The 288,358-nt window shown below is 42.8% G+C and overlaps 4 protein-coding genes and 1 pseudogene across 4 annotated transcripts in view; 1 reads left to right on the top strand and 4 right to left on the bottom strand.

Annotated features, from left to right (window-relative positions):
- Nucleotides 1-57,776: 57,776 nt before the first annotated feature.
- On the bottom strand, nucleotides 57,777-58,770 carry LOC100580393 (annotated as a pseudogene).
- Nucleotides 58,771-65,885: 7,115 nt separating this feature from the next.
- Nucleotides 65,886-214,241, top strand: USP24 (ubiquitin specific peptidase 24). The gene is made up of 68 exons (XM_030812898.1): nucleotides 65,886-66,613; nucleotides 103,653-103,818; nucleotides 105,341-105,408; nucleotides 109,189-109,332; nucleotides 110,031-110,153; nucleotides 115,106-115,141; nucleotides 115,756-115,821; nucleotides 119,424-119,489; nucleotides 121,962-122,036; nucleotides 122,609-122,767; nucleotides 124,246-124,360; nucleotides 124,567-124,670; nucleotides 127,010-127,117; nucleotides 127,322-127,417; nucleotides 127,508-127,669; nucleotides 127,871-127,918; nucleotides 133,224-133,331; nucleotides 133,989-134,138; nucleotides 134,723-134,854; nucleotides 135,675-135,786; nucleotides 137,534-137,610; nucleotides 138,626-138,766; nucleotides 138,950-139,003; nucleotides 140,019-140,134; nucleotides 142,752-142,818; nucleotides 143,045-143,155; nucleotides 143,863-143,961; nucleotides 144,081-144,254; nucleotides 147,306-147,391; nucleotides 147,556-147,649; nucleotides 149,024-149,179; nucleotides 152,139-152,236; nucleotides 155,183-155,278; nucleotides 155,393-155,621; nucleotides 156,313-156,472; nucleotides 157,337-157,492; nucleotides 159,429-159,499; nucleotides 160,191-160,351; nucleotides 170,055-170,116; nucleotides 172,873-173,064; nucleotides 174,044-174,161; nucleotides 176,609-176,753; nucleotides 178,931-179,050; nucleotides 179,686-179,811; nucleotides 180,786-180,884; nucleotides 182,084-182,166; nucleotides 182,557-182,698; nucleotides 182,923-183,042; nucleotides 183,463-183,683; nucleotides 184,010-184,134; nucleotides 185,235-185,376; nucleotides 186,542-186,692; nucleotides 187,683-187,778; nucleotides 188,469-188,572; nucleotides 190,832-190,945; nucleotides 194,528-194,624; nucleotides 196,664-196,780; nucleotides 197,189-197,281; nucleotides 199,126-199,228; nucleotides 200,969-201,090; nucleotides 201,984-202,097; nucleotides 203,334-203,399; nucleotides 205,117-205,183; nucleotides 206,731-206,809; nucleotides 207,766-207,841; nucleotides 208,220-208,306; nucleotides 208,699-208,809; nucleotides 211,479-214,241. Exons 1-68 carry the CDS (start codon nucleotides 66,290-66,292, stop codon nucleotides 211,539-211,541), a joined length of 7,863 nt encoding a protein of 2,620 aa, XP_030668758.1. The 5' UTR covers nucleotides 65,886-66,289; the 3' UTR covers nucleotides 211,542-214,241.
- Nucleotides 214,242-215,732: 1,491 nt separating this feature from the next.
- Nucleotides 215,733-240,199, bottom strand: PCSK9 (proprotein convertase subtilisin/kexin type 9). Its single transcript, XM_003265130.4, has 12 exons — nucleotides 239,706-240,199; nucleotides 235,697-235,888; nucleotides 233,131-233,254; nucleotides 227,255-227,388; nucleotides 226,870-227,011; nucleotides 224,335-224,531; nucleotides 223,061-223,244; nucleotides 222,365-222,538; nucleotides 221,927-222,075; nucleotides 220,921-221,098; nucleotides 219,036-219,217; nucleotides 215,733-217,189 (listed from the first exon to the last, which is right to left on the bottom strand). The coding sequence occupies exons 1-12, from the start codon at nucleotides 239,913-239,915 to the stop codon at nucleotides 216,974-216,976; spliced, it is 2,082 nt and encodes a 693-aa protein (XP_003265178.2). The 5' UTR covers nucleotides 239,916-240,199; the 3' UTR covers nucleotides 215,733-216,973.
- A 24,576-nt stretch (nucleotides 240,200-264,775) lies between these two features.
- BSND (barttin CLCNK type accessory beta subunit) lies at nucleotides 264,776-274,917 on the bottom strand. The gene is made up of 4 exons (XM_030812493.1): nucleotides 274,482-274,917; nucleotides 268,366-268,460; nucleotides 266,291-266,566; nucleotides 264,776-265,354 (listed from the first exon to the last, which is right to left on the bottom strand). The coding sequence occupies exons 1-4, from the start codon at nucleotides 274,656-274,658 to the stop codon at nucleotides 264,940-264,942; spliced, it is 963 nt and encodes a 320-aa protein (XP_030668353.1). The 5' UTR covers nucleotides 274,659-274,917; the 3' UTR covers nucleotides 264,776-264,939.
- A 6,606-nt stretch (nucleotides 274,918-281,523) lies between these two features.
- The window catches only part of TMEM61 (transmembrane protein 61), an 11,724-nt gene continuing 4,889 nt past the window's right edge, over nucleotides 281,524-288,358 (bottom strand). The window contains exons 3-4 of the mRNA XM_003265129.2: nucleotides 287,332-287,681; nucleotides 281,524-281,979 (exon numbers count right to left, since the gene is read on the bottom strand). Of these exons, the coding sequence (XP_003265177.1) occupies nucleotides 281,712-281,979; nucleotides 287,332-287,681 (618 nt within the window). The 3' untranslated portion in view covers nucleotides 281,524-281,711. The remainder of the gene's footprint in view (nucleotides 281,980-287,331; nucleotides 287,682-288,358) is intronic.

Genomic DNA, 288,358 nt, shown 5'->3' with positions numbered 1-288,358 from the left:
CTTAGAAAAAAGATATATGTTCTTTAGATTTACTATACAATTTCTGCCTGTTCAAAGAAGTTTCATATATATTTCATATACATTATCTTGCCCCTAACCTCCCTCCATCAGGGCATTTATCTGGTCCTGGAGGTGGAGTCAGGGGCTTACAGTCGAGAACTCAGCAAAATTGAGTCAGCTCTCCATGACCTCACTGGGTGACCGTGGCCCAGTCACTTCCCCCATCATAACATGAGAGAGCTGGATGAGACGTGTAGGTTTCAAACATTTTTTAGCAGGAGGACTTAAAAAAAAAATCTTACATGGCATCCAACAAAATAACAGATTTAGTAACTCTGCACTTGTTGAAACAGACTCCCTCTTACCCTGTGGCTAAAAACTCCTGTGGAAATTCTAGAGAATTTTTCAAATTCCTTCCAAGACTGTGTTCTATGAAATATTAGTTCCATGGCATAGTAATATTAGCATTTGGAGGGGGGAAGTAGGGGGATGAGCAAAGTTCAACAGATTTTCTTTGTTGTGGGAATTTTGGGGGACTTTAATATAGTAAAATGTTTTGTCAATCTCCAGTCTGGTGATTTACTATATAGTTGGAGAAGCAATGATCCAGACAAATTTCTTTTGGTTTTTTTTTACCACAATCCACAGTCAGAAATACACTTTCTATCATGCGTGACTCAACACACACACAGAGATACACACATACACACATTTCACAAAACAATATTTGTCTTTCCTTCATTCTGATACTGTCTAGTCTGTTTCTTTCATTTTTTAAATGTTTAGGTTGTGTGTGAGCGTGTACACGAATGTGTGTGTGTGGGTGGGTGGGTGTCACTGGGTCATAGTGCAAAATTTATTTCTCACTGTAGGCTACAGTCACAAGTGCGTGAAAGCTGCTATCTCGCAACTCTCAGCTCTAAGACTCCACCCGTGCAGGCTGCAGGCTGCTTGTGGGTCTCCGAGACACAGATTAACTGATTCCTTCTAGGGCTTAAAACATGGAAGCCTCTGTGCCTGTCCTCACAGCTGAGTTGGGCCAAAGAATGTGGGCAGGATGGAGTGAAGAAAGCTGGCACTGCCCTGGTCTGGGAGGTACGGTCAGGAACAAAGACAGAGTTTGTTTCAAGGGCTGCCAATCCCGCTTCATTCACAGGCACTAAATTCATTCCGCCTTCGTTGCCCTGTAGGAGGTCCCCCTCACCCCACGGACCCGCCAGGCACTTCCACAAGGGGTTAGTGTCAGATCTGGGCAGCTCTCCCTGCCTGATGTGATGGGCATTCAGGTTGCCTGTGAGAATCGGAAACAGAGTCGCACTTGTCACTTGAAAAACAACATCCGTCCCCCACCGCCCCACGTGCTCCCTGTTCCCACCCTGACCCTGAGGAGGATCCAGAAAACAAACATATCTTGAGGTGTGTCAGTGGCAGGAAGGGTGCTGGCCAGCCTGGCTGCTGTGTGCAGGTCCCCGGAGGTCGTCCTGCTCCACTCTCTTTTCCTCACCCCCTCTCCTTACTTCTTGTGCGGGGCATCTGAAAGGACCACCTTTCCAGTTAGCCTCCCAGAGCAATGGGAAGCTACGCTGGGTCTGGCACCTTAAGCAATAATCTGGTGGCATTTTCTTTTGTACAGATGGGGGAAATGAGGCTGAGAGAGGTTGTCGCTGAAGTCCGTCTGGTGCCAAGTTCAGGAGCTTCTAAGCCATGGAGAAGAGGGAGGTAGCAGGGATAGCAGATCAAACTTGAGTAAGGCCAGGGCAGTCTCAGGCTTAGGCAAAGTGGCCAGGGTTTCGCAGAATTAAGACCCAAGGGGTTGAGGAGTGGGCAGTTGAATGCAGGCACACTGAGAGTCGTGAGCTGGAGGCAAGAGCACACATTTTACCATCATATAGACCCAATTGTTTTAATTAGCAGACTTTATTTTTTGAGAGCAGTTTTAGATTTATAGCAAAATTGAGCACAAAATACGGAGCTCTCCCATGCTCTTCCCCATCACACACATAGCCCACCCCCACCCCAAGGTCCCCCACCAGGATTACATTTGGTAGAATGATGAAACAACATAAATACATCATCACCCAAAGTCTGTAGTTTACATTAAGGTTCACTCTTTGTATTGTACATTTTATGGGTTTGTACAGGTGTATAATGGCAAGTATCCACCACTGTCATATCATACAGAATAGTTTCCCTGGCCTAAAATCCCTGTGCTCCACGTATTCATCCCACCTTCCCCCCAGCCTCTAGAAACCACTGATCTTTGTACTGTTTCCATAGTTTTGTGTTTTCTAGAATGCCATATAGTTGAAATCATAAAGTCTGTAGCCTTTTCAGATTACTCAGAGCCAGTGTTTTAACCTTTATAAAAGTATATAAGGACAACATTCACTTCAGGGAAGATGAAGAAAACATACATTTCCTTATTTCTCCTAAATACAAATAAAAACCCTAACATTGCATACATAAAACAAACTTTAAAAGACTCTGATAGGTGGACAGAAGAAGGCAGACCAGCTGGGGACCTCAGGAACTAAGAAACAACACAATTATGAGTTCTCCAGGTTTTCTTTTTGCCTCATATATTCCAGACTCGGAGCTAAAGAAGCCTTTGACCTGGAAACATCAATGGATGCAGACCAGAAAAGCCCCAACAGAAATCTGCTCTGTCCAGCCGAAGGACCAGGAGAGCAGCAGCCTAAAAAGACAGAAAACCTTTGAATAAAAATCACTTTTGTGTAAGATGTGAGTACTAAAACATAAAATAAGTAAAAAATTTAAAAAAATTAAAAACCACTGTACTCTAGCCAAACACCACAGGAAACACACACACACAACACACACACAAACCTGTGGCCCTACCCCCAGTGTGCCAGCAAAGGTGGAGCAGAAAGCCTAGATTTCTACCTTTGCCACCCTGAAATGGGACACCCCCAAACCCCTACTGGGATGATATCAAAGAGAGCCATGTAAGGAGCTGGGACTTTCACCCCTGCCAGGTGGTAGCAAGTACCCTTGACATGAGGGTATCAGTAAAGGCCACATGGAGCCTGAATTTGCAACCCCACCCAGCAGTGATGAGGTGTCCTTTCATCTCCCTCCTGGAATAGTCAATGGAAATAGAGTCGCCACCTCCCAACAGTTAAAGGCTCCCCTCCCCACACAATGTCAGTGAGGCCACATGTGGAGCACTAACAAGGCCTTCCAACCCTTCCCAGCCAGGGAGGTATCAGTGGAGGCCTAGTGGATGGCTAGAACTCCCACCTCTGCACAGTAGTAACAAGGAGGCCTTTGCCCCTTGAGTACCAGCAGAGGCTGGGTAGGGCACTGTGACCTCTATTACCCTCCTGGCAGTAATAAGACAGTACTCCCCGTTTCTCAGCAGACCAGTGTCAAAGGAAGCCAGCTAAAACAAAAAGTTTAAATAAGATCCAGAATCTCATAACATAATACCGAAAATGTCAGGTTTCCATTAAAAACCACTCACTTTACCAAGACCAAAAGATCTCAAATTGAATGAAAAAAGATAATCAGTAAATGCCAAATCACCAAGATGACAGAGATGTTAGAATATTCTGCTGAAGATTTAAAGTAGTCATTATAAAAAATGTTCTAATAAGCAATTGAAACAAGTGAAAAAATAGTCTCAGCAAACAAATAGAAAGGCTCGCCAAAGAAAGGTAAGATGTGAAGAACCACACGGAAATGTTATAGCTGAAAACTATGATAACTACACCAAGAGTAAACATTAATATATATTATGAACTTTGAATGATAACGATGTGTCAATGTAAGTTCATTGATTGTAACAGATATACCACTCTGGTGCAGGATGCCAGCAGGGGCTGTGGGGGGCAGTGCTGTGGATGCATGGGGATAGAGAGTATATGGTAACTCTGCATTTTCTACTCAGTTTTGCTGTGAGTCTAAACTTTTCTTTTCTTTTTTGAGACAGAGTTTTGCTCTTGTTGCCCAGGCTGGAGTGCAATGGCGCAATCTCAGCTCACGGCAACCTCCGCCTTCCAGGTTCAAGCGATTCTCCTGCCTCAGCCTCCCAAGTAGCTGGGATTACAGGCATTCACCACCACGCCCGGCTAATTTTGTATTTTTAGTAGAGATGGGGTTTCTCTATGTTGGTCAGGCTAGTCTTGAACTCCTGACCTCAGGTGATCTGCCTGCCTTGGCCTCCCAAAGTGCTGGGATTACAGGCGTGAGCCACCATGCCCAGCCACTGTTGAGTCTAAACTTTTCTTAAAAATAAAATTAATTTTGTAAAATATCTAATGACCAAAATTATAAAAATCAATCAATGGGTTCAAGAGCATAATGAAGCACACAGAGGAAAGGATCAATAAACTGTAAACTGAGAGATAGAACAATAGAAATTATACAATCTGAGCAACAAAAAAAGAATAGACAAAAAAAGAAAAGAAAAGAAAGAAAGAAGAGCCTCAGGGACTTAGTCTGTTCAGGCTACTATAACAAAATACCATAAGCTAGGTGATGTATAAACAACAGAAAGTTATTTCTCACAGTTCTAGAGCCTGGGAAGTTCAAGATCAAGGTATCCAGATTCAATGTCTGGTGAAGGCCCACCTCCTGGTTCATAGAACAGCACCTTCTCACTGTCTCCTCCTATGATGGAAGAGACAAGGCAGCTCTCTGGGGTCCCTTTTATAAGGCCACTAATAATCCCAGCACTTTGGGAGGCTGAGACAGGCGGATCACCTGAGGCCAGGAGTTCGAAACCAGCCTGGCCAACATGGCGAAACCCTGTCTCTATTAAAAACGCAAAAATTGGCTGTGTGTGGTGGCATATGCCTGTAATCCCAGATACTCGGGAAGCTGAGGCAGGAGAATCACTTGAACCTGGGAGGCAGAGGTTGCAGTGAGCCGAAATCATGCCACTGCACTCCAGTCTGGGCTACAGAACAAGACTCCGTCTCAAAAAAAATCTCTTCATTCAAATTGGTGAAATGATTACACCAGTAAACTGTGATAAGTTATGTACATATAATATAATACCTAGAGAGATCATTAAACAGCTACACAAAGAGATGTAATAAAAAACACTATAAATAAATCAAAATAGAAGTCTAAAAATAAATTTAAATAATCCACAGCAACAAAGGCAGTGAAAAGAAAACAAAGAAATGAAAAACAGAGTACATACAGAAAACAAAACGTAAAGTGGCTGACTTACCATCTCAATAATTACATTTAATGTAAATGGTCTACATACTCAATTAAAAGATAGAGATTGGGCCAGACGCAGTGGCTCACATCTGTAATTCCAGCACTTTGGGAGGCCAAGGTGGGCAGATCACTTAAGGCCAGAAGTTTGACACCAGACTGGCCAACATGGGCAGATCACTTAAGGCCAGAAGTTTGACACCAGCCTGGCCAACATGGTGAAATCTTGTCTCTACTAAAAATACAAAAATTAGCCAGACATGGTGGCGCACATCTGTAGTCCCAGCTACTCTGGAGGCTGAGGCATGAGAATTGCTTGAACCCAGGTGGCAGAGGTTGCCGCGAGTCTAGATTCTGCCACTGCACTCCAGCCTGGGTGACGGTGCAAGAGTTTGTATCAAAAGGAAAGAGATTGGTATAGGGGATTTTAAAACGCGAGCCAAGTCCATGCTATCTATAAGAAACTCACTTCAAATATGACAAAAGTAAATGATAGATTAAAAGATAGATTAAAAGTAAAGGGATAAGCCAGGCATAGTGGCTCATGCCTGTAATCCTAACATTTTGGGAGGCTGAGGTGGGAGGATTGCTTGAGACCAGAAGTTCAAGACCTGCCTGGACAACATAGCAAGACCTCATCTCTACTAAACATTTTAAAAAATAATAAATTAGCCGTGCATGGTGGCACATGCCTGTCATCCTAGCTACTCGAGAGGCTAAGGTGGGTGGATCACTGAAGCTGGAGGGTTGAGACTGCACTCCAGCCTGAGCAACAGAGCATGACCCTATCTCAAAAAAATTTTTTTAAATAAATAAATAAACAAAAAGTAAAAGGATGGGGAAAGAACATCATGCAAACATTAATCAAAAGAAAGTAGATGTGACTATATTCATATCAGATAACATGAACTTCAGAAAAAAAAAATAAAATTACTGGAGACAGAGAGGGGCGTTATATAATTAAACAGCCAATCCACCAAGAAAACATTACAATCCTAAATGTATATGTACCAAACAATAGAGTTGCAAAGTATGTGAAGTAAAAATTTATAGAACTGAAAAAAGAAATACACAAATTCACAATTTTAGTTGGAGATTTTAATACCATTCTCTCAACTATTGATAGAACAACTAGATAGAAAGTCAGCAAGGATATAGAACTCAACAACCCTATGAACCAACAGGACCCAAATGATGTAGAGAGAATACTTCACCCAACAGCTGCAACAGAATACACATTATCTTCAGGAACCCATGGAACATACATCAAGATAGACCATATCCTAAGCCAATAAAAAAAAAAACTCAACAAATTTAAAAGAATTGAAAATCATACAGAGTGTGTTATCCAACCAAAATAAACTCAAACTAGAAAAAAATAATAGAAATATCAGGAGAACATTTCTTAACATTTAGAAACTAAATAACACACTAAATAACGTCTAAATAATCTGGCTGGTTTTAGTGGCTCACACCTGTAATCGCAACACTTTGGGAGGCCGGCCAACATGGTGAAACCCCATCTCTACCAAAAATACAAAAGAGCTACCTGGGTTTGGTGGCACGTGCCTGTAGTCTCAGCTACTTGTGAGGCTGAGGCAGGAGAATTGCTTGAACCTGGGAGGCAAAGTTTGCCATTGCACTCCAGCCTGGGCAACAGAGTGAGACTCCATCTCAAAAAAAAAAAATAAAAATAAAAAAGTAAAAAAAAGAAAGAAAGCAAATGAAGGGAGAAAACAATAAAGATAAAAAGGGAAATAAATAAATAATCTATGGGTCAACAAAAGAAGTCTCTAAGGAAATTTTTAAAATATATTAAACTGAAAGAAAAAAATATAACACATGAAAAGTTATGGAACATATCTGTAGCAGTACTGAGAGGAAAATTTATAGCACTAAATTCATATTTTGAAAAAAGAAGTTTCAAATCAACAATCTAAGCTCCCACCTCAAGAACCTAGAAAGCAAATGAAGGGCCAGGAGTGGTGGCTCACGCCTGTAATCCCAGCACTTTGGGAGGCCAAGGCGGGTGGATCACGAGGTCAGGAGTTCAAGACCAGCCTGGCCAACAAGGTGAAACCCCATGTCTACTAAAAATACAAAAATTAGCTGCGTGTGGTGGCACACACCTGTAGTCCCAGCTACTTGGGAGGCTGAGGCAGGAGAATTGCTTGAACCTGAGAGGCGGAGGTTGCAGTGAGCCAAGACGGTGCCATTGCACTCCAGCCTGGGAAACAGTGAGACTCCATCTCAAGAAAAAAAAAGAAAGAAAGCAAATGAAGGGAGAAAACAATAAAGTTAAAAAAGGAAATAAATGAAATTGAAAACAAAAAACAGTAGAGAAAGTCAGTTAAACAAAGGACAAATTCTTTGAAAGAGCAATAAAATGACAAATCTCTAGCAAAACTGGCAAAGAAGAAATGAGAAGGCATAAATTACCAATATTGGGAATGAAGCAGGGAATATCACTACAGATCGTGTAGATATCAAATCCATAATAAGGAATACTATGAACTACACACATAAATTTGACAACTTAGATTAAATGGACCAATTCTTTGAAAAGTACAAACTACCTCACCTTACCCAATGTGAAGTATTTGCTTAGCCCTATAACTATTAGTGAAATGTAATTCATCATTTAAAAACTCTCCAAAAAGAAATCTCCAGACCCAGATCTTTTTATTAGATAATTCTAGCAAATGTTAAAGAAGAATTAACACTAGTTCTATACAATCTATTCCAGAAAACAGAAGACAAGGGAATATTTCCCACTTCATTTTATGAAGCTTAAATAATACCTTGATAGCAAAACCAAAGACAATACAAAGAAGAAAAGAAATTCATGGACCAATATCCTTCATGAATATAAATGCAAAAGTTGTTAACAAAATATTAGCAAATAGAATTCAGCAACGTTTAAAAAAGAATTATATACTATGACCAACTCAAATTTATTCCAGGGATACAAGACTGGTTTGATATTCAACAGTTCACCACATTAACAGGCTAAAGAAGAAAAATCACATGATGATATCAATCTATGAAAAAATCATTTGACAAAATTCTGTATGCATTTATGATTTCTAAAAACTCTCAGAAAAATAGAAATAGAGAGAAACTTATCAACTCGATAAGGAAAGTCTACAAAAGCCTATAGCTGACATTATGCTTAATGGTGAAAGATTGAATGCCTTCTCACTAAGATCAGAATCAAAGCAAGGATACTACTCTTAGTGCCTTTCTTCGACATAATGCTAGAAATTTTAGCAAATGCAGTAAGGCAAGAAAAATAATTAATAGGCATTCAGATAGAAAAAGAAGAAGTAAAATTTTATCTATTTTCAGATGACATATTGTCCACATAGGAAATCCCAAGGAATCTACAAAAAAAAAAACCCAAAAAGTAAAAATTCTTGGAACTAATAAGTGAACACAGAAAGGTTATATAAGATAAATATACAATGATCATTGTATTTGTACAAACTAACAAATTAAAAATAAAATATCATTTAGAACCACTCAAAACAATGAAATGTTTAAGTAAATCTAACAAAATATGTATGACTGGTATGCTAAAAACTACAAAATGAAAGAAATCAAAGATCTAAATAAATGAGGGACGTATGGTGTTCATGGATTGAAAGAGTCAAAAGAGTGAAGATGTCAATTCTCCCCAAATTGATCTATAAGTTTAATGTGATCCTTATCTAAATTCTGGCAATACTTTTTCAGATATAAAGAAGTGTATTCTAAATTTTAGATGAAAAAGCAAAGAAACTACAATAGCTAAAACAATTTTGAAAAAGAAGAAAAATGAGAAGAATCAGACCACCTGCTTTCAACACTTAGTCTATAGCTATAGTAATCAAGATTGATATTGGTGGAATTGGTGGTGATCTATGTAGATCAGTGGAACAGAATAGAGAACTAATAAATAGACCCATACAAATATGCCCAAATGCAAAAGCTATCCAATGGAGAAATAGCCTTTTCAACAAATGATGCTGGAATAACTGAATATCCTGAAGGAGGGAAAGTTAACTTCAACCTAAGTCTGACATCTTCTACAAAAATTAACTCAAAATGGATTATGGACTTCAATGTAAGACTATACACTTTGAGAAAAAAAAACTATAAAATAAAAAATGGAGGTCGGGCGCGGTGGCTCACGCCTGTAATCCCAGCACTTTGAGAGGCCAAGGTGGGCAGATCACGAGGTCAGGAGATCGAGACCATCCTGGTTAATGCGGTGAAACCCCGTCTCTATTAAAAATACAAAAAATTAGCCGGGCGCAGTGGCGGGCACCTGTAGTCCCAGCTACTCGGGGGGCTGAGGCAGGAGAATGGCGTGAACCCAGGAGGCGGAGCTTGCAGTGAGCCAAGATTGCACCACTGCACTCCAGGCTGGGCGAAAGAGCAAGACCCCGTCTCAAAAAATAAATAAATAAATAAATAAATAAAAAATAAAAAATGGATAAAACGGACTTCATCAACATAAAAAATTTTGCTCCATGAAAAACCCTGTTAAGAGGAGAAAAGACAAACTAGAGACTGAAAAAACATATTTGCAAACCACATATCAAACAAGTAGGTAGAATATATAAACATCACTCAAAATTAACTAAAAAAAAACAATCCGGCCGGGTGCGGTGGCTCACGCTTGTAATCCAGCATTTGGGAGGCGAGGCGGGGGATACGAGGTAGGAGATCGAGACCACGGTGAACCCGTCTCACTAAAATACAAAAATAGCGGGGGTGGCAGGCGCTGTAGTCCAGCTACTCGGAGAGGCTGAGGCGGAGAATGGCGTGAACCGGGAGGTGGAGCTTGCAGTGAGCGAGATTGCGCACTGCACCCAGCTGGAGACAGAGCGAGACTCCGTTCAAAAAAAAAAAAAAAAAACAAACAATCCAATTAGAAAATGGGAAAAAAGACATGTAGAGGCATTTCATGAAAGAGGATACACAGATGATAAATATGCACATGAAAAGATGTTTAATATTGTCAGCCAGTAAGGAGATGCAAATTAAAACCAGAATGAGATATTACTACACACTTACCAGAATGGCTAAATTAAAAAATAGTGACAACACCAAACACTATTGATGATTAAGAAAAACTGAGTCGGCTGGATGTGGTGGCCCATGCCTGTACTCCCAGCACTTTGGGAGGCCAAGGCGGGCGTATCATCTGAGGTCAGGTGTTCGAGACCAGCCTGGCCAACATGGAGAAACCCTGTCTCTATTAAAAATACAAAATTCAGCCGGGAACGGTGGCTTATGCCTGTAATCCCAGCACTTCGGGAGGCCCAGGCAGGCAGATAATGAGGTCAAGAGATGGAGACCAGCCTGACCAACATGGTGAAACCCCGTCTCTACTAAAAATGCAAAAATTAGCCGGGCGTGGTGACGTGTGCCTGTAATCCCAGCTACTCGGGAGGCTGAGGCAGGAGAATCGCTTGAGCCCGGGAGGCCGAGGTTGCAGTGAGCCAAGATTGTACCACTGCACTGCAGCCTGGCGACAGAACAAGACTCCGTCTAAATAAATAAATAAATAAATAAACAAACCACCAGGCGTGGTGGTTCATGTTTGTAATCCCAACTACTCGAGAGGCTGAGGCAGGAGAATCGCTTGAACCTGGGAGGCAGAGGTTGTGGTGAGCCGAGATCGCGCCATCCATTGCACTCCAGCCTGGGCAACAAGAGCGAAACTCCATCTCAAAAAAAAAAGGAAAAGAAGGAAAAGAAAAACCGAGTCACTCACGTATTGCTGATCAGAATGTAAGAGAGGAGTACATCCACTCTGAAAAACAGTTTCATGGTTTCTTTAAAAGCTAAACACTCACCTACTATACAAATCAACAATAGCATTCCTGAGCATTTATTCCTGAGAAATGAAAATTTACATTTATGTCACAGTTATACGCAAATGTTTATAGCAGCTATATTTGTAATAATCAAAAACTAGAAATAACCCAAATGTCCTTCCAAATTGTTTGCAAATACCAACAATGCCATTGTCAGGGCCATTCTTGTGAAATGTCTTCTTTTTCATAAGAGTTTGGAAGACACCGCTGAATGCCTCCCATAACCCATTCTCACCTTTTAAGGTTAATAAATTAGACAGACACTATCCCCGCTATTATATAGCTCTCAGTTTGGGGGAAAAGATAGACAAGTAAACAGGTACATGCAATTGATTGCTTCAGTAATGGGTTGTGATAAACCCGTCAGTTCACAGGTACCCCAACCCAAAAAAGTTGTCAAATTCAGTAGCCGGTGACACGAGCTTGCATAAAGGAGCCTGGGACTGTTTTATATTCTCATGTAAAACTCATCACAAAACTTTCCACAGGACAAGAAGAAAGCCCTAGGAACCCTAATTAAATCTGCCTGATTTAATTAGAAATCCAAACACTGCCAAGTCTCCCTGATCAATGGAGCAAGGAACAGTTTGCCTGATTTAATTATTTTGTTTAAAGATAAGCTTTTTTTTACTCTTATTGAACTCATATATTAATGAGCACATAACATAAGTAAAGTTATTAAAGGTCCACACACTAGAGTCAGATCATCCCAGCTTCCTCAGTTATTCACAATATAACCTTACTTCACTTCCTTAAGTCTCAGTTTCCTCTCCTGTTAAAAAAAAAAAAAGACTTCATGAAAATACCTCATAAAGAAATTTATGGATGAAATGAAATAATGCATATTAATGCAATTAATGCAATTAGCACAATGCCTAGCATATAGCAACTTCTCAGTCACATTATATGATGATAGTGAAACATTTGCATTATTTTTTAGGATGAATTCTTGGGAGTAAAAATGCCAATCAGAGAATTTAAACGTTTTTAAATTCCATGAACATACTATAAAATTATTTTCCAAGAATAGTAAGACCAATCCGTATTTCTGCCAACTATGTAGACAGCACCCATCTCTCCTTACCCTTGCCAGTTTTGTGTGCTCCCATTTTAAAGTATTTGTAATTTCATAGGTGAAAGTGTATAATATATTCCTTCCTTTGTGTTTCTTTGATTATCAACAAAGTTGAATGATTGTTTTAATGTCCGTTAGCTATTTGTATTTCCTTTTCAATGGATTGGTTAAAATCCATTGAATTGGTTAAAATCTGCCACCTACATAACTATCAGCATTTTTATTTTATCAATTTGTAGGAGCTCTTTACATATTAAGGTATGAATTCTTTGTTGGCAATGTGAAATTTAATAAATATGTGTGGAAAGGTGAGAGCAGTTCTAGTCTTTGTCACTGGAATGGTGAGTGATGTTTATGAGTTGATTATATATGCCCTTCAAATTGCTTTTAAATCTCCATGAATGGTAGGACCACCATTTATTTTTGTGTTGTTTCCATCTACTTATGTGTGATTTCCCATCCACTACAAACCTGAAGATACCTCTATTTGTTATTCATAGGATAGCTCGAGTGGATCCTGTTCGGGCTTCTTTTTTCCAGCCAACAGATATGAGTATTGCTGATAAAATTCTGCTGCCCTCTTCTGTATAGAATTGCCCTGGGCTAAACAAGACCACCTCACCAGCACTTTAGGAGGACAAGACAGGCAGATCACCTGAGGTCAGGGGTTTGAGACCAGCCTGGCCACCATGGCAAAACCCCGTCTCTACTAAACATACAAAAATTAGCTGGGGGTGGTGGCACATGCCTGTAGTCCTAGTTACTCGGGAGGCTGAGGCACGAGCATGGCTTGAACCTGGGAGGCAGAGGTTGCAGTGAGCCAAGATTGCACCACTGCACTCCAGTCTGGGCAACAAGTGAGACTCCATCTCAAAAACAACAACAAAAACAAAACCACCCTCAGGAGAGAGGCTACCCCACTTTCTCCCCCACTTCACCTGCCCACGGACCTCAGCCAATGACTGATTGACAGCGGGGTATAAAAGGCCCACTCCCACTCCCTTACCCTAGGTGAGACTAATGAATGTGCACAATGTGTGCTCCAGAGCACCCGTGGGAGCAGACTGAAGCTGGACCACACTCTGGCTTACTTTCCTCCCCTGCCTCATGCTGCCTGCCTCTCTCCTTTTCTCCGGAGAGCATTCTCCCAGTAAATCTCTTGAACAGGAATCTCTGTCTCTGGCTCTACTTCTAGGGAATGCAACCTAAGGCAGTGGCCTTTCTAGGAATAAATATTTCTGTTTGTACCTTTGTTCCCACAATCATTCTGTGTCACACACCTGGCCACACTGAGCATGAAACCACTTACTTTTCTTTTTTGTTTTTGTTTGTTTGTTTTGTTTTGTTTTGTTTCGTTTCGTTTTTAGATGGAGTTTCACTCTTGTCACCCAGACTGGAGTGCAATGGCGCGATCTCAGCTCACTGTAACCTCCGCCTCCTGGGTTTAAGCAATTCTCCTGCCTCAGCCTTCTGAGTAGTTGGGACTACAGACACACACCACCACGCCCGGCTAATTTTGTGTTTTTAGTAGAGATGGGGTTTCACCATGTTGGCCAGGCTGGTATTGAACTCCTGACCTCAAGTGATCTGCCTGTCTCAGCCTCCCAAAGTGCTGGGATTACAGGTGTGAGCCACCACGCCCGGCCAGAAACCACTTACTTTCTTGACGGATGAGTTAACCTATTGGTGAATTGTTTCAGTAGCTTGTCCAGGGTCATCCAGTGTGTTATTTAATATTTACCAAGACCCCTGAGGCAAAGCAACCTGCATGTGAACTTTTGGCCAATGGCAGCTGGAACTATTACTTGGCACCTAGCCCTGATGAACTGAAATCTCACATCTTGTTCCCCAAGGGCTGGCTCCTTCTGAGCAGAAAATGATTCATGCTGGCTCTGCAGTCCAGTATAGAAGATTCAGAAAGTGCCTCACCCAGAGGCCCAAGAGGCTGGGAAATACGGGTTTGCACAATCATACATGGTTAGAGCTGGAGAATACCATAGTGATTACATAATCTCACAGATGGGGAAACTGAGGCCTAGAAAGATTAAACTTAATTATTCGGGGCCAACCAAGCAGAGTAGTACTACCACTAGAGGCCATTCTGGTCTAGGGGAAAAACATGGGTCTACCCATAATTTCCTTTGCCTTTGATTCCCCCATTATCTCCAATATAGCAACACTATTTCAGCTGCTAGTGTTCCCAGTTTCTGGTTCCAATGATTGTCTCTCATACCACACTCCCCATTGCTCCTGGCTCTGCCAACACTACTGACTCTAGGGTAACAAACCACCCCAGTTTACCCAGGACTGACCGAGTTCAAGGGACACGGGACTTTCAGTGCTAAAACTGGGACAGTTCCAGGCAAACTAGCGTGATTGGTCACCTAATGGTATTCCTGCCTCTTGGAATTCTACCTCCACTCTCTCCTGGGTCTTCTCCTGGCTCACAAACCAAACTATTTCTTCTCAGTTTCTAAAATATATTCTCTCTCTTTCTCCCACTCTCTCTTTCTCTCTCTCTCTTTCTCTCTTTTATTTTTTATGTTTTTCCTAGGAGGTATTTCTTCAGGGGTTGATTCTCAACCCAATAGTCTTTCCTTGGTGTTATCCCTGGCCAATATCATCTATTCTCAGCCCTTGTAAACTGATAATCTTCCACTTCTCTACCTCCCTCCTAGAGTTCTTATAAACTCTACAACTTATCACAAGTCCATATGGAAAATCAAACTCAACAAGTTCCCTGCAGAATCCATCATACATCTCCCTTTCTTGGCTAATGGTGCCAGTGCTAGAACTGTGTGTAGGGCTGTGCCAATAGCTGTGACAGTGAGGACGAACATGACATCCAAGATACTGATTGCTTTTACCCAATACCTATTACCCTTTTCTCCTAATAATAGTACCTGGTTTTCTTCTGGGGACCCATCTCTCTCCAATATTCACTTTATTGTGGTTTGTGTGGGCAAATCCATTCAAGATCAGCTAGCCTGTTGGGTGAAGGGATCTGAGGACACAACACAAATGATGCCCTTTCATCCTAACACTGCCCATTACTTCCTAGAACCTGGATCCCAGGGCCTCCCCATTTCCATCCTTTCTGAGGCCTGGTTAATGAGCTTTTCCTTTGATTCTGAGAGCTAGGCTGTTTGCGTCCACTAAATTTATTTTTGCTGAACTTAGCCACAACTATTTTTCTGTTGCTAATAACCAAAGAATAGTAATAGATTCTAATGAGATGTCTCCCTGTCCCCTACCCACCCCATGTGTCACTGCCTCCCCATTGAAAAGTCTGCAAAATTTCTTTCATAATTTCTCTCAAATCTAATCCCTCTTCTGCATCTCCATTATATGACTTATTTCTGGCATCATCATCTCTTGTCTGAACTATAGCAGTAACTCCCATTTTCAAGTGTCTACTTTGTGCCAAGCACTTGACAATTGTTCTTTCAAAACCCTTCAGAGTAGGTTTGGTTATCTCCTTTTTAGAGACAAGGAAATGCAAGCTCAGAGGTGGTGAGTTACCTGTCCAAGGAAACAGGCCAGCCAGAATTTGACCCCACTCTCTCTCCACCACTTCACACAGCCTCCCCAACTCTCTCCACCACTTCACACAGCCTCCCCACTCTCTCTCCACCACTTCACACAGCCTCCCCACTCTCTCTCCACCACTTCACACAGCCTCCCCAACTCTCTCCACCACTTCACACAGCCTCCCCAACTCTCTCCACCACTTCACACAGCCTCCCCAACTCTCTCCACCACTTCACACAGCCTCCCCACTCTCTCTCCACCACTTCACACAGCCTCCCCACTCTCTCCACCACTTCACACAGCCTCCCCAACTCTCTCCACCACTTCACACAGCCTCCCCAACTCTCTCCACCACTTCACACAGCCTCCCCAACTCTCTCCACCACTTCACACAGCCTCCCCAACTGGTTTCCCAGGTCGGGGCTTTCTCCTCACACTGGCTTCCAGAGGTGGTTTATTTAAGATACAAATCTGGCAAGTTACACCCTTGCTTAAAAGAATTTCTGGGGCTCTGCTGGCTCAGAGCATGCCAGCCAAGGTCCTAGGTGTAGCCCTTCTTTTTTTTTTTTTTTTTAAGACAGACTCTCACTCTGTCGCCTAGGCTGGAGTACGGTGGCACAATCTTGGCTCACTGCAACCTCCACCTCCCAGGTTCAAGCCATTCTCGTGCCTCAGCCTCCCAAGTAGCTGCGATTATAGATGCGTGCCACCACACCCAGCTAATTTTTGTATTTTTATTAGAGATGGGGTTTCTCTCTGTTGGCCAGGCTGGTCTTGAACTCCTGACCTCAGGTGATCCACCTGCCTTGGACACCTAAGGTGCTGGTATTACAGGCGTGAGCCACCGCACCAGGCTGGTATGGCCCTTCTTTATCCAATCCCGGCTTCCTGTCCAGACCCAGGAGTGCCCACTCTGCAGCTCAGGCTCGCTCTTCTGGGCATATTAACTTGCAGGTAGGGCGCACTAGGCTATTTCTTGCTTTACTGCCTTTGCCCAGGCAGGTCCTTCTTTCTGGAATATCTTTCCTCCCCTGTCTTCTCTCTTCTCTCAAGACTTAGGTCAGTTGCTGTTTCCTCCAGGAAGCCTTGTTTGACCACCTACGCCCCTCCACCGCCACCTAAGTGAAGCTCCTCCTTGCCCGTGCATCCTGCTGTGTAGACCAGCACCTATTCATTTACTGCATTATAGTACAACTGTTTATGTCTATCTGTTTCCCCCACTAAGCCAGAAGCTCCCAGCAGGCCAAGGCTGTGGTTTCTGTCTGCTTGAGTGGGATTCCGGCACCTGGCACATGGTAAGTTCTCAGTTCCTGGTGACTCCCCTTGCCCTTCCTGTTCGGGTGGTTTCTAGGGCCTCCACTGCCCTGGAAACCTGCGAAAATGCTGTGGCAGTACAGGTAAAACCGTTCCCCCAGCCCTGTCTCTGAGTGCTGCCACCATCACAGAAACTGGGATCAGCAAAAAGAAAGCTAAAGAACTTAAGCCCTTTGTTTGTATCTTCTAATGCTGTGAAGGGGATTCATGCAATAAGAAGATGTCTTTTAAAATTTCCCTTTTTCTCTCTTCCACTTCCCCAAGATGCCACAGCTGCATCAGAACCAATGTCTTCAATGCTCCCCTCATCCCTGCTCTCACTTTCTTGCCCTTCTGACACTGCACAGGCAGAAAAGAACAAAACTGGCACAGCTGGAGCCTCTGCAGGAGATAGAAAGAGGAGAGCGGCTTTCTTTCCCTTGGAGTGAGAGCAGGGGACAAATGGCGCTCACTCATCCCTCTCTGGGTGCATCCTAATTTATATAACTATTTACCTCCTGCTTAGATGTGTCTAACATTTTGCTATTGTAAAATATGTTTTAAAGAACATCTTTGGCCAGAGATGTTTGCCCCAGCACCTCCACTGACTAACTCTTTGACTTTTGACCTTAAGCAAGTTTCTTATCATCTCTGTGTCCCAGTTTCCTCAACTGCAAAATGGAGATAAGAATTCCCACCTTGTAGAGTTGCTCTGAGTATCAAATGAGACCAAAAAATGCAGAGTACTTAGAACAGAACCAGGCTAATAATAAGCAGTCAGTAATCTTGGCTATTTTTGATAGATGGTGGTTGTGCTTGTCGGTTTAATATTATCCAGCCTGTATCACCTGCCTTGTCCTTCTATCTGACCATGATGCTATTGTCATGACTTGGATATCCCACAGACATCTCAAACACATTTTATTTAAGGCTATCATCACCAAACACCAACTCCCCTCCTATCCTATCATTCCACTAACTTTTTTCATCTATATTCTTCCTTTTGATGAATGACATTGCTAACCCCCTACTCTCTCAAGTCATAAGCCTAAGTAAAGATCAACCATTCTGGTTTGCTCAGGACACAGGGGTCTCACAGGATGTATGACTTTCAGTTTTACAACTGGTAAAGTTCCAAGTCAACCAGGATAAGGGCCACCCTAATTCTTAATCTTTCCCCAGCTTCCCACATCCTTTGGCCACTAACTTCCATAAGCTCAACCTTCTGAATCCATCCCTCCATTCCACTGCCACCAAGCCTTATCCTTGAGCCTCTTGTTTCCTGCCTGTGGTTTCCTTGCATCCACTTTTGCCTCCCTGTCATGTGCCCAGCATAGAGTGACCTTCCCAGAAGACACATTAAGATCCTTCAATGGCTCCCCATAGTCTTACTCTTAGTCCTAGATCCTTGACACCACCGGCGTTCTCTTTTGTCAAAACTCCACAGATAGGCCACTGTTTATTTATAACCATTTTTATATTTTTTAAGAATTATTATTTTTTTGTTTTTTGTTTTCTGTGTTTTTTTGAGGCAGGGTCTCACTCACTCTGCTGCCCTGGCTGGAGTGCAGTGATGCATTCTCGGCCCTCTGAAACCTCCCAAGTTCAAGCAATTCTCCTGCCTCAGCCTCCTGAGTAGCTGGGATTACAGGCATACGCCACCATACCCAAATAATTTTGTGTTTTTATTACAGATGGGGTTTCACCATGTTGGCCAGGCATGAACCACCATGCCCAGCCAATAATTATAAATCATTTATAAGCACTCTTTTGCATAAAACATAGTCACACCAGTGTTGGTCTAGCCTAATACACCTGTTATGTGAAAGGAAAAACACTTTAAACAGACTTCCCCTTAGGATGAGTAAACTCTGTTAGTTGGCAAAATACATTAAGTGGTTGGCTTGGAATGTCTCCCCTATGTGAGGCAGGGGAGGCACTTGTGTTGGGTCCAGAGGGAGGAAAGAGAAAGAGACCAGAAAAATGGAGGAAATGGAACTGGGAGAAGGCAGAAAGCTCTGTGGCTGGGACCCCCAACCTGCAACATCTGCCCCAGCCATCTTCAGCAGCAAACTGAGCTCACAAAAGAATTGGTGCATGTGGGTTGTTGTAGAACTTTGTGTAAGGACAGAACTTGCCTCTGAATTGACTTGGGTCAGGGAGCACAAAGCAGTGAGGTGGAGGAAGAGATCAGAGCAAGAGAGAAATTGCAAAGAGGACTTGTGACATCACAGGCTGTGGTATTTGGGTTCAGGTCGAGGTTAACCGACTTCCCAGGGAGAGGGAGCCCCAGCTGGCATCTAGGTTGCATAGATGCTTTCTGAAACACATTTTCACCCCTACAAGTCCTGGTGTGGGTTCAGGTGTTGCAATCTAACCAAAGCATCGAGAGTACATGAGGACAATGATCTGTCTTCAGGAAAAGCCAGACTTCAACAACTTGCCCCTCTCTTCCTGATTCTGGCAAAAGCATGTCATGGCTTCAGCTTTCACTTCTGTTCTCTGCCCAGGCCTCCTGTTCCTCTTGTCCTTATCAAAACGTATCTGTCTTGTGTATTCATCCTCAGATTTTATCACCAAGGATCCCTGTCATTTATCCTTCCCTCTCTTCTTCCTGTCTCCTATAATTTTCAAAGATTTTATTGATCAAAGTGCATTGGCTCATAGTTTATTTATTTCTCCACATTTTAGCAATCAGAAGCTTGTACAATTGTCAATACTTCTGATTTGCTTGAGATAAAATTCATGCTGAACTGATATAATTCCAGGTCAAAACAATGCAGCTTTATGGCTTAATAGTAGCTAATGTTTATGGAAACCTTATGATGTGCTAGGTAGCAATCCATTGAGGTAGGCATTATTATTATCCCCATTTTACAAACAAGGCCACAGAAGGGCTTAGCTTCCCTTCTGTGCAACTAGGTAACAAGCTAGAATTAAAACCCAGGTAGCTGGGCATGGTGGCTCACACCTGTAATCTCAGTACTTTGGGAGGCTGAGGCAGGCAGATCACTGAAGTCTGAAATTCGAGACCAGCCTGGCCAACATGGTGAAACACCATATCTACTAAAAATACAAAACTTAGTTGGGCATGGTGGTGGGGGCCCGTATCCCAGCTACTCAGGAGGCTGAGGTAGGAGAATTGCTTCAACTCTTGAGGCAGAGTTTGCAGTGAGCTGAGATCATGCCTTTGCACTCTAGCCTGGGCAACAGAGCAAAACTCTCTCTCAAAAAAAAAAAAAAAAAAAAAAACCCAGGTAACCTGATAACAGAGCCCAAGATCTTCTATCCTTTTGTTATATCAAACTATTGCCAAGGTGCTTAAATATGCAGTTAAAGTATATAATGTCCATCATGTTTTATGAAATATACTAAAAATTTACAGCCCCTCTATCGCTATCCTAGTACACCCCTAACAGCTCTCATCTTCTAAGTAAGGGAACACTGTAATAAATAAACCTAGCCGGTCAGGTGCAGTGGCTCATGCTTATAATCCCAGCACTTTGGGAGGCCAAGGCTCCCAAGTGAGCTCAAGAGTTCAAGACCAGCCTGGCCAACATGGTGAAACCCTGCCTCTACTAAAAATACAAAAAATTAGGCCAGCATGGTGGCTCATGCCTGTAGCCGCAGCTACCTGGGAGGCTGAGGCAAGAGAATCGCTTGAACCTGGGAGGCGGAGGTTGCAGTGAGCCAAGATCACACCACTGCACTCCAGCCTGGGTGACAGAGCGACACTTCATCTCAAATAAATAAATAAATAAATTCCTCTTTAAGATAGTAATTACTTTTTGTTTTAGTGTTTTAAAGAAGCTGGTTTTACCACTTCAGTCTAGAGTTTAAAAAATATATATCCTTTTTTTTAAACTTGATTCAGTATACTTTTTTCTTTTTCTTTTTTTATTGACTACAATATTTAAACTGCTCTGCCCAAAAATACAACAGCAAGGAAGGAAGCTTCATATACTAATCATTTGCATGCCTCTATAAATACTTCTGATTCTTACTAGCATACAGACATCAATTCCACCTAACTTTTGAGAAGTGTATACATATTGTTTTTGGTGCTATTTTGGATCCCATCCTTTTTATTAAGTGTAGCTTCAGATGTTCTCTACTGATGTAATTCATGCATTTGTCTTTTGATGCTTGCCATCTTATGTTAATGTGTGGGAGCATGCCATTCCACCTTCCAATTTGAGGTCATAGGGCTGAGTGATGAACATTACAGAGCTATAAATATTTTTGGTTTTTGTTTTGTTTTGACAAATGACCTTCTTTTTAAATTATTTGCTTAGGATATTTTCCCAAAAGTGGGACTGCCGGGCCTGACAACAGAAAGGCTTAATGAGGCAAACACAGACATTGGAGTGAGGCCTGGATTTAAATCCTGTCTTCACCACTTACTCTCAAGCGGCTTTAAACACGTTGCTTAATCTCTTCGTAAACCTCATAAAGCAAATGATAATAGTATCATTCCCACAAGGTAGTTACAAGGATTAACAATAAAATAAAAGACATGAAACCATAATAGGCCGTAACTAAATGGAGGCAGCTGTTGTTAGTATTACTAATTTAAGGACTTTTTTTTTTTCCTGTAAGTTGCCATCTTACTTTCCAGAAAGCTTGCACAATAAAAAGATGCTCCTCAACTTACATCCAGATAAACCCATGCTAAGTTGAAAATATCCTAAACCAAAATGGATTTAATACACCCCACATACGAAACATCATAGCTTAGCCTGGCCTACCTTAAACATACTCAGAACACTTACATTACCCTATAGTTAGGCAAACTCATCTAACACAAAGCCTATTTTATAATAAATGTTAAATATTGTTTGCAGGTGGGCATTTTATAGACATGAAAAGATGTGAAAACACAATATTCAAAAAACGTTGGCAACACCATATGCAGTAAAGTATTGTTTTACCCTTGTGATTCCATGGCTGACTGGGAGCTGTGGCTCACTTCTGCTGCCCGGCATTCCAAGAGAGTACCCTACCTCATATTGTGTCCGGAATTGGTGGGTTCTTGGTCTTACTGACTTCAAGAATGAAGCCGCGGACCCTCGCGGTGAGTGTTACAGCTCTTAAGGTGGCGCGTCTGGAGTTTGTTCCTTCTGATATACGGATGTGTTCGGAGTTTCTTCCTTCTGGTGGGTTCACGGTCTCGTTGGCTCAGGAGTGAAGCTGCGGACCTTCGCGGTGAGTGTTACAGCTCATAAAAGCAGTGTGGACCCAAAGAGTGAGCAGTAGCAAGATTTATTGCAAAGAGCGAAAGAACAAAGCTTCCACAGCGTGGAAAGGGATCCCGGTTGCCACTGCTGGCTCGGGCAGCCTGCTTTTATTCTCTTATCTGGCCCCACCCACGTCCTGCTGATTGGTAGAGCAGAGTGGTCTGTTTTGACAGGGCGCTGATTGGTGCATTTACCATCCCTGAGCTAGACATAAAGGTTCTCCACGTCCCCATCAGATCAGTTAGATACAGAGTATGGACACAAAGGTTCTCCAAGACCCCACCAGAGCAGCCAGACATAGGGTGTCAATTGGTGCACTCACAAACCTCGAGCTAGACACAGGGTGCTGATTGGTGTATTTACAATCTCTGAGCTAGACATAAAGGTTCTCCACATCTCCACCAGACTCAGGAGCCCAGCTGGCTTCACCCAGTGGATCCTGCACGGGGACTGCAGGTAGAGCTGCCTGCCAGTCCCACGCTGTGCGCTCACGCTCTTCAGCCCTTGGGTGGTCGATGGGACTGGGCGCCCTGGAGCAGGGGGTGGCGCTCGTTGGGGAGGCTCAGGCCGCACAGGATCCCATGGGGGAGGTGGGAGGCTCAGGCATGGCGGGCTGCAGGTCCCGAGCCCTGCCCGGCGGGAAGGCAGCTAAGGCCGGGTGAGAAATCGAGCACAGTGCCGGTGGGCTGGCACTGCTGGGGGACCCAGTACACCCTCCGCAGCCACTGGCCCGGGTGCTGAGTCCCTTATTGCCCCGGGCGGGCAGGGCCGGCCGGCTGCTCCGAGTGCAGGGCCTGCCAAGCCCACGTCCACCCGGAACTCCAGCTGGCCCGCAAGTGCCGCGCGCAGCCCTGGTTCCCGCTCGCGCCTCTCCCTCCACACCTCCCTGCAAGCTGAGGGAGCTGGCTCCCGCCTTGGCCAGCCCAGAAAGGGGCTCCCACAGTGCAGTGATGGGCTGAAGGGCTCCTCAAGTGCCGCCAAAGTGGGAGCCCAGGTGGAGGAGGCACCGAGAGCAAGCGAGGGCTGTGAGGACTGCCAGCATGCTGTCACCTCTCAATATCACTGGCCCAGGAAAAGATCAAAATCCAAAATCTGAAGTATGGTTTCTACCAGACGCATGTGGCTTTCACACCATCATGAAGTCAAAAAATCGTAACTTGAACCTTTGTAAGTTGAGGCCCATCTGTGTAGCTTAATTATTAATTAAGACTTAATGGCCAGGCACTGTGGCTCATGCCTGTAACCCCAGCACTTTGGGAGGCCGAGGCAGGCAGATCACCTGAGGTTGAGAGTTCGAGACCAGCCTGGCTAACATGGCGAAACTCCATCTTTACTAAAAATACAAAAATTAGCCGGGTGTGGTGGCAGGCACCTGTAATCCCAGCTACTTAGGAGGATAAGGTAGGAGAATTGCTAGAACCCCAGGAAGCAGAGGTTGCAGTGAACCGAGATCATGCCACTGCACTCCAGCCTGGGCAACAGAGCAAGACTCCGTCTCAAAAAAATAATAATAATACAGACTGATCATAGTTTAATGTGTTTCCCGTCCATGGCATTTTCTTTTAATAGGGCTTCCAAGAGATGGCATACCTTAGTGCAAATATTAATGGTAGAATCATCGCCCAACAATAACATGTTAAAGGGAGACTAATAATGGTATTGGAACATCCCTACCATTTATTGGTCACTGTCTACATGCCAGGCATACTGCAGGAAGCTTCACTGTGTTTTCCAGCTTAATCTTTGCATCCCTATGAGTTATGAATCACAGTACCATTTTAAAGATGAGAAAACTGAGTCACTGTGATATTACATAAATTGTACTGGGCTGCACAGATAGAAGAGTCTGAGTTCAGGCCGGGCCCGGTGGCTCACACCTATAATCCCAGCACTTTGGGAGGCCGAGGTGGGTGGGTCATTTGAGGTTAGGAGTTTAAGACCAGCCTGGCCAACATGGTGAAACCCCATCTCTACTAAAAATACAAAAATTAGCCGTGTGTGGTGGCACGCGCCTGTAATCCCAGCTACTCAGGAGGCTGAGGCAGGAGAATCGCTTGAGCCTGGGAGGCGGAGGTTGCAGTGAGCCGAGATCATGCCACTGTACTCCAGCCTGGGCAACAGAGCGAGACCCTGTCTCAAAAACAAATAAACAAACAAACAAACAAAAAGAAGAGTCTGAGTTCAGTTTCAAACCAAGGTCTATATGACTTCAAAGCTCATATTCTCTCCTTTGCACCAGGCTGCTTCCCAGTAAACTAGAATAACCACCCATTACTGATTACAATGATTACTTAATAAAAAGTAATCATTGACGTGTGGACACCTGGGGAATATCAGGATTCACACTTGAATCTTTCTGGAATCTGCTGTTTTGATGATCATTCTTTGCTGGACCCCTGCCCTCAAAACCATAATGTAATTTGACATTCTCATTCCCACATTATAAAATTCAGCAAGCATTCCCGTATCTTCAGCTATAAGCCCACCTGTGCTACTTAGTAAGCTTGGGCAAGTTTTTTAACCTACCTAAATCTCAACTTTTTAATCTATAAAGTGGGACTAATAATAAGACCTAACTCAAAGGGCTATAATTAGGAAAATTAAATGAACTAACATATGTACAAATTCCTAGTACAATACCCCGGACCTAGTAGATGTTTAGTAAATGTTACCACTTATTATAAAACTAACATATATTTTTAAATTTTTTATAGAGATAGAGTCTCACTATGTTGCCCAGGCAGGTCTCAAACTCCTGGCCTCAAGAAATCCATCCTGCCACAGCCTTCCAAATTGCTGGGATTACAGGTGTGCGCCACCAAGCCCAGCATATATTATTTTTAAATAAAGAAATAACCCATTTCCAACTTAGATGTCCTTGTCTTGATCCCTTTCCTCCCCTGCATAGTTCCCCCATCCTATCTCCGATAATATAAAAGCTGTTTGGAGATATTTCTGCCTGGGATTAGGTGGGAAGAAAACAAAATTAAACCAACCAGGCTATAAAAATTTTTCTTTGCCAAGATGGCTTTGAGCCAGGCCTGCTGGCAGCCAGAATATATGAGCCAAAGTGAGATGAAGGGTACAAGTCCCTTTAGAAAATGCCACCGTCAGAATCAATCTCTGGCATGGAGTCAGAGCTCGCCTCCTCCATGACAGGGTGAGCTGGACTGGACAAGCAGCCTTTGTTGCCCCAGAGGTCCCTACAGAGGTCAGGTCCAGATCCCTAAGTGTCAGCCAGCCTGGATTTCCCACTTGGAAAGTGAGGGCAGAGCCAGGGCCCCCAGGTTGGTCCCCTCTCACGGGACTGGTCACACCTGGCCAGAATGTTACACATCCATTCCTGAGAAGGGCAATGGTGCCTGGAGGCAAAGTAACAAGGGGAAGTCATCAGAACAGTCATGACAGGAGGGAGCCAAGGTCAATGTTAGGAAAGAGAACCCAGCCTTCCAGGGAGAGGGAGAGCCGGGGAGAAGGTCCTGAGGGGGGTTGGTGGCTTGAAGAGTGGACAAAAAGCCACTGGTAGCTGGACAGCAATGAGCTAGGGGCAGTGGTAAAGTGAGACTAGCAGAGTGGGAAACTCATTGCGCAGGACCTTCTTGGTACATTGAAAATTTCGGTTTTTATCTTAAAGGAAATGGAACATTTTAAACAGAGGAGAGACATAATCAGATTTGCATTTTAAAATAATTTGCTGAAAATATTCTTGAGCACAATAGATTATGCAAGGTATCAAGAAGAGTATTATGAAATAAATAACACTTATTAAACATCCAGTTTAGCAGGGAGATGAGACCAGTAACCAAATGATTCTAATATCATGTGGAAAGATATATGTTTCATTAGAAAAGCTTTGTAAGTGGAGGACATAGAATTCAAAGGTAGAAGAGGGTGTTCTAAGAGAGATCTGCTAAGCTTCACGAAGATGGTGGAATTTGTAGAGGCAGTTACACAAGTAGGTAGTATAGTCTAGTGTTGTAGTGTGGACATTGTAGAGTGTAGACACTGGTATCTGACAGCCTGGGCCCAAAGTCTGCCTCTACTACTGGCATAAGAGTCGTGAGACCTTGGGTAAATTGCTTAACTTTTCTGTTCATTAGTGTTATTATTTTTATTTGAGCCAGACTTTAAGGAGAAATAGGTTTGTGACATACAGAAGTGAGACAGAGGGCATTAAAGAGGGTACTGTCTTTAGGGAAGAGCATCACTAAACACACAGGAAGAGCAAAGCAGCTTCATTTGGCTGGACACAGTGTATTAGGAAGAACAGTTGAAGGCTGGGTAGGGTGGCTCACACCTGTAATCCCAGCACCTTGGGAGGCCAGGGCGGGTTGGATCACTTGACCTCAGGAGTTTGAGATCAACCTGGACAACATGGTGAGACCCTATCTCTACAAAAAAAAAAAAAAATTGGCCAGGTGTGGTGGAGCACACCTGTAGTCCCAGCTACCTGGGAGTCTGAGGCCGGAGATGGTTTGAGCCTGGAAGATCAAAGCTGCAGTGAGAAGTGATCACATCACTGCACTCCAGCTTGGGTGACAGAATGAGGCCTTGTCTCAAAAAAAAAAGAAGAAAAAAAATAAATAGTGGATTAGAGTACAGTATTAACACTCTACATTTTTACCAGGTGTCAGAACTCTGTACACATTAATTCATTTAACCTTCATGACAACCCTGCAAGGAAGATGTAACTTCCGTCATTTTACACAAAGAATCTGATGACTCAAGACGTTGAGCAGCATGGCCAAGCTTGTAAGTGGGAGAGAGAAGATTTGAACCCAAATCATCTGACTCCAAAGCTTACACCCTTTTCACTATGACCACACTTATGCCTCTCTCACACCATCTCCAAAGAGTGGGATAGCACCGTCTCCTGAGCTAACGCCCCATGCTCCTCAGCCACTGAGGACATTTGAGGGTCTGATCCGCACATGGGGAGATGATTCTGAAAAAATATTCCAAAAATGCTTTGAGCAAAAAGAGAATATTTTCAAACCAAGTACAATGTCATCCAAAGGGGACTCTTTGAGGAGTTCAGCATTCATTTGGATGTGTCAGATGTCTGGAGGTTTTTAAGCATCAGTCATATTACTTTATATTCATACCTCTATGTTACCTTGGAGTAGCAAAAAATTAAGCCGGAATCAGCTATTCACACTGAATGATTTTATAAAGTTTGCTTTGCTCCCGCAGCTTGGCTACTTTAAATGCCAAAAAAAGAAGCAGATATGGTGGAAACTGAATTAAAAGAAGGCGCATAAATTACTCCAACATCCTGGACCCTGCACTTCCAGAATCCCTTTTCATCAATTCTCTTAGCTCTCAATCAAATAAAAAAGAGGAGAGTAGAGGCAAGAATTAAAAAATGTTACTTCTGTCCAAAAAGAACAATGAATGACAAATGTGTTTTGTACATTGTAGAGTAAATTCTGCCAGGAAAACAAACAAACAAACCAGCGAGTCTTGGAGAATGGGAATTGCCACTTGAGAGAGAATTGACATTTGGCAAGTTTAAAAATAGATTATCTAATGGAAAGGGCATCTGCTCACTGAAAATATGAATCCACACACAGGCCTGGGGCAGGCAGAGATCTCTGACCAGGTTATTGGGTTATTCAGTAATGCCCTATTTTTAGGGCTGTAGGGACAGGAAAAACAGCCTGGTGGCAGTGGCTCAATTAAACACAAAGGCAAGGACATGCAGAGTGTGTCTCCCAAGTACCTAGAAATAAGGATTTGTAATACAGAGTATAGTTGTCTGTGGCAAAGAGATGATGATGTAGCTCTTAAAGCCTGCTGATTTAAAGGAAAGGATGTTGATGAAATGACTGTGCCAATTCTCATTGTGGTGCCCAGAAACATGGCAACATTAGTGCTGGAGGGACTTTGGAGACGGCCTAGTTCTGGACATGTAATGTTCATGACTACCCAGAATCTGAACCCTTCAGCTCCTGCACTGGGGAACTTTCCATCTCAGGAGTGAAGCTGGCTGGCAGATCCTGCCTCTTTCTCTGGAAAGCTCTGCTTTCCCACTTCCCCTGGCAGCCAGGGTTCAAGTGTGACCTAGCTCAGAATGTCAGGTGCACCTGCTCAGGTTTGTGAGTCAGGAGTTAGTGACCCAAAGAAGGAGGGAGAGTGGCAAATTCTTTCCGAGGGTAGCATCAAAGGCAGCAACATCCAGTTTCCAAGGACAGCACAGCCAATTTAGTACAGGGGTGCTCTGTGCCCACTCATGGCACAGGTGCAGGCTGTGACACTTGGCGTGTCGAGCGGCCACAGTGGCCCCGCCACTGTCTGGTCCCTCCCTGAGATTCTGGCCCTGGCTTGTCTGCACAGTCTTCATTGCTTTTGCCTGTCCTCTAGGTCTGGTCCTCCAGGCTTCTAGGTAATCTTGTAAGCTGGCCAGCATCCTTTCAATCAGTTCATTTTCTGCTTCGATTGTCCAGAAGCAATATTTGCTTCTTTGCAACTAAGAGCCCTGATTCTATAATAATCCAACCCTGTTATTTTACAGATGAAGTTGTGAACGAGTGGGAAAGGACACACAGCTAGTTAGCATCAAATCCAGGCCTTGAAAGCAGGTCTTCAGACTCACAGGTTGGTTTGTGTGCCCCCCGCCGTGCTGCAGCCTTACAGAGGCACAGACGGTGCCTGTGGACCTGGTCTTCTGTCCCTGACACACCCTCACAGTTCTCTTCTGCCTGAGGGTTACCACTGTCATGACATATCCACCAAATTGTCTATATCTGTCCTGAGTAATTCCCAAAGTCGTAATCCACCTACCCTCAGTCACTTTCCCTCTGGGCCCTTCTTTTTAGGCTTTCTTTCTTCCAAAAGTGATTGAGTGCCTACTATGTCCCTGGTACTACACTAAGAACTAGGGATCCTATACTGAGGAAAACAGAAGTGGACTCAGACGTCATGAATATTACAGTATAGAGGAGAAGATAAACATTAATCAAATAACCATAGAAACATACGATTACACATTTAAAAAAACTAAGAAAGAAAATGGGCCTCATCTACCCTAGAGTTCCATGGGAATGGAACATGTAATCTGAGATCTAAAAGTTGGTTTATGTAATTTAGTGAAAAGAGGGGAGGTGGGTTTCTAGGAAGAAGGACTAGCACTCCACAGGTCCCAAAGCAGGAGGAGCACAAAAATAGGAACAACTGAAAGAAAGCCAGTGTGGCTGAGCAAGAGGAAGAATGAAAAGAGCTGGGACTGAAGCAGGGACCCAGGGCTGGATCATTTATGGCCTAGATCACCTTAGGGCCTACGGGCCTTGTGAAAGATTTTGCTGTTGACCTTCCAGGCAGCAGGAAGCCACTGAGTGATTTTAAGCAGAGGGGGACATGGTTACACTGTATTTTTCAATGATCACTGTGTATGTTCTATGGAGAATTAATTGGAGAAGAGGTAAGTGTGAACATGTGCAAACCAATTAGCAGGCCATTGCCATAGTTCAAAGGAAAGGTGATGGTAGCTTAGACTTAAGAGATGGCAGTGGAGGAAGAGAGATATGTTTAGACTGGAGAGAGAGTTGGGTTAAAAAACAGGACTTGGTCTTTGGGAAGAATGGAGAGAAGGTGTTAAGAATGAAGACATACTTGTCCATAGATGGTGGAGTTATTCATTGTAGAAAGGCCAGTTTTGAGGTAGATGGGACATCATGAGTTTGGTTTTAAATGAGCTGAGTTTGAGATGCCTTTTAGAACAGAAAAGTCAATATATGTGAATCTGAATCTCAAAAGAGAAGATCAGCCTAATGAAATAAAATTTTAGTGTTATTGTTGTATAGGTGGTCATTGAAGCCATGGGTGGGCATAAGTTCAGTTAGGGAAAGAGGATAGAGGGACAAGAGAAAGAGAAGTGGGGAAAAGTTTTTGGGAATTACCTTTGAAGATCACGTAGAGGAGGGTAATCCAGCCAACAATATTAAGAAGGAATAGCCAAAGAAAGAAGAGGAAAGCTAGGAGAATATGTTTCACAAATGCCAAGGGCAGCAAGTGTTTTGAGAAGAAGCTGGTGTCCATAGTATCAAATGTTGCTGCAAGTTGAGCAAGTTGAGGATTGAAGAGTTGCCAGTTGTTCTAGCAACATGGCAGCCATTATTAACCTTAGTGAGAATCATTCTGATTGCATGACAGTATCATAAAAAAGGATGAAGTGAGCTGGAAGATGAGGAATGACAAACATAAGAAAATGACCTCCCAGGAAGAAGACAATTCTTTTGAGAAGTTTTGCTATGCAGAGAAAAAGGGGGATATGAATAGTGGGGGAAGTGGGGTCCAGGGAGAACACTTTAGGATGTACGAGGCTTAAGTGCTTAAATGCTGAAGAGGCACATAAACATAGGTAGAAAGAGCTTCAATATTTTCTATCAAATAGATCTGAAAATTGTTATCAGGTAAAGTTAACACCACTCACCTCCCAGGAAATACGGTTTTTGTTTAGATACTTGATAACTTATTCCAAGTAATAGATGGTGTGGGACTTTCAAGACGATAGCCCCAGGCTCTATCCTCTGAGCACCGACACTTGGTTAGTGTCTATTGCAGGACTTCCAATGTTGTACTGTGATCTATCATCTGTCTTCTTCACTCAGGGCCTATGGGCCTTGTGAAAGATTTTGCTGTTGACCTTCTGAGCAGCAGGAAGCCATTGAGTGGTTTTAAGCCAAGGGGCACATGGTTACACTGTATTTTTCAATCATCACTATGCGTGTTCTATAATTAATTGGAGAAGAGGCAAATGTGAACATATGCAAACCAGTTATGTTCTTAAGAGGGTAAGGACCATATTTTCCTTATGTCACTTGGGTCAAGTACAGAGCCTAACAGGGCTATGGCATTGCACAAGTTGGGGGGTGCTAGAGTTGAACTATGATGACTCTGCCTGACACATTGCACTCTAAATATATTTATCAGATGATGAATGAATAAACGGCACAAACAAGTTAAAAACAGGCCTCTGAAAAAGAACACTGGGGTTTGAAAGGTACTTTTCACCTTCCATCAAATCTCACCCCTCTGTACATTCATCCACAAAGCTAGCTCTTACGGCAAGATAATCCCTGTCTTGAGCAATATGATTTCTGATCAATATATTTTAGAAGTACGATGTGCACATCAGGCTTTGCCAGGAACATCCAGACCGAGGATGCCATGTCACAAAAGCTCATCCCTGTGGATGGAAGACCTGGTGAGCTAAGTCAGCTCTTCTTTGGCCAAGACAATTTCTCAAAGAAACCAGACTTCTTAAATCAACCTTTGCCTCCTGAATTCCTTGGAAAATGGAACAACATTCCGGCAGGAACAGGCCAGAAATTGTCCTAGACCTAGGGCAGTTACTTCAAATCTGGGCTGCCTACTGCCTCTGGAGACCAGTCTGAGAGTATGTGATCTTCTTTTCCTCTTTCATTCCCGGCATAGCCCAAGTCTAGGTGATGTCATGCTCATTATGAGAAAAAAGCAATCACAAAGTTCTCATCTGCTTTTACCTTCTCTCCTGAGTGGTCCTCTCCATAGGGAAACTGCTAAGTCCAGTTTTCCTTTCACCTGGAATATCAAGGGCACCAATAGCAACTGGCAAAATTCACCCCTTTTTCCACCCCACCAGGGAGTGACAACATGATAGCTGTTGTTACCTTCTGTTCAGGGCCCTTCTGTACCCTGCGCTATGTCCCAAGGAGTGAACTGCTACAGGCCATATCTCTTGGGCTCCCTTGTCCTCTGGGTTCCAGCTGGGTTTGGTTACTGAAGCCACTGGTGGAAGATTAAAAGCTAGAAGAATGTGAGGGCAATATCTTTTCGCTGATCCCTCTCTGCTGCTGCACAGGGGTTCTGGTAATGTATTCCCTCTAAGACCCCTCTGAGATGCCAATCCGGGCAGCTCCTCCTTCATGACTCCAGCTCCCGCAAGGCCCCTTTAGGCCAATGGGCAGCAGACTTCTCCCTGAGGCTACTCCTGGGTGCCTCCTCAGACCTAGCTGTTTCTCTAACCTGGCTTCACCTCTGTAAATAGGTAGCCTTTGTTCAATTCTTTTCCAAACTCCATCTGAATGTAGTGTCTGCTTCCTGCAGGGACCCTGACTGACACACCCTCCTTGTCCCCCTTTTCATTAGGGGACCAAGGGATAAACAGTTGAAAAGTTAAATGGCAGTATGAGTGAAACAATGATAAATGTGTGAGAATACATTTAAGCAACAAACAGGCACGCTTACATTTTCTTTCTAACTTAGAAAAGTGGATTCCCAAAGTCTGTCTCAAAAACTCAGAAAGCTCAAAAGCTTTCTGTGGGTTATGCAATGCAGCTCCCGTATTTTCACAAATATGGGTAAATTTCTGACTGAAAGACATTTTCAGGCCGGGGTGGCAGCTCACACCTATGATCTTATCTACTTGGGAGTCTGAGGTGGGAGAATTGCTTGAGGGCAGGAGTTAGAAACCAGCCTAGTCAACATAGCAGAGATCCCTGTCTCTAAAAAAATTTAAAACAAAAATTAGTCAGTCATGGTGATGTGCCTGTAGTTCCAGCTACTCGGGAGGCTGAGGCCCAAGAGGTCAAAGCTACAATGAGCTGTGATTACACCACTGCCCTCCAGCCTAAGCGACAGTGAGGCCTCATCTCAAAAAAAAAAAAAAAACCAAGACATTTTCAAATGTTGACTGGTGGAGAACGAGAACTTTTTTCCTGCAATCTTGAGCACCATTGATCGACATAGAGAGATATGTTCATTTCAATGAGTAGTTTTCTACAAATAGGCATGAAGTAAAATCCTGAAGTAAGTAAAACTGCTTTCACCGTCCCCTTTCCTGCATTTCATGCTGTTCCTGGTGCTCAGAGTCTCTTCTTCCACAGCAAAGCAAGGTGAAAAGCTAAGACACCAAGCCATTAGTGACCTGTAACAGCTCTTCAGATCGGAAAACAATTCCAGAACAGTAAGTAGATCTGGTTTTTACACAGAGACCTCTTACACCTCTATCCTCCCATGCCCCTATCTCTCTCTCTCTCTCTCTGTCTCTCTCACACACACACACACACACACACACATACACACACACAAACACTGAAGCATTTGACAGAGCATACAGGTGGGCTTAACCTTGCCCAGTGGGCACAAGTCAAACCAGAGAGATAGAATAGAAAAGAAATTATATATGTATACACACACACACACACACACACACACACAAACACACACATACCCCTCCAAGTATATATACACCTCCAGATACACATATACCTGGAGAAACAATAGAGAAACCATCAAGAAAAAGTGGATCTGGCCAGGCTTGGTGACTCACACCTGTAATCCCAGCACTTTGTGAGGCCGAGGCAAGTGGATCACCTGAGGTCAGGAGCTCAAGACCAACCTGGCCAACATGGTGAAACCCCATCTCTACTAAAAATACAAAAATTAGCTGGGCACAGTGGCAGGCACCTGTAATCCCAGCTACTCTGGAGGCTGAGGCAGGAGAATGGCTTGAATCCAGGAAGCGGAGGTTGCAGTGAGTCAAGATCGTGCCATTGCACTCTAGCCCAGCCTGGGTGACAGCGAGACTCCATCTCAAAAAAAAAAAAAAAAAAAAAAAAGCTGGATCTAAGTGTTGAGCAATATTGGGTCAATGACATAATTGAGTGTTGGTGGCTCAGAGTAGAAACATTTCCTCTTTCTTAAAGGTTTTCTTTTTCAAGGCTGCTGGAATTAGGGGTGTCGTTTATTCCTCATACTTGTGTATAACCTGTATTCTGCCTAACCCACATTCTTTCTCTTTCCCCTGATGGTGCTGACAATTACTTTTTTGTCTCTTATTCATAGCTGTAGCCAGACTGCTCCAGACAATCGATCTATTTGGCTCCCCAAACTTCCGTTTTTCATTAAAGGAAATGCTGTGGGGACGGTTTGTAACTCAAGGGTTATCTTTTTCAAAAAATTCCACTTCTGGCCGGGAGCGGTGGCTCACGCTTGTAATCCCAGCACTTTGGGAGGCCGAGGCGGGCGGATCACGAGGTCAGGAGATCGAGGCCACGGTGAAACCCCGTCTCTACTAAAAATACAAAAAAAATTAGCCGGGCGTGGTGGCGGGCGCCTGTAGTCCCAGCTACTCGGAGAGGCTGAGGCAGGAGAATGGCGTGAACCCGGGAGGCGGAGCTTGCAGTGAGCCGAGATTGCGCCACTGCACTCCAGCCTGGGCGACAGAGCAAGACTCCGTCTCAAAAAAAAAAAAAAAAAAAAAAAAATTCCACTTCTGATTAATATGGCACCTTACAGTCACTGACAAGTAGACCCGTGACCCGTTAGGTGTGCTTTTATTATTTTTGAGACGAGAGTTGTGATACAGACATAAACTCTATTAAGGCTGATGGGTTGCTTAATACTGTACCAGCAAGGAGTACTGAAGTGAGCCTACTCATAGAAACAGCAATCACTCACACCTCCCCCAAATAATGAAAACAGCACCTAGGTAAATGAGCAGACGGAGGTGGACAAAAAGATGTATGACCACCCCCAACTTCACTTTAAACAGCTTCTCAGTGTCTGGGCCTGGCATTGAGACTCTCTGCAGACTGCCTCCTACCTGTGCCTCCAACCATCCTTAGCATCTTTTCAATCTGAGCCCTGTATCTTTAAATTAGCAGTCCTACTTCTGTGCCTTATTCTGGGAGACAATATGAGTGAAGACTCAGGAATTCATCACAGCCTTTGTTCCTTCCCTCTTTCATTCACAGAATATTTAGCATGCACCTATGTTCCTGGCATTGGCAAAGGAGGGATTAATTCACTATAGAGCTGCCTGGGACCCAATGGGGTAAGGCTGCCTAATTCGCCAGTGAGCATTGTCTAAACTACACTTCTAAACTATCCCTTGTTAGTAAGAAAGGTGATGTTTTTACTTCTGTCTTTACCCTTTTATTATATTTATTGAAATTGTCCAGAACCTAGGGGAGGAAGAGGAGTGCTTTTTAGCATGTGTGTGTGTGCACATCTGTGGGTGTGTGGGTGTAGGCTGTCCCTTGGAATCCAGCACCAGGCACTTTCTACCACTGGAGATAATACTATGAATAAGATAGCATGGTCCCAGTTCTCCTAGAGTTTACCTTCTAATGGAGAAAGACAGTTAATAAACAAAGATAAATTCAGATATTGGCAGGTGCTGGGAAGAAAATGCACTAGAGAATAACAGAATGCTTTCAACAGGAGGTCAGGGAAGCTTCTCCAAGGAGGCGACCTGGAGGTGGGCCTGAATGATAACAAGACATGCAGTGAGATATGTGAAGAGCTATTTAGGAAGGAAACAGCAAGTAAAGCATCTCCCAGGTGGGAAGGAGCAGAGCGCGAAGAGCACTGTGTGTGTGAAGGGAGATTTGTGTGCTTCAGCTCAGTTAATAAGATGAGGAGCGAGATGAAGTCAGAGAGAGCTAGGCAGGGAGCAGGTAACCTAAGGTAAGGAACCTGGATTTTCTTCTCCTTGCAATGGGGAGCCTTGAAATGACTTAAAGTAAGAGAACACACACAACTGATTCACATTTTTAAACTTTTTATTTATAGATTCACAGGGAGTTGCAAAAAAAAAAGTACCGAATGGTTTCATATACCCTTCCCCCTTCTCCCCAACATTAGCATCTTATGTAACTGCAGTACAATACAAACACCATGAAATTGACGTTGCTACAATCCACAGAGCTTATTCAGATTTCACCAGTAATACAGGTACTCTCGTGTGTGTGTGTGTGTGTGTGTGTGTGTAGTTCTTGGCAATTTTTTAGAATTTGTAGCTTCCAGTAGCCACCACCACAATCAAAATGCACAACTGTTCCATTACCACAAGGCTCCATGGTATTACCCTTTGTAGCACTCCTACTCCCTCCCCACAAAATCCTAACTCCTGGGAAAACCCCAAATCCTAACTCCTGGAAAACACTAATCTGCTTTCCATCTCTGTAATTACAACATTTCAAGAATATTGTACAAATGGACCCATACAGTATGTAATCCTTTGAAATGGACTTTTTTCACTCAGCAGAATTCCCTTTAGATCTATCCAACTAGTCACCTATATCAATAGGCCCTTCCTTGCCAGATGCAGTGGCTCACACCTGTAATCCCAACACTTTGGAAGGCCGAGGTGGGCAGATCACCTGAACTCAGGAGTTCAAGGCCAGACTGGGCAACATAGGGAAACCATGTATCTACAAAAAGTTTAAAATCAGCAGGTCCCATTCACCTGGGAGGCTGGGGTGGGAGGATGGCCTGAGCCCAGGAGGTTGAGGCTGCAGTAAGCCATGTTCGCACCACTGCACTCCAGCCTGAATGACACAGTGAGACCCTGTCTCAAAAAAAAAAAAAAAAAAGATAGTCCTTTCCATTTTATTGCTGAGTAGTATTCCATGGTAAAGATGTACCACAATTTAACTATTCATCCACTGAAGGACATCTAGGTTGCCTCCATTTTTTAGCGATGATTATAAATAAATGAACATTCATGCGCAGGTTTGAACATTGAGTATACACTTTAATTTCTCTGGAATAAATATCCAAGGGTACAATTGCAACATTGTATGCTAAGTGAATTTTTAATTTTTTTTTTTTTTTTGAGATCGAGTCTCCCTCTTGTCCCCCAGACTGGAGTGCAGCGGCACCATCTTGGCTCACTGCAACCTCCACCTCCCTGGTTTGAGCGATTGTCCTACTCAGCCTCCTGAGTAGCTGGGATTACAGGCACCCGCCACCACACCTGGCTAATTTTTGTACTTTTAGTAAAGATGGGGTTTCGCCATGTTGGCCAGGCTGGTCTCGAACACCTGACCTCAGGTGATCTGCCTGCCTTGGCCTCCCAAAGTCCTGGGATTACAGGCATGAGCCACCGCGACCGGCCGAATTTTTAGTTTTAAAAGAAACTGCTAAACTATTTTCCAGAGTGGCTGAACCATTTTACATTCCCACTGGGATTGTATTCTCAGTGATCCAGTTTTTTCGCATCCTCAACAGCATTCAGTGTTATCACTATCCTTTATTTAGATCTTTGATTTCTTTCATCAGTGTTTTGTAATTTTTAGCATATGAATCTTGTACTCGTTTTGCTAAATTTATAGTTAGATATTTCATTTTCTTTGGAGCTATTGTAAATGATATTGTGTTTTTAATTTCAGTTTCCACATATTCCTTGTTAGTATATAGACTTTTTTGTGTGTTCATCTTGTAACCTGTGACCTTACTGAACTTATTAGGTGTAGGAATTTTTGTTTCGTTTTGTTTGGGTTTTGGAGTAGATGCCTTGGGGGTTGTCTACGTAGACAATCATGTTGTCTGCAAATCAGGGCAAATTATTTCTTCCTTTCCAATCTGTATGTTTTGGCTTTTCTTCTACCTTGCACTGGCTAGAGTTTTCACGACTGTGTTGAGTAAGAGCAGTAGGAGTGGGCATCCTTACTTTTTTCCTAATCTTAGAAGAAAAGCATTTAGTCTTTCATCGTTTAGCATATTACCTGTAGATTTTTTGTAGATGCTCTTTGTCAAGTTGATTCGTTTCCTTCTATTTCTATTTTTTCGAAAATTTTCATGAATGGGTATTGAATTTTGTCAAATGTTTTTTTCTACATCAATCAATATAATTATGGGAATTTTCTTCTTTAGTCTGTTAATGTTGTGGATAACATTATTTGATTTTCAAATACTGAACCAGCCCAGTATCCCTGGAATAAATCCCACTTGGTCATGGCACACAATTTTTTATACACTGCTTGATTCAAGTTGCTAATATTTTGTTAAATATTTTTGCATCTAAGTTCATGAGAGATTGGCTAATTTACATTTTTAAAAGATCACTCTGGTTTCTTGTGGAGAACAGACAGAAGAGTGAGAATGGCAGCTGAGAAACTAGGTAGAAAGCTAGTCAGAGTGGTCCAGATGTTATCCTGGATTACAGATATGTCAGTAGAGGAGATGTCATTGGATTCAAGATATGTTGTGGAGGTAGAATTAATTGAACTTGGGCCGGGTGCAGTGGCTCATACCTGTAATCCCAGCATTTTGGGAGGTTGAGGAGGGCAGATCACCTGAGGTCAGAAGTTCAAGACCAGCCTGGCCAAATGGTGAAACCCTGTCTCCACTAAAAATACAAAAATTATCTGGGTGTGGTGGCACAGCTACTTGGGAGGCTGAGGCAGGAGAATTGCTTGAACCTGGGAGGTGGAGGTTGCAGTGAGCCGAGATCCTGCCACTGCACTCCATCCTGGGCCACAGAGCGAGACTCCATCTCAAAAAAAAAAAGAGAGAGAGAGAGAGAAAGAATTAATTGAACTTGCTGTTGGATTAGCTGTGGCTTGGTGGGAAGGAGGACTGGTGAAGGAAAGGGAAATATTAAGGATGAAGAGTACCAGGGAGAATAGACAGATTCCATTCCATGAAATGGGAAAGGCAGGAGGGGGAAAAACTGGGCAGGGGGATGGGATATAAAAATCAAGAGTACTGTTTTAGACATATTAAGTTTGAGGTGCCTATTAGAATTTACACGGCAATGTCAAGCAGTTGGATATCAAGCCCAGTCCCAAAGGAAGAGGTATTTAAAGTCATAGAATTGGATGACATCACCTAGGGAAAGACAGTGGATGAAGAGAAGAGGAAAGAAGAGGGGCATAAACAAGTTGCACAAGTTTTAAGTCCCCAGGGTCTTTAACCTCAGCTGTGGCTCTAAAAAAATCCCAGCATGAGTCTGCTTTATAAAACATAGTAACATTAACTTAGGTATTTTTCATATGATGATTGTGAGAATAGAGTCAGGTAATATGTTAAATTGCTTAAAAATTAACCAATGCATAGGAGATCTGTTAACATTAAAATGGGATGTAATTTTTCAACAGAATTTGTTGTGATGTTGAAAATATCCTGGAAATGTTCATTGAGAATAATATGCTATCCAATGTGGCATTCACCAGCCATCTATGGCTACTGATCAATGAAAATGTGGCTTATGTGATTGAGGAAAGGAATTTTTTATTTTACTCAATTTTTATTAATTTAAATATAGGTAATCAGATGGGGCTGAGGCTGCCATATTGGGCAGTGCAAGTCCAGAACTCACATCTTAAATTTGATTTGATCATTTAGTATGTCAAATTTGTAATTCATGGACCTGACACAAAGTATTGCTACAATCAGACCATCAGTCAGACAATTAAAAGACTCTAGGTTTGCAACAGAGATTTAGAATAAACTGTGAGCAAGTCTCTTTTGGTGATGTTATTAATTAATACATTAATTTGGTTATCAACTTAGCTCTATAAGTAAGTCCTAATATTTGCGTTATTTTGAGCAAGTCATAAACACTAATTCTTAGTTTCCTCAATTGTAAATATGTGTAGAAATGTGGATGAAAATTTTAAAGAGTTAATTAATGTATTAGTCTTACAGTGACAGGTGAACACTATGTGCTCAGTACATATTGGCTCCCTTTAATCAAAGCAAACATTAAAGAAAAATAAACATAGCACCTCTTCTAAACATGGAAGTATTTAATAATGACAATTTGATTATTCTTTGGGTTTGGGTAAAATAAAGACCTGAGGCTTCCCTTGAGCCAGGATTAATTCAAGACATACACTGCTGTGTTCTTGCTGTGCTTTTATGTCTGTGCTCTAGGCAGAGCTTTTAGTAGTTTATGCATCCCTAAGCTCTGATTTTTCCGCCTTTCAAAGAATTTTGCCACTTCTGAGTTGAGCTCAGAATCAGAGGAGAAGCTGGATTGCAGCTACCTTTCTGGAAACAGCCTTTCATGCCCCTCCGACTTATACTTAAATGTTTCTGAACTCTAGGTGACTTGATAGTGCTCTCTTGGTCTATATGCCCTTTCAGTTTCTAAACTACATGGGAACCCAGCTCTCTCAAAGAAATTTCTAGGACTTTAAATCTTCTCCCTGGGACAAAATTATCTGACATCTTCATTTGTCTTCTTTATGACTTAGATTAACATTAATTTTACAGCTTTACTGATCGAAGTGTTGGCCTTGGACTAGGAGCAAGCATGGCTTTACCTTGGAGGTTGCTAGAAGTGCAGACTATCAGGCCCTGCCCCAGAACTGCTCAATGAGAACTGGCCTCTTATGACCCCCAGGGGGTTAAGAAATGTTTAAGAAATGCTGTTCTAGAGCACACTGCCTCTTGTTGGCTCTGAAATAAAAGAAAAGTATCTTATTAATTGAACTTGTCATTATACCGCTTCCTTAAATGAGCCAACTTCACGGTACTCAATCTATACTCCTTTTTTCTTTTCTAAATCATTCTTTCCATTTCATTTTCTTCTTAATATTTTAAAAAAGAGACAAGTACAAGAACTAGCCAGGCTTTCATTCTTCCCTTGTCTTAGCATAAAACGTAAATGTGCATAGTCATTGTCTCATCTGTCCTGCATAGGTGCAACTCGACAGAAGAAAAAAACCATTTGTTTCCATAAATAGGTATTTGGCATCACTTGGAATATTATCAACCTGCCCTAGGAATCTTTTGTCCCATTCTAGTTTTAGATTTTCTTTTATGAAAACTTAATTCTTCTCTTTTTCTAAAAATACTTCAAGTTTTCAGCCGGGCGCGGTAGCTCACTCCCATAATCCCAGCACATTGGGAGGCTGAGGCAGGTAGTCAGAAGTTCAAGACCAGCCTGGCCAAGACGGTGAAACCGCGTCTCTACTAAAAATACAAAACTTAGCCGGGTGTGGTGGCGGGTGCCTGGAATCCCAGCTACTCAGGAGGCTGACACAGAGAATTGCTTGAACCCAGGAGGCGGACGTCGTAGTGAGCCAAAATCGTACCACTGCACTCCAGCCTGGGTGACAGAGCGAGACTCCATCTCAAAAAAAAAAAAAAAAAAAAAAAAAAAACCTTTAAGTTTTCTATGAAACACTGAATCAATATAGTTCCCTTTTTGTTCACTCCTTTAATCCTTTGACATCTAGATGCAGGATAAATCTTTAAAATATGGGTTGTATTAGCAATTCTTTTTTTTTTTTTTTGAGATAGGGTCTCACTCTGTCACCCAGGCTGGAGTGCAGTGGCATGATCACAGATCACTGCTACCACCTCAGCGTCCCAAACAGCTGGGGCTATAGGCATGTGTCACCATGCCCAGCTGATTTTTTATTTTTATTTTTTCATTCTTATTTTTTTAGTAGAGACAAGTTCTTGCTATGTTGCCCAGGCTGATCTCCAACTCCTGAGTTCAAGCAATCCTCCCTCCTCGGCCTCCCAAAGTGCTGGGATTGCAGGCATGAGCCACCACACCTGGTAGCAATTCTTATTTGTTGTTTTTGCTTACTTTTTGTGACGTAAGAGGAAAGAAAATAAAGAATTATCATCTTACTCTGGTTTTCCCTAATATATTTGGGATATAACATCAGATAGAACAGTTGTTTTGTAAAATGATATTTGGAAGTAATCAATTTTGTTCAGATTTTCCATTGTTATTTCTGCAGGTAAAGTCTTTAATTATAATTGAATAAATAACAAGAGGAAAAAACCCTGTTAAATCTGTAAATACCCTGAAGCAAAAAGCATAGAAGAGATTTGATAGATTATCAACCCTCTTCATTTGCTCAATAAAATAAAAATATATGAAAAGACATTTATATTTATTATACCAAAATTCTGTTGGTTAGTAATCTTCACTGGAACAAATCTTGTATTATGCAACCTAAATATCTTATATTACAGTTTAAGCCTATTTTGTTGAATGCTGTCTTTGTGGATCAATGTGAATTACTGAACAACAAAAACCTTTTAGCAAATCTTGGTTGAAAAAAGAAAGGGCTTTTTTTTCTGGTATTTCTTGACTTACCTACTTCTAAAGCAATTTTCCCAATTTGATTTGTGTACAATGCTTCCATAATTTTTGTTTGTTTGTTTGTTTTTGAGATGGAGTTTCACTCTTTTTGCCCAGGCTGGAGTACAATGGCATGATCTCGGCTCACTGCAACCTACACCTCCCGGGTTCAAGTGATTCTCCTGCCTTAGCCTCCCGAGTAGCTGGGATTACAGGCAAGTGCCACCACTCCTGGCTAATTTTGTATTTTTAGTAGAGACAGGGTTTCACCATATTGGCCAGGCTGGTCTTGAACTCCTGACCTCAGGTGATCCGCCTGCCCCAGCCTCCCAAAGTGCTGGGATTACAGGCGTGAGCCACTGTTCCTGGCCCATAATATCATTTCTGTCTTGATTTATAATTACTCCTTTAGCATTAATTTTTCTTCTTTTTTGTATTTCCAAAGTTTCTCTAATACATCTGAAATAAATATCCTAAAATGCAGCCTGTGGCAAGATGCACATTATATTTAAATATATTAATAATATGAGGATTTTATTTCTTGTTTCTTTAATTGGCATTTGCGAGAAACATGTTCTGGTTTAGTCTTGTTCAAAAAATGGTTTCCTGAATAGTCTTTTAAGCTTAATCTGGTATTGAGGATTTATTTTATTCCATCTGGAACTATATATTGAGTGCCCAATAGGGAGTGAGAGAAATGAGGCTACAAAGAGTGGGGAAACAAAGTTATTGTATTTTTATTTCTTATTGTAATAACTATCAAGAAAATATTTTAGGCTGGGTGCAGTGGTTCACACCTATAATCTCAGCACTTTGGGAGGCCAAGATGGACAGATCACTTGAGGACAGCAGTTCAAGACCACCCTGGCCAACATGGCGAAACCCTGTGTCTACTAAAAGTACAAAAATTAGCTGGGTGTGGTGGTACATCCCTGTAAGCCCAGCTATTTCGGAGGCTGAGGTGAGAATCGCTTGAACCCAGACTGCACTCCAGTCTGGGAGACAGAGTGAGACTCTGTCTCAAAAAAATTAAAAAAAAAAAAAGAAAGAAAAGAAAATATTCTAGGTCGGGGCTGGTGGCAGATGCCTATAATCCCAACACTTTAGGAGGCCGAGGCGGGAGGATCACTTCAGTCCAGGAGTTTGAGACCAGTCTGGGAAACATAGCAAGATCCCGTCTCTAATTTAAAATAATAATAAAATGAAAACATTCTAAGCTCTGTTTATTTTATGTATAAGTAAGTTTCTAACAGGCTTAAAGTGTGTTATGTTCTAATAAACCAAACTTACTTGGCAAAAAAGAAGAAGAGCACAGGCTAAATAAAACTCTGCTTCTTCCAGCCTTGCTTGCCATCCTGCATTTTTTTGCTTCCCTAGTCTCTTAGGTGCAACCTCAAAATTGTCCTTTAGATCTCTGAATGGATATCGTTCTTTTAACTCAACCTTGAGTTCCCTTCTGGGCTTTGATCTGCATTTGCTTCTCAAATTGCATCTGGCTCCTTCGAGTCCAGGTAATACCACAGTTCAGTTGAATACAACCCTGGTGACCCTAACCCAGAAGCTCCACTGGGTTTGTTCCAACTCCAACAAAAGGAATAAACTTTCCATTCCAGGCTTACACATCTTCTGTAGAATGTGTCATGTACCTAATTTATGCCTTACCCTTCCTTCGAAGTCCTACTGAAGTCCTAACACCTCCTTAAAGCCTTTCCAATCATTCCAGTCATTGCTAAGTGTTCCTTCCTCTCACCTCTTACAGCTCCAATTGTCCATAATGCTCATTTCTTTTATTTATATACATTCCACAAACATTAATTGAGTACCTACTATCTGCCAGACACTGAGCAGATACAAGGACACCGCTGTGAACAATGAGATGCAGCTGCCACCCCCAATGGAACTTGTGGGCTAATAGAAGACACAATATGAAACAAACATTTATGCAAGTATACACTATGTATGTGCGTGCGTATATATATATAAAATATATACACATATATGTAAATATAAATATTTTGGGTGTGTATGTGTGTGTATATGTATATTTACAAATCAAGGTAAGTGCTATGAAGAGAAAGTATGAAGCATTCAGAACAGACTTCGCTCATTTATTTTTTTCTGTGAATATTCTAGTTTAATCGTCAGCTCCTTGAAAACAGAGGTCATCTTTTATGTCACTTAGTTAAGCTCAGAAACTCACTCATAGTAGATGTGCAGTGAGTTTTTATTACGGATGATAGTGACAATGAACACTGTTGTTTGGGAATGACTCTTAAGTACCAAGAGCTGAAGAAATGACACTTCTCTCTGTATCCCTGCAAAATGAAAGCAGCCTATAAAGCGCATTCTTATTGCATTAGTTTCAAACACAAGAAACCACTTGTTTGTGTTTTATCTCTGGCAAGGATCTGAAAATTGTTTTGAAATTCCTACCTAATTGTCCCAAATGTACACGCATTTCCATCCTGTCTCCAAATTATTGATTTTTAGGATTGAGCCCAGTGGTGTGCTGGTGAATGTTCAGCAACTAATTCTCTCAAATAAATAAATGACAGATTTGTGGCATTTGCTGATTTCTTTTGGTTTAAATATTCCCATGGCCTATTTAAAGCCATCAACATACTACTACTAAACATAGAGATGGGAAGAAATGCACAGTAACACATTTTAAAAATACCATACAGATACAGTAGGCATAAATATCCCCAAGAGCATAGTTAATAGTAAAATGTAGCATTTGAGTATTATTTGTGATGGTGTTTGAGTATTTATTATCTTTTGTACACACTTCATTTAATTGTAAGTTCATATAATTCAATTTTTTTTTTTTTTTTTTTGAGACGGAGTCTCGTTCTGTCACCCAGGCTGGAGTTCAGTGGCGCAATCTTGGCTCCCTGCAAGCTCTGCCTCCCAGGTTCACGCCATTCTCCTGCCTCAGCCTCCCAAGTAGCTGGGATTACAGGCACCCGCCACCACCCCAGCTAATTTTTTTGTATTTTTAGTAGAGACGGGGTTTCACCGTGTTAGCCAGGATGGCCTCGATCTCCCAACCTCATGATCCGCCCGCGTTGGCCTCCGAAAGTCCTGGGACTACAGGCGTGAGCCACCGTGCCCAGCTTTTTTTTTTTTTTTTTTTTTTTTTGAGACAGAGTCTTGCTCTGTCTCCCAGGCTGGAGTGCCGTGGCACGATCTTGGTCCACTGCAACCTCCACCTCCTAGGTTCATGCAATTCTCCTGCCTCAGCCTTCTAAGTAGCTGGGATTACAGGCATGTGCCACCACACCCGGCTAATTTTTGTATTCTTAGTAGAGATGGGGTTTCGCCATGTTGGCCAGGCTGGTCTCGAACTCCTGTCCTCAGGTGATCCGGCACCCTTGGCCTCCAAAAGTGCTGAGATTACAGGTGTGAGCCACTGCACCCAGCCTATAATTCAATTTTTAATAATGTCTGTTTATCAGCTGGCTCACAAAATTCCTAAAAATTTAACAATTGGCTCCCATGAAATGGCTTCCTACTGACTGTGCAGCTTAACACACCCCTATATGTTCCAGATGGGATCTGACGGTGCTCTACTGGGTCTTTTAGTTAGACAAAGGGGAGAAAGCAAAGTTGACTCTTGCTAACTGACCACCAACTCCAACCCCCTCCCCAGCTTTGCAGAACAGCTAAGAATTACACTGAAAGCTTCAGTGTAGCAAAGTTAGATGACCCAAGACCCACTCTTGACCATTTTCTCCCTTGGCTACCTCTACTTATAAAGGGTGGAAAAGCTAAATACCTTTTTCGCAACTTCCCGTGGAGCTGAGTGACCAATGAGACATAAGAAGTGCTGGTGGACAGTGGTCTGGAAATGCTTTTTGCTTTCCTGATTAAAAAAAACTAGGTGGGTCACTTACCCTTCCTCCCTGCTTAAGATATTAGTATAGGCCAGGCACTGTGGCTCACGCCTGTAATCCCAGCACTTTGGGAGGCCAAGGTGGGCAGATCACAAGGTCAGGAGTTCAAGACCAGCCTGACCAACATGGTGAAACCCCATCTCCACTAAAAATGCAAAACTTAGCCGGGCGTGGTGGTATATGCCTGTAATCCCAGCTACTCGGGAGGCTGAGGCAGGAGAATCGCTTGAACCCGGGAGGCGGAGGTTGCAGAGAGCCGAGATCGTGCCACTGCACTCCAGCCTAGCGACAGTGTGAGCCTCCGTCTCAAAATAAATAAATAAATAAATAAAAATAAAGATACTAGTATGATATATGGAGTTGTGGCAGCAATTTTGAAACCATGCGTCGATATGTCTGAAGAAAAGTCCAGGAGAATTGAACAACTATTAGCCATGGTTTAGTGGGCTCCCAGACTAAAAACAAACCCACAGATTCCAACATCAGACTTGGTGTTACGTGAGGGAAAAAGATCTTTTTTTTTTTTTTGAGACAGAGTCTTGCTCTGTCACCCAGGCTGGAATGCAGTGGTACAATCTCAGCTCACCGCACCCTCCGCCTCCCGAGTTCAAGCAATTCTCCTGCCTCAGTCTCCCTTGTAACTGGGATTATAGGTGCACATCACCACACCGGCTAAATTCTGTATTTTGCAGAGATGGGGCTTCACCATGTTGGCCAGGCTGGTCTCAAACTCCTGACCTCAGGTGATCCACCCGCCTCAGCCTCCCAAAGTGCTGGGATTACAGGCGTGAGCCACTGCGCCTGGCCGATCTTCTTTCTTTATGCTCTCGTGTTGAGTTTTCTGTTATTTACAGCCAAAGCTATTCCTACCCCATACACATAGGAATTTTATGTCTTGTAGCTTCTATTACACCAAGAGCTAGAAAGGGAATAAGAGGAAAGGCAACTCATATGCCAAGCATGGTGCTGGGTGGTTTCCATGCTTCATCCTCTGTAAGTTTCACAACAACTTTATGAGAGATGACATTCACAAAAATGTGTCATTTACCATGGTTGGTCCTAATTTCTGTTCTTAAGGACTATCCCACAGCACTGAAGTTATGTGGACTTTGAAAAATTAACTTCAGCATAAATGTACAAAGGTTTGAACACTTCTCCTTCTTGAGCAAATTAAAAATACATCACACAGACATTTCCTTTGGGTAAATTAGACAAGAACCACATACTCTGCCAGACATAGCTTTCATACCTACCTTCTGACAAGCAACCAAGGTTCAGTTAACAATACACTGGAAACACCTTTGCGTTTGTCAAAGTTCGCCTGGGTTTCAAGGAGATTAAGGAAAAGGTTGTCCTCCTCGGGGCTTGGTGGCATCCACTGGGGAGGAGGAAGCAGTGGCACTTTCTTTGGTGTTGGCTGGTCCTCTCTTAGGCAGGCCATAGACCTGTGTTTCCCAGGAGTCTACAACCCTCCCAGTGAGAGTCAAGAGGGAAATGAAAGAGAAAGTACACTTCCAGGGCTCCATCAGCCAGGTCACCAGGAGTTAGAAGTCCCTGAGCCTTCGTTATATATGGAAACAGGAGGCTTCCCTGGTATGAGTCAGGAGGACTGGGAAACTACAGAAGGTGGTGAGGGACAAAAGGAGAGTCAGGGTGACAGAAGCCACATCATAGAAACAACAAACCACAGAGAAAACAAACAAACAAAAAATACATGGACTTTGGAGTCGGACAGACCTGACTTCAAATCTCAGTTCCATCACTTAACTAGCTATGTTCCCTGAGACTACTGTTTTGCCTAAGCTCCTTTCTGGATTTCTGAAAACACATCTCCTATGCCACAAAGAAGGTGTGAGATTGAGTCTAAACCAATCACGGTGTCAGAAGCATTCAAACCAGAGCGACTCCATCTTGAATAAGGGCTGGGTAAAATAAGGCTGAGACCTACTGGGCTGCATTCCAAGGAGGTTAGGCATTCTTAAGTCACAAGATAAGATAAGAGGTCAGCACAAGATACAGATCACAAAGACCCTGCGGATAAAACAGGATGGGGGGGTGGGGGGAAGACAGCTAAACCCCACCAAAACCAAAGTGGTGACAAAAGTCCTCATTGCTCATTATATGCTAATTATAATTCATTAGCATGCTAAAAGACACACACCAGCACCATGACAGTTTACAAATGCCATGGCAACATCTGGACGTTACCCTACATGGTCTGAAAGGGAGAAGAACCCTCAGTTCTGGGGTTCTTCCCATTTCCAGGAAACTCATGAATAATCCACCCCTTGTTTAGCATATAATCAAGAAATAACAGTAAAAATAGCCAACCAGCAGCCCTCAGGGATGCTCTGCCTATGGAATAGCCATTCTTTATTTCTTTATTTCCCTAGTAAACTTGCTTTCACTTTACTCTATGGACTCACCCTGAATTCTTTCTCAAACCCTCTCTTGGAGTCTGGATCAGGACCCCTTTCGGTTAACAATGGTACCCATTTTCCTCCATAGAGACAGACAGCAGAGGGGCTGGCCTTGCTGGCCAGAGTCCCTCTCCAGGATCTGGTTAAGTGGGGCTGGCAGTAGTCCTTTCCTCTCTAGCTGCAGTGTTAGGGAGTGAATCTAAGCTGTGCACAGCCATATCCTCATTCTTGTGAGGACATCTGTCTGTAAAAGGGATGAATAGACTTGACAAACACAGAAGCACAGATAGGAGAAAGAACCTTGTTGGTTTCAATGTTCCAAGCTTCTCAGTTACAGGAACTAATAACACTCCTTTCCTTTGAAGCAAGTTTGAGTTCAATTTCTGTCACATGCAACAAGTCCCAAGCCCATTTGTAAAGTAGGAATAGTAACACCTAATCCTAAGAAGTTGTGAAGATAAAATAACCTGTAACAAAGAACTCAACAGTTCAGCCTGCTTGTGACTGCTTGGTATCTGCTTTAACAGACACCATGGATTTGTTCATCAAAGTGTCACTATCACCAATGAACACTAATTACACAAGCTGTTACTAGATTTTCTTTGGGAAGAAAATAACGAAGAAATGATTTGAGAAATGCTTAACAAAATCCTTCCTAAGAGACTTTCCAGAGTTTGTAATCTTCAGCTCTGCATCATGAATTCCCAACTACACAAAGTAATATGACCACAAAACCCTACGTCAAAGAGCATCTTTGAACATCTTGGGAACTGCTCTATGATATATGTGGCTAACTCAGTAGTTGTGCTATGGCAAATATTGCTGCAGTGAGAGTTTGACTTTCTGATGACTTTCAGTTCCTTTTCTACATGAGCAAAAGTCTGACAGCTTTTACCCCAGCACTGGCAATTACTATAAGACTTGGAAAAATCACTTCAACTCCCTGAGCCTCAGTTTCTTTATTTGTAAGATGACAATGTTAGACTCCATGACCTTTTAAGCATCCACGCAACTATGTGTTTCTTTGCTTGTGGGAGTATAGAAGGTTCTGGGAGGATCAACTATACTGTATGGATATCCTGGGTCTATAAGGGTCAAGAAAAGCCCAGGTGTTGAGTGAGAAAAAGGGAGCAGAAATGGTATACAGCATGAAGGTTCAGAGCAGACACCAGGATCAACTAAGCTGTTTGGAGATTGTATTCTAGTATTCTAATGTAAGTAATCTTTGGATTAACTAAACTTTCTTAAATTGAGGCTTCTTTTGACACCAGATTCTATGGATTCATACATTTTAGGTTTGAATGGAACAAAATCAAAGCCTTGAAAAACAAAGAGTTAATGTGACCGAATGTTTGCTCTATGGGTCCTCAAAGGCCAAGAAAACCTAACAAAAACAGGTGGTGAGGAACAAAGGTCGTACAACTTAGAACTCTAAACTCCTGAATGTTGTGTTTCTTATGTTCCTATTCAATTCAAATTTAACCAAGGATACCCATAAACGGAACCCTCCTCTCTTCTGCTATCCTGAGCTAACCAGCAGAAAACCTTCTTGGGGATGCTTAGTAAGCATGAAGAATAAAGTGTCATGAAATAACGAAGGAAAAGATCCTTTGAAAATTGAAAAACTCTCCACAAATATATTATTTTTACTATTATTCATCTGTTTAAAGTGTAATTTTGGCTTAACCACAGACATGACTTCAGGCAAGTAATTCATCAGCTCTGCCCTTCATATAAAACGAATGCAGTAATGGATGGAAAAGATTAACTAGAAAATGATGGTGAACGTCTTTGAAAATTGAAGGTCACTGCGATGCTTATTAATTAATAGTAGCCATTCAATTGTGATGTTATAAATAGCTTTACATTCCAGCAGCACCCAGAGTAACCTGCTACTTTTTCGCTTGTTGCCATTTTGATTTAGTCCATTCCTCCACTAACCTATAATTAGCACAACACCCTGGAAAATTAATCCAGCCTGATGACTCAACATCAGGGAAATGAAACAGACTTCTAAATCATGTTAGAATTAAACTGGAGCCCAAGGGCTAAGTCCTCGTGGTTTCAGAGGGAACTAAAAGCCTCAAACCCTGATTTTCCAGCTAAATATAGGGGAGTCCATCTTTCTAAACAACTGAGTTTCAGCATTGCTATCAAGGTACACATATTTCTTATTAGAATTTTCAATCAGTTATAGAATAAGAAACAGAACTGCAAGCTGTTACATTATGACTACGTATTCTCAAATATTCCTTGTAAGAATGTGCTTTGGAGAAGCTAAACCTGCTAATCAAATTAAGGTAAAATTAAGATAAAACTGCCCTAATCTCCATCTCCTGGCAGAGATTCTGGGGCCAATCTCAGCAGGAGGGTTTTGCGGGGCTGGACTGGCAGAGGAAGTGTTGTTCTGCTAGAAACTATGCAATTGCTGAAATCTGAGCATTCTAAGAGCCCATGGAAAGAGGTATCCAATAGCCAGAAGAGACCACAGGCAGATCAAAAGCAATATGGAAAGCTGGAATACGGAACCAGCTATCCAGGAGTAGGGAGATGAAAATGAGGATCAATGGGGTAAAAATGGATGGTGTGGGCTGGGCGTGGTGGCTCACGCCTGTAATCCCAGCACTTTGGAGGCCAAGGCAGGTGGATCACCTGAGGTCAGGAGTTCAAGACCAGCCTGGCCAACATGGTGAACCCTTGTCTCTACTAAAAATACAAAATGAGCCAGGCACGGTGGCAGGCGCCTTTAACCCTAGCTACTTGGGAGGCTGAGACAGGAGAATCGCTTGAACCTGGGAGGCAGAGGTTGCAGTGAGCCAAGATCACACCATTGCACTCCAGCCTGGGTGACAAGAGTGAAACTCCATCTCAAAAAGGACAGTGTATGCTTGGGGCACTTCTCCCAAAACAAGCTTTGCTTGCTTCACCTGGCATAGAGTGTCACAGGTAGGTCAGTATGTTGAGTTAAAGGCTAGGAACTAGGTCATCAGAGAAATAAATAGATCCTTTCACCTTTCTCTTTTTTTGCTAAATTTTTTCACTTTCTAAATTAAATAGCCCCAGTGTCCTTTCCTTGTAAATGCTTATTAGCTTTGGCTGTTTTGTTTCCAATTGTTTGCATGGGATATGATTGTGGAAGTCTGCAGGCAAACTTTCCTAGTTAAATCTCAGCTCATCTAAGGCCAAAGCCATCACCTTTCCTTCTAGTTGAACTCTGACTTCAGAAAATACCACCGGTATTGTTTCAATTACCCAGTCTTAAAATCTAGTAGTCTTCCCTTTCCCCTGATCATCAAATCTAATTACCAGATCCTGCAGAATTTACCTTACTTCTGCAAGCTGCTTTTCATTCTCATCACCCAGCTGCTTATTTGATCTTTTATATCCAATGCACTAATGCCAGTTTAATCTTCTTAAAGCACAGCTTCAATCATGGTATTCCCTGACTCAAAACATTTAATGGTTGCCTATTGCCTAATGAATCAAGGAAAAGTCCTGGGTTTGGTAGTCAAAACTTTGGTCTTAACTCCCATGTCTCCTCTCTACTTGACAATCCAATATCATGCATTTTGTAATGCTATGGACTACTGGGTATGAATCCAGCTCAACTACTACAAGTAAAACGTATTCCAAAGTGGACACAGTGGAACCAATTTGCAGTGCCCAGGAAATAGGTCTGCCTTAGTGATGGGGGCTCACAACAACTCGCTGCTGCTGCTGCTGCTGCTGCTGCTGCTGCTGCTGCTGCTGGAAAAATAACTAAAAGCTAATGTTGGGTTGTCATTAGATCAGTCAGATTATCAGTCACATTATTTCTTAAGTGAAGGACAATACCACATTAAATTTCAAATGACTCTCCATTTGGGAATATTCTGTCTTTACTAAGGGATAGGGAAACTTAAGAATTATTTTTTCTCTTCCTTCTTCAAGCTTTCTCCATTGACCATACTGACATTTTTTTTTTCAGCATAGACTCAGAATCTAGATTCCTATAAAAGTAATTGCTCTCGGCCAGACACGGTGGCTCACGCCTGTAATTCCAGCACCTTGGGAGGCCGAAGAGGGGGGACAGATAACTTGAGGTCAGGAGTTCGAGACCAGCCTGGCCAACATGGAGAAACCCTGTCTCTACAAAAAATACAAAAATTAGGCAGGCATGGTGGCATGCACCTGTAATCCCAGCTGCATGGGAGGCTGAGGCAGGGGAATCACTTGAACCCAGGAGGTGGAGGTTGCAGTGAGCCGAGATCACACCACTGCACTCCAGCCTGGGCGACAGTGAATGAGACTCCATCTCAAAAAAAAAAAAAATAGGCTGGGCACGGTGGCTCATGCCCGTAATCCCAGCACTTTGGGAGGCCGAGGTGAGCAGATCATGAGGCCAGGAGATTGAGACCATCCTGGCCAACATGGTAAAACAAAAATTAGCTGGTCGTGGTGGCACGTGCCTATAATCCCAGCTACTTGGGAGGCTGAGGCACAAGAATCACTTGAATCCAGGAGGTGGAGGTTGCAGTGAGCAAAGATCATGCCACTGCACTCCAGCGTAGCAACAGAGCAAGACTCCATCTCAAAAAAATAATAATAAAATGAAATAAATAATAAAAAATTTAAAAAAAAAACTAATTGCTCTCTTTCCCCAATATTATCTTTTTTTTTTTTTTTTTAAGACGGAGTCTCACTCTGTTGCCCAGGTTGGAGTGCAGTGGCATGGTCTCAGCGCACTGCAACCTCTGCCTCCCGGGTTCACGCCATTCTCCTACCTCAGCCTCCTGAGTAGCTGGGACTACAGGCACCTGCCACCATGCCTGGCTAATTTTTTGTATTTTTAGTAGAGATGGGGTTTCACCATGTTAGCCAGGATGGTCTTGATCTCCTGACCTCATAATCCGCCCGCCTCAGCCTCCCAAAGTGCTGGGATTACAGGCATGAGCCACCGTGCCTGGCCACCATGCTTTAAAAGAAAATATTAGCAAGCTGAATCCCGGTACCATATATAATGAATTATACACCTCGACCAAGTGGGATTTACTTCAGGAATGCAAAGTTGGCTTAACATCTGAAAATCAATTAATGCAACACATCATATCAGCAGAATTCTTTTAATGACATGATTATCTCAATAGATGAAGAAAAAGCATTTGGAGACAAAGATCCAATATCTTTCATGATAAAAAAAAATAAGGAAACAAAGAACAAAAGAGAACTCTCTCAACTTGATACAGGCATCCATGAAAAACCCACAGCTAATATCATTCTTAATGGTGAAAGACTGGGTATTTTCCCCATAAGATCAGTAGCAAGACATGGATGGCTGCTCTTACCACCTCTATTCAACACTCTACTGGAGGTTCTAGTCAGGGCAATTAGGCAAGAAAAATAAATAAAAGGCATCTAGATTGGAAAGATATATTATCTTATATATCATTAATATACAAGATAACAACATGATCTTGTGTATTAAAAATCCTAAGGAATTCACAAAAACTATTATAAATAATAAACAAATTCAGCAAGGCTGCAGGTTACAAAATCAATACATAAAATTCAATTGTAGGTTTATACACTTGCAATGAACAATCCAAAAGTGAAATTAAGAGAACAATTCCATTTATAATAGCACCAAAAGGTAAAATATTTAGAAACAAATTTAGCTGAAGAAGGACAAGACTTGGTTGGGTGTGGTGGCTCATGCCTGTAATCCCAGCACTTTGGGAGGCCAAGGAGGGTAAATCACTTGAGGTCAGGAGTTCGAGACCAGCCTGACCAACACAGTGAAACCCCGTCTCTACTAAAAAAAAAAAAAAAAAAAAAAAAAATACAAACACCAGGCACAATGGCTCACACCTGTAATCCCAGTACTTTGGGAGGCTGAGGGAGGGAGATGACCTGAAGTTGGGAATTCGAGACCAGCCTGAACAATATGGAGAAACCCCGCCTCTACTAAAAATACAAAATTAGCCAGGCATGGTGGCAAGCATCTGTAATCCCAGCTACTCAGGAGGCTGAGGCAAGAGAATCACTTGAACCCTGGAAGCAGAGGTCACAGTGAGCCAAGATCACACCATTGCACTCCAGCCTGGGCAACAAGAGCAAAACTCCATCTCAAAAAAAAAAAGTCAGATACTTAATACTTATTACTAAGTATTAGAGAAGATGTGTAGAAATCAAAACCCTCATACACAGCTGGTGGAAATATAAAATTGGAAAACAATTTGGCAGTTCCTCAAAAGATTAAACACAGAATTAACATTTGACCCGCAATCCAAGTCCTAGGTTTATGTCCAAGAGAAATGAAAACATACGTCTACATAAAAACTTTTACTTAAATGTTTATAGCATCATTCATAATACCCAAAAGTTGGAAACAACTCAAATGTCCATCATGAATAGATAAACAAAATATCCATATAATGGAATACTATTCAGCCATAAAATGGAATGATGTACTAACGCATGCTACAACATGAATAAATCTTGTAAATGTATGCTAAGTGAAAGAAGCAGACTCAAAAGATCACCTAAGATTCCATTTATATGAATTTTCTAGAATAGGCAAATCTATAGAGACCAAAAGTAGACTAGTGGTTGCTTATCTCTGGGGGTGTTGGGGGAAACAGGGAAATGGGAGAGCGATAGCTAAAGGCTACAGAGTTTCCTTTTAGGTGATGAAAATGTTCTGAAATTGCCAGCAGTGATAGTTGCACATATCTGTGAATGCATTGAAAACTAGAATTGTACATTTTAAATGGGTAAATTGTAAGGTACGTAAATTATACATCTCAAGAAAGCTGTTACAAAAAAAAGTCAATACTCAGAGTATTCAAGGTATGAACATTGATGACAATTTTCTGGTTGCTGTTTTTGTTTTTTTTTTTTTTAGAAAAAACAAACATATAGTATATAATGGATATAGATTTGTAGCCATCAAAATCCAGTACATTAAATATCATTTTGCTTTGCCTTTTCTGAAACAAATTAAAACTCACCTGAACCTTCATTTGCCAAAATATCGAGACATTGAATTACAGTTATAATTAGGGCTCCCCCACTTGCCTTCCAGGAGGATTTATTCAGGTTGCAGGGCTCCTCTGCAGTCAAGGCATCAAGAAGGGCCCACTGGTACATGGTGGGTACTTCCTGATGCTTTTGTCTGCAGAAGAACTGGTTAACTGGTTAATACTGGTTAACAGTAAAAGGACGACACTCTAAGCTTGCATAGGCTAAAGTACTTTGAGGAAAGGTGGTTCTGGGTCTCCTCTGCCCTGCCCTGCTAGAGACTGAGGGATTTTCTGAGACTAGATGTCCTGGGACCCAACCAGTCACTTCTCTTTGAGCTCTTTCTACTTCCCTGGCCACTGTGAGCCAGCAATACAGATCAGCTTGCTTAACACCATCCCTCCTACTGAGAACAACTAGAAAAGCTGAGAAGAATACAGGAAATACCAGTTTGAAGGCACTGGAAAGTTTCTAAGAAAATGTGAACTCAAAGGACCAATCCCAAAGAGAAAGGAAGTACAGAGAGGTGAACCCATGATTTGGTATTGCTTTTCCTTTAATGTTTTTGCTGATTCTTAATCAGCAACTGAGAAGCCCAAAAGCTGAAGAGAGCTTACAGGGCTGAGATGACAAGAATTGGAGATCAGGAGCCATTAAAGAGGAGGTACTCTGGTGAACACCACAGGATTTCATTTGATATGGTAATATGTTACATTGCTGGCTGCTAGTGAACCAAACCTTCCAGGATTTATGCCTGTGGGTCGTCCTCTTCACATTGGTTCTGGGCTTAGCCATGTAATTTGTTTTCTTTTGTTTGTTTCTTGAGAGATGGGGGTCTCGCTATATTGCCCAGGCTGGAGTGCAGTATTCACAGGTGTGATCATAGCACACTCCCTCCTCTATCTCCTGGCCTGAAGCAACCCTCCTGTCTCAGCCTCCTAAGTAGGTGAGACTACAGGTGTGCACCACTGCATCTGGCTTATGTGATTTGTTTTTATCAATAGTACATTAATAAAAGTGAAACAAACAAAGATTAAATATGAACTTGCTCACTGGGACTTGTACTTTTGGATTTCTCCCTGTTAGAATCTAGCCTCCATGCTTAAGTCAAGGTTATCTCAGTGGAGAAATAGGCCATGTGGAGAGGCCCTGGGGGATGGAATATTGTATAGAGATGCCATGTGAAAGCTTACTAAAATGCCCCAGCCAAGTGCCCAGCTGAATGCAGCTTTACGAATGATTCCAGCCAATACCAAATGAAGAACTGTTCAGTCAACCCAGATAATGACCAGAAATCACTATTGTTTTAAGCCACAAATATTGAAGTGGTTTGAGATACAGCAATAAACAACTAAATCAGTTGGGAACCCTAAAGAATCCTACAAGTAAAATGGGCCAAAAATAGACTAGCCCTCACAAAGACTGAGGTCCAGAAACCCACAGAAACCCTCCTAATCCCTGGTTGAATTAAGTTTCTTTTTTTTTTCTTTTTTTTTTTTTTTTTTTCTGAGGCAGAGTCTTATGTGTTGCCCAAGCTGGAGTGCAGTGGCACGATGTCAGCTCACTGCAACCTCTGCCTCCCAGATTCCGAGTCGCTGGGACTACAGGTGTGGGCCACCACGCCTGGCTAATTTTTGTATTAGAGACAGGGTGTCACCATATTTGCCAGGCTGGTCTCGAACTCCTAACCTTGTGATCCACCCACCTTGGCCTCCCAAAGTTTGCTTATTTTTTATTTTTTATGGCAGTAAGTCTTTATTTTTCATACAGGGTTCCACTGCAGGTAACCATCAGAGAACACCTTGCTATTTTCAAATATACAGACCGAACAAAAGCATTTTAGCACGCTGCCTTACTGTACATAGAAAACTGGTGAACATCTCCAGACACTAAGACCAGGAAATAAAATGGGTTAATGCTATTTGTTGATACGTTTATGAATCACTCAGCAGCATTAATATAAGCTATCTTTACCTGAAAACAGAATTACAATCACTCACTCTGGCAGCACTGGGCAACTCTAAAATGCAGGTCTAGTGAAAGGTAGGTACAACCAGCAAGCAAGCAAGGATCAGATGCCACGTCTGCTTCTGAAGGGAGTGACTGATTTGGAACTAGGCTCTGCAGATTTTAAGAATTGGTACAGCCATCTTAGCAGCTTAATATCGAGTTTTCCTTACTTTGTATGTTGGCAGTCAACAAAAGTGAGAATTTCTGAAACAAGCTGAATACGACTAAAAAGCAAAACACTGTCCATGTAACAACAGAAGCAGCAGCTTCACAACTTTTGCCCAGTTCTCACCTGCTGTCCTATAAAAACCTCTCATCTGATAAGTTTTAGTGAAAATCTCTAGCAACCATAACAGACTTTTCTCAACCCAGCTCTAGATACTAAGTATCGGAAACAAGGCTTGTGAAGTGAATGTGTCCACAGGAAAATGCAGTGTTTCTACTGGAGGTAAGCGTCAAGTTTCCTCTTGATGTTGTCAAAGGAATCTGCTCCCATATAATCAGTCTAGCCCTGTTCCCACCGCTCCTTCTGTTCTTCTGAGGATACAAAGGCTGTGCCATAGCTGGGATCTCCCCAAGGGACAGATGTGATACGGCTCCTGAGACATCTTCCACATTTACATATGAGCAGGTGTCTTTGACAAGGCCAAATTGTTCAAGCAGAGGTAAAACTTTGGTGGTAAAGATGTTCCACCACAGGATGAGAAACTCTCGATGAGTCACGTTGGGATGGTGGGACTCATTTTTGACACTTTTTGTTTTGGGATCATAAGTATAATTCCATGGTTTGACTCGTCCCAGGAAATGCACGACTTTGGCACTTGCACCAAACACTTTAAATGCTGGGAGGTAGGACTATATAGAGATGTGGCTTAGGCTATAAATAAATGGCAGGTGTTTTCTGATATCTGTTGTTGCCCAGCTGTGAAAAAATGTGTTCCATATGCCTTGTTCCCCACCATCAAAACTACCTTGCTCAGAAGCAAGATGCAACAGCTGATTATATGTTTCAACTGAAGGCTGATAAATTCAGAATTGAAGAAGTCAGGACACCCTAGGTCAGGTGCTGCTGACAATTCTTCTGTCTCAAAAAGATCATCAATATTTGCTGGGATCAGAGTATCTGCATCCATGAATACACATTTTGAATACTATGTAAGTGACCAGCAGTGGAGCTTTGTCAGCCTGACACCCAACTCTGGTCTCTTCATTAAGGTTAGATGAGCAGAATCACCACTGTCCAAGACATCTACCATGATGATTTCATCAAAGACTGTCTCTAAAACTCTTCTCATGGAGTCTGAGACCTGAGGGGTGGCGGGCATGACTAGCCTCCTGGTGGTCTTGTGCTGTTTCAGAGATGAGCCCAGGACTAGCGCACCTTTGGCGTAGGCATCATTTGTGGTCAGTGTCACAAAGACCTGATCTGTCATGGTGCTGCCAGAGGTGCAGGTGGGCCAGGGCAGCCGCAGGTTGGTGGCTCAGAGGAGCCGGCGCCTGGAAGAAGCATGGCCAGTGAGGAGGCATGGCAGGAATTAAGTTGCTTATTATATGTATTCCCAACTGCTTGTTGAAACTAAAGTGAATCCTCCCTTAAATAACATATCAACTAGAACCTCAGGTCATCTCTATGGTTTTTAAAACACAATTTTCCATTTCAAAAAACTATGCTGATAAAAATATAAGAAGTGACTGATAAGAGAAAAATCAGACAATAGAAACAGACCCACAAGAGATCCAGTATGGAAGTTATCAGACACAAACTATAAAACAGTTGTGATTAACATGTTTGAGAAATTAAATGACAAGATAGTTTCAGCACAGATGTGGAAGTCATAAAAAATTAAAGTGAATTTATAGAAATATATACAATAACCAAAATTAAGAACACAATAAGTAGACTTAACAGCAGATTAGGCCAGGCATGGTGGCTCACGTCTGTAATTCCAGAACTTTGGGAGGCCAAGGTGGGCGGATCATGAGGTTAGCAGATCAAGACCATCCTGGCTAACATGGTGAAACTCCGTCTCTACAAAAAATACAAAAAATTAGCCAGGTGTGGTAGCAGGCACCTGTAGCCCCAGCTACTCAGGAGGCTGAGGCAGGAGAATGGCATGAACCCAGGAGGTGGAGGTTGCAGTGAGCCGAGATCATGCCATTGCACTCCAGCCTGGGTGACAGGGCAAGACTCCATCTCAAAAACAAAAACAAAAACAAAAAAATAGAAGATTAGATATAGCTGAGGGAGAATCTGTGAATGAGAAGAGAGGCAGAAGAAAATATTGAGATGATTATGAAGAGACAGAAGAATATAACACTTTAGGAGGCCAAGGCAGGAGGATCACTTGAGCCCAGGAGTTTTGGGACCAGCCTGGACAACATAGTGAGACCCTGTCTCTACAAAAAAATTTTTACAAATTAGCCAGGTAGGTGGCTCATGTCTCTATTCCCAACTACTTGGGAGGCTGAGGTGACAGGATTGTTTGAGCCCAGGAGATTGAGGCTGCAGAGAACTGGGATCACACCACTGCACTCCAGCCTGGGCAACAGTGTGAGACCCTGTCTCAAAAAAAAATTATAAAATAAAGAAACAAAGATAGGAGACAAATGTGATTTGGTGAAAAGGTCTCACATTTATGTAATTAATGTCCCAGAAGGAGAAGAGAGAGACAATGAAACAAAAGCAATAGATGAAGAAATTATGACCAAGAATTTTCCAAGCTAATGAAAGACCTCAAAACACATATTCAACAAACTCTACAAACTCCATTGAGATGAATATAAAAAAAGCCACATCTAGATATATCACACTAAAACTGCTTCAAGGCAAGACAACAGACAAAAATTGTACACTGCATAAGAAAACAAAATTCAACTTTTCATTCCAAAGTGGTTACCTAAGAAGGCTAACTGGTTTTCTCTCCTTACTGGGTTCTCCACCTTCACTTTTCCTCCCTTCTAAACCATTCTCCAAACTGCAGTTAGGTTGATCTTTCTACAATTTAAGTAGCATCACTTCCGTCCTCTGCATAAATGTTTCTGTGACTTCTCATTCCCTCAGAATAAAGTTCAATTTCCTTATCACAGTTTAAGTGGTCCTCTTGGAACTGGTGTCTGTCCACCTTCCTAGCTTCTTTTCTCACTACTGCATGTTGAGTATCTCTCATCTGAAATGCTTGGGACCACAAGTTTTTCAGATTTTGGATATTTTTGGATTTTGGAATATTTGCATATACAGAATGAGATATCTTAGGGATGGGACCCAAGTATAAACACAAAAGTCATTTGTTTTATACAAATCTTATATTTATTTATTTATTTATTTATTTATTAGACAGAGTCTCGCTCTGTTGTCCAGGATGGAGTGCAGTGGTGTGATCTCGGCTCGCTGCAACCTACGCCTCCCAGGTTCAAGGGATTCTCTTGCCTCGGCCTCTCAAGTAGCTGAGACTGCAGGTGCGTGCTACCATGTCGGCTAATTTTTTTTTTTTTTGTATTTTTAGTAGAGATGGGGTTTCACCATGTTAGCCAGGATGGGCTTGATTTCCTGACCTTGTGATCCACCTGTCTTGGCCTCCCAAAATGCTGGGATTACAGGCATGAGCCACTGCGCCCAGCCTTTAAACACACCTTATACACCTAAGCTGAAGATAATTGTATTTATTTATTATTTATTTATCGAGACGGAGTCTCCCTCTGTTGCCCAGGCTGGAGTACAGTGGAGCGATCTCGGCTCACTGCAACCTCCACCTCCCGGGTTCAAGCAGTTCTCCTGCCTCAGCTCACGTGTAGCTGAGCTCACAAGTGTGTGCCACCACGCCCAGCTAATATTTTTTTTTTTTCAGATGGAGTTTCACTCTTGTTGCCCAGGCTGGAGTGCAGTTGTGCAATCTTGGCTCACTGCAACTTCCATCTCCTGGGTTCAAGCGATTCTCCTACCTCCGCCTCCTGAGTAGCTGGGATTACAGGCACCCACCACCATGCCTGGCTAATTTTTTGTATTTTTAGCAGAAACAAGATTTCACCATATTGGCAAGGGTGGTCTCGAACTCCTGACTTCAGGTGATCTGCCTGCCTCGGCCTTTCAAAGTGCTGGGATTACAGGCATGAGCTATCACTCCCTGCCTGAAGATAATTTTATATTAGTTCGATGCAAAAGTAATTGCAGTTTTTGCCATTGATTTTAATGGCAAAACCGCAATTACTTTTGCACTGACCTAATACAAATTTTTAATTTTATGCACGAAACAAAGTTTGTATACATTGAACCATCAGAAAGCAGAGGTGTCACCATGTGAGCTACTGATGTGGACAATCTGTGATTGTCTGGCATCACCATCATTCCTGTCTCTGAATATATATGCTACCAATAAGCAATTTTTTTCTTATACCATTCACACTTAAGTACTTAACAGTAAAAAATATGGCATACCCTTAATACAGTGAAAAAATAATGCGTTCAGGGTACCTAAACAGGGCAGTATCATCCCCAGAATACCTATATTAGCTGTTAAACAACAACAATAACAAACAATGGCAGGTTTTCAGTTTCCACCCATGTTTTGTCTGCAATCCAGAAGTCAAGTACAGAGTTTTCCACTTGTGGCATCACATCAGCACTCAAATTTTCAAATTTTGGGGGCTGGGCTTGGTGGCTCACACCTGTAATCTCAGCATTTTGGGAGGCCAAGGGAGGCAGATCACTTGAGGTCAGGAGCTTGAGATTAGCCTGGCCAACATGGTGAAACCTCGCCTCTACTAAAAATACAAAAAATTAGCCGGACATGGGCCTGTAATCTCAGCTACTCGGGAGGCTAAGACAGGAGAATCGCTTGAAGCTGCAGCAGAGGTTGCAGTGAGCTGAGATGGCGCCACTGCACTCCAGCCTGGGTGACAGAGTGAGACTCCGTCTCAAAAAAAAAAAAAAAAAATTCAAATTTTGGGCTGGGTGCAGTGGCTCACATGCCTGTTATCCCAGCACTTTGGGAGGCCGAGGTGAGATCACTTGAGCTCAGGAGTTTGAGACCAGCCTGAGCAACATGGTGAAACCCCATCTCTTAATAAGAAAACAAAAAAGAATAAGAAAATACTTTTTTTTTTTTTTTCCAGATTTTGGAGCATTTCAGATATCAGGTTAGGAATGCTCAGGCCGGATGCAGTGGCTCACGCTTGTAATCCCAGCACTTTGGGAGGCCAAGGCGGGCGGATCACGAGGTCAGGAGATCGAGACCACGGTGAAACCCCGTCTCTACTAAAAATACAAAAAAAAATTAGCCGGGCGTGATGGCGGGCGCCTGTAGTCCCAGCTACTCGGAGAGGCTGAGGCAGGAGAATGGCGTGAACCCGGGAGGTGGAGCTTGCAGTGAGCCGAGATCGCGCCACTGCACTCCAGCCTGGGTGACAGAGCAAGACTCCGTCTCAAAAAAAAAAACAACAAAAAAAACGGAATGCTCAATCCATATCTCTCTAGAATTCTATACTCCACTGGCTTTTAATTCCTCCAAATTGCTTTATTCTCACCCACAACAGGACTTTCGCACATGCTGTTCCTGTTCTTTGGAACTTTCTCCCTTCATTTCATATTCCTTTTCCTGGCTTTCCAACCTTATGTCAGACTATAGTCTGAACGTCATCTTCTCTGGGAGACTTTTCAGTTTTCCTAGACTTGGTAGTTACCCCCACAGAGGGCAAGAATTTGCCCCTTATATCCTGAAATTCCCCCATCAAAGCGCCTGTCATGCTTTATGACTATTATTTGTCTATTTCCCTTTATTATAGACAGTAAGTTCCAAAGGGGTAGAAATTGTGTAATGTTTTTCTCACAATTGTCTCCCTAGTCCTCAGCCTGGCTCAAAGTAGATATTCAATCAATAATTTGAAAACTTACTTATTAACATTAGAAAACCCTCAGTCTTCAAGATAGTTCATCATACCTTACTTCTCGATGTAGCTATTTTTTTCTTTTCCTTTAGAACCTTTCTAGAGAAAGATTTATGGGAATTGAATGTAATTTAAATTTTTAAAAATCCTCTCAACATTTTCTAGATTTTACTGCAATAAAAATAAAAATGTAAATGAAAAGTATGAATATTCATACCATAGGCCCCACCCCTGCTATCCCAATTCCACAGTTTAAAGTACTCACTTGCTTTCTTACATGCAAAAAAGTATGATTATACTACTCGCATCCTCAAATGACACTCTGCCTTTTCAGTCACTCCAGGATCTGGTTCCAAAATGGACTTCCTTGTTTTTTGTGGCCTTTTGTGGCTCCTTTCCAGTTTTTATCACAGACTTTGTTTTTCTCTGCTTCCTTCCCTGCTTCCTCTTCTCAGCTAAGCACAGCTTCCTCTGTCATGTTCTATAAACCTGCCACCGTTGATGAGTCTTTTAATGTGCCATCTGATTCAGTTGGCTCTCTCATGACCTCTTAGGTTCTACCTCAAATTTTAGTGGCAAACAATTTTTTTGTTACTTGTTACTTCCTCTTTTCTTGTAATTCATTTCTTAGTCATTAACTCTTCAAATACAGGGCAGAATTGAATGCCCTCACTTTGCCATCATCAAATTTTTGTCTGTGCCAAGAATAGTACCTGGCACCCAGTAAATAGAATCATTTTTATTCTATTTATTAAATATATTATTTATTGAATAATTATTTACTGAATAAATTTATTCAATTTGTTGAATAAATTCCTCAGCATGTACCTTATGACAGCCTGCTTACATCAATTTAGATCGCTTTGTTCTTCATATGTCACAGATAAACATTTAAAACTTCATTGTGTAACTAGAAGTTGATACTTAATAAAAATTTTATTTCAGTATATACATTGTGACCCAAACCAATTATAGGCATTCCTTCTTGTCATTGTTGTTCGGAAGTGTGAGAAGGTTTCCTTTTGTTACTTTTAATTCAAAAATTAAGAGACTTTATTTGCTTTGGATATGAAGCCTAGGCTTTATAATGTCGCCTTTAATGGAAACAACAAATACAGTAACTTCATTTAAAAGTAAACAATAGTGACAAATTCACCCTGTAAATCAAATTGCTGGTATTTATAAACATAGGTGGCAAGTTACTAGGTACGAAGGGTTCGTGGTCCAGGGGAAAATATGCCCAGCAGAGTGCAGAGACAATGTCTGGGTACTGGCACTAATTTAATATTTGGTGTATGTGGAGATCTTCGTGAGTGCTGGGCTCGCAACAGCAGGGGTTTGATGGGATGAAAAAGTAAGGTTAGCTGGATTTCAGGTTCAGGAAGAAACCAGGATGAGGACATTAGAAGATGAACTCAGCAAGTAGGTAGGAATAGGCATAGGAGATGAACTCAGCAAGAATGAAGGAATAGATATCCGAATCTTGGGAAAGGGTGGGAAAATAACGTAGAGAACTATGAATTGAAGGAAATTGAAGAGGAAAAACAGCAAGGACTTAGGCCCAGGACGGCTTTGAATGCGGCTCAGCACAAATTGGTAAACTTCTTAAAACATGATGAGATTTTTAAAAAATTTCATCAGCTATCATTAGCGTTAGTATATTTTATGTGTGGTCCAAGGCAATTTTTCTCCTTCCAATGTAGCCCAGGGAAGCCAAAAGATTGGACACCCTTGGCTTAGATGGTGGAGTCAAGGGAACTAAAGATATGACCCCAGAGTGCCAATGCCAAAGGTGAGAAGAGAAAGCAAAGAAAGCAGGCCTTTAAAGGGGTAGAGGAATCCTCAAAGGTGGAAAGAAACAGGGGTAGGATGCTGCCCAAGAGGCAGGGACAAAGAATCGGAGCCAAAGACTGCGGTAAAAATGTGGGAAGGTGATGTCCACGATGTTCGAACGAGTCTGTGGCCGAAGGAAGTAACAGAGTCTAGGTTTCTGGAGGTTTTCATACAGAGAACTGGGATTTAGATTTCGGGCTGGAAAAATATATTTTGGACTCTCAGGGGCTTTCACGGTAAGAGTTCGGTCGAGTTCAGTCGGCTTGGCGGAGACAGATGGTCAGTCAATGTTGGAAGGAAAATTCGGACGGCTGGGAATTAATTTCAACGGGTTTAGGGTGATTTCGGCAAGGGCTGGCGGGTGTTAGTGAGGGTGAATTTCAGCTCGGGTGGTCCACGCGTCTGGTTTGGGCAAGAATTTCTGTGGGCAGCGAGGCGTATTCAGGCAGCGTTGCGGGTGAAAATGCGTGGGATGAGGATGGATTTCCTTCAGCACTGCGGTGCATTTCAGGCCGGGGTGAAGGTGCCTCACAGCTGCGGCGCAGGGAATTCCCTCTAGGATGGGGAGGCGGGTCGGGCGGCGCCGGCCAGAGAGGGGAAGTCCATCGGGGGCTCGGAGAGGCTCGGGGGACTCGGAGGGAGAGAAGCCGCGTCGCGGCTGCGAAGGCTCGGCCGGCCAAGGGATTTCGGCGACGTTCAGCGCTGCGAGCTGCGCGGCGCTGCGGCCCCTCCCGTCCCGGGGGAACCTGTTGCCGGCGAAACGGGCGGGCGGTGGCGACGATGGAGGAACCGCCCTCGTCTCTGCCTGGCTGCGCGGCAGCCCTTTCACCTTAGACACGCTCCGCGGCGCGGCCCCTCCCTGCGCTCCTTCATTTAAAACAAACAGAATACGCCGCCGCCACCCCTAGCCTGCCAACGGCGAGCACCGTCGCCTCCCGTGCCGCTTCCGGGAGCGGAGGCGCGGCCCCGCGGCCCGGGGAGGAGGAGGCGGAGGGGGAGGAGGCCAACATGGCGGCGCGCAGGGCTGGGCCGGGCCGCCGCCGCGCCTGAGCGCCCCACTGCCCTAGCTCGGCTCGCAGGACCCAAGCCCACACCCAGACTGGCTAGGCGGCTGCGGAGCACGAACGCAGGGGCCAACCTGGGCGCGGAGGCGGCGCGGAGGGTGCGCTGCGCGGCCCGCCAGGCCCGGGACCCGTAGCTTCGCCGTGCGCTGGCCGGGGCGGCCCGGAGGCCCAAGCCATGGAATCGGAGGAGGAGCAGCACATGACCACGCTGCTGTGCATGGGCTTCTCAGAACCCGCCACCATCCGCAAGGCCCTGCGCCTGGCCAAGAACGACATCAACGAGGCCGTGGCGCTACTCACCAACGAGCGGCCGGGCCTCGACTACGGCGGCTACGAGCCCATGGACAGCGGCGGTGGCCCCAGCCCCGGGCCCGGCGGGGGCCCGCGGGGCGACGGCGGAGGTGACGGCGGCGGCGGCGGCCCCTCCCGCGGCGGGAGCACCGGAGGCGGGGGCGGCTTCGACCCCCCGCCCGCCTACCACGAGGTGGTGGACGCGGAGGTGAAGAGGGGCAACCCCAGACCTCTGTGGGAAGCCACTGGGCTGGAGTTCCTGGGAGGGGACACACCCCGCGGGGCTTGGTGTGGGGAGAGGGCATTCGACAGGGGCTTTAGTGGGGGCGGGGTAGAGAGAGAGAGAAGCCCCAGGCTCCAGTTGGGAACCGAAGTCACTTGATTGGGGGTAAGTGGGGAGAGGGACCCTTAGGAGAGGCGTGTGAAAGGGAATTAGGGATGCGGAGCAGAGCTGTGGGTTGGGGTGAGAAGGGGTCCCTTAGGCCTCCGGCTATGCACGCCGACGATGGGGAGGAGGCTCCAGGGCTATCATCCGAGATGGGAAGACAGACACTTCAGCATATAGTGGGAAGGATGCGTGCCGTAGGAGATCGGAAATGGGGTACTAGTGCACTAGGCTAGGTCGGAGATTTTGTGGCACGAGTTTTTAGTGAAGGATTGGCGGAGGCACCAGGCTCAGAGTCAGAAAAAGCGGTGTGGGCCGGCCAGAGTAGTGGTCTTTGACAGGATCACAGGAAAACTGTTGGGGTTAGGAATGAAGTTGGGGTTTTAGCCAAGGGTGGGAAAGAGGGGGCATTGAGTAGGATTTAAAATGAAGAGGGAAGGGGCCGCGGCCAGGAATGAGGACTTGAATAAAGTCTGGGTTGTGGGCACTGGACTTGAATAAGATCAGGTATTAGAGCAGTGGGGATTGCAGTGAGAGGGCAGAGGTGGGAGGCCTGGGCAGGGGTGGGAGCTGAGGAGGGTCTAGGCAGGGATGGGGACTGAAATTGGAAGATAGAGCTGGGACCAGGGTAGCTCTGGGTAAAGAGGGAGTACTGGTCATCGATAAGGTCAGAAATGAGAGAAAACTAGACCGGGGAAAGAGATTGTAGTCATACTGAGGGTGCTATGCAGAGGGGCGCGGAACAGGGTGGGAGCGCAGTGGGGGTGGAGGAGGAGTCTTGAGGCTAATGGCTTTGATCAGAGACCTCAAGTCTAGGTGGAGAAGACTATGCCTGTTTAGTTTGGGGTGTGAGCAAGGAACGTGGGGGAAGAAAACGGACTCTCCTACAATAAAGAAAAAAGACCGACCAGAAGCAGCAGTGCTTTTGAATAATTACTTTGCAGAAACATAGTAGCTCATGGCAGGAATTTTGGTCAGATTCGTTGGGTAGTAGTTCATTTCAGGGGCCAGTAGAGCAGCTTGGCCTGACCACAGAAAAGCACAGATCTCAAATTATTGGGACTGCGTTATTAGGTAGAGATACGAATTTGGTTCGTTCTTAATGAAGAATTAAGCTTAGTGAAGCTAAGCCTTTTGAAACACTTTTTCCTGAGCAGTGTTATATCCTTTTAATTGTATGCTTTTGCGACAGTTCCTCGGGCTGAAGTAGCTTGAACAAGAAGGTGGCACTTAAAAAAAAACAACAGGTTTCTGCACAAGATTTCTTTGGCTTCCACACTTCGACACAGTTGCTAGATTGCCCTCTGTAACCCACTAACTCAGCTGTATCGTTGATTAGTATATGGAAATAAAGATTGTTATTATTCCTAGTTTGGGAATTTTTAAAAATTCCCGTATAATTGAGTAACCATACTTAAGTCACTTTAAGAAGTGAGCTTCTCATTGGCAGTTCCTATCACTCCTCCCTCGTTCCTTCTAGTTTTTGACCCAGTTTTGAAATCAAGAAGAAAGCCGTTGCTTTTTCAGAAGGTGTTTGTATAACTCTGCAAAGCTCAGTGTATCCTCATTATGTGAGAAATTTGATTCTTTTTTTCTTTTGTCATACCTTTTAGTTTCCTGTGATTGGAAAATCAATTTAAATTACAGTGCTTGGTGCATTCATGTTAACATTAGCGCTAACCTTAGCTTACTGCCAGTACATACAAGTACAAAGAATTGGGAGTGGCTTCTTATGTGAATGGCAGGCTAAGGAGATTGGTTTGCGGTAAATTAAAATCCATAAAATCTCCATCTTTTCAAAGCAGTGCATCAAGTCCTCATTTCTCCTAGACCTGTGGATTTGGCCAGGGGGAGGGAGGCTGCACCGTTTACTTTTGAGAGTTCAAGAGGAGCTGGTGACTGAGGCTGCTTTATCCACGAAGTGTATTGGCAGAGGTTGGCAGGCTGAGACTTTGCTGACACACAGGAGCCTTTTGGAAACATTTTTAACGCAGATTGTGCCTCTGTGGTTTCATAATATTAATGCATACCACCTATGGAACTTCTTGGTCATCCTTGGTGTACACAGTGGGAAACTGAGGCTCTTGATCTTGGGAAATAGGGAAAGGTAATAAATATTATCCAGCATCTACAGGGTGTCAGGCCCTGTCTTAGGTTCGTTATACAGTTTATTTAACCCTTGGTGAGAGAGTTAACGTAGGCTTTTTAGGGATACGATTATGTAGTGGGTGGCAGAGGCTGAACTTGAACCCAGGTCTCTTTGACTTCAAAGCCAATGTGCCTTTCACTCTGCTCAACTCATGGTTTTAGGATTAAATTTGTTTGGTAACAGTATGGATAGTAAGGAAAAATAATGAGGGAAAGACAGATTTTAAGGCTACTGTGCAATGATGTGGTGAGCACCAGTCAAGGCATTAGGAATCGAATAATGGGTAGAATATAAGGTGAATCAGATTTTTTAAAGAGAAGCATACTTTAGAAATTAATAATTAGTGCAGCTCCCTTGTTTAACAGATGCAGCCTTTCAGGCCCCAAAGGGGAAGTGGCTTGTCCCCACAGAGTCAGTTAATAGAAGAGGTGGGGCTTGTACTCAGGCCCTTTTGCTCTAAGTCCTGCACTCTTTCGGGCTCTCTTTCAAAGGAAAAAGGAATGGGACACAGTAATGGGTTAAAGGGAAGGAAGAAAAGAGGAAAAAAACTGGGTGAAAATTGTCAGCTATTACATAGTTAATCCTTTTTATTTCTAAAAACTGAAGACCTTATTTTAAATTATATACATTTCTATTTGCTGCATAGGAAATTTCGGTGTCATTGTCTTCTTTAAAAATGGGAAAAACAGAATAAAATCTAACTGATTAGAAAAGAAAGAAATGACTTAAGTTTTTTTATATTTGTAGTTTGGGGATAGCAATGGCTTTCTCTTAATGCCTTCCTGTCCCAGGGGCGGGGAGTAGAGTGGTGAACAGAACAAACATGCTAGTGGGTCTTAGTCCAAGCCTCTCATTTTACAAGAAATGACTGCCCAAGGTCATGTAGCTAGTTAGGTAAATCAGTTTGAGGCCCTGCTGTAATTAGGGTTTGGTTTAAAAATTAATATTTGAACAGTGAAAGCTGTTAACTTCCGGTTCAGTAGAAGCAAGGAGAATGCAGATAAAAAAGACCCAGATACCTAGCAAAACACAGAACTGCCTAGAAAGCCACCTTGTTAATATCCTCCAATTAAGTAAAGATAGTGTTTTGCAGAAGAGATGTGTTTGGTTCTCACTAGTATTGTTGGATGTAAATGTTCTTGGTCTCTGGGTCTGGAAGGGACTTTGAGAAGCTGTCCAGTTTTGATTTTGAATAGCATTACTTCAAAATCATTCCACGGCACATAAGAGTCTGTTCTATTATTAAAGAGAGTGAGCTCTCACAGCTGCTCTAAATAACTTATTCTGATTTTTAACCATCCCCCTGTCGGAATTCTTCACTCTTTACTGCATGGCTAATGTAAACTCCTCTGGCCTGCCAAGTGCCTACCAATTGGTTCTGTTCTCTACACAACGGGAAGAGTTGGGCCTTTGTAATCTCTCCAGGGGATCAGTAGAAATCTGAACCAGGTATCCTGTGCATCTCACAGAACTTAACAATTATGAAATGTACCTTATCCATAAGGAATACCATCATACATTAATACTATAATGAATACCTAATTCATTAAGTTTGTCTTTAGAAAATACTAAAATGGAAGTTTTTGGAAGGAGATTTCATATTAACTGAGGAAATACCTTTCTTAGCTGTCTAGTGCTGTTAATATTCCCAGAAGTGACATTTAATACTGTGATCTGATAAACATTGTCAACTCCTTGTTTTGTTCCTGTTTTAATGTGGATGTTCTTTCTGGAGGTATTATTTTGTCAGAAGTACTTTCAAGATTTCATTGCTTTTTTGTTTTTTAAGTTTAGAGCCCCAAAGTTGGTCCTGCTGTAATATATCTAAGTCACATAAAAATAAAAAGCATATTAATTTGTAGTTCCTTAACTGACCTCATTCCTGTCTTTTTTTCCCCTTTGGTAGTAAGTGGTAATTATAAATGGATTAAAATTGTAATACTGTCAATGTGTATAATTAAGGTTTATGGTAAAATTCATGTTATTCTTTTCCTAAAATACAACAATCCTAGTATGAGTGTGGAGTAAATATCAAATGCGTAGCATTTAGTTAACTATTAGTGATTTGAATACGTGACCTGTGGTTTATGAATTACTGTGATTTAGTAAATTAAAAAAAAAAAGGCCCTTTAAAGGCTTTAGAGTAAAAAAATGAAATAATTTCCCAAATCGGTTGAAAGTAGATGAAATAAAAATAGGGAATTAAAGATGAATCAGCATAGCCTAATTTTTAAATAAGAATTTCTTTCTGATCCAGTATATGTATATATATCTCCTTTGGGAATTAGGTCTGTGAGTTAATCTAATGGTTGGAGTCTCACCTTGTAATTACCTGCCCATTCACTTTTAGAATGAATGTAATTTGGCATGAAGGGAGTACCTTTTGTGTGTGAGTGTGGTTTTAGTGAAATCATAGTAGGTCGTGACAGCTTTATACAGCATAATAATATTGTTAGCTTAAATTTTGAAAACAATTTCAGTGTTAGAAAAGCAAATGTAATGTTTTAGCAATTTGAGGAAAAGGTTTTAACGTTAATAGAAAAATATGTCCATATACTTAAGTATTTTTATACTTACTGCCTATAGTATCATATACCATTTACTTGATCTGAGTGTGAAGGAGGGCGTTTTTTTACTTTTAATAAGAAAATATTAAAAAAGATTTAGTAGAATCTGAAATCTGGAGTTCAGTTTTCCTGGAAATTTTCCTTATATGGAACCACAGAGAGAAATAAGAAGTAAACACATAAGATTGAACCATTTCAGAACACCTTCATACATGCATTAAAGCTCATGTACTCCACTCACTAAGCGCTCTAAGTGCACTAAAGCTCATGCATTTCATTCGTGTTTAAACTTAAAAAAAAATACGGTTCAAACAAGTTTCAATATTAGGTTTCCTATCAAATTAGAATGGTTTTATGGCAGTCTAAACACAAGGTGATGAGCTCTTAGATACAAGCTCATTTGACAATAGTGAGAAGTGACAGTAGCAGCTTAGTGGTCAAGGAGGGAACAGGAAAGCTTTAAAAGCCGACTCAACCAAATCACACTAGCCGATTTGTGTAGGGTGATTTGAAACAGCTTTATGTGTTTCATGGCCCTGAGAGGATAACTGTGTTTTCAATGATGTCACAGTCAAGAAGAGGTTCCAGTGTGGTCTGCTTAAGAAGGGTCAGGAGTGTATAATATATTTTAGAAAGGTTTTCCTTAAAAAAAAAAAAAGTTGGATGGATAAAGAAGTAGGCCTCAGACACCTGGAAAATTCAGATGTGAGGACATTGCAGTCACGATACTAGATTGCAGAGGTATGACTAAGAGAGTTGTGCTTCATTTTCAAAAGAGTAAATGTTTTTTTTCTCCCTTTTTTTCTAGGGAGTTTTACTTCCGTTTTTAAGCTTGTATTTTTCATTTTTTTAATCATAGGAATTTTTATTGTTTAGTGTTATCACATTTTTCAGTCACAGCTGACATAAAAATTTTTGTTAAGCTCATATTGATAATAGGTGATAGTAGGTGACATTATTGGCTTGATTTTTTGGTTTTTTTTTTTTGAGATGGAGTTTTGCTCTTTCGCCCAGGCTGGAGTGCAGTGGCATGATCTTGGCTCACTGCAACGTCCGCCTTCCAGTTTCAAGCGATTCTTCTGCCTCAGCCTCCCAAGTAGCTGGGATTACAGGTGCCTGCCACCACGCTCTGCTAATTTTTGTATTTTTTGTAGAAATGGGGTTTCACCATGTTGGCCAGGCTGGTCTCGAACTCCTGACCTTGTGATGTGCCTGCCTCGGCCTCCCAAAGTGCTGGGATTACAGCTGTGAACCACTGTGCCCAGCGCTGTTTTTTGTTTTGTTTTATTATTTTGAGACAGAGTATAGTTTTGTCACCCAGGCTGGGGTGCAGTGGTGTGATCTCAGCTCACTGCAACCTCCACCTTGGTTCAAGTGATTCTCCTGCCTCAACCTCCCAAGTAGCTAGGATTACAGGCATGCACCAACCACGTCCAGCTAATTTTCGTATTTTTAGTAGAGACAGGGTTTCACCATGTTGGCCAGGCTGGTCTCAAACTTCTGGCCTCAAGTGATCCGCCTACCTTGGCCTCCCAAAATGCTGGGATTACAGGTGTGAGCCTCCGAACCTGGCCAACATTATTGTTTTTGTAGATAATCTCTGTGGTGAGTTTTGGCGAAGCATTTTATAACCATTTTGTTTTTATAGTATGTTTACAGGGTCACTTGTTTGTCCGCTAGTGAGAAACCTGGCTCCCACCATTGGTAGCTTCCATTTTTTATTTCTCTGTGTGTGTTATGTGTGAGAAGTAGAATCCAGTTTTAGAGGTGATTACCTTAAGCTAGTTAATGGAATATATAACCGTAGATTTGATTTGTTTTTATTTTCTCTGAAGAGCTAACACAAGTAAGTTTAAACTTTATTCTTACAATCTTTCCAGAAATTAAAATGCTTCAGCCATGATGCAGCAGTCTGTGGAATCTTTTAAAGGGCTGAGTTGAAGATGTGATTGTTCTCTTAAAAAATAATTAATATTTTAGGTACTCACCAAAGGCTTTCCACTTCTAAAGATAAACACTAACAAGTAGTTGTTCCAGCACACAATTTGCTTTCCTGTAGCATCAAGCCAGTTATTTGTATTGTGAAATTCATTTGACATTATTTATTATACTTTCACTTAAGTTTATATCAAGAATATTTTATAAAACCATTACTTACTAAGCAACATGATACAGTTGTCCCTTGATAGCCATAGGGGGCTGGTTCCGGACACCACCCCGCCGTGCTCAAGTCCCTAGTGTTTCCATCTAACCTACACACATCTTCCCGTATACTTTAAGTCATCTCTAGATTACTCGTAATACCTAATACAATGGAAATGCTGTGTATACAGTTGTTACATCATGTTGTTTCTTGTTTGTATTTTTTATTGTTGTATTCTTATTTTTAATTTTTTCTTCAAATAATTTTGATTTGCAGTTGGTTGAATCTGCCGATATGGAACCCATGGATACAGAGAGCCAGCTGTACTTAACTCCTGTATCAGTAGGTTTCCAAAATTATTTCTGAAATTAAAATCTTTGTAAGAAAGACTTGTTGGTCAGAAATTCAAATCCAAGACTTTTCAGTTTCTGCTTCATGTGCTGTCAAAACCCAGCTTTTCATAAACAGTTCAGCATTTCCTTTTTTTTTTTTTTCCCTTTCCATTTCTCCTATATTGTCAATTTTGGTTGAACATTAATTGCTTTTTGAGAACTATAGTTGGTAATCTATAGTGTGAAGCATTTTGGTAACAATTTTATTATTTTGTTTTGGTTTTTGAGACAGGGTCTCACTCTGTCACCCAGGCTGCAATGCAGTGAGGCGATTTTGGCTGATTGTAGCCTCCGCCTCCTAGGCTTAAGTGATTCTCCCCACCGCAGCCTCTCAAGTAGCTGGGACCACAGGTGTGTGCCACCACACCTGGCCAATTTTTGTATTCTTTTTTGTAGATATGGGGTTTCACCATGTTGCACAGGCTGGTCTCGAACTCCTCAGCTCAGGCGATCTGCCCGCCTCAGCCTCCCCAAGTGCTGAGATTACAGGTGTGAGCCAGCCACCATGCCCGGCCTTGGTAGCAATTTAAGATGTATTTCAGATCCTAGAAAATATGAAGGCACTCTGTGAATAGCAACACTATTATTAATTGTCTGTGTTATTCTAGACTCCTTGCTCTGTTTTTTATGGAATAGCCTATTCTAATCCTAAATATTTTTCATGTCCCTTCACTCTATCCTCACTGTTACTACTATGGTTTTGGCGCTTGCCCCCCCCGCCCACCCTTTTTTTTTTTTTTTAACTGTTTGCCATTCACTGGCACAAGAAATGATCTCTCTACAAGTTTTAATTGTGGAATAATCTTGGTAAAATGGTTTTGTGGTTCCTCATCTCGTATAGGTAAAACCTAAACTCCTTTTCTTTCAAAGTCTCCAGACTTACCTATCTGGTCTTATTTCCTGCCTTCCTGTTCTAAGCTCTTTTGCAGTTTAGCTGCTATTTTCCCATTCTCATTCCTACTCCCTGATATCTCTTCTGCCTAACACTAAGTCATTCTTCAAGGTTAGCTCAATTGCCACTTCTCTATAAGGAACACTTGTCTTACACCACTACATTCTCCCACTACATTTTGCATGTACACCAAGTAAAACATTTCAGTTAAAAAATTTTCTGTTTGCATGTGTGTATTGATAATTCCCATTAGGCATTGAGCAGGACTATTTTTATCTCTGTGTCCTTAGTACTCCTGGCTCACAATAATATTTAATTGGATAAAGAGATGACTCAGTGGTTGGATGCAAAGAAAATCTTAAATGAAATGAAATAAAACGTCTCATGGTATTTGAAAGAGTATTCAGCCCAGGATTTGGGAGACTGTACCTTTCTGTTCAGGGTTCTGTTTCTTGCTATTGCTTGGCAAGTCAGTTTTCCTTTCCGAAACTCCATTTTCTCCTCTATAAAATGGGCATCATCTTAGACTAGATCTAAAATGCTTAATTTTTTCATTCATTGACTCCTTTAAGAAATTAAGAGCTGTGGGGCCTCTCATGTATACATGTAAATATGCATACTTAATTTTGAAAATAAGCTTGTACTAAAATATTAATATTGTTATTTTGGGGTGATGGGGCTATACTCTCCCTATTTTTCTGTGTTTTAGAATTTTTCTTTCATGAGTTTTTAAAAGTACATAAACTGTATTAAAATTAAAAGCAAACCAAACTGTGTTTAAATGAGAGTAGTTAAAAAGATTAAAGTTTTGCATAATTCTTAGGAAAATTTTGCAGACTCTAAAATTATTCAAAAACTTTGCTAATGAGGAAAATGAAATATAAAAAAGATTTAATTTGCTTTTTATCTAATTGAAATATGGAAAAAAGTATACTGCTTCCTAGCACATCATTGGGAACTATTTGTTTTAAATCTAGAATTCACATTTGACTATTATGTTATATAGTTATTTCTAGCTTTAAGAAAACTGGCTCAGAAGATGCAATTCAGCAGGACTTTTCGAATTTGAGTCACAGTTTAAGCTTTAATGGAGCTTCTATTTAGTTGCCTTTCCTGCCCCTTCTGTTCCTTTTCTGCATGCTTCCCTTGTCCTGCCCCCGTATCTCACAGCATTTTGCCTCGCTAATTGTTTTTAGGACATTGTTATATATGACTCCAGTGTGTATTTTGATTGACCTTTAGATTATCTGCCAGCTTTTGAAGACTCTTAAAGTTCTGTGGTGACTATATTTTGAAAACAGCTGTGTTTAGAGCCCCTTTTTTGGCCAAAGGGATGGAATGGAAACACACACTTGGCTGACATGGCCTTCCCTGGTGACTTCTGTTCCTGTGACCTGTAGCAGTATTACTCATTGTGGGGCCATTGGTAGTTGCACTCACAGTCTCATCTGTTACTTAACTTTCTTTCTGTCCTTTGTATACTTTAATGTACTTTCATGTCTGTTTGCACATTTTTAAGAAGGTGGAACTGCTATTTCTATTGTTTTTATTAAGTAGAAAATGAAGAGTTCTCAGAATAAAAACTAGATTTAAATTAAATAATGGTTTAGATCAAATTCAAATGGTAAGAATAGGCATTATACTGAAAATGTCAGCGCAGCAAAACAGCCATGACCCAGTTTAACAAAATAACCATTCAGTAAGTTTTTATTGAGAATTTATTGTGTTCTAGGCACTGAGCTAGATGTTAGAAATGAATACAATGGTGAACAAATCAGACATATTTCTTCTCTGTTATAATTTCAAGGTTGGTTGATTTCGTATGCCCCAAGTCTAATAAATCTTAATACTCTATTTCAGAAACTAGAGAGAGGTCTTGAAGAGTTGTGGGTTAAATATGAAAGCTTAAATCTGTGTATCAAAAGTATTTGTATAGTGCCTCTAGGATTTTTTGTGCTGTAATTTGATCCATAGTGGTATCCATTGCCAAGAAACCAAATGATATTTTTTTCAAGCAGTATTTCTTTAGTGTCATGGAATATACAGAATGTGTATTTATTTCCCTGTTAGATGTTTCATATTAGTAGTTTGATGATTCTCTCAACTAGTATCTTTTAGAGTGATGTTAATTATTTTAATGAAATGACATTATTTTTTATCCTAAAAGCGTAAGTGTATCAGTTTTTCCCAAAAAGAGAAATTGCTTTAGGAACTGGTATTATTTTAGGCTAAAAATCTCTTAATGATTGTTGATAATAAAAAAAAAATTAGAGAAATGTTGGTAATTTTAGAAAGACTTGAGGTGGAAATAGCAGTAACTCTGTAAATAAAAACCTGTCTGGCATCAATAACATGAGGATTGCTTAGTTTATTATAAGTATTTTGCTTTTGTGGTCAGTTTTATATTGGAATGAACTGTGCTAAAACTTGGAAAATGTTAATGATTTTTCTTTTAGTAATACACTTCTCATGATGTCTACTTCATTTTGAAATATTTTGGTGAGTTAGAGTAGCAGCAGATCATCCTATAATTCCCTAGTTAACAGCTAAAATATTTTGTATGCACACATGTACACACATGTATGTAATGTATTTAATTTTGAGAAAATCTCAGGTGGCTATTGAGCAGCCAGACTCTCTGTGTTGAATTATGTTAGCCAAAAATATATGACTTATACTATTAAAACAATTGGTTCATGATATGTGCAGATATACTGACACCTTTAGAGAATAACAAGCAAGTTCTGTTTGCTTTCTAATACTTTGAGCTTTTTATGGTTGAAGTATAGAACATGCCTGTGGTAGAGGAATTTTAAGCATCTATTAAGGAGGATCAAAGATCAGAAATGATGCAGTTACCTTGTATTCTCCCAGTCCATAGCGATTGTGATATGAGAGAGGAATATTAAGACTACTTAGCAAGATATACTTCATAAAACAGCACAATTATCTGTAGAACTGACAATATTTCCTGCATTTCCCTCTCCTTATTCCAGTAAGCAGAACTAGCAGTTGAAACTTTAAGGATTAAAATTGATTATTTGTTTCAGAGCTGGGGCCATGGAGATCTGGTGGTGGTAAGTCTTGTCAGCTTGAGGAGGAGGACCTTGACTCTTGGCTCAGCAGAGTCAGAAAAGGAACCCAGCCTTCTGCCTCTTGAGATGTCTTTTGTTTACTTTACCATAGTGTTCTTCTGACCTGAGGAAGTCTTTGACTGTAGGTTATCTTTAGTATATCCTTCCTCATAAACTTTCTCTATTTGATCATCACGTTTCCTTTGTTAGATATACACTAGTGTCTCCCCTATCTGTGGGGGATGGATTCCGAGAACCCCAGAGGATGCGGAAAACCACAGATAGTACTAAACCCTATATATGTTGTGTTTTCCTATATATACATACCTGTGATAAAGTTTAATGTATAAATTGGGCACAGTAAGAGATTAACAACAGGAACTAATAGAACAATTACAATATACAGTAGTAAAAGTTTTATTAATGTGATCTCTCTCACTTAAAATGTATTACTGTACTCACGCTCAAAAGTGTTGATTCTATAGTTTATCTTGCTTTATCATTAGGTACTTTTTAACTTCAGTTATTCGTAAGTTCATAAAGATGGTAGGAGTTGAGGAAAGGAAGATTGAGCAATTGCTATCACTTGTGAAAGTGCTGTGTCTGTCTCTCAACTAGCATCCTTGTACAAGTGATCCGCTGCCTGAGTCTATCCACAGTTGCACATGGTATTGAATATTTTTAAAATAAGCTTTAAGAGTCGGTATACAGGCCAGGTGTGGTGGCTCACGCCTGTAATCACAGCACTTTGGGAGGCCGAGGCAGGTGGATCACCGGAAGTCAGGAGTTTGAGACCAGCCTGATCAACAGGATGAAACCCCGTCTCTACTGAAAATACAACAATTAGCTGGGTGTGGTAGTGGGCGCCTGTAGTCCCAGCTATTCAGGAGGCTGAGGCAGGAGAATTGCTTGAACCTGGGAGGTGGAGTTTGCAGTGAGCCGAGATCGCATCACTGCACTGCAACTTGGGTGACAGAGTGAGACTCCATCTCAAAAAAAAAAAAAAAAAAAAGAAAAGAAAGTCCGTATACAGATCGCTTGAAACAGTATACCACCTAATTTAATAATTTTCTGTTTCAGATGTGTGTAGTTTAGTTTCTTAAAATAGCGTTTTCGTTCTCTGTGTATCAAACACGGTAATGATGGCAAATATCAACTGGGATGTATTACATACTTGCAGGTTTGAAGTTAAACATTTTGAAATATACCTTGGAATGGTGTAAATATACTGAAAATATAACACTTGCCTTAGGTTATATATTTTAATGAATGCAAAAATAAAGCACAGTGAATATTGATGCACTCTTAGAGGATACTTAAAAAGGAGATCAGTTTTAAAATTTGCTAGATCCTCTTATGCCTCCTTGCCTGTGCATGTGCATTTTCTCCTGCCTGGCATGCCCTTCTCTCTCACCTCTTGTCATAGTGGGCTATTCCATAGCACTGCGTGTGTGGTATCAATTTGATCCTTGCACTTGATCCTTTCACTACAATATAGATTTAACACAGCCTTGCAGTTGGCAGAGATAGGGTAGGAACATCCTCCTTCCTTAAGTCCAGCAAGTCCCAAGAGACTGAATGCTAACATACCACCTGTACTGTTAATCACTCTTGCTAATGGTTTTCTGTTAGAAATTGATGCCTTCCATTATACCTCCTCTCATTCTTTCTTCCCTTCCTCCTAGTTAAATGTCCCTTCTTGAGTTTGAATAGAAACCCTTTCGTACCTCTGTCATAGCATTTATCTCATTGCATTGGCATTGTTCCTTTGTCACCATATTAAATTGAGTCTTTTTTTTTTTTTTTTTTTTTTTTTTGAGACGGAGTCTTGCTCTGTCACCCAGGCTAGAGTGTGGTAGCATGATCTCGGCTCACTGCAATCTCTGCCTCCCGGGTTCAAGCGATTCTCCTGCGTCAGCCTCCCGAGTAGCTGGGATTTCAGGTGCCCGCCACTGCACCCAGCTAATTTTTGTATTTTTAGTAGAGATGGGGTTTCACCATCTTGGCCAGGCTGGTCTCAAACTCCTAACCTCGTGATCCACCTGCTTTGGCCTCCCAAAGTACTGGGATTATAGGCATGAGCCACTGCGCCCGGCCTAAATTGAGTCTTTTGAGAGCAGGGTCTGGTTTTCTGTGTTTCCTGAAAAGTTCAGGGAAACACTTGACACAGGAAATACTAAACTGAATCAAAGAATCTGATCTGGAAAATATTTATTTGCATCACCATTTTGGAACACATTTCCCCCATTCGTGCTTTCAAATAGTCTCTTAAATCTACTTTCGCCTAAAATACCCTACACCATAGCTTGAAAATAGCATAAATTTTTTTGTAGTCTTTTGGCAGATTTCTGTCACAATGTTTACCTTGTATTACAGTTGGTGGGAAGGAACATTTTTTGAGCTATTGCTGGTGTCTTTATAATGTATACAACTTTGGATATAACACATTAAATTTGAACTTTGGTATTCTGTACCACTTCCTTTGCTTTATGTTTTTTCTTTAGCTCACATAGAAAAATACTGCACACAGGAAAGAACATAGTGGATGCTAAAAGAAACAAACCTTTTTAAGCCTTTAGTAGGACTGTTTGCCAGTCTGTTTTTATGTAGTTTTGTTACATCACTTACGTGAGCTCTACTTTAGTAAGGAGAAGATTTGCAGAGAATGTCATTTCTGGAGAGGAAAGAGAGAAAAGAGAAAACATGTCACAGTATAATTAAAGCAGAAAACTGACTTTTAGTGTTGTTTTTGTTTCAAATTGTCACATTTCATTTATTTCTATAATAATGATTAATGATGACACTATTAATCCAAGTGAGTTTATTTTGAAGTAAAGCTATTGAGACACTGTTTATTTTTTCTCCTTTCTCCTCCCAAAATAAAGTATGTGGAGTGGGAGTAGGAGGAGGAAAGCAACAGTAGTATGGTAACTATTTGTTCAACACTAAGCAATCTATTGAATGTCTTTGGCTCTCTTCTGGCTTCTGAGAACTAAGATACAGCTCCTGCTTTTAAGAGGTTTATAACCTATTCCAGTGGTTCTAAAGAGTTGCTAGGGATGGCCAGCATCAGATCAGAGTCACTTGGATTGCTTTTTCAGTATAGCTTATACCTATAAGGACCTCCAACTATCCTAGGAATTTCTGACAGAGTAGGGAATGTTGTGGAAAAGTACTTAGTAAAATATTAGGAAATGGTCTGCTACAAATTTAAACTGGGTATAATTTGATTTGATATTTGATAAGGTTTGGAAACCTCTGTGTCCCCACCCACATCTCATCTTGAATTATACTCCCATAATTCCCATGTCCACGTGTTGTGCGAGGGATCCGGTGGGAGATAATTGAATCATGGGGGCAGTTATCCCCATATTGTTCTTGTGGTAGTGAATAAGTCTCACGAGATCTGATGGTTCTATCAGGAGTTTCCGCTTTTGCATCTTCTTCATTCTCTCTTTGCCTGCTGCCGTCCATATAAGACATGACTTGCTCCTGCTTGCCTTCTGCCATGATTGTGAGGCTTCCCCAGCCACGTGGAACTCTAAGTCCAATTAAACCTCCTTCTTTTGCAAATTGTCCAGTCTCGGGTATGTCTCTATCAGTGGCGTGAAAATGGACTGATACAATACTAGATATATTTTTTCCAAGTTTTTATGTTGAACAATTTATAGTCTACAGAAGTCAAAAGAACAATACAGTGAACACCTGTATACCCTTCACCTTGATTCATTATTTGCAAACATTTTGTCACATTTGCTTTAGCTCCTCTCTCTGTCTCTCTCTCTCACACACACACACACACGCGCACACACTTTTTCTGAACCATTTGAAAAATAAGTTGCAAATGTCAGGACATCTGACTCCTAAATACTTTAGTGTGAATCTCCTAAGAACAAAGACATTCTCCTACAGAACTGCAGTACCATTATCCTACCAAAGGAATTTAACATTAATACGATAATATTGTCTATTATTTAGTTCATATTCAAATTCTCCAATTATACTACAATATCCTCTATAGGCTTTTATAAAAATTGTAATCTAGGATTGAATCAAAAAGTATGCATTGCATCTGTTAATCATTTTTTTTTTTTTTTTGGAGACAGAGTCTTGCTCTGTCACCCAAGCTAAACTGCAGTGGCGCAATCTTGGCTCACTGCAACCTCCACCTCCCAGGTTCAAGTGATTCTCGTGCCTGAGCCTCCCAAGTAGCTGGGATTACAGGTGCCCGCCACCATGCCTGACTAATTTTTGTATATTTAATAGAGACAGGATTTTGCCTGTTGGGCAAGCTGGTCCCAAACTCCTGGCCTCAAGTGATCTGCCCGCTTTGGCCTCTCAAAGTGCCGGGATTACAGGTGTGAGCCACCATGCCCGTCCTGGTTATCATGTTCTTTTAATCCAGATTCTAGAATGTTTTTTTCATCTTTTTATACTGACACTTGTGAAATGTCTAATTCAGATCTCTTATGTTTAAAATATTTTATGATTGAATCATTTTAAATACCCAAGGTTGTTTTATTATTTATTAAGGAAAACCAAACAAAAATATTTACCTTCTTTCATTACATAATTTGTTCCCCATTAGTAAGACTGCGTTTGTTAACAACCTATATTTTGACCTATAGTAGAATTTTAGCATTTTTAGAGGCAGAAGAGATCTTGGATCTGTAGATAAATATTTTCATTTTATAGATGAAACTGAGGTATGCAGATATCAAGTCTTAACCAACCAGGGGTGATTTGCCATCCCACCCTGGAGACATTAGGCATGTATGGAGATGTTTTAGTGTTGTCACAACTAGAGAGGTGCTACTGGCCAGGGATGCTGATAAACATCTTACAGTGCACAGAACAGAATTGTCTAGCCCAAATTGTCAGTAGAACCAAGGTTAAGAAACCCTGTCTAAAATCACACAGCTCATGGTGGGACTTAAAACCATGTTACTTGACTTTCAATTCTGTGTTCTTTCTACACACAAAAAGGGAAATGCCCTGTTCTCTTTCCCTTTCATTCTCTCCGCCTTCATCCTCCATTTCCATTAAGACAAATTAGAACATACTGCTTGAGAGAACATGGAGTATCTTTCTAAAATGAGAAATATAGGCTGGGGATGGTGGCACACACCTGTAATCCCAGCACGTTGGAAGGCCAAGGTAGGAGGATTGCTTGAAGTGAGGTATTTGAGACCAGCCTGGGCAACATAGTGAGATCCTGTCTTTAAAAAAAAAAATTTATTTTTAATATTTTTTTAAAAAAGAAAAGAAAAATAAATATGCTTTCAGTGGGGTTTTATTCCTGTAAGTAAAAATTTGTGCAGAATGACTTTTTAAGAGCAGTTTAGATAACCATAATTGCTCTTCACTTTTCATTATATGAGGTTTGAGTTAAGAAACACTTTCTCATACATTATGTCATTTGGCACTCATAGAAACCCTTTGTAGTTATAATGAACAAGGCAAATAGCATTTGCTTTTCACAAGTGAGAAAATAAAAGTTCCCAGAAAATAACATCCCATCTAATTGTGGTCAGGTAAGTTATTAGTCAAAGTTACGTGGAGATAGATTTCAGTTGAACAGGCAAAACAGGAACAGGTAATCTCAAAATGTCCTAAGCACCTGGTCACTAAATATATTTAGGCAGAGGTTCTGGGATATTGTTGGGGATATTGTACAAGTGACTTAGGTATCGAATAGACATTGGAGATACAATGGAGAAGTAGATAGAGCTCCATTGAGTAACACACTCTTATTGGAGAGCCAAACTTTAAGTAGGTGAAGTTTACTACAGCTCAGTATTTGATGTTATGAAGGTAGTGCTTTAAATGTGCCATGCTTTCTCTTTCGTGCCTGAACACACAATTCTCTGTGCTCAGGATCTGTTTCCTTTCTTTCATTTCATAAGCATGTATTAGGTCTTAACATTCACTCATTCATTCACCAAATATTTGTTGAGCACCCACTCTGTCTTAGGGACTGTTACAGATGATGGAACAAACAAAACAATTCTGCCCTGTTGGAGCTTATATCCTAACGAAGGGAGACAGACAACAAACAAGATAAGTGAAATGTAGAATGTCAGATGATGATAAGTACTATGGAAAAAAAGTAGCACAAGAGAGAGATCATGCTGGACAGCAGTGGGTAGGGGGTATGACAAGGGCTGATTTTTTGAGTAGATTATTCAAGGAAGCCCTCACAGAGCGGGTCATATTTGAGCAAAGACCTGAAGAAGGTGAAGCCAGCTGTAGTTATGTGAGGATACAGCATTCTAAGCTAGGGGTGGGCAAACGTTTTCTGTAAAGGGCCTAAAGTAAATACTTAGTCTCTGTTGTAGCTATTCAACTTAGCTATTGTAATATGAAAGCAACTATATACTATATGTAAGGAAATAAGCAGGTCTTTGTTTCAATAAAATACAGAAACAGGCAGTGGGCTCTACTTTGCCAACTCCTGCTTTAAGTGGAAGGAAGACCTAATGCAAAAACACCGGGTAGCAGCAGGGCTGGCATGTTGGAGGAGCAGCAGGGAGGCCAGTATGGCTGGAACTCAACGGGCAGAGGTCAGCTCCTGATTAGGGCCTTGCAGGCAACTGTCACGATAACTTTTTGTCAGAATAGGAAGGAAGGCATCGAAGGTTTTCAACAGGGAGATACCATGATCTGGTGAGAAAGATCAGGGGTTTGTTTTTGAACATGTTGATTTTAGATGCCTATTAAATACCCTAGTGGAGTTGTCAAAAAGGAAGTTGGATATGTGCCTGGTGTCCAGATAAGAAGTCTGTACTGGAGCCAAAATGTGAGTCTTCAACTTAGAGATAGCACTTAAACCATTAAACTGTTCTTAACAGGGGTAATGTAACTCTATGGGGGGGGCAGAAATTGGTTCTTGAGGGAGATGAAAAACAATCTTAGATATTACAGTGGATCACACCAAAACTCAACCCTACCCAACACAGTCAATTCTTAGTATTTAATTTCATGGGGGATAGTATGGTTAAGAAAAAGATGTCTAAAAGTCTCCTTGGAAGAATGATAATGAAATCAGGTAGAAAACAGTGCATTAGATTCAACTCACTGAGGTCACCGAGGGGGTGCCTATAGATAAAGAGGAAGTCTGAGGACTGAGCTCGAAGGTGCTCCAGTGTTTAGAGACTTGGGGTGGTAAGGTGGAACCAGCAAAGGAGACTGAGGACTGGCTGGTAGGGTGAGGAACCAAATGAGAACTGTGTCCTGGAAACCAAGTGAAAGAGGTATTTCCAGGAAGAGGGATCCGCTGTTAAATGTTGCTGATGGGTCAGGTAAGATGAGAACTGAGAATTAACTGTGTATATGAGGCTGTGGTGAAGGAGGTAGATATTTACTTAGGTCTCAGCTTAAGTATTATTTCATTTGGTAGGCTACCTTTCACTATGATAAGGGTGGGTCCCCCCTTTTTTCTTAACTGTGGTAAAAATCACATAACATAAAGTTTATCAACTTAACCTTTTTTAAGTGTACAGTTCAGTAGCATCAAGCATATTCACATTGTTGTGAAACATCTCCAGAAATTTTTCATCTTGTAAATCTGAAACTCTGTACCTGTTAAAACAACAACCTTTCCTTTCCCCTACCCCCTAGCTCCTGGCACCCACCACTTTACTTTCTGTTTCTGAGCTTCAGTACTTCAGATACCTCATATAAGTGGAACTATACAATATTTGTCTTTCTGCGACTGCCTCATTTCACTAAGCATGATGTCCTCAAGGCTTGTTCATGTTATAGTATGTCGCAAGATTGCCTTCTTTTTAAAGGCTGAATGGGCCTCCTTATGTACTTTCATAATACTCTTACAATGACACTCCTGAGAAGAAGTTGTAATTTCTTATTTGTCTTTTTCCCTGAAAGACAGGAGATTTCCAAGATTCAGTGGCAGAATATGTTTGTCTTATTCATAGATGTATTCATAGCCTCTGGAAAATACTGAATGAGAATTCTGTGTAAAAATAGAAGACAGAATACCTTCCTTTGTTTGGAGGAATCTCAACGCTCGAAAATTTTGTTGAAGAGATGATACTTGAAGTGGTTTTGAAGAAGTAGGAATTTATCAGGCTGAGAAAGGGCAACCTAGGCAGAGAGAGCAGCCTACAGCTATGCGTAGTTTCATGGTAGGACCTTGTGTGTAGCTCCAGCAGAAGGTTTGGAAAGTGGCAAACCATATATTGTGATGGGTTGTGGTCAGAGGATGGAGAATCTTGCCTGCCAATGCAAGAAGCTTGCTTTTACTTTCTAGGCACCTTTAGGCAGCTGGGAGCAAATGGAGCTTTCTGAGGAAGTGAGTGATGGGATCAGCTTCCTTTTTTTGGTTTGGGTTGGTGTTAGGGTTTTCGTTTTGTTTTGTTTTAAGGAAGATCATTCTGGTGGCCCTTTGGACGGGGCACAGGAGTGGTGATATGGACTGGTAGAAGGAATGGCAGTTATATGAGTATTGCAGCAGTCCAAGCGACACACGACGGAGACCTCAAGTAAGCAGGCTTGGCTAGGACAGACGATTCAGAAGAAATTTATGAGGTAGAATTATTGTGACATGGTGACCAACTGGCTGGGACGAGGACACAGTTCCGGGGTTAGGAACGTTAGAGAAGTAACAGATTTGAGTCAGAAACCGAGTTCTTTGTGGATATGGTAAATCTGGAGTACCTTGAGGGCACCAAGGTTAGAGTCTAGCATAGAGAGAGAGAGAGAGAGAGAGAGGGAGAAAGAAAGATTCATCTGAAGCCTGAGGAGCGGACTAGGCTACTATTTCTTTTTTCTTTCTTTTTTTTTTTTTTTTGAGACAAGGTCTCCCTCTGTCGCCCAGCCTGGAGTACAGTGGCATGAACTCGGCTCACTGCAGCCCCAGCCTCCTGGACTCAAGTGATCACCCACCTCAACCTCCCAAACTGCTGGGATTACAGGTGTGAGCTCACCGCTCTCAGCCTGGGCTTCAATTTCTTTTGTTGCTGTGTGTTGTAGCTGGCCCTGTAATGAATTATCCCTCATCTGTGCGGGAATCCTGCAAATCGGGCACCATGCTCCCTTTCTCATTGAGGAAAACAAAGGCAAATAGATTCAGAAGTTTATTCAAGGTGACACAGCTAGCAAGTGGTAGTGAAAGAATCAACAATTAGATCTGTTAGATGGGAATACTTAGTAAAGGAAATTTCAACAAAATTAAGGATGAAAGTTGATTGCTTCTGCCAGATGGCTGTTTATCTAGAGCTTTAGATTAAGTTTTAATGGATTAAAGAATACTAGTGCTTTGGAAGAAAATAAGTTTTACTTGATAGTCCTCTCTTACCTTCCCAATTCTTGGCTTGAGGTCCATTATATAAGTTCTGTTTGTTTTTTGTAAAAGCGTTTTTGCCTCCTTTCTGCATTGGTGTTTTTTGAGGCCATGCTATGCTACCAATTTTAGGAGGAATTGGAATACTTTCGAGTGTGCTTAATCTAGAGCCTGAGATTTGGAGAAACCGTGACTTAAATTTTTATTTCAGTCTGAACGCATTTAATGACTGTTGGTGTTGGACAAGTGACCATAAGAAATGTGACCGTAGGTGAGTAGCTTTGCCTTATTTGAGCCTCAGTTTGTTTGCTCATGTAAACAATGAGGATGATAACTCTTACCTCCTGAGGTTTGAGAATAGTTAAATTATAACATATGTACACTTTCCATAGTTACTAGTGCTGTTCCTGACATGTAGCAGCTAGGTTCTCAGTAGACCTATTCTCCTTTGCTGCTCACTCATACTGCTCTCATCTGAATGTATCTCAATCCCCTTTACCATATCTCTCCTCCTTCCTGCTGTCTGCTAAAACTGAGGGCCCAGCCTAACTACAGTCACTGGAGATGCCCTAAGGAAATTGGGACTGGAACAGCTACCTACTTTTTGGATCCTGGAATCGATGATCTGTACGTCCCAAACCTTAAATATTAAATGAAGGTTACCCTCTATATGTAAGATACCACTTTTGGATTACAGGACAACTTCTTCTCATGAAAACCTTGTTTCTCTGTATTCTAAATACAGTTGTCCCTTGGTTTCTGTGGGGAATTGGTTTCAGGACCCCCTTGGGGATACCAAAATCTGTATCCCCCTGCCCTCCCCGCAGGTACCGAAATGCTCAAATCCCTTATATAAAATGGCTTAGTATTTGCATGTATCCTATGCACATCCTCCTGTGTACTTTAAATCATCCCTAGATTACTTATAATACCTAATACAATATAAATGCTGTGCAAGTAGTTGTTATACTGTATATCAATACATTATTTGTAATGTAAATTACAAAATGTAAATACATTGCTTTCTATGTATTTAAGGAATAATGACAAGAAAAAAATGTCTGGATCTGTTCAACACAAATGCAGCCATCCATTTTTTCCCAAATATTTTCAGTTCACAATTGGTTGAACCCATGGGTGTGGAGGACTGACTTTACCTGAATAACCAAGAAGGGTTAATGCAGGGAACCACACAAAAAAGTCAGCTTTTGTTGAATATTTTAGGAAATTATTTACTACTCATAACATGGAATGAAGATGCATTCCAGGAAAACATTTGCAGACTTCAGACACAATGTATTCATACATGGGGACTGCATACACTTACTTGTTTATCATCTTCTCTTTTTCCAGGAAGCAATATTTTAGGAATTATTTTCTCTAGTCTGAATTAACAGGGAATATCAGATCTGCATATAACCATCTCCAAATTGCTTTGAAAAATATTTAGTAAAACTGACAACCTCAATATTCAATGAAAGGTATTATAAATTAGTGACTTGCAATTGAATGCCCATGTTTGCATGTTTTTCCTTAAGCTCTTGACATATATGTTACTAATTGTTTATTATAATACACAAATAATAGACAAATCTGTTTAAAATCATCGTGAAGAAATCAGTCTGTCATCTTCATTTTTCTATATATTGATCAGAGGTTCTTTTGAGTACATGTTGGTTAATAGCATAGTTCAGTAATTGAATTTAGTATTCAAATAAACTTTAAGCAACACTGGAAGTCTCTTATCCGTTAAGTTGAATAATTTTCTTTTATCTGTATTTGTTGAGTCAGCGGGCAGACAGGAGCTTATCTCTAAACTAGCAGGTGGTAGGTACCTCCCCAGTAGGTTTTACTTCTTTCAACAAAGAAGGCTTAAATTACAATAATGTATCCTTGTTGGGTTCAAGAGTAATCAGTTTATTGTCTCTTTAAAAAAAAAGGGTACTTTTTCTAAATAAATATGAAACTCTATTATTAACTTAAAAGCTTGCATGTTGATTTTTTAAAGGTCACTTGCAAGGATTAGGTAGATTTTGTGTGCTTGTGTACTTAACTCCCAGTTAAGATATTGCCTGTACTTAGGTTGGTTCTTTGCATTTTTGAAATGGGCAAGTTTCTGGATATGGATAGCAACATATGTACAAACATGTCTAACTGCAATTTGCAATATGAAAGGTAGCATGCAGAAAGATATTTTTGTCAAAATAATCTATATTTTAAACCTAAAGATCTTTGCTAAACTGTGTGGGGGTAGATTAATACTGTACAGTGACAGTGTGTATCAATTCCATGAAAAACTTCAGTTGCAACAATTAAAAGTGCCAGGCCGGGCAGGGTGGCTCATGCCTGTAATCCCAGCGCTTTGAGAGCCCGAGGCGGGCAGATCACGAGGTCAAGAGTTTGAGACCAGCCTGGCCAACATGGTGAAACACCGTCTCTACTAAAAATACAAAAAATTAGCCGGGCCTGGGGGCAGGCACCTGTAATCCCAGCTACTCAGGAGGCTGAGACAAGAGAATCGCTTGAACCTGGGAGGCAGAGGTTGCAATGAGTCAAGACCGCACCACTGCACTCCAGCGTGGGTGACAGAGCAAGACTCCGTCTCAAAAAAAAAAAAAGAAAGTGCCATATTGATCTTATAAGTAAGTAAATACTAAGCCTTAGTCTAAACAGTTGGCAAACAGATGAAGTCATAATCATAACTATTTGAATTCCTAGCATATTTATGGCACTATAAAGTATTATGGCAGTTACAGAGACTTGTTTATATTTTCATTTGTATTTGTGGGCATAAAAAATATTACATATTTAGGAAGTAGCCTAAAATACTGAAGAGATGAATATGTATCCAACAATGTTAATTGTTCTTACTTTAATCGTAAACTGACCAATTAGAAATCATAATTAAACACATTAGTTCATCTGTATTGTTTTTCTTGAACAACTGAATACACAAGATTTAATGTTATTAAAATTTTTTCAGGTTAAAAGTGACATTCAGTAATTGTTGGCAAGCTCATTTCTCTTCTACCTTCATGCCAGAGCTGTGCATCTCCTAACAACTGCTGGATTTACATGAATATTGTAAAATATTTTATAAAAATTATTTTTCAATTTTAAATGAAGTTGATGGAGTATCATAAAAAGCAGGAAAGATACTGACTCAAGTAGTCAAGTGGCTAAAAATGTTGAAGTTTTATTAATATACTTGAAAAATATTGGTTTTGAAATAATTTCATCTATAATCTTCTTTCTGGAGCACCGTTTGCTTTAAACTTCTTCAACTGTGTGCACGTTTGTTCTCACTGCACATATACCTAGACACCCACAGGCTGGTTTGGCATCCACCAGCCTTTTCTCTGCTTTCACATTATCCTATCCTTTAAAGACAAGAATTGTGTCCGTTATCTCTGTCCTCAGCACTGAGCATTTTGTCTGGAGCATAGCACTCTCAATAAATATGTTTTTAATTAATTTATAATCAGTGACCATTAATGGTTACTTTTGTATCATTTGGATTTGGCATCTAATGAGAAAATAGTAAGTTAAATTCCAAAGATCTTATTAAAAGCTCAATACATTATGTCTGTTTGGAGCTATGACATTTTGCAATAGAATGATACTGAGCTGCTTTGTATGTGTTCTCTTGGTCAGTATGTAATTTTTGCCAAGGACAGGCTCTACTTAAAGTGATAACTCAAAATATCGAACCAACCTAAATATGGGTTCATACTATCCCCCTCTGTGGTTGCTTATCTCTTTGTGTTTGCAGCACCCTCCTGAAAATGTAGTGCTGCTTTGTATCATTCCTTAACCCTGTGTATAATGCGCTGTTGCTTCCATTTTTAAGACCAAGAATGTTAACTACCTAGGAGGCAACATGGTATATTTCGCCTGTCAAGTCTTAAATAACATTTTCTTTTTTTTTTTTCTTTTTTTTTTTTGAGATGGAGTCTTTCTCTGTCACCCAGGCTGAAGTGCAGTGGCGCAGTCTTGGCTCACCGCAACCTCCGCCTCCTGGGTCCAAGCAATTCTCCTGCCTCAGCTTCCCGAGTAGCTGGGATTACAGGTGCCTGCCACCATCCTCAGCTAATTTTTGTATTTTTAGTAGAGATGGGGTTTCACCATGTTGGTCAGGCTGGTCTCAAACTCCTGACCTCAAGTGATCTGCCCTTCTCAGCCTCCCAAAGTGCTGGGATTACAGGTGTGAGTCACTGTGCCTGGCCTTATATAATAATATTTTTTAATTGCTGTTTTAAAACTAATTGGATATGTGTTAAATTTTTATTGTAGATCATTAGGTACAACTCTGTGTTTTGCAGTTCTTAGATATATACCCACTTTCTTTAGTGACTATAATCATTGAACTCATTTTTGTTAATCAAGTCATTTAAATAACAGCTTTATTGAGAAAGAATTCTCATACTATAAAGTTCACCCTTTTAAAGTGTGCATTCACAGAGTTGTGCAACCATCACCACCATTTATTTTGAGAATATTTTCATCACCTCCAAAAGAAACCTCATACTCTCTTTTTCTTTCTCCTGCCATCCTGTGGCAACCACCAGTCTACTTTCTGTGTCTATGGATTTGCCTATTGTGAACATTTTATATAAACAGAGTCATACAATATGCAGCCTTTTATGTCTGGCTTCTTTCACTTAGTATATTTTTGGAGTTCTTTGAGAACTGAACTTCAGAACTTATTTTTGTTGAAATTTCATTCAACTCACTATGTTCATTCAAAATACTGTAACTTGTAAGTATTTTTATCATTTTTAGAGCTAAAAAATACTTCATTGTATGGATATAACACATGGACATAAAATGGATTGTTCATTCATTCTTTCTGATGGACATTTGGGTAATTTCCAAAACTTTTGGTTGTTAGCAACAGTGCTGCCATGAACACTCAGGTACACATGTTTTGTGTGGACATATGTTTCCATTTCTTATGAATATTTGTATGAATGGAATTGTTATGTCATGTGGAAACTTAGTAACCTTTGAGGAACTGCCAAACTGTCTTGGAAAGTGGTGGCCCCATTTTATAATCAATCAGCAATGTGTGAAGTTTCCAATTTCTTCACATTCTCACCAATACTTGTTATTTCCTGTCTTTTTTTTTTTTTTTTTTTTTTTTTTTTGAGACGGAGTCTCGCTCTGTCACCTAGGCTGGAGTGCAGTGGCGCGATCTCGGCTCACTGCAAGCTCCGCCTCCCGGGTTCACGACATTCTCCTGCCTAAGCCTCTCCGAGTAACTGGGACAACAGGCGCCCGCCACCATGCCCGGCTAATTTTTTGTATTTTTAGTAGAGACGGGGTTTCACCGTGGTCTCGATCTCCTGACCTCGTGATCCGCCCACCTCGGCCTCCCAAAGTGCTGGGATTACAAGTGTGAGCCACCGCGCCGGGCCTTTTTTTTTTTTTTTTTTTTTGAGATGGAGTTTTGCTCTTGTTGTCCAGGCTGTAGTGCAATGGATGGCGCGATCTCTGCTCACCACAACCTCCGCCTCCCAGGTTCAAGCAATCCTCCTACCTCAGCCTCCCTAGTAGCTGAGATTACAGGTGTCTGCCACCCCACCCAGCTAATTTTTTATATTTTTAGTAGAGACAGGGTTTCACTATGTTGGCCAGGCTGGTCTCAAACTCCTGACCTCAGGCAATCCACCTGCCTCAGCCTCCCAAAGTGCTGGGATTACAGGTGTGACCCACCATGCCCGGCTTCTTTCCTGTCTTTTTAAATTTTAGCCATCCTAGTAGGTGTGAAGTGGTATTTTGTGGTTTTGATTTGCATTTTCCTGAAGATGCTTAGCATCTATTTGTGAACCACTTGTATCTTTTTTGGAGAAACATTTATTCAAATCTTTTGCCCATTTTTATTAGGTTATTTGTCTTTTTATTGAGTTGTAAGAGGTTTTTTTTTGTATTCTAGATGCAAATCTTTTATCAGATCTATGATTTGCAAATATTGTTTCTCATTCTATAGATTCTTTTTTTCACTTTCTTAATGGTGACCTTTGATGCACAAAAGTTTTTATTTTTGATGAAGTTTATTTTTTCTTTGTTGCTTTTGCTTTTCCAAGAAATAATTACCTAATTCAAGGTCATGAAGATTTAGTCTTGCGTTACATTGAGTTAGTTTTTGTATGTGGCTTGAGGTGGGGTCATTTCATTCTTTTGCTTGTGTATATTCAGTTGTCTCAGCACCGTTTGTTGAAAAGACTGTCCTTCCTCCGCTGGATTACTTTTATGTCTTTGTCAAAGATTAAGTTGTCTCGTGACTCTTGCTGAAAAATTAATTGACCATAAATACCAGGTATTATTTATGAAATCTCCATTATATTCCATTGATTCATTATGCCAGTACCAGATTGTCTTGATTACTATAGCGCTGTAGTAAGTTTTGAAAATGGGAAACGTGAATTCTTGAACTTTGCTGTTTTGACTATTCAGGGTTCCTTGTAAATTTTAAAGTTAGATTGTCGTTTTTTGCAAAGAAACTAGCTGGAATTTTGATATGGATTGTGTTCAATTTGTAGACCAATTTGGGGAATATTGTTATCTTAACAGTTTTAAGTTCCAATCTATGAACATAGGATGTCTTTTTGTTTATTTAGTTCTTTTAATTTCTTTCAATGATGCTTTGTAGTTTTCAGTGTACAAGTCTTGTACTTCCTAAGTATTTTATTCTTTTTGATGTTACTGTAAATGAAATTGTTCTCTTTATTTTAGGATTACCCATTGTTAGTGTATAGAAAGACAGTTGCTTTTGTATATTGATACTGTATTCTGCAACCTTGCTGAACTCTTTTATTCTGGTATTTATTTTGATGAATTCCTTAGGATTTTCTATGTGCAAAATTATGGCATCAGTGAATAGAAGTAGTTTTATTTCATCCTTTTTAATCTGAATGCGTTTTATTTTTTCTTTGCCTAATTGCCTTGACTAGACACTCCAGTGCAGTGTTGAATGGAAGCTGTGAGAGCAGACATCTTTGTCTCATTCCTGATCTAGAGAAAAGCATTCAGTATTTCACAGTTAAATATGATGTTCACTGTAGGTGTTTTTGTAGATGCCTTTAATCATGTTAAGGAAGTTCCCCTTTATTTCTAGTTCGTTGAGTGTTTTGTCGTTGTTTTAAAATCATGGAATGGTGTTAAATTTTGTGAAGTTTTTTCCTGCTTCACTTGAGATGATCTCATGTGATTTTTTTATGTCCTTTATTCTGTTACTATGGTGTTATTATATTGATTGGTTTTTTGTTTGTTTTTTTGTATGCTAAACCTATCTCGATTCCTGAGATAAGTGCCACTTGGTCATGGTTTAGGATCTTTTTAATATATGTGTGGATTTGGTTTACTGGTTTATTGTTAAGGATTTTTGTGTCACTATTCCTAGGGATATTGGTTTGGTTTGTGTATCTTTGTACATTATTTTAAAGTGTGATAATATATACATAACATAAAATTTACCATTTTATTCATTTTTAAGTGTACAGTTCTGTGGCATTAAGTACATTTAATTGTTCTGCATCCATCAGTCCCATCCATTTTCAGAACTACTTCATCTTCCCCAGCTGAAACTCTGTACCCATTACATACTAACTCCCTATTCCCCCCTGCACCCAGCCCTTGGCAACCACCATTCTACTTTCTTCATCTGTGAATTTGACTACCCTAAGTACTTTCATATAAGTGGAATCATATAATATTTGTTTTTCTGTGATTGGCTTATTTCACTTGGCATAATATCTTCAAGATCTTCCACGTTGTAACATGTATCGGAAATACCTTTTCTTAAAGTTTGGATAATCCATGGTATGTTTATATCATATTTTGTTTATTCATTTGTTGATGGACACTTGGGTTGCTTCCACCTTTTGGCTATTGTGAATAATGCGGTTATGAACATGGGTGTACAAATATCTGCTCAAGCCTCTTCTTTCAGTTTTTTTGTATGTGTATATCCAGTAGAGTTTCTCAATCACATGGTAGTTCCATTTAAGTTTTTAAGAAACCTCCATACTGTTATTCACTGTAGGTGCAGTTTTATACTCTTATCAGCAATGTACAAAAGTTCCAGTTTCCCCACATCCTTGCCAACATTTTTTTCTATATTTTTGATAACCATACTAATAGATGTGAAATTTCCTTGTCCATTTTTAATAACAGGGTAATACTTGCCTCATAAAATAAGTTGGGAAGTGTTCCTTGGCTTTTCTATTTTTTGGAAGACTGAAGGGTTGATGTTAGTTCTTTAAACGTTTTGTATAATTCACTGGTGATGCCATCTGGTCCTGGGCTTTCCTTTGTGGGAAGTTCTTGATTACAAGTCATTCTTTTTACTTGGTACAGGTCTTCAGATTTTCTGTTTCTTCTTGAGTCAGTTTTGGTGGTTTATGCTTTTCTAGAAAATGTTCATTTTACCTGGGTTATCTAATTTGTTAGCATACATTTGTTAGTAGTATATCTTACCATATTTATTTCTGTAAGGTCAGTGGTAATGTTTTCTTGGCATGGCGAGGTGGCTCACACCTGTGATCCCAGAACTTTGGGAGCCTGAGCTGGGAGGTTCACTTGAGCCCAGGAGTGTGAGAACAGCCTGGACAACATAGTGAGTCCCTGTCTCTACAAAAAAAAATCGGAAAAATGAACCAGGTATGGTGGTATGCTTCTGTGGTCCCAGCTACTCAGGAGGCTGAAATGGGAGGTTTGCTTGAGCCTAGAAGGTCAAGGCTGCAGTGAGCCATGATTGTGCCATTGCACTCCAGCCTGGATAACAGAGCAAGACTCTGTCTCAAAAATAAATAAAATAAAAAGTAGTAATGTTTTTTCTTTCATTCTTATTATTAAATTTGAATCCTCTCTCTTTTTGTCAGTCTAGTTGAAGGCTTGTCCCTTTTTTTTATTTTTTCAAAGAACCAACTTTTGGTTTTGTTTATTATATATTTTTAAATTTATTTATTTCTACTCTGATCTTTTCTGTTTCCTTCCTTCTGCTTGCTTTGGGTTTAGTTTATTGTTGCTTTTCATGTTTCTTAAGGTGGGAGGTTAGATTGTTGATTTGAAATCTTTCTTCCTTTGTAATGTAGGCATTACTAGTTAAAAATTTCCCTCTTGTGGCCAGATATGGTGGCTCACACCTGTAATCCCAGCACTTCAGGAGGCTGATGTCGGAGAATCGCTTGAACCTAGGAGTTCGAGATCAGCCTGGGCAACAAAACAAAACCCTATTTCTAAAACAAAACATAGCTGGGCATGGTGGTATGCTGCAGTAGTCCCAGCTACTGGGGAGCTGGGAAGTGGGAGGATCCCTTGAACCCTGGAGGTCAAGGCTGCAGTGGGCTGTGATGGTGCCACTGCATTCAAGCCTAGGCAACAGAACAAGACCCCATCTCAAAAAAAAAATCCCAAAACAAACAAATTTCCCTTTAATCACTGCTTTTGCTGTACCCAAAAGTTGTATATTATATTTTAATTTTCATTCATCTCAAAGTGCATTCTTATCTATCTTGTGATTTCTTCTTTGTGCCATTGGTGATTAAGGAATGTGTTGTTTAATTTTCACATATTTTTGAATTTTCCATATTTCCTTCTGCTGTTGATTTTTAATTCCATTGCAGTCAGACAACATATTTGGTACGATTTCACTTCTTTTAAATTGTTGAGGCCTGTTTTGCAACCTAACATATGCTCTATCTTGGAGAATATTTCATGCGCACTTGAAAAGAATCTGTATTTTACTGTAATTGGGTGGAGAGTTATGTAAATGTGTTTTAGGTCTATTTGGTTAATAGTGTTGTTTGAGTATTCTATTTTCTTGTTGATCTTTTGCCTAATTCTGAGGTATTGAAGTCTCCAACTATTATTGTTGGTGTATTTCTCTCTTTAATTCTGTCAATTTTTGCTTCCTGTGTTTTAGATCTCTGTTGTTAGATGCATATGTGTTTATAATTGTTATATCTTCCTGATGGATTAACCGTTTATCATTACAAAATAGCCTTTCCTGGCCGAGTGTGGTGGCTCATGCCTATAATTCCAGCACTTTGGGAGGCTGAGGCAGGTGGATTGCTTGAGCTCAGGAGTTTGAGACCAGCCTGGGCAACATAGCAAAACCCCATCTCTATAAAAAATACAAAAATTAGCCAGACGTGGTGGTGTGTGCCTGTAATCTCAGCTACTTGGGAGGCTGAGGTGGAAGGATCATTTGAGCCTGGGACACAGAGGTTGCAGTGAGCTGAGATTACGCCACTGCACTCCAGCCTGGGTGACAGAGCCAGACCCTGTCTCAAAAAACCCCCCAAAAGAATGGGGCAAAAGAACAGCCTTTCTTGTCTCTAGTAACAGCTTTTCAGTGTCTTTTTTTCCTCCAGTGTTATTGTAGTCACTCCAGCTCTCTTTGGTTATTGCTTTTGGGTATATATTTTTTCATCATTTTATCTTCCTGTTGTATTGACCTTTTTATTATGAAGTGTCTTAGTCTCATTTCTTGCCTTAATGTCTGTTCTGTCTAATATAGCCACTCCAGCTCCTGTATGTGTGTTTGATATCTTTTTACATCCTTTTATTTCAATCTCTGTATCTTTGTCTACATTGTGTTTGATGTAGACAGCATATAGTTGTATAATATTTTTTAAAAATTCGTTCTGCAAATCTCTGCCTTTTAATTATTGTCCATTTGCATTTAATATAATTACTGGTAAGACAGGATTTACATTTGCCACTTTGCTCTTTGTTTTCTTATCTCTTACATCTTTTTGTTCCTCTACTCCTCCATTACTCCTGTGTTTTATATTAAATACCTATTTTCTGGTGTATCATTTTAATTCCCTTGTTTCTTTCTCAATATATATTTTTATTTTCTTCATGATTGTCCTGGGGATTACAATTAATATCTTACATTTACAGAGAAGTAACCTTTACTCAGGTTCTTTAAATATTAACATTTTATCATATTTGCTTTATTTCTCTCTGTATGTATGTATTTAGATATACAGACATATATAATGTGTATGTGTGTATAAAACGTGTATGTATTTTGTTGTTCCTGAACTGTTTGAGAATGAATTACAGATATCATGCCCCTTCACCCTTACATACTTCCTAAAAATGAGGATATTCTCTTAACCTTAGTATATTTACCAAACCAGGAAATTAACACTGATCCAGTACTAAGTCCTTTGAAGCGAAAATGTAAAATAAAACACATAATGATCTCTGTTTCAAGATCCAGTCCAGGATACCATGTTGTGTTTGGTTGTCGTATTTGTCTAGTCTCCTTGTCTTTGGTGACTCTGGCATTTTTTAGGAATAGAGGCTAGACCATTTTTAGACTGTTTTTTGACCAGGCATGTTGGCTCACACCTGTAATCCCAGCACTTTGGGAGTCCGAGGCGAGTAGATCACTTGGGGTCAGGAGTTTGAGACCAGCCTGACCAACATGGCGAAACCCTGTCTCTACCAAAAATACAAAAATGAGCTGGGCATGGTGGTATGTGCTTGTAGTCCCAGCTACTCGGGAGGCTGAGGCACGAGAATCGCTTGAACCCAGGAGATGGAGGCTGCAGTGAGCCAAGATGGTGCCACTGCACTCCAGCCTGGGCGACAAAGTGAGGCTCTGTCTCAAAAAAATAAAGGACTGTTTTTCATTTTGGGTTTTGCTCATTATTAGATTCAGGTTATACATTTTTGGTGGGAATATCAAAGAAGTGAGAATTGTGCTGTTTACAGTGTGCCATATCAGGAGGCACATAATAAGATCTCCCCCCTTGCTCCCCCTTAGATTTAATATCTGCTAGGTATATTTGACGATTTCGTATGTGGTTTGATTTATTAATTTCTGTAGAAATTAACGATGGATATTCCATAGTAATGAAATATACCCACATCAGAATCAGCCTGAACAGGCAGCCATAACAAAATACCACAGATTGGGTGGCTTAAACTACAGAAACTTATTTTCTTACAGTTGGGGCTAGAAGTCCAAGATCAAGAAGTCATTAGAGGCCGGGCACGATGGCTCATGCCTGCAATCCCAGCACTTTGGGAGGCCAAGGTGGGCAGATCACGAGGTCAAGAGATCGAGACCATCCTGGCCAACATGGTGAAACCCCATCTCTACTAAAAATACAAAAATTAGCCGGGCATCGTGGCACATGCCTATAGTCCCAGCTACTTGGGAGGCTGAGGCAGGAGAATCACTTGAACCCAGGAAGCAGAAGTTGCTGTGAGCCGAGATTGTGCCACTACACTCCAGCCTGGCAACAGAGCAAGACTCTGTCTCAAAAAAAAAAATAAAAATAAAAAAGAAGTCATTAGAGTTGGTTTCTGGTGAGGATTCTCTTCTGGGCTGCCTTCTTGCTGTGTCCTCACTTGCCCTTTCCTCTGTGCACTGACAAAGAGGGAGATCTCTGATGTCTGTTCCCCTTCTCATTAAGACACCAGTTTTATTGGATTAGGGCCCTACCCTTATGACCTCATTTAACCTTGTTTATCTCCTTAAAGGCACTATCTCCAAATATAGTCACATTGAGAGTTAGGGCTTCAATTGATGACTTGGATTTGGGGGAGTAGACACAATTCAGTCCTTAACACTGAAGTTGCTAGAGGACTTTTGTTTCTTTCACTAAAGAGGCTCTTAGTTTTTACATCTACTGGGTACATTTGATGATTTTATGTATGATTTGATATATTAAGTCTATAGAAATTAATGATAGATACTCCATAGTAATGACATATACCCACTTAGGAATCAGCCAAATGAAATTTTTGTTTTTATATGAGTTAATTCCACTTTAATCCTAAGGTAATAAATTTAAGCATTTCACATGTGTGCAAATTTAAAACTATTGTAAATTTTTTACTGTTTGAGTCCTATCAGGTTCCTTTAAGTAAAATTGGCTTACTTATAGTACTTATGAATTAAATATATTTCTGAAAAGTGTTACGCTTTAAAAACTGAGTTTTTCCCATGCATTGTGATTCTAAGCGTACTTAGTTCATCACCCCCTCCTTCTACCCTTGTCCAATTTACATTGTCTTCTATGCTTAATTACCTTCCTGTTTTTTGTTTTATTTAGTTACAAACTTTGTTGGGGTGGGGGGAGAAATGTGTTGGATTTCTTTAGATATCATTGATATGGCATTGAAGTTAGTTTTCTTCTGTGTTTTACGATTTCTGCTTTATATTTATGATCTTTTTCTTCATTGAGGTTAAACATGATTTTTAAATGGGATTATTTTATTTTGTAATGATTAAATTATATGGTAAATTGTGAAGATATGTAGGTTTCCAAAAAAAAAAAAAAAAAATACAAACTAGTGTAGGTATTAGGCAATTTGGGGTCCTGTTTGCTTTGTTACAAATTAGCATAATGAGAACTGAAGTGAAGTCTGGCAGTTACCCTATTAATAGTTGAAGTTTTATATGGATTATTTTTGCATTTAACAATATTTATTAAATACCTACTTTATGCTAGGTACCAGCTTCTAGAGATACAGAGGTGGTCAAAAATAGATAAGGTCCATGCCCTTAGGCAGCTTGGTCTAGTGAGGGGCAAACACAAATCAGAGATAAATGTAAAATTACACCTGTGAGTAGTGCTGTGAAGGAGAGGTTGAGGATGGTAAGGGTATATGATAACTGGAGGAATTTGTCTGTTTTAGAAATTCTGGAAAGGCTTCCCCGAAAGAATTAAAGATGTGTAGGAGTTAAGTAGGTTAAAGAGAACAGAAAGATGAGTTCAGGAATAGTGGCGTAAAGCAACCATTGATTGTGCCCGTAGATTCTGTGGGGAAGGGATTCAGACAGCAGTTTATCTCTGCTCCATGATGCTGAGAACCTCAGCTGGAAGACTAAGGCTGGGGATGACTTCATGGCTGTAGGCTGGACTCATGTGAAGGCTCCTCCTCTGGCCTTCGGGGGCTGGTTGTCCAATGAGACCTTAGTGAGACTATTGGACAAAACAACCATACAGGCCCTCTGCATTTAGCCTGGGTTCCCTCAGGACATGGTGTCCATGTTGCAGGAGGGAGTGTCCCGAGAGAGAACCAGGAGGAAGCTGTATTGCCTTTCATGACCTAGGCTTAGACGTGTCTCTTTCTGCTGTATTCTATTCACCGAGGCATGCACACACACAGTTCCACGCTGGTTCAGATCCAGGGGAAGTAAATGCCACTTTATGATGAAGAGAGACAAGGTTCTGGAAGAGTATGTGGGGCCAGAAATACTGCTGTGGCCTTTTGGGAAAATAGTCCGATACATGAAGCATTATGCCTGACAAGAAGCTAAATCCCAGAGAAATGATCTGGACTGCAGAAAGCTGGAGAGAGAGAGTTAGGGGATAGACCATTCAAGACCTTGTAAAATATTTTAAACACGATTTAGGCCTATCTTAAGAACAAAGGGAAGCCATGAAGGTTTTAAGGTTAACGTCAGATTAGTGCTTTATGAAGATCAGTAAGAAGAGTAAATGTGTGTATGAGGCAGATGGAGACCAGTTAGGGAGCTGGTGAAGTAATCTAGGCATAAACCAGGACTAAGTGGTAGCTGTGGAAATGGACGGAAGTAGAGGAATTGGAGAGAAATGCATGAGGTCCAATCACCAGGTCCTAGGGATGGGGATAGGAGAACAAAGTGTTAAGAATGGAATTGGAGAGAAATGTATGAGGTCCAGTCACCAGGTCCTGGGGATGGGGATGGGGTTGGGAGAACAAAGTGTTAAGAATGGAATTGGAGAGAAATATATGAGGTCCAATCACCAGGTCCTGGGGATGGAGATGGGGATGGGAGAACAAAGTGTTAAGAATGATCCCCTGGCTTCTGGCTATGCTACTAGATGAATCTGGTGCCATTCACTGGGATGAAGAACACAAGAAGGGGACCAGGATTTACGGGGGAAGGATCATGAATTTGGTTTGGGGCAAACATTGAATTAGAGAAGGTGTCAAGTAGGCAGTTGGATTTGTGGGTCTGAAGCTCAGAGGAGAAGTCTAAACTGGAGATAGAAATATATGAGTCATCTACAGATAGGAGGTAATTGAGATCTGGAGTGTGGATATGGTCAACCAGAGAAATCAACAGGAACAAAAAGAAAAGAAGGCTTAGCACTGGGGTTTGAGGAACTCAGGTATTTGATGACTAGGAAGGGGAAGATGTACCAGAAGAGGAGACAGACTAGAACAGCCAGACCCATGGGAGGAGAACAGAGAGTGTACTGTTCTAGGAGGCAAGGAAAAGAAGCCAGCATTTCAAGAGGAGGGAGTGGGCAGAAGGTCAAATACTCCTGAGAGGTAAGGTTAGGACTGAGACATAATTGGTAAGGTTAGGACTGAGACATAATTTATTTCACATAGTGAAATAAAGTTCAGTGGTGACCTTAACAGTAACCATTTTGGAGAATAGGGACTCTGGAATCCAGATTGGGGTGTTGTCAGGAATGAGTCAGTGGTGTGGAGATGAAGATGGCAAATATAGATACCTCTTTGAAGAATTTATCCCCTCAGTGAGAAAAGAAAGGTAAAGACAGGAGGGCTGTTGATGAAGGCAAACATTTGATATTTTATCATGAGAAATGGACAGTTTTTTGTTGTTGTTGTTGTTGTTGTTTTTGGTTTTGGTTTTGGGGTTTTTTTTTGTAGAGAGACAGGGTCTCACTCTGTTGCTCAGGCTGGTCTTGAACTCCTGAGCTCAAGTGATCTTCCCGCCTCGGCCTCCCAAAGTGCTAGGGTTACAGGCATGAGCCACCATGTCCGGCCTAGACAGTTCTTTTTATTTATTTATTCTTTTATTTTTTTTGAGACGGAGTCTTGCTCTGTCGCCCAGGCTGGAGTGCAATGGCGCAATCTCAGCTCTCGGCTCACTGCAAGCTCCGCCTCCCGGGTTCACGCCATTCTCCTGCCTCAGCCTCCCGAGTAGCTGGGACTACAGGCACCCGTCACTACCCCCAGCTAATTTTTTTGTATTTTTAGTAGAGACGGGGTTTCACCGTGTTAGCCAGGATGGTCTCGATCTCCTGACCTCGTGATCCACCCGTCTCGGCCTCCCAAAGTACTGGGATTACAGGTGTGAGCCACCACGCCCGGCCTGGACAGTTCATTTTTAAAGAAAGAGATGAGGTCACCTTCTGAGAGAGCGAGTAGAGATGCCAAAATGATAAAAGTTGAGAATATTTGAGATATTCTTGGTGAAAGATGTGATTATAAGAAAGAAAGGTAGAATCCGTGCTATTGGTATTAATAGCTACCATTGATTCAGTATCTGCTCCATGTTACATAGGAAATTTTTAGAGTAATCACTAATTAGTTTATTTGCTTTTTATCTTAATCCCTTTTCGTCAGAAGAATGATGAGAATGGAAACTGCTCAGGGGAAGGAATTGAATTCCCTACAACAAATTTATATGAACTGGAAAGCCGTGTTTTGACTGATCATTGGTCCATCCCATACAAGCGAGAAGAATCACTAGGCAAATGCCTGTTGGCATCTACCTACCTAGCAAGACTTGGTAAGTTTTCAGACCTTAGAACACATGAGGACATTTGTTTCATAGAAGGCCTGAGTTTAATCTTAGCCTTTGTTGTTGCCTACCTGTGTGATATTGGACAGATCATTTATTCTCTTAGTCTTCACTTATCTCCTGTAGAAGAAAAGCTTTGAACTAAATTGTTTTCTTCTACCTTCGATAGAGTATAAGATTATTTAAAATATAATTGAAAAGCTTAATGGAAATTGAAATTAAGTTTTTCCACAGAAGCTTTGGAGTACTTTAAATTAAGGCTCAATTCAACAGCTTTTTTTTTTTTAAGAGAAGAAAGCTATATTTATTTAACAAACTTGTGCTTATTAAGTGCCTGATACTGTTTTAAGCTTTATAAATATCAAGCTATTAAAATAATAAAATATCATTAGGTTGGAAGAGTGGGTGTCAGTATGAACACCTGTACTAAAAAAAGAGAAAATAACTTATTTTTCATATTGAATTCAGTTACGAAATGAATATGGCCAGAATATGGTGTATTTCTGACTGGCTTCTCCGCAGTAGCATTTATTGAGTGCCTGTTAGGATCTAGGTACTATGCTAGGCAGTGGGTCTGAAAAAAAGAGAGTGTGTTTAGCAGTATTCCCAATGATAAGCAAAACTCATTATTGAGTTTAATAAAGAAATGTACTTTTTCCAAAAGATGATTTTACAGGGAATTTATTCATTCACTTAGCAAGTATTTATCACTTACTATGTGAATTGTGCCAGACACAAATCTGTGTAACGGAGTTCATTGGTTTGTTTTAGGGAAGAAGAGTAATTTAGGCATTTATTGCAAATATTTGTGTGGGTTTTTTTTTGTTTTTTTTTTTGTTTGTTTGTTTGTTTGTTTTTTGGTTTTTGATTTTTGAGACAGGGTTGCTCAGGCTGCGGTGCAATGGCGTAGTCATGGCTCACTGTAGCCTCAACCTCCCAGGCTCAAGTGATCCTCCCACCTCAGCCTCCCAAATAGCTGGGACAACAGGCAAGCACCACCACACCCAGCTTTTTATTTTTTATAGGGACGGGGTTTCACTGTGTTGCCCAGGCTGGTCTCAAACCCTTGGGCTCAAGTGATCCTCTTGCCTTGGCCTCCCAAGGTTCTGGGATTAGAAAATATTTGTGTTTCTATGGAACTTTTTAGGGAAATAATAATGGCTAGTAAGTAGCTGCTGTTGGTGTTTTATTAGCTATTTAATCAGATCATTGAAGTTACTCTGACATGGAAATGTAAGTTCAACCATTTCAGTTCAATTGGTATTTATTTAATCTAATGCTATGGTTATTTCTCAGCCTTTCCTTCATCAAAGGTGTATATTCTACTTTTAATAATTTCATAAGAATTAAGGTTCCTATGACATAGTTCCATATGTATGAATTTAGAATGATGTATATGATTTTTACGAACTACCAAAGACCTAAATAAAGTGTATTATTTCATTCATTTTACTAAGGTCTTTCTGAGTCTGACCTAAATAAAGTATATTATTTCATTCATTTTACTAAGGTCTTTCCGAATCTGATGAGAATTGTAGAAGGTTTATGGATAGGTGTATGCCTGAAGCATTTAAAAAGGTAAGAAAAATGTGCTGATGTGATATTTTGTGTGTGTTGGGCAGGGGAGGGGTGAAGGAAGAAAAGCTTTTTGTTTTAATTTTAGTTTTTTATGTATAAGACCAGTTTATGAATCTTGTTCAACTGAGGAATCCTCTAATATGAAAAACGGAACTCAGAATTTGGGGCTTATGAATGATTTACTTCTTTTATATTGTCTGTATGTGTCTTTGGTTAAATATAACTTTTATTAATAATAAATACTTCCTACTATTTAATTGCTAAAGAATAGATTAAGACTTAATTATACTAGGATAGTGCACATATTAGTAAACAAAGACTTGTGGCACTTAGAAAGACAGTATATACTTATCAAAATATGAGCTGTTTTAAGTATGTGAGACAGGAGAAGACATTTTGAACTACTGAAAGATTGACTCGGTATTCTCACTGACAGAATAGCATGCATAAGGCACCATCTCTGTTAGAGCCAGAGTGATATGCCTGCTTCCATTCGGGTCACATCTCTTAGAAAGCAGTGTTTCTTAACAATGGGAATAGGAGATCACAAGAATTGTGTTTCTAAAAACAAACTGAATCAGCCTCCCTTTTTAGCAGATGAGCCTTGAATCCTCATTAGAGCAAGGACTGTGTCTGTTAACATACTGCCGTTTCCCCCAGCATGTAACTAAGTGCCTAGCTCATAGAAAGAGCTCAGAAAAGTTTCAATGAATGATTCTTTTGCTGGCTTAACTTCTGGATTTTGACATCCATTTTTGTCCAATATGTAAATAAGTCACTAGAACTACAGATGGGTAATGTTTGCATTTATCTTAAGACCCAATAAGGCCCAGTGCGGTTGCTCACACCTGTAATCCCAGCCCTTTGGGAGGCCAAGGCAGGCAGATCACAAGGTTAGGAGTTCAAGACCAGCCTGGCCAACATAGTGAAACCCCATCTCTACTAAAAATGCAAAAAATTAGCTGGGCCTGGTGGTGGGCATCTATAATCTCAGCTACTCAGGAGGCTGAGGCAGGAGAATCTGTTGAACCCACGTGGTGGAGGTTGCAGTGAGCCGAGATCACACCATTGCACTCCAGCCCGCATGACAGTGCGAGACTCCGTCTCAAAAAAAAAAAAAAGAGACCCAGTAAAACAAAGAGTTCATTTGCAAATAGTTATTCCCAGTTGCATTTTGGTAGGCAGAATCTCCCTTGATTCAAGCCTTAAAAAAATATATAATTAATTTTAGAAGCAAAAGTAGCTTCATTTTTTAAAAAATGGAGAAATCTTTTCAAATTGTCACTTGGGCAAAGATTATATGAAATCAAGATTTATCTTCATTTTAGTTTAGCTCATCTATCAGTTTGTAGTTTAAAATAATTTTAAGCTTTTAAGAATTATAGCAGCTTTTAAAAAATCCAAAATTGGCTAGGCCCAGTGCTTCACACTATAATCCCAGCACTTTGGGAGGCCAAAAGCGGGAGGACATCTTGAGGCCAGGAGTTTAAGACCAGCCTGGGCAACATAGTGAGACCCCTGTCTCTACAAATTTAAAAAAAGTAAAATAAAAATAGCAAAATTGTTATATTGTAACGTACTGTGACACACATCACAGTGGATGCATAAACTTAAAAGGAAAAGTGTATTCAGAGTTGTGGAAAAGGACTTACTCAAGGTTGAGGATCTCCAGATCCAGAAATCCCTGTATCCAGTCCATTCACCAGCAAGTTGCATATTTGGAATATAATACTCTAACTCTGTACAGAGATACTTCAGAAAACTGTTTTGTCTCATGCCTTCAGCTGTTAGGAGCAGTATAATAAATGGTCACATGGTTGGTCGTTTTTCTGTAAAACTGTGAGTACAAAGGTACCATGCCTTATGTTATTCAGTTTTGTTAAGGTAAAAATCTTAAATTCTCTTGCACTTTAGAGCTATTAAAAAGGTTCTCCTCCCCGTCAATTAGGCATACTTTCTTTTATTAAATCAGAAGAGCTAGAGTTCTGTGTGCCTTTAGGCTTGTCTGCCGGAAAACTCAGTAGGATTTGATATAATTGGTACTACTTCCCTAGCTGTGTTTCCCGGTTCGATGACATCCCTCTCCCCAATTCCCCAGGCTTTTCTCATGAGCTGTCACACGTTTTTTTAGAAGTAAGGGTATGAATGATACGTGATTACATGAGTAAGGTGCACAAAGGAGCTTTGTTGTCATTTCCATCTTCCTCACCTTTTACCTTCAGGCTAGCCTGGATTTTTTACTAGTATATTCAGGCAGAGAAGATAATTCAGGTTTGGCCAATTCATATGTTTAAACCTTGTGTGCATCTTCTCCACAAGGTACTGCCTGCCTTTCCCTGTCTCTTCTAGAATGTAGGCAGAATTGCATTTTCAAAGTGAGAAATGAGCAAATGGAATGGTGCCAGAGGGATTGCTGCGTAATCCACATACATTTTTATTTTGTAGTCACTTGAAGCTTCTTAATTGGTAATCTCTGCTTTATTTTGCTTTATTATTTAATTTTTAACTATAGGAGGAATATATAGTCAGGCAAAAAAAATTCTGCAAAAAATAGTAACTCATTGGTTTACATAAAATCAGTCTTATGACTTCTGCTAATTTGAGCAAATAGTGCGGCTAATTAGTATTTAGAAAATCTGGAACCAAGGTTTTTCTCTGCAGCTATTACAGTTTGGGCTCTTCCAGCCTACTCTTTTTTAAAAAGAGGTTCTCAGTGAGGCCAAGATGAAATTTTTGTTGCATAGTATTTTCCCTTTGAAAAATCTTACAAAAACATGAAACCACCATACCAATTTAAGTGAAATCCTTTGATTTTTCATTTCTTGTTCTGGCACTTGTTCTACACTTCCCCAAAGACCAGAAGACTGAGAATTAAGGGCATCCAATTTCTCTACTTTTTAAGGAATCTAAGAAGGTATCTAATTGTAAGATTTGTACCATTGTTTTATATTTGATGTCTTATGTTTAAGAAACATAGCTACAAAGTAAACAGTTAAATGCCTTAAAACTTAGAGCTATTTTAGATTTGCTTAAACAATAAAAAAATTAAATATTATTTTGTACATACCAAAAAGGAAAATGTAAGCCAAATAAACTGTTAAGATATTTCTAAGATTTTTTTTCACATTCTGAGTCCTGCTGTCATCTAGTCAACAGGTAGAAAAAAAATTATCCTATTTCTGAGATGTTAAAAAATATTAAAAGGATATGTATGTTAGAATCCATGCAATACAGCATTCATTTCTTAGGTTCCAGAAATATTAATATGGACAGCCAGCCATCAAGATATATTAATAATGCCGTATCATTTATAAAATGCTTTCATATTTGTTATATCTTTTAATCCTCATAACATTTGTGTGAAGTGGGTAGGAGTTATGCCTCTTTAGAGATAAGAGAACTGAGCGTTTGAGAACTCAGGTAAATTTGTTCAAGGCCACACAGCTAGAAAACAGTAATACTGGAATTGATCTCAGGTTTTTACCTTGCTCTGCACCATTTGACCTACCCTGGTAATTATGAAAAGTAGAGGACCAAATAAAATTTTTCTTTTAAACAAAGTGCTTTCATGCAAGAGAATTAAAATTCAAAAGCAAAACTCTGTATTGAAATAAATGGGCAAGTAGATGAACTACAGCTATCGGTCTTTTAAAAACCAATCATCTGCATAAAAAAGTATTTTCATCATAATCTCTCAGTTATTTGAGATGGACCTGATAAACTGTAGATTTATTTTCTTTTTCAAGTTAGACTCTAGACTGCCCTTTATGTTTTTTATAGCTCCTGACATCAAGTGCTGTTCACAAGTGGGGTACTGAAATTCATGAAGGAATTTACAACATGTTGATGCTGTTAATAGAACTGGTCGCAGAGAGAATAAAACAAGATCCAATTCCCGTTGGTCTCCTGGGTGTGCTTACAATGGTATAGTATCTCTAAAATTAAGTGCTTTATGTTTTGATTTTGTTTAAAATACTTGCTGTTCTCTGACTTGTAATTAATAATGAGTGATAATGATTTTATCGTTCAGGATATTAGCTGTTGGGATCCTTTGTCTTTATTTTAAAAGCAGAGCAACCATCTTGTGTTCTCAGTTTGAAAGAAGTGCTTTTCTAATTTTAATGGGTTTTTCAACTTATAGAATGATTACATGCCTTTCTCTTACCTCTCCCTGATTATTCATGTCTTAAATACTTTCATATGGAGTGTTCATGTAGATGTAGTTTGGTTTCTGGCCTTTTCCCCCAACAGGTAACAGTAGCTGCATGAAGAAGGGACCCTCATATTTTCCCCTCCTGACTTCTGCCTTCAGTGCCTCTGTTGCTCGTCTCGTCCCCGGTAGCCCTAGCACACTTGGGGCATTAGCATCACACTGCCTTGAGTCAGACCTCTAATCCTGTTACCTCCTCCTCTTCCTTCACAGTGAACACTGAACAGGACAGGAGAATAGCACATTAATTCTCAGCACCTCTGCGCTAGCTAAGGCGTATGCTTTTGGTGTATTCTTGAAAGATTCCATTAATGAGGGGAGTCCAAGGCTATATTTTTATCTTCTTTTCTAATGCTAATATGTGTTGCTATAGAAATAGATAATAATGTTTCTCTGTTCTCTTTGAATCTAGGCTTTCAATCCTGATAATGAATACCATTTTAAAAACAGAATGAAAGTGTCTCAAAGGAATTGGGCAGAAGTGTTTGGAGAGGGAAATATGTTTGCTGTTTCACCTGTATCGACTTTCCAAAAGGTAAACATCGTTTAGTTTCATCTTTTGATAGAAAAATGTATTGAAAAAGAAGATTTCCTGTGCTATAAAAAAGACAAGTTACATGGGAGGATTAAAACAATCTGAAAAATGACAAATATCCCATCTGGCTCATAAAATTGCCTACTTTTTTTTCAGATGGTGCATAATTTTTCCATAGCTCTTAACTAATATCATGAAGAATTTTATAGGTTTGAAGTGATGTTTAGTAAAATGAGAAATGTCTTTAGTGTCATCTATTAGATTATCAGAACCCCAGTTTAATTGGTGTTCCAGTTTCTTAGAGAGAGTTGAGAGACTATAGCATTTAAAATGATTAATTGTACCTAGAAAAAATAATCTATTACTTAATCTCATATATAATTTTCTTTTGAACTTCATATGCATTAAAACTTGCTTTTTCAGGCCTGGAACCAGTATATTTTATATCAAAAGACTACAGTCTGCCAATAAGAGTATACTCACAAGAAGTACATAATCTAAACAGTCCTTTAGTGAAAACACTGTTTGGTTTCAGAAACAATTGAAAGAAGTTGAGTTTAATCAATGGAAAACTTGTTCATTGCTTTAGTGGAAGCAGAGGTTTAGGTCAGCAATCATTTATTTAACATTTACTATGTGCCTGGCATTATTCTAAGTTTGAGATAGAAACATAGGTACACAGTCCTGTCTTTTAATATAAACAGTAATAAGATGTGATTACTAGCTTGTAGCATAGTGGAGGAAATACGAAAACAAAAAAATGACAGCATGATAAATAGTAGGTAGAATTATAATAATATGTACTGTGCATAGAATCCAGGGGAAGGGGTAGTTATTGCCACCTTGGGGAGTCAGACAGTTCCCCAGAGAGGAGGAAAAAGCTGAGTGGAAGGGACAGTGAATATGTACTTTGGAATTTAATCCCCACAACGGCTCTTTGAGTTGGGTACTATTTTTACCCCCATTTCATAGATGAGAACTGAAACAGACAGAAGTGAAGTACTTGCCCAAGTCCACATACCTAGTTACAGGGAGAACCCACGCAGGCAGCTAGTCTATGTTCTTTAACCATATGCAGTACTGCCTCCCCAAATGCTAAACTCTTGTCTTCAGATGCTTTGTGAAGATCAAGTGACAAATATACATAGAAATACTGAACATGGTGGTTCACTCTAGTGAGCGCTCAGCAGATGTTCATTCTCTTTTTTTCGCTTTACGTATGCATCCACTGAGACCCAGAAAGGTGCAGTCTTTGTGTTTCCTCTCATTACCACAAAGGAATTCTCTGTCCTCTAAATCCCCTCTCCTCTTGCCTTCTCAAGCATATTCCTCCTTCGGCTTTCTATTTTTGCTTTGGTATCCTCAATCTTTCCCTCACTATTGGGATTGTTACTCTTGTATGCAACATGATCTAGTATTTCCCATCTTTAAATATTCTGCCTTTAATATCATATCCCTCTGTAGTTTCAGCATGGTCCTCTGCTCCCCTTCCCTACCAGACCTCCTGAAGATTCCATGTCCTCCCTCTCAGTTATTCTTTCAGTGGTTATCCTAAAATGCTAACTTACTAAATAAAATCTAAATTTCACTAGTATCTTTCTCCTTCTTGAGCAGTGCATAAAGACCTTAGAATGTTGCATGTGCTCGCTCCCCTCTTAAATGATTCGTTACCTCTTTATTTTGCTTGTGCAATGTCTTAGTCCCCTCCTATCATTCTTTACCCGGTAAAGTTGATAGTGCATTCTATAAAGAATCCTTTAGTAAGGTTCTGTTTGTGGGTAAGTCTTGGTTTTTGATGGCCTGAACTTTACTGTATTTCCCATTCCTTGAAGTATGTATTTTCACTGGGTTCAAAAGTCTATATGATATTTCTTTTCTCTCAGAATATTAAAGATACCATTTCACTGTCTTGTGGCTTTGATTATTGCTGTGGAGAAGTTGGCTATTGATCTGACTGTGGTTCTTTTATTAGAAGTCTGTCTTTCCTCCATGGCTGTATTTTGAAATCTTTCTCTTTAATGTTTGTAAATTTGATTCGAATGTGATTAACCATGGTATTCTTTTTATTTATTTTGCTTCAGATTCATTGGGCTTCTGAATCTAGGGTTAATGTCTTACATCAATTCTGGAAATTTCTCAGCCTTTGTCTTTTAAAATATTCCCTCTTCCCCATTAGTCTCTCTTCTTCTGAAACTTGATTGGATACATATTAGACTGACTCATTCTGTCCTCCGTGTCCCTTAACTCCTTTTCACATTTTCCATTTTTTTGTCTCCTTGTGTTGCAATTGTGATAACTTTTTTCCAGATCTATAGTAGTACAATTCATGGATTTTTTTTTTATTTGTATCTACTCTGCTGTTTAACTTGTTTATTTAAGTCTTTAATTTCGGTTACTGAATGTTTCATTTATATAAATTTTATTTTTTTGACTGTTTAATTTTGTATTGTCTCATGTTCTTAACTCGTATTTTCAAGCCCTAATTTGTTTAATGCTTACTTTATATTCTGTGCCTGATATCTACAAGTCTGATTCTGCTGGCTTTTACTCACTTGCTTTGTGTATGTATGTAGGTGTATGAAAATATATTTATACTTATTTGTTTGTTCATTTTTCTGTGAACTCATATTTCTTAGCATTTAATCTAGGAGGGGGCAGTTTGAGGCCTAAGTTGAAAGTTCTTTCTTCCAAAAAGGATGTACTTTTTGGTAGGTGCCTGGAAGCACTACAGTTTGTGACCATTTTAGAATAAATTATCAGCTTAAGGTTTTTCAGACCATAACGTCAGTGTGAATTTGAGCAGTAAAGCCATATGAGGGCAATTCTGTGGTTATGAATTCTTGGAGAATTTTTTTCTCCCTTTAGGCATCCTTATTTTCCCTTTCCACAGGTAAATCTATTTCAGTTCATCTGACATCAAGGATGTAGCCCTTTAGTTCCAGCTTTATGTTACAGTTCCTTCTTGAGTCACCCTGTCCCACCTGGGCTTGGTGTCCTTTTTCTCCTGCAAATGGACGCTCACGGTCACCAGGGCTCTGCAGCTGCCTGTGGATGAAGCTGGCTTCAGAGCCTTCCTGCCTGCCTCACTGGATTCCTGCTTTCTCTTTGTTTTAAGCTTCTGAACTTTTTTTTTTTTTTTTGGTCAACTCAGCTATATGTTTTAAAATATTATATTTTAGTGTTTTTATCCAGTAGTGTTATTTTTAGCTGGAGAACCATTTAGGATACTTAGACAGAAGTCTACTAACTTTTCAGGGCGTTCCATTCTGCCTTCATCCACCATCTGCTGAAATAATTCTCGTTAAGACACCAGCACCCCTCCATGTTTCCAGATTGGAAAGAAATGTCCCTTGACCCCCATCAACAGCACTGACCCCAGTTGCTCCCTTCTTGGAGATATTTCTTGCTTGGCTTTCAGGATACTGCAGCGCCTTGTGTTTCTGCTTGCCCCCAAGCCATGTTTCCTCTGTTGACTCCTTCACCTCTATCCAGTTTTGATCTTCAGCGCTTCCTTTCTTTATTCACTACACTTTCTCTAATGGATTTACATGTCATATTTATGCCGATGGCCCTCCAATTTATATCTCTGTGGCCCAAACCTCTTCTCTGAGTATACCAGACTTGAAGAGTCAGTTATCTCCTTTTGGTTGCCATACAGAATTCTCAAACTTAGTGTGTCTGAAATGGAATTTCATTTTGCCTCTCCGACCTTTATTCTCCTTTTTAGTAAATAACATCGTCATCTGTCTAGATGCTCAAGCAAGAAACATAGGAGTCAGCCAGGATTCATTCCTTGAATAAAGAATAACCAAACCATAAACAAGTCCTTTGATTTAATCTCCAATATGTCTCCATTTGACCTCTCTCTCCCCCTTCTGCTGCCATCCTTCTCCACACACAGCTGTGAACTATCTAGACACTGCACTGGCCCTCTGAGTGGTTGTGTCTGACTATGTCTCATTCTCCTATTCATCCATTCCATTCCATTCTTCACAGAACTGCAAGTGACCTTAAAATATAAAACACTCACTTGCTGAAAACGCTTCTGTTGCTTTCTTTCTAATCATGGTCTATAAGTGTCTCCATGATCTACATTCTTTGTTTCTCTGTACAACCTCATCTCTGCCACTCCTGGCTCACCATGTCCCAGCTGGGAGAGTTTTTTAAACACAGCAGTCTTTTCTGCCATCCCCAATCAGGACCTTTGCCATTATAGCCTCTCTGCCTGGACTGTTCTTTAAACGGCTACATCTGTCTCGTCCTTTAAAGATTATATTTTCAGAGAAGTCTTTCATGACCACCACCCCAAGCAGAGGAAGCTCCTATTTTTCTTTTGAGGCCTTTTTGTTTTTCCTTTCGTGGGACTTAGCACAATTTGAATTGTCTTCTGTATATGATGCTCTACTTGGTTTTGTTGACCCTGCTAGAATGAGCTTCATAAAAGCAGGTACAACATTTCTTTGTAGTCACTGTTCTGTATCTAGTCCCTAGAACAGTGAATGCTCAAAAAAGAAAAGAAAAAGAGGAGAAAATAGAGCTTGCTTAAGAGCATTAATTAATGATCTAACTGGGACTAAAACTTTTAATCTCTTCTGATTTACTACTTCTTATGTTAATAATTAAGTTTTAATTTCTAAAATAAAACTTTTTTGGAGAATTTAACTCAGGTTATCCTGTATGTTGGAGAGCTTAAACAACTGATCTCAGCTATCCAAAAATGCATAGATGCTCCACATTGTGGCAGTTCCATCAAAATACAGACTTATAGACTCCCAAAATCATATACAGTGATGTTAAAGACATGTTAGGAAGCATTTGGGAAAAAACTTTGAAAATAGTTTCCAAACTTTTATAATTTTTCTTCCAACTATTCATTTAGGATAAAAGAAATGTAAGGGTTAATGGGGAAGCTTTTATATTGCCATCTCAATTTTGTTTTTCTTTTCTCATAGGAGCCTCATGGATGGGTTGTGGATTTGGTAAATAAGGTATATGACTTTTGTTAATATTGTCATGTAGTATATTTTCAATTTTCTAATGAGACGTCCTAGAGTTTGGTATATTAAGCAAATGGCAGCTTCAGAGAATAATAAAAAAATGCTTTAAGGAGTGGATTTCATATTTTCTTCCTTTTTTTGTATGTACAATACTAGCAAGTAAACATCAGCTTTTGGACTTAGTACTATCTGCAGTATGCCACAGGAGCATTCGAAGGAACAATGCAAGGATTCTCTCAAGACCAATATTACAGAGCACAATGATAAAGTAGAATTTTAGCTTTAGTTCCTTGCTTAAATTATTAATAGATAATATTTTTAAATTAATATGTGTAGTACAATAGGATGACTACAGTCAATAATAATTGTATATTTTTAAATAACTTAAATAATGTAATTGGATTGTTTGTAACTCAAAGGATAAATGCTTGAGGGGATGGATACCCCACTCTCCATGATGTGTTTATTTCACATTGTATGCCTGTATCAAAACATCTCATGTGCCCCATAAACATATACACCTACTATGTACTAATATAAATTTTTCAAAATAAAAAAATTAAAGAGAAATAAATTAAATTAATGTGTGCCCTTTTTCTTCTCAGTTTGGAGAATTAGGTGGATTTGCAGCAATCCAAGCCAAGCTCCATTCAGAAGATATAGAACTTGGGGTAAGTTAAACTACTATATATGCTCACTGTGGAAATTCATTTCACTTGAGTTGATGTACAGCCAGAGGATACGGTCTGGACATGCCAAGTTAAATGTTCAATTAAAGGTTCATCTTTAGAGGAGCAGATTCCACAGTCCTGATAACCAAAGAAATGTTTACTCCTAATTATAACCAAATTGCCATGTAGAGTTTTTTCCTCACTATTTTTTCTTTACCTATGGTATTTTTCTCTTAATTTGTAATGGTTACATGAAATGATCTTACTGTTTAAAGTTGGTTGCTATATGTGGCAAGTATATATATGCATAACAATTTTATGGCTCAGTTAAAAGATTATGTAAAATCAGAATTTACTTTATAGACTCAGGCACAAATAAAAATACTTTTAACAGAGTTGTTTAGTAAGCTTTTTGGTGTTACAAAAACTTTTAGATAACAAATGGCTATAACATGGGAGCTTAGAATCATCAGGTGCAGTGTTCATATCAACTTCATTTTCTCAAAACATAACCTCATAGTAAGGGGAATAACTAATCTTTAATTTTTCAGACACTGTTGACCTGTTGCTGAGAGCACTTTATTCTTTTCTCTAATTAATAATCATTCAATTAAAAACTATTACGTACTTGGCATGAATAAGACACTGCACTATCTGCTGTAATTTGATCAATACAGAAAATAATGTGTTAAAATAATACACCCAGGTGTTACAGATTGTGCTTACAGTTGCAGTTATTTCTGTGAAATTATGACTAATCAATTCCTATTGGTCCCTCTCTGGGTGAAGGAAATAGCAATGCTCAAGGAGAGAGACTGATGGTGTAGTAATAGATTGACTCTTTCTTGCCACCCAGTGTTTATCCTAAAGATCAGATGTCTGCCGGCTCACAGACACTGATGCAGAAGCCTCCTCTTGCTTCCCTGGAAGTTAATTAGGTTGTTGAACTGTCCTTGTGATCCCCATTCAATAGATCAAGTATGTTGGAAATGACTTCATTGACTTGGAAGATAATATATAACAATTTAAAAAGCAAAACCAAAGAAAAACCTCTTCAGATCCAGGGTTAAAAAAAAATACAGAGCACTCCCAAATTTCTATCCTATTTGGATGAAAATTGGCTCAGGATAGATAGATGGGAATCTGGGCATAGCCCTCATTATTATTAAATGTGCTAAAGTTAAAGAGTCTTGCAAGATTTTTCCGTAAGGTCAGACCATTTTTCAGAACAATTGTGTTGTCTGCTGCAGTTGACACAGAATTATATTGTTTAGGTTATATTGAGGAGATGGTAACACTCAGGCATTGGAGAGATTCCAAAGGTGTGGACTTTTGTAGGAGACAGGTATAATTAAAATTCACACGTGCTGGATTTCTGACCAGTTAAGGTGGCTGTGTCCCAGAATAAATTTAGGCCATATTATTAAGTCTGAGTACAACTTTGGAATTTAAAAATACTAGGAAAAAATATCACTCACAAGCCCACCAGTTAAAAACACCTGTACAAAACAAGAAATGAAACTTGTTGCTCATCCTTCTTCCTGATCCCCACACACATACCTAGGTAATGGTTACCAATTTAATACATGCCTTTCTGGCTTTTCCCTAAATTTATATAAATCTTTGCATGTTCTTTCTCTCTCTCTTTCTCCTAAACCTAAATTATCAAGCTATACCTGGTTGTATATTTTCATTTAACATAATATCATGGTAATCTTTCCAGGTTAGTACTATCAGTGTCTTTAATGACTGCAAGTGGTATATTTCTGCAAATGGTATATCATGATGCAGACACTTATTAATGGGCATTGGATTATTTCTATGTTTTTGCTATTATAGAGAGTGTTCCTTATAAATATGTCTTTATGTACGTGCAACTATTTCTGAAAGATCAGTTCCTAGAGGGTGAGATTTCTGAGTTAAAGATTACAGTCATTCCTTGGTATACTGGGGGATTGGTTCCAGGATTCTGGGTATTCCAGAATCTGTCTATACTCGAATCCTGTAGTCAGCCCCGCAGAACTCATGTATATGAAAAGTCAACCTTCATATATGCAGATTTTGCATCCCAGGAATATTGTATTTTCAGTCCTCATTTTGTTCAAAAAATCTGCATGTAAGTGAACCTATGCAGTTCAAGCTTGTTTGTTCAAGGGTCAACTGTATATTTGTTTTAAAATTATAATTGACAGTGCTAAATGTCTTTCTAAAAAGCTTTTGCCCGTTTGTACTCCCACAAACCCGTTTCATAATAGTCTCATTAGTGCTAAATATTTTCAATCTTTAATTTTCCAATATGATGGACAATAAAATGGTATTTTATTATGTAATATGTAATACTCTGATTTCTTGTGAACTTGAGCATTTTGTCATATGATTATTGGTTATTTGTGTTTCTTCTGTGAATTTACCTAGTTTATTTAGGTCTCTTTGGGTGATGTGTTTTATTAATTTTTAGGAATTATTTTTATATTAAGCTTATCAATGCTGTATCTATTTTGCATATTTGTAAATCTTTTCTCCTAGTATTTTGCTTCTTTTCATTTTTATTGATGGTATCTTTTGCTATTTAGAAGTTTCAGACTTTTATGTAGTCAGATTTTTCCTTGATGGCTTAAAAGTTTTCTAACTTGCTTAGATAATGTTCTCCCACCTCAAGTTTATAAAAATATATTTTTTCTTTTTATACTTTCATATTTTTATTTTTTAACTTAGTCCTTGAACTCATTTAGAATTTTTTTTGTATATTTTAAAAGATAGAGATTTAATTTTATTTTCTTCCAAATAGGTGGCCAATTGTTACTAGATCCTCTATTGAATAATCTCTCTTTTCCTTATTATTTGTATTTGCTGGCTTAATAATATCAAAGGCCCGTGTGCCAATGGATTTGTTTCTGGACCTCTGTTCCAGTCATTTATTAATTCATTCATTCTTTGGTTCATTTCTGTACTGTTGCAACATTGTTTTCGTTACTGGTAGTGTCACTTCTGCCCAGTATCATTCTTCTCTAAAAAATTTTTTTATTGTTCCCATATTTTTAATGTTCTGGGTGTAGTCAACCTGTCAGGTTCTCCTGTAGAAAATTCTACTGAGATCATGTTTGGAATTGCATTAAATTTATAGGTCAAAGCAGAGAGAATTGATGTTTTTACAATACTGGTCTTTTGTGTTTAGAGACATGGTGTCTCCCCATTTATTCAGGCTTCTTTAATGTATTTTAGTAGGTTTTATCATTTTCTTCAAGTAAGCCTTCAGTGTTTTTTGTTTAAGGAATATTTCATGCCTCAGCTATTCCCTCCTTTTTTAAAAAAAGTTTAGTATTCTACAATGTAACTTTAAAATCATTTTATCTAATTCTCCAAAGATGTTTTATTGACATATTCTGATTTAAATTACATTAAATTTCTATAATAATTTAAGTGGGTTGACATCTTTATATCAATTCTTTCTATCCAGGAGTTTTGTTTCTCTAGTCTTTTATTCGTGACTTGATCAAATCACTATTTAAACTTTTCTCTGATATATGAAAAGGGATTTGTTTAATTTTGACAGGAAAAAAATCCTCTCAAATGTATTTCTAATCTTCACTGTCTTTTTCCAGGCTGTCTCAGCACTGATTCAACCCTTAGGAGTGTGTGCAGAGTACCTCAATTCCTCTGTGGTACAGGTAGGATTAAACCATTTCACATTACTTCATATGATTGAAGACATGCAAACAGTAATAACTTCTTTTTATCAGGTTATTCAGAATGGTCTTTAAGCCCGAGTAACTCCTTTTTTCACATTAGCTGTCCTTTTAATAAAAATGCCATCAGATAAAAAAAATTGTTGAATAATTTGAAGTATAGGAGATCTAACATTTGAGAAGGCCATTTACCTTTTCAGTTTATCATTTTATAAAATACAACTTTTATTTATTTTTCATTTTCTTACCTATAAAGTAGGCAGCATATCCTTATTTGCTTCACAGGATTATTTAAGGATGTAATGCCATTATGTATTGAATCAGATTAGTATTTATGTATTAAATCGGCTAGGCTCACTTACTGGCTCAGTCGCTCACTTCTGAATATCAGCTTAACAGCACATCTTGTCTGATTTCCTACCTCTGTAGGATTGTAAGTCAGCAGGTCATAGAACAGTCAAAGCTGTGAGTGTTCAGTTTTCTAATGCTAAAAACCTATTCTGCTATCTTGTTTCCTTCATTTCAATTAACAAGTTTTACGGAACAAAATGTCACGTCGAAATACTTCTATTTATTTATTTATTTTTATAAATAAGTCTATGGACCCTGTAACTTTTATAGAGCTTTTAAAACATCACCATAAATGGTTTTGAAAGCATAGTGTCCTTCTGGAGCAGTGTTTTAAATGCACCGTTCTTTCCAACATCACATTTACTTAGGGCCACTTGAAAAAGGGAGATAGGATTTTTTTTTTAGTAGGTTCTGGAAATTTCTGTTATTTCTTTTTTTTTTTTTTTCAGACAGAGTCTCGCTCTGTTGCCCAGGGTGGAGTGCAGTGGCGTGATCTTGGCTCACTGCAAACTCCACCTCCCAGGTTCAAGCGATTCTCCTGCCTCAACCTCTGGAGTAGCTGGGACTACACCACCATGCCCAGCTAAATTTTGTATTTTTAGTAGAGACAGGGTTTCACCATGCTGGTCAGGCTGGTCTCAAACTCCTGACCTCTTGATCCACCCACCTCGGCCTCCCAAAGTGCTGGGATTACAGGCATGAGCCACCGTGCCTGGCCAATTTCTGTTATTTCTAAATGTTAAATGCTTTCTTTAGATGTCAAGGTAATCCTGCAAGAGTTTTAGGTGAAATAGGATGGCTGTTTACATATTTCTCCATTCTGTATATTAAAACCTTTAGAAACAGCTAATGTTCCTTCAGTTTATTAAGCATATAAATATAATCATTAATTTCATAGTTGAAACACTAAGACATAAAGAGGCAAAGTGATTGTTCTTAATATTTTAATAATAAACATTAATAATTTAATAATCAGGGTCAGGATTGGGTTTTAAATGCGTGCTCTTTGCTCATGCCTTGCTCTGTAGAAGAGAATTCAGCATAAATACCCCAGCTGCTAACTAACATTAAGGTCTTTAGAAATTCCAGATTTTATATATAAACAGAGTGTACTTTAAAAAGAACAAGAAGTGTATGAATTCCCAACCAAGCACATCTGACTTCATCTTTATTTTAACTATATCAAACCATCCAAAATTAAATTCATTCAGCAATAAATTCACATAATACATGTTACTTACATGACAGTTGTCTCTACCACTTGCTGCTTGTATGACTTCAAAAGACTCTTATTTAACTTGTGTGCCTCAATTTCCTAATCTGTAGAATGGCCATAATAGTAATAGCTGTCTCAAGAGTTGCAGTAAGGATTAAACAGCATGTGCTGAAAAGAACACTGTGACTCTCTTAACCGTAACAGCTCTCCTCCTTCCTATACAATTGGCATTAAGTGTAAAAGAAGAAATTCTATCTGGATAACTGCCTGATGTCATTTTAGCTCATTGCTAATGTATTCTTGGCTTTGACAGCCAAATATTGTTTATCTCTTTGTTCATCAGTTAAGTTTTAAATATTTTCTTACTTAGATGGAAGTGGTAATTTAGATGTATTAATAGCTAATACTTTACCATTCTCACATACTCTTCAGAGTTAGTTTTCTGGTTGTGTTACCATTCTGGAGCAGTGTATTGTATGAATTTCGTCTATAGGCCTCATTCACATCAGTAAGCAAAAGTCATTCATATGACAGCATAATTTCCATGGTCTGTGTTTATATTCATTTTTAAAAATCAAACACAAAATATTATAAAAACAATTCATGCTCAGTGTTTTAAAAGTTAGACTGTGTTTCTAAATTACCTTTATAAGACAGTAATGACAGAAAATGTACTCATAGTAAAGAAGCTGAGGCACCTAAGGTTAAGCAGAGTCAGTTAAGGGTTTATTTGGCAGTATTAGCTAGTTAGTAGCTGCTCTGATATGAAAATTTTTATCTTTTCATTGCACCTTCTCCTTTGTGAATCGTAGATGAAGAAGTATTCTCTCTCTACTTTTGGGACAGCTTCAGGAGTTCTTAATAACTGTAGCATTTTGTTTCTACAGCCCATGCTAGACCCAGTCATTCTTACTACAATTCAGGATGTACGGAGCGTAGAAGAGAAAGACCTCAAAGACAAGGTAAATGCTTTCTCCAACCAGATAGGCCCTAGTGCCAGTTAGTTCACAGAAGCAGAGCCAGGACTTAGCAGGGTTCACACACCATGCTCTTTGGATTCTGGTCACATGCATTCACATCAAGTTAACTTTGCATTTCCTAATTAAATAGTGCTGTTTCAGAAGCACCATTGGTGGTTGTTACCTCAGTCAGTAGAGTTAATACAGTGTTCTCAGTAAGTGATACCATTCAGAATTTTACTAACATGATTTTGATGGTATCACAATTGGCATAGAGGAAGCTTTAAAATAATACGGTGTTAAAACTTACCCAGAGTTGTTTAAAGCAATTTTACCATTTAAATTTAACATGATTTGTTTTGTCTACCCTAAATTTTTCACAGGACCATTCCCTTTCCTTTACTGCTCACCCATGTGCTAAGTTTTGTTTCTAAGCAAAATGAAGTTAATTGGCCTTGTAAAATATCAGATACTGCCAGACCATTGTTACCCTATATTCTTGTGTGTGTTATAAGAATTGGGATCAAAATGTTTTTACAGTTCCTTTTTTGTTTTTTGTTTTTATTCAATAAAAGAGATTGGTTAGCATCCCTGAGCTCTTGTCTGCCATTAAGTTACTTTGCATGCGCTTCCAACCGGATCTGGTGACAATTGTGGATGACCTTCGACTAGATATTCTACTGCGCATGCTGAAATCACCACATTTCAGTGCTAAGATGAATTCTCTCAAAGAAGTAAGTTTTGCATTTGTTTCTGTAAGACTTAATGCACAGATACTAAGTTCTGCCAAAATGTATGCTTATTAATATAAAAATGTTGGGAAATATGAATAATTTATTGTAATCATATAAAAAAGTTAATGATTCTGTTTAAAATGTTGTATATAATTGTCAGTAAAGACATCTTCTGTGTTACTTTCAAAATTTACATCTGAAATATTTAAAATATTTAGTGTTTTTGTGAAATTTCCTAGAATATAATCCCTTAGAATATACAGTTTGAGATTTACTTTTGCTCTAAGGGTACAGTTCATTTTGTTTTATTTCAGATGTAAGTTTACTTAAACCAAATCTTCTAACTGGAATTGGGACAAAAACCAAATGATTGTAGCAGTGTTGGTCGAAGCAAAATGATGGAAATATTTTTCTGTAGCTTTCTGAATTTGTTATCATATCCACAGAAACAGCACAGTTGGTTTTGGTGTGTGACACGTGGAGCCAATGCAGTTCAGTTATAATTCAGTTATTTTTCCTTTGGTTTTGTATTGTTAGGATTCTTGACTACCAGTGAAAGAAACTCTTCTTGAACCATTTTAGACCAAAAGAGGAGTTTATTGAAAAGGGGCTGGGTTATTTTATATGAATGAAGGGTTTACTAGCCAGATCAAGAAAGGATGGGCACATGTGGGCAACAGAAAACTAGAATTTGCAACCTGACCACTGTCAGGACTCTGTCCAAGTCTCATCCCTGCTTTTCTTAGTATGTTGGCCTTGCTCCCTCTCTACCTGCATTTGGCATTTTTCATATGGTAGAGATCAAGACAATGAATAGATCCCATGTTTCACATCTTGCGGTTCCCATCACCAGGAAGACACTGCATATGAAGTGTCTTCCTGACACTTCTGTATACTTTCCACATATAAAATTTGGAGGGAGTGCCTGGTTGAGGTTTGGGTTAGATGTTCATCCCTGAGCCAGGTAGCAGTGGTCCAGGGAATGAGAGCTGTAAGAATGACTCCATGTTCTTTTTTTTTTGAGATGGAGTCTCGCTCTGTCACCCAGGCTGGAGTGCAGTGGCACAATCTTGGACCACTGCAACCTCCGCCTCCTAGGTTCAAGCAATTTTCTTGCCTTAGCCTCCTGAGTAGCTGGGATTACAGACGCCCACCACTACGCCCTAATCTTTTGTATTTTTAGTAGAGACGGGGTTTCTCCATGTTGGCCAGGCTGGTCTCAAACTCCTGACCTCAAGTGATCCACCCACCTTGGCCTCCCAATGTGCTGGGATTACAGATGTGAGCCACCGTGCCTGGCCCTCCATGTTCTTTTTAAAGGGACATCACAGATGGTAGTCTGTTAACTTCTTATAACTGGCCTTTGATATATTTGGCTAGTTATCGAAGCACATTGTAACATTGTAAAAATTATATACATATATATGAATATTTGATAATGTATGTTAGACTCAGTCACAATAATCTTATCTTTTTAGGTAACCAAACTAATAGAAGATAGCACTTTATCCAAATCTGTGAAGAATGCTATAGATACAGACAGATTATTAGATTGGCTAGTTGAAAACTCAGTTCTGTCAATTGCACTGGAAGGTAAGTTGCTTTCAAAAAAATAAAAATTACCTAACACATAATTTAAATAATATGTCTTTGTATTAAAAAGTATACAAAATTTTTGCTTTGACTGTATTAGCCTTTAAATGATCTTATAGTAAGTTATTGTTTTGAATTAATAGAATTGTATTTAGCGAGTCAGTGTTCACTATATCTGACTTTCTCTCTCATGTTTCCTCAATTAGGCAACATAGACCAAGCACAATACTGTGACCGTATAAAGGGAATTATTGAACTCTTGGGTAGTAAATTGTCATTAGATGAGCTCACTAAAATTTGGAAGATACAGGTAGGTTGATCTGAATTATTTTTGCCTTTGCCTAGCGTTTTTGGGCTACAGGAGAGGGAAAAGGGTGGTGAGAGGGCAGGAAAATGGAACCTTTATCTTGCTTTAAACAGAGCAGCTGTACCTAACCCACTTTACAGGGGTTTTTATTAAGATTGTATGTGTAAAGGTTTTTATTAAGATTGTATGTGTAAATCCACTCACCACAAGAAGTTTCAAACTGCTGATCTAGTCTGGTCTTCTCATTTTTTAGACTAAAAAATGAGAAGGTTATATAGCAGTTAGTGGCAGAGCTAGGAATAGGTGTGTGTCTTTATTAAGGTTTTTATTAAGATTGTATGTGTAAATCCACTCACCACAAGAAGTTTCAAACTGCTGATCTAGTCTGGTCTTCTCATTTTTTAGACTAAAAAATGAGAAGGTTATATAGTAGTTAGTGGCAGAGCTAGGAATAGGTGTGTGTCTTTGTTTATCAATCTAGTGTTCTTTTCATTGTATTATTTTCATTAATAATTTTTTCCCATTTAGTCCCTATTAAATAAAGATGATTGATGAGTTTGTAGATCTCATCTTACTGGGACTGTCGAGAGGTGTGACAGAATCCAACATAGTCTTCAATTTTTTTTTCTTCACTTTGGTCATAGGCCATTTTACTGATTTTCCTGACTTTCCTGGCATTCCTACTTGAGTCCCCTTTACTAACTTACTCTCTTCTACTTTGACTATTTGGTTTTTTCAAGCCTTAGTTTTAGCCCCTTTCTCACTGTATTAGCTTTCATAAGTCAATTGCAGGCACTCCTGTGGCTTTGACTACATTTGTATGCTGTTGACTCTATGAATTATATCTCTAATTCAGATCTCTTCTTGGAGCTCCAATGCACTATATCTAAATATGTAACACACATTCCCATGCGTAGCACATTGGCATCTCAAATTCATTATATCCAAACCTAGTCATTCTCCAGTCTATTTCATTAATGGTATTATTCTTCATCTAGTTGGTAAGCCAGAGAAAAACTGGAGCACTCTTTGACTCTGTCAACTTAGTTACTGTATCAGTCAGAATCTAGTCAGGAAGTAGAAACTATGCTAGGTATATCAAGCAAAGGGAATTGATTACAGGGGATTGTTTACAAAAGTGTTCCTAAGTAAGGAGAGGAGGAAAAAAAGAGAATGTTGGAGAAGCAAAAAGAAAGAAGGGGTATTAAGTTCAAGGAAATGAAGCTGCTCTTGGAGGTGCTTTTACTTTAAGTGATGGAACTGTCAAAGAGGTGCTACCGCCACCAAGGTTTCCAGAGTCCCTTGCAGCCACAGCCAGCATCTGCATCCACTCTGAGCTTAAGCCAGACGTACTTCATCCTTCATCCTGCCACTCATCTCCCAGCGCTTCCTCTCATTGGCAGAAGGTAACAGGAAGTTGGCTGGCAGAGGAGTTTGGGAAATGTAGTTGGCAGGCTCCCAGCCCAGCATTACAGAGCAGACTATAGAAAGTCAGGTGCAGGAGTAAAAGAAAACAGTCCTGGGTCCCAAGATATTACTTCCCATGTCTTGACCTTGGTGGAATACACTCATATAATTTTGTTTTGCAAGTATAAATTTTGAATCCACATAAGGTTGAAGATTTAGGTTGAAGATTAGAGACCGTGATTTATATATTGTATATTCGTACTACATTCAATGAATGACTCTATGTGCATAGTATATATTGAGAAAATTCTTAAGGAATTGAATCTAAAAATGTCCTCTTTCATTTCACGTCTCTCACATGATGAACAGTGAGGCATGACAGTGACGTAATTGAGGTTAAAAAGTGAATTTAAACCTCAAGGTTGACAATAGGATATATAGCTCTGCAGCAAAGACTTACTGCCAATGGGATAAGTAAACATTAATTGAAATCACAAAGTATCTATGAGTAAAATAAAAAATGAGGCAGGTAATACGCTCAATTGGAACCTTCAGGATCATTTATAAAATGCCAAAAGTGGGTACATTTATTTTATAATTCAATCTGTTTAAATCTTTTAGCAGTTGAAAATACTTTGTTCTCTTCTTGAAGTGAAATATGTCACATTGAGAACTTGATTCTCCTGGGTTTTTTTTTTTTTTCATTGTCGGTTTAAAGAACTAATGCTTCTAGGAATTAAATAAGGCTAGCTGATGACGATTAATAATGGTTGCTTCATATAGTCTTGCCAATATTATGGAAGTGGATGCTGATTAGACTAGAGTCAATTTATCTTTGTTATATTTTTGCTTGTGCTTCTGTAAATTGCCAGGGGGAAGACTTAGGTTGTTCCAAGTTCCAAGACTTAATTTTTTTCCAATGTTTCCTTTTCCAGTCAGGACAATCATCTACCGTGATTGAGAACATTCATACTATTATTGCTGCAGCGGCTGTGAAATTTAACTCAGATCAGCTTAATCATTTGTTTGTTCTCATTCAGAAGGTACGTGTTCAGTCAGACTTGCCTACTTCTAAATTTTCTTAAAATAAGCTCTTTTGAGGTCCTGAATACCCCTCCTCCCCACCAATTAGCAGTATTTAAATGTACTTTTCTTACGTTATTAATGTTTTTAGCTCAAGTTTAAAATTTTTGCATATTTTGCCAGTTTGATCGTGAAGCAATTCCTGTGTCTTTTCCGTTCTACAGAGCTGGGAGACTGAGAGTGATAGAGTAAGACAGAAGCTTTTGAGCCTGATTGGACGAATAGGCCGGGAAGCTCGCTTTGAGACCACTTCTGGAAAGGCAGGAGAATCAAATGGATTTTTCTAGCTACAAATGCTCAAAGCAGCTATTTGCATATTGGCTGGCTGATCATATGTAATATTATTGTAGGTTTTAGACGTACTCTGGGAACTGGCTCACCTTCCAACCCTGCCCAGTAGCCTTATTCAGCAGGCCTTGGAGGAGCACCTCACAATCCTTAGTGATGCATATGCAGTGAAAGAAGCAATCAAGAGGAGCTACATCATCAAGTGCATAGAAGATATTAAGAGGGTTGGTTTCAGCTTTTACCTGATTTTGTTGTTAGAGCAACAGTATTCCCTGAGTAATTAGAGCCAAATAATTTTCCTCCCCTATTATGTAAATTAAACTAAATGCCGTATCTGGAAGCCCTTACCTTAAAGTCCAAGATCGGGAAATTATAGGTATTGCTTTTACCAAGTCACTTATATTTCTCTTAAAATGAATTTTCAGCCTGGAGAATGGTCAGGTTTGGAAAAAAACAAGAAGGATGGATTCAAGGTAAGAATTTGCAGATGGAACCAACTAAAAGGTATACTAGTTTAATAATTTCCTTTAATAAATTACATCACAATTTTAAAATAATAGTATGTTTTAGTGTTTCTTAATGTTCATATTAAATTTGATGTCTAAAAATTTGTCTATGACCTATGCTTTATTATTTAAAGCTTGAGAGTTACTCTTAATGGGCAAAAAATCTAGGGTCACATTCAAAGAGTAATTTTATTACATAATTTTCATAAAATTAGAAGATTTTCAACTTAGTTTTTCTTTTTAAAATTAAATCTAAAGTATGCACAGTTTTAATAAGTACAGCGGACTCCAAATAAATATTGTGCTTGTTTTTCTCCCATAAAGGAGAAATGGAGGAGCATTCATAGTATGAGAGAGAGAAAGGAAGGAGGTTCAGTCATTGATTGCACATAGTAGTGTTTCAGGTTCTTCATTTAGACATGTTCCTAAAGTAATTCAATAGGCAAAGTCATTCAGTGAGTATCTGTTGCTGGGGCTTCATTTTAGAAGGTAGGGTTGGATAGGGACTTGTATAAGAGGGACTGGGACTGTAGGTTGCTGTGAACTTCTGGACTGTCCTTGGAGGTGGAGGTTAGCAGATTGAGCGGTAATGATTGCAGCTCTCCTGTTGTTCCAGTCCTTAAGCCTCAAGCCTCTCCTCTGAGAGGGCTGATCACAGCAGCCAGGTCAGTGGACTGTGCTTCTGTTGTTGCAGCGGCCCTAATTGGAGCAGCGTTGTCCTCTCACCTAGACCCTCAGGGTGCCCAGACCAAACAAAGCCTAGCACCGGAAAGGCTTCCACTTTCTGATTTTCATTTTGTTATTAACATAGGAAAAGTTTTGGTAGAATAACTAGTGGCTTAATAATTTCATTAGTAAAACATATTCCTTGGCTTTTGTTAAGTATTTCTTTAAAGGATCTTGGATACCGCCAACAAATTTTCATTGGTATATTAAGAGACTCTTAGCTCAGTGGGCTTTTATTTCTTATGTTGTGTTTGATCACAAAGTTTAGTTGGGGGCGTTGAAGAACTTTGTGTTTTATATTTCTGACACTGAAATGTGACTAAGTGAATTTTCTACATGTAACCCAGCTTTAGAGATTTTAAAAGGTATTTGCAAACTGGAGCTGGTAATTCTCAGGTTATGAGGAATTTTTCTTTTAACTCAACAACATTGCTTTCTTTTCACTCAGATACAATTTGAATTTTTCCAGTTTTCTTAGCTCAGTGATTCAGATAACTTAGCAACCTCTCCTTATGATTAAAATTCATCCAGAGTTATTGAAGATGTTTAGAACCTTCAATAGTAAGAGGAAAAGGGTATCCATAGAAAAATGGTCTTTTCTTCTCAGCAACAGACGCGTTTCTTTGTATATAAAAGGTCAAAGCTGAATGGATTTTTCCCTCCCTCCAGGGAAGTGGCGTTTGAAACCAGAATATCCCTCCTGACCATTATTCCTTCCTTGTTACAGCTAAGCATTACTTAGCTTTTCTAGTCAGTTGCATCACTGCATCTTTATTGCTTCTCTTTGCAGTCATTTCATTTATGTCTGTTGTTTTATAACAAAACTCAAAAAGTAAAAGGAGAATTTTTGGAGTTATTTTGTGAGACTTGAAAGGAATATTCTTTCTTTTTTATTTCCCCACTGCTCCCAGTAAAGAAATTCTGGTGTACCATTATTTCATTCTAAACAATAATATCTTGCCTTTTATATAGCACTTTTCAGTTTACTAAGTGCTTTCATAGACTTTTACAAAGTACACATTGCTGAAGGGGGGCAGTGGGAAGATCAAAGCCCCCTGGATATGGCTCCAGGCAGGGGGGTGAATTATTTACTTCCACTAAAGGTGTTTTTCTATGCTATGCCCTTTCCTGCCAGGCAGCAAGGTGGGCTGACTGGGGATTATGTCTCCCTGCCAGGCTACACAGAAACTAAGCAAAGGGTAAGACAAGATCACCCACTTCTTACTCCCCTCCCACCCTCAGCTACCTCTATTCTCCCAACTGATTCCCCTTCCCTCTGCTTTTGATACTCTTAAAATTCCCAAGTTCCACTGTTGTGTTCAGAAATTCTGACCTTGATTTCCTAACTTTATTTCTGTAGATTCTGCAGGGTACCCTCGGCTCCCTTGGTCCTCTTTCCTTTGCTGCTTCTGTACCTTCCACTGTCTACCCCAATCCTTCCCTCTTATTTCACTTCTTTTTTTCTTCAATTAAAAAGTTTAAATGTACTCATCCCAAAAAAATTACTAAACCAAAAAAAAAACATCATTTTCCTTCATTTAGTTGTATCTGAATATTCCTTAAGTTGTTTATCTTCAGGCCACCTACCATAGCGCCTGACAGGCTTTTAGCAAATGTTGGTTTCCTTCCTCTTACTTCCTCCCCTTCACCCTGTGAGGACACCAAAAGCCTCACGTAGACATAGCTGAGTTGCCTCTACTTACCAAAACACATAACAGAAAGTAAAACTAGCAAGATGTCCTCAGTACAGATATTTTCACATGATGTGGTTAGTACAGGAGGAAATAACTTTTAGAAATTGTCCTCCCAAGCAAAAATTTTTGCTGTGGTCCTAGATAAAAGGATAGGTCTGGAAAAACAAGACAGATGAGGAAGTGGGGATGTTCAACTTTGAAAAGAGAGAACTCAAGAAAATGTGAAAGCTTTCTTTAAATACTTAGAGCATTGTTATAGAGAAGTTTCATTCAACTTACTTTTTATGTCTCCTAAGAAATTATGCAGAAGCATGTTTCAGTATCAATGAACTTTTATGTGAGAACAGTCTGAAAGCAGAATTCAGTCCCTTCTGAGGTAGTGAGTTCCTCATCAATGGAAATACTGAGTCAGTCACTGTATAAAAAATGAATAAAGAGAATTTAGGCATAGGTTTGCAGGCTAAACCAACTGACCTCTAAGGCTTCATCTAATGTTGAGTCCAATTTAGACATCCCATCAGCTCCTACTTATGAAATCTCCACTCCGTGACATTATCAGATATCTTCATTGTAATTGGAGAAGAGTAATTTAAATTTTTCTTATAACTTGTCACCTTGTCATAGATAAGATGAAATAAATAACATCTTTCCTGTTTGCTAAACTTTAAGAAGGCTATATCAGAAATAATTCTTAAATTTTAATTTTATAGACTTTTTCTTTGAATTTTATTGTATAACAAGTTACCTTCAAAGGATAATTTTCAATATTAAATAAAAATATTGTTACCATAATTGACTTAATTGGCCATCATGATACTTTTTAATATATTTGCTTATTGCCGAAGAGTTCATATTTATGTCCCAATTTTGTAATCCTTTTGGGAAGGTATCTGTTTGGATATAAACCTTACAGTATTTATTACTGTTGTTTTGCAACTTTTATAGTGTAGCCAGAAATAGTCTAGCTAGTTTCACAAGTAGTTGACCTTTAATATATACCTTATTTCTGTGATTCTAAGATGCCAGTGATTGCAGGCTGCATCTCAGATATAATAAACTTGCAAAGAAGAAAGAAAGAAACTGTCCGTTTTGCAGTTATGGACCATTGGTTTAGATTCTTAATGAGAGGTTGAGCCTAAGCCTTTTTTTGAACAATTATGAACAACTTCATGGGAGCACACTGCTTTGCATTGTATATGGTAATGCTTTGGACCTCTCTGGAATCTTTAAGATTGGCTGTATAATTTTGAGGCATGTTGATGAATATGGAGTTTTGTGTGCTTGTTCTCTTTTGTAAAACTCAAGCTGCTTTTTTTCATAATTGAGTTACGTACACTACAAGTTAAATACCTTCTCTTGAAATAAGGTGCAGCTCAGCACAGAGAGACATTTAGTGCTGAGCGGTACAGCCCTTCACAGGGTATGAGTCTGTCATGCCAACTTCTCCTGGCTTTGGAAAATGCATTAGTGTGAGACGACTGACTGTTTTCTTTTAATTGTGTTGATGGACACAACTGGTTAGTTAGTGCTGCATTATAGTGTAATCTTTTTGATAACATTTAAGTAACAAATTAGTGATCCAAATTTAAGTGAGAAAACCATTCTTGTTTGGTACTACCTATACCAGGTAACAACTAAAATGACAGGTAGATGAACAAATACCTTTTGTGTACAGCTAAGTTTGCACATACTCAGGTAAGCACAGCTATATAAAAACTTACTCCTGTGCCTAGTGGCTAGTGAGTTTCTTTTGACATAATTGCCTAAAGTGTCAATTTCAGAAATGTTAAAATATATGAAATCTTTGTCTTAGAATCTAGGAAATACGGTATTTGCTGATTGAGGATTGGCTGATCTCTATGAGGCAATGAAAAAAGTATTGTGTGACAATAACTTGCTCACATTTACATATTCAATAGTGAGATATTTCTCTACAAAGACAACAAAAGTGTATTTCCCCTCCACAAGGGTCTTCATCTGACGCTAAGGCTCAATAGAACAAGGAGGCCTTAAAACAAAAAATTCAGCCTCTGAAGAATGCTGAGGACTCAAGTTTTTACTCAGCTTTTTGATTAGAGATTTAATAGTCATGTTTAAACTGAAATTCTTACCAAATTTTGAAATTTCATAGTTTGAAAGATGCTATTTATTAAAAAGTAGTTCTCTTTATAAAGAGTATTACACAAACAGTAGACTTTTTAGATCTGTACTATGACAATCCGGATTGTCATATACTAGTTTCAGAAATAATATATTTGAAAGTGTTTTGAAAAATGTACAGTGTAAGTGTAAAATGTCTGTAATAATTAATAAAAGTAGAATTACCTCTTATGAAAGTGTTTTAACTAGGAAATACAGATTATGATATTTTCTTTAATATTTAGACCACTATCAGTGTCTTGATCATGTCATTGGTATCCTAGTAATATAATCATAGAAAGCAATATTCTTACTCCATTTTACTTACCATGCAGTTCAGTATTATCCAAGTTAAGCTTTGGCCATCAATTTATTTTGTGTCAACATGACTTAGCAGCCTGTGCTACTTAATCTATCCTCTGAAGTTGCTAATTCCTTGTTGTCTGTTTTTTGCTGATGTACCCCTGTACATTTACTGTCACTTCACATCCACTCCTGTTTGCAGTTCTTGGCTTTAGGAAATTGCATGCAGAATAAGAAGTTGAAGACTGAATTATGAGTGCATGGAGATAAGCTCTAAATGGTCAATATAAAGCATAAAATAATAAAAAGTGTAACAATAAACCTGATTGACTTGGAAATTTTTTATAGCTAATAAATGAATCTGCCGTTTATTTCTAAATTTAATTAATGTAACTTCTTTTTAACTCTAGTCATCTCAGCTTAATAATCCCCAGTTTGTATGGGTGGTACCAGCCTTGCGTCAGCTCCATGAAATTACTCGCTCATTCATAAAACAAACCTATCAAAAGCAAGACAAGGTAAGGGTATAGCTATTTTTTATTATTATACAGTTACTTGCATAACTTTTACAATAACAAAACATGGCTAAAATTGCTGAGTTTATAGTCACTATCTTTATGTCTATTGATGTAATTCACTTATATCATTTAATAATCTTGAGTTTAAGTATCATTCTGCTTTCATTTCTGTGGAGCTTTTTTTTATATCTCCTTAACTCATTTTCTTTTTATTTTCTTAATTTTGAAAAAGCCAGTTTTTAAAAGTTAGAATGGCATTTTAAAAATTGATTTGAAAAGATTAAAAAGCTTGTTGCTTGTTTTGTGTCACAAAAAGATTACTTTGCTTAAAGTGCTAGAGTTTCCTCAGTGTATAGACTTGGGAAGAATGATCCAGAAAAGTATACAGGAAGTGAAATAGTTATTTTTATAGGCTTTTAAAAATAAATAAATAAAATGAATATTTTTAAATGGAAAACATTAGTAGTTTATTAATTTTCTAGTAAATGTACATGCCAGATTGATTTTATTTACTTTTGTATAGGAAATAAGAATGAAGAAATTCTTATGTTGTCTTTTTCTCATCTGGGACTACATCTTTAAATAGCAGCTTGTATTAAACCAGCAAAATAACTGCAAATTCTCATTACCACTTTTCTTTTCGTTATTTTCCCCAAGAGCATTATTCAAGACTTGAAGAAAAATTTTGAAATAGTGAAATTGGTAACGGGAAGTTTGATCGCTTGTCATCGGCTTGCAGCTGCTGTGGCCGGGCCTGGAGGCTTAAGTGGCTCGACACTAGTGGATGGCCGGTACACTTACCGGGAGGTATCAGGCCTTGTGTTTTTGCTTCATGATTTACAACATTCATTTGACTTTTTTATACTTACACTATAGAAAGAATTTTTGTTAGCTGTAACTATAAAGAGGTTGTATGGGGTATCTTTGTAGTGATGGAACAGTTTTGTATCTTGATGTTTGTGAGTTACCTTTCCATATGATGAAGGAATAAACATCTTTGTCTTTGATCTGAAATAATAATTGCTAATTCAGTGGATAATGGGCTTTGTTTTTCAAATCAATTGATTAGTAATATTATTGTTTTTTAAAAATTTTGGAAAAAAATCTTAACTCACCAGTTTTGAGTTTGTAATGTTTTACTTTGAGATTGCTGAAATTACATTTTATTGACATCCAAAATCAACCGAATTTCTAATAGACTTGAGATAGATAGCTTCTATTACATTGTACTATCAATTTGTAAACAGAATTCTAATATTTACTTCACCCTAAATTATATGAAAAAAGATTAAGTAAAACTGTTGTTAAAACTTAAAGTTTTGTTTTGTTTTAATGTTGCTTTTAGGAATGAATGCCTGGAGTTAACTAATTAGCATTATTTCTTTGTGCAGTATTTAGAGGCACATCTAAAATTTCTGGCGTTTTTCTTGCAAGAAGCTACTCTGTATCTGGGCTGGAATCGTGCCAAGGAGATCTGGGAGTGTCTTGTAACTGGCCAGGATGTTTGTGAATTAGATAGAGAGGTAAGAAGATGGTATTGTGGATAAAGTAAGGCAGAAATATTTAAATATTTCACTTTTTCTGTGTGTCTCACATCTTCTAAACACTTTTCAGTTTATATAAGCATAAATAGTACGGGCCAAGAACTGTAAGTGCTGAAAAAATGTTTTATATAACATATATTCATGATAAAAATAAATGTATGTGTTCTTTGGTAATTTTCATACCATTCTGGATAAAATACCAAATTTAACCAAATGAGTATAAAGAATTCTAGATATATTTAAGTTTTTTCCCCTCCATATGAAACTAATTGTAAGTTGCCAACAGAAAACTTTGAGTTCCTATAATGATGTTGCACCCCAAAAACAGTAAAGAAGAATTAGTAACTGGCCACATTTTTTTTGTAAACTATAATTAAACAGCCAAAGATAGATTAAATCAGGAACAGAACACCTGCCTTGACGTTTTCTAAGAGTAAATTTCATTTTCCTCATCTTATTTGACAGAATAATGTTAACTACTTCCTAGACTTGTCGAAAGGCCTCACTATTGCGATAGTGCCCAGCATAGTGCCTGGTGTAAGCAGGCAATAAATGTTGATGGAAAAACCCAAGTATAAAATCCAGTGAAAAGTATGAGTAGATATTTTTATTATCTAGAGGAAAGATTGCTAGTAACTGCTTCATTTAATTTCAGAATTCCAACCATTTTAGCTTTGAGTGGTATTTTGACAATATAAACATTTGAAGTATTAAAATTTATCTTTACTTTTCCAGTTTGGAATATGTATGTGCCTGAAATGGATCTTAGTTATAGGGTAATATTCGTCTTATTCCACAGATGTGTTTTGAATGGTTTACAAAAGGACAGCATGATCTCGAGAGTGATGTTCAGCAGCAGCTCTTCAAGGAGAAAATTCTTAAATTGGAGTCATATGAAATCACTATGAATGGTAGGAAAAAACTTAAAATCTTTTTTTTTTCAGTACTTTTAAGTAAGAAGTGTTATTCTTTACTTTTAATCCTCCTTCTCAAAAGCAACTTAACAGGAATATCCTTCTAGAATTTTTCTTGTGCATATAAAGACATATTTAGTACACAAATTCCTTTTTACATGAATGATATCTTATAATTAGTTTTTAAATCATACAGCCTGCTAGATCAAATTGCCAAATTGTCTTTTTAAAATTTCTTAGTACAGAAGGATTCATTAAGGTAAAAATGTATCAAAGTATAGAAATCCTCCTTTCAGATGTTTCTTTTCATTGAATTTTTAAATTGAGATATAATTTACCTACCATAAAACTCACTTTTTAAAGTGTATATTCACAAAATTATGTACCTGTTCCAATCCCAGAACGTTTTCATCACCCCAAAAATAAACCTATACCCGTTAACAGTCACTTTCCATTCATTTATCCAGCCTCTAATCTATTTTCTGTCTTTGTGGATTAGCCTAATCTGGACATTTGATATGAATGGAATCATACACTGCGATCTGTCGTCTCTGGCTTCTTTCATTGTACTAAGGCATAATGTTTTCAGGGTTCGCCCAGGTTATAGCATGTATCAGTACTTCATTTCTTTTTATGGCTTTATAATATTCCACTGTGTGGGTATACCATATTTTATTTATCCATTCTTGAGCTAATGGACATTTTGATTGTTGCCACTTTTTGGGTGTTATGGTTAATACCGCTGTAAACATTCATGTACAAGTTTTTCAGTGGGTATGAGTTTGCATTTCTCTTGGATGTATATCTAGAAGTCAGATTGTTGTGGCATGTAATTAACCTTTCAGGAACTGCCTGTTTGGCAAAGTGCCACACTATTTTGTAATCCCACCAGCTATATATGAAGGTTCCAATTTTTTCACATCCTCACCAATACTTGTTATTATCTGCCTTTTTTTATTTTAGACATCCTAATGGGTATAAAGTGGTATCAAAATTTAATGGGTGTTTTTTTGGTTTGTTTGTTTGAGATGGAGTCTTACTCTGTCACCCAGGCTGGAGTGCAGTGGCACGATCTTGACTCACTGCAGCCTCCACCTCCCAGGTTCATGTGATTCTCCTGCCTCAGCTTCCCGAGTAGCTGGGATTATAGGCACATGCCACCACTCCTGGCTAACTTTTGTATTTTTAGTAGAGACAGGGTTTCACCATGTTGGCCAGGCTGGTCTCAAACTCCTGACCTCAGGTGATCTGCCTGCCTCAGCCTCCCAAAGTGCTGAGATTACAGGCTTGAGCCACCACACCTGGCCAAATCTAATGTGTTTAATGTGCACTTCTCTGGTGACTGATTATATTAAGCATCTGTTTATATGTGCTTATTGGCCATTTGTTTATATTCTTTAGAGAAATCTTAAAATCTTTTGCCCATTTTAAAATTGGTTTGTCTTTTAATTGTTGAGTTGTAAGAGTTCTTTATATATTCTGGAGACTAGCTCCTTATCAGATAGTTGATTTGCAAGTATTTTCTTCCATTATGTGAGTTGTTTGTTAGTGTCATTTGAAGCGCTTAATTTTGAGTATATCCGATTTACTAATATTTTCTTTTGTTGCTTCTGCTTTGGTACCATATCTAAGAAACCAGTGCCAAGAGTCTTATGGTTTTAGTTCTTGATTCACTTTGAGTCTTTTCATTGATTATCTGTGTTACCTAGAGTACATGAATTTATTTGGCATTTTATAATTACAGGTTTTAACTTATTTAAAACTTTTTTTGAAAATGTGAATCTTTGTGATCATCGATTGAAAAGACAAGGAGCTCAGTTGGTAAGTACGTTATTCTCAAATCTAAATAGTTTGGATAATCTAGTATAACTTGATGTTCAGCAAAAAAAAAAAAAGTGTTATAATTGAGAGATAACATAGATTTTTTTTGTAAAGAACAGCATCTCCTTGACTGCCAGCTTCTACGTTGATGACAGAGCTTCTCCTAGTGTAAGGGAGGCTCCTACCTGCACTACCATGCCTCACCAGCTACCTGGGAGGGCACTACTCTCTCCTCACATCTCTCTGTTTCTGGCTGATCTAGGGACAGCCAGTGGCCTCCTGTGGCCACATGAATGCAGAGCAGGGATAGTTCACCTAAGCTTCAAACTCCTCAGATCCAGCAATTCACATGTACCTAAAAAAGCAAGCGCAGTCTTCATCCTGGGGTCACAATGGCAGGGATTTGGGGAGAAAAATTGAGAAATAGACAGTGAGGCAGGAAAACTAGGATGTACAGCTTATGTTTATGTTTACACATGCTCCTTTGAAAAAAAAAAAAAAAGGCTTATTAACTCTTTTTCCAAGTCCTTTTTATTCAGGACATGGCTTCCTGGGTGGTAAGAATTTTTACAAGATCTTACAAGCCCTGGGTCCTGCTGTTTCCTACTGAGCTTTAGAAAGACCAGATTGAGCCCCAAGACCTAGTGACCACTTCTGGCTTGACTGTTTCCTTTTGAAGAAAAGCTCCTGAAGATGGTGCCCATCTCACTCCTGCTCTATTTCTGCTTCAGTAGCCTGTCGGGCTGTGTGTCCAGTTTGGATCTAGGGATGTCTGAAGAGATATCTCTATACCTATCCTGGTTCCCATGGAATTTGCCCAGTGCTTCTGTGGTTGGTTGCTTTTTAAAGTTCCATATCAGGATAATATTATTTTCATATAGCTGAGGTTTTGCAGCCTTAATTCATATTGAACTGAAGAGGTGTGGACTCATGATGTAACAAAATAATTATCTGTGGTTTTATAATTTTGTGATCCTGATATGCCTTTATAATTTAATTTTTTTTCTTTGAACAGTATGTAGAAAAGCTGGAATTGATAGGAATGGATTTCATTTGGAAAATAGCCATGGAATCACCTGATGAAGAAATTGCTAATGAAGCTATTCAGCTAATCATAAACTATAGTTACATTAATCTAAATCCTAGATTAAAGAAGGTAGGTATCTAAGGAAAGAAGTTATCCATATACAAAAAAGCAAAACATTATATGTATATTTTAGTGATAAGCTATGATCCTTGGCATGACCAAAAATTGGCTTCTTTATTTTGATATTTTGTCCTGAATAATGATTACAACTAAGTATCAAGGACTAATTGTAATTTCCATATGCTCTTTCAGGATTCAGTATCTTTACATAAGAAATTCATTGCTGATTGCTACACAAGATTAGAAGTGAGTAGCAAATTTGATTTAACATCTCTTTGAGGTAAATGCTTTTTTTCCTTTTATAATTTTATATTTTTAGATAATTTATAATGTTGATGTTTGTGGCTGGATCCTATTGAAGAATTTATCAACAGTACCATATTGTGGCATAGGGAACAGATGTTTGCCCAATATATAAGTGTACTCTATAGGAAATCTTTCTCCCTCTCATCACCTATCTTCCCCACTCCATCCACCTTCCTTCCCTTTTGGAGATAGGAACTATCTTCAGAAAATAGGTCATCATCTATACATTCCATATTTGTAATAGAATCTTTTTCTTTTTTTTCTTTTTCTGTTCAGGTATTTTATACAAGCACTGCTTCTTTTCTTGTTTTTCTTCATATTTCACCTAGTTATACCATAAATGTTATTAAAGGCCACAGCAAGACAGTTAGTAGTAGGTGGTATTGGTTGTCTTTGTCCATTAGAAGCCTGCTGTGTAATGCTATCTCATATGTGTCTCTTTTATTTCCAGCGTGATGGTTAAAGCCTTAAACATTCATACTCAGTTGATATGCTTAAGTTTTATGTCTAATCAAAAATATTCCAAAAGCATAAAATGCTACTGCCTCCCAATTCCAATAAGTTAAACTTTCTGGTGATAAATATGTGCTAGAATATGTACAGTATTTCCCTAATTGTGACTTCTATCCAAATATGTCATTATAAAAAAATATTCAAGTATTCAAATACCCCTTATGAGGTCCCATGTAAGTATTAACATATGTAGGGCAGTAGTTCTCAGCTGGGGCTTATTTTGCCTCTGGGGGTCATTTGGTAATATCTGGAGACATTTTTGGTTGTCACAACTAGAAGCATTCTACTGGTCCCTAAGTAGGTAGAGGCCAGGGATCCTGTTAAACATCCTACAATGAATGCCCAGGACAGCCCTCTGCAACAGCAGATTATCCTGTCCAGAATGTCACTAGAGTCCAGGTTGAGAAACCTTGATAGAGAATGACTGTTTGGTATTTTTTAGGCAGCCAGTTCAGCACTTGGTGGCCCCACTCTAACACATGCTGTGACCAGAGCAACAAAAATGCTTACAGCAACTGCCATGCCAACCGTAGCAACCTCAGTTCAGTCTCCTTATAGGTAAGTGATCAGAAGGGAAAAATACACAACACACATATGTCAGATTTTTAAACTGATTGGTATTTTTTATGTAGGTTTCTCAATTATTGATTTCCTCATTTTATATCATAATTTTTGCAAGCTGTCATAATCCTGAGAATTACGTGTTCCCCATCATACGCCCCTGAATCTGTGTCTCTTTGGAAGTTCTGTGTGTAGGTCATCACCAGGACCACCCGAGTACTGCCCTGTCCCTATCCTTCTACCTGGTGGACAGGTCTTCTTGTTTTAGTTTTTATTTAATTCATTTTACTTTTATTCTATGTAGTATGAATAACTTACTGTTTAGAATGGAATACACATACATTGTATGAAGACTACTTTTTTTCAAGTTAAAAATATTTACTTAGATATAGCTTTTCTCCTTGAATAGTCAAACTCAGGGCATTAATAGGGTAAGCAGAATGAAGTGGAAGATGATTAATTAAAAGTATGCATTATAATCATAGTCACTAAAATATTATTCAAATAATTAAAGTATTTTTCAAAATAATTTTTAGTGAGAACTTTATCCCCAAATGTTTGTGTTAAAACTTTAAACTGACATTGTCTCTTAATCACATTGCTGTTTTTTGAGTTTTCAGATATTGATGAAATCTTGAGTTTAGTGTCTGCTGTAGTTCTTTGATATCAGAGAACTACAGCAGACACTAAACTCAGATTTCATGAATAGGAGATATAGGAGAAACAATGCATAATTTGGAACATTAGATAGAAGTAACTAAAATACTTTTATGGGTTTTTTATGAGCCTCTACTGGTAAGCAGCACCACGTCATTATTTCCCAGAAAACTGGCAAGTGCTCTGAGAACGGCTTGCTCTCCCTACCTCACTCTGCTGCTGCCCTGTAGTGATGGGTACTCATAGAGTCTTTCTCTACTCTGGAATGACTATTCTTACAACTGGGGATATTCCTTTGCTTGTTAAAGCCTTCCTTTAAAAAGGGGAATCAAGGCAATGAGTCCTTTCCTCCATTCTTCTTTTTTAAAATGAGTTGAGTACTGTGTCACTATACTTTGTTAATATGAAGGAAGCCAGTAAACTCAGATTTCTCAGACTTCTTTTTTAAATGGCAGAAGTAATGATAGATTCAACTCATGATAAGAACACTAACATGACTTTCACATTCCCGCATTCTTGAAAGTATCTCTCAAATAGACTTTCATTTAAAATGTGTATTAAGAATTCCCAATTACGTGTTTGTAAGATGTAGTCCATCTCTATGACTCAGTTCCTTAATGGTTCATTTATCTGATAAATTAGAATGTAAGTATATTTATGTGCTATTGGGTTAGGATGTCCAAACTCTGACTTCTTTAAATGAGTGTGCTTTTTGTTTTTTTCTCTTTACTAAGTGCTTTTTATTCTGAATCATTTCATATTTGGTAGACTACAGAGAAAAACCACATAATAATTTTAAAATATTCTTATTACAAACTCTAAATAGGGTTAATAAGAATATATAGTTTCAAAGTCGAATTTGAACCAGAACATTGTAGTTTATCTCATTTCACTAGTTTGGAAAGAACTTTTCAGTATCCATAATTGTTCCAACTTGGGGTGGGGGTGTTTCTGTCATCTGTACAGTATTTCATAATACTGTCTGTGATTTAATTCATTATTGAGGCATAATTAAAAAACAATTCACTCAATAGTTCACTCACTTATTATGGACTTAGGTATTTTCTAAAAATTTTTCATTTGAATTTCAAGTTCTAGTTCTTGCCCATAGACTGGAATAATTTAGAACTCTGTTAAGTATATTTAATACAACTGCTAAAATGTGTTTAACCAGCTGTTTTTAGAGTGAAATTTTTGGTACTGCTAATCAGCATACCAGACCAATTGTTAGAAAATGGTAGTACCTCTTTTCAGTTTTAGAAATACACCTCTTTGAAATATCTAGACTCTCTGGAATAGAAAATGTTTAAATTAAGGGGACTTGGATTTTCATTTCTTAATGTTAACACATGTGATGTTCTCTTTAATAAAGTATGGGGCTATGACTATATAAGCTGATGAATATTGCAGTCTGATTATTTCAAATGATAAGTAAGATTCCATAAGTCTTCAACCAAAAGAGACCTCAGATCTCATTTTCAGATAGCACCTTTTGTTTGTGTCATACTTACCGATTTGCATTTGTCTTCTAATTCTCAGGCAGTTCAGAACTTTGTCAGATTTCATGTGTTCACAGAATTGTATGTCATATTTTAGTTATGAGATTAATGAAAGTCAAACTCACTGATTTCATTCTTGATGAATTAATGGACAGATAGGCCTAGAAACCCAGGTCCTCCATTTATGGAATAACTGTATAAAGAAATAAAAAGAAGAAAGAAAAGGAAAGGAAACATGGGGAGGTACAGGCTTCTCCCTTATTCCATCTGTATGCTACAGCTGTGAGCTTGTAGAACCACCTCCCCATTGGGTAAAAGGGAAGTTTAATCTTTGCAAATTTCAGTCTTTGACCAGTGAGTGCTAACTGTTATTGTGGTTTTGGTGAAACAGACTAGAATTGAGCTCAGATCAGTAACTCACTTCAAATACATTTTAATACTTTTTTTTAAATCTATAGATCCACTAAACTTGTAATAATTGAGAGATTGCTGCTTCTGGCAGAGCGCTATGTGATCACTATAGAGGTAAGCCACTTCCTTTTTTTAAGACATATGTTGCTTAGGCTGGGCTCAAGCGATCTTCCCACCTCAGCCTTTCTAGTAGCTGGGAGTTTAGCATACACCACCACACCCAGTTAGCCTCTCTTTTCTTAAAAAAGCATCTTCATTCATCATATATACATAGGTATGTATTTTTTATGTGTTTATCAGTGGTGCTGTCCATCTGACTTGACTTACTCGTTTTTTTAAGGATTTTTATTCTGTTCCACGAACTATTCTACCTCATGGTGCCTCATTTCATGGACATCTTTTAACTCTTAATGTTACCTATGAGTCTACCAAAGATACCTTCGCTGTCGAGGTAGGTTTACATTAAGAACTATAGCCATTTTCATGTTGTCTTATTATTTTCATAAAGCAGTCTTGATTGAGATAGCTGCATGAATAATCATTCTAAAGGTTGTTTGGTAAACAGATGTAGAATAAAGACCTGAAATGAAACTGTGGGGTACAAACAGATATATAAATAAATATTATATAATGTCAGGCGGTGGTAAGTATTGTAAAGAACAAACAAGAGTAAAGCAGGATACATTGATGAGGAGGGTGATAAGAGGGTGATGGGAATGCCCAAAATATTTTAGGTAAAGGTGGACATGAAGGTCTCTCTGAGGTGGTGACATCTGAGTAGAAACTTGAGTAAAGTGACAGGGTAAATGATGTTTGCTTGGGAGAACATTCCAGGCAAACGGAAGAACAGGTACAAAGGCAAGCAAGGTGGCTGGTGTGAGGAGAGCACAGTGAGAAAGGGAAAGAGTGGACAACGCTGCAGTGGAAGAAGGGCTTGAGGTCTCATTCCACGCTTGATGGGGAGGAGGTGGAGTGTAGAATGGAACATAATTATAGCAGAAGGGAAGCCTCACGAGGGCAGGGCTTCTTGTCTTTATGTTCTCTGCTGTGTTCCCAGCTTCTAGAACAGTGCCCAGTACTTAGTAGATGTTCACTCACAGTTGTTGAAATGAATAGATAAATGAATTCTCTCATAATGTGTTTAATTTTATTTTACAGGCTCACAGTAATGAAACCATAGGGAGTGTCCGGTGGAAAATAGCCAAGCAGTTGTGCTCTCCTGTGGATAATATACAGATATTTACAAATGATAGCCTGGTAGGTTTAAATAAGCAGTTTTTATGAATAATAAATGATATAAATATTTAACCTGATATGAATAATTTCCTCTTCCTTTTCCTCTCAATAATTAAGAAACCACTTTTCACTTTTTGCAGCTCACAGTGAATAAAGATCAAAAGCTACTCCACCAACTGGGCTTTTCTGATGAACAAATCCTTACAGTGAAGACTTCTGGCAGTGGGACCCCATCTGGGAGTTCAGCAGATTCTTCAACCAGCTCCAGCAGCAGCAGCAGTGGGGTTTTTAGTTCTTCATATGCCATGGAGCAGGTACTGGGTGATCAATTTCAATTTAAAAACAAGAACTTAACAGTCACTGTCTTTTTGTTCTGACTCTTCCAAACTGTATAACAAATGCTGGGATTCATTAGTGTTCAAGCATGTTGTGTTATTTCTTCCATCTTAAAAAAAACTCTTCATCCCACTTCCACCTTCAGTTACTGCCCCATTCTCCTTCCAAAATCAGCAAAGCTCCATGAAAGAGTTGTCTAAACTTGTTTCCAGCTTTTCTTTTGCCATCCTCTCTTGATCTCTCTTGATAAGAGTTAGCCTCTTTTCAAGTTGGTCTGTCACCTCCACCTCTTAGTCCTCATCTTGACATTTCATTGAAGCTGGTACACGTGATCACTTCCCCCTTGGAACACTCTTCACTTGGCTTTCAGGACTTGGTGTGACTTTCCACTGCCTCTCTGCCTGTTTGGTTTTTTATTTGGTGGGTTTTTTTTTTTTTTTTTTGGTCTCCTTTGCCAATTTCTCTTCATCTCCCTGATCTCTGTACTGAGGAGTTCCCTGGCCCAATCTGGACCTCTCCTCTGTCTACAGTCATTCCCTTAATAATCTCATCCAGTCTCCATTCTCTGCATATTGTATGTACATTGCTAACTTCCAGTTTTTAGTTTTAACCTGAAATAAATGGATCCATCCACTTAACATCTCTTAAGTGTCTACTAGGCACCCCAATCCTAATTTATCTCAAATTGAGCTCCTTATACCCTTTTCCCCACTACCTCACTCCCACCCCACATCTCTTCTTCCCACAGCCTTGCTGTATCTCAAATGATGGCATCTCCAGTCTTCTAGTTGGCTGAGACCAGAATCTTTGGGTTCCTTCTTTCACACCCATGTCCATGAGCAAATTCTTGACTCCACCTTCAGAATCCATCAAGAATCCAGCTACTTTTTTCTGCATCCACAGCTTGCACACCAGTCTAGGCAATCACCATGCCTCACCTGGCATATTTTAGTAGTGCCCTAACTGCTCTCAGTTTCTGCTCTTACACGAGTTCAGTCTCTTCTCTACAGGGCACCCGGTGGCCCAGGATCTTACTAAACATAAGTCAGATTGTACCACTCGGCCTGAGTGGCTCCTGTCTCACTCAGAATAAGAACCAGTCTTTACTGGGACCTTCAGGGCCTTCCTAATATGTCTCCCGGAGCCTGTCCAAGGTTGTCTCCTGTGAGCTTCTCCTCTCACCACTCCAGCCTCAGTGGCCTCCATGTTGGTCCTCAAATAGCATGGTCTGTGAACTTGCTCTTCCCTGTGCCTAAACTGTTCTTTCCTGATATGCAGGTGGCTCACTCTCACTTTCTTCAGCTTTTACTCATATTCTCAGTGAGCCTTCTCTGACTCTTTCCTACCCCTGTATTTTCAGCCTCTTTCCTACCCCTGTATTTCTTTTTATTTCGCTTCCCTACTTTATTTTTTCTTTAGCATACTGTATATTTTATTTATCTTGTTTATGTCTCTCTCCCAATAAAATGTAAGCTCCATGAGAGCAGATTTTCTTCTGTTTTGTTCACTGCTGCATCCTCGACACCTAAAACAGTGCCTAGAACACGATAGGTTCCCAATCAATATTTCAATGACTTCATGAATTAGTTTATTTTGTACCTTCTCTGTGTTAGGACTCCAGGTGTACACAGCTGCGTAAGACTGTTCTGCTTTTTTAGGCTTTTATAGTCTAGAAAGCAAGCTAATGTAAAGTAAAGGTATTTAAAAGACATACAGGGGTTTTTTTTCCCCTTTGGTTATTATATATATTTCTTTAATTCCAAACGTAAGACTTTGTGTGACTGCATCTTTTTACTTTACAGAGCATAAACCTTACTAGAGAGATCAAAGAACTCTTCAAGTTTAGTGTAAGTTGAGTGGTCCTTAGGATTTTAGAATATTTGCATATACATAATGAGATATCTTGAGGATGGGACCCAAATCCAAACACTAAATTCATTTATGTTTCATATGCACCTTATATATACAGCCTGAAGTTAATTTTATACAGCATCTTAAATAATTTTGTGCATGAAACAAGATTTTGACTGAGATCGGTTACATGAGGTCAGGCATGGAATTTTCCACTTGTGGTGTCATGTTGGCACTCAGAAAGTTTCTGATTTTGGAGAATTTCACATTTCAGATTTTTGAATTAGGGATACTTAGCCTGTGTTGGTATTGTGGGGTTGTCAGAGCTAACTGTATTTGAAGACTGGGTGTGGTGGCTCATGCCTGTAATCCTAGTAGTTTGGGAGGCTGAGGCAGGAGGATTGTTGGAGGCCAGGAGTTCAAGACCAATCTGGCCAACATAGCGAGACCCTCATCTCAATTTTTTTAAAAATTATATTTCATATATAACAAGAATTTTAAAAAGAAATCCCACTCAGAATATGTACATAGTATCTTCAAGTTTAATAATTTTTAGCTATCTCACATTTATCCTGAATTTATTAAAAATCTTCCCACTTGTAAATACATTGTGTAATGATGTCCGACTTCTTATTCCTTATAACCAGAAAATAGTGCTTTAATCATATCTGAATCTCTTTTATGCAGTTATAACCATTTTGTCTTTTCTGATCTTTGGGAAAAAAACATGGTAACTTCTTTTCTCAACTTAAATTACATGTATTTATTGTTGTGTGTGGATGTTGATACATAAACACACTACTTTTGTTTTCACATCACTACCCCTGTTCTCTACTGGGGAGCAGTCATTAGCTCAGTGGTGCCTACTCTCCATTATATTAATTACACATGCCCTCTGCTTTACCTCTCTTCTACTGTGCCTGCCTTTTGGCACCTTAGTCCCTTCACTAGCAGGTGGCCAGGAGAAGGGAGAGCAAGTAATACACGCTAGAAGGTAGTGAACCCTCATCTAATATGTTACCATGTGGTATTCTTCAGTACAGACGAGCACTGTGCTTCCCTCAAGCTTTACGGTGACCAGCCTTTCAGAACTAGTATTTTTATTGTTTGTAAGTTTGATTAGGAAAGGAGAACATTCTTTTGTAAATTTGAATTTCTATTTTGCTTTTTTCCATCAGGAGAAATCCCTCCCTGGTGTAGTGATGGCTCTCGTATGTAATGTATTTGACATGCTTTATCAGCTCGCCAATCTGGAAGAGCCAAGGTAAATATAAACATTTGTGAGGCTTGGCAGAGAGAAAGTTACTAACATTAGGGAGCCAAGTAACTTTTCACTTGAAATGCATTTTACTTTATATTCCATGCTAATGGACTTTCTTGAATTAAACTATGGCTTATATGAAAAAATTTGTATTTGAAAAACTTCAGGATAACTCTACGAGTACGGAAGCTTCTGCTCTTGATACCCACTGATCCAGCCATTCAGGAAGCCCTTGATCAACTTGATTCTTTAGGAAGAAAGGTATGAGTATTTTTTAACTAGCATGGCAATTTTATATCACAATTCAGTGAGTGAAAATACAACCTGAAATGACATCAAGGTCATATGATACCATCTTTCCCATAATGTTTTTTCTTCTTTTGAAAAATACCTTCGCCAGCCCAGTGCAGTGCAGTGGCTCACGCCTGTAATTCCAACACTTTGGGAGGCTGAGGTGGGAGGATGGCTTGAGCCCCAGAGTTCAAGACGAGCCTGGGCAATGTAGGGTGACCCCATCTCTACAAATAAAAAAATTAGCTGGTGTGATGGCACATACCTGTAGTCCCAGCTACTCAGGAGGCTGAGGCAGGAGGATAGCTTGAACCCAAGAGGTCAAGGCTGCAGTGAGCCGAGATTACACACTGCACTCTGGCCTGGGCAACAAAGCAAGACCCTGTCTCAAAAAAAAAAAAAAAAAAAAAAAGAGAGAGAGAAATACCTTTGCTATAAATGGAGATCAGAACTTAATGTTGACTTTTAAAGTATCTATATAAAGTCAATAATGACATCAGGTTTCAGAAGTGGAAGAGCCTTTAATATCATCTACCTTTCCACCTCCTCATGTTATATATTAGGAAACTGAAGCTCAAAGGGATGAAGTTACTTGTCCCAGATCAGACTCTAGTTGTGATTCAGTTGAGACGTTTTTCATTAGCCATGCCTTTTTGAATCTGATTGTTGCATATGTCTGAGTTGCTTATATAAATGGATTATCATTTAATTTTTTCACAGTTGATATTTAAAGTTCATTTTTGTTAATTGTTAGAATGTTGTTCCTTAAGAGATTTATCTATATATTGAAATTGTGTCTTATCTATAATATTGTTTAATTATGTTCTCAGAATAAATTCATGTAGAAAAAGTTGTTAGAACTATATTTTCTATTTTATAATTTAGTGGTAGAAATTTAGATCAGCTCAGTCATATCATTTATTGCTTATACATTAATTTAAAGGATAAAACTAATGTAATTATAAAATATATCACTAGTGTTAGTTTAACAAATTTTTCAAGCCTACCACTTTAGCAATCTTATAATTTTATTATCAGTATTTAGAGATACAAATTTTAAACACAGAAACCAATTAAAATGACCTTCTCAGGTGTTGCTTAGAATACATGCTCAAAAGCATTCACGTAGTATTTGAATCTTATTGAACATTTAGAATTTGTGTGATGAAGTTTGATGTTTTAATAGTTACAGAGTGATGTGGTTTTATGAAGTTAATTTTTAGAAAATAGCATTGGTGTGGCTTATATTAAAGAGGGAAAGATATTAGGACATGTACTAAGATCTGTTTCTCTTTAATTTGTCCTTTTAAGTAGTTTATGTCTTTTTTATTCTCTTAAACTTAGAAAACATTGCTGTCTGAATCAAGTTCTCAGTCCTCAAAATCTCCATCCTTGTCATCAAAGCAACAGCACCAGCCAAGTGCCAGTTCAATTTTAGAAAGTCTGTTTCGATCTTTTGCCCCGGGAATGTCTACCTTCAGAGTGCTCTACAACTTAGAAGTAAGAAACCTAATTTCTTTCCATTTCATTTTGACAGGTCTATTTGGATTTATCGATTCATGCTTTCAGATGTCAGAAATAAGTAAATAGGTTTCTGTTATGTGGCGATTGGTTGAAAATTAGTTTTAAGAAATAGATTATAAATTGAAACTTTTTTGCCTTTGAATATGCAAAAGATTATTTTTGTTACTACCTTAGCCCATTTGGGCTGCTATAACGAATCACCATAGACTGGATGGCTTAAACTGCAAGCATTTATTTCTCATAGTTGGAGTGGCTAGGGAGTCCAAGATCAAGGCACCGGCAGATTTGGTGTCTGGTGTGGGCTGGCCTCCTGGTTCATGGATGGTACCGTCTCACTGTGACCTCACTTCCAAAATAGGAATTTTAGGGGAATACAAACACTCAGTTCGTTGTAATTAGCCTCCCCAAAAGAAGCCTTAATACATTTAATTGTTTACTGTCTACAAGTCATGGTGGTAGTTAAGGGAACAGAGTTGAAAAAACAAGATATTCACTCCAAGATCTTATGAGTAAGACATATGGAAGCTGGATATACTGAGTCTGGATGGCAGAGTGTAAACAAAGCACTATGGGAAAGTGACCAACTGGAATCAGTTCTGCTCTTGGAGAGTAATAGGTCAGACCCTCATACCACTCTTGGTCTGAAGAAAATAAAGCCCTGAATGATTTTGCTTTGTCTTAGGAAGTTATATCCAGGCACTAAAGAATCCATATCAGTGCCTAAGCAATCTTAATTATTATATCATGTATCTTAAGTACACAAAAGTCAAAAATTTTAAGAGGGTACCTTCATTTTTTCCAAGTTTCATTTCATGTGACAATCTAATTGGGAGCATATAATTATAGTCCTTCATTTTCCCACTCCACTTGTTGCTTGTATGATGTGATAACTTTTCATACAAGCAATATCTCATTGCTTCAAGGTGTGATGACATTTCATATTTGCCTTAATCATTCTTGTGAAAAGACATGTTGGTCTAAAAAGAAAAAATATTTAGCAATTATTTTAAAAATTAAGCATGTCCTTATTTAGTATGGACATTTAAAAATATATGCAGTATTCAGCATGGAAACCACGTTCGAGGTTGAGTCATCCTTGTGTTTAAGAATTAACTTTATGAAATGTAGTAGCATTCAGTGCAGTGTTAAGTTATAACAACAGCATGGAGTACCAAAGTGCTTTCAATTTAGATTATATTTTACATTTTCGGGCATACTGAGGAGGCTTATTCAAAATGAAAATGCTAACTTAATGTTCACCCTGTTTAATAAACAGATGTCAAAAAATAAAATATATGCAGTATTCCAAAACAGAAAGTTGCCTAGGAATTTTTAGCCCGTTTAAGCCTAAAGAATTTGCATCTTGTGATTCCTGCCAGATCTGTCATTTGTTTTTGAATGATTATCTCCAAAAAGTTCAAGTGTAATTTTTAACACCTACATTTAATAGAAAAACAGAATGGTCCAACAATGGGTCTAGCTTGTCATCAACTATCTAAATTCCATTATCTTAGAGCCATAGCACTAAAGTGATAAAATACCTCTGGTATCATTTTAAGACTTCTGAGTGTGAATTCCTTTGATATTTTTTGTTTTGCTTTAGGTACACAAAATAGTTGGAAACCTAACACTCCCAAAAGCTCTTATTTTGCTGTCAGCTGAAAGGTTAATTTCTTTACAATTTGTTCATTAACTTTTGTTTACCTGCTAGGAAACTTCAAAGTGAATATATCCTTGTCTTTGAAGAAACCTGTCAGTTCACTAAATTGTTGTCCATTAAGCATGTGGCAGGTGGGGTCGGAGTGTCCATGTAGACGAAGAGCTATATATATTTGAAGGGCTTAGAAGAGCACAGGTTCCTTTTCTCCCATGTAATGCTCATTATCCCAGGTTGGTGGGCCTGTTTCTCCAGAGCAACCTAGGAAGAAGGCATCTTTAACAAAATCCCACATTAAGTTCTAAACTCATAAAACTCATGGGTTCATAGAAGCAGATTTTTTAAGACTAGAAAATGATCTTGAACTACATCTAGTTTAAGACTGAGGCAATGTGAGTCTTTATTTTTAAATCATAACTAAATAAGCAGTTGTTTACTGAGTACTTGTTTTGTGCTGATGCTTATACTAAGCACCTTAAAGCTTGTGCTGTAGTATTTAATCCTTCAGTCTTCCTGTAAAGGTAATTACTACGCTCACTTAGTGATGAGAAAACTAGGACAAAATAGAGCATTGTATGCCTAAGGTCTCTCAGCTAGGTAAAACTAGAATGTGAACTAGATTTGTAGTCTTGGCTATAGTATGGTCATTTATGTGAAATTCTGCCCAACCAAAGTATTCAGTTGAACTCCACTTTAGGTAGGCATTGCGGCATCATAGAAGGGCATGAGTGTTAGAATGAGACACATCTGGATTTGAATTCTAACCATGTGACCTTGGGTGGGCAGTCACTTAACCTACTTAACCTTTCAGGTCTCAGTTCTCTCACCTATAAAGTAAAATACATATGCCTGATACACTGTAGATGTTCAATAAATAGGAGTTAGAGTTATTATTGGGGAACTCATCTTGCATTTTTAATATATGAGCTGTTTTATAAAACTTTGGTGTATATCTTTCTAAAGAATGTATCTAGCATATCACATGAAATTATCTGTTCTTATTAAGGCTGAGGGTCTGAGACTTTCATGTTTGCCAGTTTCATGAAAAGAACACACCAGCTTTCTCTAGAATGGAAAGATTTTTCTTCCAAAGTAAATAGAATAGGTAAAATGTGATTATTTTATCGTGAAACATCAGCTTCTACGTATTTCTGGGGAAAAAACAGTGTGCAACATTTAAAGAGATTCTAACTCAAGTTGTCTGAATGTTTTATTTAGTAAAGGAGTAATTTCTGCTGAAAATGTGTGGATGAATAATTGTGCTTATCTGTTTCCTAGGTTCTAAGCTCCAAACTCATGCCAACAGCTGATGATGACATGGCCAGAAGCTGTGCCAAATCCTTCTGTGAAAACTTCCTCAAAGCCGGCGGTTTGAGGTTAGAGTTTCAATGTAATGTTACATGAGTTGCCGAAAATGAATACAGTTATTTTAGTTAATTTCCCCTGTAAAGTCTTGCTTATTCCTACAAGGTATCATATGACTCATTGTGAGAGTTATTATAAGAAGGAATGATGTTTCAGTCCTTTAAAATATTTTAAATCATTTTATAACTTCTGATTATTTGAAAAATGTGTGGAAGCATGTCTCTTTCCCCTCTGGTGGTGGGGGAAATTTTCAAGAAGAGTAGAAGCAAGGAGGCTGTTTCTTTTGTGTCTCATATCAGTTTGAAATAAGGTGAATTTGATCCCTGTAAATCCATATTGTGCAAGGTATTAGTGCTGGGGATGGAAAGATAAATTAGATATTATCTGTGCCTTTGAGAGGCAGCTGATGGTTTAATAAAAAATAACAAACAGCTAGGTAACTATATTATAAGTATTAAAACAGGCCAGGCATGGTGGTTCATGCCTGTAATCCCAACACTTTCAGAGGCTGAGGCAGGAGGATCGCTTGAGCCCAAGAGTTTGAGATCGTCTGGGGCAACATAGTGAGGCCTCATGTCTACTAAAAATAAAAATAAACAAATAGCTGAGTGTGATGACATGCACCTGTAGTCCCAACTACTTGGGACACTGAGGTAGGAGGATCACTTGAGCCCGGGAGGTGGAGGTTGCAGTGAGCAGTAATTGCAGCAGTGCACTCCACCCTGGCAACAGAACAAGATCCTGTCTCAAAAAAAAAAAAAAGAAAAAAAAAAAGGTATTAAAACAGAGGCACATGTAAAAAGTACTTGTGAGGAGGAGGGGTGAGAAAGTAGTGGTTAAATTGGTTGAATTTGCTTAGGGTCATAAGGTTAGGAAATGATTCACAGAAAATGACCGTTGAGCTAGGAATTGGGAAATTATTTACCTAGAAATCCTCTAAGTAAATAAGGAGGGAAAGGGCACTCCAAGCTGGAATGGAAGGAAGGGTGAGTGAGAGCATGAAGACGCATCGCCTGTCTTGGGAACCTCAGTTACCTGGTGTTGAAGCAAAGGATGAAGGAGAGAAACATGTCAAGAAGGGTCTCATTGGGGAATATGAGTGTTGTCTTGTAGTCCATGAACAGGCAGTTTCTAAGCCAAGAATTACCTGGAACAATTACTCTGGCAGCAGTGAAGAGGACAAAGGGAAGTGGCAGAGACTGGAGGAAGGGTAGACTGAGAGCTGACAGTATCCAGAGAGGAGATGAAGGGCAGTGACAGAATGACATTTATGACTAAGTAGAGGGTGGGGACATTTATAAAATGGCCCTGTGGTTTCTAGCTTGGTAGAGTGAGGAAATGGTGAGTCATTAGTCAGTATGAGAAATAAACGCAGAGAGAGGTGGAGGGAACAAAGGAAAGCAAGAGAAATAAGTTTGATTGTATACAAGGTCCTTCTGAGTCATGTGAAGTAGATGGTTTGGATTGGATAGGGTGCTTGTTAGAAAAGTGGAGAATGGCATGAGAGATTTGGGAGCGTGTGAGTAAAACCATGAGGGCATAATCCAGCTGTCAGAGCTGAGTGGAAAGTGTAAGGCAGGAAGGTAGCATCAGGGCATAGAGATCTCTCCTTTCAGATGAGTAAGAAAAAAGGGGTGACAGTAAATTGAAGACAAAAATAACTGAGGGGAAAGTTGGCTTTTCTGTTTTGATTTTAGCTTGTGGAAGACTCTTCATAGGTTAACTAAAAGGGACCAACGAAGGAGAAAAGAATAAAGATAAAAGAAAAAGGGGTAAATGATGGGGCCAACTTGTATTGCAGTTGGAAGCAGCTTTTCTCTAGAAAGAAGTAGGCATACCATTTCCTCTGGGTGAGGAAGGCATGGACACCAGCTCAAAGCATGAGCAGAGGATGGTTGAAGGAATTCCTGAGGGGAGGTCTGGCACAGAGAAGCTGGGTAGGGACCTTGAGGAGGTCGAGGGGTTGGGAAACAGGAAAATGATGGCAAAAAGGATTCCCAAGTACCGTAGAAGGTCTGGCACACATGTGTAGCTTTATTCTGTGTTCCACACTGTAGAGGTGTTTTTAGTAAAAACTCCTTTCACATCACTCAGCCATTTACAGGGCTGTCAAAATAAAGGCATTAAACATTTGGCTTATTTGTATATGTCATTTAATTCATGTTCCAGATACTGTTCTAAGCAATGAGAACAGAGCAGTGAGTAGATTAGACCAAAATCCACATCCTCATGAAGCTTACAGTCTAGAGGGGGAGACAACATAAGTAAAAGCATTTGTCAGATGGTGAGGAGAGCTGTAGAGAAAGAAGGAAGCAGGGATTCGGGGGCTGTGATTTTCAATAGGATGATCAGGAAAAGCTTCACTGGGGTGACATCTAGCAAAGACCTGAAGGAGATAAGGGAGCGAGACCCAGGAGAAAGCTTTTCAGAGGAGCAGCCAGCGCACACCCATGCGTGGGGACCTGCCTGGTGCTGGCAGAGGCCATAGGAGGCCAGTGTGATTGGGGCAGAGTGAATGAGGCAGTGTTTCCCATTCTCAATTGAGACAGAGGTCTGGGACATGACGTTGCAGAGAAAGCAGAGGTCACTTATGAAGTATCTTATAGGCTACTGTGAAGACTACTGTTTTTCAGCGTAGGAAATAGGAAACCATTGAAGGATTTTGCACAGAGGGAGTGCTGTGATCTGAGTTAAACTTTCCAAGGATCACCCTGATGGGTCTTTTGAAAATAGGTTTGGAAGATGGAGGGTCAAGAGCAGAAGCAGGGAGAACAGTTAGGAAGCTTATAGGTATCATAGGAAATTATTATGATAGATATATGGAGGCTCTTTTTATGACAGAATCGTGTAGAAACAGTAATTGATAATATTGATGACTGATTACATTACTTATGGAAAATTTAAAATGAAAAAAATAGAAGTCTTTAATATCCTGCCTTTTTTTCTTCTTTTTGAAGTTTGGTTGTAAATGTCATGCAGAGAGACTCCATCCCATCAGAAGTAGACTATGAAACAAGGCAGGGTGTTTATTCCATCTGTCTACAGCTTGCAAGGTATGTAAATATATTGCATTAGTCTCACCAGGCAATACTTGACTTTTTCTTCTCGAATCATGTTTTTAAATAGTATGAATGGACTCAGAATAAGTCTAGCTGTTTCTTTTTAAGATTTTTACTTGTCGGACAAACAATGCCCACGTTATTAGATGAAGACCTCACCAAAGATAGCATAGAAGCACTTTCTTCCCGCCCATTCCGAAATGTCAGCCGGCAGACAAGCAGACAGATGTCCTTATGTGGTACCCCAGAAAAGTCATCCTACCGACAGTTGTCAGTGTCTGATAGGTCTTCTATTAGGGTTGAGGAAATCATCCCTGCTGCTCGAGTTGCAATACAAGTAAGTGATTTGTGTATTCAAGACATTTTAGTACCTCTTATTCAGAATGTCCTGTTTAGGAAGAGGTGCTATGGGGATATAAAAATGATTAAGACATGAATATTGCCTTAAAGAAATTTATGGTGACTTAAAAAGAGATCACTAGGGTAGAAATAACTATAATTCCAGGTAGAAAGTATCAAGTGTTGTAAACCTATAAGACAAAGCATTCTGTGTGTCTTCAAAGTAGGTAGAATAATTTCCTTCACCTGTGGCTGTGATGGGTGATTTTATGTTATAGATGGCATTTGAGCTAGGCCTTGAAGAACAGATGAGGATTAGATATACAGAGATAAGTACTTAGAAAGTTGGAGAAAGGAGATTTGTTCAAGCAAAAGGGTGCATATGTGCAAACTAGAGACAATATCAGAGCTTATGGGAGGTCACGAGGTCATAGTATGTGGGAAAGGGGGAAAGTGAAAAAATTGGTAAAGCATAATTTGAAGCCACAGCATGAAGATCAATCTGTTTTACAGATAAAAAAGAGAGATTGAAAGCCCTTGAGCAGGATGGCAGCTTGAGAAAGGCCATCCTTCTGGATGACCTTGGAGGGAAAGGAGGCGTATGAAACTGAGGCCTGTAAGAAGGTTGTAGGTGTCAGGGCATGTGTTCAAGTATTGCTTTTTCTCTTAATACTTGTTCCATTCTTTAGACGATGGAAGTAAGTGATTTCACTTCTACTGTGGCTTGCTTCATGAGATTGTCATGGGCTGCGGCTGCAGGACGGCTTGATCTTGTTGGGAGTAGCCAGCCAATTAAAGAAAGTAATTCCCTGTGTCCTGCTGGAATTCGAAACAGACTCAGCAGTTCAGGTACTGATTAAAAAGAGACAGTAATGAGAACACTGGGTAAGAAATAACCATAAGAATTCTCTGTGTAGGTTTGCCAGAGTCACAAAAATGGGAGACCCTCTTCTCTTGCTTGTGAGCATGAGTAAAAATTCATGAAGCTCTGTATACATTTAGTATTTATGTATGTTCCTATATGTATGTCGTATTTCACTTAAGAAGAAAAATATTTATAAACACTTAGAGTAAGTGAAGAAACCAAATCAACAGTTTTTAGCTTAGCTGAGTATAAAAGTGTCATGAAACCAATCATTGTGGCAATAATACAAATTCATTTAGAATTCAGTCCTGGAAAACAGTTCTTTTCTTGGTTTGACAGGTTATTTTTCATTAGGCCTCTTTAAAATATAGCTTTATTTCCCAGCTTTGTTTGGTCTTCCTGCTCAATCTCTATTTTAGAAATACCTCAATAATAAAGGAAGTTTTTAAAATTTTGACATATATACAGTAAAGTGCAGACAGTAAAGTGTATGAGATTTTTAGGATTTTTGTATGCATATGACCCATCTACATCAAGTTACAAGGTAGAAAACATTTCTGATATCCTCTGGAGGGCTCCCTCATGCCTACAAAGTTGCGCTATTTTCACTTGTATCACCTGAAATTAGTTTTGCTTTGTGAACACATTTTGATTGCCTGCAAATGTGTTTTAAAGAAAAAGTAGTGAGAGTGTTTCAAATACAGTGTTAAATCTCTCGCTTCTTGGACCTAAGTGCTTTCTTGAAGTATTTAATGTCACATGAGGATTCTGGAACATATAGTAAAAAGATTAAAATATTGCATAGTTCCTGTAGGATCCACAGGAAATTTCTGCTTACCTATTTTCAGGAAGCAATTGCAGCTCTGGAAGTGAAGGAGAACCAGTAGCCCTGCATGCAGGAATCTGTGTTCGACAACAGTCTGTATCCACCAAAGACTCGCTGATTGCAGGAGAGGCTTTGTCTCTTCTTGTTACATGCCTACAGCTTCGGAGCCAGCAACTGGGTATGCTGGAGGCTTGTTTGGGATTAATCTCTTTCAGGGAAAGGCCAAGTTTCTGTTGGGAATTATTTACATTTCTTCCTAGATAAGGTCCCATTAGTCAAAATGAAAAAGGCGGGAAGTTGCCATGTGGAGTAGCTAAGAATAATGCTAAAGTAGCTCATTCTGAAGAAATATTTATTGAGCACCTTCTGTATATGAGGTTCCGCAGTTGCTGTCACCAGAGCAGTATGTCTGCACACCACGAGCTTGCTGTCTAGTTGAGGAATTCAAAGAGCCCAAAGTTACTAGTTCATAAATTACAGAATTAGAATTGTATATCAATTCCTGATAATGACTCTAGTATTAAAAATTGTGTAACTTAAGATTTGCCCTTTCATCTTTATTGTTGGCTTTGGTGAACGGGGACCATTACTAACATTCTCTAACATGAGAGCACCCCAGGGCTCAGCTCCTCATCATCTCTTCTCTATTTCCATTCATTCCCTTGGTGATCTCGTGCAGTTTCACAGTTTTAAATTCCATCTATATGTTGACAACACCTAAATTTGGGTCTGTGGCCTGTGCCACTGTCCTGGTATCTCCAGTTGGATATCAAATAGACATCCAAACTTCTCATTTCCAGAACTGAGCTCCTCTAATCCTGCCCATATCATCCTAGAGTTTTCTCAACGTAAAAGCAGTTCTATTCTAGTTGCTCTGGCCAAAAACCTTGGCTTCATCTTTGATATCTTTTTTTCACCCCCTACTTCTAATCTGTCAGCATATCCCCCTTGAAGCCCTCTCTAGATTCTACCCCTTAACACCCCTTTCACTGTTGGTGCCCTCTGAGCTGCCATTGCTTCCTACTTGGACTATAGCAAGAGTGCCCTAACTCATCTCCCTGCTTCTGCCTTGCAGTTTATTCTCTACTCAGCAACCAGGGTGGACCTTCTAAATTTTAAGTCAGAGTACATCACTTCTCTTTCAAAGCCTTCCGGTGGCTTCTCAGTTCACCAAGTAAAAGCCAAATCTTTACAAGGGGGTGGACACGGTGTACCACTTGATACTTCTGTGCCTTTGCTTCTACTCTCCCCTTTACTCACTGTGCTTCGGCCACCCTGGGCTCCTTGCTGTTCCCCCAGCAGCCAGCGTACATTCCTTCCTTTGCACTGGCTGTTTGTTCCCTCTTTCCAGTATGCTTACTGAGACATTCCCCAACCACCTTTAAAAAAATTACAATGCTCTTCTTGCCCCAGCACTGCCCAGACTCCTTACCTTATTTTTTTCCTGTAACATTTGTCATTTTATAACATGCAAAATAATCTACTTATTTATGGTGTTTATTGTCATTATCTCCTCCCCAACTAGATTGAAAGCTCCATGAGGACAGAGACTTTTATTCATTTTGTTCCCTGATGAATCTCCAGCCCCCAAACACTGTCTGATGTGTAGTAGATTCTCAATAAATAAATATTCAGAAATGAAGTTTTAGTAACTCCACTTTTAAAAAGTGTACTAATCCTACTCTTAGCTGTTTGATTTCATTTAATTTTCCTAGAATTGTTTAACTTAGAGATATTTTCAAATCAAGATGAAAAAATGATAACTTCCCTCCAAGCTTTTATCTGTTATCATTTGTAAGTTTATTTTAGGGTATATTTTATAGTTTGCAACTATTGATAGTTTATCAAGGCAAGACATTTATTCTGTAACTGGTATGTGCAAGGCATTGTGCTAAAATATGGAGCACAAAAATAAGACATGGTTTCTTCTCTTAAACAACTTAGAATTTTATGGGGTAAATGGACAGGCATGAAAGCAATTGTCAAAGATCCTGAATTATTGTATGTAAAACTGATGAGCTTATGCTTAAGTTGAGCTTAAGAAATTAATCAAAATTTGAAAATGCATTACTAACTTGTTTCACACACCCACATCCCCCATTTCTTCTTATTAGCATCTTTCTATAACTTGCCCTGTGTTGCTGATTTCATCATTGATATTCTGCTCGGATCACCAAGTGCTGAGGTAAGGATTTTTCACATTACTTACAAAACTCCTTTGGTCCTGTTGTTTTGTGAGCTCTCTCAACTACCTGTGACATTGTCAGGAATACAGGAGTGGCATTGAGTGCTCTCAGGGCGTATACAAAGGGGCTGCAGACCATGAAAGAAAAGTAACCATTTGGACTCTACTGCCTTTCCTTCTACTGCCTCCTCCATATGCCACCAAAAGTTATGAGACTAATGTTAGTGAGTTATTTTTGTTTATAACAACATTACAATCAGTGTCTGACATCCATAGCTCACAAGGGCAGCTGGCACTAAGCATCCACATTGTTGGTCAGAATCAGGAAAGATCAACCTCAACCCATAAACTTTCATTAGATAATATAGTTCTGACATTCTTACATGACCTTGAGGATTAACTTAAACTTTCTTTTTTCTTATTTTCATTTACATTGAGTTATAAACCTATTGAGTAGAGTAGAATAGTAGAATAATTTGGGAAATCAGTTCCCAAACCACAGTGGGTTTTAATTAGCCACAGTTTATTCAGTGGAAACCTTACCATTAAAAACTGAAACACTCATACCTTTCTAGTATCCTTCAATAACTTGAGTGACTAAATAGGCTGGAATTTGGAAGAAAATCACTTTTTAAGCAGTCTCAACATGTTCATTCATGTCTGTCCTTTGCTGCTGATCATGTAATTTCAGATTCGCCGGGTTGCCTGTGATCAGCTGTACACTCTTAGTCAGACAGACACATCAGTGCATCCAGATGTGCAGAAGCCAAATCAGTTTCTTCTAGGCGTCATCCTCACGGCTCAGCTGCCTCTCTGGTCTCCAACTAGTATTATGAGAGGAGTCAATCAGAGGTAGGTAATAAAAATGGAAAAGCCCACCTTATACAGAGAGAGGATAAATGATAATTTGTGTGCTGCTCCCCTGAAGTCCACAGTGCCTTATTGAGATGACTAGAATTTCTGCTTTCTTCTTCTGACATTTGGGTCCTGAAAGACGGCATTTGGATAGGAGAGTTAGAAGAAACACCACCAGGCCTTCTTCTCCATATCCCCAGTTCTCACTTCACCCCATGTGATTCGTCTATCCCAGAGAGAAAAAGGAGCTCACCTGATTGGTGAGAGCCTGGAATTATTGGAGCCCGGTCACTGTGTAAAGGTTATACTGATGTCTCCCCTTGTGCAACACTTTTTCAGTGCAGATGTCTTGTAGCTCCATGTCTAGAGGTAGCCAGGGTATCCTCCTAGCTTGCCTTCTTGGTTTTATACGTGCTTCAGTATATAAGAGAGCTTGTAGTCCAGGCTTATGAGATGACTGTTCTGCCTGCCCCATCTTACCTCTACGGGTAAGCCTGCGTGCATGTGCTCCTCAGTCTAGTCCCAGGATAGGAGGTAGGGGTCTCACATTGACCTCAAGTTCATACGACTTTTTCTAACTCACCTTTACCACACAGCCCCTACTGTGGGGCTTATAAAGTGTCATGGAGATTTGTGAAGTCAATGTTTCCTTTCCTTGTTTATGTACTTTATAAATTAGGTCCATCTCCAAAACTTTTGCATCATCCTAAACTGAAACACTGTGCCCATGAAGAAGTCATTAAAGACTGATAAATTTGACTCCATAAAAATTAAAATTTTCTATATAGGAAAAAAATGCCTCAAAGTCAAAAGTCAATCACCAAACTGGGAAAATAAAATCTGCAACATACATGACAGACAATACTAACTTGAGATATATATATCTATATATACAACTATTATAAATTATTAAGCAAAAGACCAACAGCCAAGTCATAAAGGGACAATGAATGTAAACAGACTGTTCAAAGACATGTAGATTTTTTTTGAATTGCTAAATTTTTTTTATTGTGGTAAATATACATAACATAAAATTTACGTGAGGTATACGATTCCGCGACATTAAGTACACACACATTGTGACGCAACCATCACAACTGTCTATTTCCAAAACTCTTGTCATCCTAAACTGAAACTGTGTACCCATTGAACAGTAACTCCCTGTTCCCCCTCCCTCATCTCATGGCAACCACCATTCTACTTTCTGTCTCTAAGGATTTGACGACTCTAGGTACCTCATATAAGTGGAATCATACAGTATTTGTCCTTATATGTCTGGTTTATTTCACTTAGTATAATGTCCTTAAGGTTTATTCACGTTGTAGCATGAATCAGAATTTCCTTCCTTTTTAAGGCTGAATTATATATCATTGTATGTATAAACCATATTTGTATATCTATTCATCCATAGATGAACATTTGGGTGTTTCCACCTTTTGGCCGTGACATGGGTATGCAAATATCTGTGTGAATCCTCGTTTTCAGTTCTTTTGGGTGTATACCCAGAAGTGGAATTGCTAGATCATTTAGTAATTCTGTGTTTGATTTTTTTGTGGAACCACCATACTGTTTTCCACAATGGCTGTACCATTTTACTTTCCCACCAGCAATGTACAAGGATTCTCATTTCTCCACATCTTAGCCAACACTTGTTGTTTTCTAGGATTTTTGTTTTTGTTTTTGTTTCGTTTTGTTTTTGATAGTAGCTATCCCAATGCATGTGAATTGGCGTCTGTGGTTTCAGTTTGCATTTCCTTGATGACTAATGTTGAGCATCTTATCATATGCTTGTTGGCCATTCATATGTCTTCTTTGGAGAAACATCTGTTTTAAGACCTTTGCTCATTTTTAAATTGGATTATTTGTTGTGGAATTCTTTATATATCCTGAATATTGATCCCTTATCAGATGATATGATATGCAGATATTTTCTCCCAATCTGTGGGTTGTCTTTTAGCTCTCTTGATGGTGTCCTGTGTATGTATCTTCTCTTTAGTTACCTGTGTTTTTGCTGTCATAGCTAGGAAATTATGGCCAAATCCTATGTCACAAAGTTTTCCCCGTTTTCTTCTAAGGGTTTTATAGTTTTAGTTCTTACATTTAGGTGTTTAATCCATTTTGAGTTTAGTTTTGCATATGGTGTAAGGTAAGGGTCTGACTTCATTTTTTTCTGTGTGAATATCCAGTTTTCCCAGTGCCACTTTTTAAAAATACTATCCTTTCCTCATTGAATGGTTTTGGTGCCCCTGATGAAAATCAGGACCATATTTTTGAGTTCTATATTTCTATTCCATTGGTCTATATATCTGTCTTTATACCAGTATAACACTGTTTTGATTACTGTAGTATTGTACTAAAATCCAGAAGTATGAGTCTTTCAACCTTGTTCCTCTTTTTCAGGATTGATTTGGCTACTTGGAGAGTCCATGTGAATTTTAGAATGGGTTTTTCTATTTTTGCAAATGTCTTTGGGATTTTCATAGAGATTTCATTGAACCTGTAGGTGACTTTGAATAGTAATGACATCTTAACAAGATTTTGTCTTTCAATCCTTGAACTCAAGATGTCTTTTCATTATGTCATCTTTAATTTCTTTCAGCAATGTTTGTAGATTTCACTATACAAGTCTTTCGTTTCCTTGATTAAGTTGGTTTCCTAAGTATTTTGTTCTTTTTGATGCTATTGTAAGTGGAATTGTTGATTTCTTTTTCAGTTTGATCATTGTTAGTGTAAGAAACACAACTGATTTTTGTGTTGATTTTGTATGCTGCAACTTCATTGAATTTATTTATTAGTTTATTTATTAGTTCTAACAGTTTCTTTTGCAGAAACTTTAGGACTTTCCATATATAGTAACATGTCATCTGCTAATGGATAATTTTACTCCCTTTTCAATTTGGATGTCTTTTAGTTCTTTTTCTTGCCTAATCGCTCTGGCTGAAACCTTCAATACTATGTTGAATAGAAGTGGTAAAAGTGGGCATCCTTGTTTCTGCTCTTAGAATAAAGGCTTTCAGTCATTCAGCATTGAGTATGTTACCTGTGAGTTTTTCATATCTGGCTTTATTATGTTGAGGTAGTTTCCTTCTATTTGTAGTTTGTTAATTGTTTTTATCATGAAAGTGAGTTAAATTTTATCAAATGCTTTTTCTGCTTTGATTGAGATAATCATGTGGGTCTTTTTCTTTCTTTCCCTTAATATGAGATTACATTGATTTTCGTACCCTGGACCATACTTGAATTCCAGGAGTCAATCCCACTTGTTCATGGGGTGTAATCCTTTAAATGCACTGCTTTGGTTTGATAGTATTTTGTTGAAGATTTTTGCATTAACATTCATAAGGGATATCGGTCTGTAGTTTTCTTATGGTGTCTTTTTCTGGCTTTTGTATCAGGGTAATACTGGTGTCATAGAGTAAGTCAGGAGGTATTACCTCCTCTTCAGTTTTTTGAAAGAGCTTAAGAAGACTTGGTGGTAATTCTTTAAATATTTGGTAGAATTCACCAGTGAAGCCATCTGGTCCAGGGCTTTTCTTTGTTGGGAATTTGTTTTTCTTTTCTTTCCTTTTTTTTTTTTAATTATCAATTCAGTCTCTGCTAAATAGATTTATTTACCTTTTCTGTTTCTTCCTGATTCAATCGTGGTAGGTTTTGTGTTTCTCGGAATTTGTCTACTTCATCTAGGTTAATTTGTTGGCATACAGTTGCTTATGGTACTCTCTTATATCCTTTTCATTTCTGTAAAATTGGTAGTTATGTACCCACTTTCATTTCTGAGTTTAGTAATTTGATCCTTCTCCCTTTTTTGTCTTAGTTAGTCTACCTAAAAGTTTGTTGGTTTTGTTGATCTTTTCAAAGAGCCAACTTTTGGTTTCATTGATTTTTTTTTTTTTTTTGGTATTGTTTTACCATTCTTTATTTTATTTATTTCCACTCTAATCTTTGTTATTTCTTTCCTTTTACTAGCTTTAAGTTTGGTTTGTTCTTCTTTTTCTAGTTCCTTAGGTGTAAAGTTAGGTTGTCAATTGAATCCTTTTCTTGTTTTTAATGTAAGCATTTATTTATTTATTTTTAATTATACTTTAAGTTCTGGGATACATGTGCAGAACGTGCAGGTTTGTTACATAGGTATACACGTGCCATAGTGGTTTGCTGCACCCATCAGCCCATCATCTACATTAGGTATTTCTCTTAATGCTATCCCTCCCCTAGCCTGCCACCCCCCGACAGGCTCTGGTGTGTGGTGTTCCCCTCCCTGCATCCATGTGTTCTCATTATTCAACTCCCACTTATGAGTGAGAACACACAGTGCTTGGTTTTCTGTTCTTGTGTTAGTTTGCTGAGAATGATGGTTTCCAGCTTCATCTGTGTCCCTGCAAAGGGTATGGACTCATCCTTTTCTGTGGCCACATAGTATTCCATGGTGTATATGTGCCACATTTTCTTTATCCAGTCTATCATTGATGGGCATTTGGGTTGGTTCCAAGTCTTTGCTATTGTGAACAGTGCCGCAATAAACATACCTGTGCGTGTGTCTTTATAGTAGAATGATTTATAATCCTTTGGGTATATATCCAGTAATGGGATTGCTCGGTCAAATGGTATTTCTGGTTCTAGATCCTTAAGGAATTGCCACACTGTCTCCACAATGATTGAACTAATTTACATTCCCACCAACAGTGTAAAAGCGTTTCACCACATCCTCTCCACCATCTGTTGTTTCCTGACTTTTTAATGATTGCCATTCTAACTGATGTGAGATGGTATCTCATTGCGGTTTTGATTTGCATTTCTCTACAGTGATCATGAGCTTTTTTTCATGTTTGTTGACCACATAAATGTCTTCTTTTGAGAAGTGTCTGTTCATATCCTTTGCCCACTTTTCAATGGAGTTGTTTTTTTCTTGTAAGTTTGTTTAAGTTCTTTTTAGAATCTGGATATTAGCCCTTTGTCAGATGGATAGACTGCAAAAATTTTCTCCCATTCTATAGGTTGCCTGTTCATTCTGATGATAGTTTCTTTTGCTGTGCAGAAGCTCTTTCGTTTAATTATATCCCATTTGTCAATTTCGGCTTTTGTTGCCATTGCTTTTGGTGTTTTAGTCATGAAGTCTTTGCCCATGCCTATGTCCTGAATGATATCGCCTAGGTTTTCTTGTAGGGTTTTTATGGTTTTAGGTCTTACGTTTAAGTCTTTAATCTATCTTGAGTTAATTTTTGTATAAAGTGTAAGGAAGGGGTCTAGTTTCAGTTTTCAGCATATAGCTAGACAGTTTTCCCAAAAACATTTATTAAATAGGGAATCCTTTCCCCATTGCTTGTTTTTGTCAGGTGTGTCAAAGATCAGATAGTTGTAGTAGATGTGTGGTGTTATTTCTGAGGCTTCTGTTCTGTTCCATTGGTCTGTATATCTGTTTTGGTATAGTACCATGCTGTTTTGGTTACTGTAGCCTTGTAGTATAGTTTGAAGTCAGGTAGCATGATGCCTCCAGCTTTGTTCTTTTTGCTTAGGATTGTCTTGGCTATACAGGTTCTGTTTTGGTTCCATATGAAATTTAAAGTAGTTTTCTCTAATTCTGTGAAGAAAGTCAGTGGTAGCTTGATGGGGATAGCATTGAATCTATAAATTACTTTGGGCAGCATGGCCATTTTCACAATATTGATTCTTCCTATGCACAAGCATGGAATGTTTTTCCATTTGTTTGTGTCCTCTCTTATTTCCTTGAGCAGTGGTTTGTAGTTCTCCTTAAAGAAGTCCTTCACATGCCTTGTAAGTTGTATTCCTAGGTATTTTTTTCTCTTTGTAGTAATTGTGAATGGGAGTTCACTCATGATTGTCTGTCTGTCTATTATTCGTGTATAGGAATGCTTGTGATTTTGCACATTGATTTTGTATCCTGAGACTTTGCTGAAGTTGCTTAAGGAGATTTTGGCCTGAGAGAAGATGGGGTTTTCTAAATATACAATCATGTCATCTGCAAACAGAGACAATTTGACTTCCTGTCTTCCTATTTGAATACCCTTTATTTCTTTCTCTTGCCTGATTGCCCTGGCCAGAACTTCCAATACTGTGTTAAATAAGAGTGATGAGAGAGGTCATCCTTGTCTTGTGCCAGTTTTCAAAGGGAATGCTTCCAACTTTTGCCCATTCAGTACGATATTGGCTGTGGGTTTGTCATAAATAGCTCTTATTATTTTGAGATATGTTCCATCAATACCTAGTTTATTGCATGTGTTGAACCAGCCTTGCTTCCCAGGGATGAAGCCAACTTGATCGTGGTGGATAGCTTTTTGATGTGCTGCTGGGATCAGTTTGCCAATATTTTATTGAGGATTTTCGCATCAATGTCATCAGGGATATTGGCCCGAAATTTTCTTTTTTTGTTGTGTCTCTGCCAGGTTTTGGTATCAGGATGATGCTGGCCTTATAAAAGGAGTTAGGGAGGAGTCCCTCTTTTTCTGTTGTTTGGAATAGTTTCAGAAGGAATGGTACCAGCTCCTCGTTGTACCTCTGGTAGAATTCAGCTGTGAATCCATCTGGTCCTGGGCTTTTTTTGGTTGGTAGGCTATTAATTACTGCCTCCATTTCAGAACTTGTTATTGGTCTATTCAGGGATTCGACTTCTTGGTTTATTCTTGGGAGGGTGTATGTGTCTGGGAATTTATCCATTTCTTACAGATTTTCTAGTTTATTTGCATAGAGGTGTTTATAGTATTCTCTGATGGTAGTTTGTGTTTCTATGGGGTCAATGGTGATATGTTCTTTATCATTTTTTACTCTGTCTATTTGATTCTTCTCTCTTTTCTTCTTTATTAATCTGGCTAGCAGTCTAGGAATATTTCCCAAGCAAATGGAAAGCAAAAAAAAAGCAGGGGTTGCAATCCTAGTCTCTGATAAAGCAGACTTTAAACCAACAAAGGTCAAAAAAAGACAAAGAAGGGCATTACACAATGGTAAAAAGATCAATGCAACAAAAAGAGCTAACTATCCTAAATATATATGCACCAAATACAGGAGCATCCAGATTCATAAAGCAAGTTCTTAGAGACCTACAAAGAGACTTAGACTCCCACACAATAATAGTGGGAGACTTTAGCACCCCACTGTCAATATTAGACAGATCAATGAGACAGCAAATTAATAAGGATATTCAGGATTTGAACTCAGCTCTGGATCAAGCAGACCTAATAGACATCTACAGAACTCTCCACCCCAAATCAACAGAATATACATTCTTGTCAGCACCACATTGTACTTACTCTAAAATTGACCACATAATTGGAAGTAAAACACCTCTCAGCAAAAGAATGGAAATCGTAATCTCTCAGACCACAGTGCAATCAAATTAGAACTCAGGATTAAGAAACTCACTCAAAATTGCACAACTACGTGGAAACTGAACAACCTGCTCCTGAATGACTGCTGGGTAAATAATGAAATTAAGGCAGAAATAAATAAGTTCCTTGAAACCAATGAGAACAAAGACACAATGTACCAGAATCTCTGGGACACAGCTAAAGCAGTGTTTAGAGGCAAATTTATAGCACTAAATGCCCACAGGAGAAAGCAGGAAAGATCTACAATTGACACCCTAACATCACAATTAAAAGAACTAGAGAAGCAAGAGCAAACAAATTCAAAAGCTAGCAGAAGACAAGAAATAACTAAGATCAGAGCAGAACTGAAGAAGATAGAGACACGAAGAACCCTTCAAAAAATCAGTGAATCGAGGAGCTGGTTTTTTGAAAAGATTAACAAAATAAATGTAAGCATTTATAGCTATAAATTTTCATCTCATAACACTTCTTTTGATATTTCCCATAATTTTTGGCAAGTTGTATTTTTGTTTTCATTTGTCTTAATACATTTTCTAATTTTCCCTCTGGTTTCTTTGATCCATTCTTGACTTTTTTTAATACCTCTGTTTTCTAGATATAATATGTATAATCTACAGAATTTCTCAAATATAGTTATAATTTTACCTGTTGTTTGCAAGTCTATTACAGGATTAAATGTGTGTATTAACACTTGTTCTATTCTCATGCACTTTCTAATATACAGAGATTTCTGGCCCCCATGTCCCGGCTTCTACATAAATATTATTTTGAAACATTTAACCTTCTGTTTTAACATTCCAAATGTCTAAGAAAGAAGTCAAGATTTTGGTTTCTGAGATAAGGTCATTCATTGTGAGTGACTTAGAAATGTTAAAAATTCAGCCAAAACTTAAAAATTATGTTATAGTTTACCATCAAGATTTAAGCTGAATTAGACATTGGCTGTATATTTATGGTAATAAAAAATAATTCTTTAGTGATATTTCAGAGAATGGCTTCCCCCAGAAAACATGTGAATTAAAAGCTGTAGAAATTTCTTCATTTATCTTTGTATACTTTTTACTTCAGAATTCCAACTTTTCCTAGTTAAAATTTTTCTAAACAGATGAACTTTCTATTTGAAAGACGAATGATTCTTCAGTATAAATGCTTAAGCCATTTTTAACAAGTTAAAGCTATTGCGCTTATACTTGTTGTAAGTCACTTATAAGTACATGTTAAGATTTAATTTTTTATTTAATATTAAGTTCCTCTAAGTTTTACGAAAGAAGCAGAAAGCATTAGACGAGAGTTTTAACATATACTCTTGAAGAATCTCTTAAATTAAAATATGTTGAAGGTAGAGCTATTTAATTTCACATCAAAGTGAATCTTTAATTATATGTTTGCATAATTTAAAAAATTATGTCTCACAGCTTTTTTTAATGCCCAAGTTTGGTACATATTTTCCCTCAGTAGTATGATGATGATAGTTGCATGCTAAATACCAGGAAAAAAAAATAGTATGGTAATAATAATAGCAGTTACCATGGGCCAACTGTATGCCACACAGCATACTAAACTGCTTATGTATGTTTTTCTTTTAAACCTCAGACTGGCCTAATGAGTTTGGCAGTTTTATTGTCTTCATTTTTTATAACCATAATTCTTGGTTCATTATATATTCTCCTCATTAGTTTGTGCTCGAACCTTTTCTATATGTTTGTGTATATGCATATGTTTTTTATTTCCAATACTATAGTAAGCATTTTAGAAGTTAGAAAACTAAAAGTTAAAAGTGAAATAGTTGTCCATGGGACATCCAGCTGCTATAAGTAGGGGAGCCAGGTTTAAAACCCATTTGTGTCTGTGCTGTTCACTACTATAATTGCAGAAAAAGCTTCTTGATCATCCTCTGTAAAATAGTTTCCCTGTCTCTTTCTCTTCTTACTCTGCTCTATTTTTCTTCTTAGTGCATATTACCACTTGACAAATGTGTATATTTCTAATTTGTTGTTTGTCTCCCTTCTTAAGTTCACTGATCTCCCAAAACAGTTCCAGGCATTTGTAGGTGCTTAGTAGATACTGGGTGAAATGTAAATGAATGAATGTAATGAGTGTATTATGTATGCAATCAGTGCATATATTAAGATGTTATAGATTTAGTGTTTCCCTCTCTTTACACTGTTATTTCTATTACTATATTTGTATTAGTAAAATCAATATGCTTCTTGCTACAATATGGAATTTGAATTAATATAAAAGTAGTTATGCTTACCAAAATTATCTTGCTCACTTGTTTTATGAAATTGTTCTTACAAGGAAAATGCTTTTTATTTTCAAATCAGCCTCTTATTAGTAACTGAAACCTTTCTGTTTTTTAGACTGTTATCTCAGTGTATGGAGTATTTTGATTTGAGATGCCAGTTATTAGATGATCTGACAAGTAAGTAAATGACTACTATGTAGGGGAAAGGGGCTGGGGAAGAGTAGAAGAGAAAGTCACACGGACATTTCTAAATATGATTTACATATCTCAGCTGTAAATAAAATTACAGTTGTTTGAAGTTGAACCTTGTTTTCTTGAAAATAGCATATAAACCTATGTACCAGTGAGCTCTTATTCTGTTACATAACCAGTCATTAATGAATTGAGAAAGTTTGTTGATTTTTTAAATTGTCAAAGGCTCATATTTTAATTACCCTGATACGGAACTATTGTGAAGGGTCTTTCTCTCCAGTGTAGTCTGTTATAATTTTAAAGATTGATTGTTGAAGGAAAGAGGGACTCTTCATTGCAGCATGTTGATAGTGTTAGAAGTGTTAGTGTTAGTTTTAAAGTATCACAGTTCACTAGTGTTAGTTTTAAAGTATCACGGTTAGAAATTCTTTTGTTAGTGTGCTGAGATTTTAATCGTCTGTACTTACCCTTAAATAATGCAAATGAATGTTGGAATGCTCTGTGTAAATTTTAGTTCAGATCATGAGTTTGTTATTCCCCACTCTTCACAAAGAATTTGCTTCAGCTTATAGGAAATTAATAAAATAAAAATCAGGATCCACAAAAATAGCAACTGGTAAAGAACGTCAAGGCCAGGAGGAAAAAAAAATACCTCAGAATTAATTTGTGAGGTTCCTGAAGGCCAGAGGTAAAAAGGAAGCAGCATATGGTTAGTTGTTCAAATACCCTGTAAGAAAAAATAGAATAGTTTCTCAAAAGAAGCAAATCTCTTTCCCAGCACCTAAGTCTAAAAGAAATTTCATACAAAGGCCATCATGTAATGGACACATAAAGATAGTGACTAATAATCCTCAACAACATTTCTATGGTGGCAGATGCCTTCATCAGTTTCATAAGTGTCTGTCAAAAACAGGAGGTGGCTGGTCGCGGTGGCTCACACCTGTAATCCTGGCACTTTGGGAGGCGAAGGTGGGTGGATCACTTGAGATCGGAAGTTCGAGACCAGCCTGGCTGACATGATGAAACCAAAAACGCAAAATCAGCCGGGCGTGGTGGCGTGTGCCTGTAATCCCAGCTGCTTGGGAGGCTGAAGCAGGAGAATCGCTTGAACCTGGGAGGCAGAGGTTGCAGTGAGCAGAGATTGCACCACTGCACTCCAGCCTGGGCGACAGTCTCCAAAAAATAAAAACAGGCCACATTGCTCTGAGCAATGCGGTGGAATTGGTTTCGTGGAGAGGGAGTTAATACAGTGTGAGAGTGTGTCTTGATTCAGAGAGAAGATCTGTTGGATCTAGCGAAGTGGGTGGACTACATGTCCATCTACCAGTCTCACGTAACACTGGTTTTCACCCAGGCTCCCAGGGAAAGCTGACCAGCAGCCATACAGGCTTTGCTTTCTGCTCTGCAACAAGGACAGGAATCATGAGTTGGCTACACACATGCAACTTTGAAATGAGTGAACGAGTTATTAATGTAGACCTCCCCTGTGTTGTTGAGTGATAAATGAAGGACCCAGGATCTCTTGTTAAGATCTTGGGAGGTGAGGGGAATTAATTCTCCGGTAATAACATGTCTTGAAACAAACAATATTTGCCATTCTGGAGTGTTTTCCGTAAGCCAGTGCCTACACTAGCACTTCATACACAGCACCCTGCAGTGTAGGTGCTGGTCTCATTGCATAAATAAGGAAACAAGGTCATATAGTAAGTGGTAGACATAGGGTTTCTATCTGGTTCCAGTCCAGCTCTGACTGACCCTAAAGGGTCCTTCTTCACTTCACCGTGTGGAGACCCTGCTTGCTTCTCACTATAGTGCAGTGGAAGTAGAGCATAATCACTCTTCCTCCCCTCCCCAGTCTCAACTTCCAATATGAAATTGTGCTTTAAGTCCTTGTTTGAAGGGGCAAGTGAAATGCATAATACAAAAGAACAGAGTAGTTCTCAGGAGTTTGGCACATTGTTTAGAAACCTGGACTCTGGCAGCTCTACTTCTGACCTCATTCTCCTTTGCAGAACTCAGCCCTCCCTTGGTTCAGGTAACACTGCAGGAGCGTTGATTCTCCTCATACCCTTCTACCCCTTCTTTCTCAAGAAGATTTTGTTTCCTGAGACTTCTGCTAACCCCCAGCAAACCAGGAGCTCCTTCTGAGCAGGAATTTGTCTCCCTCATCTTATAGCCTCAGCATATGGCACAGTGACCTGCACAGAGGAGGCAACCAATAAGTGGTTTATGAATGAGGGCGCCTTCATTCCCTGTGGGCAGCAGCTGTCACCTACTATTTGTTAATGACAGTTTTGTGGGGGTTTTGTGTTTTTTGTTTTTTGTTTTTTTGAGACGGAGTCTTGCTCTTTCGCCCAGTCTGGAGTACAGTGGTGTGATCTCAGCTCACTGCAACCTCTGCTTCCTGGATTCAAGCAATTCTCCTGCCTCAGCCTCCCAAGTAGCTAGGACTACAGACATGCACCACCGTGCCCGTCTAATTTTTGTATTTTTAGTACAGACGGGGTTTCACCATGCTGGCCAGGCTGGTCTCGAACTCCTGACCTCATGATCCACCCACCTCAGCCTCCCAAAGTGCTGGGATTACAGATGTGAGCCAGCTCGCCTGGCCTTAATGATAGTTTTTTTAAGATCTGTGAAGTGAAAGATTGGGGCTTGACTTTGCTTACTTTAATTCAGGACTTTGACTCCATAAAGGGAAATCCTTCTTTCTTTGTAATGGATTTTTTTTTCCTTCCTAGCTTCAGAAATGGAGCAGTTAAGGATCAGCCCAGCTACCATGCTTGAAGATGAGATTACTTGGCTGGATAACTTTGAACCTAATCGTACAGCTGAATGTGAGACCAGTGAAGCGGACAACATCTTACTGGCAGGGCACTTACGCCTCATCAAGACCCTTCTTTCACTCTGTGGGGCAGAAAAGGAAATGCTTGGTAATTACTGCTTCATCTTATCACATGGCAGATTCTTCAGTGCTCGGTTATTGCCAGCGTTGTGTGTAAGTGGGAAAATAAGATAGATGCCAAGTGTTCCATGGAAAATTGACCCTTCACACAGTAGGAAATTGTCTGTTATTTTAGTGGCTAACAAACTTAAGGTGTACTTTACCTGTGTCATTAAACAACATAGAGAATTTTATAGTGTTCAAAATAGCTGGATTACATAACTTCCTAATACCAAGTAAGAATTATAGTTCAAAGTAGATTTTTCTCTTTTTGCTGTTATGTACTTTATAATATATAATTTACTGTCTGTCTTCTTTTAAGGGTGATTCTCATCTGAGGAGGCAGCCCCTAACCACTCCTGCCCTCCAGTGGTGGGGTACATATTAGATTCTCCTAGGGTACACATGTAATTTGTAAAAGATTATTCAGTATTATAAATTATATTCAGAAGACAAATGAAAAATTAACTCTCTCTTTTATAACACAAACAAACCAAGCTTTACAAAATATTCTTGGCTACTGGGGATACATAGAAAAGAGTGATTCTTAACCAGAGAGAGAAAGGCATATCATTTTAAACTAAAGAGGCAAGATTTTAAAAGTTTCAGAAACCCTTATGTGGACTCCCGTATGCCCAGAGTAAGAACTATTCACTCAAACCATTCTGCCTTGTGGTGTCCTTGGCACTGGTGTTTCTAAAGTGAAAGCTTGACTCCTTTCACTGTATTGTAAGCCCATAAAGGAACGCACCCTCACCTGCCTGTCTTTGTATTCTGTCTCCTTTGTAGTCCACCCCACAAGCTTTGCCGTGTAGTAAGTGCTCAAAAAATAAACATTAAATTAAACTAAATGCTCTGCTATTGGGTGGCCTTGGGTACCTTTGCTGCTCTGATAAGAAAGCGCAAGATAGGATCTTTGAATTAAAATATGTATTCATCTTCAACATGAATATTATGCTCTATTCCAGGTTCATCACTCATTAAACCATTGTTAGATGACTTCCTTTTCCGAGCTTCTAGAATTATTTTAAATAGTCATTCTCCAGCTGGCAGTGCCGCCATCAGTCAACAGGACTTTCATCCAAAGTATGGAAAATGCACGTTGTGTTCAGTTTTGGTAAAAATTCTAATTTGAAACTTTAGTCCCAAAAGATTTTGTTAACTTGGAGTTTGTCTTCCATCTGTGAGTCGTGTGTATCCTATATTATCCACTAGATGAAGAAATGCACGTGAAGGGACTTAGCATAAAGCCTGGCACATAGTAAACATAGTAAACCAGCAAGTGTGCTGGTACCATTATGATCATCAGAATGGAAGAACAAATAAAAATGTGGCTAACTTGGTCAGTAACAAATTCCAAGAGAAACGAAGGTTATAAAAATTATGTCCAAAGTACAAGTAAATAGGCTCTGAGTAAAATCTTGAAGGTTTCTCAGGAGAGAACGATAGGTGCTTTAGTGCATGAACCTTGTCGTTTGCTGAGTGCTGGCTGTGTTCTGTTAACTGCAACTGCTTGTGATTTATTACAGTTAGTAATTTTGGAATCAAATTTTGTATTAGTTTTATGGGTACAAATTTGAAAGATCTCTTTGTAATGTTGACCCTACTTGAGTGGTATTTATACTCTTGGAGGTAGGAAGAAGAGGCAGAGCTACAAGCTGCTATTTCATTTGCTCCAAATCTAACTAACTTTGTTCGTTTCTGATGGAAACCAGAGTTAATTGAGTAATCCTGAAGAAACTGATTTGCTATTTATGGTGAAAAGGGTTCCTGTACAATTTCAGTGGTTATTGAAATGGACAAGGCATAATAAGCAGTATTTTGTGGAATCCTAAGAGGTATCTTATCACGTATAAATATTTCTCTACTTAAATTTGCCTCATTAGCAAAATCTGTTTTAGGTAAGAAAAAAAAGTAAAACCCTTTATTAGAAACCTTGGGGTATTCCTCAGGCTGTGACTCCCATCCTCATTGCTACCCCAGCCCTGTTTTGGAAGATTTGGTGCTAGGTCTATGGGAGTCTTTTGTTAAAGCAGCAGAAACAAGTGAATATTTTAATTTTCAGTAAACACAAAAGATATATCTTTAGCAGTTTTATTATTAATAAAAGTAGTTCCTCCATAAATGAAGAAGGAAGGCGTGTTTTTGTAAAAATCATATACAGTGCCTTGACTAGAAAAGGAAACATTTGTTTCATCCCTCCCCATTGTACCGAATGGTGTTGATTTCTCACAGTAACTCCCAGTCTTTTTCCACCAAAACCTTCAAGGAAGAAAGAGATTTAAAATACACAGAAACTCTTTTCAGAAGTAATGCTATTTTGTATCACAGTAACAAAGCAACTTTTAGTGTCTAGCCTGTGGAAATGGCACCTCCCTATTCTTTTCTTACTGTCCTTTGCAACCCTGAAGTTCAGATAAGAAGCAAAGGACATAGGCCGGGCGCGGTGGCTCACGCTTGTAATCCCAGCACTTTGGGAGGCCGAGGCGGGCGGATCACGAGGTCAGGAGATCGAGACCACGGTGAAACCCCATCTCTACTAAAAATACAAAAAAAATTAGCCGGGCGTGGTGGCGGGCGCCTGTAGTCCCAGCTACTCTGAGAGGCTGAGGCAGGAGAATGGCGTGAACCCGGGAGGCGGAGCTTGCAGTGAGCCGAGATTGTGCCACTGCACTCCAGCCTGGGTGACAGAGTGAGACTCCGTCTCAAAAAAAAAAAAAAAAAAAAAAAAAAAAGAAGCAAAGGACAGTGCCAGCTCCACGGCCATTGTCCTCAGTGCCTGGTGTTGTGCTGGTCTAAAAGCCTCATAAGCCCCCTTAAATGCCTCCTCCTACATTCCCTAAGTGTTTCACTCAGAGGTTGGCTATCCTCTTTTCTGTGTATCCTTCCTAACCAGTGATCCCTCAGTAATGCAAGGTTAGCATTGGTTAAGGTAAGATATTATTGTCCATCCCCAAAGTGGTTTATACTACAAGGCAGGCAGTGTAGAAAGCCTTTGATTTCATGCAGAATGCTTGCTAGTTATCTTTTCTGTCACTTTAAACGGATTGATTTGACAAACTGTATTTCTGTCTCCATTTTTTTCATAGAAAGTTCACATAAAAATGTTTATGGCTGTCTATTCTGGTTTTTACAGCTTTCTTTTGCTGCCATCCTAAGATCTTCTTAGGATGACAGTGATAAAATCTTTCTACTTACCTATTTTATTTGAAAGACAGTTATTCCCATGTCATCTTTATTACAGAGTTCTCTTTACTCTTTCTCCTCCATTCTTGCTGATCCATTCATTAGATGAGACTATTCTGATCATAAGTGAAAGAATTTTGCTACTTTATCATCAGGCCAAGAAGATAGTTATTAGTTCCTCCTGTATTCATGACCTCTGGATTACTAGATCTCTGGGGTTAGACCTGACTTAAGTATGTTTGAGGAATTGGAGCCCTTCTACTTTCATTTCAACTGTTGATTTAGTTTAATGAGTAATTTAAGTAGATTATTCATTGTTGAAATTGACTTGTGTCTTTCGTTTCTAGGTGTAGTACAGCGAATAGCCGATTGGCAGCCTATGAAGTCCTTGTGATGTTGGCTGATAGTTCACCTTCAAATCTTCAAATTATTATAAAAGAACTGCTTTCTATGCATCACCAACCTGACCCTGCTCTTACCAAGGAGTTTGATGTAGGTTTTCTAGACGTTGATGAACTTAATTTTTTTAGAATGATCTCTGAAACATATAATTTTAAGACTGTATTTGCATTCTGCTGACCACAAAGAAAGTCAGTATTATTATTTTGCTTACTGTGTTCACATACTCAAATCAAGTATAAGCTATAGTATCACTCTAATATACTGAATATGTTATGAAATAGTATCCTTTTAATTAAAGAGGGAGAGGCATTTTCAAGTTGCTTGGTAGTTATTCTCAGTAAAAAGTAGCATTCCAACCTATTTTTTGATTGACTTTATGCTGGGCATAGGCCAGACCCTAGAGATACAAGTCAAATAAACATTGGCTCTATCACAGTACAGCCTGTGTTCAGCTAAATTCAACCAAGATTTATTGAGTTTAGTATGTGCTAAGAGGCATATTAGGCTTTTGGAGCTCAAAAATGAAAATAGGATCCCAGCCCTCAAGAAGGTCAGTGTATAGTGAAAGAGACAGGCCCATAAGCAGATAGTTTCAATGTAATGTGATACAACATGAGATAGAGGTATGTCCTCAATGCTCTACTAACACAGAGAGGCACTTCACCACCAGCTGTTGGTATCTCAGAAGGCTTCTTAGAGGAGATGAAACTTAAAATAGGGCCATAAAAACTAGTGAACCAGGTGAAGCAAGGTGGGAAGGTCATTCCATTCCAGTAATGAGAAGAATATGAACAAAGCTGTGGAGACATGAAATAGCTTAGTGTATGTTGGGATCTGTGAGAGGGAAGTATATTGCAGGTCCACTGGAATACAGACCAGAAATGGGAAGATGTTTTCAAAGCTGCCGTTTGTGTTCTCTAACATCACAGAAAGTCAGACTTACCCTTTGGATGCCTGAGTTAAGTGTTACAGAACATAGAGGTTAGGTAGGAAAGGAAGTGGGGACAGATGTCCTAACTAGAGGGAGTAGCACTTGGCAAAGACTTAGAAATGTGGGCTCTCATAAGTTGGAAATGGTTTTGATTGATCAAAATGGTTTATAATGCTTTAGTTTATAGGTTATGTTATGTGTTACTTTATATGCATTTATTTAATCAGATTTAAATGAACTTTTTATATTTTTCCTTACATCAAAAATTATATCAGCATAATGGAGGCAATATCTGTGTTAGATAAATATTTATATTTTTAGCACTGTTTTAAACCAGTTTTTTTTTTTAAATCTATGCTTTGGACTACAAATAAATTTCGGTGTTAATTAGGTCTTAGAAATAATCCCGCTCTAAGTATATGTCTGATGTTAATGAAGAGTAGGTAATACTTAGCAATTCCTTGAGATCTAGAAGACCTACACATTTTTGTCTGCTAGTTGGTTATTACATGGATGCAGATACTTGACATGTGCAGATAACATGATTCTGGTCATGGCATGAGAACCAAGATCTTGCTGTAATAGCATTTCAGAGTGTAAAATTACAGTATCCTTTTCCACTTGGAGAAGTGCCATGTTGAACTTGATCCACTGTGCTTTTTCTGGATCATTTCTATCCAGAAAAGCTCTGTACTGGGGTCTATGTTATTTCAAAACAACTGTAAGTAAAATGTTAGGATAGTCACTATTTAATTATATGTTTACTGGAAGAAGTTTAATAGAAGAATGTTTCCTTCTCTAAAAGGAATTACAATATGAGCCTTTTTTTGCCATCCAGATTGGTCAGGATCCTTCATGGTAATCACTTCCTAGATTCACATTCCTTTTTTTCAGAGTACTACCTTAATTCGTGAATATATAGTAGGACATTTGCTTGATTATGCCTCTTTACCCTAATAGACTGTAAGCGCCTTGAGATCAGGGGCCATGCACGTTTCTGTTCTCTCTTATATCCCATGCACAGTGCCTGGCATATAGAAGGGTATTTAATCAATATTTGTTGAATGATAATCAAGTAACTACATAAATAAACAAATATACACCTATCTGCCAGGTATTTTATGAATGAAAAAGCAACATTGAGATAGCAGTATTTGATAATTATATCAGCATCTGCAGAAGTACTTCATGAACAAAGGTTTTGCCAGCATAGCTTTCATAACATGCTGGATGGGTAAATCTGTGAATATATCTCCCGCATAGCTATAGTGTAAATGTGTCTGTGGCAGAGATGCTCATTCTCCTCCTCTGCTGTTTCTATTCCTCTCTTTTCCAGTACCTTCCCCCAGTGGATAGCAGGTCCAGTTCAGGGTTTGTGGGGCTGAGGAATGGTGGTGCAACTTGTTATATGAATGCAGTCTTCCAGCAGCTGTATATGCAACCTGGGCTCCCTGAGGTGATGTCCTTTTTCTGTCCTTTTTGGTGTGATAGATAATACGTGCGTTACTTGAAAATTGTTTTATAGTTTTTTATTGCTTTTGGGATTTCCTAAAATGAGACATAACTTGCGATTCTTTAGTAGCTCCTGAAATGTGTAAAGATATGTTGTGTATAATCACACATTTCTATAAAGCCTCTGTTGTAATAAGCTGCTTGTATTACAGATGGTCTTGACCTAATGTGATTTTTGAACTCCAAAGTTGTTTTTAAATTATATTCCATAAAGTTACTGACAGTTTTAGTATTTTAGAAATATATAGGGTCTACCATGAGCACTTTACAATAATATGGTAGTAGCTTATAGTAGTCAGTGGTTTTGAAAGTATTCCATGTGTACTGGGCTACACTTATTTCCTGTAGAGATCCTGGTATTACTAGACCAGTTTTTCATAATCAGAGCTTAAGGACATGATTTGTTCATAATTACACCAGCTAGGAATTATTAAAGTTAAATATCTGCAGCATTAGAGCCATGTCCAAACATACATAACATTCTAAAAAAGCAATGTGAGTACTAACATGTACATATGTCAGAGTTTCCTGTGAAGCATTTTAAATATTTCAAGCTTGATATGTTTCTTTTCTGTGCAGTCATTACTTTCAGTGGATGATGACACAGACAATCCAGATGATAGCGTGTTTTACCAAGTGCAGTCTCTCTTTGGGCATTTAATGGAAAGCAAGCTGCAGTATTATGTACCTGAGAATTTTTGGAAGGTATTTCACCCAGTAACTCTTGAGATTTAAAGATGTTAAATATTTGGAGTTTGGCTACATTCTTTCTCTAATGGTAATGGTTTTTTGTTTTTATTAACTTTAATCTCTTGCCAAGAAACTGTAAAAGGATTTGGTATACCATTGTTGAAATTGGTACTTGGTTTCAAATCATTAGAATATTGAGAATAGTCATTCAATTCCTAGGAATTTGCTCATCTTAATTATTTTGAATATTTTTCATGATTCTTATTTTAGCTCTTTGAAATATTTGTTCATATCGTTCCCATGACCCTGTGCCTATTTCACTAATGTCTTTAAATAAAGAACACTTTTTTTTTTTTTGAGACGGAGTTTCGCTCTTGTTGCCCAGGCTGGAGTGGAATGGCACGATCTTGGCTCACCGCAACCTCCACCTCCTGGGTTCAAGCGATTCTCCTGCCTCAGCCTCCCGAGTGGCTGGAATTACAGGCATGCACCCCCATGCCCGGGTAATTTTGTATTTTTAGTAGAGATGGGGTTTCTCCGCGTTGGTCAGGCTGGTATTGAACTCCCAACCCAACCTCAGGTGATCCGCCCGCCTCGGCCTCCCAGAGTGCTGGGATTACAGCCGTGAGACACCACACCCGGCCAAGAACACTATTTTTAAACATTGCCTTACAGTGTTTCACGTATTGGAGGATCACCTTGTGTTTTTCCCCATAGGTTGATCAGTTTCTAAGAGAGAAATTCTCTGTTCCATGGCCTAGATCTTACCTGGTACCCACTTCTGATTTCAGAGACTTGTTATGATTGTAGGGGGACTAGGAAAAAGGGTGGATGGCTGAATACAAGCTAGTCTCACTTCACTAGAAATGTCCACATCCTAACAGGGAACCTGGTTTTTAGAAGCATTTAAGTGCTTTTTCATGTTCCCTTTCTACCACATTCAGAAATTGCTACTTTTCCTTTAAAAACATTTAATTTTTTTTATATAGATTTTCAAGATGTGGAATAAAGAACTTTATGTGAGAGAACAGCAGGATGCATATGAATTCTTTACTAGTCTCATTGATCAGATGGATGAATATCTCAAGGTAATAAAAGTTTTACTTTCCCTCTAACTCCCTCAAACTGTAATTATAGTATGAGAATAGTGTCTTAGAATTTGGGGTTACTATGAAACTGACAAATCAGAAATTGATTAACATAAGAACTATAATGCATTCTGTGTTTAAACATCAAAACATAACACAGTTCAATAGAATTGTATATTTTCTCTTTTTTTTCTTTTCTTTTTTTTGAGACAGAGTCTCGCTGTGTCACCCAGAGTGGAGTGCAGTGGCACAATCTCAGCTCACTGCAACTTCTACCTTCCAGGTACAAGAGATTCTTGCACCTCAGCCTCCCGAGTAGCTGGGATCACAGGTGTGCACCACCACGCCTGGCTAATTTTTGTATTTTTTGGCAGAGATTGGGTTTCACCATGTTGGCCAGGCTGGTCTCAAACTCCTGGCCTCCAATGATTCACCCACCTCAGCCTCCCAAAGTGCTGGGATTACAGGCGTGAGGTACCGTGCCTGGCCTAGAATTGTATATTTTCTTAATTCATCTAACGCTCAATAAAGTATGTAACTCTTAATCTCTACTACATAATAATAACCATTCCTACCTACATATTCTTTCTGTGTGTCTACTGAAATAATCTGGCCTCAGAAGAGTGCTGCAGTCACTGGTGAGCTGACGGCCCTGTGCAGAACAGAGAATGCTCTGGCAAAGGGGAGAAAGGAGCCAGATTAAAAAGTTACTCGTGGTGCTGTTGAAACCCAAAGCTCTCTACCTCTACCGTGTAAGCCATGTGGCAGACTTCCTAAATGGTATTGCCCTCTCAGATCCCGCTGTCACTGCTAGCATTGGCCTCTCATCAGTAGGCACAATTCTTCCATTTTTAAAAGTAACTTGCAAATTGATGGCATTCTATCCACAAGAAAAAAGAAAAGATTGCCTAGAGTTGCCCCTAACTTGGTCCTTGTAGCACAGGGAGAAGGATTCGGAATCAGCCTGGAGAACACTCTCTTGTCATCAGCTCTACCTGACCCATCCCTCCTCCTCCTCCTCTTCTGATCGTCTGCATCACTCTGATGGGTCAATAATGGGTTTAGCCTCCATTCATCGCAGCTGACACTACCAGAATGACGCGTTTTGTTTTGGTCCTTAAATTGCAATGTGTTAATAAAATTCTGTATACTCATAAGTTCGGGCGGCATAACTTAAAATTGTAACTTCATTCCAACAGAAAATGGGGAGAGACCAAATTTTTAAGAATACATTTCAGGGCATCTACTCTGATCAGAAGATCTGTAAAGACTGTCCTCACAGGTGAGTGAAGATAGCACTGACACAGAAAAATGATCATCCTTTTGAAGTGATTTGTCTAGTACGTTGTGAATTTTGCATTTGTTAAGAGACTTAGAACTCTGTCCCTCTCAATAGATCTATAAGTATTTAGTGACTTAAATTTCTTTGGTTTCTACTTCCAGAAGTAGAAAAAATTTCTTTGTGGGCTTAAGAAAATATTCATTGAAGTTCATAATTTTAAGCAATTCTAAATTGTCACAAAGTGGCATTTTAACTTAGTAATAGACTTTTAAAATATCGAGGGACTCCCAGATTAAAAATGTAGTTCTGTGTTCAAGCTTAGGTATTATGATAATTGAAGAGTTTTAAATTCCGTTGTTGATTGTGGGTTTTCTGTTATTTCCTAATCAGATATGAGCGTGAAGAAGCTTTCATGGCTCTCAATCTAGGAGTGACTTCTTGTCAGAGTTTGGAAATTTCTTTGGACCAATTTGTTAGAGGAGAAGTTCTAGAGGGAAGTAATGCATACTACTGTGAAAAGTGTAAAGAAAAGGTATTATGTTTGCCCTTTTTAAAAAAACAAGATTAATTTGTTATTTGCACAGTGTGTCTTTGCTTTATATGAAATCAGTATTAAGCTCCTACTGTTATTTCCATTAGATTGTGTCATTACTTGTTTTCACATGGATCAGAAAGGCCTTCGCATTAATTAACTGTGCTGTTTTATTTTCTCCATGGAGATCATTCATATTTGCTCTTTTTCCTTTTTGTTTTTAGAGAATAACAGTAAAAAGGACCTGTATTAAATCTTTACCTAGCGTCTTGGTAATTCACCTAATGAGATTTGGATTTGACTGGGAAAGCGGACGCTCCATTAAATATGATGAACAAATAAGGGTAACTTTTTTAATTCCTGAAATTTTTCACAACCATTCATTTCCTCACTTCTTTTTTTTCCTTTTTCTATTTTCGTATTCCGTCTACCATGTTAAAGCTGTAGTCTCAGCATTATGAAGAGCCCCTTATCTTAGGCAGCTGCTGCTACTGAAATAGGCAGATCTGGAAACAGTAGCCCTCATTTCTAGAAGGCATCCTAGTGATGACTATGAAGGAAAATACCTTCCTTAGGGCTCAAACCAGAGGCTACTTTAGACGTTCCCAGACTTAGCATTTCTGAGATTTTATACTTGAACTGGAGAGGTAGGTGTTCCTAGCTTAAACTAGGAAAACACATCCTCTTATTTGGATCTCACTTAACTGGGTACTGCTGTATATGTTAGTAATCAACGTTAATATGGTCTTTTTGCTTTTACGTAGTTTCCCTGGATGCTAAACATGGAGCCTTACACAGTTTCAGGAATGGCTCGCCAAGATTCTTCTTCTGAAGTTGGGGAAAATGGGCGAAGTATGGATCAGGGAGGTGGAGGATCCCCACGAAAAAAGGTTGCCCTCACAGAAAACTATGAACTTGTCGGTGTCATCGTACACAGTGGGCAGGCACACGCAGGCCACTACTATTCCTTCATTAAGGACAGGCGGTAAGGGTTTCCTGAGGCAGCACTTACTCACTTTCTGCCCCCCCCCCGCTCTCCGTTATCATCCATACTCACCGCTGTGGTGCAGAGACACTTTGGCATTGTTCTTGACTGTGTTTCATTTTGAAGTTTTAAAGCTTAGTGCAACTGGTTTTACCCCTTCAATTTGAAAAGTTGTTTTAGAAATTGACATAATTGTTGCTACGTATTTCTTAGATATTTTCAAATGGTAATCACCTGCTTTATTTGTAGACAATACATAGAGATCAATGCTAAGGATGAGGAGGTTGATTTTTTTAACCTTATAATGTTTGATCTCTGGGCTCTAGAGGGTGTGGAAAAGGAAAGTGGTATAAATTTAATGACACAGTTATAGAAGAATTTGACCTAAATGATGAGACCCTGGAGTATGAATGCTTTGGAGGAGAATATAGACCAAAAGTTTATGATCAAAGTAAGTATTTACAAATGGATATTTTCCATTAGTTTTTTTATAGTTTTCTATAAAAATTAATAGTATTCTTTATATAAAAACATAACAGATTTTGTTATTTTTATTGTACTACTATTCTAGCAATAGAACCATGAGCAAGCTCTTTAATAACCAAAGTGAAAATGTTTAAGCTGTTTGTAAAATTGTTTTTAAATAATTTCTTACAACTGCCTTGAGGGATAGGTAGGGGAGCTGGGAGTAAGTTAAAAGGATGAAATGAGCATCAAAGAGAAACTAATGAATACTGAAAATGAACCTTTAAAATAGTTTTGGAAGTAGTTATCCATTAAAATTTTCAGATTTCCTTTTCACTTATATAGAGGTGTGACTAATTAGAGAAGACATTTCTAGCACCTGTGTTTTTAAAACCATATTTATTATGAAGTGTGGCAAAGCAGTCTTTCCCTCCACAACCCGCACTCCCAGGAAGAAAGAGTATGAGGAGAAGTACAGCCCAATCAGAACTTGCTATTTGATAAAAAGCTATTTTGGCGGAGACCTTAGCACTTCAGAAACCTGAGTTTGAAATCTTCTAGTGGTATTTCTAAATTTTTAGCTGTATTGGATTCACTGTATTAGATTTTGATACCATGCCATTATAGTTATACATCTTATGGTGGTAACCTTTAAGAGTTGGATATAGTATTGTCAGAATTTACCTAGATTTTGGCCAATCTTGGCAGAAATGATTAAGTGAGGCCAGTTATCCCATCTTGTGCCACAGAACATATTTTTAAATGTCACTTGCTATTTGCTTACATTTAGACCTCCCTAGGATACTTACCTTCTTTCTCATACTCCAATACCATACTGCTCCCTTATTCCTTGCCCCTGCCTATATCACTTCCAAGTGAGAGATCCAGCTTAGGCCCAGAACTGAAGTATCCTGACTTCCATGCTAAGCAGTACTCTAAAGACATTCACATTTCACTTATACTTTGCATTTTACAAATTTAGGGAGTAGTTAACTACTTGCTGGAATAATGGGCCCTTTGTTTTAGATTGTCAAGACAAGAAAAACTTTTATTTACAGATGTCTTTCTTAATGTCTTGTTATAAAGCAAACCCGTACACTGATGTGCGCCGAAGATACTGGAATGCCTATATGCTTTTCTACCAAAGGGTGTCTGATCAGAACTCCCCAGTATTACCAAAGAAAAGTCGAGTCAGTGTTGTACGGCAGGAAGCTGAGGATCTCTCTCTGTAAGTGTCTCTTCCATCTAATTTGCTGTGTGATTTCTGTGGTGATGATGTGGTCTGTGACAATGTACTACTTGAGATTTTAAAGATAATTAGCTAAGCTGCAGAGAAATTCTAAAAAGAATTCCAAAAAGAAAATAAATCCCTTATTGCTTCCTGGTTATTTTCTTGGCAAGAAGTTGTTACATATTTAGAAACATGCACGTAAGTTATTTCATTCTAAAATTGAAGTGTTTTGTTTTTTGTTTTTTTGAGACAGAGTGGTCTCACTCTGTCACCCAGGCTGGAATGCGGTGGCATGATCATAGCTCAGTGCAGCCTCGACCTCCCAGGCTAAAGCGAACCTTCCACCTCAGCCTCCTGAATAGCTGGGACCACAGGCGAGGGGCACCAGGCCCAGATATTTGGTTTGTCTGTTTTTTGTAAAGATGAGTTCTCCCAATGTTGCCCAGGCTGGTCTGGAACTCCTGGGCTCAAGCAATCCTCCCACCTAGGCCTCCCAAAGTGCTGGGATTATAGGCATAAGTCACCACACCTGGACTTGTTTTTTTTTTTTTAATATTAGCAGCATTTGTTGAATACACTTTTTGTCCAAAACATAGTACTATGCCAACACTGTCAGAATGTTGTTGTTTTTTAAAGGTCCTGTCGTCAGTGAATTTGCCTTTTCATATATTGGGTCAGGAAAGTGTTTACTTTTTCATGTGAGAAATATGACTATATGTGTTTTATTAAATTTGAAAACTTGGTTCAGTACTTTGTTCTTACAAGACTTTGATGTGTGGCTCTAAGATAAGTTTATTTCACTGCTTTTTAATGGCTGGGAAAGATACCTCACAATAATATGTAGGAAGAATTCATTTTGTGCTTACTAAATGTTAAATCTCATATGCCACTTAAGTAAAAATTGGTGTTAAATTTGCCCTGCACTATTTTATCTTCTATAATGTCAATCAGTTCTCCCAACTAATTAGAAAGTGTTGCATTTTTAATGTCTTAATTGATACATTATGATTGTATATATTCATGTGGTACAGTTTTATGTTTTGATACATGTATAATAATCAAATAGTCTAATACCCTGTTTATGTGAATTTGGCAAGTCTTAGTATCTACTGAAAAAATAGCCACTTTATACTAGACAGAGTTTTCTGATTCTGTCTCTTAGGTCAGCTCCATCTTCACCAGAAATTTCACCTCAGTCATCTCCTCGGCCCCATAGGCCTAACAATGACCGGCTGTCTATTCTTACCAAGCTGGTTAAAAAAGGCGAGAAGAAAGGACTGTTTGTGGAGAAAATGCCTGCTCGAATATACCAGGTAAGAACCATATAAAAAATTCTAAGGGGGAATATCCACGTGGACATCAAAATGTATCCAGTAGGTCCAGTCGTACCACTGGTGCTACATCATCTTACACACTTGTCTCATGAACCTTTTATGCCATGCCACAGTGGGGGCCATAGAGCTAGAGCCATGGAGTGCTAAGACACAAGTATGAATACACATTCAGGATGGGCAGGCACAATCACTGACCTGTGTGAGTGTGAGATGTCACAAATAAACAGAGTTGTGGGGAGTGGGCAGTAAAGAAATCGTGTTGCTGAAATAAACTTATTTTGTCTGGAGAGAAAAACAAGTTAAGGTTCATAACCTTTGAGTAGGACCAATAAGAATGATTGGCCATTATTTATTGAACACCTACTATGTGCTACGTGCTTTAAGCAAATCTTTAATTTGTAAAAGATTATTGTGCAGTATCAGGTTTTATTCTCATTTTTTGGATGGAAAAACAGGTTCAGAAAAGAAGAAGTATGTGCCAGTGTCACAGGGCAAGGATCTAAATTCAGAACTGTCTACTCAGTCCAGACTTTATATGCTAATCAAAAGCTCAGTAGCTAGAACAAGAGAATTTGAGAAAAATATCAAGTCTTACATTAAGAAAGAAAGAGAATTAAGCCATCTGACACAAAGGAAGCATGGAGTTGGTTGTGCTTGGGAGAGCTCTGTTCGTCCCCTTCTACCTAAAATACCAAGTTAGAATTCATTTGTCCTTCACATGGCAGTTTACCTGAATTTCCCAAAAGGGTATGGTTTAATGAATAATAGTTCATATAACATCTTACATGTCAAAGGAAGGTTTTCTCTCTCCTCTTTTAAAAGTTCAAAACTTGAGAAAGGGGAATTATAAATTATAATTCACTTTTTATAAGTGCTTTTTACCTATATTTTTACATATCATTAGAAATTTCCTTCACATATTGAATATTTTTCCATTTCATAAAAATAATTATTAATCTTCTTTTGTAGATGGTGAGAGATGAGAACCTCAAGTTTATGAAGAATAGAGATGTGTACAGTAGTGATTATTTCAGTTTTGTTTTGTCTTTAGCTTCGTTGAATGCTGTAAGTAACTAATTGGATTGTTAGAAATAAGAAAGGGTTACAATTAAATATGTTTTAGCTAAAGCATTCAGTGATTCATCCTCAATCTCAGTAGTTAGCATTCAGATTAGACGCAAAAAGGTTTTCCCGTAAATGTAGCCCGTATTGGGTAATATTAAAATGCAGGCAGCATTCTGAATGTATAATGTAGATGGTGGGGAGATGTGAGTTTCCCACATACTGGCTTTCTAAAGTGCCCTTGTTTAGATTTGTAAAAGAGAATCTTAGAATAGCTATAACTGTGGGCTCATGTCAATGGATACTGGGCTTTGTGGAGATTCCTAATTTGTAATAAAATATTATAAGACTAAAGATTAACTTTGAACTACTTTTCCTTGAGTACCATGATTATAATTTGCCAATAAGGGAAAACAACATTCTTAGTCTCTTGATAACATCCTGTGGTCTAACAACTATTCTGAGAGGATTTCATAAAAGAAATGAAGAAGATGTCTTTTCTTAACCTTTTTTAAAATTTAAATGGAACTTTTTTTATAATGAACTGGCAAGATTCTAATTAGTATTTAACTTTATCATGTGTGTATATCATATTCATATATTGTGTGTGTATCATAATTTAGTTCATAACAATGTGTAATAATCTATAAAACTTCTGTGAAAAATATCCTCTTTCATGTTTCCCTCTCTTAGACTAAATTAAAGCATCCATATTATCCTTGCATGGCAAAGGTGAGCTTACAGCTTGCTATTCAATTCCTTTTTCAAACTTATCTACGGACAAAGAAGAAACTCAGGTGAGAAGTGATATGTTTTGATAATCTGGTGTGACAGAGGGCACTGGTGAATTCAATTGAAGTTGAATTTATAATTTTAAAATATTGTGAAAGTAGCTACCTAATTTTATTCAGAGGACTACCACATGGTCTCTAGCTTTTAGAAACTTCTAATCTAATGGAAAGAATAGATCAAACAAAAGAGAAATACCTAAAAAGAGAATTTATACCAAGGCATAAATTCTGTACGTCTTGGAATTGGGCAAAATCATATCCAGATAAGGAGATTAGAGTAGGCTTTAAGACACTGATGTTCTCAGAGGGTTTCAAAAGGCAAAACAGAGAAACACAGAGGGCTCATTTTAGGCAGAAAGGAAAGCCTGAGTAACAGACAAGACTTGGCCTAGGGAACCATGAGTGACTAATTGTGTTTTAGTAGGACGTGGGAGAGATTCCTGGAGCTGAGGCTGAATGTTAGGTTTAGAACTCACCAAGTGCCCTTAGTACCAGAGCAGGGAGTTTGGGCTGTGTTCAGTGGGAGATCATGAAAGGTTTTTGAACAGGAAGTTTTTGAACAGACTAATGCCTTAGAACAACAGTCTCCAATATTTTTAGCAACAGGGACTGGTTTCGTGGAAGACAATTTTTCCACAAAAGGGAGGGTTGGGGGGACAATTAGATTCTCATAGGGAATGCACAGCCTAGATCCCTCACATGTGCAGTTCACAATAGGGTTCATGCTCCTGTGAGAATCTAATGCTGCCACTGATCTGACAGGAAGTGGAGCTCAGGCTGTAATGCTCACTGGCACATCACTTACCTCCTGCTGTGTGGCCCTGTTCCTAGCAGGTCCCAGACCAGTACTAGTCCGTGGCCCAGGGGTTGGGGACCTCTGCCTTAGAAACTTTATAGACATTGACTGTATCTTATTCATTGGTTTTATGGGTTTTTTTGGTTTTTTGAGGCGGAGTCTCACTCTGTTGCCCAGACTGGAGTGCAGTGGTGCAATCTCGACTCACTGCAACCTCTGCGTCCCGGATTCAAGCGATTCTTCTATCTCAGCCTCCCAAGTAGCTGGGATTACAGGCGTGCGCCACCACACCCGACTAATTTTTGTAGTTTTAGTAGAGACGGGGTTTTGCCGTGTTGGCCGAACTACTCTTGAACTCCCAACCTCAGGTGATTCGCCTGCCTTGGCCTCCCAAAGTGCAGAGATTACAGGCATGAGCCACTGTGCCTGGCCTTGTCATTGGTTTTTATCTTCGGCACCTGGTAAGGTGCCTGCACATTATAGCTTCTGGATAAGTTGTTGTTCTGTGAATAAATGAGTGAAGAATGAGGAGTATTGAGCAGTGGTTTGTAGAATATACCTAGAGTAAGGGGAGACCCAGGGTGAGGAGACCAGTTAGAGTTAAAAGACCCTTAAGTTCCCAGTCTTTTCCCGCTCACTAGCAAAGTGAGCTTCTCCAAGTATGGAGAGGTTTTTGGACAGATTTTGCAGTCAAGAAACTCTTCAGAAAAAATATATAGTGACAACTTCATTTTTATGTATAATAATCAAAGATGTATTAAGTGATCTCAGTCTTTATTATTTGAAAAAGAAAAAATAATGTATTCCTTTCTTTTAATGTCTGGCATAGGATTAACTAAGGACACTTGGTCACTTTTGTTTGTGAAATTTGTTCATGCTCTTTACACATTGCACACTATTTCCATTTTGTTTATATGGCCATTTTACACAATGATCATTTTGGGACATTGGGGGACGTAAGGGAGGTGTTATGAGGGCATGGGTAGAATAGTCATTATACCTTTTTTCTGCCTGAATATTTTTTTTGTTCCATAAGGTAGGCTATTAATGATTTTAGCAATAAAGCATAAAAATGTCAATGTAAGCTATTCTGAAAGTGGACATTTTGTGAGTGTAAATTAATTGAACAAAATGCTATAGTTCAGGCCTTTTTTCCAATTCGAGTTGTTTGATGAAGATGCAGAAGGAAGGTAAAGTCTAAGACTTAAGCTTCTTTACATGTTTTTGTTTGTGGGGAAAGATGAGCCCCACCACAAGGAGCCAAGGAATGCAAAGCACTGGCTTCCAGAGTACACAGAGCCATGGTAGTGGGCAGTCATTAAGTATCTCTTATCCCTCCACTCTACCCACGATAGACAGACAAAGAGACATTCATAGATAGAAATGATAAGAACCAACAAGAGTGCACTGCATGGGGTCATTGGCTGGGCTCATGCTCCTAACATTGCTGTATCTGCTTTTTTTTAAAGGGTTGATACCGAAGAATGGATTGCTACCATTGAAGCATTGCTTTCAAAAAGTTTTGATGCTTGTCAGTGGTTAGTTGAATATTTTATTAGTTCTGAAGGACGAGAATTGATAAAGTAAGTGTTGGAGTCTTTTAATTAAAAGAAATTTGTGTCTCTTCCAGTGATTTAGAGCTGAAGTTTCTTATAACCCTTTTTATTTCAACTTGAAATTATTTTTCTGCTTAAAGTCTATTTTAAACTCTCTTCACTGAAACAGTGAGGAAATTATTCAGGTCACTCCAAAATAATCTCAGACAAGTATTCAGTGACCACAAGAAGAGCCTGTGAGGCAGATCGCCTGCCAGGTACTCATAGGCACGTGGGTCTTAAACCCCTGCTATGGCTCAAGGGGGTCAGAGATGCAAGTCTCTTCCCTCAGGGACTCGGAATCTGGTGGAAAGAGAGAAACAATTCCAGATTATCACACATTTCACAATATTGTCTAACTGTGTTTGGATTCTGACTAAAAAATTATTTTTCAAAAATCTACTGGTAGGCCAGGCACAGTGGCTCGCGCCTGTAATCCCTGCACTTTGGGAGGCCAAGGCGGGCAGACCATGAGGTCAAGAGATCGAGACCATCCTGGCCAACATGGTGAAACCCCATTTCTACTAAAAATACAAAAAATTAGCTGGGCATGGTTGTGGGCACCTATAGTCCCAGCTACTTGGGAGGCTGAGGCAGGAGAATCGCTTGAACCCGGGAGGCAGAGGTTGCAGTGAGCTGAGATCGCGTCACTGCACTCCAGCCTGGTGACAGAGCGAGACTCCACTCAAAAAAAAAAAAAAACTCCTGGTAGTATATTACCTATGATAGTACATCTACCTATGTACCTGAAATTTAAAGAAAAATTTGCTTTTCTGGCATAAATTCAGAATGCTCCAATCACTATGAATGTTTATACTTTACTTCTGATCATCCTCATCAAGTCAACTTCTCCTGTCCTTGGAAGTTCAACATTTATGTGGGGTTCCACCAAGCACTGCCATGGTCTCTGGTGTCCCGTCTCCTCTATTCCCAGTGGGCTCCTCTTTCACTCTGCCTCAGCTGTGCCCACTCCTTGCTGCTCGACTTCACTGAGAAAGTACAGATTATCAAATGAGCATTTCCTACGCCAACCACAGATGCCACACACCTGCCAGAGTCTGTTCCCGCTTGCCCTTTCCTCTCTTTATTGTGGAGGAAGTATCCTCTCTTCTTTCAAAATGAATCTCTCTACATGTGCACACCTTCTCAAGGAAGTTGACCCTTTAATTATCTCTTAATTCCTGCATCTTTACTTTCTAGAATTTTCTGTCACTTCCGTCACTTCTGCCAGCATACAAATATGCTCTGTTTTGTCTCAAAACAAACACACAACAGGGAATTCAGAAACGCAAGTCTCTTCCCACAAGGCGATCACAGTCTGGTGGTAAGTTAGAGATCTTTTCAGAACTGCCGATCCCTGATCCTCTTCCTCTGTAGGTCTGAGGTCCAAACATTTATTTGCCTACTTGATATCTGCACTTTTCCCTCTAATCTATTTCATTCAGCAACAGAACTGTTCTTTTTCAAACAAATTAGATCACATTACCTCTCTGGTTAAAAATTCTTCAGCGGAATCCTATTGCACTCAGAATAAAATCCAAGATTTTCGCCATTACCCACAAGGCCTTGCTTGATCTGGTTGTTGTCCTTCCAGGCTTTCCTTGACCCACTCCCTGCTTGTCAGGCTTTAGCCATACTGGCTCATTGGTTCCTTGAACCTGCCGAGCTTATTTTCCTGCCTCAGGGTCCTCGCACTTGTTATTCCTTATCTGGAACACTGTCCTCCCCTCTTCGCATAGTAAGTGGCTTCTCCTTCAGACACCAGCGTGAATAGCATTTGCTCTGAGAGGCTGCTCCCAGTCACCCAGTCTAACGGATGTTGCCTGCTAGTCTGCTCCCTATTTTCTGCCTATCTCCTGCACTACATCTTCAGCTTCTTGAGGGCAGAAGCCAGGTTCAGTTCATTCCCTACTAGACACAAAGAGGCTGGCAAATAGCAAGCACTCAAATACTTATTCATGCATGCATGCATATATCCATGTAATTCATAAAAAGAGTCAATAAGCATTTCTTTGAAGTGCTGTGTGCTGTACGCCTGTCCCTTTAGAGTTTACATTAGAGATAACCATTTTTCTAGTTTGATTCCAAAATATCTTTCCAACAGGACTCCTGAGCATTGTGCAAGCATTAGAATGTTATAGGAACATCATCCATTTGGAAGTAACATAGCAAATATTTTATTCATTCCCTTATATCCAAGCAGACTTGCTTTTAAATATCTCTGGAGAAACTGTAACATCCTTTGGGTAGTATGTTTGGTTTCTTAGTATTCCTAATGCTCAGGAATCCCAGTGAATTACTTCTGCATTCTTCCTGATGGAGTTTATTATAGTTTGTTTCTTTCTTTATAAAGACCAATTACTCATCACTATCAACTGCTGTGATTTCGTGTTTGATGAATTAATGATCTTTTTTTTCTAATTACTTCTTTATAATTTTTAAGATAGGTTGTCATTTTTACAACTAAAAAATAAGTATATATACTATACTCATGTTTTAGTAACTTTAAACATGAAGAGGTGTTGTCTTTTAGATCAGCCCCTTGGTGTAGTCTTCTTTTAAGGCAATTCTTTACACATAATTATAATCGTAAAAAAATTAATTCATAGTAAATATTGCTTACAGATTGATCTAAAGAATTCAAACTACTAACATGAAGGATACTTTACATTTTTTAAGAGCCTTTTATTGTGGAAATGTTGAAACACACACGGAATTAGGCAGAATGAGCCCTCTCCTGTACCCAGACCCCAGGCAAGTTGTCGACATTTGCCTGTCTTGCCTTAGCTATCTCAGCTCTCACACAGGATACCCACATGCAGGCTTTTTTTTCTCTCTGAAGTATTTTAAATTGCAGACATTATATCATTTCACAATAAATTTTTAGCATGTATCTGAAGGTAAAGTTCACCTCTAACAGTAAAGTTAAAAATAATGTAAGTACTTTACTATTATCACACCAACAAAATTAATATAATTCCTTCATATCACCTTATATCTAGTCCATGTTCAGATTTCCTCTAAAGGTCTCAGAAGTGTCATTTTACCATTGAGTTTGCACAAATCAGGATCCAATGAGGTCCACACATGGCCTTTGCTTTCTGTTTCTCTTAAGGCTTTTCTGACCATCAGTCATTCCTTTGTCCCCCTGCCCCTCATATGCTGTGCCATTTGTTTGAGGAGTAGACTGTTTGCTCTGTAGAGCTCCCCATATTCTGGATCTGTTTGCATCCTCTGGGTATTCCCTCCAAGAGAATTGTACCTGAGTCTGATTGTACCTCTAGAGCTGAACATTATGGGAGTACTTGTTATCTTTTAAACTTTCTTATAGTTGCCACTTAGAATCTTAGTGAATTTTGAAAGAGCCTTGTCAGCTGATAGGTGGCATTTCAGTTAGCAGGAATAAGCAGAAGTGAAGTGACCTTGGAAAGCTCCACTTGGCCTGTAAGTGCTAACACTGTCAGGAGACTCTACTTTGGTTTCTTGGCTATTAGGTGGGACCTGTCTTGGGAAGGTTGAGGTTGTGGAAATGTATCTTCCTTTCTCACACCACCTTTCTCTTTCTTTCAGGATTTTCTTACTGGAGTGCAGTGTGAGAGAAGTACGAGTTGCTGTGGCCACCATTCTGGAGAAAACCCTAGACAGTGCCTTGTTTTATCAGGATAAGGTCGGTCTTGTTTTTAAAATGTTATTTATACACTGTGTTTTTACCAAATGTTTTAAATTGCAGGTAATAAGAAAGAGCCTAGGATTGGAGTCTGGTAATTTTGCCACATAAATACACCTTCTGTGAACTGATTTTTGGTACATGCCAGGGAGAAGGCATTCTGTCCCTTCCTCCTCACATCCCAAACACCAGGGTAGGCCAGGAATTCAGGCCTGCTTTGGTCTGCGTTGGGATTTTCTCTCTAGAAACACTCCCTTTTCAGAGTCCTTTCTCAAGAATTTGTATTAGATCTCTCTGAACTGAGACTAATCTGTGTCTAGAGACTCATCTAGGCCAGCAGACATTTTGAGCCACCTCTGGCTTTGTCTCTTTCCTCATAAGCTATTTTCCTGATCTAAACCTGTAGCTGGCAACCAAACCAAATAGTGCCATTCATCCAGGGGCATTAAGTCCTTACAGGTACAGCAGTTACTTCCCAAGTTTGCTGTTTCAAACAGCTGACACTACATGGAAAACTTTGAAAAATGTTATTTTCACAACAGATTGGCTTCTTATAAACATTAGCTGGAGGCATTGTGCCTCAATGAACTAAATACAGATTCTAGGAATTACTGCTTCAAATGCAGATGTTGGCTTTGCTGTGTAACTTTGAGCAAGTCCTTTAAGGAGGATGTTGATCCAGATACAGTGCCTGCCACCCAAGCACTTAGTTCCATGAACAAGGCAGTCAGATATGCCCTTTAGGAAGGTCCTCAAAGACTGTATCTCAATTCCGGGAATCATTAGGAAGTTGAGGTTTACTGTAAGGCAGTGGTTTTGATCAGCTTAAATAGCAGAACCATTTTTTAAACAAAATCCTACCCGGATGCAGAATATAGAATACAAGCCATAGGAGCTGCTGAGGACAGTTCAAATGCCATTGCTCCATTCCCTGTGGAAGTTTCTAAGATGCGTCAAGAATCCTTAACATAAGGACCATATCACTCTCCTCCTTCCTCCCATGTACCAACCCAAACAAAGGATAAAGGCAGAGTTAGTGCAGCCTCCCTAGAGATGGGGTCCGGCCATAGCATATTACCCACCAGCCTCTAAAGGCAGGACAGCTGGTGGCAGAAAGAGAAGGAATGGCGGCCATACACTTGGAAGCCATTTGCTCAGTGAATTCTGTCTGATGCCCAGCTGATGGATTTTCATGTCTATTTCCCCCCCTCCCTCCATAAATGGAAATGGTGCCTCTTGCCACCCACTTTATCTTGTAAAGTACTTTGAAAATGAAGTGCTATGTAAATGCTACATTTTACTGTATTTATAATGGGTGTGACAGGATGGATTGGAATATTGCAGAAGTATGAATACCATCTTCAGAGGAAACGAACTAATGAGAGTAGTAAGCCTGGTCTTAAATCTAGATCACAGATGAATTTCTAGGGACTTGTCCAAAAACAGTTGGGGTGGGAGGGAAAGAAGAAGCAATGTCATAACCAAAATGGTTTCTAAACAAATAAAATGTTTTTCAAAGCTTTCCATGAGGCGTCAGCGGGCTCTCAAGTAAGTTCACGGCTGAGTCGATATCACCGTTGTCATTCTGTCAGGCTGTTGCTCTCCATTTGCTCCATCGGCTTGGTTTCCGGCCCCTATGCCTGTGTCTGTGTTTTTTATTCTTTGCATCTGTGATTATGTGAAGAAGTAACGTAGTGGAGGGAGGGATTCAGAAATGTCTTCCCTAAACACCCCACGTTTTTTTAAGAGACAGAGAGATACTGGCTCTGGAGAAAATGTGACTCGGTGGTAGAATCATGCCCTTGACTCTGAAATCTAGGAACTGAAACTAAGCTTTGCTTTTAATTATTGCTATGGTACCAATCTTTCTCTGGAAGGTAAAATGCTCTTCAAAGCATAAGTCCATCTGAATCTGACACTGAATTGTATCAATCAGACTTTCCTTTTGTTCTTATGGTGGTTTACCTCAAATTAATCCTGTTATAAATGTCTGTATTATGTTCTTTTTCTTCATGTAATTTTATCTTTCCTCTAACCAGTTAAAAAGCCTTCATCAGTTACTGGAGGTACTACTTGCTCTGTTGGACAAAGACGTCCCAGAAAATTGTAAAAACTGTGCTCAGTACTTTTTCCTGTTCAACACTTTTGTACAAAAGGTAAATAATTTTTTTCCTAATATCTTTTCCTAATACAGAAGATTTACACTCTAAAAAATTTTTAGACTGGTTAGCAAAGTTCTATATGGTATGTTTTTTATGGTGTTTCTTCCTAAAAATCTTGTGAATTATATTACTTGTAAGAATTCTGATGAGGTGGGTGTAGTTACTCATTGATAGCAGTAGGAGTCTGCATTAAAACTAGGGGTTAATTGTTTAGTAGTTATTGTGAAGCAATGTGAGGCTCAGGAGTTTTTTTAATTAGATTTTAACAAGTACTGTCTATATGGAAATAATATTCTTAAAAAACATATTGACTCCTTAAAAACTTTCCATTTAGCTGTGTTTTTAAAACCAATTTTTGTGCAGATAGAAATATAATTTGTTATTCTCAATATCTTGTGACAGCAAGGAATTAGGGCTGGAGATCTTCTTCTGAGGCATTCGGCTCTGCGGCACATGATCAGCTTCCTCCTGGGGGCCAAGCGGCAAAACAGTCAGGTGAGGACTACTTTCACAGCCCTAGTGGAGTGGCTGTGGTTTTCATAGCCACTGTGTTTCTTTTTGTAGGTGAAGTCTAAGTACTAGTACCATAGAGACTTGAAAATTCTTTGGAGTTAAACCATTTTGACAACTTCTTCATAGAATTTATTAATAACCCATGGAAATTACTAACTAGTGACAAAGTCATAAGAGGGAAAGATGGATTCTGACTGGGGAGGGGGTTTCAAAAACCTTTAAGGAATAGGTGGTATTGGGGTCTTCTACTTCCTCTCTGGGGCTGTGAACAAGGCTGTCTTGGTGGTGGTTCTTTTAAGTCAGATGCTGAAAACACAGCCAGAATCCAAATGCAAAGTTGTGCTGTTATAAACTGAATGATAGTGCAGATATAATACTCTTGTTCAAATGAAAAGGAAGTTGTTTGGGTTTTTTTGTTTGTTGTTTGTTTGAGACAAGGTCTCACTCTGTCACCAGGTTTGCTGTCACCCAGATTGGAGCACAGTGGTGTGATCAGGGGTCACTGCAGCCCAGACCTTCTGGGTTTAAGTGATCCTCCCTCCTCAGCCCCTTGGTAGCTGGGACTATAGGCACATGCCACCGTGCCTGGCTAATGTTTGTATTTTGTATAGAAACAGGATTTCACCATGTTGCCCAAACTGGTCTCGAACTCCTGGGCTCAAGTGATCTGCCCACCTCGGCTTACGCAGGTTGTTTTGTTAGAATAGTGTTGAATATGTCCAAAACCAACTCTCCTGTTTGAAATTGCTTTATTGCAGTGTTTCTCCCATCCATTGTATTTCTTTTATTTGATAGATTCAAAATACATGAAATGCTAACATGCAGTGGTAGTAAGTACTATTTATGGAGTACTTATTATGTACTCAATACTACTGGTCACTTTGTGGTGGTATACTTTTGATACTCACAGTTCAGCAAAATTAAGCGGCTTCATCCCCATTCTCAGGCAAGGAGTAAAGCTCAGAGATGATAAGTAAGTTGTCCAAGGTCACAAAGCTAATGCATTGGTGGAGCAGGGATTCAGACCCAGCTCTGCTGGTGTCAAAGCCAGAGCCTTTTCCCCTGTGTGTAAACACATTACACAGGCATTTTTCCTTTCCTGCTAAGGGAGACAGATTTTCGGCTTAGGCTTCCTCTCAGCTTTCTCTTGAGTGTTAAAAAAATAAGTACTGACAGCATTATGTGCTCTGTGTGTGGATACTATGTTGAGATTTACCATATCCGTTTTCCACTTCAAGCTCTTCCATATGCAAGGCCCCATTGTCACTAGCCATTGATTTAAATTCACTGTAATTCAGCTGCACATATAATTAATACTATTTTGCATTTATGGAGCACATTTCTACTTTTGAAAACATTTTCACTTTTATTCTGAAAACATTTTCACTTAATATTTCATTTGGTCCCCAAAATCACAAAGTAGGCAGAATAGGGAGGTGGCAGGTAGCCTTACCTCTGCCAGTACATGAAGAACTCAAGACACTGTTGTGGTGAAGAACTCACTCACATTATACGGCACAGTGAGTGGTAGAGGCAGGACCAGACCTGCAGATCTCCAGCCTCAGAGTTTTTCCCATTATACTGAGGCGCATTGTAAGCACTCAGTACCTACAGTGAATCCATAAAGGGACTGGTTTTAGAATATGAGTTAATATAACCCTTTGAGCTGGCTTAAAACCTGTGATTTTTTGTACCTTGACCTCTTCTATCAAGCACTGAGAAATAATTAAAGCCCGGAATATTATGAACCAGCAAACCCTGTCCCTTCCTCTTCATATTATTTCTGATGACAACACTAACAGCCACTTTATCTTCCCTGATGACAGATACGTCGATGGAGTTCAGCACAAGCACGAGAATTTGGGAATCTTCACAATACAGTGGCATTACTTGTTTTGCATTCAGATGTGTCATCCCAAAGGAATGTTGGTAAGTTTAACATATCTTAGAATGAAGAGATACTGAATTTGTCTAGCTTGGGCAGTAATTATATTAGCAATTAAATGAATGTCTCTTGTTTCTCATTCGACTACTTGCTAGTTGAGGTGCACTTAAAATTTTTGTTTTAATTCATGTTAAACTTTATAATATTTTACTAGTTTGCCATAAGAGAAAGTGAGTCATCATTTATTTGGGGGAGGTGAGAGGGTATATAAGTATTTTTTTTAAAACAACTCTTTAGGATTAAAAGCTAATTCAGAGCTCATTTATCACCTTAATTTGAACCGCTACTATGTGGAAAATAGCCATGGTATGGGCTGGAGTCTCCTAGTTGTGTGAACCTGACCGTTCTGATCTTCAGTGCAAAACGGAAATACTAAAAACATAATTCCCCAGGTATAATGAGATAATGAGATAAAGTACTTTGTAAAAACAAAGGGGATGCAGATGTAAATTACATCATTGAAATATATTTGAATGTAAGATATAGTTGGTAGCACTTTCCATTTTGTCTCCCAGAACTAATAACAGTCATCATTCAATACAGCAAAACCACAGATTGTCCTATATGATTATCCAGTGTCCTAACCTATGTGTGTACTGTTTTTATAGTCTTCCTGGGCCTTGTCATGATAGTGACAACAACCAGAGTAATAATACAGCAAACCAGCTTTTCAGTGTTTTCTGTGTGCTGTGCTTTGAATTTATTGTGTTTGAAGCACACAGTGCTTTAAACTTACTGTGTTTGATCCCCATAACAAACCTATAAGGAGTATTCATCCTGTCTATGGATGCAAAAACTAAGGCACAGAAAGGTTTAGTAACCTCCACAAGGTCATACAGCTAGTTAGTGGCATAGAAGCCAAGGCATGAATGCAAACTCAGACCCAGAAGCTGCTAGGAAAATCTAATGGCAGGAAACTAAATAAAAACACAGAGCATCCTTCTGATAGAGAAATGCTTACTGACTCTCTAAAGGGACATTGGAGGAACACTCGGATGGTTGTGTGATAAGGCAGAGTTTGCTTACTAAACTCCGACTCATCTAAAAAGACAATGCTACCTAATTTTGTGAGTTCGGACAATTTTGTAACGAAAATTAAATCATGACTCTGGTTTTTCTAGCAAATGAGATAACTCCTTCCATATGGGTTGATTCTGCTTAGCATAGGTGGTGTTAGCCATTATTTGAGAACAGTTGTTTGAGGAACAGAAGTGTCTTCTCCACTGTATCTTCAGTGGCAGCTTTTGGCAGTATTTCATAAACTATTTATATTTTTACCTCTTTGAAAGATTATCGAGTGGGAATCACTAGGTATCCCCTAGACTGTGAGGGATCCACTTGTGTGAGTACTAAGTGTGTTTGTGAGTACTCAGTGTGTGTGCAAGTACTCAGTGTGTGTGCTAGTACTCTGTGTGTGTGTGCGAGTACTGTGTGTGAGTGCTCAGTGTGCACGAGTACTCAGTGTGTGAGTACTGTGTGTGTGAGTACTCAGTGTGTGAGTACTGTGTGTGTGAGTACTCTGCGAGTACTCAGTGTTCGTGAGTACTCTGCACGAGTACTCAGTGTGTGTGTGAGTACTCTGTGTGTGAGAGTACTCAGTGTGTGTATGTGAGTACTCAGTGTGTGTGCAAGTCTTGAAGGAGGCACATTTTCTTATGGATGTGTATTTTGTGGAGTAACACCAGGTGAGGCAGGTTCTGTTTTGTTTCTTTGGTCTCCTAAAGCTCCTGGCATATTTAAGCAACGGCCACCCATTAGCATTGCTCCCTCAAGCCCTCTGCTGCCCCTCCATGAGGAAGTAGAAGCCTTGTTGTTCATGTCTGAAGGGAAACCTTACCTGTTAGAGGTATGTACTTGTTATTCTAAAGCCATTTTTTTTCCTCCTATTTGAGGAAAATTGCTTTTTGTTACTAGTTATGTTTGGCATGAAGAGTACCGTTAAGAGAAGAAATGGTTCTTTCAAATTAAGTTTTCTTATATGTCGAAAAGAAATAATTAGTGGAAGAGAGTATTATTAGTCTTCTCTTCAGCCAAGGTCCAGACCTCCAGGTCCAGCCCAGCCAGCTACCCATCAGGGCCCCAGAGGGAGGTAAATGGCACTTCACCCATCAAAATCATTTCGTTAATTGTAGAGGGTTTCGTCCCCAATCTCTTTTGTGTGTCCCTGGTCCTGGAATACTACAACTCTGAACCACGTGTGTTGTTAAACCTCAGGAGTGTGGGTGGGCTGCTCTCAGCAGTCCATCATGGCGCCTGTGTGGCTCATCTTCAATCCGACCCTCCCCTTCCAGCAGAGCCACCCCCAGCTGTGGACTCCGTCTTCCAGTCCTTCTTCCCTACCTGATTTACAGATACGTGAATCTATGAACAATATAATTCTGGTTTTTTTTTTTAATGAAATCAACAGTGTTGTGCTATTTAATACATATCTTTTTTTTTTTTTTGCTTAATATTTTTTGGATCTGTTGGTGATTATTTTAATTGTGGGAGCTTTTGCCTTTGAAAAACTGATGGAAACGACTCCTGAAAAAGTGCACATTTGCACAAAATTGTGTAAAATTTCAGACAGGCTTAGACACCCTGAAGTCTATCTATAGATTTCTAAGAGTTAAGAAACCCTGTTTTCAGGCAGTGTTAATTATCTGAAAATCTGGGTAGATTTCAGTTAAAGGCAGCAACAACAGATGGACTGTTAACTGTGACATGAGAAGAGCTGACTGTGTTATGTCCTCCCACCAGGTAATGTTTGCTTTGCGGGAGCTGACAGGCTCGCTCTTGGCACTCATTGAGATGGTAGTGTACTGCTGTTTCTGTAATGAGCATTTTTCCTTCACAATGCTGCATTTCATTAAGGTAAGACCTCAGTTAGACGAGTGATAGCCAGATCGCCTTTAGGTGAGACTCTAGGAGAGCATCTGTTTGCTCCAAGGCAGTATGCTTGTTCTCATAACCTAAGTTGTTTTTCCTAATCATTCTAGTATAGGCTCATTTTTATTCATTTTCAATCTTTAATTTTTAATTACATGGATTAATTACTATACTCTCTTTGGGAAAAATTTAAGCATAGAAATGAGGGCAAAAGAAAAAATATAGGCCAGGAAAATAATAAATAAATAAATAAGAAATGAGACCAAAGTCTACTGTGGTCATCACCAGTCATCCTTGCTCACTCTACCCCAGAGGACCAACACTGTTACATTGATATTTCCTTCCAGGCCTCTTTATATGAATTTCCACTATGTATATATTAGTTTCTGCCCACAGAATTTCTGCATGCCTTCTTTTCTGCACCAGTATTTATAGTGGTGATACATGTAGTGTTAACAAGAAGCAGGTGATTAGTGGATTATGTCTTTAGGCTCTTACAATATGTTTTGCCCTCAGCCTTTTCTCTACAGACCTATATCAGAGGAGATTAAGTTCCTCTCTTTGCTATTTACTAATTATATGACCTTGGGCAGTTTCTTCCTCTGTGACTGACTTCACAGGTTGTGAGGATTCAGTGAGGTGGTATAATACGTGAAGTGCTCACTTAGTACTGTACCTGGCCTCTTGGAAGTGTGGTATTTTAATACAATGTCCTTACCCACTTTTATACCTATAAATGTTATTAAAACAGCTGAAGGGAGTGTGTTTTATGAATTTTGCCTTCTTCACTTAGTATATCTTGGCACATTTTTCTATTTTATAAGCTGACTTTTTATGTACTTTGTTCATAGCATCCTTAACTCAGAGTATTCCCGTTTGTATTCTTGTAGCTCTACCAGCATCTTCTGGAAAACAAACTAGGATATGGACATATATAAAATCAGATCTGTTTAGTGACTTGAAGTCTCCCCTTCTCTTTCTTCTCTTTTCTCCTTCCTAATTTCATAGTAAAGTATCAGAGTGTTGCAGCTGTAAGAACCTTAGAGGTTGTTTATTTCAGTTCCCAGACTTAGCATTTGAAAAACTAAGGCCTAGAAAGGGGTATTGACTTGTCCAAGGTTGGCCAGATGGTGATAGAGCTAGAATGTGGATCCAGCATTGTTAATTGCCATTCCAATATGCTTTCCACTGAAATTTTTATGCTTTTAAAAAATATTTCAGAACCAACTAGAAACGGCTCCACCCCATGAGTTAAAGAATACGTTCCAACTACTTCATGAAATATTGGTAAGTCATAACTGTTCTGACTCACTTTTATTTAGGAATGTATTAGTCAACAAGTGTTTATAAATAAAAAATTATGTCTTTTTATTGTTTCTCCATTCATTTGGTCTGCATTTATTGAGACCAAATCTTCATGTCAGTCATGTGTCTAATGCATTTGGTTTAGAGGCAAGCAGTAATAAAACTACCTCCTAGGAGCTCACAGTTGAGTTGAGGGAGCAAGACAAGTGCACAAACAACTGTAGTGCAGGGGACTGAAGGGGAGTTATAGTGATGGTTAACCCCTGCCAGGGCCTTACAATGGAGAAGGCATCGTGTTAGAGCAAATGATATTAGGTTTAAACTTCACAATCACCCTCAGAGGTACATTTCCGGCTTTATAGTTTATCAAATCTTAGACACTATTGATTGTATGTACTTACTATGAAAAATATTTTTAAGAGCCATGAAACTGAAATGTAATCAATCGTAGGATTCTTTCCAGTCTCAGAAGTGTGAAGAGCAATGGAAAAAAAAATCCTCTGGCAGTTGTATTGAAGGATGGAGTAAGGAAGGATGCAAGATTGGGAACTAGAAGCCCATTTAGGAGTCTGGGAGTATTGTGTGTGTGAAATAATAAGGCCTGTGGTGGGGCAAGGGACAGACAGATCAAGAGGTATTGTGGAAAGAGAATCAATGGGATTCGGTGGCTGGTCATGAGTTAATGAGTGTGGTCCAGAGATTCCTTAGAGAGTGAGGGCCTGGGTTCCCTTTGGACTCTTGATACTTCATAGAGGCCTTGGCACAGAATAATCACTTAATAAAGAGTTTTGAGTAAGAAAAGACATCATAGATGCCATTTGTTAAAAGCTTATTTTTCAAGTTCTTTACCTCCTTTTGGTCCTAGTGCTTTTACAAACTTTGGCGGATTATTGCTTCTTAGGGGCAGGACTGTGTATTGTTCATCTATCAATAACAAACCCATATAGTTTTTATACCATGCACAGTTCAGTACTAAGAACTAGAAATACAGCTATGATAGCAGAACTTCGATACATTTTTACTAAGCAAGTTAGAGCATAACCCTCTTATCCTTAGGATCATAAAGTATATGTCCTCGTAACCCACAGAGAACTATAGATCTAGTTGATAGCAACACATAGATAGGAAATGAATAGATCTTTAAGTATAGCTTAATAGTTTTTTCTCTTAGTTTTAAGATATATTTGAGATATGTGGCAGAGATGTAATATTTGTTTGTATTGGGGGTTTTTTGTTTGTTTGTTTTCTTTTTTTCAAGACAGAGTCTCCCTCTGTTGCCCAGGCTGGAGTGCAGTGGCACCCAGGCTGGAGCCACAGTCGTAGCTCACTGTAGCCTCAAACTCCTGGGCACAAGTGATCCTTTTGTCTCAGCCTCCTGAATAGCTGGGACTACAGGCACATGTCACTGTGCCCAACTAATTTATTTTTTAATTTTTTTATCTTTTAGAGATGGGATCTTGCTTTGTTGCCCAGGCTAGTTCAGAACTCCTGGCCTCAAGTGATCCTCCTGCCTTGGCCTCGCAAAGTGCTGAGATCACAGGCATGAGCCCCCATGCCCGTCCTGTATTGGTGTTGTTGTTGTTGTTGTTGTTGTTGTTAAACACTAAATTAATCTCTTGGGTAGAATTATAAAGAAAGCACCCATGGCTATGACAAGTTCCTTCTTTTATTTACTAATTTTTGTTTCTTCCTTTCCCAGGTTATCGAAGATCCCATACAAGTAGAGCGAGTCAAATTTGTGTTTGAGACAGAAAATGGATTACTAGGCAAGTATGCCTGGTCTTATACACAAATGTCTATGGTAAATATGTGGACAATCTATTGTTCTGGCCAGTTCTGCCTCCTGCCACTCTCGGTGGGATCTACAGTGACTGATACAGTAGAAGTCTGGTCAGGGCTACTGGGCTCCCTCATTCTGGTCAGAAAAATTAAAACCCAGGGATCTTCTCACCCTACACATTTCTCCTCTTTTAGTCAGGAAGGTGTAGCTTGGGATTCTTTTACCAGATTAGGTAAGATTCAGGGGTGCTGTGAAGTTTTTTCAACAAGCTAATGGCCACTTCAACAAGAAGCTAACGGATTCTTCCCTAATACAAGACATCTTTCCTTCCACTCTGTAGCCACTGGGTAGAGAAAAACCAAAACCTGAGACTCAGGATGTTGTCAGTCTCATGAAATGTGAATGTCTTTTCACCTATAGTACAAGCGTAACCATATTTTCACAGTCTGCTCTTAAGCTGTTTGGGCAGGGCTTGCTTTTGCAGAAGGCTAAATTGGCTTTCCTGAGCTATTCATTAGAAGAAGTTTAGTTAAGAATAATGTTAGCCAGCTCCCACATTTACCTGTATTTCCACTTAATCTGAATCATTTTAGATTTTGCGATGTATTAAGAGATTTAGGGCCTTTTTCTGTTGTAGAAAGAAGATTTAAGCTAAAAAGTTTTGTAGCTTCAGCTTTTCAGGCCACCCTTTGGAATGCTGTACTCTAGTCAGAGCCACACACAGGCCCTCTGGAACTTAAAAACTATAAACTCCTCAAGAGCAGGACCAAGTATTATTATTATTTTTTATTTATTTATTTATTTATTTATTTATTTATTTATTTATTTTTGAGACAGGGTCTCACTTTGTCTTCCAGGCTAGAGTGCAGTGGCATGATCTCAGCTCACTGCAACCTCTGCCTCCCAAGCTCAGTGATCCTCCCACCTCAGCCTCCCAAGTAGGTGGGATTATGGGCACACGCCACTAGCCCAGCTAATTTTTGTATTTTTTCGTAGAGACAGACTTTCATCATGTTGCTCAGGCTGGTCTCAAACTCCTGACCTCAAGTGATCTACCCGCCTTTGCCTCCCAAAGTGCAGGGATTACAGGCATGAGCTACCATGCCCAGCCTATTTATGTTTAAATCCCTAAAACACAGAGCAGGCGATAATTGCTGAACTGACCCTAGTATCATAAAATTTCATTTATCAAACTAAAAGTATTAGAACTACTCTCAGTAACATGATATGTGGAAAAGTCTCTAGGTGAATAATCAGGCAGTAAAAAGTTTTGTTCCTGTTCAGTTCTCCTAAAAGTCAAACTTGCAGCACCATGTAAATGTTTTTTTTTTTTAACATACTTAAAGTAGTGTTTCTACCCGTTACAATTTGGGGATTCTGTTGAGTCAGGCACCACCATGCTTTTAGTTAAGTTGTTCCTTATCTGTTTATTAAAATAGTTTGTCGAATTTTAGAACAAGAGAGCTTATTGTTACTTGGAGCCACTTTCAGTTTAGTCTTTTATTGTTAAAATGTCCTTTTTTCTTCCTTCAGCTTTGATGCACCACAGTAATCATGTGGACAGTAGTCGCTGCTACCAGTGTGTCAAATTTCTTGTCACTCTTGCTCAAAAGTAAGTATTGAATTAAGATGCAGGGAGGAAATGGTGTTTTAATTACAAGTCACATATGAGCAGAAGGGAAACATGTGACCGGTTTTGATACCTGGAGAATCTGACTCAGTCAGGGCCTGCTTGCTTGGAAGGTACAGAAACCTATTTGCATGATCTCAAAAAAATACGAGGGGAAGTATTAAAAGAGTAGCAGATTTTTATAGAATCCCAGAAAAGCTCACCCCATCAGGCCTTATGTCAGAAAGGCAGGAATCAGGGCAGATATGGAGGCTTTAAGAGCAAGAGTTCATGAGCTTTCACTCAAGGTCTCTCATTAATGTAACCCAGCTACCAGCTCTTCAGGCTCTAGGTCCCTAACCTCAGAATAGCCTTTCAAATCATGTCACCTGTAGCTCCTGAGCACTTGTGAACCCAGGCACTGTGTCAAGAACCTTGCCTGTATTATCTTATTTCATCTTTGTAACAACTTCATAAGGTTAGTACAGTTGTGAGTCATATATCATGGGTAGTTTAAGTGACATGCCTAGAATCATAGAGTGAAAACTTGAACACAGGCTGATTGACTGCAAAATGAAGGTTCTTTTTTTTTTAATTGTAGTGAAATGTACGTAACATAAAATTTACTATTTGAACCATTTTTAAGTGTATAGTTCAGTGACTTTAAGTACATTCACATTGATGTGCAACCATCACCACCATCCATCTCCAGAACTCTTTTCATCTTCTGAAACTGATACTCTGGACCTATTGAAGACTGACTCCCTATTCCACCCTTTCCCCAGCCTCTGGGGGAAGCAATTGTAATTTCTGTTGACTACTCTAGGAACCCCATTTAAGTAGAATCACAAATATAAAGACAACTGAATTTTAATGTAACTAGCATTTACGTTTCAAAATGAAGCACTAGGAACAAGCAAAGAAAGAATTTGGCTAATAAAAATCTCCTCGGTCATCAGGTGCCCTGCAGCTAAGGAGTACTTCAAGGAGAATTCCCACCACTGGAGCTGGGCTGTGCAGTGGCTACAGAAGAAGGTAACTGAACGCTGAATTTTTCTAGCTGTAACATAGAAATCAATAATAGCACATCTTGTCAGGAAAAATCTCTGGAACTGAATATGGAGACTGACCTTAAAGTGTTTTCAGATTTCAAACATTTCTTTGGTACGGTTTATATCTTGTGTGCATTAAATTTGTCCTAATACATATGTCTTAACTTCATAGGGGAAAAGGTAGGGATGATGATATAAGAAGCAATATTTGAGGTCTTGAATCGCTTTATGTGATGGAAGGTCTGGGTAGACTTGTACCCTACTTGGGATGCTTTTAAGACTCAATATCTAATGGTAGAAACTGTGAACTCATGGGGGCTTATTTGTCACCTCTGATGGCATTTTTGACCTTTCATCTCAGATGTCAGAACATTATTGGACACCACAGAGTAATGTCTCTAATGAAACATCAACTGGAAAAACCTTTCAGCGAACCATTTCAGCTCAGGTGAGAGTTGTCTCTTGTTTTTGTGTGGTCTGAATCACTTACGGAGGATTCTCAGTGTGTTTCTCAGAAACTGCCACCTCTGAGAAGAGAGATATGAGTTGAAGATGAGAACAAGCAGAAGAAACAATTGGATTTCTATGAAAAGAAAACAGATTGGTGTACACTTACGCAAATATGTGCAGATTATTTGTCTAGAAGGAAAGTCATACAGGTTGGGCAGTCTGGTCACAAAAAGGGACAGGGGTTGAGGGGGTTCTGGTGACTGTGATGAAGGCCTCACTCTCAGGCCTCAAGTCCCACCGAAGGTCAGATGAAAGGTAGTCTTCCCTGGTGGTTGCTGCTGCCACTGAATGGGCCCTAACTTTGTCGTCTTCTGTTTGAATCTTCTGCAGGACACATTAGCGTATGCCACAGCTTTGTTGAATGAAAAAGAGCAATCAGGAAGCAGTAATGGGTCGGAGAGCAGTCCTGCCAATGAGAACGGAGACAGGCATCTACAGCAGGTATAACTGTCAGCATGTCCTTGTGTGCAAAGGGCAGCCTTGCTCTTAAGCTTTACAAAAAGAATTTCCACAGTTGAGGAAAACAAGATGCTTCCTCTGGAATGTGAGTCCAAAGAGACACCAGCGCTGCCCTCTAGTGATCTCAGCTCAGCATATGCACCAACCGTGTGTTTACGGGGCTGAGCAGTGCTGCAGTGTGAAGTGAATGGAAGGCCTCGAGGTGTCTGTGGCTGGCCACCCTGATCAACCCGCGGGTAGTCCCGATGAAGCCAGGCCACAGGTGGATTCGTTCCATCTTGTTCACTTTATTCTGCCTTGCCAGGTTACTGAAAGTCCCTCGTTTGCTCTCACCAGCCTTCCTGGAAATGTGGACTCTTGAAAGAAAAGCTCCCATGCTCTTGAAGTATACCTGCTTGCCAGGGGAGTCCAAGAAAATTTTGACATGTATTTAAAAAAAAGAAAAAAAAACAGCTTTAATACCAATCATGATAGTAGAAAAAGAAAATAAATATGTATTGAACACCCACTGTGTGCAAACACTGAACTAAGTGTCAATGTAATCATTATGTCTTTCCAATAGTCTGTAACTTTCCTTAACAGCAGTCTCCTCTGTGGTCCCTTCACAGTACTTGGTACAGAATAGGCCCCATTAAATGAATGTTACTGATGTAGTAGGTGTCATATTTTGTTGTGCTATCTTTCGGATCCTCATAAGCACTATGTGAGGCAGCTGTCACCCTGATTTCACAGAAAGGTAACTGCAGCCCAGCACAGTGATGTGACTTAGCCCAAGGTCACTCCACACATTACCTCATCACCTACTTCATTTGCAGAGAAAATAAAAGCTGTCACAGGAGAGCTCCTGCGGCCACTAATTCCCAAGCATCTGCACTGTTCTTGTCTCCTCTCCTGTGACAATGGGAAGTTTGCTTCTGTCCACCCAACGCCCCTAGTGCTCATCCCCGCCCACCTTGGCAGAGCTTTGCGTTCTAATGTGTATGTAACCCTTCAGCATCCAGAACGCTCCTCCCTGCCAGACCCTTCCCAGCGACGTCTCAGCACACTGGCTTCTCTTCTGCCCCGTCAAAGCCTCTCTTCTCTCTGTTGCCTGTGCCTTCCTTCCTCTTCTTTGCAGCCAAACTTCAACTAATTCTCTAAACTTAACTTTCCCCATTTTCTTATCTCTCACTCGCTCTTCAGCCTCTTCCCCGCTAACTCCCTCTTCTCTCCAACTCAGCAGTTGGGGTGACAGGTGGCTTGCAGCTTTCAGGCCTCATCTTAGCCGACTGCTTGGCAGCATCTGGCGCTCCTGGCGCTCTTCCTGTTTGAAACTCCATTCCAGGGCTTTCCTGACACTTGTCTCTCACAGTTTTCCTCAAACTCTTCTGGCTGTTCCTTCTCTGTCTCCTTCCTAGTACCGCCTCTTCTGGACCGCCAGTAAAGGTTCGTGGAGTCTCTAACCTACACCCTCCTGCCCTCACTCCATATTCTCTCCACACCCACCTTGGATTTCTGAACATGAACAGCCAGCTCTCTTGTTCTTGATGTTCTCCACTTGGCATACCTTAAAGACCTCAGACTTGATGTGCCCAACCCCTCCTCCCTGCGCCCACCAAAGCTGGCCCTCCATCAGCGTTCCTTATCTCACACACGGCACCCCCATGTCATCCCGGACAGCTCCCTTTGAAAGGGTGCTCGTCCCTCTCCTCCACCTGTCATCAGCCCCTCTCTGCCTATGTCTGTAAGGATCCCCTCACCTCCACCCCTGCTTCTCTCTGGTTCATGCACTAAAACCTTTCAAAGGCTTTGTATGAGGAGAAAAGCCAGAATCCTCAACAGAGTCCTGCTTGATCTAGCACCTGTGCACCTCCCCACCGCATTTTCTGATTTTTTTTTTTTTTTTTTTTTTTGAGATGGAGTCTTGCACTGTCGCCTAAGCTGGAGTGCAGTGGTGCGATCTCAGCACACTGCTACCTCCTTCTCCCAGGTTCCAGCGATTCTCCTTGCCTCAGCCTCCCAAGTAGCTGGGATTACAAGCATAAGCCACTGGGCCTGGCCCATTTTCTGAGTTTTATTTATCAAAGTACTCTCTTCCTTCCACCTCAGGGCCCCCCTACTCACCCCCAACTCTCACTCAGCTTAGGTTGTCACTTTAGAGAGACTGTCCTTGCTCCTCCCCACCCCAGCTCCAGCTAGATCAGTCCCACGGCACACGGTGAGTATTCACAACGATTCGCCAAGTGTGTAAGCCAAAGCCCACACAGATGGTAACAGAGGCAGCCTTCAGACCCAGGAGTGACCCAGAGCCCATATTTGGCAGGTGCAGGGCAGGGAGGCTCACACAGTGCCCAACGTGAAGCGGGCACAGTGGCCATCAATGCCTCTCCCAGCTTCATCACTGCTCTGCGTTCTCACATGGGTGCAGAGTAGCACTGTGACTTTAGACAAGCCACTGGGTTGTTTCACTGACTAAATGAGATCATAGAAATGTATATGTTTTACATAATCATGAATTGTCAAATATTAGATGTAATGGTTATCACATTTTATTACCCTTTGATAAACATTGCATTAAGTTGCCAGATGAAGACATGTTTAAATTGCAGAACACAAGTCAGCATAGAAAACCTTTTCTCTAACCGTATGAACTTTAACTTTCTTTTCTGCAGGGTTCAGAATCTCCCATGATGATTGGTGAGTTGAGAAGTGACCTTGATGATGTTGATCCCTAGAGGAACGTGCCCAGCCTGAGAGGAGTCAAGACACACAATACTGGATGCTCAGCACCTTCTTGGAATCAGAATCTCAAACTTGAACCCTTTGGAAGAGCCTGGAGATTGGACTGGGAAAGCTGCTGTGACTTGGGCGGATCGTGTATTTCTCAAGGAAAGCGTTTTTAGGCCACTAGAAGGTTTGGGAGCTGTTTGGCAGTGGGAGAACTCCGGCATGTGGATCAGCTGTCCCGGGAGCGTGGTCTATATGTGGATTCACATTTCTGTGGAGATTTTCGGAAATAGAGCCAGTGGCAGACTTTTTTGTTACACGAACATACAAGAGTGAGCATAAAGCTGTTGCCTTCTCTCCAATGCTACAAAAGAAATTCCTCTGGTTTTTATATTTTAAGAAAAAGCAAGCTGCTTTTGGATATGTGGGGGGCAAATTTTTAATCTTGCAGTAACATTAAACAGGAATATCCAATTAAAATGATGTAAAGATGTAATAAAATTTCTTTTCATTGTAAAATAGTAATTAAAGAAGTCAGTTTACACAGACCTTTGTATTTAATATGTCTCCCTATTTGTATAGAATTTCAGATGGGCCTAGATGAGAACCCTACGCATAAGCTTGGATCTTGATGAAAGGTTACCAGGATCAGGATCAAAAATTGGGAAATACTAAGCTCTTGAAGGTATTTTTCTGATATAATTGAGATTGAAAAGAGCAATTTTGAAAATGCTGTGTTCTCCAGAAGTACAGGGTGCATTATTTGACATCAATCACTTAAAGAAGTTATGAGTTGTTCCCCAAATAGATTTTAAAAACAGCAAAATAAAAGCACTTTAAGATATAATTTTACTGAGTTTGACTTCACAGAATTATCTTTTTAATGCTTGGAGACATATTGAATAAACTGTAGTCTTAAATCATGTGATCTGCAATCATTTGCTTTTGCTTAAAACATAATTACTGAAACCCTTGGTGTTGGTTATATATGAAGTTAACTATTTGAGTTGGTACACACTGCTTGTGAGTTTCATAGTAATTGTAATGCAGAGAAGGAATTTGAGAATTTGTTTCTCCTCAACATGACTAATTAACACTGAAAAGACAGTCAAGGCTTAAGATTTATTTTCCCAGAAATAAATATAAAGCAATTGAATAACCATCCATTTAGTTGTATTTCCAAAGTATAGCACCATTCACTCATTTATACCAGCTCCCTTTTGTGGTGGGGGGGGAGGGGTTTACACCCACATATTTCATATATATTTTGTACATTTTGTATTTTGAATTGCTCACATTTTCGGCCCTGTTTTGCCTTTAGTTACAGGTTCTGCCTTATTTTCATCTCACCATGCACAGAACTAAGGAGGCTTTGGAAGTGCCAGGTTTTCACTGTCAGTTAGATTTGCCAAGTCACGGAGGCGCAGCCAGCCCTGAAGTGCCTGTCTGGCTGCTGTGGCATTGTGTGGGCACCTGGCCAGGCAGGTGGTGTCTCATTACTGTGCTCTCGCTATGGCCCAGTTGTTTCATTCTCTGGCAGTGAGGGTTTCTGTGCCGTCAGACTTCACTTTGTTATTCTGTGACTTGCTGGAGGCTGGCAGTGGCCTTTGTCAAACACACTGAGAAGATGGAAGGGCCAGCACTTAAGAGCAGAACTGTACCCTTAGAGAAATGGACAGAGGCGAGTGGCAAACTGCAGACAGTTCCAATGTTCTTGCAGTTTGAAATGTGATGTTCTAACATTGGTTTTGAGTACGTGAATACTTCCGGTCCTACTGTTTCCCCTACCCTGTTCTCACCTTCTCTCCACCCCCATCCTCACCAAGAGATTGTGTGGGACGTGACCTTGAAATGCTGGCGATGATCCATGCTGGGATGTCATTGCTGGCGACTGCACTCTCAGGAGCCCAAAATCAGGAGTGAAATCGCCACTTCTAGTCCCCTTATTTCCTATGGAAACAAGCCCTCCACACCCCTAGCACCTGCTGTGCTCACTGTAAAGCTTCATCAGGATCGTCCACCGTGTATATTATATGCTTCAGATCATGTTGCTTATATTGTTGCTGCAATGACCATCGTTTTCACTTTGCTGGTAACCACTTGATTGCTGACAGCTACAGTCAATGAACCTGCTGACTTTTTTTAATGTAGTACAACAGTGACAATTATGACAGGCTTACCTTGGAAGAGTTGTCATTTTTACTGCCAATTTTTTGGATGAAGATGTTTTTATAAACCTTTCAAAATGGTCTGCAAACAGAGCAGGAATTGCACAATTAACTCAATAATGCTGTGTGTTCTCAAGAAGCTCCCTTAGTGAGGCGGATCTTAGGATGGCCGATTCTGCCCGTTGAAGGCATCCTGGGAAAGAAAACAAGCATCCCAGCGGGCATCTCACCATGACTTCTCCTGGAGTCCTCACACGGTCACTGACAACTACAATCAGTTTGAGGAACTAGAGCGCCGTATCATCAAACTTACCCCGTCCTGCCCCACCTTCCCTGCTAACATTGAGGTGTGTGCAGTTACCTTCTGAGCTTGGAACAAGCAGACTGGAATTTTCCTCTGCTACCTCTTGTGTATAGAATCTTGTTTATAAAATTTCAAAAGGAAGTAGATACACTAGGGAAGAACCTTAATTCTAAATTTGGTTCATGTGTGGCAAAGTTCTTAGCTTCTAAGAGTATAAAATAAATTTTTCAAAAACACAGAGTTGGAGTCTTGCCGCCATTCTTCATATATCAGAACACAGCCGTAGTGGGTGGGGGAACATGAGCCTGTGCCTGGTGCTAAATGCTGTTATGATTCCTCTTAGTACTGTACACTAATAAAGGGGACTGTGGGTCCTCTGAGCCTTTTGCTGTTCTTTTCTCTGGAGAGGCTGACCATTTTAGGATTCATCTGCAAAGCTTAGAGGAGGATGCTGAACTTAGGTTGATGGTCTCCATTCATCCCCACCAAAGCTTTTGGCTCTCCCAAGTGGTCCCCAGCATAGATCGTGTCACTGGTCACACTGGGCTTCTTGCTAGATCCCACAGGTCTCAGTCTCATTCCTAGTGGCCAGCGCTGCTCACGTGGGTCCCCTTCCCTATTTGCTAGTCCAGATGTTCCTCTTCCTGCAAGCCACACCCCCTCCTCCCTGATCCCTGGTGACCACCTGCTAACCCTCTGCAAGAACCAAGTCGTTCCAACATCACAGAGCTGTCAGGGTGTGGATATCTAACCAGCTGATACTTGATTCCGTGAAGGGGAAGGAGAGAGTCTAGGGTTGCACCACAGGCCTAGGTTCCAATGGGCAGAGATACACAGTTGGGTGTTCAAGCCATTGCCATCTGTCAACTCTTGAATGCCTTCCATATGTGACACTGAATTGTCAGAAAATGTAATCTGGGAGGATTTTTGCCTGAGATTCCTTATGACATGGGCTGTGTAGAGATAGAACTTGCTTAAGACAGCTATATTCACCAGCCTTAGAGTGGAGGGCCTGGAGGTCCCACATTGAATGGGATCGTTATGCACCCTGTAACCCAGGCTGCAGTGCAGTGATGTAATTACAGCTCACTGCACCCTCAGCCTCCCAGCTCAAGCAAGCCTCCCACATCAGCCTCCTGAGTAGCCGGGACCACAGGCGTATGCTACCACACCTTGCTAATCTTTTAAATTTTTTTGTAGAGACGGGGTCTCACTGTTGCCCAGGGTCTTGAATTCCTAAACGCAAGCAATCCTCCTGCCTCAGCCTCCCAAAGTACTGAGATCACAGGTGTGAGCCATTGCACCCAACCTGAGACTGTCCTGAATTTTAAATCATGAAAAGAAGCCATGGACTTAGCACCGGCTCATTACAGAGGCATCTGGCACTGTAACTTATTCCATAAATACTCGGGCCAGGCTCTGTGCCAGGTACTGGGGAGAAAAGAATGAAAAGGGCATTGGGAGGTCAGGACAACAGAGCATCTAGAGTGCTGTAGGGCACCTGTCACCAAGGAGGAGGCACTTTGACTGCCAGGGTGGTCAGGGGAGCTGCAGGAAGACATTCATTTCATTCCTAGGATAGGCACAAGGAGTAAGTTCACATCACCAATACTTGTACTCAAGATACAAGTACTCATCAAATACTTGGCTTACTCAACTATTCAACAAACTTACCCGGTTCCTGATATAAGCAAGGCATCACCCTAGGCAGTCAAGTCTATGCAAGAGTCAGGACAAAGTTTGTTTTTATTTTAAAAAGTCACCATATTAATAAAAATGCTACAAAACCCAGAATAAATATCTTCAAGTTACAAAAGCAAAACAGGTCTAGAAAAGTTGGCTGTAAAAAGGCAACAGAGAGAGGACAGACCCAAAAGATAAATGTCTGCTTGCTTGGGCGGGGCTGGTGCTCAAGGAGGGACAGTTGTCCCTCTCCCCCGACCATCCCTTAGAAGCATCTCCACCAGGCCAGTGAATCAGGCCTAGGTGATACAGAAAAAGTTCTGTGACTGCAGGCATCATTCTGCCATCACTCACCAAGCTTCCTGGTCTGTGTTCCCCTTCCCAGCCTCACTGTTACCTGTAAAAATGAGGAGCCCAGCCGGGTAAAGTAAGAAGAGGCTTGGCTTCAGAGCCAGCCCAGTCTGGGTTTCTGGCTCAATTCCTGCTGTGTGAGCTTGGCACGCACGCCCCCTCTGCTTCCAGTTTCTTCCTCTGTGAAGTAGGGGTGCGAATGTGTACTCTGCCAGCTAGTGGGGCGGGTTGGCTGAGACGGTGCGTGCAGCAGTGCACACTGCTGAGTCAGTCCTAGGTGATGGCTCCCTGCAGGCCACGCTTGGGTATTGTTAGCACAGCCTGGCATAGAGCAGAGTAAAGGTGGCTCAGGAAACCAAGGCACAGCCTGTGACCACCAGGGGCGCGCCCGTCTCCGGCCTCTGGCTAGATGCCATCCAGAAAGCTGAGCCTCCATTAATCAGGGATCCCCAAGGGGCTTCCCCACAGTTAGCTGGAGATGAGGACCATCAGCACCTTTCACATTCACCCCCCGACGATGTTTGTCCCTGCAGCCCCTACCACCCCCTCCCCTATCCATGGGAAGAATCCTGCCTCCTTGGTGGAGACCTGAGGATTCAATGCCTGGCACAGAACAAGAGCTCAATAAAAGTCATTCTGCCCACAGACGTCGGCACGTTGGGAGCAGCTGGCAGCACCCGAGCACAGCTTGACCTGTTTCAATGGTGAAATGCCCCACAGTGAGGGAGGGAGCTTCCTGGCACCTCCACCTGGGGAGTTCCAAACAAGGAGCCTGCCCCACTCAAGGCCCAGGCCAACAGCTCCAGAAAGGTGGAAGCATCCCCATCCCCTCGGGCCAGGCCATGGAGGGCTGAGAGAGGGACAAGTCAGAACCATTTTAAAGCTCAGCCCCAGCCCCTGACCCTCCCCAGGCACCCATCCTGGGATGGGGCTGTCACTGGAGCTCCTGGGAGGCCTGCGCCAGGTGCCAGCGCCGGCAGCAGATGGCAATGGCTGCCACGGCCTCTTCGCTGGTGCTGCCTGTGGTGCTGACGTCCCGGCTCCTGACCACACACGTGTTGTCTACGGCGTAGGCCCCCAGGACGTGGGAGGTCCCAGGGAGGGCACTGCAGCCAGTCAGGGTCCAGCCCTCCTCGCAGGCCACGGTCACCTGCCAGAACCCGAAGAGAAGAAAGCACATGTCTAGCATGGCCCGGAACCCCCACGCACACTTTATTTCTCCCTCCAACATCCCAATGTGAGGCCAAAGTGCAGATGGCCCTCACTGGCTCAGAGCCCATTTGGGACACAACCACGTTATCTCCCACCCCGCATCTCCTGCCCAGGCGGTTCTGCACCATCGCTGACCAAACACGTGAGCTCCTGCTTCGTGCCTGGTTTGAGGGGCATGGGGACAGACAGATGCCTACCATGCCAGTGCCAAACTCATCTTCCCTCTGAGACTGATGGCCCCACAGCCTGCCCCATCCCACTTAATGGCAACTCCATCTGTCCAGGGGCCCAAGCCTTACTGCCATCCTCCCCTTCTCCCACCCACATCCACCCACCAGGCCTACAGGCTCCCTTCAGACTCCAGCCTGAGCCCCGCCCCAACACCTGGACCCTCCACTGACTCCCTCCAGTCTCCCTGCTTCTGCCCAAGGTCCTCGTCATCTCTTCTCAGTTCAGCAGCTAGGCCACAGCGAGAGGTTCAGATCCAGGCCAGACCACACTCCTCTGAGGCCGGACCCTTGCATGGCCCCAGCTCACTGCTGACTGGCCCTCGGGTCTCACCTGACTTGGCCCTGTCCCCTCTGAGGCACCCCCCACCTCATAACTATTCCTACCTCTCTGGTTTCCTGGTACTCCCTGCACATCCCCCACCCCAGGGCCTTCACTCTGCCTGGAACATGTTCTCTGCCTCATGGCCCGTTTCGTCCACCTTCTCAGTGAGACCTCTCCTGACCTCTCTCCCACCCATTCCCTTCCTTGCTATAGTTTTCTTCATCGCATCTTTTCAGTACTCTATATTACTGCTTTGTTTTCTGTCTTCCCCCACTAAAATAGATGCTCCAGGAGGGACAACAACATGTCTCTTGGGCCTGTGTCCTTCCCCAGTGCCAGGAAGAGCGCCTGGAACCTAGCAGCCCTCAGTGCACCCAGGACAAGTGGATCCAAGACCAAGACTGTCTTTTACTCTCGAGGAATGCACCATCCAGACCAGAATCAACACAGACTTGCATTTTAAAACTGACTCTGAGTTCATTTAAGAGTAGACTCCTCAGGGCTGCCTTTTAAGGAGCTCCCACTGGCTTTTAAGAAGGAGAGTTACACACCCAGGTTTCTAGAAGGTCCGGCTCTCACATTCCAGGGCTTGGCACATGCCTTGCTAATCTCGGCAGGGCCTTTTCTTGCCTTGCTAATCTCGGCAGCACCATTTCTTGCCTTGCTGGTCATGCTAACAACCTTCAGCATGCAGCTCAGGCACCCCCTCTGGGTCACGGCTGAGTGAGCTCTCTGTCCTCAGAGCCCAGTGCTGCTCCTGACCCTGAGAACCTCCCAGCAGGTTTGTTAAATAGATCAGACAGGCCAGGTGCAGTGGCTCATGCCTATAATCCCAACACTTGGGGAGGCTAAGACCAGAGGATCGCTTGAGCCCAGGAATTTGAGACCAGCCTGGGCAACATAGAAAGACCCCATCTCAGAAAAAATAGATCAATCAATAAATGCATGCACACTGCATTTCTTTATGCCATATTTATGCACATTCTACGCCAAGTGGAGTGGGGTACCCAGGTAGCAAACCTTACTGATCTGGACAAAAGCAAAAACAGACCCAGCCACACAGAGACACATACACATGCTGTCCACACAATGGCCGAAGCTGCCCACAGCATCTACCTGGCAAACTGCCACCCTGATGCATGGTGGTATGGTGGTGGCACAAACTGACACAGAAAAGCTGTGCAGGAGGGACACGCAGCACCCCACCCACCCGGCCTCACGGGCCTCTTCACCTGCTCCTGAGGGGCCGGGTTTCCATGCTCCTTGACTTTGCATTCCAGACCTGGGGCACGGCAGCAGGAAGCGTGGATGCTGGCCTCCCTGTGGCCCACGCACTGGTTGGGCTGGCCTTGTGGCCTCAGCACAGGCGGCTTGTGGGTGCCAAGGTCCTCCACCTCCCAGTGGGAGCTGCAGCCTGGGGCAGAGGAAGGCCAGCTCAGATAGTGAAATGCTGGGATGCTCCGTCTCCAGTGCCCATCCCCATCAGACCCTCTCTCTTTAAGGACTGAGGCAAGAGCTAGGAAACCCAGAAACAACTCAAAGAAGAAAAGAGATGCTGGCCTGAGCACCAGGACTCCTGTGTTCTCAACTCTGCAGCTGACCAGCTGTGTGACCTTGGCAGAGCCATTCAACCTCTCTGAGCCTTAGTTTCTCAGGGAAAACACCATCTCTCCACCCAGAGATGGAGACAATGAGGCAGGGGCTCTATGGCCTGAGATGCTCAAACTCCCCCCAGCCCCTCCCCATGCAGCCAGCAGGCAGAAGTTCAAGGGTAAGCTGGGGTCTGTCTGAACCACCTCGGAATGCCTTCCATGGGCTTAGGAGTCAGACACACCCTAAAATAGTGGTTACTCAGCTACACTGAGGCCCTGTTTACTCATTTGTAAGATGGAAAGAGAAACCACACTTACTCACAGGGACACGGTGAAGATGACACGTGTGAAGCCCCAGCATGGAGCCTGGCATGTGCTCTGAACATGGTACGGTTGTGGTTACTAGTATTCTCTATGTCCTAGCTGCAAGGGCTCGGGACAGTCACTCAGCATGTCCAGCCTGCAGTTCCCTTAGCTGCGAAATGGGGCTCTTTGAGGTGTGTTTCATGGAGTCAGATTCCATGACTTCAAACTGACATGTGCCCGTGAGCTCATCGGCTGAGCACTTCCAAAGGGGAGCGTGATTAGAGCATGGTGGACTTCCCTCCAAGCCCTCAGGCTCCCCCTGAACCTGACGGAGCCACTCCCCTGGACAAGGGCACCAGCCACCTGACTATGCTCTTCTTTCCTGAACATCCATCCTACATGCCAGCCTGCTGTGCCCAGAGCCAGGTTCTCACCCTCACTCTCCTCTTCTCAAACCCTCAGTGGCTCCCCTGGAGGTGCTCAGATGAGAATCAACTCTGAGCCTCTTATTCCAGGCTGCAGTCCCACTGTCTTCCCAGACCTCTCACGCTCCACTCAACCAGAACAGCTCAGCCTTGGGACACCATCCCTTGATGCCCCAAGAGGTCCCCATCTGTGACTTCCTGCTACCTGCCTGGGCATGTTTTTGACACAGGGCAGCCTATCAATAGTTGCCTATATCAGAGACTGGATTTTAAAGCAACGGGTGATGACAACAATAGTAATGATAGCTAGAATATATATTGTCCCCGCACTAAGCTAAGTGCTTAGCACCCATCGTTTCCTCGTACAGAGATGTTAAGTAACTTGCCCAGGTCACACAGCTATTGAGCAGCAGAGTGAAATTCAAACCGAGGTCTGCCCTCCTTTCAGCCCCAGCCGGGGGCCTCTCTCTGGAGCTGCCTCTCCTGGACTACACCACCTTAGGCAAAGCACCTGCCATGCTCCAGGCCAGTGCCCTAGATGCTGCCCATTTCCTCGCAACACAATGAGGCAGGTAATACCTTTTTCCCACTTATGGAGGAGGAAGCTGAGATGAGGAGAAGTAAGGTCACCTGTCCAGGCTCAAAGGGCATGGAAGCGGCAGAACCAGAGTATGGAATGGCAAGTCAGGCTTGAGTCTCAACGGATCACACTCGTGAGGACCCAGCCTCGCAGGCATTGGGTGCATAAGGAGAAAGGGACCCCTCCTCACCCCAGGGCAGGCCCAGCCTCCTACCTGTGAGGACGTGGCCCTGCTGGTGGCAGCGGACACGGGTCCCCATGCCGGCCCCAGCTGGTGGAGCTGTGTGGACGCTGCAGTTGGCCTGGGGTAGCAGGCAGCACCTGGCAACGGCGTAGACACCCTCACCCCCAAAAGCGTTGTGGGCCCGGCAGACCCGCTTGCCCCCTTGGGCCTTAGAGTCAAAGACAGAAATGGGAATCTGCTTTAGAATGGGCTTTGAAAACACAGGAAGGGACTAGACAGGATCAACTCAAGCACCCTCCTCAGTGTCCCTGCCAGGGGCCAGCCAGACCCAGCCTTCTGGGGACAAGGAGCTTGCTCCTGCCCAAGGTAGACTCTTCTGCCAGTGGCAGCTCTGAATACTCAAAAGTTCTTCCAAACACAGAGTGGTTTCAAAATGGAGATATAGAGAAATCCAAGAGGCCAAAGCGAGGACCCAGCCAGCTCCACTCCACCCACTCTGCCTCTCACACAAGCATTAAGACACCATCTCCCAGGCCAGAAATGCCTGCCCCTCCTCACTCTCCTAGCTGGGCACTGCCCTTCCACCAAAACGCTGCAACCAGATGGCATCTCTGCACTATCCTGTAGCATCAACATCAATTCCCCTTTTTTGCTGGTTTGAGATTTCTCAGCTCCCAGAACCATGGAGCACCTGAGTGAGAAGGGCCTAGAGATGGCTGAGTCCACAGCAGCAGATCGCTGACCCTTACGCTACCCTGCCCCACGCTCACACCTAGATGGGCATTGAAAATCCATCCGGCACTGTCCTGCAGCCTCCAGGAAACCCTTCCCGCTGTGGCTGTCTCTAGCAGCCCCCAGCTGCGTGAGGTGAGGAGTGCCCCACTCCTGGTCTGGCCAGCCCTGTAAGCTTACAGAAGAGCTGGAGTCTGGAGGATGGAGGGGCTTGCTGAGGGTCCCCGAGGGCCCAGCACTGACGCACACACACACACACACACACACACACACACACACACACACGAAGGAGAGGTACAGTCACCTCCATGCGCTCGCCCCGCCGCTTCCCACTCCTGGAGAAACTGGAGCAGCTCAGCAGCTCCTCATCTGGGGCGCAGCGGGCGACAGCTGTGGCCATCCGTGTAGGCCCCGAGTGTGCTGACCACACAGTCCTGCAAAACAGCTGCCAACCTGCAAAAAGGGCCTGGGATGAGGAAGGGGTGCTGGGAGTGAGGGAACCTCCACAAAAATCTTTAGTTCATGGTAGGAGAGAGGAGGGCTTAAAGAACATACTCTACTGTCTCTATAAAAACATGTTATGAAAATATTGCAAAGCCCTTTCAGAGCCCCATTCTCATTTAATCCTATTTAAGTTGGCATCATCCTCCTTACACAAACAAGGGAGAGGGGAGAGACTGTCAAGGTCACACAGACCTCCCAAGCCCCAGCCTGGACTTGCCCACCCTGCCATCCTGCTTACCTGCCCCATGGGTGCCGGGGGGCAGGGCGGCCACCAGGTTGGGGGTCAGTACCCGCTGGTCCTCAGGGAACCAGGACTCATTGATGACATCTTTGGCAGAGAAGTGGATCAGTCTCTGCCTCAACTCGGCCAGGGTGAGCTCCGGCTCAGCAGACAGCATCATGGCTGCAATGCCTGGTGCAGGGGTGAATGGTGAAAGATGGTGATGGCCTGGCCCTCCTGCCCCAGCAGGGGACTCCTGCCAGTGCACACACGCACACACATACACACAAACACACTTGCACACAGACACCAAGCTCTCTTCTCGAAGGTAAGCCGCCTGTGGTCCCTTACTCAGTGAGGTAAGACAGTCTCCTCTCACACCTCTAAGCCTCGGTAGTTGCTGTCTTATCGGCCAGGTGAACTCCTATTCATCCATCAAGCTCCAGATCAAATGTCCCTCCTCCAAGATGCCTTCTCTGACCCTCGGGCTGGGCAGGTGCCTCCTCTGGGCTCCCTCTAATACAGCCCTGACCTCGTGTTCCCTCTGTGCACTTGCCTCTCTCATCAGACTGAGTGTCCTTGAAGGCACCATCAGGCCCACCTCATCTCTGGTCCCCCTGCACAGAGTCTGGCACTGGAGGTCCCGGCACAGACCCTGACTGCCAAAGGGGCTGTTAGCATCACGGTAGCCGAGGCAGTGGGGTGGTGACTTACCAGCTACGTGGGCAGCAGCCTGCGATGTCCCACTCTGTGACACAAAGCAGGTGCTGCAGTCGCTGGAGGCACCAATGATGTCCTCCCCCGGGGCAAAGAGGTCCACACAGCGGCCAAAGTTGGTCCCCAAAGTCCCCAGAGTCACCGGCTGGTCCTGGGCATTGGTGGCCCCAACTGTGATGACCTGGAAAGGTGAGGAGGTGGGTGGCAGAGAAAGGAGCCCAAGAGAGTGGTTGCAGAGGCAGACTGAGGCCTTGCCAGCTGGGCTGGACAACTGCTATACACCTGTTTGGGTCCCATTCAAATGTCCCCTCCTAAGGAAAATCTGACTCCCCAAGCAGAACTCTAGCACCCCTACCCCGCCCTGTTGCTCCCCTCTGTCCCTACCATAGCCAGGCAGCATTCCCAGCGCCCCTGTGGAGTTTATATCCTAGTGGGGGAGATAGACAGGAAACTATTCAGGTGTATCAGGTGGTTCTAAGTGCCACGGGGGGAAACTGAGAGGACAAGGCAGAGATGTGTTGGGCTTTGTTTGCTTGATGCCTTTAAATTCGGCCGCCAGGGAAGCCTCTGATAGGCCCGGGAAGACCTAGGTTACCGCTGTCAGGTACGCATCTGCTCCGCAACGCCCACCCCCAACGCGCACGCGCATACACATGAGCGCGTGCGCACGCAGACTTGAAGTTCCAGACTTGAAGTGGAACAAGATTCCTTCCCCTAGATACCCGCAGTGTCCTGACACTGGAGGAGTGGTGGTCAGAGGAGGGACGGTCACTGCCCCCCAGCTCCTCAGGGCCGAGGCTCCGTGCATGCGGCACACTCCGTGGATGTTCCTCGGGTGAGAGTTCTGAGCCCTCAACTGCTCCCATCCACATTCGCCTTGCTCAAGCGGTCAGTCCTGGAGCCGCGGAGGGAGCTGGACAACGGGGAGGCCCTAAGAGTATTGGGCAGAGGACGCAAGGCCTGGGGATGGAGATGGGGAGGGGGCGGGTACCAGGAGACCTTCAGGAGGGAGAGTGGCCAGGACGGGGTGTGGGGGCGTGGCTACGTGGGCGCGTGGCGGGACCACTGCTATTCAGACTCTGGGATGATGGAGGTTCGGGCCCCTTCCTCCCCAGCCTCCCGCACGGCGGGGGTCTCTGACGACTCCTTCCAAAGCCAGAAGGGTTCGGCCTCTAGGAACGTGCCACGAGAAGCCCACGGGGCCCACTTGCCCGCCCGCCCCGCCCCTCCGCCCCACACCCGCTCTTTGGGGCAGCAGCCTCAGCACCTACCTCGGGAGCTGAGGCTGGGGAGTAGAGGCAGGCATCGTCCCGGAAGTTGCCGGCAGCGGTGACCAGCACGACCCCAGCCCTCGCCAGGCGCTGGCAGGCGGCGTTGAGGACCCGGCTGTACCCACCCGCCAGGGGCAGCAGCACCACCAGTGGCCCCACAGGCTGAACCAGCTGGCTTTTCCGAATAAACTCCAGGCCTGGGAGGAACAAAACCCCTTGGGGAGACCTGCTCCCCTTTCCCAGCCCCTCCCTTACGGACACAGAGTGATGGTTAATTTTGGGGATCAACTTTGTGGCCTGATGTTTGGTCAAAAGCCAGTGGAAATGCTGCTGCGAAAATATTTTTTAGATGTGACTAACGTTTAAATGAGAAGACGGAGTAAGGCAGGTTACTCTCTATAAGGTGGGCAGGCCTCATCTAATCAGTTGAAGGCCTTAAGAGAACAGACTGAGGCCTCCCAGGGAAGAAGGAATTCTGCCCCAGGACTGCCTTAGGACTCAGTACTGCAACGTCAAATTCTGCAGGGATTGCCAGCCTGCCTGGCCTGCCCTGCGGATTTCAGACTTGCCAGCCTGCCTGGCCTGCCCTGTGGATTTCAGACTTGCCAGCCTGCATGGTCACATGAGCCTGTGAGCTCTGGCCCAGTGGCCTGGAGACTGGAGGCCTAACTCAGCTCTGGCCCTGATGTGCAAGGGGACCTGGAGCTGACAGCTTCTCCCCTGTCAAATGGGGTGTGGGAGCCTTCTGGATCCTGGCCTCTAAGATGTCTCCAGGAGCTGTGGCCAAGGATGGAGCTGGAATCTCACAGCCATGCTCCTCCTAGGAGACAGCTAGTGAGGCCCCTCACACCACGCAGGGAGGGAGTGGAGTGGCACTGAGTGTGGATGTGAAGAACAACAGCCACATTTACAGCTGCTAGTTATTTACTTATTTATTTTTGAGATGGAGTCTCGCTCTATCACTCAGGCTGGATTGCAGTGGCACGATCTCAGCTCACTGCAACCTCCACCTCCTGGGTTCAAGTGATTCTCCTGCCTTAGTCTCCCAAGTAGCTGGGATTACAGGCACCCACCGCCATGCCTGGCTAATTTTTGTATTTTTAGTAGAGACGGGGTTTCACCATGTTGGCCAGGCTGGTCTTGAACCCCTGACCTCAGGTGATCTGCCCACCTTAGCCTCCCAAAGTACTGGGATTAGAGGCATGAGCCACCGCGCCCAGCCTACAGCTGCTAGTTATTAATCACCTGCTGTGTGCTTATCTCTGTGCTCAGACTCGACACAGAATCACCTGCTTACAGAGGAGGAAATGGCAGCGGCAAGGAAGGCAATAGTGACTGTTGAGCCCCTGCCCCGTGCCAGGTCATGCAATAGGGGTTTCCCATACACTGACTGGGACCCCAAAGAAGGGACTTCTCCAGGAAGTCCTCCAGAGGCCAGAGCACCAGGCCTGGGGAAGGCCTTTCTGGGAAAGAACAGCCTCCCCTCTGCACACTGACCTTCAGCAACTGACCGGACTGAGCCGAGGTCAGTCAATAAAGGGGTGGGACAGGCACAAGGAGTCACCTGATGGAGCCAAAAGTTATTGATTCTTGCCTTTAAAACTGAACATCAAAACCTGTACTCTGTAGGAAAGTCTCAGAGCAGAACTGCTGGAGCACAGAGCAGACTCCTGGGCCTTCTCAGCCTTTGAAACAGGCTCGTGGGCTGCCTCTGCCAGCACCAGAGCCAGTGTTTGACCCTGGGGGCTGAGGCCTGCAATGGAAGTCAAGCTGCTGCCCAGAGCCGACAGCTTTCCCAGGAGTTCCCCAGCTTGAGCTGTGTGACCTCAGACAGTCACCTCCCCTCTCTGGACTGGTTTCATCAACTGTTTAGCAGCTATGGCAAGGCTAGCCCCAGGGCATGCTGTACAGAGGCCTTGCTCAATATCTGGCCACAGGGGAAAGTCAGTAAGGGACAGCACCCTCCCTCTTCTCTGTCCACAGGCCCCCAGAGTCCTAGTTCTCAACTGGACTTCACACGGGGGCTGCCGGGTGAACTAAATGTAGTCACAGTCTAGAAAAAGTCCTCTGCCAGTTCCTCCACCACATCTGCTTGGCCAGTGTGACCTGCAGGGCCCAGTCATGCAAGTGAGTGAGTCCCCTGGTCTCAGAGGTATGCAAGCAGAAGATAGAAAAAGTTTGCTTAGATCACCTCGAGTCCCTCCACATTGAAGATAACATCACAAAAGACATAAAGATGTCACCGGATTTGAAAAGGGGAGCAGTGTGGAATTGTGGAAAGGTCATTGACCCAGGGTCAAGGCTGAACTCCCTGGGCTACCTGCATGACCTTCTTGGGGCATGGGTTTCTTCATCTGCACTCGTGGCTACTGGGCACCCTGCCAGCCTTGGCACTCTGGTTCTCCGGCTCTGCGGCAGAGGCTGCCACAGCATTCTTGGTTAGGAGACATTAGCTTTCCCTGGGCCCAGCCCAAGCCACCTCCCAGGCCAGGTCCAGATGGAGAGAGACCAGCACCATCTGGGGCCATCACTCACCTATGAGGGTGCCGCTAACCGTGCCCTTCCCTTGGCAGTTGAGCACGCGCAGGCTACGCAGGCCAGCACCCTTGGCCACGCCGGCATCCCGGCCGCTGACCACTCCTGCCAGGTGGGTGCCATGACTGTCACACTTGCTGGCCTGCTCGACGAACATAAGGACCACATGAGAAAGACCCCCCCCACACCAACCCCATAACAAATCAGCAGGTGGCTGGCTGGATGGATGAACATGCTTCCCACAACTGATGGCAGGGAGGGGACAGTGACAGCTGGGGGTGCAACCCAGCAGTACAGCTGCAACCCTCTTGGGTGGCAGTCCCCACCCACCTCCAGGATGGGGATACGGGAAGAGGCAGCCCTCCCATCAGAGGGCCATGCTTACCTGTCTGTGGAAGCGGGTCCCGTCCTCCTCGGGCACATTCTCGAAGTCGGTGACCATGACCCTGCCCTCGATTTCCCGGTGGTCGCTCTGTATGCTGGTGTCTAGGAGATACACCTCTACCAGGCTGCCTCCGTCTTTCCAAGGTGACATTCATGGGAGAGGAGGGAATGAGCATGAAGTCAACCTTAGAGTTAACACACAGAAACTGTGGAGCACATCCCAGGCACTGGTGAAAGCACCTTAAATATATTCACTCATTTAACCTCCAAAAAAATCCTCACACACTACATCCTATTCTATAATATATTTCATAGACAAGGAAAGGGAGGCCTAGAGAGGGCAGGTAACTGTCCAAGGCCATCAGCTGACAATCCTACTGCCAAGAAGGACCCAAGTCATCCTGCTTCTTCGTATGAATATCAATATCCAACAGTAATATGAATGTTCAAAAAACAATATCATAGTGTAAAATAAAGCCCCTATTACAGCCTTTCACAGCTCACCGAGTCTGCAAGAAAGACAACAAGATTTAAAGACTCAAAGGAGAATAACAGTGATGTCTGGCCACCTGCGCTGGCCAGCTCATGTTAGAGACAGGAAGCTGCAGCTCGGACAGGATGTGTGTCCGGGCCTCCTGGCTCCAGGTCCAAGCGTTCTCCACTCCACAAGGTACCAGGAGGGCTCACGGGGGCTGCTTCTGCCTCACACGAGTCACAGCCTCAGAGAAAACAGTCACCGAGAGCCTACCCTACACTTTATCATCCCTAACTGGATCAGTTTGGATTCTCCAAGAAGCAGGCACTGGGGTAAAAGCTGCAAGAGACTCACTGGGGGAGTCACCCGTGCAGGACAAAGGTTGGGGTGTAGGAGAAAGTAGGGAGAGCTCACAGATGCAAGGCAGGTCCTCCGCTGGACGGAGAAGGGAGAGAGGAAGAAGGGAAGCAAGGAAGGAAGCACCTCCACTCCAGCACAGGTCTCAGAAACTCCCAGCCAGGCCAAAGGATGACTTCAGGCAGGTTGCTGCCAGCAGAGTCCTGCATCAGCAGAAATGGCCTAGGCCTGGAACCCCTGCAGCCAGGAGAAGCAGGGCCTCAGGTGGCATCAGAGGGCAGCCCTCTGGGCTGTCAGTCAAACTGCTCCTGCCCCAGGGTCTCCTGAGTCTTCCGAAGTGCCATCTGAACAGCACCTCTATGGCCCCCGCAGTGATCCTCCAAATATGCTGCAGAGTAGAGATTCTCATCTCAGGACAGGTGAGCAAGTGTGGGAGGCTCAGGGCGTGTCCCCACTTCTTATGGCTTCGGTAACAAATTCCCAGACTCAGCAGCGAAGGCTCCGGGGAGAACCCTGCCTCACGTCTTCCAGCTTCTGGTGGCTGCTGGTGCTCCCTGGCTTGTGGCCACATTTCTCCAGTCTCTGCCTCTGTCTCCACGTGGCCCCTCCTGTGTGTGTCAAATCTCCCCCTGCCTTTCTCTCATAAAGACACATCACGGGACTTACAGCCCACCGCATAGTCCAGATGATGCCATCTTGAGATGCTTAATTACATCTACAAAGACCTTTTCTCCAAATAAGGTCCGGCTCACAGGCTCTGTCTGGGTGTGTGTATCTATGGGGGCCACTATTTAGCCCCCTACAGAGCAATTCAGTGGCTGCTCTGAGATCCCACGTTAACTTCAGGCAAGGTCAGCCCCCAATCCCACATCCTCCCACCCACCCACTATGCTAGTAGGGCTGGGCACAGCCCAAACTGTGAGTCCCCAGCCTGCACACACACTGTCCACCCTGCCCTATGGCCTCCAGTCTCGGCAGGAAGCTCCACTGATCAGTCCCGTGGGCACTTTGGTTTCTTCTGTAGCATGCTGGGCAGGTCCTCAGCAGTCTGCCTCTCCTCCCAGGCTGCGGGATGAGGTGGAGTCCTTGCTCTCTGAGTGTGTTAGGAGCTTTCACTCATCAGTAGGCATCTACCACGTGCCCGGTGCTACACTGGGAAGGGGTGGCTGAGAGCGCTGTGAGCTCTGACCTGAAGACATCTGGAGACCAAAGGGTGCTGGCCACCCTAGAGGAACCACTAGATATTGAGCTGGGCTACGGAATGTCGAAGGGGCAGACACAAGACAAGGCCAGCAAGGTGGGCAGAGGCCAGATGGTGCCAGGCCCACAAGCCATGCTCAGTCTGCCCCTAGCAGATGCCCCGGGCTTGCTGCAGGGGATACAGGTGCTCAGGAAGCAGCCCAAGGTCCTCCCGCAGAGCTTCCAGGCTGACGGGACAACTGGATACACTGGCAGACAGCCCAGGGGATACAGGCTCATCTAGAAGACAGCACAGAGGCTGCTTCCCTCCCTGGACATAAGCCACACAACGCACATCGAGCAGAAGGCCTGCTGGGCAGGCTTCCGGTCCATGTTCCTCGTCGTGTGTGAGGAGGGAACGAGGCTGCAGCTGAGTTAGCCCAGGTGAGAGTCCTTTCTGGTCCCACCCATGCTTGGGACCACCATCTGCTCCAGGAGCTGCACCTGGGGTCCGCTGCAAGATGATGTGACCACTGTGGGGTCACATCCCTGGGCCTGGGGTGTGGCCCCAGTGGCAGGTGGAAGCTCGGGGAGGCAGCCCCACACCTTCTAAGTGCAGGTGGTTCCTGCCCGCTCACACCAGCCCACTGTCCTGCTGGGACAGGGCCAGGAGGCTGCAAGCATGAGGGCAGGTGGGCCTGGCAAAGGGGCAGCTCTTGGTAAGACACTGCCAGGAGAAAGGCTGTAAGCCTGGAACGCCCACCAGGGCCCACAGCCCCACCACGGCCTCCACAGCTGGAGAGAAACACAAGCCAAAGCCCCCGCAGGAACATCCTTGGGCTTCCTTCCAGGGAGAGGCTGGAAAGGGGCCCAGCTCGGACGAGACACAGGGCCCTTCCTAGGCCTCCCTCTATCTTCCAAACCCCCGGGGTGAGGCAGGGACTGCTAGTTCCCTGTGACAGCGTGGCAAGGTGGCCTCAAGAAGAGCCACCACTCTCAGGGGCAAAGAGGCCTTGGAGTGGCCTCTTCCAGCCTCTGGGAAGCTCTGTGGCCTCTGGCGGGTGAGAGCCCTGTCCTGCTTGCATACCTCCAGAGCAGGGAGCTCATTCCCTCTCACCAGGCAGCCCTGCCATGCGCCTGAGAAGCTCAGACTGTGGCCAAGTTCTTCCTTTCACATCTGCCCTGGAGGCCACCCAGGCCCTGCTGTTCTCACCAGCCTCGGTCCCTTCTGCACAGGCCACACTCCCTCCTGCCTCACAGCTTCAGTCCATGTTCATTCCTCTGCTTGGACACCGTCCCCTTTGCCTGGCTAATAATGCCCCCGTGGGTCTTGGCTAGAACAGCGCTTCCTCCAGGAAGCCTTTCCTGATCCTTCTGCCGGATACACAGGCTCGCAGCTGCCTGCACTCCTCCAGAGCTCTCAGCCTATCCAGAACTAATCTGTGTCGAGTAGCATTTGTTTAAGGAATGGATTAATCTTCTGGATACACTGTTGGGGGAAGAGACCACGTTCATTTCATTCACATTTGTATCCCCAGCACCTAATACGGTGCCTGGCACACAGTGGGTGCTCAAAACGTTATTGTTGAATGGTAAGAAAAGAAAAATGCAGGGCTAAAATCACAGCACCTCACTCAATACCTGACAGAGAAATGCATGCTACAGCAATAACTCATTTAACCCTCCAAACAGCCCCCCACAGTGAGGGTTATCATTACCTCCCTTTTGCAGAGGAACCTGAGGATCAGAGAGGGTGAGTGATGTGTGCAAGGTCACACAGTTAGTGCAGGGTCCGGGTTTGAGGGCGGCAGCCAGCTCCAAGGCCCATGCTTGTGGCCTCCCCATGAATGAAGAGGCTGCTGCTGGGCCCAGCCAGCCTGCCCCATGCCCCCAATCCAGGAGGACTTCCTCCAGCCAACCCCTTGATGTGACTCCAGAAGGGGTTCCACACCCCTGCCTGCCATTCCTGCCACTTCTCACAGACACTCGGGGGAAGCGGGAAGGGGGGCAATCCATAGGCATCCTATGGGGAGGAAAGGGCCCCACGTCTGCTTCAAGCCCAAGGGAGAGGAGGGAACGGTGGCTGCCAAAGAGATACACTCACATCCTAACCCCCACAACCTGTGGCTGTGACCTTATTTGGAAAAAGGGTCCTTGCGGATGTGGTTAAGGTTCCCCACATGAGATCATCCTGGAGGATCCAGAGGGCCCTAAATCCAACGACAAGTGTCCTTATGAGACAATGAAGAGGAGAGAGACACAGAGAAGGCTGTGTGAAGACAGAGGCTGGGATTGGTGTGTTGCCACTGTTGGGACACGGAAGAGACAAGAGAAGCTTCTCCCTGGAGCCCCCGGGGAGAATGTGGTCCTGCCGACACTGATTCAGGCTTCTGGCCTCCAGGACTGCGGAGAATCGACTTGTTCCAACCGAGGGGGTGGTATTTTGTCACAGCAGTGCTAGGAAACTAACTTAGGGGGCAAGATCTTCTCAGTCTTCTGCCTGGACTGGCGTCTCTATGATCCTCTGCCAGTGTCCCTCTCAGTCTCTGATATTAGCCTGCTCTGGGAGGTCCCTGAGGCACTGATGTGGAGTACAGGGGACTCCAGGGTTCCACTGAAGAGGTCTCGCCTGGTTGGAAAGGAACAGGCTCTTCCTACAGAGGAGCTGTCCTCTCCCTGGCCACAGGCTGCCCAGGCCAGGTCAGCACACACGACCGACCAGGCCCCTCACTTCTGCTGCTGCCACCCTGGCCAGAGGATGTCCCACACACAAACCCTATCTCCACACCCTGCCCACCAGCTCTGATCTGTTGCAATGGCAGCAACTCAGAGATATGCAAGGTCACACAGTTTGGGCGTATGCAGAGTCACACAGAAGCCCCCCAACTTTTCACTTCCAAAAACATCTGCACATCCTTCAACTCATTGGAGTCTCACAGCAACCTGTGAGAAGGACAGGGACAGGGTCATGTGCCCATTTTACAGACAAGAATGACAAGGCTCATAGAAGAAAGTGGCTTCCCAAGATCCCACGAGAACCGGTAAGGGGTGAAAGCTGAGTTCACCCCAAGCTCTGCATCCTGGCACCATGTTGCATGGACCCACCACATTGCATCGTCTCTGCACTGAGCTCCAGACCTCACACCATGGGCACCTCAAACTTAACACAGTCCAACTAGAACCCTTCATTCTCTCCTCAGGCCAGGTGCATCTAGAGTCTTCCCCGACTGAACTGACACCTGCAAGGCCCTGCTAGAATGCAGACCGTTTTCCATGGCCGCTCCTCCTCCCTCCCTCCCTCCCATAGCCAGGCCACACCAGGCAGAGGGAACAGTGGAAAGAAAGGCCTAGAGGGAAGACACAAAGTGACCCAGGCAGGGAGCCCCAGGCAGGGAGCCCCAGGAAGCCAAACGGAGCTGGAGGCAGGCGGAGCAGCAAAACAGGAAGGTAGGCAGGGGCATCCCAGACAGGGTTGTGTCTATCCCATTAAGGGGTCTGATCCAGTCTGCAGGGCACTGGGAGTTATAGAGGCCTGGGGGCCCTAGGTAGAGTCACCATGAGATGAACCCTCCTTCCAAGGTAAGTGCAGCCTGCTGGGCCATTCCAAATGGTGAGAAAAGGAAAACAAGAGAAAAGGAGGAAAAGAGGATCATTTAAGGCAAGACTTTTGCATTTGTGGGGCAACAGGAAGGCAGGCAGTGAGGGCTGCAGAGGATGGGGATGGGACGGAAAAAAGGGGGTCAGTGGAGGTGCTGAGTCCCAAAGCCCCCTGAGAAGTGGAAACCACCAGCAGGGAGGCAAGGCCAGGGCAGAGAAAATGGATTCAGCTCAGATTGGGAGGGGCAGGGCACAGATGGGGGTCTTACCCGGGGGCTGGTATTCATCCACCCGGTACCGTGGAGGGGTAATCCGCTCCAGGTTCCACGGGATGCTCTGGGCAAAGACAGAGGAGTCCTCCTCGATGTAGTCGACATGGGGCAACTTCAAGGCCTGCAGAAGCCAGAGAGGCCGGGGGACTCTTCTTAAGCCATTTGGACAGCAGCAAACACAGCCACAGCCTGGCCTCACCTGATCAAACATGTCCCCACATCCCAGCCCAGCAGCCTCCCACCTTGTCCCTGCTAGTGCCCCAGAGGACAGACTAGGAGCCTGAGTTTTCTCACTCCTTGGTGAGGCTGGGAACCCAGCACTCCCATATCCCCGCAACACGGCCTGGCACAGAGGATTCCTTTTAGGAAGGATTCTGAACTTGACATCTTGGGGAGCCAGGCTGTGCCAAGGCTCTGGGCAGGATGGACACGGAGTGAAGCTCAGGCCCTGGACTCCATGCCTAAATCATGACATAACAGCACTGGCAATTCGGTTTGTCCCCTAATCTATTCTCCAGCCTTCTCCAGCCTGCTCAGTGCAAACTGCAGCACCAGCTCCCTTACAAAGCTTCCAGTTGGGCTCAGCCAATGGTAAGCACCAGCAGGAGTTAGAAGGACAAGAGTGCATCTGCAGCTGGGAGCAGTGGCTCACGCCTGTAATCCCAACAGTTTGGGAGGCCGAGGTGGGGGATCACCTGAGGTCGAGAGTTCGAGACCAGCCTGGCCAACACGGTGAAACCCCATCTCTATTAAAAATACAAAAATTAGCCAGGCATGGTGGCACACACCTGTAGTCCCAGCTACTCGGGAGGCTGAGGCAGGAGAATCACTTGGGCCCGAGAGGCAGAGGTTGCAGTGAGCTGATAGGGCACCACTGCACTCCAGTCTGGGCAACAAAGTCTCAAAAAAAAAAAAAAAGTGTGCATCTGCCCCACTCCCTCCCTACCTCCTGACTCCCTGCGCATGGCAGCGGTGAACCCTCAGGTGATTCCCCACAGGCAGCCTCTCCTCCATGCCACCGGCTCCAACTGGGCAGAAGGGAAAACTATTCCCTCTCCTTACCCTTCAGACCTAAGTGGTAACAGCCTCCTGCCACAGCTAGTCCCTGGATGCCTTCGTATCCCCAGAGGCTTCTTAACCTGCCCCCGACTTCAGCGAGTTTCTGTACCTAGCATCTGCTGAACGCTTCACGACCTCGTTTAGTCCTTAAATGAATGTTCCCATTATTATAACTGGTTTACAGATAGGGGAATGAGGCTCAGAGGGGTGAAGGGATTTGCTCAGGGTTAGACAACCAATAAGGGGCTGGGCGGGACTCGAACCCAGGCTGGTATGACGCCCAGTTTGAAGCCCAGCTCTCGATGGCAAATGCCTGCAGCCTTCTGCTTGGCCTACTCTCCTCTGAGCAGCTGCCCTGGCCTGTGGGGCTTGTGCCTGTCATCTGGTGCTATGCAGGTACCTTCTTCATCTCTCCCCAGTGCTGAACACATTGTCCCATAGTCAACTGTACTGGCAGTCACTGGTCAGTCTCTCCTCCTGAACTGTAAGCTCGAGGGAAAGGCCTGGGCTGTGTCATCTTCGCCTCTGCAGCACACAGTAGGCACTTGGTAAATGTGTGTTGAGCAGACTGATGGAAGGCATTGACTTGTCAGTCCCCTCTACTTAGACTACGGGTTCCCAAGGCAGGGACCCTGTCAATCCCTGTCATGGCCACACAGGCCTTGGTATGAGGTAGCTGTTCAGCCACGGGATGCTGAGCTGATTAACCCGTGGGGCAGCAGTGCAGCGCAGCTAGGAGACCCAGGTCTAGCCTCTGACCCTGCCCATTACACGCTGTGTGACCTTGGGCAAGACCATGGGCCTCACTGTCTGCAGGAGGCTGAGAAGCACCACCTGCCATGTGGAGAATCAGTGTGAAAATGACACACGCTCTCATCAAGTTAGAGGCCAGGAAACGAGGTGGGCTAGAAGGTCGGGCAGAAGCACAAACAAGAACTTTTTTTAAGATTTGAAGCACTAGGGCCAGGGTGAGGAGAATACCCCGTCCCCTTTCTGCCCCTCCACCGAAGATGTGACATCCAGGAGGGAGGAGGGCCACCCTGTCCTAAAGAAGGGACTTTACTCTGGATAGCAACAGCCTCAAAGGAATTTTGGACCCTAGAGTCATGCTTTTTTATAAAATGACTCAGGCTCCACTGAACATCCCAGGGCCTTGTCCCTACAGGTTTCCATAGGCAGCAGATGCATTGGCACAAGAATGGCTGGCAGGCAGACCAATGGGTGTGATCCAGGCTCTACCCCTAGCTGTCTGTGTGGTCCCCTCTGAACTTCGGTCTCCTCATCTTTCAAATGAAGATAGACGTACCACTGGGGCATGGCCAGGCTTAAAGGGAATTCTATACAGAAAGCCAGTAGTTACTGTGCTTGGTACCCAATAAGTGCTCAATACATACTTGCTGTCCCCTTCCGATTTTCAGCAACGGGCCTACTAAGCACAGTCCCCAGTGTATATGCAGTGGCCCAGCCCTATCAGGAAGTGCCATTCCCAAAAAGCGTGGCTCACCAGCTCCAGCAGGTCGCCACTCATCTTCACCAGGAAGCCAGGAAGAAGGTCATGGAAGACATGCAGGATCTTGGTGAGGTATCCCCGGCGGGCAGCTTGGGCCTGCAGGCGGCGGGCAGTGCGCTCTGACTGCGAGCGGTGGGCCTCCTCCTTCAGCACCACCACGTAGGTGCCGGGCAACCTCCACGGATCCTGGCCCCGTGCAAGGAGGAACATAATGACATGGAAGAAACCCAGCAAATCCTAGGTATACTTTATCTCACCCCTACTTACAAATTAGAATTACAACAAAAGAGACACAAGAAGAGTATAGTAGATGATAAAGAAGTTACCAAATGTGGACCAAAAAGCAAATTAAAAACCTCATATAGGCCAACTATTATTATTCACATAGTTATATAACACTTTCAAATGTGCCAGTCAGGCACAAATGGGAACTATGGGCCACACACGACAACAGGCTTTCCTCTGTACCTGCACCCGCACCCAGCTCTCCACAGGCCTGGTCGCCCCTGGTGGCCTTGCCCAAAGGCCACTCCCTCCCCCATGCCCCAATCAGAATAAATGGAGGGAAAAAATCATGGGCTTTGGAGCCAGGAAACCGTGGACCTGAATTCCAGCTCCAATATTTCCTGGTTGTGCAGCCATGAGCAAGTCACTCAACCTCTCTGAGCTCAGATATCTCTGCTGTATTGTAGAGACCACAGTACCTATGACATAGGCCTGCTGGGAAGGTCAAGAGTGACGGTTATATAAATCTCCCATCCAGATGCTCTACAAATGCAGGCAGAAGGGATGACTAAGTGAGCAAAGGCAACACTTCTTAAAGAGAGAGAAGAGTCAAGGCCCCTGTCTTAGTCCTTTTGTGTTGCTGTATAAAGGAATACCTGAAGGTGAGTAATTTACAAGGAAAAGGGATTTATTCAGCTCATGGTTCTGCAAGCTCTCCAGGAAGCATGGCACCAGCATCTGCTTCTGGTGAGGGCCTTAAGCTGCTTCCACTGATGGCAGAAGGTGAAGGGGAGCCTACATGTGCAGAGATCAATCACATGGCAAGAGAAGAAGCAAGAGAGAAGAGAGGGAGGTGCCAAGCTCTTTTTAATAATCAGACTTCAAGGGAAATCACAGAGGGAGAACTTACTCATTACCACAAGGACGGCACCAAGCCTTTCATGGGGGTTCCTCCCCCATGACCCAAACACCTCCCATTAGGCCCCACTTCCAACACTGGGGACCAAATTTCCACATGAGATTTGGAGGTGACAAACAAATTATAGCAGCCACTATCTGCAGGTGATTTGTTTGGTTTTAGCTCTTGTCTGCTCCAACTGCTCTTAGGCAGACATACCTGCTCAAGAACCTTCGCTGGCTCCCCACAGCCTCATGGATCAAGTCCAAACTCCATGCTCCTCCTTGGCCCCTACTTCAACCTATCTTTGCAGCCCCATCACCCATATCTCTGTATATATGCATCTTGGACTCCAGTCAGAGCAGAATAGGGTCCACCCCCTTTACCCAAAGCCTTAGGGCCAAATCGGTTTTGAACCTCAGAACTTGTTTGGATTTTAGAAAGGCAGTAATGGGCAATCAGAGTCTGCTTGGAGGAATCTAGAGCTGCATACTGTAATCTATGCAGCAAAATATATGAATATGCATATTCACACAACTAGATTAAAAATAATCTCATGTCAGTTCACGTCAGGTGCTACCATCAAATAAATCACAAAAAAACTTTTGGTTTTCATAATATTTTACATTTCAGACGGTGGATAAAGAACTGTGGAGGCCAGGCGCAGTGGCTCACACCTGTAATTCCAGCACTTTGGGAGGCTGAGGCGGGCGGATCACCTCCTCGGATCCACTGAGGAGGTCAGGAGTTCGAGACTAGCCTGTCCAACATGGTGAAACCCCATCTCTACTAAAAATACAAAAATTAGCCGGGCGTGGTGGCAGGCACCTGTAATCCCAGCTTCTTGGGAGGCTGAGGCAGGAGAACCACTTGAACCCAGGAGGCAGATGTTGCAGTGAGCTGAGACTGCATCATTGCACTCCAGCCTGGGCAACAAGAGTGAAACTCCATCTCAAAAAAAAAGAAAAAGAACTGTGGACATGTGCTCCTTATCCTCCACCTCTGGTTTCCTCAGCTCTGTATCTTTGTTCATGGTACCTCCTAATCCTAGAATAAAATTCTCCTGACACCATCATCACTGAACTCCTACTAATGCTTCAAAGACCCATCTAAAAATGTCTTCTGCTAAATAAAAACCGAGTGAATTGGGAGAGTACTCTGTGCAGTGGAGTGTCAGTTCTGGAAACCCAGTTCTAATGCACCTGGGGTGACCTCCTCTCTGGGCCTCAGTTTCTCATGACTAAAAGAAAAGGATTGGTCTAAAAATCCTTTTCTGCTGGCCAAAAAATATTTTCATCTAAATTCGATTCCCACAAAATAACCATTGAATGAATGAATAAATGAACTCAAGGAGGCTCCTGTTCCAAACTTCCACCAGAGAAGAAACATCCTTAAGGGCTTGGCTCAGGTGGTCATACAGCCTCTGCTTACTCACCTCTCACGATGGGGTACTCACTATTTCCAGAACAGTTGTTTTGGAGCAGTGGTAACTTGAAATGCCCTTTCTTATCCTGGCCACAACCCCACAACATCCCTCTAGAAAGTCAAAGGCTCAGGGAACAAGGAAGAGGGCTATAGTGGGCTGAGTAAGGACCTGCCATCCTGCCACCCAGCACACTCAGACAGAAGGGTGGGCAGGCAGCTGTGAGTGGCAGAATTTTCCCCTCTGCCCCAGGAGCTGTGGTTTGGAGCAAAGACAACGTCACCAACAGGTCACACTGCAGACAGGGACAAAACCGCAAGTGATCCCCCCGCCTCCCCGCCGGGCTTGCATCGTAAGTTCACTCATGGTCAACAGAACTTTCCCTTCATCTCCCCATCTGCTGCCACTGAGGCTTAGGGACGATTGTCACCTCCCTTTTAAAGATTAGGCAGTGGAGGCTCAAGGATAAGTGACTTGTCAAGCACCACAGCTAGTGAGAGGAAGCCAGGATTCAACCCCAGATCTGACTCCAAGCTGGCGGACACAGAACCTCAGCCAAGTCCTGGGCTGGTAATACTTAGAAAAAACTAGTGGTCCCGCCCCGGGAAGAAGCTTCCCACAGCCTGAGGGACAGATGCTGGCAGAGTTGTTGAGCAAACTCGCCCCGCACACGGTCCGGTAGGCAGGCGGCCAGGTGGGCTGAGGCGCCGGGCTCAACTCCGGGATCCCAGTACCCGGCGCACCACCTCCGGCTCCAGAGCACCAAGGGCCCTTCCCTGCCTGAGTCCTAAAGGACACCAATGGGCCTCGAGAATACCTCCGCCCCTTCTCCCCTGCCTCTTCAGGTGGTTCTTTTCTTCAGCTGAAACAGAATACTACAGCATGAGTTCTGTGTCATAAAGAAATTGCCTCGCGCTCCCAGCATCTGCCGTCCTTCCCACCCCGCGCCTGTCTCGGGTAGGGCCTTCTCTCCAGGCCCTCCACCCTCCGCTGCCCATATTTCCCAAACCAAATCGGAACCCACTATAATGGCAAGCCCGCTTTCTCTGTGCCTGGTGCAGTTCCCAGTGCGTTCCAGGCATTCACTCCTTCACCCACCTGTGCCGCGGCGAGGCGGAAACTGTGAGATCTGGGCAGGAGATCCTGGCAGTGCTCTGCTCGCCCTCCCTCGGCCTCCGGGTCTCCCAACCCCGCGAACCTTCCCACTGAATAGCGCAGCCGCACGCCCCAGCAAGTCCCCAGAGAGCCGGCTGTGCCCGCTCTCCACCGCGCTCCCCACTACCCGTCCTCCCCTGCCGCCTTGCCTGCAGTCCCCAAGATCGTGCCAAGCGAAGAGCCCTCGGCGACCTGCACTCCACTTCGTCTCTTACATGGGGGGAAACTGAGGCCCGAGAGGAAACAGCACCGCACCGTCCGGGCTGCGGGTTCGCCCCGGCCTCCCACCCCTACGCCCGCACCTTGGCGCAGCGGTGGAAGGTGGCTGTGGCTCCGTGCTCGGGTGCGTCTGCCAGGCCGTCCTCCTCGGAACGCAAGGCTAGCACCAGCTCCTCGTAGTCGCCGTCCTCGTCCTCCTGCGCATGGGCGCCCGCGGGACCCAGGAGCAGCAGCAGCAGCAGCAGCAGCAGCGGCAGCGGCCACCAGGACCGCCTGGAGCTGACGGTGCCCATGAGGGCCAGGGAAGAGGTTGCTGTCCTGGCGAGGAGACCTAGAGGCCGTGCGCGGTCCACGCCGGCGGCGCCTTGAGCCTTGCGGTGGGGAGGACCGTGCAGGAGCTGAAGTTCAGGAGTAGGGCGCGTGAAGGGGCGCGCGGAATCCTGGCTGGGAGCTGGGAGCCGCTGCTGCAACGACGCGTCCCGGCCCGCCCGAGCCAGTCTCACTGCCTGGCTCACTCCTCCAGGCTCGGACCCTGAACTGAACGGCGGCGCCCGCCTGCAACCATGAGCGCCTCGACGTCGCTGCGGAAACCTTCTAGGGTGTGGGTGCTTGACGCCTGGGGCGCGCAGATCACGCCACCAGAGCCCCATCGGACGATCCTATCTGATTAAACATTAACGGAACCCCCGGACTGGAGGATCAGGTTTCGGCCTCGCCCTCCCCAAACAGCGTCAGATTACGCGCAGAGGGAAGAAAAAAACTCCCAAATCCTAACTGGGCTGGAAGGCGGGCCGGCGCTCTAGGGGCACCTCCTCTCCAGCCTCACACCCTGCGTGGGATGCCAGACTCCAAGTTCTGCCGGGCCCACCTTTTCAGTGTTTCCTGGGTCCACCTTGTCACCTGCTGACCAGTGAGACTTCTGAGTCAATCCTACTGTGGCCTCCTCGCTGCCCACCGAATTCTTTCCACTGGCCTTAACCTGGCAGTCTTCTAAACTTAGCCTGGACCCCCTCCGGCCTCTGCCCTTTATGCACCCTGCACACTGACCTTACCAACTAGCTGTTCCTTGAAGAGATTGCTTGCTTTTGATGTCCAGCCTATATGCATTTCAAGGGATTTATACTACAAAGATTCAGGTTTTAAGTTTGCAAAGGTGTCATATAGGTACATTCAGAATTCTATGGTAGGCACAAGCTCAGTGTTCCAGAAGATTTAATTTGCAAAGATTCCTTTTACATACCATGTTCAAGAACTTAACTGGACAAGCATCCAGTAAACACCTATTGTGTACCAGGCAGGGGATGAAAAGGGGAAAGAGAGCTCCTGGCCTCAGATTGTACATGTGGCATGACATGAGGCTTGCTCTTTCTGGAAGGGCTGTTAATACTGGGAAGAAACAAAGGCGGCTTTATGATCCTCCCTTGCAGATGCACAGCAGATTCTGAGTGAAATGGCCTGCTCTGAATCTAGGTGCTGGAGTCCAAAGTTGGTGCCCTTTCCATTTTGTTTGCAAAGACCTCACTCCAGAGAGCCAGTGCACAAAGACGGGGCAACCAGTGGGTTGACAGTGGCTCCATGAGGTAAGGTCAGAGCTATCCCCATCAAGCCCACCATCGCAGCACAGAGTAGGAGCTCATGGTTTGCTGACAGAGGTGGCAGAGGTGGTTCTCCTTCCTGTTGCCTGTAATTGGAATTGTATTTGCAAAGTGCTTTTGGCAGCTTCCTCATCAAAGGCCTCCCCTGGAGCAAGAATAGATGGGAGCTAACTTTCCCTGCTGCTCCCCTTTGGGACCTTGGCCGCTCACCTACCAGGGGTTGTTACAGTGCACCCAGAGAATGATGAAGCCTGTGCACAGGGGGACACGGACATCCCCAGGCCCAGGAAGGGGGCTGCTGTCCAGCGTGCAGTGGGTGTGTTCTGAGGGAGGTGGGGGAGGAAGGAAGCACCCTGGGCTCTGCGACAGATGGAACCAGAGGGGCAGTCACTTCTCATCCCACATCCTCCACTGCACTCTTATGAGGGGCAGCCCCAGCTGGGCCTCCTGCCACTTGGCAGGGCTTTCATCCCTCACCAATTACCCCTCCCCTAAGTTGCCCAAAGGAATTGTGTCACCTCCTCCCTCTTCTCAAATGGGTTCCCCTACACCCTGGCCAGCAAATAACCAGCCGGCTCCCCTGAGAGGTACCAGCTATCAGGGTAAGTCAGAAGCCTCTTCTGGGGCCTCCCCTCCACCACAAGTGCTTTCTGGGTCAACACCCATCCTTTTCCCCTCCCGCCTTCCTCCTTCAGGGCAGAGGGGACCATCCTCTTGTACTCAGCTGACACTCCCCTGCCCCAGTCTGGCCTCTGCAGGGATCACCTACCTCCACTATCTCCTCTCCTCCTCTTATCCCCAAATCCCTCTTCCTGTGTTATTCTTTCCCTTCACCCCACAAGCATCCTCAAGGCGTCCCCCCTCTAAAAATGCCACTTTTACTGTCCGTCAAAATGCTCTTCTAGCCATTGCCTTCCCCTCGTAGACTGAATGAGTAGATAGAACTCAGTATTTATGCTCCCTGGCTACCTTCTCCAACCTCAGAAACTTGGAGTCTGCAGCCAGCCACCATTGGTGTGAGTGTACATTTCAACATTTTGAATGGGCATACTCTTTTTTGCAAGGGAGGGGGCATCTTTTTGTGTGGAATGTTCAATTTTTTTTAATTTACATGAAAATGTTTTTTTAAACGTGAATAGTTTGAAAGGATATACAGTGAAAAGTTCATCTTCCTCCCACTCCTGAACCCCCACCTTCTGAGGGGAAACCACTGTTACCCATGGTAGTGGGTTGAATGGTGTCCCCCAAAAAGGTAAGTCTAAGACTAACCCCTGGTACTTTTGAATGTGACCTTATTTGGAAATGAGATCTTTGCAGATGTAATTGACCTGAGGATCTCATGAGGAGATTATCCTGGGTTTAGGGTGGGCCCTAAATCCAATGACTGATATCAGAAGAGAAAGGGGAGAGATACTTGAGACACAGAAACACCTATGTAACGATGGAGGCACCGATTAGAGCGGTGCCGACATAAGCCAGGGAATGCCGGGAGCCCCCAGGAGCTGGAAGAAGCAAGGAATGTTTCTCCCCTAGAGGTTTTGGAGAGGCCACGACCCTGCAACCCTTCATTCCAGACTTCTGGCTTCCATAACTGCAAGAGGACACCTTTTTGTTATTTGAAGCCAGCAAATTTGTAGAAACTTGTTATAACAGCCTCAGGAAATTAATATTCCTATTTATTGGGTATGTTTTCGGAGATAGTCTACTTTTATAAAACTACTTGGATGGGCTCTTTAACCCACTTTTTAAAATTGTAAAAATAGTTTATGATTTACTTTTAACTTTTTATTTATATTGGTGGGGTGGAGAGGGACAACTTAATCTAACGTCTTAACCTAGCCCCAATCTTGGAATAAAAACTACACTGGTGCACCTCCATCTACTGCCTTATTTTTCTGATTGCAGATTATTTCATTCTATGTATGTTTCACAGTGTCTTTAGCTAATGTCCTATTGGTTGGTGTTTCTGTCTTTTGCTATTACAATCCAAGTTGCCATGTCTATCCTTATCCATAGCTCTTTGCATATGTGAGAGTATCTGTTTCATAAATTCCTGGAAGTGGAATTTCGAGATAAAGGGCACATGAGTGCTATATATTGATGATGTCTTCCCACGAATAGTGCTGGAGGAATCCACCAGAATAGGCTAGGTTCTGCTTCCAGCACATGCACGCCCCAAATCTCAGGGGCTTGAAATGTCAAAGGTTTATTTGTCTCTCACCCCACATGTCCATCAAGGACTTTGCTTCACTACTTCATTACCCTCACCCCAGAACCAGACTGATAAAGCAACCATCATTCAGAACATTGCTGAACACTGAGGCTGATGGAAAGCAAAGAGGTGACTCCATGCAGCTTCCACCAAAAGTGACCCACAACAGTTCGGCTCGCATTTCCTTCTCCTAAGGGAGACAAATGACCACATCTAAGGTCAAATGTAGGAAGCTGCAATCACACCAAGTGCCCAGAAGGAGGAGAATGGGTATATTTGTGAACACCACTGGCAACTACCACTCATGGTCACACCCAGGCCGACACAGAGTTGCCAAATATTTTGACCTTTCCTTAAGTTAAACAATTATCTACATTTGTTTGTCTTTGAACTGTCTCTTCATTTTTTCATTTTGGCTGTGGATCTTTTGTTTGATGATTCATAATAGCTTTTTATGTATAATACCAAAATTAGCCTGCTGTCTCTTATGTATGTTACAGATCTATTTTCCAGTTGTTGTTTGATTTTTTACTTTATTGTATTTTTTTCATAGAAAATTTTAATTTTCATGGAGTCAAACTTATCAGCCTTTTATTTCATGACTTCTTGGTTTTGTACTGGGCTTAGAAAGCCCTCCCCCTTATCAAGATCATATAAAAATTGTCCTCCTTTTTTAAAACTTTTTTTAATATCTTGGCTTCCACTGGGATTTACTTTTGTATAAGGAGCGAGGTTATTTTTCTCCAGAAGGCTAGCCTATTGTTCCAATACCATTTATTCCATAACTCATTTTTTCTCCCTGATTAGAAATGACGTCTTAGTAACAAAACTCCCTTGGGGCTCTGCATCTAATTCTGGCTGTTTTTGTACCTTTAATATCTCTAGTCAGTAGCAAACTGTGAAAATGTGCTATATACTGACCTAGCTATTTGATTTCTGAGGAATTTATCCTAAGGAAATAATTAGGCAAGTGGGCAAAGAGGTACTAATGATACAGAAATCATTGTGCAAACGGAGAGCAACTAAAGTGTGTGGAGGCCCTAATGTAATCTAGCAAGGACCCCAGCGATGTTCACCCACCATTCAAGGATGAGGCTGGAGCTGGCCCAATGGCCCAGGATGGCCAAAGGGTCCAGGACAGCAGCACACTTATCTGTAAGAAATTCCGCTGTAAAATGGGTGTGCTCAGCTCTCAGAACAGCCTCTGACTCAATAAAGACTGAACAGGGTATAGGAAGCCCAGACATGTGGTTGGGTGGGAAGTTTGCATCTGGTCCCACTGCTGGGAGCCAAAGGGAGCTGTGGCCACAGCTCCTCAATGCCCTTCTGGCTGCACTGCCTCCTGCCTCTTGGGGTGGTGTGAGTCTGGGCTCCAACTGCAACATGTTGATTCATTTAGCTCTCCCCCCCTCCTAGCTTTACTGTCTCCTCTAATAAAACTCTCACTTTGATCTGCCAGGGTGTCATATATTACACTTCTGTTTGCTCTTATTGAATTTCTTCCAGAAGTTCAGCAATCCAAGCATCCATCAGTGGAGGGACAGATTTTAGTCTGTTCATATGGTGGGATATTTGGCAGCTGGTAATAAGAAATAAATGGATGTTTATACATTGACATGGAAAGATGTCCAACATCGATAACTTTTAAACCGCATGTTATGATCCCATTTCAATAAAGTGGTTACACATGTATATATAATGTTTGTCTCTGCATAAACAACACAAGATTTAAGGTACAGACCCCAAATGGAACTATAAGAGAGCCTTGATGTCTGCGTTCTACAGTTCTATCATGTTTAAAATTGTAAAATAGGCTGGATGCGGTGGCTCACACCTGTAATTCCAGCAACTTGGGAGTCCGAGGCAGACGGATCACTTGAGGTCAGGAGTTCGAGACCAGCCTGGCCAACATGATGAAACCCCATCTCTACTAAAATACAAAAATTAGCCAGGTGTGGTGGTGGGTGCCTGTAATCCCAGCTACTAGGGAGGCTGGGGCAGGGGAATTGCTTGAACCCTGGAGGCAGAGGTTGCAGTGAGCCGAGATTGCACCACTGCACTTCAGCTGGGCAACAGAGTGAGACTCCACCTCAAAAAAACCCCAAAAGACATAACATTGTAAAATAAAAATAGCTCCCCTCCTGGAGCACTTAGAACTCCTCCTGTTTGTCCACAAAGCATTTTCATCCTTCCTGTCTCATTCGCCCCAGCCCTGTGGGGCATGCTGAGCTGGGACTATCATCTCTGTTTAATAGACAAGAAAATTGAGAGCCAGAGAGGGAGAGCATTTTGTGCACATCACACAGCTGTGGGTCAGAGTGGACTTAAACTCCCTTTCCAGCTGTTACCCACAGCCCCAGAGGGCAAGGGTTGGAGCTTAGGGCTCCCCCTCCTGAGGTCGGGGAGACGGGGCTGCAGCTCCCTACTTGAGAGCATTTCGTCCCATGTACAGTAAGGGCTACATGGCAAGTGACAGATACAAAGAGCTGCCCGCAAACCTGTCAGGGAATGCATCTGTCTCCCCCATGGGTTGTGAACTCAGTATAAGCAGGGAACCTGTCTGAGCCAGGTCATCCTTGGCATCCCTAGCACCAGGCTAGAGCCTGACATGTATGTTTAATGACTGAGTTAATTACTGAGCACCTACTATGTGCCAGGGATTGTTCTAGATGCTGGGTATGGCAGTAAACAAGAGCCACAGAATCCCTGCCCCTGTGTAGCCCTCCCTCTAGTAGGGCGGAACAGACGACAAATCAAACATGCAGTGTGTGAGATGGTGATGAGTGCCATGGAGGAAAAGGAAAAGAGAAGAGGGCGGGAGACCTGCACTTTAAAACAGGGCAGTGTGCAAAGAGGACACTGGAGGAAAGCAGCTGAGAGGACGGGCCGTGGACACAGTGGAGAAGTGCCGCCCCAGACTGGAACAGCCCAGAGATGGGAGGGAGCCGGCAAGGAAGGGCTGGGCAGGAGGCTGGTGCGGGGGCAGACCTGGGGGAGCTCGCCAACCATTCTGGGGACTCTGGCTTTTCTCAAGGTGGAGAGTTAAGGGCAGGTTTTAAGCAGAGGAGGGTATATTAGTTCATTTTCATGCTGCTGATAAAGACATACCCAAGACTGGGAAGAAAAAGAGGTTTAATTGGACTTACAGTTCCACATGACTGGGCAGGCCTCAGAATCATGGCAGGAGGTGAAAAGCACTTCTTACATGGCAGCAGCAAGAGAAAATAAAAAGGATACAGAGGCAGAAACCCCTGATAATCCCATCAGATCCTATGAGACTTGTTCACTATCATGAGAACAGCACGGGAAAGACCAGCCCCCATGATTCAATGACCTCTCCCTGGCTCCCTCCCACAACATGTGGGAATTCTGGGAGACACAATTCAAGCTGAGAGTTGAATGGCAACACAGCCAAACCATATCATTCTGCCCCTGGCCTCCAAATCTCATGTCCTCACATTTCAAAACCAATCATGCCTTCCCAACAGTCCCTCAAAGTTTTAACTCATCTCAGAATTGACCCAAAAGTCCACAGTGCGAAGTCTCATCTGAGACAAGGCAAGTCCCTTCCACCTATTAGCCTATAAAATCAAAAGCAAGCTAGTTACTTCCTAGATAAAATAGGGATACAGGTATTGGGTAAATACAGCCATTCCAAATGGGAGAAATTGGCCAAGACAAAGGGGCTACAGGCCCCATGCAATTCCGAAATCCAGTGGGGCAGTCAAATCTTAAAGCTCCAAAATGATCTCCTTTGACTCCAGGTCTCACATCCAGGTCACGCTGATGCAAGAGGTGGGTTCCCATGGTCTTGGGCAGCTCTGCCCCTGTGACTTTGCAGAGTACAGCCTCCCTCCCAGCAGCTTTCATGGGTTGGCGTAGATTGTCTGCAGATTTTCCAGGAGAACAGTGCAAGTTGTCAGTGGATCTACCATTCTGGGGTCTGGAGGACGGTGGCCCTCTACTCACAGCTCCACTAGGCGATGCCCTAGTAGGGACTCTGTGTGGGGACTCCAACCCCACATTCCCCTTCTGCACTGTCCTACCAGAGGTTCTCCATGAGCACCCCACCCCGAAGCAAATTTCTGCCTGGACATCCAGGCATTTCCATACATCTTCTGAAATCTAGGTGGAGGTTCCCAAACCTCAATTCTTGACTTCTGTGCACCTGCAGGCTCAAACACCACATAGAAGTTGCCAAGTCTTGGGGCTTCCGCCTCTGAAGCCACAGCCCAAGCTGTATGTTGACCCCTTTCAGCTATGCCTGGAGCAGCTGCGACACAGAGCACCAAGTCCCTGGGCTGCACACAGCACAGGAACCCTGGGCCTGGCCCACAAAACCACTTTTTCCTCCTGGGGCTCTAGGCCTGTGATGGGAGGAGCTGTTGTGAAGGTCCTTGACATGGCCCAGAGACATTTTCCCCATGGTTTTGAGGATTAACACTAGGCTCCTTGCTACTTAGGCAAATTTCTGCAGCTGGCTTGAATTTCTCCTCAAAAAAATGGGTTTTTCTTTTCTACTGCAACATCAGGCTGCAAATTTTCTGAACTTTTGTGCTCTGCTTCCCATTTAAAACAGAATGTTTTTAGCAGTACCCAAGTCACCTCCTGAATGCTTTGCTGCTTAGAAATTTCTTCCACCAGATACCCTAAATCGTCTCTCTCAAGTTCAAAGTTCCACAAATCTCAAGGGCAGGGGCAAAATGTTGCCAGTCTCTTTGCTAAAACATAACAGGAGTCACCTTTGCTCCAGTTTCCAACAAGTTCCTCATCTCCATCTGAGACCACCTCAGCCTGGACCTTACTGTTCATATCACTATGAGTATTTTTGTCAAAGCCATTCAACAAGTCTCTAGGAAGTTCCAAACTTTCCCACATTTTCCTGTCTTCTTCTGAGCCCTCCAAACTGTTCCAACTTCTGCTTGTTACCCAATTTCAAAGTCACTTCCACATTTTCAGGTATCTTTTAAGCAACACCCCACTCTCTGTACCAATTTACTGTATTAGTCCATTTTTATGCTGCTGATAAAGAAATACCTGAGACTAGGAAGAAAAATAGGTTTAATTGGACTTGTAGTTCCACGTGGCTGCGGAGGTCTCAGAATCATGATGGGAAGCGAAAGGCACTTCTTACATGGTGGCAGCAAGAGAAAATGAGGAGGACGCAAAAGTGGAAACCCCTGATAAACCATCAGATCTCCTGAGACTTATTCACTACCATGAGAATAGCATGGGAAAGACCATCCCCCATGATTCAATTACCTCCCCCTCCCACAACACGTGGGAATTCTGGGAAATACAATTCAAGCTGAGATTTGAATGGGGATATAGCCAAACCATATCTGAGGGACATGATCTGATTTATAATTTTTGAGGATTGCTGTGACTGCTCTTTGGAAAATAGATGTCAGGGGGCCAGGGTAAAAGCAGAGAGAGCAGGTGGGAGACTGTGGGCCACACTGCTAGTGGCTTAGACCAGAGGCAGCAGTGGGACTGTGAATGTATTTGGATTTGCCCACAGTTGAGATGTGGGATGTGACAGTGTTTTGGCCTTGTCACTTAAGGAGCAGCTAGGGAGCCCAGGGAGGAGTGGCTTAGTGGGGCACTGAGGAGTTCTGGGTGCATGGGTTTGAGCCATTCACCAGATGGCCAAGGTGTCACATGGAACTTAGGGGAGATGCTGGGCTGGGAGTTGTCAACATATCAATGTAATTCAATGACAGGGGACTCACAGACATCACGAGGGAGCATGTCCAGGAGGAGGAAGTGACCAACTGGGTCAAATGCGGCCCACGGGGCAAGCAAGGTGAGAAAGGAAAATCAGTCAGATGCTGGGGTCCGGTGCTCTGATTTAGCCATGTGGAGATCACCAGGAAGGCCTGTGTAGAGACAATGCAGGAAGAGGAGCCAAAGATGGCCACCACAGACATCGCTTTCAAGGATTTCCCTGTATCCTTGGGGAAGCAGGAAGATGGGTGATGGCCTAGAGCTGATGGAAGTGATACAGTCGAGACAAACAAGCTGGCAATGCTGGAGAGTAGGGAGCATCTCTTAGGAGGTGAGAAGGGATGGATCCTAGTGCACAGGTGGAAGGCTCCATCCTCTAGACAAGGGTGCAGCCATAATCACAGGGGAAGGTAGAGAAGGAGGCACAGGCAGGCAGGTAGGGAGATGTGGAGGTGGGAGCCAGTGGAGGTTCTCTCTTTATTGAGTCTATTTTCTCGTTGGAATAGGAGGCAAGGCAGCAACTATAAGGAAGGCTGGGGGAGAAGGATTTGGGGGTTTAAGGAGAAAGGAGAAGGTATGTTGCTGTCATTGTCTGGGGGCAGGGCAGCACTGCACGGGGCCACGGGCCTGGGCTCCAGGACAAGTCACGCAGTCTCTTCCTGTGTGTCCATCTCTTCGTCTGTGAAATGGCAATAGTTACAGAATGTACCTCACAGAGTTGTTTAAAAAATAGTTGATAATAACGTGCTTAGAATATTGCCTGCAACATACAACTATTATATACGCTTTTACTGAGATAAAAAATAAAATAAATAAATCAGGCAGAGTGATGGACTTGGAAACGGAGTGGGTTTTTAGGACGGCCTCCAGGGCCCACCAGAGCCGAGTGGTTGGTGAGCGAGACCGGAAAGCGTGTGTGTTTCTCTCTGGCTGTGCTCTCTGGAGTTGGGAGAAAAGGAAAGTGGTGGTCAGAAAGGGGATGTTTGGAATGGAGGTTCTGGAGGAGCTTGTTATCATAGTGACAAGGGCAAGAGCATGCAGGTGGGAATGGGAGGCTGAAAAACGGGCAGGCAAGGTCTCTGGAGGTGGAAGGACTGAGGTGCCAGAGCCTGCAACCGACTCTCTAGAAACACGCTGAAATCCCCCAGCAGAGAAAGGCGCTATGAGCCAGAGCTGTCTTCCGGTGTAATCTGATGACAGGAACTTCAATACAGTCGTGCATCCATATGTCCTTGGCAATTCTGTCATGGTGCAAACATCATATAGTTAGACCTAGATGGGGTAGCCCACTACACGCCTAGGCTATATGGGATAGACAGCCTATTGCTCCTAGACTGCAGACTTGTACAGCACAGTGCTGAATGCTGTAGCCAACTGTAACACAATGGTAAGTATTTGTGCATTTAAACAAATCTAAACGTAGAAATAGTATAGTAAAAATACTATAGTAAAAATAAAATATAAAAGAAACAAATGGCACACCTGTGTAGGGCACTTACCATGAACAGAGCTTGCAGGACCGGAAGTGGCTCTGGGTTTCAGTGAGTGAGTGGAGAGTGAATGTGAAGGCTGGGGACATTACTGTACATAACTATAAACTTTACAAAAACTGTACATTTGAGCTACGCTAAATTTATTTTTTTAAGTAACTGTGCTACGACGTTAACAATGACTATGATGTCCCTAGGTGAGGTGACAGGAGTTTCTCAGCTCCGTTGTAAACTTATGGGACCACTGTCATGTACGTGGTCTGTCATTGCTTGAAACATTGCTGTGTGACGCATGACTGTGTTTATGGAGGAGAGAAGGACAATGATCCAGAGAGTGGAGCACTGACAGCAAGGAGACCCTACCCTCCTCGGGGAGGGGGAAAGGACTGCAGGGACGGCAGCAGTGTCCTTGGGGGACAGGGACCTTCCAGTCAAGGCCAGAAAGAGACGGAAACGCTGCCAGAGGCTGTTGAAAAGTGAGGGGTTGCTGGTGCTGGAGCAGGATTTGGAGGACGCAGTGACGTTTCAGGAAGGGAGGAAGGAAGGAATAGGGAGAGAGGGACAGGCCCAGAGAACCAGGCCTCTCCCAGGAGGCTTCCGGCCACTCTGGAGCAGCAGCCGTGCCCAGCTAGACCAGCAGAGGGCGCCAGGTACCTGTCAGCGGAGCCCACGGCCTGCCCGCCGCCCAGGCCCGGCCCGGCCCGGCCCAGCCCATAAGCTGCTGGCACCTGCTCTCACCCGTGAGCTGAATCAGCCCCCGCCTCACCCTCAGAGTCCACAGAGAGGCAGATGAAAGCACAGGCGACTGTGAGAGGAGCCAAGTCTCACAGAAGGGACAGGCTAGGTGCTGCGGGAACTCAGTCAGATGGGCACTGAATCCGGGCAGGCTTCCTGGAGGAGGCAGCTTGGGATCTGTGGTCCAGTTATAATGGTGGTAGGAAGCAGAGCATGGCCCAGCTGGGGACACTGGGATGGGAGGCTGCTTTTTAATGCCTCTCGAGGCCAAGGCATGGCCCCCTCCTGAGGGTAGGGGACCCTGGGAGATTCTGAACAAAAGAGGGTCATGACCAGCACGCCGGCCTCAAAAATGCTTTCCTCTCCACCTGCTCAAGAATGGCTCTGGGCCTAATGCAAATCACCAGTCTCCACCCTCTCCTCTCCTCCCCTCTCTTCCCAGGAAGCCCCTTGTCTGCCACTTCATGGAGAAAAGGAAGCCACTGGGGTCTTCCTGGCACCTACCGCAGGCAGCCCCTCTCCATCCTGTACCTCCTCACTCCCTGCCGGCTTAAAAGGAAGAGATGTTGCTGTTCTCTGATATGTCTGCCTGGCTCTCTCTGTCTCTCTTTTGTACACATCAAGGCTTACTCACCCCTTTTCCTGCCAGCCTCTGAGCATGCTCAGATCTCTTCCACCCTAAAAAAACAAAATGCAGTCCGGGCACGGTGGCTCACACCTGTAATCCCACCACTTTGGGAGGCTGAGGCAGGTGGATCACCTGAGGTTAGGAGTTCAAGGCCAGCCTGACCAACATGGAGAAACCCCATCTCTACTAAAAATACAAAATTAGCCGGGCGTGGTGGCGCGTGCCTGTAATCCCAGCTACTCGGTAGGCTGAGGCAGGAGAATCGCTTGAACCGGGGAGGCGGAGGTTGCGGTGAGCTGAGATCGCGCCATTGCACTCCATCCTGGGTGACAAGAGGGAGACTCTGTCTCAAAAAAAAAAATGCAAACAGAACAAAACCTCCCTTGATCACCTTCCATGTTACAGACATTGGGGTACAGCAGTGAACAAGATAGACAAAATCCCTTTCCTCATGCAGCCCTCATAGTTGAGTGAAATGGGTAATAAATTAATGTTCAGCCTATAAGTTGGTGATAAGAGTGCTAGAGAATGATGAAAAGAGAAGGATAAAATGCGTCAGTAGAGACGGGGGATGGGCAAGCCAGACTTTTCAATAGGCTTGTCCAAGACGGTCCAGCTCCTGCAGCTCTTCCTATAGCGCACCCCACCTCTGCCTGCACCCCAGACCCCTCCACAGTGCTCTGCCCAAGGCCACCTCAGTCCTGCTAGTGTTTCTCCAAGCATGGTCCAGGGGCCACCTGCATCAGAGTGGTGGAATGAGGCTGCGGCAACTCCTCCTACCCTCCCGCTTTGAGAATTGTAGATTCCTCTGGCCCAGAATCTCCAGGAACTGGGCCCAGGAATCTGCATTTCATAAACTCCTCAGGAGATACTGAGGCAGCCCTAAGTGTAGGAACCACAGATTTACTCCCTGAAAATGTAGCACTGCCTCAAGGGGTCCAGGCCACCCAGCTCCACTCTGCAGCCATGGCTCATGCTATTCCCTCCTCCTGGAATGCCCTTCCCGGCATTCTTTGCCTGATAATTCTCATGACACCCACCCCAAGGGTCTGCTCCTCCAGGCAGCACTCCCTGAACTTTCTGCCCTATGTTCCCTCTCTCCTCTTTGCCAAGGGAGTCCTCTATGTGACCATCTCTTCCTCTGGACCAGGAACTCCTACAGCTGGGACCCCCTTTAGTCCAATTCGGATTGGTCTGGAGAGAGTGGTTTTAGAGCCCAACCACCATTTAGGGGCATCCCTCTGGTGGGTGTGGTGGGGTCCAGCCTGGAGACAGTACCCAGTGAGGGGCCATGCGCTAGTGAGCACAGGCTGGAGGGGTGGTGACAGTGGCTATGGTGGGGAGGGAAGAAAGGGGGAAGGGAACCTTGTGGAGGCAGAAAGCCAGGCCTTGGCAGCAGAAGGGACACGACCCAGGTGGGGATCCAGAACATGAGTTCTAATCCCAGCTCTGCTACAAATTCATGGTGTGACCCTGGGCAACAACTTGCACCTTTACGAGCCTCAGTTCACTCATCAGCAAAATGGTGGCAATCACTCTACCCTCACTGAGGAGATGCGAAGTCAAACCAGATGGCACGTCTGAAACTACTTTAGAAAGTCATGACATGAGGCCAGCATGGAGGAGGAGGAAGGACGGGATCTGAGTGGTCAGATGGCAGCCCCACTCCTCCACACAAACACCCAACTGTGTCACCCAGACTGGCCATTTGGATCCAAAGGACCCCAAGGGCATGCACCCAATTTGCATCAGTGCTCTGAGGTCCAGGGTGAAAGGAAGGAATCCCCAGCAGCCTGGGCCCCAGGGCAAGTGGAGGTGGGGACCGGGAGGAATGTGCCTTCAGCTGCTTCAGGGGCCCCTAGCCCTCACCCCTAGGCCAAAATATTACCATCACCTCCTGGTCAGGGTGTTAATGGTGCAGAGAAGTCAGCCATCTGAGCCAGGGAGGAAGGCCAGAGCTCCAAAACCTAGCCCAGCAACAACCACTGAGGTCCCCACGAGGTCCCCAGGCCTGGAATCATTCCTGTGAGGCAGGCAGGCAGAACTGCCATCCCATGCTAGGGGGTAGAAAACTGAGGCTGGGGAAAGCCCCATAGGGAACTGGGGCCAGGGTCTAGATCCACCACCACAGGCAGGGAAGAGAGAAGTTGCTCCCTGGGAAGGGGTAGGGAGGCATTGACTGGCACCCTGTTATTGCAATGAGAAACCCCAGGCTTGGGCAGATGACTTGAACTTCAGGATGCAGAAGGCAATGCTCAGAGCTGCCCAACGAATGGGCAGGAACATGTCTGAAAGAAGTTACACTTCCTATCGGAGAGAGAGAGAAAGAGAGATAGAGAGAGAGAGAGAAAGCTAAAAATCAGACAGGATTTTTGCTTCCTGTGTTTTAGATCTCTGTTGTTAGATGAATATGTGTTTAATTGTTATATCTCCTGAAGGCTTAACTTTTTATCATTAAAAAAAAATAGCCTTTCCTGGCCGGATGCAGTGGCCCCAGCACTTTGGGACACCAAGGCAGGTAGATGACTTGAGGTCGGGAGTTCGAGACCAACCTGGCCAACATGGTGAAACCCCATCTCTACTAAAAATACAAAAAAATAATTAGCTGGGTACGGTGGCACGCAACCATAGACCCAGCTACTTGGGAGTCTGAGGCAGAAGAATCACTTGAACCTGGAAGGTGGAGATTACAGTGAACTAAGATCACGCCACCGCACTGCAGTCTGGGTGACAGAGCAAGACTCCATCGCAAAACAAAACAAAACAGTTTCCCTAGTATATTTTCCCTTTCTTTCTTTGCTGACACTTTTTTTTTCCTCTCCTCCGATTTTCCTCAAGGTCATTTTCGTGCAGATGACGTGGGTTTGTTGCGGGAAGAGATGGCCCCACTCAGCTTTCTGAAAATATGTATTTATAGCCAATACAGGTGCCACGGGACATCAGCACCACCTGCAGATCCCACGGCTGCCCCGGCTTCCCGAGGCTGCGGGACCAGCTTCCCCTTCCTCCTTGTCATAGCCCTGGTGCTGTTGAGAATCTGCCCCGGCAGGCTGGCCAGCAGAGGCCTGGGGGCCTAATCCCAGGTGAGGACAGATGTGTCCTTGTGGGAACTGAGGGACATAACTTCTCCTCACGGAGCCTCAGGTTTCCATCCATTTCCCTGGGGCTATGATGCCTGCCTGCCTGCCTCCCTCAGAAGGTTGGAATCACACTTGTTTCGGAGGGGAATCTTTGTAGGTCAAGTCCAGCCTCCCACTGGTGCTTGAATCCATGCTCCAGGATGGCCACAGGTGGTCATCTAGCTTCCTTCGAATTCACTTATCTCATGGATGTGATAAGTGGGGACCTAACATTTTGTTAATTTTTTAAGTAGAATTAGCCCAAACACGGTGACTCATGCCTGTAATCCCAGCACTTTGGGAGGCCAAGGCAGGTGGATCACCTGAGGCCAGGAGTTCAAGAGCAGCCTGGCCAACATGGTGAAACCCCATCTCTACTAAAAAAAAAAAAAAAAAAACACAAAAAATTAGCCAGGCTTGGTGGTGGGCACCTGTAATCCCAGCTACTTGGGAGGCTGAGGTGGAAGAATCACCTGAACCCAGGAGATGGAGGTTGCAGTGAGCTGAGATTGCCCCACTGCACTCCAGCCTGAGCAACAGAGCGAGACTCCCGTCTCAAAAAAAAGAAACAATTAGAGTTAGCGTGATTGCTTATTTTCTGAATGTAAAAAGTTCTTTTTCTGGTTATTATTTACATGCTGATTGGAAAAACTTCATAAAATAAAAAATATCAATGAGAATCCTACCACCCAGATATAATCACTTTAATTTTTTTTATTCATATTTGCATATACAGATATACATATATATATATATAGGATCATATTCCATATCTATTGGGAGGGCATTAATCTGCAAGTATAATTATTTAACAAACACTCATTTCTCTTCCTAGCTAGAGTAGCTATGGTGGCTGGCCGTGGTTCACTGGTTCAACAATGTTAGGTCCAGCATCTCTGTGAGTCTCTTGGAATTTCCCTCATGACTGCAAGACAGCTGCTGCAGCTCCAGCCGCTACCTCTGTTTTCAATGCCAGCAAAGGCAGTCACTTCTGCATTTTTATTATAAAAGCAAAAACTTCAGAAAGTGACCCCCAACAGATTTCTTTTTAGGTCTCACTGGCCAGAGCTCGATCTCAGGACCACCTCCAGCAGCAGAGAAAAGGATTGTCATGATTGGCTTTGGACCAATCACAATTCATTGACCGAAAGTGGGGATGTGGTCCTCACTCACAAACAAAATCAAGGAAGGAGGGAATTAACAATGTCTGTTACAGCATGCATGCTGCTTTATAATCTGCTCTCTTTCTCTTAATTATACATTACAAAATCTGTCCACATCAAAAAATATAGACTCAGTCACTCATTTAACAACAATTTATTGAGAGGATACTGTGTTCCAGGAACTTAGCTAAGCACTGAGGGCACAATAATGAATGTAATAGAGTCCTTGCCTTCACAGAGCTTAGCGTCCAATGAAGGAGATAGAAATTCATCAAAGAAGTTCACAAAGAAATGTAAAATTATGATGGTAATAAATGCTACAAAGGAGAGAGATCTGTAGTGCTGTGAGAGTGATGATAGGGGATTTGATTCAATCAGGAGGGTCACTGTTTTGAATGGCTGTGTATCTGTCCCTTGCATAGCTGTGGCATGATGACTTAGCCGGTCTCCTGCTGCTGGACACTGAGATTCTTTCCACATTTCATCTACCATGATCAGCGTGGTGATAAACTGCCTTCTGTAAGTATAGTCTAGCACAGTTGTCTGATTTCTTCCTTAGAGTAAATTCTCAGGATAAAGCCAGGCACTGTGGCGTGCTCCTGTAATCCCAGCTACTCAGGAGGCTGAGGCCAGAGGATCACTTGATTCAGAGTTTGAGACCAGCCTGAGCAACACGGCAAGGCCTTGTCTCAAAAAACAAACAAACAAACAAACAACAACAACAAACTAGAATAAATGAGCAATTCCTACATGTGGAATTGCTAAATCAAGGGGCAGCCTCGTGTGAAGGCACTCACACTCTGCCATGGGGCTCTCTCAGAAAAGCTGCCACCACTCCCATTCACATCAGCAATGTCAGAAAGAGCTCTGTTCCTCCACATCTGCCGGCTCCACCTATTATTATCTTTATTATACCATCTTTACAAAATCATGCCAGTGTTATGGGAGAAACATAGCTTCTTGTTTTAATTTGCATTCCCCTGAGGTTAACCATGTTTTCATTTATTTCTTTTGTGGGATCACAGATCTTTCTGGTGGATGAATTCCTTTTCTTTTCCTGTCTGATTTCTAGTTCTCTCTGTCTGTCTCTCTCTCCGTTAGGAATTGTAACCTCTTTCAGACATGTTCCTACCCATTCTTTGGGCAGCTCTGAGCACTGCAAAGCCCTCCTTCCATGGAAACTGTAGCTGTGTCCTTGTCCATCACTGGGGCCTCCCATGTGCTCCAGGGCAATATCCACAGCCCACCCTGGTCCAGTCCCCTGTCACTCACCCATGTCCTCTCCAGCCACCCTCCTCTCCTATTCTAAGCTCAGTTCACATCTATCCCAGGTCAATCCTGGAACGTGGTGGGGTGGCTCAGGGCTGGAGCCTTCGCCCAAGCTGTTCTTCCTAAGGAATCCTTCAGAACATAGCAAACCCTTCAGGACATAGCTTGGTGGGAGTTCCTCTCTGAGAAGCTCCTGCTGACTCTCCAGGTGGGGTCAGATCCCCACCACGCTTCCCTCTGCTCAGCACTGACCTGTCACTGTTCACTCTGCAGTTAGCCCGGGGTAGTAGAAGTTCCCCCGAGACAGGAATGGGTCAGAAGCGTGTCTCTGCCCCCAGTACCTACCACAGGCAGTGGCACTAAGCAGGTGCATAGTGTTTGTGGTTAGAATAAATGAATAAGTGAACAAATGAATGAACACATGACTAGATACAATCTAGCCCTCCTTACCCCCAGGCTTGCTGATCTGACCCCCAAAGCCTGGTCTCGCCCACCTACCCACCACACCGTGTCTGCTCTTCTCCGGGATGTGCAAGGACTATCTGCAGAATCACCAGTGGGCCCATTTTCTGACCTGGGGACTTCTTGAGCCACTGGGGCCCTCATTTGCCCTTGCCCTGGGTCATCTGTGAACTGAGCACTGCCTTGGCCAGGGCTCTGGTGTCTTGGCGGGAAGCAACAGCCTCTGCCACAGGGTTCCCTGCCCTGCTCTGCTGGGTTTGTGGTCAGCAAGGAGGAATCCAGGACACCGGCTCTGCAAGTCTCAGTCCTGACCTGGCATCCACCCAGTGACATGAGTGGAAAAAACCTTTCACAGGGCAGGTTGAGAGTGAAATCCCTGCCGCAGGGCACAAACCAGCCTTCTTGCCACCAATACATGCCCCCATTCCCTTTTGTATCTGTTAGCCAGTATATGACCTGAACATTTCTTTCATGTCACTCCTCTGCTCAAGAACCGTCAATGAATCCCCCTTGCCCATCAGAACAAATCTGAGCTCCATGGCAGGAATTCAAGAAGCCCCATGGCCAAGCTGCGGCCTCCCTCTCTGACCCTGTCCTCCACCACTCCAGCCAGGACAGTCTCCTTCTTCCTCCTTTCCTCCCCCAAGGCTTTGCCTATGCCATGCCCTCTGCCTGAGATACCCTCGCCCCTTCATTCTACTGTTTTCAATCCTGGCTTGCAACTCCCACCTCCTCTGGGTTGCCTACCAGCTATCCAATGTTTGATAACTCATTTAAGAAAAACAAACAACTAAGCCCTTCAGCACTGAAGAATCACCGGGCTTGCTTATGCAAAATCCAGACCATCCCAGACTTTTCTGAGGATGGTTCTAGGACACTAGATTTTTAAAGTTTCCCAGGAGAGTCTGATGCCACCAGCCCAGCTGGGTCCATTGACATGCACTTGGAAGCACTGATGATACAAAGCTCGAATTATGCATGTGCTTGGATGACACAGTGCCTGTAGGCTTGGACAACCCAGGTGCACATGGGCACCTGATGTCTACTAATATCATCTCTGCAGGCAACACTAACAACGATGACTGACTTTACTGGGGGCTCACCAGGTGCCAGGCACATGCTACACTCAATATGCATGATCTCATCCAATCTTCACAACATGCCTATTGGGTCGACATCACTAACCTCAATTTATTAATAAGGAAATTGAGGGCCAGAGAGGCTAAATCTCCTTGCCAAAGTCACAGAGCTGGCCAGTAGGGAAGCCTAGTCTCAAACCCAGCGCTGTTGACTCCAAAGCCAGTGCTCCTCTGCCCTGGGCTAGTAGTCCATGCCCCTGGGCCATGAGCCTTCAGAGTGGGCACCCGGTTCGGTTCAATTCTGTTCCACCAGCACTACTGTTCCTTGCTTTTGCTAAGTCCTGGGGATGGAAATATGGGAGGAAGAGGCCCTTGTCCTTGAAGGACCTCCCAGTCCAGGTAGGGAGACTGGTACTCACACAGCTAGTCATTCAGAAGTGCTGGGGACAGGGCGGGGCACACAGTTTGGGAGGGATTCGGAGGAGAGGGTGCAGTGGAGATAGATTCCACCCTGGGAGGGGAGAACAGGGCTAATTCAGGCTCCAGGGAACAGGTAGCATTTGAGGGATGACAGAGAAGGGGATGAAGGGCACCTGGGTGGAGGGAACAGCATGAGCCAAGGCAGGGTGGCTGGAAAGGTGAGGATGCTGGGGCTGCTGCACAGGAGCATATGGCAGATGATTCAGCTGGATTGGGCAGTTGGGGCCAGATCGTGAAGGGCCTCAAATGCCAGCCTGAGGAATCTGACTTTTATCTTGTGGGCAATAGGGAGTCATGGAAGATGTTGGCGGGGGTGTCTCCCTCCACCCTAGCACAGAGAAAGTCACAGGGAGATGCTCAGTGGAACCTTGCTGCCTGACTTATTGATACCGATTTTTCTCCTTTCCCACTAGGGTCAGAATGGCCTGGGGCTACTGGATGATTCCTGGCAGAAACAGAAGGCCCTGCAGCTCTACCTCCTCTCCTCCATTTAGCTCTTCTCTGCAAGGATGGGCAAATTATTCAGCTTCTCTGAGCCTCAGTTCCTCATCTATAAAATGGGGACAGCTGGGTGCGGTGACTCACACCTGTAATCCGAGCACTTTGGGAGGCCGAGGCGGGTGGATCATCTGAGGTCAGGAGCACGAGACCAGCCTGGCCAACATGATGAAACCTCATCTCTATTAAAAATACAAAATTAGCTGGATGTGGTAGCGGGCGCCTGTAATCCTAGCTACTTGGGAGGCTGAGGCAGGAGAATCACTTGAACCCGGGAGGTGGAAGTTGCAGCAAGCTGAGATCACGCCATTGCACTCTAGCCTGGGCAACAAGCGCGACACTCCATCTCAAAATAAATAAATAAATACATAAAAATAAAATGGGGACAATACACCAACCTTGCAAGCTGCGAGGATGAAATGAAGTCAAGTGTGCACAGCACAGCAGGTGCATTGTTGAGTCTTATGACATGTGGACCAGGTGGCATCGTGGGAAGAGCACAGGCTCAGAGGACCTATGTTTGAATCTCAGTTTCTCCCCTGGTAATACCCATCTCTCAGGGCAAATGGAAAGATTAAATTCAACGAAATGATTTATGGGAAGCACCTGACACTCAGCAGCTGCCTGGAACCCTGTTTGACACCTGTCTGACAGCACAAGCAATCCTGCCCCTCCTCCAAGCTTCCAGGGTGCTGCCCCTCTCACTCAGCATGCTGCTCCCCTCCTGCCCCGCAGGAGGCATTTTATACACCTTAGTCCCTGCACTTGGTGTCGGCTCACCTGCCTCTCAGCACTGGGCACACAGACTTTGTTTACCCCTTGCAAGAAGCTTTTACATGAATCTTCCTCCTGGTGAATGCACTCACCTATTGTTTTATTTATAGGCAGGACAGTGGCTCCCTGCTGCATAGATGAGGGAAGAGACCCAGAGAGGGAAGAAGACCACCACTGTCTAAGCACCTACAATGTGCCTGAGGCATTATACCCATTATACCCAGCTCTCCACAAAAACCCAAGAGGGAGGTATTATCCTCCCCACTGCATAAATGTGGACATTGAGGCTCAGAGAGGGGCTGTGACTTGTCCAAGGCCACACAGCAAGGAACTGGCTGAGGCTGAAGGTAAAACCAGGTCTTTCTGATTCTAGATTCTGGGATTTATAACAAACATTTGCAATGTGGGGTCAACAGATCGGTCCCCCGGGGCTGTTTCACGGACTAGATAGGGTAATAGGTGTGGCGGTGCCTTGCATGGTGCCTGGCACACAGTGCTCAGGCACTGGGAGCCGAAGTGGAATCTTGCCCACCCTGACCCAATTTTACAGAAAATAGAGGAGCCCAGGGAGGGCTGTGATATGCCCAAGGTCACGGTGAGCAGTCAGCAGAGCCCAGGTTCCCTGCCCCCTGCCTTCCCTTACCCACCCTTTCCAGTTAAGGGCAGGGGCCATCCCTTCAGGGCCTTTCCCTCCCCAGAGAGTGGAAACTTCCAGAGTCCCTCTGACCTGACAGGAGAGTGACCAAGAGCAGGAATTTTCACCCTTGCACACACACCTGGAGCCTGGGGCTAAACGCTAGGATCCCAGGCTTTGCCACCCCAAAAGGCCCCTCCTGACCCTTTCAGAGCCTCCCCAGCTTCTCCCCAGGACTTTCACCAGCACCTTGCTCCTCTCCCAGTGGAGAGGGGGTGCCCCAGAGGCTCTGGTGCTCTTAGGGGGGACTGCAAGTCGGCAAGGCCAGGGGCGTGAAGCACAGTGTTTTATGATTTTATTTTATCCTAGATAAGGTTGAAGAAGATACCCAGTCATAGAATAAGCCCCGCCTCCTGACAGCAGCCGGTTCAGAGCAAAGGCCTGCTCCTTACACCCTCGCCAAGCCACGAGCACTGGCCCAAATCCAGTAACAAGTCCTTTCTAATACCTCTTTCAGAGACTCCCCCTGGCTCGCCGTGGTGTTCATTCCCCCTTACTGCAAGGAGAAACCCAGCTTGTTAACCACAGGTGCTCCCAGTGGTCTTTGGCTGCAGGGCATTGACAAGCTACGTCCCATCAAACACCCCCAACACTTCCAAGATTCCAAGATTCCAAGCTATGCGCACTTCATCTGTCATTTGCACATGAGAAAGCTGAGGGCTACAGAGGTGACCAGACTTGTCAAAGGTCACAGAGTAGGTAAGGTAACATTGTATCATCCAAATGAGGTATCTTTGAGAGTGAAAGGGGGCCTCCTCATAACTTAGCAGAGGCAGTCGGTGTCAACCGGGACCTTCCTGGGCAGATCAGGTGTGTGGTCTCCCCATCACGCAGCAAGAGCCAGGGAGACCAAGCCTGGGTCTCACCACCTCACTCCACTACCCCAAGCCCCCCGCAGATGCTAACTCTATGACAGGGTTAGCATCTTCCCGCTGGCAGGTCCAGCAACCAGAGGCTCTTGTTTAAGTCTAAAGGCCCTGCGGTTGTGGTTCAGGGGTGTGGGGATCACTCCTGAGATTCAGCACCACACAGCACACCCCACGGTCACGCCACTGCAGTGAGAGCTTACCTCCCGAAGAGGGCCTGCGGTGCCCGCCAGGCGTGAGGCCTCATGTATCCTGCCCCGAGGGAATGGGTGGTTTTAAAGAAAAGAATTTGCAGGTGAATGAAGATGACCCCTTTAAATGTTGAAAGTGGTTTTATTTTAGCCCTTAGTGCTGGCGCTCTTTCTAATGTGGGTTGTAGGCTGCCCTGCCTTAGGCAACAGAGTACAGGAGCGTGCTACCCCTCACCTCATCCGAAGACTCAGCTGTGAGCAGGAACTCCTGTCCCGTGTCATGACAGCAGACAGGGTGTGCCCTGTGGCATCCTTCACTGCAGAGGCAGAAGTGACCCAGAAAGAAAAGGGAGTGTGTTTCCAGGGCCGTGACCTTGTGACCCAGCACACAGGGGCATTTCCTTCCCTAGGCCGGGACCCCCAGCCTCAACCCGGAACCCGATAGCCCAGGTGAAGGTCTCCGACTCCCAGGTGGCCCAGGGTGCAGGCTCTGAGGACGTGGTCCTGGTTTGAGGTAGTGTTACTGCCATTTTCTCTGCAGCTGCCAGGATCCTGGGCTGGGGCAGGCGCAAGCGTTGCAGAGATCAGTATAACAATAGCATCACCCTGAGATGGTTCAATAGGGTACAGTGATGTCTTCAGGGGCTGCAGAGACAGCTTGAGCTATTTCCTGCCATGCTCAACTGCCCTGAACAGCTGGGAGGCTGTCACTCTTCTGCCTCTGGTGTGTCCATTTTTTACTTCTCTGTTCCCACGTCAGCTTCTGCTCTGCACTCAGAGAAATCAAGCTCACTAGATCGTGAGCCCTCTGAAGGCAAGGACGGTGTCAGTAGTTCATGTTTCTTTACCCCTAGAGATCACAGCTCAATATCTGGCATATAGTAGATGCTCACTAAATGCCATCCAATTCCAATTGTTTTGTTTTGAGGCAGGGTCTCACTCTGTTACCCAGGCCGGAGTGCAGTGGTGCGATCTCAGCTCACTGCAACCTCCATCTCCTGTGCTTAAACAATCCTGCAGCTCAGCTTCCCAAGTAGCTGAGACTACAGGCGTGCACCACCATGCCCAGATAATTTTTGTATTTTTAGTAGAGATAGGGTTTCGCTGTGTTGCCGAGGCTGGTCTCCAACTCCTGGCCTCAAGTGATCCACCCACCTCCACCTCCCAAAGTGCTCAGATTACAGGCATGAGCCACCGCACCTGGCCAGCCAAGTGATTCAAACTGAAGTAGGCCAGGAAGCTGAATTTCACTTACAATCCCAAGTCAAAGCAAATGCATTCCAGAGGCAGGGGTGGGGGTGGTCTTCCTCTGGGGGCTTTTTGCCTGCTTTGTGAATACATACAGGCCATTTAGAAGTTTGAATGCTGGAAAGTAAGAGGGCTGTGAGTCTAAAAGTTGGGAACGTGGGGAAGAGTGATTTTATCTGCAACAGGTTCCTGGGTCCTGGTGAGTTCTGTACACCCTTGATGACCACCGATTCTGGGCCAGGCCAAAGGCCCATTTGGGCACAGGCGATCTCAAGGTGAGTAAAGTCAAGATGCTGCCCTTGAACGGGAGGCAGGCAGCCATGCCACACTGATAAATGTACAGATCCCAAAGGCAGTGCAGAGAAGCAAGACCGCCTGGTTCCAGGAGGCAGTGACATCAGGAAAACCTTTCCAAGGGGGGTCATCTGTTCAGGGTTTTGAAGGATGAGCACGAATTTGCCAAGCTGAAAAGGGAGCCAAGGGCATCCTGGCGGAGGAGAACAGCTTGGGCAAGAGTGTGAGCTGCAAGATGGGCAGGGGGGCTAGGCTTGGAATTGGAGAAGCAGAGAGAATGAGGTCAGCAGGGGTCGGTCACAGAAGGTTTTGGGTCCTGGCGAAGGAGCAATGGGAGCTGCAGGAGGAATGTGGCCCAGGGGGAGATGAGGCTCCCTCTGTGTAAGACGGATCACGCCATCCACCAAGTGGACTATAAGACACAATAGGAATGGGAAACCTGACAGGTCTTCACAAAGGATCAGGGGCCAAGAGGGAGCACCAAGGAAGATTCCTGTCAGAGGTCAGCTTTGGGGGGAGGTGGAAAATGCCTTTGAGGGCTTCAGCTGCTGCAAACCTCAACAAATCATATTTTGCCTTCAAAGGTGGGCCAAAGACAACTAATTACTGGAAAAACAACAGTCCACTAATAGTCATCATCCCCTCCCTGTGCGTTTCTTTACCATTCTCAAAATGCCACCATCTCATTGAACCTCCATAGCATCCCATTTTGCAGATAGGGAAACTGAGGCCCTGTGATGTCACACAGGGGTCAGCAGCAGTTCCAGACTAGAAGCTACAGAGCACAACCATCTCAGCCCTGGGCGTCAGGCTCAAAACCCAGTTCCTTGTCCGGGAGGGGGTCCCCGGGGCCATCTGGCAGCCCATAGTACAGGTCTTCCTCTTCCTCCTCAGGTTCCTCCCCACCTGTGTCCGAAGCCTCCTTCTCCTCCACCTTTGTCCTTGGGTACCACTGCCAGTTGTTGGGCAGGGCTATTTCCCACTGCTGCCCCTCTTGGGGCTCATCCTCCAACGTTGGGGCATCAATCAGGGCAAAGTCTTGGAAGTGGTCCAGCAGGCACCTGCAGCCCTGAGGTTCCTGTTGTGGGGAACAAGCTTCCTCCCCGTCACGTGGAGATGCGCTGGGGCTGCTGCCTTCACTGGAGTCCATGTCCAGGTCATCTTGGAAGGAAGCCAAGGGGGCAGGGCCTTGGGGACAGGCCGGGGGACTGCAGGGGTAAAGACCACAAGGGCAAGGGTATCTGTGAGTCAGAATGCCTGGGTCCACATTCCAGCCCCTAGCTGCAAGACCTAGGGTAGGATAATCCACCTTCCTGGGCCTCAGTTTCCTCCCAATAACAGAATTCACTCCTGCAGTTCTTTCTTAGGTTTACAGCAGATAATATGTGCAAGGCACTTTGCACGGTGCCTGGCACATAGAAGGTGCTCATGAAATAGGGCTATTACTATGTTATTATCTGAACCAGGTCACTCATCTACTTCTCCAATTATTCAGCGTTCTCCTCTGTTGCTCATAGGCCCAGTTACACTGGGGTGTCCCCCTGTGTCTTTGCCTCCCCCATTGGACTCAGAGCTCCTCAGGGGTAGATTCCAATGAAGGCTGGGCAGGGAGTTGGTGCTCAGTGATGTGGATGGAATAAATAAATACATGGATGAATAAGGAGCTCAATTCACAAACAGAGATGGGAGTGGAGTGGGGAGTGCCTTGCCCAAGGTCACAGAGCAGGTCAGCGGCAGACCCAAATTTGAACTCAGGTCCTTTGGCTCCTGGCCCCCTGCTACTCATGACAAGCATTCAGAGACATCAAGGGCCTACTGTATGCCAGGTACTTAAATGCACTGTCCCAACCCTCAACATTCCTGGGTAGTAGGAATGATCATTCCTGTGAGGGGAAACTGAGGCTAGGGGAAGTAAGGAACCTACCACAGCTACACAGCACAGGAGCTGGGATTTGAACTGAGGCCTGACTCCCAAGCCCATACTCATTTGTCTGCCACACCTGCCACATCTCAGGGTGTCCCACACCCTCCACTCCTTCTCCTTACTCCCAGTGTCCCCACCCACCCCTCGGCAGTCCGCCACTCCTCTCCTTTTTAACCCTTGAACTGGGCAGAAGCCCCGCTCCTGCCCTCTGAGCACTCACCCAGGCCAGCTCTGAATTAGACATCTTTCCCCTTCACTCTCATCTGAGCCCCTGTGGATGACCACAGCGGCCTCCATCCAGGCCTGAACGTCGCCAGGGCCACCTTCTCCTCCATCACTGGTTCCCAGCTTCGGCTGCCCCGTCTCAGGGGCCAGCAACAAGCGGGGGTCCTCGCTGTAGCTGATGACTTTCATCTGGATGTGGCTAAAGTCAGGCAGGCTCTGGTCATAGGCAGCTTCCTCCCACAGCCTTACATAGGGCGGCTGGGGACTGGGGCTGGAGTGGGAGAGAGAACAGGCAGGCGGCAAAGAGTCACTCAGCAAACACCAGTGTTCTCCTCGGCCCTGCTTGCTTTGGGTGTGTGGTCTCCCCTCATCTCACAAGAAGCCTTTGGGGGATGTTACTGCGCCCGTTTCAGGGATGAGGAGGCTGAGGCCCAGCAAGGTGAGTAAATTAAGTGACAAAGCTCTGGCCTGACCCCAAGTCTGACTCTCTGTCCAGTGTTCTTTTCACCTGATACCTCCAAAGTTAACCACAAGGATGCAATTGCAAAACGAAGACCGGTTAACATTGAGTTTGCTGGGTCCCAGCTGGTGGGTAAAGGCTGAATGCTTATCAACCCGTTATTCTAAACATTATTCTAAACAATGCTTTGAGGCAGAAATTCTCATTCCCGGTTTACAGATGAGGTCATACCCAGCAATGGCAGTCTACAGCAGTGGGGAACTCCTTTCCTGCCAGGCTCTGTTAGTTGGCTCATCTAACCCTCACCATAATTACACGAGATCCTATGAGGAAACTGAGGCACAGAGTCTCTAACAGACTTGTACCCGGGTGACACGGACCCTAGGTGATGGCACTGGAGCTCCAGACATCATGTTCTCTATGACTGTGCTACGTCCCTCTGGAAAGTAAGGTTCAGAGACTAGGCCCCTTGCCTAGGGGTCACACAGCCGGGAAGAGACTGGGAAGAGCTCAGAACCCGGGGTGGCCGGAGCCCCCACTCTATCACAGGAGCCCACCCCAAGTAACCGGCCCTGAGACAGATCTCAGGCTGGCCTTCATACCCACAGGGTCTATCCCCTTCCTTCCCACTGAGACAGTTGTTCACCTTGTGTGCCAGGGGCAGAAAATGCCATTATCAACCCCTTCCCCAAGGAAAGCTGAGATCATCCCTGACCCAGCCGACAGACCCTGGGCTTGAAGCCCGGCCTCCTGAGCGCAGAGTCACAGCCCAGGGGGTTGGTGGTCCCATTGCCTCTCCAGGGCTGGAGCATTCTTGGCTGTGCCATGGGAGCCAGGGCTCAAAACCTCCAGGGAGGGAAGCAGTTTGTGGCCAGATCAGGCCTGAATTCAGGCCTCGCCTCCACCACTGCTGAGTGCAGGTCCCGCCTTCACCACTGCTGAGTGCAGGCCCGGCTTCCATCACTGACTCCCCATGAGGTTTGGGGCTTGTGACTACGCTTCTCTGAGCCTCAATCTTCCCATCTGTATAAAGGGCCTAACACCCCCACCTCACTTCATGAGGACTGATGGAGATGATGGGTGCACAGTGCCTGACTCAGTCTCCAGCACACAGAAGGCACTTACTAACGATGACAAACACTCATAGAAGACCTGTGTGTCAGGTTCTGTTCTTAGCACTCTGCATGTATTATCTCACTTAACCCTCCCTGAAGCCCTAGGAGATAGGTACTATTAGTAACCCCATTTTACAGACGAGGCAAAGAGAGGTCAGTAGCTTGCCAGAAGTCATGCAGCGAGTATGTGTTTCTCACAGTACGTTTATTTCACTGTATGATCTGTTTCATGGAGATCTTGTATTCACCAAAACACTCTGTCTCATCCCTGACAAGACACAGTCCCTGGGCCTCAGTTTCCTCATCTGTACAATGGGAATAATAATGCCTAACTCACAGAATTGAGAGTTGAAAACAGTCCATAATTTCTAATAATACATTCTCAGTAAGTGAGAGGGCAAACTGCCCTCCCGCCCTTCTCTCTCACTCTCCTCAGTCAGGGGAGACTGGCCTATGGGGCTTACTGCTCCCCTCCCCAGAGGGCCTGGCACCTACCTCTTCATCTCGGCAGCAAGCCCATTCTCCAGCAGGCCCATCGCCTTTGGGGAGAGGATGCCTTGGAAGTCAGAGTCAGCAGGGACAAAGGTGATCTGCAAGCAAAGAAGAGACAGCGTCTGTGCAGTTGACCAGGGTAGGGGGCTACTGTCCCCTCAGGGAATTGGCAAACCTCTCCACAGGCTCTGGGAGACAGGCTGCACCATGGAGGCCTCCCTGCTTGACAGGAGAGGGCCCTACTTGGGGCACAGCCCCAGTGAGAGGACGGACCTCTGCGCTCCTGCTCCCTCCCTGGTTCTTCATTCACTCAACAAACATTTAGTATCTGCTGTGTGCAGGCACTGTCACAGGCACTAGGAGCAGCAGGGAGTGAAACAGAACCCTGTCCTTGTGGAGCTCACATCTTGTCATTTGCCAGAGGTCTTCGTCCAGTGCCCAGCACATGCCTGGCCCATAGTAGGTGCTTCATCTGTATTTGGTGTGAGTGGCAAGCAAGTCATTGTCATGTGTTTTTTGCCACATGGGCTGCAGTGAGTGATAGAGAAGTTATGCCTGCCAGTCCCTGTCCCTGAACTTTCAGGAATCAAGAGGTCTCTGCAAGTCCACGCAGTGGGCACTGCGTGGTGCAGTGGGAGGCAGATCACGAAAGAGGCAGTGGGTGAGGGAGAGGAGCTGTGCCTGTGGGGTCTGGGAGATGGGTTGAGGATCCCTCCTCCACCAGGTTCTCACTGTGGGCCCCAGGCAGGTCATCTCTCTTCACAGTCTCTCTGTGCTCTTCTGTATAACAGGGCTACCCTCGAAGAGATACTCGCACAGCCATGTTCAGAGCAGCAGTATTCACAAGAGCCAAGCGGTAGATGCAACCCAAGTATCCATTGATGAATGAATGGATAAACAAAATATAGTCTATCCATATGATGAAATACTATTCAGCCTTAAGGATGGAACTTCTGACACATGCTACAACATCACTGAACCTCAAAGACATTATGCTGAGCAGAAAGACAAATACCTTATGATTCTACTTTTCTGAGGCACCTGGAATAGTCAAATCCATAGAGCCAGAAAGAAGAATGACGGTTGCCAGGGGCTAGAGAGTGGGATAATGGGGAACTGTGATTTAATGGGTATAGAGTTTTAGCTTTACAAGACAAAAAGCATTCTGGAAATTGGCTGGACAACAATGTGAATATACTTAGCTGTACTGTACACTTAAACATGTTTAAGACACTAAGTTTTATGTTACATGTATTTTACCACGAGATTTTAAAATGGGGCTAGTTATGCTGGCCTCCTGAGGTTGCTGTGAAAATTTCGTGAGATCATATATAGGGAATCCCTCAGCATGGTCCCCAGCACATAGTAGCTACTCAGTAAATCATAACTTGATGCTATTGATGATTCAGTTGTCTGACTTCTCTGAGTCTTGCTCTCCTCGGCTGAAAATTTTTCCAACAAACATTTGTTGAGACCCCACTGTATTATACCAGATTCATAAATAGCACTTCCCTATTCCCCTTCCCATAGAGGAAAGTGAGTAGAAGACACTTGTCTGCACTAGGAAAGCTCCATTCTGATGGGGAGACGGGAATGATGGATGGAGGGGGCCTTTGTACTCCTATGAGGAGTGAGCTTCCTCTAGATGTCTAGAAATAAAACGGAGAGCCTGGGCAATGAAGCAAGACCCTGTCTCTACAAAAAAAAAAATGAAAAAATTAAATAACAAATTTCTCTGGATGTCGTGGTGTGTGCCTGTCATCCCAGCTACTTAGGAAACTGAGGCAGGGGGATTGGTTGATCCCAGGAGTTCGAGGCTGCAGTGAGCTATGATTGTGCCTCTGCACTCCAGCCTAGGTGACAGACTGAGTTCCTGTCTCTTGAAAAGGAAAGAAATAAGGCAGGGGCCTGGGCTTCTTCCACCCCCATTAAGGATGCTTTGTACTTCCCAGCTGGTACTGTACTTCCTAGAAGCTGCCTCTTCCTCTGCCTCATTACCTCATGGCCCAGTCAGCACCATCATCAGCACCATCATCATCACCATCACCATCATCATCATAATAATAATCATCGTCATTGTCATCCTCATTACCATCAATCATCACCGTAACCATTATCACCACCAAAATTATCATCACCATCGCCATCATTATCACCACTATCATCATCACTATCACCATCATGACCATTACCATCATCATCACTATTATCATTATCACTATCACCATCATCATAACCGTTACCATCATCATCATCATATCACCATCATTGACATCTTCATTACCATCAACATCGTCATTACCATCACCATTCTATCACCAATCTCATCATCACCATCTTCACCATCACCATCCTCACCATCATCATCACCATTACCATTCTCACCATCACCATCCTCATCATCACCATCCTCATCATCACCATCTCCTAATCACCATCATCATCACTATCATCATCATCATCACCATTGTCATCATCACCGTCCTCACCATCATCATCACTATTATCATCATCACCATTATCACCATTACCATTCTCACCACCACCATCCTCATCATCACCATCTCCTAATCACCATCATCATCACTATCATCATCACCATCATCTTCATCACCATTGTCACCATCACCATCCTCACCATCATCATCTCATAATCACCATCTTTACCATCATCATTCTTATCAGCACCATCCCTAACGTTATCGTCATCATTATCACCATCACCATTCTCACCCTCACTATCCCCACTGCACTCTCATTATCACTATCATATCACCGTCACCACCCCTAGGAAAAGCTTGGAGAAGGAAAGGATGGGGCATCTTAAAATACAAGTTTTTTGATGAGGAAGGAGAGGCAGAGTTGAAGCTGGGGAGGGGATATCAGACCATGGAGACCACCAGAACACCAAACTAAGAAGCTTAGCCTTTCTCCAGAAGCAATGAGGAGTCCTGAAGGACGCCCAGCAGGAGAGTACACTGTCAGATTTGTGGTTAAGCAGAACACTGAGCAATCTCCAGAGAGAGGGAGGCCACCAGTCAGGACCCTGGTCCTGGGCTCCAGCACAGCAGGCAGGAGTGAGGAATGGGGAATGCATGGGCAGAGACCCTGCTCTCCCTGCCACTCCTTTCCCTGCTCACAGCTCCCCCACCCCATCTTCACTAATGGGCTCAGCACCTCCAACTGTCCCATCCACTAGATTTGCCCTGATCCCTTCTCCTCTCCCATGCCTGAGGCCCAGCTGACCACCAAATCTGACCAGGTCTACTTCAGAAATTCAGTAAGATAACCTGGGTGGAAGTGCTGGTGCTATGCCTAGCCACAGCGGGTACTCTATGTGTAATGAACTGTCAATGTCACCTTAGTTCCTACAGCTTTGGGTTTAAATTTTGCATTATTCCAGATGACTGTCAGCTCTCACCAAGACCAGAGAAGAAGCCTCCCTACTGGTGTGGCTGCCCCCAGACCGTCCTTCTTCTGGATGTCTTTCTCAAACTACAAAGCTCGTCGTGTCCCATTAACTAAAGGAAAAGCTCCAAATTCCTTACCATGGCATCCCAGGCCCTGAAGAGCTGAGCCCCACTCCCTCTCTATCTTTACCTTCCTACCCTCTGCCTCTCATAGCCACAATGGCCCACTTGCCTTATTCTTTTACCACATTGCTTTGATCATGCTGCTCTTCTGCCTGAAATGTCTTTCCCCATCTTCTCTGCTTGGTGAACTCTTATCTCACCTACAAAGCCCAGCTCACCTTCTCTGTGAAGCCTATTTCCTCCCCATCAGGCAGCAAATAGCCTCTCCCACTAGACCTCTAGCCCCTAAAAGACATGGACAGCTTAATGCATGTTGGTATTGGCTACCCCTCACCCCATATCCTAATTAGCTAATTCGATTCCCTTATATTTATATCTCCCCATTTATCAAAACTTTCCATGGGTCTGGCACAGACAGCCACAGGGAGGAGGCTGAGGGGAGGACAGGCAGGAGCACTGCAGGCAACGTTGGCCCAGGCACCAATGAAACCAAGCAGGATCCAGGGAGCTTCGCCTCTAGAGTGTCTCCCTGGTTTACAAGGTGCTTTCCTCCTTTCCCTTATTGGAGTCAATCTGTGCGGGCTCTACCAGCCTGCATCTCTGAAACACACACTCACACACACCTGCACTCATGCAGAGGCCCACCCAGTGCCACAAATACCAATCCTCAATCCTGAGAACAATGCCTTCACATATGTTCCATGTCAGGCATGATGCCAGGTCTCCCCCAACACACACACACACACACACACACACACACACACACACACAATCCCACTGTGTTCTCCCAATCAGCCATACAAGGCTCAGAGCTGGAGGGGAGGGACTCTTTCTGCCAAGGTCACAGAAGTGGGACATGAAGGAGCAGGGATTTGAATCTGGGCCTGGAGGTTGCCACAACATGTGCCATTTTCAGCCCACCACACTGCCTCCACAGCACGTGAACCCATGAATCTATCAACAGTTACTCATTAATACCCAGCAATATTCCCTCCTCCCCTCCCCTCCCCTCTACCGTCACTCCCATGAGCCTACCCACCATCCCAGAGCCAGCTCTATTTAAGAGCGGGGGCAGGAATGATGCTCCCCTCCACACCTCTGCCATCCCTCTGCTGTCCCCCAGTCCAGCCTCCTCACTGGGAGAAGGATTATGATGGCAGTGGTGACACGAGTGGCTTTGGCCCCAAGGACTTCTCCCAGTGACCTCTGCTCAAGGAATTGCACAGACAGAGGCAAGTTGACTGTAAACTGCCTGCTAAATGACTACAAACCAGCCCGGACCGCTCCAGCACTGAACAGAATGACAGCCCAGGGCTGGCCCGTGGAGGGGGCAGGGCTGGGGAAAGCCTGCCCAGGCCCCGGGGAGCCATCCCCCTCCTTCCCTGAAAGCCTGAGCACAGCCACCCAGGTGGGAGGAGAGGAGGTGTGGGGGTTGCTGAGGACTGCCTGGGCCTGGAGCCCTAGATATTAGGTCCAGCAGGGCCCCCAGATATACCCCCTTTCCCACCCCCTCCTCCTAACTCACACAGTGTACAAATGAGGAAACTGAGGCTCAGAGAGGAAAGGGGCTTGAGCAAAGTCTCCCAGGCAGTTAGAGACAGACCCCAAGTTAGAGTCCCTATTTCCCTCCTTTTCTCCCTGGGTCTGTACCTGACCAACTGTGTGACCTTGGAAGTCACCCAGCCTCTCTAGGCATTGAAGATTTGCAACTCCTGGCATTTCCATTCCACAGAGCTGTTGGGAGGATCAATATCGGTAACAGTGGTAGCCCTTCATCTATACATAACACCTTACAGTTTACAAAATATTTCTATATCTTACCTCTTCTCTGATCTTTATAATGACCCTGTGAAGCTCTGTGCAAAATAGGGGGAGGGGTCTCATTTGCAGATGAAAAAAATGAGGCTCAGAAAGACAAAGGTCACAGAGAGTTTGGAACAGGACTTGAACTAGAACTCAGGACTCCCAAACCAGTGCTCTTGCCACCACTAAATTACGCATAAGGCTGAGAATACATGAAGACTCTAAAGGATACTGCCCAGTGCATGCCACCAAGGTTAGACCTGACCTACCCTGGAGCTCTCAGCCGCTCTGGGACCCAGAGGTAGAAGACCCAAGGTGAAGGGTGACGTGTAAGTCACACGCATCTGAGCTCCAAACCTTGCTCGTTAGCTGCGCAGCCTCTCCTTCTGGACCTCAAAAAGGCTCAGAAGGTGGAACTACAGAAGGCACCGAAAGGCTTAGGATGAGGGCTGAACTGCACCCTGAATGCAGGAGTGCCTGGCAGGGGGTCAGCACTCATTAGCTTTTGTTTCAAGCACATGAATGGTGCAGCGTGTTTACTGTGTCTATACCATAGCTTCCGGTTCTGATCAGCCCTTAGGCTAAGGGATGGAGGGATGGATGGATGGATGGATGGATGGATGGATGGGACAGATGCTCAGGAGAGCAGAGAGAAGACCGAGTCAAAATGAGAAGAATGAAAAGACAACTAAAGGATAGGGGGTGAGGCATGGCATACAGGCAGAGTGTCCAGCCCTCCTGGCCCCAGCTGACCCGGCCCCACCCAGCCCCACTACCACCTACCTTGGGGTAGCACTGGCACATGCTCCAGACGATGCCCCCAATCACCATGACGCTGCCCATGGCATAGAAGGTGCCGTAGACCTGGGGCCGATCATGGCTCATGAGGAATGTACCGAGGGCCAGCAGGAAAAGCCCCAGCACGATGAAGCCGATCCGGAAGGTCTTCTCATCAGCCATGGCTGCCTGGCCAGGCCCGGCCTGCACACCCCCGGGAGAGGGGGTGGCTGTAGTTCAGCCGAAACACCCAGACAGGCTTACACAGGCAGAGAAGACACTGAAATCTCTGCAACTCGAGGCTTCAAGGGAGGGCAAGGTCCCTTTCAATACAGCTCCAGCCCCTGGGCCCACCAGTTCAACAGGGCTGGAGGCGGCTCGCTTCAACGGACCCACATACCCACCCAGCCACCTTTACTCCTCGCCCTCTCACCTTCCCTCTGGGCCGGGCTGGCCTGGAGTATATGTGTGAACCTGAGTGAGGGAGCATGCAGGGGAGGGAGAGTGGGAGGTTACCGGGGCTGGGCCCCAGCCCAGGCTTTGACATCACCTCATTTGCCTACTGTGAGGCTGAGCTGGGTGGACAGGCAGCCTCACACCTTCCAGCTCTGGAAAACAGGGTACAGTTGTGCAGCCCAGAGCTGTTAGAATGCTACTGGAGGATTCCAGGATCCCACAGCCTGGCATTTCAGAATCCTGAAGAATTCTATGCTCTTCAAGGACATGTGCCTATCCAGGGTTCAGGAGTAATGGCCCATATTTACTGGCTGGTGACCATGTGCAGGACACCATTCTAAACATGTTACAGCTATTAACTCATTGGAGGGAACCGCATGAAGCAGCTACTGCTATCCCCACTTTACAGAGGACCCTGGGGCACAGACAAGTAACTTGCCCAAGGTCACACAGCTAGAGATGGCAGAGCTAGTGGGACGTGAAGCCAGAGGCCGTGGGCCTAGTCACAGAGTGATACTTCTTAACTGCAGCTTGAGGGTGAAAAGTGTGGCTCTGGTGGCAGGGCAGGCTGCCTGGGTTTGGATTCTGGCTCCTCTACTGTGGGGCAGTGTGGTCATGAGCAGGTTACCTGCCTGTACCTCAGTTTCCTCCTCTGTAAAATGGGAATAATAATGGTACCTCCCAGAATTGGTGCTATCTCCAGGCCTGGCCTCCTTGGGTTCCTCCGTCCCCTTCACATTCACATGCTGTGCACCACCCAGGTCTGCTTTCAATGAGCTGCTCCCCACCCACCCCTAAGGCTCTGGGAATTAGTGCCCCTGCAGGGTGTGAGTGACTGACAGTCACTTCCTCCATTTCCTTGCAGCCTGATCTAGGAAGATGCCTTCCTAAGAATAACACTAATGAGGCACTTTAGTCCTAGGGACAGGCTGATGGAAGAAATCAGATTCCTTTACAGGATTACAGGAAAATGAGGACCATCGGTCTCTACAAGAGAATGTTCACTTGGCGTTCACATGGGGTTAAATCGCCGATGCAGGATAAAAGGCTTTCACTGGGCTCCCTGACTTGCTGGGCTTGGGGATTTCCTGTTGGCGGTCATCACCTTCTCCCCTCCTGCCAGCAGGGCTGCCCTTGTTCCCTAACCCCACACCTGTGCTCACAGCTGCCCCTCTAACTAGACGTCCTTCCCACAGGCCCTTTTTCCAGCAGGGGTTTCTCCTTCCTCACACCCACCATCGCCAGCCCTCAGAGTCCAGGTGCACTTGACAGTTCGCAGAGGACAGTTCGTACTGGAGGGAGCTCAGGGGCCCTGGCTGAGCGATGGCTGAGGGGCAGGAAAGGGCTGAGTTATCAGGTCATGTCCAGGTCTGGTTCTCAGGGTGAGCTCAGGCAGGTAACTCTGCTCCGGGCTTGAGTTTTGTCAACTGCAAATTGGGGATAGGTATTAGGCCACCTCCCAGGTTTTGTACAGGGAATGGACATAAGGGGGGTGGGAAAAGTCTAGTGCTTTGTAATCTGTGACTATTAACAAAGCAGGACCCTCCAGGGAAACATTATTATCATCATCTACTACAGGCTCAGAGAAGGGAAAGGGCGAGTCCCTCGGCGAGTCCCGCGTCACCTAGCCGGTGCCCCTCCCTGGAAAGGAGACGGAGGCCCAGAGGGACCTCAGCCCGTCTGGCCCTGGAGCCCAGGCGGGTGGCGGGAACGGTCTCCGCAGCCGCGGTCCTGCAGGGCCTCGTGCGCCGCCCGGCGCTGAGCAAGGCGCTTCCCCCTGGGGTGGCGGCTGGGCTCGGACCCGGTGATGAGCAGTCGCGGCGGGGAGGGGAGTCATCGCCCCCGTTTCACAGGCCAGGAAACCGAGCCCGCGGAGTGGCGGGGACTGGCCAAGGTCTCCCTCGGCTGAGTCGGCTGCTGAGCGGTGACCGGACCTCCCCTCCCAGCCCCATGTAGATGGATCTGGTCTTCAGCCACTCCTCAGAGGCCTCGCGGTCACCCGGGCACTCTTCTCCTCTCGCGCCTTTTCTTTCCTCTACACGGCCCAGCCTTCTTCGCCCCTTTTCTCTCTGAGTCGCTTCTCCTCTAAAAAAAAAAAGGTAACTACGAGTAAGAAATTCAGTAACAAGTAGGAAACAAGTAGGAACTCAGGAAAATGGGTCTCACCTAAGCTCTTCCACAGAGTCAGGCTAGGGATTAAGTAAGGACATGTGTGTAGGGTGCGCTGGAAGTGTTCGGGTGCAGCAGCTCCCCCTCCTCTCCTGCAGTCCCCCCGCCCCCACGCCTTGCTCCACCTCCCCCGGGGGCCACTTGGGGAATCGGGGAGCAGAACGCGCGGAGTCTTTCATCGTCCAGCAGAGGGCGCGCTAAACCCTGCTTTCGGGATCCCCCTTGCGAGCGGGCTCCCGAGACACCCCGAGGCAGGGAGGGAAAGAGCACGCCCATTTGACAGAGGTAGGCATCTAGGTCCACGCAGGCGAGGGGAGCGACCCAACGTGGCAGAACCTGGGAACAGACAGTAGAGCTAGGAGTCCACCCAGGTCCCCCCCAGGCAGTCTCTGGTTGAGCCCCTACCGTGTGGGGGACACTGAGGTGTTAGGAACTCATAAACACAGGGCTTCAGGGATGGGTGGCGCTCAGTCCTAACTTCTGGGGTAATATGGTAATGGCTTTGCGATGCGTGCGAGGTCCCGAATGTGCACAAAGCAGAGAGAGGAACAGATGGGGATGAGGGATGAAGGGACAGATTCACAGAAGGGACCCTTGAGAAGGCAGTTGGAGTTCTGACGGGGCAGGAGAAGCCTTCCAGGCACAGAGGCCAGCATGTGCAAAGGCACTGAGGCACGTACCCGCCGACACACGGCTGGCAAGAAAGCTCCAAGTGCTGTGCACAGGCTGCCTGCATTGCATCTTCCTCCCCAGACCTGCCCCTCCCAAAACCCCATCCTTCCAGTTAGCGATCCATGCCAGGACCGCACTTCCTCCCTCACACCCACGTCTTATGGGCTGTACCTCCAACATGTAAGAATCCAATCACTTCTCACCCGCCACGACTGCTCGTCACTGGGGCTGAGCCTCCATCATCTCTTTCTCTCCCTAAGTGGTCTCTACTTCCATCCTTGACCTCCGAAGTCTCTTTGCAGCCCCAATACTGGGTCAGATCATATCACTCTTCTGCACGGAGCCCTGGAATGGCTCCCCATCGCATCAGAGTAAAAGCCAAATGCTTTCAGACGACCTGAAAGGCTCTGGATAATTGGCCCACGCTGCCTGCATATCAACCCTCTGAGCTTGCCTCCCGCCACGCCCACTCTCACTCACCCATTCCACCACCCTGGCCCCATGCTGTTCCTGGAACACGCATGCACCCCAGGGCCTCCGCACCTGCTGTTCCTTCTGCCTGGAGTGCTGTTCTCCCTGTGGCTGCATGGCTCCCTCCCTCACCTTCTTCAGGCCTTTGCCCAAATGTCGCCTTCGCAGTGAGGTCTTCCCTGATCCTGCTATGAAACTGCAGAATGGCCTCCCCAGGGGTTTCCTGTATTATTTTCTCAATGTTTCTCCATAGTGCTCACAGCCACCTATCATACTATATGCATGATTTATCTTGTCTCTTGTCTGTCTGTCTCCCCAACTAGAACTCAAGCCACACATGGTGGGGACTTTGTTTTGAGCACTGCTGTATCCCCAGGGGCTATGACAGGGTAGGCTCTGGATGTGTGTGTGAATAGAGGGATGGAATCTACGTGCCTGGGAGAGAGAGGCCGGAGAGGAAATGCAGGCAGGAAACCTGCTGGGGCTAAGGTATCTGACATTTTTCACAGAGGTTATGCAGGGGAAAGACGAGAACCAGATTTTAATTTTTCAATTACAGAGAGAAAGATCCCAGCGAGCAGCAGTGAGCCACTGAGGGGGTAGCATAGGGATTTCTGACTGGGGTGGGCTGATTTAAGGTGGAGAGCTCCAGGGGCAGGGGCCACCAAGCCCACCCAGCAGATAACAGAAGCCTGGGAGGGGCCCAAGGAAAGCATGGGACAGGTCTGAGCTCTGAGGCTGCCTGTCCTCTGAGACTCTGGTGGCCAGCACAAGATGAGGTCTGAATAGGGGGTGAAGAAACTGGACGGTCGGGCCCAGGAGGAAAGAAACCAGCAAGTAAACTGGTGCCTCCTGGGGGCTGCACTGGCAGAGCTGGCCCTCACGCGGCTCCATGGTCGGGCACCCTGCCAGTGGACCCGAGGAACCCCCATTCACAGTGAGGCCACTTTGGCTTGGAAGGGGACAGAAACATGGCTTGGTCAGGAGTCTGTCTCCCTCTGCAGCCCTGACTCAGCCTCTTCCATGATGCTAGTGACCTTGAGCAAGTCATGGCCCCTCCTGCGGGCTTCCAGTTAGGACACAGATGAGTGGATCGGAGAGAAAGGCAGAAAAGGTCTCTGGGCTTCCAGCCCTCCCGCCCGTGCCCTTTCAGTGCCTGCCCAGTAAAGTGGTGCCTCCTGGTCACACCAGCAACTCATTAACTCACCTAACCCGCCCAAGGTCACCTCACACCTACACCTCCAGGCTCCTAGACTGTCCTGGGTTAATACCAAGAAGGGGAGGGTGAAGCAGTGATGTAGAGGAGAGGAAGGGAGGGAGGCACAGGAGGGATCCAGAGTTCGGTGATGGGGGAGGGAGAGGGTCAGAAGAGACACCCAGGTTGCTGAAGAGCCAGCCCCCAGGAAGCCCTTCGGGAGAGAGGAAACGGCCAGTGCAAGAGCCTCAGTGAGACTGGTTGGAGCAGAGAGCAGGGAGAGGGAGTGGCAGGAGATGAGAGGGTCAGGAGAGAGGACAGGCTCAGACCAGGCCTCAGAGCCCCCTCTCCCCAGACCAGTGTCTGGGCTTTTTTTTTTTTTTGAGAAGGAGTCTCGTTCTGTCGCCCAGGCTGGAGTACAGTGGTGCGATCTCGGCTCACTGCAACCTCCACCTCCCGGGTTCAAGCAATTCTCTGCCTCAGCCTCCCAGGAGCTGGGATTACAGGCGCCCGCCACCACACCCGGCTAATTTTTGTATTTTTAATAAAGACGGGGTTTCTCCATCTTGGCCAGGCTGGTCTTGAACTCCTGACCTCATGATCCACCCGCCTTGGCCTCCCAAAGTGCTGGGATTACAGGCATGAGCCATGGCGCCTGGCCTGGGCTTTCATTAGTGAAAGTGAGCTGGCAGCCACGGTGGGGGGTGGGGGTGGGGGAGTGCGGTGGGAAGGGTGGGGTGCGGCGGGGCCAGGGGCAGGGTGGGTCATGATCTGACCTAGGTCTGAACAGCTCACTCTGCCTGCTGGACTGAGAAGAGACTGCAAGGGCCTCAGGGAGAAGCAGAGAGAGACCAAGACTGTGGCTACTGTGACAATGATGCAGCTTAGGTGGGAGAACCCCACACCGGCTGTGACTTTATCATCTGGGATTTTTACCTCTCCAAGATAGTTCCTCACCTGTTAAATGCTGACGCCACCACCTGTCGCAGGGCACTCTGAAGATACCACAATAGCAGAGGACTGGGCCCAGCACACAGTAGGCTCTGGGGATGCCACCCTTCTCCAGCTGACGAAGCCCCAGGCCTTTGGACCCCTGCTGGCAGTGTGACCCTGGGAAGATTACTCCACCTCTTTTCATAGAAGTGGGGTGGGCTAGAGACGTAGGGATGCAGAACGGAGCTGGTCAAAAGTAGATGTTTCTGCCACATCTGCAAAGTGAGCAAAAGTAGTGAGCTTCCCGTCGAAGGAAGTATGGGATCAGAGGCTGAATTTGCACTTGGTGGAGGAGGGTTACCTCTACTCATAAAATTACTGCACACTTACTAGGCACCTGGCTCAGGGCTAAGATCCCTGCCTTTATTATCTGGTGCCTCAGCACTGAGCCATTGACGGCGGTGTCAGTGTGAACTCACATGTCAGTTGCTACCATCTCACCGAATCCTCACAGATCAGCTCTTTGAGGGAATCCTCAATTCCCATTTTACAGATGAGGAGGCTAAGGCAGAGAGAGGAAAAATCACTTGTCCAAGTCACTAAGATGGTACATGGCAGACTGGGCACAGTGGCTCACGTCTGTAATCCTAACACTTTAGGAGGCTGGGAGTTCAAGACCAGCCTGGGCAACATAGCAATCTCCCTCTCTACAACAAATTTTTTAAAATTAGTCAGGCATGCTTGTGGTTTCTGCTACTCAGGAGGCTGAGGTGGGAGGATCGCTTGAGCCTGGGAGGAAGAGGCTGCAGCGAGTCATGATTGAGCCACTGCACTCCAGTCTGGGTGACACAGTGAGATCTTAGCTAAAAAAAAAAAAAAAAAAAAAAAAAAATGGTACCTGGTGGAACCCATACGTAGGTGGTCTGAATTCAGAGGCCGTGTTCTTCTGGTTATAAACGTGACGTGTGCCCCTGGGCCCCAGTTTTCTCACCTGCACACAATCTCCCAGCTGACAGCCAGCACTCACCGCTGGCCATAGGAGTGCCACCCAGGATGTCCTGGCCAGCTGGGCCCCTGATGACTGCAGCCTCACCCATACACCACAGAGGGCAGAACACCCCCAGCTGGGCCTAGGCAACTCACAGAGTCGTAAGACTTAATAAAATGGGATTTATTTTAAGCCACTAAATTCTGGGGTGGTTTGTTATACAGCAATGGATAAATAGAAAAGCCTTCAACAATGAACGTTTGCTGAGTGCCTACTGTGTCCCAGGCACTGCATAAGACTCTGGAGAAGGCACAGCATTTTTGTCTCTGGATTCAGGGCCTGCTAGGAGCCTTTAACTTCCTCCCCATGCAGTCTTAACCAGGCCTGAGCAGGAGCATGTGGCACTCGGTGTCGTCTCTGCAGAAACGGCATCAAGAGCAAGGCTGATGCTCTCATAGCTGGGTGGAGGCCAGGGGGGCTGCGTGCTGAGCAGGGCATCCCTCGATGCACTTGGCTCCAGGGCTTCCTCCGTAGGGTATGCAGGTGGTGTTGGGGGCCCCTCGGCCACTGGGAAGCTCACGGCTTCCTCGTAAGTGGGGATGTCAACCACTTTGGGGGTCCTGTGGGAACAGAAGACAGGCTGTTAGCAGGGGCTGGGGCAGACCCTGCTGCCTGCCAGAGAGACAGTGAGGAAGGCTGGGGGCAGAGAAGTCTTCACACCCTGCTCCAAGCCTTTGCGGCTCTCCAGGGCCCCATATACACCATTGAAACTTGGCATGAGCCAGCCCCTGCGGCCCTCAGCCTTCCCGCCACCCACTCCCTGCTCCATAGAATTAGTTCCCTGTATGTGCTCCCAGCACCTCCTGGTGCCTCCTCAGTTCTCTCTGCAGGGTAAGTCCTACCCTAGGGCAGTGACTGAGAGTCCAGGGGCTGAGGGTAGCTGCTTAGGGGTGTTTCATGTTGAAAGATTGAGTGATGGTGGTCCATAGACAGAAGACTCCCACCTATTGAAATATCCTTTACAAGGTCAGAATTGGGATGCCCAGGGCAGAATGGGAGACCTCAATTCCTCTGCCCATCTGGATGCTTTAGATTTTGATATGATGTCTGCCAAGTGATTATCTCTACTTGCATACCTCCAGGGATGGAGCGCTTACAACTTACCAGATCAACCACTTCTATCTCTGGACAGCTTTGCTATCCTGTGACTCTTTTCTGGTCCCCACCCCTGGCCAACTAAACCACCCCATAGGGGCTTGAGGCAGAGACCAGGTTCTGCAGGCCAGACCCCGAGACAGATCACCCACGCCCCAGCCAGCCTGAGGCCGATAGGAATGAGACCAGCTGTCGGCCCCCTCAGAGCCCTGGTGGGTCATCTCTGGGGATCCAATGCCCATCCCCCACCTGGGACACACAGTGGGGAGTGGGGTGGGAATGTCGCTGATCCTAGGTGTGGGCTGCTCCTGCTTTGGGGGTGATCCTGAAGGTCCCTTCCAACACTGAGGGTGGTTATGCGTCTGGGCACTGGTTGGTTCACCTCCCTGCTGGGAGATCATGGGTCTGTAATTCCATTCATCGAGGCACGGTTTCCTCATCTGTAAAATGGGGGATGGTAGTGGCACCTGCCTCACAGGACAGAGTGCAGGTTAAATGGGCTCACGGAGGGCGGCACTCAGCGCCTGGGACGTAAGTGGGGTTATGAGCAGAATCTCAAGGGGCTCCTGTGGGGAATGGGTGGGGGGGCAAAGCTTATCACAGGCCTCAAGATGGCAGGCCCCACAAGGCTCAGGGAGGCTGAGTCACTTGCCGGGCTCCTCAGTTTGGAGCTGCTGGGAAGCAGTGTATTCCACACCTTTGGTCCTGCTGCCTAGACCGAGGAGGGGCCAATGGCAAGAGGCCAGTCTAGGGAACAGAAGAGGCAGTAGATGGGACTTAGCTGATGGAGGGGTCCATGCTGGGAACCTGCTGCTGCCCCTCAGGTGAACGCCCAGCACCCGCCGGGGACCTGGACTTTGTCCGGCAATGTGTCTTCTCGGCCCACTGCAGCCTCACAGCAGCCTGCTGGGAGGCTCACTGCCCCCAATCACAGACCAGGGTGACGGAGCAGATTGATGGGATCCTGGATCTGAACCCCAGCCTGTATGTCAGTACAGGGCAGGGCACCAGCCAGGAGTTCCAAACTTGGAACTCCCTGTCCAGTGCTCCTGTGAACTCTCACAGACCTCCCTTCCTTCTCTGGAAGACAGCCCAGGAAGCTGAGATGGTGCCTGTCCTCACCCTCCTCTGAGCTCCCAGCATCCTTGCAGATGAGGGCAGGACAGAGAATATTGCTCCTGGAAGCAGGCAAGTTGGGTTCTATTGCTGTGTGACCTGGACCACATTTATACCTTCTCTGAACCTCTTTCTCCTCATCTGTAAAATGAGGATAATATTTCCCCTTTCGGATTCAGGGAAAGAAAAAATGAAAAACAAATGTTTCACAACACTCAGAAAAGTGTGAGTAATCAGCTTCCCGAGCCCCATCTCCTGCCTGCTCACCTCCCAGCCATGCTCCAGCCCCGCTCAGAGCCCTGGACACCCGAGACAGGCTTTGGGTAGGCCTGGGGCCATCCCAGCAGGTGACAGCTGGCAGGGCAGGGCACAGGTGCCGGTGAGTTCTGCCCACAGCAGGAAGTTTGCTTAGAGGGCAGATGTGAAGCGGCCCTCACACCATCTTCTGTCACCTTAGCGGCCAGCTGGGCCCGCCCAGCTCCAAGTCGCCAAGGTCACGGTCGAGGATGCCAGGGGCTCAGCAAGCAGGGCAGCTGCATCACACCCCGCTGGGACCGGGCCCCATTCATGGTGTCTCTGGATGTGGCGCCTCTGCAGCTGTGTGGGGCAGTCCTACCACAGTGGTCTCCCCGCACAGGAAGTGCCATGGAGGCTACGGCTCACCCCAATCTTTGGAGCCTGGTTGGGGCAGGAGACCTGGGCCTGGCAGCAGCTCCACTGCCCTTCAGCTGAGTCGGGCAAACCCAGGAAGAGTAGGGCAAGGGATGAAATACAATTTGCCCAACACTTAAGTTCTCTAATCTCCTTTCATATTCACAACCACCCTAGGGGGAAGAGGCCTGCACCCACTTCACAGATGAGTAAAGGCCACGTGTCAACTAAGTGGCAAAGCCCCAGCTTCGTCTGACTGCAAAGCTCAAGCTAAGTCCACCTATCACACCTCTCCCCCAAGTCACCTCATCTCTCCTCACCTCAGTTTTCTCAGCTGTCAAATGGGCCCAATCCTTACACTTACCTCATAAGCAGTTGAGGCTCAAATCTAGTGGGCATGAGGGTGCATTGTAAACTAAAACAGGAATAGCAGAGAAAGCAGATGTGTGTACCAGCTACAGAGTGCACGCTTCCCTAACTCTCGTCTCATTTGAGCCTGACAGCGATGATAGGGAAAAGGTCTTCACCCCAGTTGAGAGATGAGGTGTCAGACACAGCTCAGAGAGTCTAAGTAACATCCTCAAGGACACACAGCTTCTAAAAGAAAGATCAGGGACTACTGGAGGCCCCACATCCAGCTGCCTCACTAAGGGGACTTACACTCAAGACAGGAGCTTCCTGAGGGCAGGGGTTTTGTCTGTTTTGTCCACTGTGGCACTGTCAGTTCTCTGAATAGCACCCAGCATACCTACGTGTGCTCAATCAATATTAGGTACATGCATGAAAGAGTAAGTAGATGAATAAACGGGGAAACCGGAGGGCAAGAGGGGAAGGGACCTGCCCAAGCCATCAGCCCAGGAAGGCTTTAGTTCTAACCTGGAGTTACCCATAGCGGGCACCACCAGAGACTGAGGTGCCTGGGAGCAGGAATAGCAGAGTAGACACCCATGGGGGTCAGGTGCTGGGCTCTGCAGGCAGCAGGGCTTGGCTAGGTGAGCCTCGGGACAGGAAAGAGCACCGCCAGCAGAAGCAGCCTCCTCGACCCCCAGCCACCCAGTTTTGAGTCTACGACTGGGGTCTTGGGGCTCGATGGGCTAGGATCACCCTGTGGCCTCTTAGGTGGGCTTCCTCCCTGGCCCACTGGGAGTGAAGGCCAAGGGGCCCCACCTGCCAGGCGCAGCTATGCCTAGACCCTGTTGCATCAACATGGCTGTGTGTATAGGCAACACCCACCCCCTGCACTCACACCCGGCTGGGTGGGAGGAGCAGGCTCTGGTCCAGAGCATCTGGGGCCTGGCCTGGTTCCAACTGACCACTAACTCACTGTATGACCAGCTAGGTCACTTGGTCTTTCTGAGACCCAGGTCTCTCATCTGAGAAGTGAAGGGTTTGGCTGGAGAGTCCCCAAGGCCCTGCAATATCTAACACTATGTAAATGCTATGTAAATACACATGTAAATGCTATTTCAAGTATTTTAGATCCATGGTTGGTTGAATCATGGATGCAGAACCCATAGACAGAAAGGGCTGACTGTACTGCATCATCTCTAGCTTTAAGAAGTCACAGGCTGGTAGCAGGAATGCTCCTACATTCTTTGACTCGGAAAACATTTTCCCTGTTAACACAAGGAGGAAGAGCATTCAGGTCCCAGGTCCCAGGCCAGCTCACGGCAGTCTGGCTTAGCCCCTCACACACAGGGATCCAGGGCTTAGGACTGACGTGGGAGGAAGAATGCCAGCTGAGCAGCCAGCAGGCTCCTGCCACTTTCTAGCTATGCCTCCCCTCCTTTTCTGCAGACACAACAGTCATTCTTACCTTGCAGGAAATAGAAAGGACAGGAGGTGGTGTACACAGGCCCCTAGCACATAGGCACACTCTGTACTTTGTTGAATAAATAAGTACATAAAAGGGCATGCATAATATATGCATTCTCAACAAGACAAACATTGGTTCTTGGGGAGGGTAATACTCTTTTTATGTATAAAGCACAGATATACATATAGAACATAAACAAATACACAGTGTATCTGGGGTGTTACAATTTCATGGAGGAAGATTTGGAAAAAAAAAAAAGTCTAAGAAGGATGGCACAAGGCAGGGTGGGGAGCCCAATAATGAAAATAAAAGGTTGAGAGATGCTGTCTTCATGCAACACTTTGTCCCCAACCCCATACCTTTGTGCATGCTCTTCTGCCTGCCTAAAATGCCTCTTTTCCACCATGTCCACTAGAGGAAAAGTTGACATTTGCTGTGCACCTACTGTGTACCAGGCACTGGGCTAAAGCTCAACATACATATCTCATTTAATTTTCCCAAGTCTCACCTGAAGTAGGGAGTGGGAGTGAGCACTCTGAGGCCAGACTGCCTGGGTTCAAGTCCTCGTTCTGACACACACTATCTGATGTCTTTGGCTGAGTTACTTAGTGTCTCCATGCCTCCCTTTCCTCCTCTACAAATGGAACTCATAACAGTAGCTACTTCAGAGGGCTGCTGTAAGGATCAGCTGAGTGAGTATGGAAGAGCACTTTGAACAGTGCCTGGCACAGGGCTGTACTGTAGAGGGGTTTGCTATTATTGCTGTTGCTATTAGTCCTTTTCATTTCAAATGAGGAAGTTAAAGCTTAGGGGGATTGCATGACCTACTCAAAGTCCCACTGCTAGTTTGTGATAGAACCAGAACAGGGTCCCAGTGGGTCTGACTCTTGTGCCTAGGCTTTTAACCCTCTGCTATTCTGTCCCATACCAAGCTGAGCTCAGCTGCCACCTCCTCCAGGAAGCCTTCCTGGGTTTCTCCATGTCTTTAGAAGCCATGCCTGTCTCACACAGCACTACCTACTCTGGTTTGTCATCATCAGCTTCTGTCATGGGGCTTTAAACTCCTTCAGGGCTGTACTGATCAGCTTCCGTGTATCCAGGACACAGGGCAAAGCCTGATCCAAAGGAGGAACCCCATGAGAATTTGCTGGAATTACAAATGCTGGCTGGTGGGCTGGTGTGACTGGGCCCCTACCTGCAGTCCCCACCCGCTGCCCCACCCTGCCCTGCTGACCTGCAGCTCTCCTTCTCTGAGGACTCCACAGTGAGGTAGTACAGGTCTCTGGAGAGGTGGTAGGGGTCCCATCGAGGTGGCCCCGGGGTGCTGGCCTTGACGGACCACAGCAGGCCAATGAGCAGCAGCAGGCCACCTGCACCGCAGCAGACGAAGCTGACGGACCTGAGCAGGGGGCTGGGGCCCTCGGGCACCGGATACTCCGTGGGTGGGGCCAGCCGGCCAGGCTGGGCGCTTGCATCCCCTTCGCTCCACCAAGCGAAGCAGAGCGTCCCGGCCACCAGAACCACTGTGCCGCTGACTGTCATGCAATAGCGGAGGGTGGAGGCCATGTGGCTCCTGTCACACATCTGGACACAGAGAAGGAGGGAGAAGAGGAAATGGGCCATATGGAAGGTGCTGGAGGCCAGGTGTTAATCCTCCTCTGCCTGAGGTCACTGTACAACCTTGGAGAAGTCACTTAACTCCTCTGGGCCTCAGTTTCCTCATCTGTGAAGTGGAGATGATGCCCCTGACTTTGCCGGGCTATTTTGAAGGTCAGAGCTAAACATGTATCAGCACCATGCCAGGGAAATGGCAGGAGCTCAGTAAGTGTGACCACTTTCACTCAGGGCCTCCCTCCAGGCCTCAGGGGCCCCATCTGCCTGGTGGATCTAAAACTTCCCACCCTGACACACACACAGGAAGCTGGGACAGAGAAAAGTAACACGTGTTAGAAACTCCAGGCCTGCCAGGATCAGGGCTTGCTGGCTATGCACTGCCTGTCTTCACCTGGTCACAATCTTGTGAGATAGACACTGTTATTGAATAGAGGAAGATACCGAGACCCAGAACAAGTGTGAAAGAGGGGGTATTGAAGAGTCTAAGGCCGAAATTCGCAACATAGAGCAAAACTTTATGGAAAAAGATGTTCACCAAGCCGGGCGCAGTGACTTACGCCTGTAATCCCAGCACTTTGGGAGGCCAAGGCGGGTGGATCACCTGAGGTCAGGAGTTCGAGACCAGTCTGGCCAACATGGTGAATCCC

Source organism: Nomascus leucogenys, chromosome 5, assembly GCF_006542625.1.
Source record: "Nomascus leucogenys isolate Asia chromosome 5, Asia_NLE_v1, whole genome shotgun sequence".
Taxonomy (NCBI): Eukaryota; Metazoa; Chordata; class Mammalia; order Primates; family Hylobatidae; genus Nomascus; species Nomascus leucogenys.
This window is presented reverse-complemented; position numbering and strand designations above follow the sequence as displayed.

What these genes read in the sequence shown, in the direction of transcription:
- USP24 (XM_030812898.1), top strand. Translation starts at nt 66,290, where the DNA reads ATGGAATCGGAGGAGGAGCAGCACATGACCACGCTGCTGTGCATGGGC. An exon ending in CTTCATATGCCATGGAGCAG is followed by an intron (nt 144,255 to 147,305) that starts GTACTGGGTGAT and finishes TTTTTCCATCAG; the next exon opens with GAGAAATCCCTCCCTGGTGT. An exon ending in TGCCTGCTCGAATATACCAG is followed by an intron (nt 186,693 to 187,682) that starts GTAAGAACCATA and finishes CTTCTTTTGTAG; the next exon opens with ATGGTGAGAGATGAGAACCT.
- PCSK9 (XM_003265130.4), bottom strand. Translation starts at nt 239,915, where the DNA reads ATGGGCACCGTCAGCTCCAGGCGGTCCTGGTGGCCGCTGCCGCTGCTG. An exon ending in GGACCCGCTTCCACAGACAG is followed by an intron (nt 227,012 to 227,254) that starts GTAAGCATGGCC and finishes TTCGTCGAGCAG; the next exon opens with GCCAGCAAGTGTGACAGTCA. An exon ending in GGTTAGCGGCACCCTCATAG is followed by an intron (nt 224,532 to 226,869) that starts GTGAGTGATGGC and finishes TGTTCCTCCCAG; the next exon opens with GCCTGGAGTTTATTCGGAAA.
- BSND (XM_030812493.1), bottom strand. Translation starts at nt 274,658, where the DNA reads ATGGCTGATGAGAAGACCTTCCGGATCGGCTTCATCGTGCTGGGGCTT. An exon ending in TGTGCCAGTGCTACCCCAAG is followed by an intron (nt 268,461 to 274,481) that starts GTAGGTGGTAGT and finishes CTTTGCTTGCAG; the next exon opens with ATCACCTTTGTCCCTGCTGA. An exon ending in CTTGCTGCCGAGATGAAGAG is followed by an intron (nt 266,567 to 268,365) that starts GTAGGTGCCAGG and finishes CTCCCACTCCAG; the next exon opens with CCCCAGTCCCCAGCCGCCCT.